Source organism: Peromyscus leucopus, chromosome 5 (genome assembly GCF_004664715.2).
Source record: "Peromyscus leucopus breed LL Stock chromosome 5, UCI_PerLeu_2.1, whole genome shotgun sequence".
NCBI lineage: Eukaryota > Metazoa > Chordata > Mammalia > Rodentia > Cricetidae > Peromyscus > Peromyscus leucopus.
In genome coordinates this window covers 22,581,353-22,856,002 of record NC_051067.1, presented here as the reverse complement: position 1 = coordinate 22,856,002, position 274,650 = coordinate 22,581,353, and the positions used below count along the sequence as shown (strand labels likewise).

At 44.5% G+C, this 274,650-nt stretch overlaps 2 protein-coding genes across 3 annotated transcripts; one reads left to right on the top strand and one right to left on the bottom strand.

Annotated features, from left to right (window-relative positions):
- The first annotated feature begins 32,107 nt into the window (after positions 1 to 32,107).
- Positions 32,108 to 53,588, top strand: Smim13 (small integral membrane protein 13). The gene is made up of 2 exons (XM_028867763.2): positions 32,108 to 32,563; positions 49,722 to 53,588. Exons 1-2 carry the CDS (start codon positions 32,488 to 32,490, stop codon positions 49,907 to 49,909), a joined length of 264 nt encoding a protein of 87 aa, XP_028723596.1. The 5' UTR covers positions 32,108 to 32,487; the 3' UTR covers positions 49,910 to 53,588.
- A 38,286-nt stretch (positions 53,589 to 91,874) lies between these two features.
- Nedd9 (neural precursor cell expressed, developmentally down-regulated 9) lies at positions 91,875 to 272,337 on the bottom strand. 2 transcript variants are annotated; one of them, XM_028867762.2, is made up of 8 exons: positions 272,117 to 272,337; positions 208,791 to 208,954; positions 122,321 to 122,764; positions 100,647 to 100,748; positions 100,101 to 100,202; positions 97,758 to 98,999; positions 96,371 to 96,460; positions 91,875 to 94,205 (listed from the first exon to the last, which is right to left on the bottom strand). In XM_028867762.2, the coding sequence occupies exons 2-8, from the start codon at positions 208,800 to 208,802 to the stop codon at positions 93,696 to 93,698; spliced, it is 2,502 nt and encodes an 833-aa protein (XP_028723595.1). In that variant the 5' UTR covers positions 208,803 to 208,954; positions 272,117 to 272,337; the 3' UTR covers positions 91,875 to 93,695. The 2 variants fall into 2 exon arrangements, with proteins under 2 accessions (XP_028723595.1, XP_028723594.1); XM_028867761.2 differs by lacking the exons at positions 208,791 to 208,954; positions 272,117 to 272,337 and adding an exon at positions 142,745 to 142,905.
- Positions 272,338 to 274,650: the final 2,313 nt, after the last annotated feature.

The following is a 274,650-nucleotide window of genomic DNA, read 5'->3' as shown; positions in this document are numbered from 1 at the left end:
GGAAAGGGCGATGTTGGAATGAGGTCAGGACACTGGGAGGGGATAACAGAGGTGAAAGCATAAGGTCTTGTTAGGGTTTCTATTGCTGTGAAGAGACACCACGACAATGGCAACTCTTACAAAGGAAAACATTTAATTGGGGTTGGCTTATAGTTTCAGAGGTTTAGTGCGTTATCATCATGGGGAGAAGCCTGGCAACATGCAGGCAGAGATGGGGCTGGAGAAGGAGCTGAGAATTCTACATCTTGATCTGCAGGCAGCAGAAGGAGAGACTGGGTTCCACACTGGGCAGAGCTTGAGCCTATGAGACCTGGAAGCCCAACTCCACAGTAACACACTTCCTCCAACAAGGCCACACCTCCTAATAGTGCTACTCTCCATGGGCCAAGCATTCAAACACATGAGTCTATGAGGGCCATACCTCCTATTCAACCCACCACAGGGACTATGATAAAAACACATTATATTGTTTTATTTGTTTGTTTGTTTTTTGAGACAGGGTTTCTCTGTGCAGCCCTGGCTATCCTGCAACTCTGGTGGGTGTAAATAACACTTTTTTTCCTTATCTATTCCTCTACTGTTGGGTACCTAAAATGATTCTGTAATTTGACTACTGTGAATTGACCTACAATAAACATGGATGTGCAAGGAAAAATACATTTATACACACACACACACACACACACACACACACACACACACATATGTGTGTGTGTGAAATTGTTAAAACATTTTAAAAAAGAGTGTGAAGGGCCTTTTACTCAACACATAGTTCAACACACACACTGCTACAATCTGAGAGACCTCCTCAGTGTCTGGGAAACAGGGGACACAGGGATCCTAAAGTTAATGCAAAGTCATTCTTTCAGGTCAAATGTGTTGTTTTCTGGTAACTATGAGTACATAAGTGCAAAGTATGCTAAGTGACTCACAGTAGTTCAGTAATGCTAGCCCAGTTGTACAGATAAGGGAACTGGGGCTTGGGAAGGTCAAATAATATATAGAGGGTCACACAGGCAGAATATTGGGGAAGCTAGGATTCAACCAAAAGCATGTTGGGTCCTTCTCACAATGCCACGCTGTCCTGAGCAATCTTATCTTTAAGAATCCTAGAGGCCGGGGGCTAGAGAGATGGCTCAGAGGTTAAGAGCACTGACTGCTCTTCCAGAGGTCCTGAGTTCAATACCCAGCAACCACATGGTGGCTCACAACCATCTGTAATGAGATCTGGGTGTCCTTTTCTGGCCTGCAGGTATACATGCAGACAGAACACTGTATACACAATAAATAAATCTTTAAAAATAAAAAAAATTAAAAAAAAAAAAGAATCCTTGAGGCCACACTGATTTCCAAAGTGGCTGTACAAGTTTGCACTCCCACTAGCAATGGAGGAGTGTTCCCCTTGCTTCACATCTTCTCCAGCATGAGCTGTCACTGTGTTTTTGATCTCAGCCATTCTGACAAGTGTAAGGTGGAATCTCAAGAGTCATTTTGATTTGCATTTCCCTGATGAATAACAATGTTGAACATCTCCTTAAAATTTCTTAGACATTTGAGATTCTTCTGTTGAGAATTCTCTGTTTAGATCTGTGCCCCATTTTTAAATTGGATTATTTGGTTTATTGATATCTAGGTTCTTGAGGAAAATATATATATATATATATATATTGGAAATCAGCCCTCTATTGGATGTGGGGTTGGTGAAGATCTTTTCCCATTCTGTAGGCTGCTGTTTTGTACAATAATGGTGTCCTTCGCCTTACAGAAACTTTTCAGTTTCATGAGGTCCCATTTATTAAGGAGCACATATATGTTTAAGTACAGAAAATTAATGAGTGGTGTGCATACACATGTGTGCTCATGTACACATACACACAATTAAAAATAAAATCTTTCAAAAAAGATCAATTAATGAGGTTAACTGCTCTTACTTCATTTAGGCACATCCAGTTCAAGGCTCATCACTTCTGATGATACAGTATTTTGTGGGTTTCACTGCTATTAGTGATAGACACCTAGAGAGTACATGTGACTTCCTTTAAGTGGGGGACACACATTTGAGCACTATTCTCTAGAAAACCCTTGAATTTAGCTTATATGGAAGAAGTTAGGATGCATAGTGATATATGACTGTAGATGCTAAGAACTTTTCTGGGGGCTGGGGTCAAAGGGCATCCAGGTGACTCCTTGTATGTGCCACTCACTGTCAGATAACTGACACTGGCAAAGTCACAAGGCAAGGTCATTTTTATTGAGTATATGACCTCAGTGAGACAACTCAACTTTATTCCAGAGTACAGGAAATGAGTAGGATTGGGAAGCCTGGTGACAAACCCTAATTTGCATTAAGTGGCACACTCCTATCATAGTGCTGGGTTAGTGATGGTACAGTTAATGGTAGCTAGAGATATTACTTAACTACCATGTGGTCCACTAGGGAAGAGTATTTGCAGGGAACTATGTCAAGTGTCATTCTTGAGTCAAGTCAGGCATCCAGGCCTAGAGACATCCTCCAAATAAGGGCAGGTAGAGAGCAGGAAGCTTCGCTGGGAAGGGAGTCCTTCACGTTGCTGAGCTTGGAGAAAGCTGCCAGGCCATGATAGACTGTAACCTCTGACCAGTGGGGCCTCCTAACAACCCAGCTATATCACCCTGGGGAATATACTGAAAGGACACTCAATTATTTCACAAGGACACTTGCTCAACTATGTTCATAGCAGCTTTATTTGTAATCGCCAGAACCTGGAAACAACCTAGATGCCCCTCAACTGAGGAATGGATAAAGGAAAATGTGATACATTTACACAATGGAGTAATACTCAGCTATTAAAAACCAGGCCACCAGGAAATTTGAAGGCAAATGATGGAACTAGAAAAAAAAAATCATCCTGCGTGAGGTAACCCAGACTGAGAAAGACAAACATGGTATATACTCACTTATAAGTGGATATTAACTGTAAAATAAAGGATAACTATGCTGCAATCCACAGACTCAGAGAGGCTAGATAACAAGAAGGGTTCATGGGGGAACAGCCCATCTCCCTGGGAAGGGGAAATAGAAGAGATTTTGTGAGTGGACTGAGGGCAGGTGGGGATGGGAACATGAGCCATCATGTTGGGGTAGGGGGGGAAGGGGAGAGTACTGAAAGAGACTACTGGAAAGGGGGGATCATTTGGGGGCGAGGTAAAATCCTGGCACAAAGGAATCTCCCAGGAGTCTACAAGGATGACTCCAGCTAAGACTCCAAACAATAGTGGATACTTGGCCTGAACTGTCCATCTCCTGTGACCAAGTAAGACTTCAAGTGGAGTAAGTGGGAAACCAACCCTGCCACATAACATCTGACCTACAGTCTGTCCTCCCTATGGGATGTGCTGAGATTGGTGCCTAACTCAACCGTCATCAGAGAGCCTCATCCAGAAACTGACGGAAACAGATGCAGACCCACAACCAAACATTAGGCAGAGCTCTGGGAATCCTGCAGAAGAAAGGGAGAAAGGATTGATTGTAGGAGCCAGAGGGGTCCAGGACACCACAAGAAAACTCACAAAATCAACTAACCTGGGCTCATAGTGGCTTACAGAGACTAACCGACAACCAGAGAGCCTGCATGGGACTGACCTAGGCACTCTGTATATATATTACAGTTGTGTAGTTTGGTCCTCTTGTGGGACTCCTAACAGTGGGAACAGGGGCTGCCTATGACTCTTTTACTGGCTTTTGGAACCCTACTCCACATACTGGGTCACCTTGCCCAACCTTAATACATGGGAGGTGCTTAGTCTTACTGCAACTTGATATGCCATGTTTTGTTGATACTCATGGAGACCTGCCCTTTCCCAAACAGAAACGTAGGAGGAGTGGATGGGGTGGTGGTGGAAACAGAGGTAGGGGATGGACCAGGAGTAGAGGAGGGAGGGAAAACTGCAGCTGGGATGTAAAATAAATGAATTAATTTAAAAGAAAAAAGAAGACAGAAAGAGTCCCAGGGGATGGGAAGACAGCTTAGTGATTAATGTGCTTACTATCCCAGGACCCAGTAAAAGCCGTGGGCTCCTGTAATTTCAGCACTTAGGGGTGGGAGTAGAGATAGGATGCCACTGGGGGCTGATTGGTCAGCCAGGCTAGCTAAAAGAGCAACCATGTTTTTAAAACTAAGGTAGAGAAGTGATTGAGAATGTCGCTCAGCATCCATCACTGGCTCCACACATACCTGCTTGAGTACTTAACTTATACACACACACACACACACACACACACACACACACACACACACAGAGAGAGAGAGAGAGAGAGAGAGAGAGAGAGAGAGAGAGAGAGAGAGAGAGAGAGAGAGAGAGAGAGAGAGAAATCTTGTAGTTATAGCAAAGTGGGAATTCTACAGCGATTGCCCATGGTCCAGAAGGTGAGCTCACGCGTCCTTTAGTAGCTTGGTTGGTAGGGGGAACTGTAAACCTCGACTCCTGTCATCTTCCTGCTCCAGCCATGAGCACTGCAACCTAGAAGAACAAGCAGTGTGCGACTTCAAGTGATTTCACCCCCTCTAATTATGAAACTCTTCCAAAATACCCAAGCCTGGTGGCACATACTTGTGACCTCAGCACTCAAGCGGGGAGTCGGGGGGATAGCAAGTCCCAGGCAAGCCTGAGCTGTACAGGGAGACTCTGTTTCAAAACACAGTGAAAGTAAATCAAAATCCCAAGGGGGGAAATATTCAGATAGAATCATAACGAATCCTGGGGCTTCATCTATCACCAACTGTGGCAGTTTGAGTGTATTTGGCCCCCATAAGCTCATAAGAAGCACTATTGGGAGGTATGACCTTGTAGGAGGAAGTGTCATCTTGTTGGAGAAGACTGGATGACACACCTTTAATCTGGGCCACACCTGTTGCAAGTGTGTCACTGTGGGGGCGGGCTTTGAGCTCTTTATCTCAAGCTTTCCTTGGTGTGATAGTCAGTCAACTTCCTGTTACTTGCAAGATGTAGGATACTTAGCTATTTCTCCAGCACCACGCCTGCCTACATGCCATCATGCTCCCTGCCTTGGTAGACTGACCCTCTGGACTGTAAGTGAGTCCCCCTCAATTAAATGTTTTCTTTATAAGAGATGCTGTGGTCATGGTCTCTTCAGAGCAATAAAAAACCTAACTAAGACACCATCTTCAAGAATTGGCAACTTGGGACTAATCTTGTATTATCTAGATCTCCCTTCCATTATTTTGAAGCAAAAACCAGATATAATATCTTATCTGTAAGTATTTTAGTATGTCCCAAAAGATAAAATTATTTTTTACTAAACCACAGTCATAATACTATGTAACATCTTGAAAGCTAGTCATGACTTAATATCATTAAACACAGACAAGGCACCCACAACTTTCCAGTCACTCTATGTCCCTTTTCCTAACACTGCATTCAGTTCTTCTATCTACAACTCTCTTTTAACCTCATTTCTCCTCATCTATATTTGCATTGTCTTCTATATGGATGGATTATAAATTTATTCACCTGGACTAAAGAATTCCTGGCAGTCTGGATTTTATTGCCAGAATCCCACTCCTGTGAACTTCTAAGCTCTGTGCTTTTTCTGCCCTGCAGTCTATAACTAAATTTGGGTCAGACTCAGGTTAGATTTTTAACAGGAATACTTGAGGAGGTTTTTTTTTTTCTCCTCCCAATAAGGAAAATTAAAACAAAACAAAACAAAACAAAAAAAACAGAAACTTGATTGTCCCATGATGTCTAGGTGACAGTAACTGGCTCCACCCACTGATTCATTAGTGCTCCAGTTGCAGCATTCTATTAGCCCTGTACTCCTTTCTCACGTGCTTGCTGGAGTGCTTGGGAAAGAAACACCCTTTCAGGGACTCTTAAATTAACTGAGGAAGACAAGGTAAGTGTCAGGTATAACATGAAAAGTGGATTTGCTAGCAGCGCCCAAAATGGAAGAGGCCAAGTCCAAAACTGAGCTATGAAGACAGGTCAAGGATAAAGCATATTTATCCTAGCTGGGAGTGATGACGCGCCTGTAATCCCAGCATTTGAGAGGCTAAGGCGAGACGATCACCTGTTTGGGACCAGTTGGTGATTGCATAGCAAGACTCTGTCTCAAAAGAAAAAAAATGGGAAAGAATAAATAGAATTTGGAAATACTTGCCCATATCAACACTGCCACGTCAGCTGCCGTTGCTCAACTTGTTTTTACTTCGTTTCTGTTCGTTCTGGAAACAGAGTGACTCTTTCAGAGACAGTGTAAGGAAAACCCCAGAAGATTTAATGTGAGTGATGCTTCTAAAGAGGATGGATCAGAATGCAGGAGAAGATGCCAGGAAGAAGGTTTTTATTTATTTTAGTTTTTAACAAAATCTTTTGGGTTGCCTCTCCAAAGCAGGTCGATGGTAGAACTCCTGGGACAAAATATAGTCTAACATCAGCATACAACTAGTTCTGCTAAAGGAAAACTTGTAATGGATTCTACAAATGCTTCAGGTTAATTTAGTATTTAGCTGAAAATGTGACCTGCCAACTGTCTTAAACATTCAGTTCATATTGGAGACAGACATGGTTTTTTTCATTTCTTTTCACTCCATGCCACCCAAGGTTTCTATGACAGTCTGAAAATTGGGCTCAGAGATCTTCTGAAAGTATACTAATTTTATTTGTTAATAGAAATATAGTTCCTAAGTAAACACTAACTTAATGATGCTATTTACACAGATGATATGAAATAAATGTGGCTCTTGCTCCTTCAAGTTCTGCACGATGCAGAGCAGACATGAGCAGACACACTCACAGAAAACAACTGGACGCATGGTTCCAGCTGTCAAAGCTGAGATGTAAGACATGCAAAAAAAAAACCAGTTAAGTCACACAAAAGCAAAAATGACTGTCCTAGCTGTTAAGCACATTTGAAGTCTGTGTTTTCTAGGCTTTAACACTCTTTCAAATGTAGTGCCAGCAGTGAGGAAACCAGTACCACCTGGTGCCCAGAGGGCCTGTCCAGTTCTAACAAGAGCTGTGTTCACTCTGCAGGAGACTCACTTCTAGGAAGCTCATGTAGATTAAGGTTAGCTAGCAAGTGAGGGGTCACATCATATATTCTGTTCTGGCCCTTCAATGGACACATACCTCCTAGGTACCTGTCCCAATTGTTTGCCCTGATGTGCAACTGGGTGAAGCCTGGTGCTGTTTCCAGTTGAATTTGCACTCAACTACGCTTAAGATGATGCCTGCTGCTTCAAAGGCGACAGGACATTCCTAAGGACTTCAGTCAGGAAATCCCAACCTTTGATACGCAGAAGTCTTTAGGGGCTAGCCCAGCATTTGGACAGTTGGCGCTTTTATTACACAACTTTGCGTACACTTAGCTCTCCTACTGCTCATCCCACCTCCTCTCCCCCTGGCAAACATTGCAAAGCTTTGGACTTTGCTAGGTGATCACCTGACGAGGTACACAGTTTTATCTCTTGCCTCGAGCTGTACTCGGTGACCAGGAAATCTCTTGGACATGCTTTCCTATAACATTTCTCAGAATATACAACATACTTATAAATGCAAATGTCTAGCTATATTTTGAATTCTTATATTTTTGGTTGTGAGCCTAGCCTTTAACGCCTGAGCCATCCCTCCAGCCCTATATTTTGAATTCTTTATACAATTAATTAGACACTAACTTAGATCCTTTAAGGAACAGGTAAACAGCCCTTACTCAAGTAAAAAGATGAAGATTAAAAAAAAAAAGCAAACCACCCATTTTTAATTTTTGTGTTTGTGTTTTGCTTTGTGTTTGAGACAGTCTTGCTATGCAGTATTGGGTGACTCGGGACTTGTTGTATAGCCAGTTTGTCCACAAGCTTGTAGCCGTCTCCCTACCTCAGCCACCCAAGTACTGACTGAGATTATAAATACGAGCCACCAGCCTGGCATCCACCTGGGTTTAATTGAGATTAGTTTAAATCTGCATTTTTCCAGAAAGTATGTTGCAAGTTAAAATTTAAACATGAAACAATAGCCAGGTGTGGTGGGGCATGCACTTGGGAGGCAGAGGGGGCACGACAAGTATCCAAGGCTAACCTCAGCTACATAACGAGTTCAAGATCAACCTGGGATATACATGACCCCATGTGTCTAAAGAAATGGAAGAGAAGGCTGGCAAGATAGTCCAGTGGGTAAAGCTTGCTGTGCCAGTGTGGGGATCCCGATTCGGATGTTCAGAACCCATGTAGAGCCAGACACAGTAGTGGGCACCTCTAATCCCAGCACTCTCGTGCTGTGGTGGGTGGAGAAGACAGGAGGGCCCCTGTAAGCTCTCGGTCCAATTAGCCTGGGGTGTGAGCAGTGAAACACAAGAAACACTGTCCCAGACGACGGAGAAAGCAAGGACCAGCCCCCAAGTTTGCCCTATCACCTCTACACTCATACCTTGGCATGTGCACACCCTTACAGTCTATCATGGTGAATAGTCCATGTCTATGTAAGAAGAATGGGTATTTTTCCCATTGAGTTAGGTGGTCATTTTATCTACTTTAATCTGAGTTACTTTGTTTACAACACTAGGTCTTCTCTCTACTTGAGTTGCCCTAACCTGTAATTAATCCTAATCTACCTTCAAATAATATCCAACTACTTCTCAATTAGTAAAAGAACTCCAAAGGCCAGGTGTTGGGGAGTGAACCTAATATCCTGGCACTTGGGAGAGTGAGGCAGGACGATTGGGACTAAGAGAACAATTTGGACTCTATGGAGACCATGTCTCCCAAAACCAACCAACTAGCTGGTCAAAGTGATATACACCTAACATCCCAGCGCTTTGGTGGTAGAAGCCAGAGGAAAAAGAGTTTGAAGCCATCCTGGGTCACATGAGACTGTGTTTCAAAACCAACTCAAGAACAAAATAAAAAACTCTTTGTATTCCCACTTCTGCATTTATTTTTTCTTCAGTGTCATTGTTCATGTACATTTTACTTTTACATATTCCATCATCCTATAAGCCATTGCTTTTATTTTTGCATTAGGGTAATCAATGCATTTTTAGAACATTTAGGACTGCTAAAATGAAAGTGTCTCTGATTGTGTACTTCTGGGTTAACTAGTTAGCTTTATTTATTTGTGAAGATCCAACTTTTGGGCTATTACCATATTTTCCTGCACGGAAAATTTCCTTGGCTGTTTCTTTTAGCACAAGTCTTTCAGCAGTGAATTCTATAACTTGTGTTGATGTAACCAACCGTCTTATTAAATAAGAAACACAGAAACAATGTAAAAGAGAAAGTCAAGAGGTCAGAGCTCAGAACTAAAATCTCACCCTTCCTCCTGCTGTGTCCCAGCTTCCTGAAAGAGAGCTATTTCCTTGTGTGTCCGTCGTTTCAAAGTCATTCTGCCTTCTCATTGGTTGTAAACCCAAACATGTGACTGCCTCATCACTGTCTGTATGTACAGCCCTCTAGGTCTTAAAGGCGTATGTCTCCAATGCTGGCTGTATCCCTGAACACACAGAGATCTATGGGATTAAAGGCGTGTGCCACCACCGCCACACTCTGTCTATGGCTCTAATAGCTCTGACCCCCGGGCAACTTTATTTATTAACATACAATCAAAGTCACATTTCAGTACAATTAGAATACTACCACAAACTTGTTTGTCCCAGATGCATGTACAATTTTGAATATATCACTTGAGGCAGATAAGTCTCTAAAGATACATGGTATTAATTTCTTTAATTCCTTAGGCACATCAAGAGGTAGAATCAACTTCCCCTTTTCTTAAGAGTGGTCTGACATTGTGGTTGGATAGATCAACAAATATGGCAGAAATCCCAATGCATTCATCAAGGCTGTGTCTAGGCTTCAGAGTGTGCCAGCCACTCTTGCCTTTGCTTGAAGAAGTCAGACACCTTGAGCTCAAGTAAACTTGAATTATGAGACAGAGTATGGAAAGAGAAGAGTGTTGTGTAATATTTTGTTTTTGTGCTCTGACAAATAAAGCTTGCCTGAGATCAGAGGGTGGAGCTAGCCACTAGTTAACCATAGAGATTAGGCAGTGGAGGCACACACCTTGAATCTCAAAACTTGGGAGGCTCACACCTTTGATTCCAGCACTTGGGAGGCTCATGCCTTTGATCTCAGCACAATCTGGAGGTGGAGACAGGAATATAAGGCAGGTGGAGACAGGATCTTGCCCCCCCTTTCCATCTGAGGATTTGTAGAGGTAAGAAGTCACTGGTAGCTACTCAGCTTCTCTGATCTTTCAGGGTATTACCCCAATATTTGACTCCTGATTTTTATTGATAAGACTAATTAGGATCAGGCTTCAGAAGAGCCGGTGTGAAGGAAGACCAGATGTAAGTAAGACATGTGAGAAAGACCTTCTTGGACCTTTCATTCCAGCCCATGTACTTACTAAATTCAGTTGGGGTAGTGACCTTAGCTGATTCCATGATGGGCAGAAGTATAGTCCAGCAGCTCCCTTCCCAAATTCATAATCTAATCACATGGGACAAGAAAAATCAGTTAAAATATTTAATCTATTATAAAATACCTTCCAGAAAATTACTCCTGGGTCTAGAGCCAACTGATCTGTATTCCCCTCCAGGCATATCCCAGTAGATAAGAGGGTATGATGATTAATTCTCATTGTTAACTTGACTGGATTTAGGGTCACTTAGGAGACCAGTGGGGCACATCTGTGTGTGTGTCTGGCAGGGCATTTCCCAAGAGGGTTAATGAAAAGAGGAGCACTCACCCTGAGTGGTACCATCCCATAGGCTGGAGTTCTAGACAGTAAAAGGAAAAGGGGACGAATGGCAGACGCTGGGGTTATCACGCTCCCTGCTTCCTGGTCTCCATGGTAACTTCTGATAACTGGATGGAACACTCTAAAACCAAGAAGCTCAAATAAAGTCCTTCTATCAGGCATTGTCACCGTAACTATGAGAAAAAGTGACTAGTGCAGATGGAAAGGCTTAAAACCACATGGGATCAACCTCACTGTTTAACAATAATTCAGGGTTACTCAGTATCTAGAAGTTGAATGTGTAGACTAACAACAATAATTTTTCAATGTGCATTTGAATAACAGAATTTCATGAAATAATTTTGCTTCAGATACTGAGAATCTACACGCATTTTATTGAATAAAAATGTACTTTTTTTCTGCATTCAAATTTTTAAAAATTGCATGCCATGGTAAAAGGAATGAATATTGTAGTGTCTGCTGAAATTGATTCACCGCCTTTTGGCTGTAAGCCTTCCTCTGGAGATGCACACAGATGGCTCTGGGCTCAACAAGCCAAGGCTTTCTTGGGAGATGGAATTGGAAGCCTGCCATTCAGACACAGGAGGAAACAAAACTGGATGGGATAATGTGTTAATTAGTGTGGCTATCGAGGAATTTTCAGTGTTTTTATTTACTTCCTCTAGCTTCCTCTTACAGGTGGCTTAAAGAGCAAATTACTCATTAACAAGCTTTGCTAATAAGCTTTCTGTTGCTGCAGAAAAACATCTGGGATTCAGTCCAAGGTGGGTTGGTTGTGTTGGTTTTGGATTTGTGGCAAAGGGCATCATATCTGTGAGAGAACGGTGCAGCACAGCTGTTCACCTCTGGCCAGGAAGTGAGAGAAGAGATCAAGGTCCCACAATCTGTCCTTCAAGGGCATGCCTCCAATGACCCAAAACCTCCCATTAGACCCCAGCTTTTAAAGATTCCACCACCTCCCCAGAGTGCCAGGCTGAAGATAAAGTCCCTAATACATGGATCTTTGGGGGACACTCAAGATCCACACCATAGTGCAGCATAAGGATGCACATGAGCACACATTCACCCTCATTGGCAACTTTTTGGAGAATCACAGAAATGCTTTCTTGTGATACCAGTACCAACTGGCAGATTGAGTAGTGAAGAAAAAGTTGACTTCCTTAAGTATGTGAAAAACTAAAATGCTTGCCGGGGCTCAGGGCTAACTCAGTCAGTAAAGTGCTTGGTGGCGTGTGCCTGTAATACCAGCAGTGCATTGTGGCCTGTGCCTGTAATACCAACAGTGCATGGTGGTCTGTGCATGTAATACCAGCAGTGCTTGGTGGCGTGTGCCTGGAATATCAGCAGTGCATGGTGGCATGTGCATGTAATACTAGCAGTGCTTGGTGGCGTGTGCATTTAATACCAGCACTGTATGGTAGTGTGTGCCTGGAATACCAGCAGTGCATGGTGGCATATTCCTGGAATACCAGCAGTGCCTGGTGGCGTGTGCATGTAATACCAACAGTGCATGGTAGTGTGTGCATGTAATACCAGCAGTGCTTGGTGGTGTGTGCCTGGAATACCAGCAGTGCCTGGTGGCGTGTGCATGTAATACCAGCAGTGCCTGGTGGCGTGTGCATGTAATACCAGCACTGGTAAGATGGAGACAGCAGGATCCCTAGAGCTCCCTGGCCAGTCATTTGAGCTAATCGGTGAGCTTCAGGCTAACAAAGAGACTTTGTTTAAAAAAACAAAGTGGACAGCACTGAGGTTGAGGTCTATCCCCCATGAGCGCATGCACACCAGCACAAACACACGCCCAAAGAGAGAAATTCCTGCTTCAGACCATCTTTATTAAAGAGATCTAAAAATCTGGTTTCTTGCTCCTGAACAATGTCATCACTATGCATTATCACTTTATTTCCCCCATTTCTGGGAGCTGTGGCTTCAGAAAGCCAGGTGTGTTTGTCCTAGGGAGTTGCCCCAGGCTGAAGCAAAGCCTGGATCTAGGCCTCACTGCTTCTTTGCCAACATTGTATCCACAGGCACATGCCAGAGTAGAAAGTGCTAGCCAGATCCCTTGTCCTAGGCTCTTCTGGGGATGGAATGGTTCCATCGACCAGTGTGCTTGTTCTGTCTCTGCCTCTGCCTCTGTCTCTGTCTCTGCCTCTCTGTCTCTGTCTGTCTGTCTGTCTGTCTGTCTGTCTGTCTCTCTCTCTCTCTCTCTCTCTCTCTCTCTCTGTGTGTGTGTGTCTCCATCTCTCTCTTCATCTCTGGCTGTGTGTGTGTGTGTGTCTCCATCTCTCTCTTCATCTTTGGCTCTCTCTCCCTCTGTCTCTATCGTACACACAGAGGGAGGGAGGAAGAGAAGTATGCTACCCCTTATAGCACTTGTTTTTCATTTACTCCCCAAAGGAAACCAGACCACAATAAATATATCTGAATGGGTGTATCTCTCCTAAATCCATTATGTTGAAACTAATCCTCAAGGTGATGAGATTAAGTGGGCTCTTTGGGAGCAAGATGGGTACTAAGTAGGACTGTGTTTGTTACTTTCCACGTTGTTGGGACAAAGTGCACAGTGAAAGCTATTTAAGGAAGGGTGGCTTTGCTTTGGTCAGCAATCTGAGCAGGTGTGGAGAGAGCGGCTATATCTGTGGCAGGAACATGACCCAGCTGGTCACACTACATCTGCAGCCAGGAACAGGGAAAGATGGATGTCACTGTCAGCTTCCTCTTGTCCCTCTCTTTATCAGACCCATACCTATGGGATGGAGCCATTTACATTCGTGTGGGTCTTCCCTCTTGGAAACTTCTAGGAAACGCCTGCACAGACAGGCCCACAATGTGTCTCCTAGGTGATTCCAAAGCCAGCCCAGCGAACAATGAAGAGGAATTATCACAAGAACTCTGCATCATATTTGAGATCAATGTTCATATAAAACAGATCCCAGAGACTCTCCTGACCATCTGCCCGAGAAGATACAGCAAAGCGAGGCAGACTATTGGGCCAGGGATGTGATTCTTTAGATAAAATGGCTTGTCCTGCGAACCAGACAGCCTGAGTCCAATCCCCAGAATCCACATGGGAAGGAGAGAACTGACTCCCAAAAGTTGTTCTCTTACCTTCCCAAATACACATGTACCTACACACATGAACACACACACACACACACACACACACACACACACACACACACTACACATGCACACTATATACATACACTATTCAAACACAATACACACGCTATATATACACACTATATATCCACACACTATTCGCACACAAAACACACACATACCATACATACACAACATATACAACACTAATAAATACATTTTTAAAAGAAAAAAAAGAGATGTGGTCCGTGGATTGGAAAGAGGGCCCCCACTACATACCAGATTCACTGGTACTTCAATTTTAAGACTTCCTCACTTCCAGAACTTAGGCAGATATTTCTGTTGTTTGTAAACCACTCTATTGTGATGTTATATTATAGTTGCACAAAGGGACTGATTATCAACTCAATAGCAAGTCTGATTCATTTAAACACCTCATCATTTCTCCTTCTTTGTCCTATATTAGTTTAGAGAAAATCCCATGTGTTATAAATTTTAATCTGTGAGCATATCAAATTGTTTCTTCCCCCTTGTCAACACTTAATGATTCTTTGAGGAAACCCATGGTCAGGGTTTAACTAGAATCTGGGTAGCAGGTAAGTACCCTTGCTGCACAAGCTTGACAACCTGAGTTTGATCTCTTGTTGCTTTTTAAAAAAAATTTATTTTGTGTGTGTATGTGTGTGTGTGTACATATGTGCAAGCCAGCTTGAATGTATGTATACCACATGCAGACAGGTACTCATGGAGAACAGAAGAGGGTCTTAGAAACTCTGGAAATGGAGCTACAGGTATTGTGAGCCACCTGATGTGGGTACTGGTAACTGAACTTAGGTCCTTTGCAAGAGCAGCAAGTATTCTTATCTACTGAGCCATCTCTCATTAATTAGCCAATCAATTAATCATTTAGTGGTGCTGGGGATAGAACATGGGGTCTTATGCTTGCTAGGCAAATGCTCATCCCCAGACCCCAAAATTTTCTTTTATAAAACTATGATCTCTGCTCAGCTATGTTCATAGCAACACTATTTGTAATAGCCAGAACCTGGAAACAACCTAGATGCCCGTCAATGGAAGAATGGATGGAAAAAATGTGGTACATATACACAATGGAGTACTACTCAGCAGAGAAAAACAATGAAAGCATGAAATCTGCAGGCAAATGGATGGAACTAGAAAAAATCATCCTGAGTGAGGTAACCCAAACCCAGAAAGACAGTCATGGTATGTACTCACTCATAAGTGGATTCTAGATATAAAATAAAGAACAATCAGACCACAACCCATAGAACCATAGAGGCTATATATATATATATATATATATATATATAGCATGGAGGTCCCTAGGACAACTGTGGCTTGTAATAAATTTCGGTTTTACTCAATTATTGAAAAAAAATAGCCAAATGAATGGAAACACGTGAACTATGAACCAAAGGCTGAGGGACCCCCAGCTGGATCAGGCCCTCTGAATAGGTGAGACAGTTGATTGGCTTGATCAGCTTGGGAGGCAACTAGGCAGTGGGACCAAGTCCTGTGCTCATTGCATGAGTTGACTGTTTGAAACCTGGAGCTTATGCAGGGACACTTGGCTCAGTCTGGGAGGAAGGGACTGGACCTGCCTGGACTGAGTCTACCAGGTTGATCGCAGTCCTCGGGGGAGGCTTTGCCCTGGAGGAGGTGGGAATGGGGGGTAGGCTGGGGATAAGGGGAGGGTGTGGGAGGGGGGAGAATAGGGGAACCCGTGGCTGATATGTAGAATGGTATTGTAAAATAAAATAAAATAAAATAAAAATAAATAAATAAAAAAGAACAGTTAGCAAGAAGCCTGCCACGGCCATACAGTTTGTAAGCAAATAATAATAATAATAATAATAATAAATAAAAATAAATAAAACTATGATCTCTATATGATTACATTTTAAATTAGCCATAATTCCTTATACCATCAGTCAGTACTTATTTAGTTTGAATCAGGATCTAATAAAGTCCAATACACTGCAAAGGACTGATATGTCTTTTCATTTCCTTTGATCTACACTTTCTGTCTCTTTCTCCTTAATTAGATAGTTTTTATACAATATGCTTTTCAACTTTAATTATTATTGCACTTTAGGTCTCAGCCTTATGAATGCAAATATGTTATATTAATGACTGTTTTGAGGTATTTGTATGAGCTAGGCATTTTTGGAAGTACTTTGCATGCATTATCTCATCTTGACTATTTTCCAGGGCTGAGGACTGAACCCAGGGCTTCCTGTTAACAAAGCATGCACCTGATCATTGAGTGGCACACTCACCCTCTCCTATCTCACTTAATCTTGACTACAACTCACTGAGCTGGTTGTCAATTACATCTTATAGACAGAAAGCCAAGGGTTAACAAGGTGAAGTTGCTTTCCTGGGAATGCATAGTTAATAAGAAACCGAGCAGAGATTGGTGACCACGTCATTTCTATTCCAAAGTCCATGTCCTTAACCTGTAGCCTCCACATCAGAGTAAACGCATCCCGAGAAGTTAATATGGTGCTACATTATTCTGGGTATTTTGTGGGTGTTTTTGAAATATTTCTTAACAAAGGAACCAGATGTTATCATAAAACAGCCACTCAGCCAAGCTAAACCAACAGAGACGTACTGATCAATCAGTCTGTGGAACTGAGTGGGAGTTTGTAAAATCAGCAGGTGAGCCAGGCACGGTCACTGTCTCCCACTCACCACCCAGAGATTGTAAACAGATAGACGTGCTCGTTCAGTAAAAAGTGGCTGGTCAGGAGGACTTCCGGGATCCTGTGGAAGCGACTGAAGTGGAAAGAAGGCAACTTTGAAGACAGGAGTTAGAGCAGGCAGCAGGCTTTTCCACTTAGTGTGAGGAGCGCAGAGCCTTCGAGTAGGGTGTTAACAAATGAAGTGTAGGGGCTGAGGAGCACCTGCTGGTGAAGCTCACCGCGGCTTCTGTTCCTTCCAGTGCTTGTATAGAAAGGCACCACACACCCACCGCAACCTGATGACATGCCGTGTAGGCAGATGAGAGCCCTTACCATGCCCTGGCTGACTTTCCTGGCAGGACCCCAGTGGGAAGGCCATCTGTGGAAACTGCCAGTGCCTTTGTTAAAAGCCCAGGATTTTCTTTGAATCTGTAGTAGCTCTGGTCCCGTTGGCACCTGTTGCTGTCTATGCCACTGACACACTGATATAATGCATCCTTCAGCTTCGTTCTGCTCAGGCACTTGCCAGTTCTGTCTTGGCAGGAGGGCCTAGGTTCCCAAGATGACCAGTCTGAGCTTCTCTGATAACAGGAATTTTAGTCTTGGGTTGCTCTGAGTGTGCAGGAGCACATCGTGGCAGGAGGCCCGCAGCCTGTGTTTACTGCAAACCCATCTTAGAGTCCTCTCAGGTCTGCTACGGTAAGAGATCATGGACTCTTTTCCAGACCGTGGGAGAATGAACTCCTGACTTTCACGCTTGCTGCTCTGGCTTTATGACACCGAGCAAGAAGTGTCTGTGAGCAGTGACATTTTTCTTCCTGCTCAGTCCCCCGTCTGCAGCAGCAGCTCAGCCCTAGGGTTGGTGGTCTTCTGCTCCACACCTCGTGTTCTCTTCGCTCCCTCGTGCACCCAGAAATGACAAACAGCTTTGTTATGAGAAAGTCAAATCACTTTGAACATGAATTAGAGCAGTGGTTCTCTGCCTTCCTAACGCTGCAACCCTTTACTACTGTTCCTCATGCTGTGGTGACCCCCAACCATAAGATCATTTTGTTGCTACTTCATAGCTGTAATTTTGCGAATTATAATGTAGATAGCTGTGTTTTTCAATGGTCTTAGGTGACCCTTGTGAAAGGGTCGTTTGGACCCCCAAAGGGGTTGTGACCCACAGGTTGAGAACCACTGAATTAGAGAACTGCCTAAGTTGAGGGATAATCTTATTCCAGCCCATCAGTTGTATACAGCAACAGATTAAAAAAAACCAAAACCAAGTTATGTTTATTAATCCAGGTCAGCAGGTCTCATCACCAGGCAGCAATGTGGAGTTAGTAAGCACAGCCCACAGGTGCTGATTCGGAAGCTGCGAGGATCATTTCAAAGCCAGTTTTGCTTCTCTGCCTCTAATGACATTTTAAAAATTTCAGCGCTATTTCTTATGATCATTGCACAGAACATGGTAGTTGTGACTGATCCTCTGGACGCCTCTGGGTCTCCTCCCAGAAGCACAATAGAGTTGCAATTCCGGAGCTCTGGAGGTGTGCTCTTTGCTTTAAGACACCAGGGAATTGGGATGCAGGGATGCAGCTCTATTGGTGGAGTGCTTGACTGACTAGCACAGCCAAAGCCGTGGGCTTGACCTCCGATACCACATAAACCAGATATGGTGGGGCATGGCTGTAATCCCAGCACGTGGGAGGTGCATTCAAAGTTCAAGGTCATCCTCTGCTACATAGCAAGTCCCAGGCTAGCCTTAGATAAATGCGACCCTGACTCAAAAAGGAGGGGGCGGAGATTACTGACCTGGGAGATGGCTCAGTGGATAAAGTGTGGACCTGAGTTGACCCCCAGCATCCATATATAAGAGACAGGCACATTAAAAAAAAAAACTTCAGTTCTATGACCTCCTGTGCCTTATATTCTACAAGACTGGACACATATTTGCTGTAGGAACTTGACGAGGTTGAACCGGTATCGCTAGTATTCAGCAAAGGTGTATGGCGTTTCACGGTGCCGAAGTTGTGTTTGAGCACCCTCTGCTGGAGGAATTAGGTATGTCTCCGGTAAATACAAGAGACTACTGTCAATATGATTGAGGGATAGGGGCGGGTGGTACAGGGGAGCAGCATGACTTGTACCTTTTAAACACAAGCTCTGGAGAAGATTTTATCTAAAATCTATACCAAAAGAAGTGTATTCTTTAAACAAATGCCCTCTAACTAGCTACCCATGCACCAACAGTATTTGTCATTTGCAGATCCCAAAGAAAATGAAATTTACGGGGCTGGAGAGATGGCTCAGAGGTTAAGAGCACTGACTGCTCTTCCAAAGGTCCTGAGTTCAATTCCCATCTGTAATGAGATCTGGCGCCCTCTTCTGGCTTACAGGAATGTGAGCAGGCAGAGATAGATAAATCTTTAAAAGAAAATGAAATTTAGGTCTATAGTCATTAACAGACACACATTTCACACATTAAAAAAAATCTAAAACACACCGGGTGGTGGTGGTGCACGCCTTTAATCCCAGCACTCAGGAGGCAGAGGCAAGTGGATCTTTGTGAGTTCGAGGCCAGCTCGCTCTATGGAGCGAGATCCAGGAAAGTTGCAAAGCTACACAGAGAAACCCTGTCTCAAAAAACCAAAACCAAACAAGCAAACAAAAAATCTAAAACACATTGGAAAATGGGGAGACCATAATACTATGCTTTTCTCCTTCACAACCACCCCTGCTACCCATGCTCATGGGCAAATTATATATATATAGTCTTCCAATTTATCTGCCAAATCTCAGTCTAGATTCTGGCAGCCCTGTTCATTCGCTCAGAAAGCCAGGCTGCAGACACCGTGTGAGTAAATGGGAAGTCTGTTTTATCAGCAGAGGTATCATCTCCATCTTCAGGGAACCTACAAACCTCTAGAGATGAAGACTGCCACCCAGGGAAGAAATCGGGAAGCATTTGATTATGAGCTGTGAGAAGAAACGACTCTCCATGAAGATGTGACCTAATTGGGAAGGTTGTCAAAAGCAGGACTGGCAGGTTCAGTGGTTTGTAACACCAGCACTTGGGACACTGAGGAAGGAAGACACCAAGTCTGAGGTCTGCTCAGGATGTACAGTGAGTTGCACAATAAGATTCTGACTCAACAAGCAAAGAAGGGAAGAGAAGTGGAGTGATGTGTAAGGAAAGGGAGAAAGGAAAGGAAATGGAAGAGGAAAGGGAAGGGGGAAGCCCAGGGGTGCCACAAGCTCACACTTGGGACCCAAGTGTTCTGACAAATGAGTATGTGGAAGGACTTTATACACCAACTGTCCATGGATCCCCGGCGATGGTGGAATATTGCAACTTAGGTTTCTTTTCTTTTTAAAATGTATTATTGTTATTTTGTGTGTTTGTCTGTGTGTACATCAGTAGCTCCAGTCGCAGGGAATGTAATGTCTTCTCTGGCCTCTGCAGGCCAGCAGGCACAGACATACGTGAGAGGTCTTAGCACCTTTAGGAGGAAGAGTCTAAACAGAGGAGACCTTGAGATTTCAATCCTTGCCCACTGTCTGGTCCCGCTGTCTGTTCCCACTGTCTTCTCTTCTACCAAGATGTGAACAAGCAGCCTCCCTCCTCCTCCAGCCGCAAGCTGCTCGTTCCACCATACCTTCCCTACACAGACAGCCAGAACTCCCACACTCTGAGCCAAAATAGATCCCTCCCCTCTCTGGTTGCTTGTTTTCAGGTAGTGGGTCCCAACATTCAGAAAAGTAACTAATAAAATAGGTAAAAATCTATTAGAGACTGAGCGCCCTTAATCAGAAAACCCCCAAATCCTGGTGTGTGAAAATCTGAACCTTTTGAGCTTACCTGTGATACTACAAGTAGAAAACTCCATACCTGACCACACATGAGAGGCCACAGATGAAACTCAAGTGCAGGTTTGCTAAAATGATGTATAAAATTATCTTCAGGCTATGTGTATAAGGTACGTATGAAACGTAAATTGAATTTTGTGTTTTGACCTGGATCCCATTCACCCCTACCATATCTTACTCTGTGAATACAAATTTTCCCAAGCCCCCAAACAAAACAAAACCCCAAACCACAGTGGTCCTGAGCATTCAGCTAAGGGATACCCAACCTATAAGCTGTTTATTGCCACAGGGAAGCTGATGTGTGTTAGAGCTTACTAACTTGGCCAAAGCACTCCAAATAACTGAACCATAGGAACTTGACGTGTGTTTCCATGTGGTCAGAATGGGAGTAGGGGACAGATTGCTTGAAGTAATGCTCTGTTTCTAGTTAAGGTCTGTGTCAGCTTCCCATCACTATGACAAAATACAAAAGATAATCAACTTTTAAAGGGACTTACTTTGTCTCATAGTTTCACAGGAAAAATACAGATATGATTTCCATGTTAATATTTTCAGTGGCTGCCATCTCTATCACTCTGGGCAGGTGAAGGGGATGATGGGCAGCTGGTGGTGTCAGCGGTGTGGTGAAGAGAGAAAACATTTTCCTTCTGCGGCTCAAACAGATGCAGAGACAAGTGACAGCTGCGTGGGGTCAAAGGTCGTGCCACTAGCCTAGTGCTACACCACTCACCCAAACCCCCAGCCTCCTAAATTGTGAGCTGGGCATGGCGGTTCATGCCAGGATTCCCAGCCCTGGGAGATTAAGGCAGGAGAGTCGCTGTGGTTTTGAGGTCAGTCTGGGCTACAGAATGAGACCCTGTTATTAAAAAAGAAAATATTTTTTTCAATACCGTATACTTAATTATATAAAGATTTTGTTGTTGTTAAAATTCAGCTAGGAAATTACCATCTGTCTGGTATTAATTAGTTGTTTTTAAACACTAGTTGGGAAATAGTGTATTTTTATTGTCTTATAAATAGAGTAAAAACCCACAGAAACTATTGGAGAAATTTAAACAAGTTTGTCCCAGAGATGACACAACTGTGTGGTTTTTGACAACACTGGAAATTTATATATATGAGACAGAATCCTACTGTGCATCCCTGGCTAATTGGAACTCACTATGTAAACCAAGCTGGGCTTGAACACACAGAGATCTGCCTCTGCCTCCTGAGTGTGGGATTAAAGGCACACACCCACCAACACTCAGCCTTCTCACAGTATCTCTTCAAGGGGAAAAACTATTTTTGAAGCAACTGTCTTCATTTCTTGACCATGTTGGTCCCTGAACCTGGTGTTGCCCAAATATTTAGATACCAGTTGGTACAGATCCCAACAAATGAAGGCTCCTCCCTTCAACTTCCCACTTCAGTGGCTAGTCACAGGTCTGGGACTCTTGTATTTGTAAACAACTGGCTATAAACTGGGGGTTCCCATGATCTCCTCTTCAGACCCATAATTTATTACAGTGGTTCTTATCCTGTGGATTGTGACCCTTTTGGGGGGTCAAACAACCATTTCACAGGGGTCACAGATCATATGTCATTGTACATCAGATATTTACATTATGGTTCATAAAGAGTAGCAAAATTATAGTGATGAAGTAGCAATGCAATAATTGTATGGTTGGGGTCACCACAACATAAGGAACTGTATTGAAGGGTCACAGCTTTAGGAAGGTTGGGAACCAGCTGAGTTATTAGACTAGTTCGTGGAACTCGAGGATATTTTCTACTTTCATCTATTGGTTTATTTCAAAAGATGTAGACAGATGACAGATAGATGATAGGTGGATAGACAGATAGACAGATACATACATACATACATAGGTGAGAGGGGGAGGGAGAGAGAGATTATAGACCACCTGGCAGAAACAACTCAAGGGAGGGGGCTTTATTTCAGCTCTGCATTTGAGAGGTTTCAGAGCTGTTCAACTCATAACATCCAGGAGACAGAGCAACGACATGAAGAGGCAGGGCGAGGCATGTCTTCCCAAGGTTCACTCCAAGTGTCCTACTTCCTCCAACCAGCACACCTGACACAGTTTCGCATGTCCCATAGTCTGAATGTGTGAAAGCATCAGAGCATTCATAAGGTCAGAGACCTCATGATCCCTCTCAGGACACACCCTTAGTCATGTGTGCCCCCACCCTCTCACCCTCCACTCCCACCCCAAAGGTGAGCTTTACCGATCAAGGTGTTTCTCAATCCAGTCAACAGACAACAAGATAGACCACCACAGCGGGAGGAAATGGACTGTCAAATGAAGGGCGACAGAGAGCACAGTCCAGAGGGTCCCAAGTACAGACGCTCCTGTCACCATAGGGTTGGGTGTGCCGCGCTCCCGCCACGCAGTAGATGTCTTCAACACCCAGAATCTTGGGGATATTGGTAGAGGTTTTATAACCTCGGTGTGACCGATACTTAACTCAGTGTCTGGCCTTTTCTCCCATGAGGACAGGAATAGGGCTGAATGTTCCAAGCTTGTAATCATGGTCTTTCTGTCGAGTGGCCCCATCCAAGGGTCTAGCAAAAGCCACCCATGAAAAGGAAAACTGCATCTGCCACTATGGAAATTCCAAGCTATTGCAAGCTGTTTCTGAAAGCAGAATTAAAATAAAAATATTTGGCTGGGCGGGAGTGCTGCATGCCTTTAATCCCAGTACTCGGGAGGCAGAGGCAGGCGGATCTCTGTGAGTTTGAGGCCAGCCTAGGCTACCAAGTGAGCTCCAGGAAAGGCGCAAAGCTACACAGAGAAACCCTGTCTCGAAAAGCCAAAAAAAAAAGAACAAAAGTTCTCCCCAGCACCCTATTCTAAAAAATTTAAAGATCCTAGGAGCTCCAAGTTAGGAACTAGAGGCAGAGAAAAATGTATATTTCTAATTGTGAGACAGTTTTTTGGGAGGGGAGTTTCCAAGACAGGGTTTCTCTGTGTAGCCCTGGCTGTCCTGGATCTAACTCTGATCCCACAGAGATCTGCCTGCCTCTGCCTCCTGAGTGCCGGGATTAAAAGTGTGTGCCACCACCGCCCAGCTATGACAGGTATTTTAAAGTAGTGTGATAAATATTGAGTGTTAAACACTGACTTTGGACTGCTGGCTACACTCTCCTTAGTGCCCAGCCTGCTGCCCCTTGCTGTGAACTTAAACTGTAGCATCAAAATTCTAGTCCTAAGAACTTCAGAGAAAGCATTCCTCAATGCTGAGACATCTCCCTCATCCCGTTGTTTTTTGTTTTGAAAAGGAAGATATACTTAATATAGATTACTGAACTACTGAATCTCAGATATTAATAACTTGATTTTGATTATTTTTTTAAGAAAGAAAAGCTATTTGGTGATTTGTAAGGATCAAACTAGGCCATATAAGAAGATGTATATTACTTTCTTTTTGAGTTTTGATTATTATGCGACATGGGGAGTTTCTTTTCTTGTCTTGGTGTTTGAAAGCCCAACCCTAGCTGAGGTACTATTGGCTATTGATAGCAGCTGGGAGAGGGGAGCCAGGGTTCCTTAAGGGTGTGACCCCTGGTAGGTCAACCAAGTCCGGGATACCATCCCATTCTCAAGGGTATTTATGAGTCCGTGGCTAAAGGCATCTGCATACAGGCCTTTAAAATGTGGACATGAAGTCGGGTGGGTAAGGTTTGTGTGAAGACGATCAAGATAACATTAAATGCAATTTTCAAGGAATAAAAATACTATTTAAAAACCAACTCTGCTACTTCCTATGCCTTCAAAAGTTTATTTAGCTTTTCTTAAACTTCAGTGGATCACTAAATGAGAAAATGCCTTACAGCTGGATCTCATTGAAGCATTTCCTCAGCTGAGGCACCTTCCTCTGATGACTCTAGCTTGTGTCAAGTTGACACACAAAATCAGCCAGTACACACAGGAAGTAGAAGGGAGGGACATCCTGTTGGAGGAGTTTTTGTTTCAGATGGCCTAGGAGAGGGCCCTCTTTCTGGGACAGCAGGAGAGGAGGAAGCAGCCGGGTGCTTTCTCTGCCTCTCTGAGCAAGCAAGTTTTCACCCTCACATCTGGCTCCAGAGTCTTTATTGGTAAAATAAAAAGACAGAGACTTGGCCGGGCGGTGGTGGCGCACGCCTTTAATCCCAGCACTCGGGAGGCAGAGCCAGGTGGATCTCTGTGAGTTCGAGGCCAGCCTGGGCTACCAAGTGAGTCCCAGGAATGGCTCAAAGCTACACAGAGAAACCCTGTCTCGAAAAACCAAAAAAAAAAAAAAAAAAAAAAAAAAAAAAAAAAAAAAAAGACAGAGACTTAGTCAAAAACATTTGCCGCCCTACGTGGAAGCGGCTGTGGTAGCAGCAGAGGCAGTTGTGGATGGAGGAGCAGTCAGCAGCTGAGGCAGCCTTAGGTCAGGTGCAGCCACTGTGCCTCAGATAAAACAACACCCAAGAGTTAAACATCGTTTTTGTCTTCATCTCATCTCTTTACCCATTTTTTTTTTTTTTTTGTATCTCACAATGTAAAGTAACAAGAGTGATAATTTTTTGTTGTTGTTGTTTTTTGTTTTTCGAGACAGAGTTTTTCTGTGTAACAGCCCTGGATGTCCTGAAACTCACTTTGTAGACCAGGCTGGCCTTGAACTACAGAGATGCACCTGCCTCTGCTTCCCGAGTGCTGAGATTAAAGGCGTGCACCATCACACCCGGCTTAAGTGTGATAATTTATAAACAGACATGTCTAAGTGCTTATACAATTTTTAAATCTAAAGTAGGAAAAGTATACTTGATTTTTATGTTTGTTTGCTGGTACAGGGTCTCATGTAGCCTAGGCTAGCCTCAAACTCTGTTTGCTGATGACAGCCTTGAAATATTGATCCTCCTGCCTCCACTTCCCATGTACTGGATTACAGGCATATACCACCATACCCAGATGGTATAGATACCATTTTGAAAATGTCTGAAGCTGTACCTGGTGACATATGGCTATAATCCCAGTATTCAGTGTAAGTGGGGGTACACAGAAACCACCAAACCAGACCACTCCTTGGGTAGAAAGGTTTATTGGGAATCCAACTGCCAAGGCTGTCTCTGGGGTAGTGGGGAGAGCAGAGGGAAGCAAAATGTCTGAGAAGCAAGCAGATGTTGTAGGAGAGTCACCAGAGTGGAGCCTTTGACTGATAGGGGCTGTCAGGCTCAACTTGGGAACTAGATGCCCCAACTGAGGTAGCCGATTATGAGAGGTCCTGGCAAACAAAATCCCACCTTATGAGATTCCTGAGGAATGCTGAATTTAGGCATCTGTTTACCCAGTAACAATCCTTCTGCTCACCCAGAGAGTCCTTCTGTTTAGGACACTGTCACCACCATTGCCATTTTGGGGGTCCATTTTGGATGGAATACTCAGGAGCAGAGTAGTAGGATCTTGAGTTCAAAGTCAGCATAAGTGTGCTACATAAGAGCCTGTCTTTGAACACACACACACACACACACACACACACACACACACACACACACACAGCCCAAGTTGGAGTATGTGCAGGAAATCACGTTGGGAGTTATTTGTAATTTGAGGCCTATGACAACTGCTTCCTGGTTGGTGTCTCCCAGGCCTCAGGGCTGTACTAATCCAGGATTTCCTTAATCCAATTTCAGAATTGGAATGTTTCTAGGTCACAGGATCAGACAAAGCCGACCCAGGCTGCAGGTTTATTTCTGGTGCCTTTATTCCTGTGCAGCTGCCCTTTGCTGTCTCAGCCTGTGTGCCTTCCCGTCTCCCGTGCCTTAGCCGGGATGTCCACCTTATCCTCCACACGGAGGGCAGCGTCCTTCAGTGTGCTTAGCTCCCCCCAAGCCCCCTCCCCTCCACCACCCAGAGCAAAAGCCCCATGCCTCACCTTCCATTCTATTCCTGTTGTTTTCTCAATCATGGCCCAGCTGCTCCTCCTTAGCTTGTTGGTTGTTTGATATTGGCAAGGAGGTCTTTTTTAAATTTTGATTTTTTTAATTGTATTCAACTAGAGAACCGACCTTATCTACAAAATCTACCTTCATTGGAAAGCACAGTCAAAATATATTTACGGGAGGACTTGTTGTTTCCAGGTTCTTGGTCTTTTGTCCAGAGAACTGAAAATAAGGGTTCACATAGATTGCAAAGTGGCAATATAATTTTTTGAGGCAAAGTGATAGTATACATTAAAGTGGGTACTCTGTAGATGTAACTGTCTTGTTAAATAAGAAACACAGAGCCCATGCAGAGATGAAAGCCCAAGAGATCAGAGCAATAGCTAAGAGCTAAAAAACCTTACCCTTCACTGCTGCTGCTGTCCTCCTCAGCAAGAGACCTGCTTCCTGTGTTTGTTTTGTTGTTGTTGTTGTTTTGTTTTTGTTTTTTTATTTTTTGAGACAGGGTTTCTCTGTGTAGCTCTGCGCCTTTCCTGGAACTCGCTTTGGAGACCAGGCTAGCCTAGAACTCACAGAGATTCGCCTGCCTCTGCCTCCCGAGTGCTGGGATTAAAGGCGTGCGCCACCACCGCCTGGCCAATGTTTGTCCTTTTTTTATTGACTTTCTATTCTGCCTTCTCATTGATTGTAAACATGACCTCCTCATCACTGCCCATCTATACATACCTCCAGGTCTGCTATGGTTGGCATTGAGATTAAAGGTGTGTGTCTGCATGCTGGCTGTATCCTTGAACACCCAGAGATCTGCTTAGCTCTGCCTCCCAAGTGCTGGGATTAAAGGCGTGGCACCACCACCGCCCAGCTTCTGCTATGGCTTGCTATTAGCTCTGACCCCCAGGCAACTTTATTTATTCATATACAAATAAAATCACATTTCAGTACAAATAAAATATCACCATAGTACTCTATCAAGTTTGAAGACGGTCACGTGACTGAGGGCACTTAAGGCTTTGATTATTGTTTGAGGCTTTCTTTCTATATGGTTCAAGAGATATTTATGTACTAAAGAGGGTGATTCTCTGTTCTGATGGACAGATTATGTAACTTTTTCCCCTTGATGTGCATGTTCTTGCTCATAATGCATCTTATTTTAATTATATGCATACCTAATTATACATAAGCACACAATGGTTGTTGTGGAATATTAGTTAAAGATGTGTTACATTCTTTCATGCTGTGGAATATTTGTTTAGTGGTGCAAAGATGTACTGCATTCTTTTATGTTGCATTTGTTTAACTCTGTGAAGCTGTGTTTCTTTGCCTGTCTAAAATACCTGGTAGTTATAACAAAGAGCTGAATGGCCAATAGCAAGGCAGGAAAGAGAAACAGGTGGGGCTGGCAGGCAGAGAGAATAAATAGGTGAAGGAAATGAGAGAAGAGGGAGAAAAAGGAGAAGAGAATGCCAGGGGTCATTTACCTCGTCACACAGCCAACCATAGAGTAAGAAGAAAAGACAGGTAAGTAGAATAGAGAAAGGTAAAAGCCCAGAGGCAAAAGGTAGCCGGGATAATTTAAGTTAAGTAAAGCTGGCTAGAAACAAGCCAAACTAAGGCTGGGCATTCATAAGTAAGAATAAATCCCTGTGTATCTATTTGGGAGCTGAGTGGTGGGCCCCCAAAGAGCAAAGAGTCAAAAAAACCAACTAGAGATGGTAAATAGGATGTTCTCCCTAAAAGTTCACTTATTTAAACTTTTCTGCCTCACTGGGTATGCACCCCAAACCAGTTCAAGCTGAATCATCAACCTTTTCATTATTCCTACCCTGACACACTGGGAATATCCACAAATAGAAACTATCCAAATCTGACTGTTTTTAGGGGTGGAAAAACTTAGATGGAGGGATGTGTACAGTCTGCTACAGGTGGGGGGTATGAGGAAGTCCTGAGGCTGTTAGGTGCGTTGTTTGAGAGGGGTACAGTAAAGGCAGGTGAAGACACTGGGCCGACACCTGGTACTGACCCATTTGCCTGCATTCCCCACCCCAGTAGGGGAATCAACCCCCAGTCTCTGGTAACCTCTATCTGCTCCTAATTTAGATGCGATTAACCATTTTAGATTGCAAGTTCAAGTGAGATCAGACCTACTGCTAAAAATTCTTCCATAAGAGAGACACAAACATCTCCTCCTCCCAAGATGCTAACAAACCGAGGAACTGGTCCATCTGAGTTTACTCGGGAGAATCAGTGAGTTGATTAGGCTTGCTTACAGAGCAATGGGTGAGAGGTGATGGGCAGGACACACTGGAAAGTCTGAATCCGGCAGGGATGGTGACTCCCCCATGGATGTATAGACAGAGCCCTCTCTCTCCTCCTTCCTAGCCCATCTACTTCTACCCCTCCCTGAGGCCCCAGGCTGCTTTCTGGCATCCTTTAAGTCCTAGGCTTGTTCTATGACCCTGCTTTTAAGATGGAAGATTTCCTTTAGCTTTTGAGTGTTCAAGCCTGTCCTTGAATTCCTGATCTCCCCCCCCCCACCCCGCCACTTTCCCTGTGTCTGGGAAATCAAACAGGAACCACCACAGCTGTGAAAATAGGGATTCTTAAAGTATTCAGAGAAAACGGTTACATTGTCTTCCCTGTGGCAGGAAATTGTGCCATCATTCACCCAGGAGCTTTGGTTAGAAACTTGAGAGTTTTAAATGACAGGTGATACTGTATTGTATAATGTGCATAACATGATGCTTTGAAGTATTTGGAATATATATATATATATATATATATATATATATATATATATATATGTAATAAAAACGTGCTTTGCTTCACACAAAAAAATTAATTATGTGTATACATATGTGTCTTTGTGTGGATTTGTGAACATGAGTACAAGGTCCATGGGGGCCAGAAGAGGGCATCAGGTCCCCTGGAGCTGGAGTTATAGGACATGGGTGCTGGGAACTGAATTTGTTTCGTCTGCAAACGCAGTGTGAACTCTTAAGTGCTTTCTGTCTCTTCAGGCTCGGAGTTATCAGTTAACATCCACTATCTTTCCATTCTCCAAAAGATATAATGTGTTATGGTGAGTGGCATCCACACACATGATCATGAACTTACCTAACTGTAATATACAAACTTTGACCAGCACCTCTCCTCTCCCAGTTCCCTTTATCCATCAGCTGCTTTCAGGGCAGGGTGGATTCAATTCCCACCTCCTCTGAGATCAACACTTTCAGATCATGCTGTGTTTGTCTGGATGGTTTATTTCACTTAATATAATATCCTCTAAGTTATCCATGTTTTTTGCAAATGATATGATTTTGTTCTTGACTGCTGAATAGAATGCTCTGTGTTCTACTCAGTCACATTTAGTTTACTCATTCTGTTGATGAAAATTAGCTTGATTCCCCATCTTGGCTACTGTCAAATATTGCTGTAACGAACATAGAGGCACAGATGTCCCTTCAGCATACTGATTTCATTTCCTTTGGATATATACTCAGCAATAAGATTCTTGGGTCATGTGGTACCGCTAATTTTAGTATTCTGAGGTGCCTATATGTGGTTTTCTATAATCACAGTTTAAATTTACATTTTCATTAGTGTGTAAGGGTTCCCTTTTCTCCACACAGGAGTCTTTTGTTTTTCTGAGATATGGTCTCATACACTCCATGCTAGTCTTGACCTCATTATATAGCTAGGGCTGGCCTCGAACTTCTGATCCTTCTGCCTCCTCCTTCCAAGAGCTAACAATACTGGTATACACCACTGATCCAGGCTTTTCAAGTTAATTTAGATTTCTGTTTTTTGGTCTTTACCTCTAATCCTAATGCGTTGCTTCCAAAATGTGTCTTATATCTGTCCACTTTTCATCAAGCCAGAGATGAGTACCCTCATCCAAGCCTTTGACTTAGATTTTCCATAGTGCTTCTGAGGCAGTTCTGACACCTGCCCAGAGCATCCTAATGATCTGAGATTATTCTTTGGGAGCCACGGTTTTGGAGGATACATTCCAAAAACCTGGGAGCACAAAAACAAAACAAAACACAAAAAACCCACACACACTTTGCCTGGGCCTTGCCCTGGAGACTAGAATTCTTTCAGTGTGGGGATAATATATGGCCATTTGTAGTTTTTTAAGTCTGTCTAGGTGATTCAAATGTGCATCCAGGCTTGAGAAACACTGTCAGGGTTCAGAAGGAAGGTCAAGTTTATTTGGTCCTTGGGGGTTTTTCACATGCTGTTCTTATTATCTAGGATCTCTTCTTGTAGGTGTCTCCATGGCTGGATTCTTATCAGGACTCAGACCATATGGTCACTTCCTCAGGTAGGTCTTCCTTGATTCCTCCAATGTTCGCCACTTTGCCTTGTTTTCATTGGGAATTTGTACATCCCTCGTTATGTTATTGTCTGTATCTTCACCTACAATAAGGTCACCTTGAGCTCAGGCACCATTTTCATCTCAAACTCTGTCCTCGGTGCCTCGAAGAAATCCATGGCACACAGAAGGGCTTGTTATATATGAAAGAGAAGGTAAAAACCTTGAATTCTTTCTGATTTCTTTTGAAGTAGATCTATTCAAATATGTTCCTTTCAACCAGATTGTAATCAAATGTGCTGTGTTATGCAAGTGAATTGGATCACCCACTAAAAATGAATAAGTTGATTTCTATATTTATTGAGTTGAGCTCACTTTCTTCACAGGAACTGTATATTGAATCTTGTGCAAAGGAGCTAGTGCCTTAATGTATTTTTATATGCATATATTGACAGTGTTGCTTCTTCGTTGGAATGCAGCTTACACAGTAGGTTATCTGGGAATGGCTGGGGTATATTTATTAAACCAAGAAATTTCTTAGATTTATGTGTGTGTGGAGACATAAAGACGGGGAACAGGAATTTGTGGAAAAGTCTTGCGGGGAGCAGCAGAGTTGCAGAGGAACTTGCAAGCCCTGAATTCTCAAGAAAGCGCTAATTTCCTTTTTTTTGTGGGGCACCGTTTGCATTTACAGATGTGCCAGAACCAATGAGTTTTACCTTCAAGTGAAGGAAAGTGCTTGAGATTGTACCTCGCTTCTCAGAAGTTAGTTCATGCAAATGTGGCAAAACTTTAGTTTTGGGTCATAAGTCGCTTGAATTCACGGAAACAGTTGAACAACACTTGCTAAGCAGGTAGGTGAATTAAGTGCACAGATGTCCCTAAGTCACTCACCAGTTACGTCTGAAGTATAGTATCTGTGACAACACATCTGTTGCTGGGGGGAGGGGAAAAGGCTTTTCAGATTCTGACATCTGTCGGTCGGGGGACCTATTTCCTCACAAGTATCCAGCATTCGCCGGCGGCAATAGGTTGGGTTCAAGTGCAACCAGTTTTTCAGGCAACCGCCTTCCCCTTTCCCTCTCGCTCATTAAAAACCATTTTGTATTTGGATTAATGGCTGAAATGTCGCTGGCGCCTCGCCATAGCCTAGTAAGGGAGACAGCCCCACGCACAGGCTTTTTAAGAACACTAGCCAGCAGTCTACAGAGGTGGTGGCTCCAGAACACCAAAGGCACAGGGGACAGAAAAAGGAGAGAGCAAGGCAAAACCCTGAGCAGTGCTGAGTCCTGGGAGTTGTAGTTCCTTATTGGGCGGAGACCAGCAGCTGGTACGGAGCTTCGCACTCCATTTCCCAGCAGGCCCTGCGCAGCGGCGGAGTCGCTGCGGAGAGGGTGCTTGGTGATGAGCTGCCGCGGGGGAGGGGGCGGGGAGCGGAGGAGCAGCTGCGGTGGCGGCCTCGGGGAGTGGTTGGCTTCGGGCGTCTCCGAGGGCCGTGGGGAGCTCGCGCGAGCCGCCGCCAGGGCCTTGCGGCCGCCGCGCCACCCCCGGCTCACGCTTTCCCCTTCGGTGTCCGCCATGGCGGCGCGTCCGTTCGCCGCCGGCCTCTGCACGCCGCGGCCCCGGCTCCCCAGAGCGATGAGGCGGTAGTGGCGCCTCGCGGCCCGCTCCTCCGGAGACTCGGTCGCCCCGGCTCGGGGGCAGGTCCCCGCCGCCGCGGCGGTCCGCCCCCGCACCGCCCAGTCCCGCCCCCTGGGGGCGCTGCCCTCGGGCGCCCGCCACCCATGCCGCCCAGCCGCTCCGCTGCCCGCCGCTGAGCCCGCGTCCACCCTCCAGCTCCCAAGATGTGGCACAACGTGGGGCTGACTCTGCTGGTGTTCGTGGCCACGCTGCTGATCGTCCTGCTGCTGATGGTGTGCGGTGAGTGGGGGCCGCGCCGTGGGGGGTGGGGGGTCGAGAAAGCGTGCGTGGACCAGTGTCTCGGAGCTCTAGGTGGTCACCTGGCCTCCCAAGATCGAGCTAAGAGGGGCCATGCCTCCTGCTCAGGGAACATCGCTGGGGCATCATCACCGAGGAAAGCTCAGCATTCAGAACTGGCATCCTGACTCTAGGTAGAAGCGCGTTCCTGCTTCCCGGACAGGTTTGTCCTTGGTTGCCATTAATGCCACACAGTCTACCCAGATTTTCTCCGTGGTCTGTAATCAAAGAAGAAGAAGTGATTATTTGGAGGTTCTGAGCCTGGTGAGAGATTTCACCACCTTTATAAAAAACCATGTGTTGGAGCATGCTTGGGTTTCCAGCGCACGTGAAGTTGTTTGTTTACTTCGAGTTCAGGCTTTAACCAAATTCCGAGCAGATGTGATACTGGGCAGAGCCGAAAAACGTTGTAATAAACGTACAGGGTCCGGTAACCTAATTCTTGGTTCTGCTGTAATGGTGCTGTTTGGTTTGCTGTGTGTATTTTCCTTCTCAGAATGAAAGGACGTTAAACTGTTCTCAAGGCATGTTTTCGATCCCTCTTGATTTCGTTATGCACAGTAGCTGATAACCACAGGTCTTAGCAAAGAGGCCAAACAATTGTGAGAATCTGGAAAGTATTTCAAATGGTTGCCAGTGAACACTGCTATTTACATGGGTTTGTATGGGTTTGATGTGATGAAGTGTATTTGGTTAAAATTTTATAAATACCATAGAGCTGATTATTACACAGTTAATGCTCAGTCCAGTGGCTGTACTTGGAAAAGATATGTATGCACTTGTATTTAGATACCTATATGTTTATTAATTTTTGTCAATGATGCTGATTAAAGCAAGGACCGCACATATGCTAAGCACATGCTGAGCTATTGAGCTGATCCCCAACCCTAAAATTTTGGGCTATTTCTAGTGACACTAGAGCTAAAACTCTGTTTTCTTTTTCTTTTTCTTTTCTTTTCTTTTTTTCTTTTTTTTTTTGGTTTTTTCGAGACAGGGTTTCTCTGTGTTGCTTTGCGCCTTTCCTGGAACTCACTCTGTAGCCCAGGCTGGCCTCGAACTCACAGAGATCCACCTGGCTCTGCTTCCCGTGTGCTGGGATTAAAGGTGTGCGCCACCACCGCCCAGTGCTCTTGAGACATTTTTATTCCTGATTGTTTTCTCAACTTTCAGTGGCCATCAGGCTGCTTTTTTTTTCTTTTCTTTTCCTTTTTTTTTTTTTTCTTTGAGTTAGGGTTCCTCTGTGTAGCCATCCTGGAACTCACTGTGTGGACCAGACTGGCAGGAGATGGCCTGCCTCTGCCTCCCAAGTGCTGGGATAAAGGTGTGTCCCACCATTGCACACTACTGCCAGCTTTCCTCATTTCCCTAACAGGCCTTGTCATTAGTTTCAGGAAACCCAATGGGTGAGAGGTAAGGTAAGACACTTTAAAACTAATGGTTTTATAAAGGAGTCCAAACTGTTCATTGTTCGGAAACTAATGATAGGGAAAGGCAGCCTTTTGTTTTGACTAGAATGTGGCTGAAGGCTGAAGAGAAGAGGGAGGGGGCAGACCAGACTTGGGGACTTGGGTGCTATGTTAGTTTGCTGGGGCTACATTTCAGAGTACCACAGACTGGCTCACCTACCCCACAGAAATTTCTCTCTCACGGTCCTGGTGGCTCCAAGGGCTTTATGAGCATCTCTTCTTGGCGTGGAGGTGGCCATCTTCTCCTGGTCCTTTCCCAGGGTCTTCTCACTGTATGTACCTGATACCAGTCATTGGATCTGGGCCCTGGCCCTTACGACCTTAGTGACTTTCCAGACAGAGTCACATTGGGAATTAGGACGTGTGAATTTGGCAGGGGAAGGGACACAGTTCAGTCTGTAACACGTACCATGTCTCCAGCACTTGCTGAATGGTAGGAATTTGCTAAGTAGTTTAGACATATGGCCTTAAAATAATTCTTACCTGTATAGCACAAATCCTAATTGGTTTTAATAAAAACCTGGAGCCAGATACAGGGATAAATGCTGAAAGATCAGAAAGACAAGGGAGCAGCCACAGTCACCTCTTACTTCGCCAACTCCTCAGCCGGAAAGGGGGTGAGCTCCTGTCTCCTCCCACCTTATATTCCTCTCTCTGTCCCCAGCCATGTTACTTCCTGTTTCCTCCTCCCTAGTGCTGGGACTAAAGGTGTGTGCTACCAGTGCCTGGCTTCTATAGTTAACTAGCAGTTAGCTCGGCACTCTGATCTCCAGACAAGCTTTATTTGTTAGAGCACAACAAAATATCACTGCATTACCTTTTGGATGGCCATTGGCTCTTTTGAGAACCTGGGTAATGTTTTCAAATTTTTCAAGAAAAAAAAATGTATAAACACTATTTTTCTTTCTTACCAGCACCTTTTTTTTTTTTCTTTTCTTTCTTGTTGTTGTCTTATTTAGGAGATTTTGTTAAAACAGAACAGAGAGTTCAAATTACCAGCCTCTGCCCTTTGGGCTGAGTTTCCTGTTTTCTGATTTCATCAATTCAGCCACCTTTCTGTTTAGTGCCCACTAGACACTGGATCAAAATCTGTCACCAGGTTAGCCCTAAGGAATCAAAATTGAGTTTGCTGGAGAACACTGACAGGCTATTTCACTCAGTGAATTCTGATTTTCAAATTTTGGGTTCCTAGGGAGGTTTTCCTTCTCTCTCTATATATATATGGGTTTGTGGTGATATATTGTGTACCCTAATAAAATTTGCCCGAAGATCAGAGAACAGAACAAGCCATTAGATTAAACATGGATGCCATACCGTGTTGGCACACACCTTTAATCCTAGCACTTGAGAGGCAGAGATGTGTCTGGATCTGTGAGAGTTCAAAGCCACCCTGGACTACATGAGAGTGACTCAGTGTAGGAGAGAAACAGAGCCAGGCAGTGGTGGCACACACCTTTAATCCCAGTGCTTGGGAGTCACACACCTTTAATCCCAGCACTTGGGAGTCACACACCTTTAATCCCAGCACTTGGGAGTCACACGCCTTTAATCCCAGTGCTGGGGAGTCACATGCCTTTAATCCCAGCACTTGAGATCTCATGCCTTTTCTTGGGAAGCGCACACGCCTTTAATCCCAGGAAGTGAGGCTGGTGGAAAAAGGTATAGAAGGTGTGAGGAAACAGGAGCTAGAGGCTTTTTTAGGCTGAGGAGTTCTAGAGGTGAGAGGTGTCTGTGGCTTATTCCTTTGCTTCTCTGATCTTCAGACAAATTTTATTAGGTACACAATGTACCCTATCACCACAATGGTTGTTTCTGCTTTATCGGTTTTCATTCGTTCTAAAATGTTTTCTGCCTGTACCATTCACTGAAGCTGTCTTGTGTCAAGGTGGGTAATAAATGGTTTCCATTTTACTGAATGGGTGTTCACTTAGTAGTTAGTCCTCTTCTGTATGATTGAGGTTTCTTCCTGAGAAGCACTTCGGGCTTTCATATACCTCGGTGTTTTCTTTCCAGAGTGGCTGATAATCATTTCCCATTTTTTTCCCCCTAGAGACAAGGTCTCCTGTTTTGGTAACCTTCATTGCTGCACCTGATTCTGTAATTGAGATGTTTAGTATCTGAGGTAGTTTTCTTTGCTTGCCATTTATAACAATTTTTGGCCAAATTAATTCTCAGGGTTTTATTTGGACTGTAAATATTCCCTGCTGGACCAGCAGTATTATCTGGCCACCTCATAGTTTCGTTGCTTGAACTTAGCCATTGCCTTTTAAGTTTACCCACTGTTTTCTGTTTTCCAGTGCTGTGGATGGAACCCAGGTTCCTGTCCATGCCAGGCGAGTGATCTAGCAGTGAGCTCCGTCCCTAGCCCCCAGTGTTTTCTTCTCTGTCTGCACCTATTGTTATTTGTTCTCCCCCCCAGCCTCCACAATCTACAGTCACGAGAAATAGCTCCCGTATGTTCAGTCCATCGCTTGTTCCCGCCGTCCCAGAGCCCCCTTCTTCTCAGCAGCTGCCCTTCTGATAATGAATGAGCTGTGCTTTCTCTGCTGCCCTGTCCCGGATCTCAGTCACTGTCTTTCTCGTATAGTCTTCGTTTGTAGGCGCGAGCTGTGCTGCTGAAGAAAAGGTGCACGAAAAAGAACGTTTTGTGCTCCATGCTTACAAAGTCTTTTGATTTTCAGCCCTGAGATTTGATCAATATGCTGAGTCGATCGGAGGTTGCAAATTGTTTTTAATCTAGACTTTTAGAAATGAGCCTGTTTTTTCAGCTCCCGGGGCTAATTTTGAGAAGTCCAGTGTGTGCCTTGCCTTGGCTCCTGTCTCCAGATGCCTTTTTGGATAGCCTTTTCATCACTGGTATACTGAATGTCAGCATGCACCTTGGTTCATTTTCACTTGGTTTGTTTTTCTCGACATATGAAATTGAGAACACTCCTTCGACATATGAAATTGAGAACACTCCTTCGTTTCTGGGAGTATTTTCTTCTAGCTTACTGATAATTTCCTATGCTGCTTTGAAATAAGTGGGTTTTGTTTTTTTATTTTTTCTGCATTGTCTTTATTTTCTCCCTATTTCCTTTGGACTTGTCTCCTCTTCTACTCCTTCCTCTCCCTTCTTCCCTGGGCATTGAACTCAGGCTTTCATCCTGGGCTCTTTTCTTGGACATCTAGAAAGGTGTTGATACGTTCATATTCAAGGATAAGGTAATTAAAACGAAACAATAGGTTCTTACGTGGTGGTGTGGAGGTGCACACTTTTAATACCAGCAGTTGCCCAGCAGAGGCAGGTGGATCTCTTGAGTTCAAGGTCAGCCTGGTCTACAAAGGGAGTTCCAGGACAGCCAGGGCTACACAAGAAACCCTGTCTCAAAAACAAAACAAGAAAGCAACAACAACAACAGAAAACACCCATGGGTTGGTTCTCTGTTAGCTGTGGGTTCACCCATGTGTGGTGATTTGGTAATGATGTACGTGGTCTCTAGTTTACACACACCCTCAGTTGTTAACATGGAGAGTGTCCACATTTGGTTTGGTTTTGTTTTCCCAGAGAGGAATTCTTTCTTCTACTTGTCAGTTGCTTGTTCTTTCCTCTGCCCTTTTCTCTGGTTCTGGATTGTATTTGCGTCTAACTGGTATACCTCTCTTTACCGTTAGGTTTTTAGTGCTGTTAAACCAGAAGTGAGAGTAGCGCTTCTCTGAAATGGAAAGGTTTAGTGAGCTGGTACAGAAGGTAGCCTGAAAGGCCCAAGTCCTGGGACAGGCTCTGCCGGGGATTGATGGCAGCTGGGTCTGAGAGCCTAGAGCAGCCGCCTGTCTTCTGCTCTTTTAGGTTGGTCCAGGCAGTACAGGTGGGCATCACAAAGAGTCTGTAAGGAGAAGGAGGGTGGGCTGCCCGAGGCTAGACGCTCATCAGTGTGGATATGGGTAGGGGATGGCTACTGGGCTTTAAGTCAGGGTCTGATCCACAGTCCAGTCCAGGGAACAGTTGTTGGTTTCAGTTCACGCCTGCTAGCTGGCTAAGCTTCCTTATCTCTCCACTCCTTAGAAGTTTTTTCTTATCAGATTTTTAGAGGAACTGATCATTAAGAGTGGCTTTAGGCACCTGCAGCGGAGAACTCAGCCTTGCTTGATAGGCTGGGAGTGATCTGCTTAACAACCTCAGAAGCCTGTGACTCTGGGTTCTTACTCAGAAACAACCTCAGTCCAGAAGCTCCACCTCAAGGTGTCCCCACGTGATTCTTGTCTCTCTTTGCATCTCTGCCCGAGTAGCTCGCTCACACCTCCAGAGAGACTCCACCTGGAGGCTGCTTAGGGGAATTCCAGTCCAGTGACTTGACACTTGGGTTCTGCTGGTATCTTTCAGTATCTAAGCATGGGCACGGTGGAGCTTCCTGCCTGACTTGTCCCACGGAAACACTGAGTCGGGCAGCTCCCTTAGACTCAGAAGAGGGCTGGAGGTGTGTAGTTCAACAGTATTCTTAGCACAACAAGGTGTGTGTGGGTAATGGACTTTCTTTTTATTCTAGAATCAGGTATTCTACAAAGTAGGTGTTAGCGATGGTTTTAGCAGAAGATGGTGGATTTTCTAGACAGGAAGTACAAACAGCAGGTTGTTCATTGCCTTGTGAGGTGGAGATGACAGAACACCTGGAAAACAACTGGGTGATAGACATTACTCATGGGGTAGGTAGGAGTGTGTGTGTGTGTGTGTGTGTGTGTCTAACCATTAAGGCAGGACTTGATTTTCATGCCAATTGAAACTAGTGGCCTGTTAGAGACTGGGCTGTTATCTAAAACTGATTTCTTGGCATCTCTTTAATCCTGATCTCTTGAGAAAGGTCAAGGAAATAGTTTGGGCTTTAGGACGTACAGCTTTAGCAAGAATGACTGTGATTTTCAGCCTGGTTTGTCAGCAGGTCAGTTGAAACAGTGCAGTCTGTTATTAAACACTGTGATGTCAGTGACTTCACTTGTTGCGTCAGTGTCTCTAGACCCTAGGGTAATGCCTGGCACGTACACAGTAGGCCCTCATCTCTAGGCCTGGCACGTACATAGTAGGCCCTCATCTCTAGGCCTGGCACGTGCATAGTAGGCCCTCATCTTTAGGCCTGGCACGTACATAGTAGGCCCTCATCTGAAGAATGAAGGACAGTCCAGTACTAATGGTTAAGTATGGTATAAACCAGGATTGCCTCAAATGGGTAACTTTTACTGAGTGAAATATACTTCTTAGATTCTTAGGTACATTTGCTGGGGAGGGTGGTCATGGTATCCAGAATTAACAAAGCACCACCTGTGTCCCCAGGCCTTGGTCTTCCAGACTGTAGGTAACTAGTAGTCGAGGCTACCCCTTCTGGTTGTTAGAGCATAGTCCCTGTAGAGAAAGGATGCCTTGTTATATCTTGTACCTTCACTAGGCTGCAAAACTCAGATCCCTCCCCCTTAAAAGTCTGTAAAAAAGGATTTCCCTTGTTCTGTGAGTTACTGTTGGAGCGCCTCTCTCTGAGTGGCTGGCCTTACTAAACCAGAAATGTTTTGGTGTATCTGTCAACCTGGAAAGTTGTTTGTTTGTTTGTTGTTGTTTTTTCTTTGTTTGTTTTTGACAGGGTCTCACTGTGTACCTGACTGACCTGGAATTCTCAGATACTCCCCTGCCTCTGCCTCCAGCGTGCTAGGATCTACTGCTTGGGCCAGCATTCTGGCAGTCTTTATTATGTAAACCACTGGTTATCTGAAGCCTCACCTGGCTCTGAATCTTCACCTACAACACACTCTTCGGGTTCCTATAAACCCTGCTGGATGAGTTTGTCTTCCTTAGTTCCTGGTCACTGGGCCAGGTGTCATACTTATTCACCTAAATATTTGACGTGTATTCTGAGGTATAGAGATAACCACACTCTGGTTTTGTCTTTAAGCTACAAACCGGAAGCTTAGTCATTCAGGAACATTTCAGAAGTCAGGAGGTGGTGGTGCACACCTTTAATCCCAGCACATGCTTTGAGTTTGAGGCCAGCCTGGTCTACAGAGCGAGATTCAGGACAGGCACCAAAACTGCATGGGGAAACCTAGTCTTGAAAAAAAAAGCAAACAAACAAAAGAAAGAAACACTTCCGATGTCTGAACAGTTCCGTTAATGTTGGTACAGTTTACTCTCGGATGAAGTTCATCAGGGTGACTTGGATGTTTATTCTTTTATCACCCTCCTTTCTAGCCCCTCCCCCACTCCCCCAAGACCTCGTGAGTTTATCTCTGCGCTATCATGACAAATAGATTTGGCCCAAATCCCTGAAACTGCACTTCCCTTAGATTAGCCTGTGTGATAGGAGTGCCGTGATATCAGAACCCTGTCACAACCACGGTTTGTACCCACGAAGTATCTCTAGGGCTCTAGATTATTTTAGGATGAAGACTGGTCACAGGAAACACCAAGCATCTGATTGGAGAGCGGGAGTTTGAGCCCCACACCCTGACCTCTAGAGGGGGGAGGGAGGCATGGAGCTTGGGTTGTCCTTCCTCCGTTCTTCCTAGATATCATTGTCGTTGAATGTACCCATTGCAGCATGGTAGTGTTTGGACCCTAGGAGGCACTGACAGTATCAAGTCAGAATGACTAAATGAGTCAGTTCTCAGCCTTGACTCGTTAGCTGGGATGGGGATAGTGAGTGCAAGGGGCGGCAAGATTTCGGGACAGATGTGGGCAGCTAAGAGGTTGTATGGAACCGTCAAGATTCTCCAGGCTCTTAGAGCTACAGCCTGGGAGGAAAGAAGCCAGTTAGGAGGTTTATGTTGTCTTGATGACAGTTTTAGCTAAGGAGACGGTAGTAGAGCTGGGAATGCCAGTGGCCTTGCGATTGTAGTGTGCCTGGGCCACAGCGGTGGCACTTCCCTCTTCTGTCAGTGAAGAACACGTGAGCTTTGAAGCTTTAGGACTGGTTTAGAACTTTCATCCCCACAGTTCCTAGGAGGTCAGAGTGTGGGCCTGTACGAGGAGAGGAGTTGTCTCCCTTCCTAAATTTCAAGGCTGTGCCCCCTGCTCCAGCCTGAGCTTACTGATTTGCAGAGCCGGGCTCCTGCCGTTTCTGGCAAAGCCAAGGTTAGAGTGCGTGGAACGGACTCCAGCAGACCCATGACTGCTTTGAACAACGTCCCCAGCCTCTAATAAAGACAAGTTCACGGATAGCCAGCTGTCTGGGAATGGCCCCATGTGCCTAGCACTGACGTACAGGCGAGTTGGTGTGAATTAATCAGTGCTTGGAAGTGGGTTTTCAAAGATAAGTATGGTTTTTGTTTACTCTGGCCTTAGGAAAAGAGATTTAAGTCAGGCAGCACCATACCTCACGATGTTGGGGCTCAGCAAAGTGCCCGAGATAAAAGGCCCTGGAAGCAAACCAGGTAGAAAATACTGAAACTCCGGGGCGTGTCTAGTGAGAGGCTGGTCATTCAGAGTGGGTGGGCTCTTTTGGCTTCCCTGTTGACAAGTGGGTTTCAGTCTGACTGGATAAGAATCCAAGGTTCTAGAGTCATCTGGAAACCCTTCTTTAAAGGGTTTGTTAAAAAAAAATTTGACAAGTAATTGATTTTAATTTATGATTTTAGCCAGCCTTAAGAATAATTAACAGAAATGTTAATGCCAACAACAACAACAACAAAGGTAATTAAAGTTTCAGTGTCAAGCCAATATTGAGAAGGCGTTACTAGGGATTATTCCTCTCCATGGGATGCATGTTTCTGAAGGAAGTGAAATATGGAGTTTCCTCAGGCTCCTGGTCTTCCCTAAAGCATAACACATCATCGGCAGACACTCAAAACCCAGCGTCCAGTTTCCGTCTTTCTGGCCCTACATTCCCTCACAAAACTGTACAAGAATTTAAGGATTTTGGTTGGTTGGTTTGGTTTTTTTGAAATAGGGTCTCACGATGTAACCCTGGCTGGCCTGGAACTCCCTGTGTAGACCAGGTGAACGTTGAACTCAGAGATCCACCTACTTCCTGAGTGCTGGGATTAGAGGCGTGCGCCATCACACCAGACAAATGTAACGATTTAAAATGATTTATCAACTGACTATTTTAGGCCAGCCTTAATTGGAGATTCCTACTGGATAATGTACTAACTACAGAATCCAGCCCCAACTGCTGGTGCCTTTTTACAAAGATATTGAACAGTCCTGTCAGTCGAATGGACCTGAGATGTATAGAATACAGGATGCATTAGTTGGAACAGGCAGTAGTGACCATGCCCGAGTCTTTCACGAGGACTGTACCTTCTAACCTAATCACCTCGCAGAGGGCCATCCTCCAGTGGAGTCCCAGTGGGGATTGCGTTGCAGTGTGTGAATTTGGGCAGTCACCAACATCTGACTGTAGTGGGTACTGATCATCCCTGAAAGAGTGCCTTGTCATACTTCTGCCGTGAAACCCCCATAACTTGATATACTTAAATTTATTGCTCTGTCCTAAGTAGCTGGCTCTCTTTGATAGTGTGGCAGTCCCAGTATTTGGGAGGCTGAGGCAAGAAGGATCTCAACATCCTAAGTTTGAGGCCAGTCTGGACTACCATAGCAAGACCCTATTAAGCGGGTGGGAGCAGTTCCTTATAGATCTTTATTTGTAAAGGCCGGTTTAGTTTTCTTTTCCTTTTAAAAAATTTTTTTCCCTCCCTCCTCCCCTCCCCACATCTCCTCTCCCCCAGATCTCCTCCTCCTCTTCTCTGTTCAGAAAGGGGCAGGCCTCCCAGGGATATCAACCACATGGCATATCAAGTTATAATAAAACTAGGCACGTCCCCTCATAGTAAGGCTGGAGAAGGCAACCCAGTGGGAGGAAAAGGGTCCTAAAAGTAGGTGAAAGAGTTCAAGACAGACCTGTTCCCACTGTGAGGAGTCCTGCAGGAACTGCAAGCTCCACACCTGTAACATACATGCAGAGAACATAGGTCAGACAGGCTCCCTGATGGTCGGTCCAATCGCTGTGAGCCCCTGTGGGCCCTGCTTAGTTGATTCTGTGGGCCATTTTCTTGTGGTGTCCTTGACCTCCCCGGCTCCTACAATCCTTCCTCCCTCTCCTCTGCAGGATCCCCTGACCTCACTTTTCTGAGTTCTGGCTCAAAGTAACTTTCCTTTCCCCTTCCTATCCATGTACTGGCCCCGATCTAAAGCACACTTGCTCACACTCTGGGTAGTGTGTGTCTCCAGCTCCCCCAGTGCGGCTGCCTGCTCTCTCCACTGCTGAACCTGCTTTCTTGGCCCCTGCCCCACGGCATGACTTTCTTCCTCTTTTTCTGTCTCCTTCCTCTCAGCGGTTGCTGAGCCTGACAGTTGCTGCCCTGTGTTGTTTTTCTCTCAGATTCTTAACGAATTGGTCCCTAAGCTTAAAACAAAATAAACAAAAATCCCCTGCTAATCATTGAGTCTTTTATATAGGAATGGGAATAATGGTTGGCAGCCGTAACTAATTCAGAGAGATTATGAGGATTAAGTGAAATGTTGAATGTAAATTCACTGTGTGATTGAAAACTACTACTGATGGTGAATTTTTCTGGCATGTGTATCTGTAGAAACCCCAGTGTGTTTTTATAACATTCACCTTTGTACTAATGCTTAATTACTGGCACACACAAGTGAGTCACCTTTTATTGTCCCAGAACCCAGGGCCTCTGTTGCCAGCCAGCTTTTCTGACTTACAGTGCTTCTCAGTCTAAGGATGGAACAAGACCCGGACCTACCTTTTAAAAAGCTGTGAAGACCGTCTTTTAACATGCAGCCTTAGTGTTTGATTATACGCAAATATAATTCCCCTTTCTCCCCTCCCCCCCTCTCCCTCCCTTTCTCTCCTTCCTGTTTTTCTTTCTAAATCCCAGGACATGGTGGTGCAAGACTCGCGTCCATAGAACAAGAGTAAGCAAGAAGTTTGTTCTGTGGGAGGGATCCGGTGAGCTAGCCCATATGCTGCAGGAGCTAAGGAGGTCAATACTTTCCAGGAAAAGGTCATCTAGGTTTTAATGAGTTTCTTCTTCCATCCTCCTGTTCCCCCAGTACACTCACACACCTGGGAGAAGGTATCCCAGAGCTCCGAGTCCAGATCAGGCCGGTCCCCTCTTAGGCGAAGGTGAGGTTGTGAGTCTGATCTGGTGATGCTGTCCTTTGTGTCTGTGTGGCTCTTGTGTGGGAACTCGCATTCTTCATGCACACCCTTGGCCCATTTGGTGTATTTGTCTCTCTAGTAAAATGTCAAGGTGAGGCTTCGTTGCACTTGTGTTTTCTCATGTGCCGAGTGCACAGGAGAGTGAGCTCGGGACGTAGTTGTTATCTAAAAACAGTTCTATGGAGCAGGCACAGTACAACTCTAACTGGGGCGTACTTAGGCAGACTGTCAGAGTTAGGTAAGAAGACGAATCTGTTTTCTGCTGTTAGAGCAGAGTTCCGCACACTAGGTAAATCACAAATGATAGTTGTCTGGTGGGTGCATAGTTGTGGAGGACTGTGATACTAATGCCCAGTGAGGGCCTTTGCTGTGGCATTATTGGGTGGAAGGGCAATCGCAGGGAGAGACAATCTGTCCTTGCGATACTTAACATATTCGTTTTGTGCTGACACTAACTCAGTTCTTCATATTTCTTAATCACTTCTTTATATTAAGATCTTAAGTACATATTCACATGAGTTTTGGAGGGGATATTTAAACAACTCTGACCATTATTATATCAGTTATTTCATCCATGAACTTCCTGTGACACCATCCAACTCATTGGTGATACTTGGGAAACACATTTTTAATTGAGGTGTTTGGTATTGAAACTAGGACCTTACACATGCTGTACAGTGAATTGTAACCTCCACTTCTGGACAGTTTCTTTGTTATAGTCTTCTGTCTTAGTTGGGGTTTCTATCACTGTAGTAAAACACCATGACCAAAAGCAGCTCGGGGAGGAAAGGGTTAATTTCTGCTTATAGCTTGTAGTCATCATCTGGGAAAGTCAAGGCAGAGACCTGGAGGCAGGAGCTGATGCAAAGGCCGTGGAAGGGTGCTGCTCACTGGCTTGCTCTCCGTGGCTTGCTCAGCCTGCCTTCTTCTAGAACCCAGGACTCCCAGCTCAAGGGTGGCATTCCCTACAGTGAGTGGGGCCCTCCCATATCAATTATCAATCAAGAAAATGTACCACAGGCTTGCCCACAAGCCACTCTGGTGGGGGCATTTTCTCACTTGAGGTTCCCTCTTCCTAAATACCTCTAGTTTGTGTCAAGTTGACGTAAAACTGGCCAGAACATCTTCCTTCTGTAATCATTGTGTCTCATTAATAAATACTAATGTGGCTTTTGGAAATGGAGTCTTTGGAGGCAGTTTCTGGTCAACTGGTCCTCATTTCTTCCCTGTGGGCATTCAACCATGAATCTCCCTTTCTCCTGTCCCTTGGCCATTCGGATTGGATTGATCCACTCTTTGACAGCCATTTCTGCGTTTTCCAAACTTGCATGTACATTCATCTACGGAGCTTCAAAACAACTAATCACAGCCAGGCATGGTGATACACACCTTTAATCCCAGCCCACTGCGGGTAGAAGCAGGTGGATCTCTGTGTTGGAGTGCAGCTTGGTCTACACAATGAGTTCCAAGACAGAGCTACATAATGAGACCCCGTCACACACACACACACACACACACACACACACACACACACACACCCAAACAAATACAAAATGAATAAGCACAAAAGCACAGCTCCTAGATTGATTTGGGGTTTGTGGGATGAGCCCTCGAGAATCTGGTTTCTGAGAACTCCCTAGCAGATTGGATGAGTGGTCACTTTGAGTGATACCATTTAGGAATTGTGCCAGTGTCTGTAAGTAGGGTCATTACATTGGGTTGTTTTGACTGTGCCCTATGTTTACAGTGAACTTGTACGTCAAAGGGGAACTATGCCTGCCACCCTCCTCTGCCTCCACATGAAATAGTTGTTCGGCTCTATCAGTTGGAGCCTCTTACAGTATAAACATTCTCTCAAGGTAATGTGTATTAACTTTTTAAAGGAATCAGGGAAGGTTTTGGTTACATTGGGTTGATGCAGGATCTTGCTATAGCCCAGGCTAGCCTGGATTCTTCTGCTTCTATCTCACCAAATCCAGCTTTTTAGTTAGACTTTAACTAGCAGATTTGTCTGTGAGTTGGATGTGATAGTGTGTCTATAATCTCACTTGGGAGGCTTGCACATCAGAATTGTCCCAAGTGTAAGGCCAACCTGGACTACATTTACAGTTCCAGACCAGCTTGGCCTACAAAGTGAGAACTTGTCTCAAAAAACAAGCAAACAAAAATTGTATGTGTGTTTTGAGCAGCTTCCCACCAGCCTTCAATTCCTCTCCAACCCCTGTAGGGCTGTATAGGCATGTTTTGAGTTTGTCTAGATTTGGGCCAGAAGTGTGAGTGGTTTAACAGGCCACTTTGGGAAAGTGGTAAATAGGGATGCAGCAACCATAGCCTTCTGAATTCTACCTTCGATTGAGTGGTCCCCTGCCCCATGAATGAATCTCAGTTGTGTTCAAATTGAGGGGAAGAGAGTCTGACCTAAGAGCCTGTTCTATCCTGGGTCTCTGACGATTGCTGCCATCCTTCTGTAGACATCTGTGCTGGATGCTGCCTTCCCAAAGGGAACCACGCTGTCTTGAGGGATAGTTACTGCTTTTCAGCCAGAGACATCTTGTTACCCATCTCTTCCCTCATTCTTTAGAGAATATTTGGTCTTAAGGATGTAAATACCATTCATCCTTTTTGAAGAGAATTATTATAATTTCCTGATAGTAAATTTACATTTATGTTCACAACTTCTGAGTTAAGATTCCCAGCACCACGTACAAAGCCAGGTATGGTGGTGTACATCTGTCCAGAGCAATAGAGAAAGACACTGGCATTGACCTTTGGCCTCCATACACATGCACATACATGTGTATGCACATATAACCATGTGTGCTCATGGGAAATTTTAGTTGACTAGAATGGCATTACAGAATCAATGCAGACCCCACTTTGACCTACAGACTCAGTGCACTGACGAGCTGACTCCAAGATTCACCTAGAAATGCAAGGGACCTACGTAGTCAAACCAATCTTGGGAAAGAACAAAGTTGGTGGACATACACTTCATGGCTTCAAAATGTAATGCAAAGCCTGTAATTCAGATAGTGTGTGTCAGCATAAGATTGGTATATGGTGAATTAAAAGTCCAGAAGAAAGTTGCCATTTCTGACTGGATCTTGACCAAGTTTTCAAGAGAGTAGTTCTTTCAGTAAATGATCTTGGATAACTTGATATTCACACGCTAATGAATGAATGTGGAGCCATCTCTCTTGTCAAAATTAACAATAGGCCAAAGACTTAACTACGTGTTAAAATGTGTAGAACTCTTAGAAGACTGACAAGTGTAAATCTTAACAATCTTGAATCACCCAGTCGTTTTCTTGATGTGACAGCAACAGCCCAGGCAGCCAAGTTAAAGTGATTTACTGGGTCTCTTCAGAGCTAAATGTTGTTCTTCAGAACTCATTCCAAAAATAGTAAAAAGACACTAGATGGAATGGGGAGAAAGTATCTACTGTCTAGAACACATAAGAGCTTACAGCTCAAAAACAAAACAAGAAAAACACAAACTTTAAACTAAGCAGGATTGAATACACTTTTTTTTTTTCAAAAGCAAAACAAAAAAATTGACTAATAGTTAAAAAATTAAAATGGAAACAAATTATTAGTTATATAGACCAATGAAAATCTAAGCCACCATCCACCGTTCTGTGCCATTTCATAGCTAGTGGGTTGACTGTCACTTCTTATTGCCAGTCTTTCATACACAGTGTGGAGAAATTGGACCTACATGTTGCTGGTGGGATGTATGTAGTGTAGCCACCACCAAGTCTGGGCCTTGAGAGAGGTTTTATAAATGAAGCCAGACACAAATGCCAGCTCCTGACTCCATTTGTGTAGCATGTTCATAGTGGTAAATCCATAGTGATGTGATGCACATCAGTGACTGCTGTTTGCTGTGCCGGATGCAACCTTCTGAATATTGACAGACACCGGACCATCTTTACTTTGCTGCTGTTGTTACTGGCAGTGCCATTCAGGAGGAAGAGAGGATGGAATGTAATGGAAAGTCCTTATATCCAAAGCCTTTGGCAACTGGTGTCACCTTCAACTTTTTGTTTTATAAAGTTTTGTTTTCACTGTGTAGCCTAGGCTGGCCTGTGTAGACCAGGCTGGCCTTGAGCACACAGAGATCCACCTGTCTCTGCTTCTGGAGTGCTGGGATTAAAGGTGTGAGTCATCACCTCCAGCGATGTCGGGAGATTCTTACAGAGTACCAGGATACCTTTTTATTTTAAAAGACAAAGTCTCGTGTAGCCCAGGCTACCTCAGGATCACTATATAGTCAAGGATAACCTTCAGTTTCTGATCCCACTGCTTCCTTCCACTTCCAAGTGTTGGGATCACAGGTGTGTAACAGCACACCACACCATGCCTGCCTTTATGCAGTGCTGGGGATTGAACCCAGGACTTTATATAGCTAGATAGTCTCTCTGTCAGCAGAGATCTTTCCCTAGCCAAGAATGGCTCTGGAGGATTCTCTTAGAGTTGGTGCACATGCCCCAGAAGAGTTCAGGAGTGTTGATTATACAACCTTATGAATATTCCAGAAGCCATTAAGTTGTATGCTGTAAAAATATAATTTGAAAAAACAAAGTTACCTCAGATTTCCCTGTCCTGTTAGCATTTCAGTTCATGTCAGCAGTTTAAGGAACACTTGCTAAGTGACAGGAACCTCAGCCCTCTAGCTGGCTCCTCCCCCAGCCCTCAAGATGCAGCAAGTGTAGCTTTGTGAGCCTTAGGTCAGGAATGTTTCCCCACCCTGTGGTCTTCCCTCTGATTGCTCCATCTGTTTAGCAGAGAATTTTGGGTGAAAGCAGAGCATGATAATTTGAAATTTCATCAAATGTTATTTGGCAGAGCTGGGCCATTTATGCACATAGTGGACATATTCAGGGTTTGGTTAACGTGCAGTATTCTGTTCAGTCCTAAGAGATGACAAAATCCACCAAATGGAGGAAGTCTCCCAGGTTAGTCTTTTTGCTCTAAGGAATGAGTGTTGGGCTCCTTTTTAGTGACTGTAGGGAACAAGACAAATTAAACACTGCCCCTAGGTGGCGGCCATTATGGCCTAGTTTAACACCAGATTAGAGAAGCCATTAGGCTTTGTTTTCCTGAAGTGCACCAGAAAATGCCAATAAACAGCATGAGGCTAACAATGGCGGCAGACATGGTGCCTGCTGCGCAGGCTTCACCTGGCGTCTTACCATATAACCCAGCCTTGAACTTGGCATCCACCTGCCTTAGTCCTCCAAGTGTGTATATGCCACCATACCCTGCATCTTTATAATGCTAATGCTGGGTTTGAAATTCCATGAAAGCAGAAACTTGTCCTCCTCTATGATTCTAGAATCTCTTCCTCATGCCTCACATATCGTAAGTGCATTGTGTTTGTGGTATGAATGCACACTGTAGTACCTATTGCTTGTAATAGACCTTTCCGTTTACTGTAGTGTTCTGAGTGAAAACGGTGTAATAATCTGTCTCAATGTTTTTGTCTTTCTTTAGGTTGGTATTTTGTATGGCATCTCTTTTTATCTAAATTCAAGTTTCTACGGGAACTGGTGGGAGACACAGGATCCCAGGAAGGAGATCATGAGCCTTCAGGGTCTGAAACGGAAGAGGATCCTTCAGCTTCACCACACAGGATCAGATCTGCTCGTCAGAGGAGGGCACCCGCTGATGAAGGCCACTGACCAGACACCTGCCATACTAGAATATGGTCTAAGGCAGTTATGAGCCTCTGTCTTTAGTGACCTAGCTTTGAAAGTTACTAAGTGACTGAGGAACATTTGTAATTGGATTTATATCCAGTTCAAAAAAGATTTACATGTAAGCCATATAGAAATAAAGGGAATTTAAATCAAATTGGACCATTACAGATTTCATCTTGGATATTTTGCTTCACTGGGTCTACTTAACACACTTACTCTTTGGCTTATTTTTTTTTGCACTGGTGTAAATCTGTAAACATTTTAGGCTTGAAAAAACATGTTATTAGTCATAAAATGTACCCTTTTCTTGACACTTTGACTTGTCATAAATCGGGGAGCATCTCATTACTGTCAACTAGGTGATGGTCTTGTCATTATTCCAGCTCATGCATGTGTGAATTTGCAGCTTGTTACAATGTCATTACCTCAGCTGATGTGGATATTGTTGGTATCAAATATATCGGGTTTAATTGGCATTTTTACAATGTCTTCAAAAAGTCCTATGACTTGGCATTGAAACGGAAGGTTGTTGTATATGCAGAAAACCGTGTAGAAAGCAGTGGAGCGTGTTTGATGTGAACGATGCCAACATTTGCTGCCGGAGAAATGATCCCAATTCTGTATTCCCTTGCAAAGAAACAACAAAATGCTTTCCAGGACTTAAGAAAGGAAGATACCCACAAGTTGATGAAGCTATGCTGCATTTTGTCAGTGGGGCACTTGCAGACGAAGGCAGGAGAAATTGCCAAAAATCCTCAAATGATCTATCACAATTCAAAGCAAGGAGAGACTGGTGTGGCTACTTCATGGAGAGGACTGCCATTAAGACATCAAACGTTTTATCCAAAGCTGCCTGCTGGTGTTAGACGGAAGGCAGTGGTAGGCACCCCTTCAGGAAATGCCAAATTGCCAGTACTCTTGACATGCTTGGGAAAATATGCAGGTCCCTATGACTAATTTGAAAAATGGTTTGGAAGAAGGGGACTCGGAATGTGAAGTTATAGTTATAACTTAACCAGTTTATTTCACACATTCTTTACATAGGCACAAGATTTATGTGATAAAAATATTTTAGAACAGGAATAAATACAAAATAAAACATTTTTCTGTGATACAAGGCATATGCCATAGCTTAATGGGCAGTGTTTTTTTTTTCTTAGAGATACATATGGTGCATCTTAACAGTTGATGGTCACCTAGATTAAGTAAAAGTGATAATTTGTAAATTTACTTTTCAAGATAGCAATTATTTATTGGAGAACTTAATTATAAGTCTTACAGTGTTAACAATTATTTTCTATGAAATACTTCTGGGGTAAATCTATTGGGGGTTTTAGAGTTGTAGTTAGGAATCTAAGAACTGTCTTCTCCTTTAGGGAGAGAGATTGGTCCCCCCTTTATATGGGGACCGTATGTTCTGGGCTTGTGTTGTGGAGAAAATACTTCAGACCTCAAAGAGTACTAGGGCTTGAAAGAGTAGTGGTGGAAAAAAGTGCTTACCTGTATAAAATTCCTCTTGCCAGGAGTCCATGTTTGTTTTAACTGAACTTTGGACTGTTTACTAGAGAAGAGAGATGGATTCATGAACCTTCTAGTGTCTGCTCTATACAGAAATGAACTGCAAAGCCATGTTACCTTCCTGGTTCTTGTCATTCATGGCTGTGTTTAATCTTGTTTGATACCTCATTCTTCATCCTGGCAGATTTTGTCTATTCATTGTCTACAGGCACTATCCCAAGTTGAGTCCCTAAAGAACTGTTTGTAGACACCATAGCCCTTTGGGCACATCGTAAGAAAAGTTATAGAGGACAGCCTTCATTTAGACATTTTCTCGGGAAGATGCCCAACAGCTGAGAGTTGGGTGCAATTGTTCTGTCTTCTTCTGGGGCATAATGTGACCAGAAGGCATAAAGAACAGTGACATTGTTTCTAGCATTGATTTTTAATATTTCTTATATTAACTAAATATCACTAAACGGGTCAAGATATGCCATAAGGCATCTTGGTACCGGGAGGTTGTTTACATTAGATTTTTTTTTTATAATCTAATGTGAGCTCCAGTTTTGTTTTTTTTTGCTTATGTTTTACAGTGGGTATCTAAGGTTTCTATAGCAATAGGAAAACCTTGAAGCTGCAGGTGAGCGCTCTGTTGTGTCAGTATTAAAGAACAGTGGCTGATGTAATCACCCCCCCCAACCTAGAACCAGGCCCAATCTAATCTCTGTAAAGATACATACAGGGCATAATTTATTGGTATTTATGTTTCCAGCATATCCTATAAAAACTTTAATAAAAACTGTGCTTGGCTGGAGAAATAATACTGTATGGTATAACAGCTTATACTTGTGTGTTTTAACTTAAGAATGCAAAGACATTTTGGATGCCAGTATGAAGAGTCTTAAGGCACAGTCCTTTGTGTAAAATAGGTTTCATGGATCTCCTTTACCCCACCAGGAGAGAGAGGAGAAACTGTTGCCCCTCCAGGATTCCTGTGTGCTGTGGGTTTCTGTCCCGTTTCCTGTCTTGAATGCTTTTGTAGCTTTTTTCAACTGTCATACCTGTATTCTCAGGTTCTCAGTGCAAGGGGTGTGCTCACCTTCAAAGTTTAAAGACACAACATACAAACACTAGAGTCTTGCCTGATGACATCATCTCTTTTAGGGTTGCTTAGAAACTTGAGGACTCAGGTAGATTGTTGCAGTTCCTTTGCAGCCAGCCCTGCCCAAATCTGTAGTTAGCCTCTGAAGGAATGTGTGTGTGTGCCCATATGGTGGCATGGCTCAGATTTAAATGCCAAAACACTAAAGATTTGTATAAGTTAGCTGGGGCGTTAAACCCACACCCGAAGATAGCTTTCGAACTGAATGGCTTCACACAGTGGAAGTAGATACTTGGTAGCTGTTTCATGGACATGTTGACTGCTTTGTTTAGACTAGACTTAAGAACCATTTCAAAATGGTATTTTGCTAAAAGTTTGGAGTGTGCATGTGCTGACATCTAAAACATGATGGATGGGAAGTAGAACATGTTTTGTGTTAAGAGGAACGATGTTTGAAGTTACTGAGTCCACAGTGCAATGTTTTAAAGTCAGTTTTCCTCAGAAGGTGTCTGACTGTGACTGGTAACCAGTGTAATTGCTGACCTTGACTGGTAAACTAAGTGCTTTTAGTTTTGAAGTTGACTTCTTAAAGCCAATGAGCAGTCCTCCTAGCCCCGAAGAGCTCAGGCGACTGTAGGATGGCGTTGGGTTATAGAGTTTAGAATTAAATCACCTTGTATTGTCTGCTGTTAAAGTGTCCCAGAGTTTGAAACTTGTAACAAGTTACATTTTTACCCTGTATTAGTAGAAACTGCATCTCCATTTTTCAGCACACACTCCTTGTTGAGGACTGTCTAGCATTAACCTCCACCCCAGTTCTATGCATAACCATTCACCAAATGCTGCTGCTGTGGTTTCTCACAGGAGCCCTTCTGTCCTGTGCTGTGATGCATTGTCATCCTGCTGCTTGACAAATATGTTGTAAGGAATTAGAACTGTGTGTGTTAATAGTACCTTTATATAACAAGATGTAAAATACAGATGAGGGATATGCAAATGAGTGATGTTCCTGTCTTAGGCTATCTAAAGCTTCTTGCACAAAATAAATGAAAATGAAAATAAGCAAGTGTATGTCTCATTGATTAAGGATAATGGGTGAGATGGGTACTTTGGACATGAGATTTTTAAAGGCGTTTATTTTCCTTATGGTTCACACTTCAGCACTTCACTTCACCAACTCAAAGTCTCAGAACTGGGAGGGATAGCATGTACCATGCTAGGAAATTAATCAGCTCAGAGCCTAAAAGACACATAGCATAGCTCTGTTGGTGTGCTTAATTATACTTAACCTTATACCATCCAACAGCCTCAAAAGCTTGCTGATTTGTTTGCTGTAGACACAGCACTGACAACCAGGAAGACCAATGAACTGAATACTATCAAGTCAGAGGATCCAGGGAGAACCTGTTGGCGGTAGGAAACCATGGATTCTAGTGACTGCTGATGTTTTTCTTTAGGGCTCATTTGCCAAGAATATAGGACTGGAAAAGGGACTTTGCCAGGGCTTGGCTTTGTAAGGTCTGTCGGAGATTGCTGGAGATTGGTCTGGGATCTGGGCTGGTTAGGAGAATCAGTTCTGGTGCCAAAGGCTTGGGACGGTGGGCAGCATTTACTAGGAGAAATGGAGCAGAATGTTCTGGAGGAGCTATGAGAATGTTCTTACCCCCATCCCCACCACTGTGGTCCAACAAGCTGGCATAAAGCTGGTGCTGTTTATGAAGGACTTGGCAAGGAGGCACTAGCTACTGTAGTTTTCCAGGTGGTAGGCAGAAAGAGGATTTCAGATGAAAGTGTACATGAGGACCGGTAAAGAGTCCTTGCCTGGGGAGCTGGTGTAGATAGTTGTTTCTGGAATCGAGGATGTAAATGGTTTGAGGGTAGAGATGTGTGAAAGATCTGGATCACAAAGGGCTTCGCAATGGCAAACAAGCCATATGTGATAGTGTTGACGTATCTCTGATAGCTGCTGCTTGCATATAGTCTAGGCTGACCCCAAGTTGTCATCCTCCTGCCTCAGCCTTGTGCAGGTAACCTTGGGCAACCACAGCAGGCTTGAAATATTTTTAAAATGAGAGTACAGATTGACATTCTTAAGATACTGAATGACTATTCTTCCAGGCACCTGGACTGCGTGCAGATGGTTTAGAAATATCATGCTACTTATGAGGACAGATTTGACATAAACAGGATGTCCCTTTCCCTGGCCTGTACAGAGATATCATGGCCAATTGGACAGGAGTAATAACCATGGGGCCTTTGAAGTTAAAGAATAACATGAGATTGGCTTGTGAAGGCAAGAGGGTGGTGGTGGATGATAATGTCAACATTTTAGGTTTGTACTTGGTAACAGCGCAATGCATGTAGGAATAGATTTGAGCTTGAGTATTGGAAGGTTCAAGTCTAGTTGAAGGCCCCTAATTGAATTTGGGCGTGCTTTTTGGCACTGCACTTTGGCAGAAATCATGAGCCAATTGTAAAACTAGTATGAAGAATGAGAGTTGTAACTCAGTGGTTAGGGGAATGGGGATACAGTTGAAGCAATAGGCAAAGGATATGACAGTCCCCCTCCCCAGGAAAGAGCTGGAAGTAACCTCTACACAGCACAGCTATGGTTTGACTATTTTTGCCCCTCTGACAGTTTGTTTCAAGAGTAGCCTCCAGTGCCACAGTGCTGGGTGATGAGGCCTTTCGGGGAAGGTGTTTGGATCTGGAGGATTCTGCCTTTATGAATGGTTGAGGACACTGTAAAAATGGTGTAAGGGGGCAGGCTTGCTCTCTTTTCTGCTCTTACATCATGTGAGGACAGAGCAAAGAGGCATCATCCTGGAATCAGACATCACTCCATCAATGCCTTGCTCTTGGGCTTTCAGCTTCAGAACTGAGAGAAATAGTTCTTTATAAATTACCTGGGCTAGGGTATTCTGTGATGGCAGCACAGAAACTTACTTTATAAATTTACTTTACTTTATAAATTTATAAATTACCTGGGCTAGGGTATTCTGTGATGGCAGCACAGAAACTTACTTTATAAATTTACTTTACTTTATAAATTACCTGGGCTAGGGTATTCTGTGATGGCAACACAGAAACAGGCCCCTAAAGAACATTTCACTGTTTCAGACATTGACAAAAAGTCCATTATGGATGCTGAGAAGGACTGACTGATAGAGAAACAGGAGCACACTTACAGCAGAGTGATGATGTGCTGGAAGCAAAACAGAATGGGAAGAACAAGGGCTGGAGCTGAGTGATGGTGCGGTCTGACTGTCAGGAATTGGTAACAGGAAGCTGGTGCAGTGGTTCAGGGGTCAGGAATTGGTAGCAGGAAGCTGGTGCAGTGGTCCAGGGGTCAGGAATTGGTAACAGGAAGCTAGTGCAGTGGTCCAGGGATCAGGAATTGGTAACAGGAAGCTGGTGCGGTGGTCCAGGGGTCAGGAATTGGTAACAGGAAGCTGGTGCAGTGTGGGGCATACATGGGCTGCAAAGAGGGTGTTAAAAGAAATTTAGATAAATAGAGCTTAAGCCTTAAGCTGTTTGTGCAGAGAGTGGATACAAATGGTACCAGAGGAAGTTAGTTTAAGCTGTTTGTACAGAGAATAGATACAAAGGATGGCTAAGAGGAAGTTAGCTTGGGTTGTTTGTATGGAGACTAAAGACAAATAATGAGAAAGGAAGTTAGCTCAAGTTATTTATGCTAAAAACAGGAGATGATGTCAGGGCATAAACAACTTGTAAATAGGGTGATCTTTAAAATGATTGGTTGGTTCTTTCATCCCCCTTTGAAGGGTTCTGAGGTTTTCTGGTATAAAAGAGGCTTACTGCCCATCAATAAACAAGTTCTTGCTTGACTTGACTCCCTGCTGCGTGGAGGAGGGTGAGCACTTACTTTTCCTAGGTTCCAGGCCACCTCTTCACAGTGACCTAAGTTCCCGGTGGGGCAGGTCCCCACAATGCAGTGGTCCATGGATCAGGAATTGGTAACAGGAAGCTGGTGCAGTGGTCCATGCCTAAGTATGAGTCTATAAGGCTGGAAAGGGATAATCAGAAGAGCTTTTTATGGGAGTTGATTTGATAGGGTCTGTGATAAGATACAACAGGTGAAGAACGTGGATGAGCTAGTGGTGGAGGATGCTGGGATGGAACATGTTGGAAGAGAGATTGAGAGTGAGACCAGGTCATGTGACAACAATAAAAATGGCCATCCTAGGTCCTAGCTGATGTTTTTCTGTCAGCTTAGCAGCCATATACAAACCTACTGATATTTTAATTATTGTCTGCAGTTAGTGACCCACCGGCCACTCAGGCCACAGCTTGGCAGGCCTTCCAGTCCTGTGGCCTGACTCTGCCATGGCCACATTATGTAGCTTTAAATTAAGTCTCTATCGTTTTATTTATCAGTAAGACTTGGGAATCAAAGGCTGGGGTAAAAACCTGCTAGCTCAGAGAGGTTGAGCAGCAACTAGCTGACCGTGCTTTTTGGCTGGAGACACTGCAACAGACACATCTCTTCCCTCGTCCCAGAACCAAAAGGAAGCCCAAACTCTCGTTCCACCCTTTCCTTCTTGTGTGTCTTCTCTCTCCAAATTGCTGCCTTCTCTATGGCTAATTCTGGTCAGCTAGTCACTGGCACCCCACCCCACCCCCCATTTAAGGTAAACTTTATTTAACTTATTTAACAGTCTCAGAGTGACACAGTGCAATCAAAATATCCCACAACACTAGGTTAAAAGTTAGGAGAAATAGACCCTATCCAAATGTTATAACTTGGTACTTTATGGTTTGTTTAGCCTGTTCCTTGATCTGTTAAATGGGAGAGTTTAGCCTGAGTTTTAGAATATTCCCTGTATTAATATATAAACAACCAGTAACTGTCCCTGCGATTCCTTCTCTGTTGTAACTGTAGAAGTCTTCCAAGGACAGCTTGGTCTAGGAGTTGCTCAGTTCATTAAAGAGGTCAGTTAAGAGGGATTCACAAAACATGCATTCATTCTATATTATTTCTGAATAAGACCAAGCCAGTTCTCCCTGCTCCCTTTTTAACCTGATTGCAGATCCATTGAGTTTCATCTTGTCTTTGCAAAGGTTGGACATAGTTCTCTGATTCAGTCTTGTTATCTCAAGAACAGACATTTGCAAAGAGTTGTTACTCTGTCATCCGTGATACCATAGAATGTGTTGTGTGCACACATGTATTTGAGACGGTCTCACTCTGTGTCCTGTGATGGTCTGGGGCTTACTGTGTAACTCAGGCTAGCCTCAGTCTCCTTAGAGCTGGGATTAGAAATGTGAGCCACTGCATCTGGCTCAGTATGTGTATTTTAAACTTAACTACTTAGATGGACAGGATTTTTAGCATCTTGCCTTTTTGAAAATTTCCCAGTATATTAAAACAATTTTCCATAGGAACTTCACCTCTCTCTTTACATTTACTGTAATATTTAGTTAAAAATGTGATTACAATACCAGAGGTAAGTAGAGTATGCATATTCATGTTTGGGAATGAGTTTCATTAAACGTAAGACTCATTAGTGAGAACAGATCTGTGCACATACACTGATCCTCCATCCTACTCAGGATGGACTTGGGCATCTTGTTTGGAAGCCAATGGGAACCTTAGCCTGGAATCCGACACATCCTATGTCTACTCCCACCTTGCCTTCCCTCCTGACATAGCACAGACCCTCTGTCTATCTAGATATGTCTCCTTTCCCCCTTTGCACCAAATTGACACTCCCAGTGACTTCTCACTCCCTGTCAACTGGATCGGTTCCTTTAACACAAAAATTCATCAAGTGTATTCTTGAAGGATGAAGAAAAGGCCCTTTCCTTTTTGTGCCAGATCCTACTCAGTAGCTGCCTCTGTGATGTCTCAGGCAGAATCTGAGGGACAGTTCTCGGTCCTTAAGTTGACATGGGCACTTCCTGTGGTTGGTTCTTCCTTTCTCAAAATATGCTTTTCCTTGGCTTTACGGCACAAATTCTGGAGTGTGTTCCTGCTCATCTGGCCCTGCCCCCGTCTCATGAACAGCCTGAAGCTGGACCCCACAGCTCATGAGCCTAACCCTGTGCTCCTTCTCTGGGCCATTGTACTGTGCCTTCAGATGTTTCCTCTCCATCCCTGGGACCCTTCTTCACTCTTGAGCCAGCTCCCTTCTTAGGATCTCCTTTGGCTGTCTTAAAGACTGATCAAGGGACTTCGGAAGTGGTTGGTTAGTAAGAACATTGTCAAAGCATTAGGCCCCAGGTTTAGATTCCTAGTACTCGTGGCTGAGGGTTTGGGGGTGCTGAGAAATAGGAGGTGTACAGATCAACAAGCCTTTGTAACCCTAATGTCCTGGAGAGAGAGATCAGTCGATTCCTGGAGTTCATTGGCTAACCCGCCTAGCTAAATCAGTGAGCCCCAGGTTCAGGGAGAGGCACTGTTTAAAAGATAAAAAGGGCCGGGCGATGGTGGCGCATGCCTTTAATCCCAGCACTCGGGAGGCAGAGCTAGGTGGATCTCTGTGAGTTCGAGGCCAGCCTGGTCTACAGAGCGAGATCCAGGAAGGCACCAAAAACTACACAGAGTAACCCTGTCTCAAAAAAACAAAAAACAAACAAAAGATAAAAAGGAAGGAAGGAAGGCATGGCTCTGTGCTAATTGAAAACAATGTGGAGAAGTGACAGAGGAAGACACTCAACATTGACTGCTGGCCTTCACACATATGCATGCATATATGTGTGTGTGTGTGTGTGTGTGTGTGTGTGTGTGTGTGTGTGTGTATGTGTGTGTGTGTGTGTGTGTATCCCCTGCACACATAATGCACTCAAACAGGTCAAAGTCAATATCAAATTTGTGTATGGTCCCTTCTAATGTGGTTTTCTTTTTTTTTTTTCAGCACCCCTCAACAATTGCTCAAGTCAATAGCCTCGCTGTGGCTTTCTACACTTTTCTGCCTAGTGTCCTGTATCCAACTTCATCAGGCCTTGTCAGTTCTCCTGCTGAGATAGTTCCATATACTTTTCTCCATGCCATTGTTAACTACTGCACTACAAGTGCTTGTAGACAGTGGTTACAGGTGTAGGCTCTGGACTTAGCTTTCTGTACACTTCACTTTTAATCTGGAAGATAGATTTTAGAATGGTCAGTATAGTTCATGTGGTCTTACAGGGATTAAAGGAATCAGTACAGATGGCATGTTTATCGTGCCCTGTGTACACTGAGCATTTCCTACTATTGCGATGCTCACCTGGACTATGTTACTCGTGTGTTGCACTTTTATGGCATGTCTCTAGGGGTTTCTCCTCACTCTCACCAGAAGGATCTTTCTGAAACTCAATTTTGTTACCTCCTTGCTTATAACATGTGGATGGTTTCCCATTGGTTTTTGGGAAGAAAAGAGAAAGGTTGCAATCTTTGATGTGCTTTGTGCCTTTCCATCTGACTGCGTGTATGAACCCCTCCAGCACTGGCTCCTATTTCCACAGCTATGGGAGCCATCGATGTGGTCCTTCTCTCATAGGCTATGAGTGCTCGTCTCCCCACTCCTCACCTTCTAGTCAGTCTCCCTGTTTAACTTGTAGATGCAATTCTAAACGGTCTTATTAAATAAGAAACACAGAGCCAAATAAAGAGTTAAAAGCCCAGAGATTGAGCAGCAGCCAAGAGCTAAGACCACATTATCTTACCACTCGCTGACGCCCTTCCCCTGAGAAAGAGAGAAACCTTCTTCCCGTGTCCTGTCTTTTTATTGCCTTTCTGTTCTGCCTTCTCAACCCAACTTTCTCATCACTGCCTGTCTATACAGACCTCCAGGTCTCTATGGTTCGTACTGAGATTAAAGGTTCGGTAACCGTTTGGCTGTGTCCTTGAACACAAAGATTCTGCCTGCCATGTGATCGGATTAAGGGCGTGTGCTACCACTACCAGACTTCCGCTTAATGGCTTGCTCTTAGCTCTGATCCCCAGGCAACTTTATTAACATACAACTAAAATCACATTTCAGCAAAAATAAAATATCACCATATCAACTCTAAGTTTTGTTCTAGGAGAGGATTTCTTGAGCATCCAACCCTTTCCAAGCCATCCTTTGCTACATATTCTCAGAGAACAGACTTCCTTCCTTCAGCAGCCTGATCTCAGGCAGGGAGTCAACATAGGTTGGTGGATTCACTTAGCTAAATGTCACCATCCTCATTATGCTGAACTAATAATATTTCGATACATGGTAGGGCTTATATCAAAATAACACTTTACCTGCAAGCAACTGGATCCAGTCTTCTTCTTTGAAGCTGAGCCTAAAATCCAAGCAGCCCAATTCAGCCTCAGCAGCTCCTGTAAACAGGCCACTTTGCGTAACCAACAGTCACCAGAGTGTGTTAATGGGTTGTTCATTTTGCCAGGCCCTGGTTCTACTCATTGTCCATTTTCACTCCCTTTGGAAAAGGTCAAAAGATCCTGTCCCAAACCAGCAGCTTTTGACCACAAGATGGCGACAGTTTTTAAGAGTTAGAATTAAGTATCGCTTCTATTCCAGCTGGGGTCAGGAGTGTGTGTGCTTTTTAAAAGGGTGTTGGGGATGAAGGTTGGTAATCTATGGCATCCTATTTGGGGCCATAGGTGTAAGGCTTAATCTGACTTACATAAGGCAGTGAGGATGAACATGCAGTAAGTCATTGCTCAAAGTAGAACAGAGGAGAGGGGGGCAGATCACAGGTCATTGGGCCAGGACAGCAGGTCAGCCACCCTCCCCATCCAGAGCAAAGATAAGTCAGGTAGCTGGAATTCTAGTTCTCGTGACTCCCATTCATAAGGGGCTGAAACCGGAGGACAAGAGCAGTCAAAGGTAGCTTTTGAATTTCATCTCCCAGTGAAGCTAGAGGATCTCAGAAAATGAACAGGGTAAGCGTGGTTGACCCAAAGGCCTGTTTATTTACTTACGGGAGTGTGGAAGTAATGCTTTGTATTGAGCCTTGAATTTGAAATAAGTTTTTTCCTATATTGTTTTCACGGATGAGAATCTCCTCCTCCTCTCCCTCCTCCCCATCCTCCCCCTTCCCCTCCCCCTCCCCTTCCCGTCCTTCCCACCCTCCTCCCCTCCTCCTTTGCTTTGCAGTAGGTATGGGAGGCAGGGAAGATGTTAACCTCATGAGAATCCTCATGAGGTCCCAGGAGCTCAGCAGTGGATGCCATGATTAAACACCAACCCCTGGGCTCCTGTCTTGTTGCTTAGAGAGGAAAATATTTTCTGTTTTAGAAGCTTCTGGGTCACTTTGTGTCATCCAGCACAAAGGGAAACATACTCAGATGCAAGCACATGAGGAACCTATGTCTGTGAGCCAGTGTGGTGGCGCCTTTCCTTTGATTTCATCCCTATGCCCGAGGCAGAGAAACCAACCTTTGTGTATTCCGTGGCTGGCTCTCCTCACTCCACAGGGACTCAGCAGGCTTGGGTTCAGGGCAGCTCTGATTATGGATTATCCAGTAGGGTGAGGGATTTGTATGGGTCTGAGGGACCTTTAGGGAGAGTAACACAGTGGTATGTGAGGAGAGTGGCAGGATTGCTAAGGGTTGGCAGCAGAAATGTGAGTCCTTTATTCATTTAGCTCTGAAGCTGGCAAGACTGATGAGGGTGGCTTATAATTTGGGGGTCTGAACACTGCAGCTGTGTTTCCAGTGGCCACACAGAGCCCAGGGAGGGATGGATGCCACCATGTCCATGGTGTCCTGTCTTCCTAGGGACCACCAGGGCCAGAATGAAGCATCACAGGATGCTTTCTGGACTGTGGCAGTATCCTTCTGGCCTCTAAGCAGGAAAGTATATACGTCAGTAATAATTAATACTGAATGCCTCACTCAGTGCTGAGTGCAACGAGAGTCACATTGATGTAGAAATAAAATGTATGTAAAGAAAACCAAAATTATGAAATCTTTCATGAATGCAAATTTTATTCAAATATATTGGTGATTACAAATTAGACAAAACCCAAGTTCTCCTTCCTACGCTAGAAAATGAAATGCAGAGAGATTTCCCATCCCACACCAGAGCCCTTCCTGTCTGTCCCCACACCATCAGCCAATCAGATTTGATCCTTTGCTGTTGCCCAGCACTGTGCCCATACTGTTGCGTATACCCCTTAGCCAGTCTGGCCACTTCTCATCTTGTATTAAAGGGCCACCTCTTTCTTGCAGGCTTCCCTGGACCCCTGTGACTCTGGTATCTAGGATGCCACTTCTCACACACAGAAGCATTGCCAAAGTAAGTGTTAAAAGTAGCCTCTCCCCTTCCTTAGTCTCTGGAGGACAGGAGTGTAGTGGGTGGCTGTTTGAGCCATGCCCTGAAGCACCGCCCTTAGTGAGGTAGCACCTGCCTATGACCTTAGGTACATGCCCCTGGGGCGTGGCCACTGGGGGACCCTTAAGACCTGGGATGCACATAAGCTGGCTGTCTTCACTACTTCTACTTCGTGGTTTTGGATGCTGGAACAGACCAGTGTAGCAGGAATCTAAAAAGTTCTTAGTAATAAAATCAAACCTGAGGCCAGTTATTGGGGTGAATGCTGGAAGATCAGAGAAGCAGAACAAGCCACAGCTTTCTCACCTCGGCAGTTCCTCAGCTGATCCTGTTTCCTCAGACTGGAAGCTTCTGAGTCCTTATCCAGAATGAATCTCAGCTGAACTGCTGCTCAAAACCTAAAAGCTTAACCAGCCAAATGCAGTTTCTGTACTTCACGCCTTATATACCTTTCTGCTTTCTATCATCACTCCCTGGGATTAAAGATGTGAGTCACCATGCCTGGCTGTTTCCAATGTGGCCTTGAACTCACAGAGATCCAGAGGGATTTCTGCCTCTGGAATGCTAGGATTAAAGGCGTGTGCTACCACTGCCTATCCTCTATGTTTAATATTGTGACTGTCCTGTTCTCTGACCGGCGTAAACTTCTTTTTGTAACAGAGACCATTATAGAAAACCATAACCAATAAAATGCAGAGTTGTAGATCCCAGTCCCAGTGGATACCTCTACAAATTAATTCTTGCACCTAAGGCTCAGGGAACATTGTGGAAGAGGGGGCGGAAAGGCTGTAAGAGCCAGAGAGTCTGGAAGTTTACTGTGAGATTGTGTCTCCTGGTAACGTCACAAGTTACACCTATAAAGTCTCCCCAACTTGACTGTTTAAACATGAGCTGAACAAGAATACCACCAATAGACAAACCACAGTGGACAGGGAATGAGGCTTCAACTCTACACAGAGAACTACAGGTAACCAAGGAATGCTGAGAGTGGGAGAAATAGTTTTCCCTGGGGAAGAGCACACCAATTGATCATCCAATACCAAACGCTCAGCCCTGAAAACACACATACGAGTAACATTGTACAGACTGAGCGTGTTGTATTTAGGAATATATATGCATATACAAATACGCTTGTAACAACAATTAATGAAAAAAAGAGGCCGCGACTTTGAAAGGGAGCTGGGAGGGGTCAGAGAATCACAGATAAGCTGGAGTTACTAGAACTTTGTCTTCCCTAGCTCGCAGCTGGCTCCTGCTTGTCTCACTTTACCCTGCAGTTGAAAAGTTACAGGCGGTCCACTATGTGCCTGATCCCACTATCAGAAAAGTGGGGACTCTCGAGCCCCAGGGTATAAATTAGATAAAGAGTTGAATCTACTAACAACAGGATGAGGAATCTGGGAGGGGGCAATTCTAGACACTGGGAAGATTGTACTTCCTTGAAGAGCTCAGCCAATGAGGAATTCTGGCTGGGAGGCAGGGAAATGTGATTAGGAAAATGAAAAACCACCCCTTTGTGCCAAATAAGGCACCAGTCATTTTGCAAAGGGGCTATGGGAGTGTGGGGAAGCCCCATAGGGTTGCCTGTTTGCCAGGGTATGTAGGGGGCAATTGGAGATGATTAGCACAAGAGGCCCAGAGTAAGATGGTCAGAATGACTGTGGCTGGGAACTGGTGTGCAAAACTGTGAATGTAATGAGGGTTTACAGGTTGAAATCTTGGAGATCGCAAGATCCAGAGAGCAAACCTACGATTTGATAAACATTTTCAGGTCTTGAATGCATGACTAGCTGTATTTCTGAAAAGTGCCTTGAGGTGTGGGAGTAAAAGCTGCGGTCCAACAGGTCCTACATGTATTTACAACTTGGGATTAGAATTCCAAGGAATAGAAAGAAGGATGGGTGGGAATTGAATGGACCATTTATGGATCACAGTCTATCTTCAAGTGACTCATCAGGTCTAGAACGCCAAATCCAAAAATAAGATGATGAGTCTGGATTGATGATTGTGTCCTTGGAATTATGGCATAAATAGCAAGAATCCTCTCTTGGAGTAGGACTCAAGATCCTAAGTCTCATGTTATTTCTATAATTTTTTTTAAAGGCAAATATGTAATATCATATGTAATTGGAAAAACGGCACACCAGTTTTCTTTAATCTAATAAAGTGTGTGTGTGTGTGTGTGTGTGTGTGTGTGTGTGAGAAAGAGAGAGAGAGAGAGAGAGAGAGAGAGAGAGAGAGAGAGAGAGAGAGAGAGATCTGCCAACCCAATATCCAGCCTCATTCTTTGCTTTTTTTGGGGGGAGGAGGGTTCCGAGACAGAATTTCTCTGTGTAGCTTTGGTGCCTGTCCTGGATTTCGCTCTGTCAACCAGGCTGGCCTCAAACTCACAGAGATCTGCCTGGCTCTGCCTCCCGATTGCTGGGATTAAAGGCGTGCGCCATCACGGCCTGTCTGCCTCCCTTATTCTTAACCTTCGCATGTCTAACATGCTGGGCAGGAGTCATCCTCCCAAATGAGGATTGAGACGAGGATCACCATTTTTCTACAGTCCTGTCAAGTAGCTTTGGCATGTAAGTGAATAGACAACTAGAGGCATACGTGTTGGAAAGGGAAGTGGCAGACTGCCTTCCTTTGTAGAAAATACAGGTATATGTCAGGACAACTCCAGTGAATCAGTGGGAAAGCAATACACAGAAAAGTGAGGGAATGGTACACTGAATTAGTATAATGAAATGACACATAAACTTTAGTTTGAAAAGAAGATCATGTGTACCATAACACAATGTGCATGTTTAGATATAAATCTAATAAATATGCAATATATAGGAAAACTATAAAACATTTTTGAAAGGCTTAACAATACTTTTAAACAGAAGTGTTCTCCATTCCACCTTCCTTGATCTTTCGAGAAAAGGTCTCATGTAGCCAAACCTGGTTTTGGACTTTCCATGTAGCTTAGGATGACCTTGAACTTTTGACCCTCCTGTCTTAGCCTCCTCCATGCTGGGATTACAGGGATGTGACACTGTATCTGGCTTTTATACTTTGCTTATTGAATAGGAAAACTTTGACATCATAGTAATGTTATTTTGTCCTAAATTGTACCTCTCAATTATAAACCTCCTTATATTTTTCTCCCCTGGAAAGAGATGTGTTGATTTCAAAGTTTATATGAAAGAATAAGCACATGAGAATAGCCAGGAAATACTTGGAAAGACTGTACTGTCATGCATAGCTAATACTGTTATGTTTCAGCAAAAACACCGTAAATCTTCCAGATTCAAGCAGCAAGATACTGCCTGAAGAAAAGTCTCTAGATCAGTGCATTAGTGGGATCCCCAGCAAAATCAGCTCTGATGTCAGAGGGTTAGTCCTGGCTCCTAAATCATGTTGGGGCAACTGGGTTGCTGTAAAGAGAAGGTTAAAATTGGATTTAAAAAAAAGTTTAAACACAAGAATAAATCACAAATGCATTACAGATATAAACAAAAAAAAAATTAAGCGTGCATGTAATCCCAGCACTGGGAAGTGGGAGATGGGCAGGTTCCTGAGTCTCACCAGCCTGCTAGCCTAGTTTAGTTTGTGAGTCCAAGATCAGTGAGATACTCTGTCTCGACAAACAGGGTGGACAGTACCTGAGGAATGACATCTGAGCTTTGAACCTCTGGTCTTCACATGGACATGCATGTATGTGCATGTACAACTGCATGCACACATAAATGTGCACACAAGTATACACACACAACACAAATACTAGAAGAACACACGGGTGAATCTTCATTTCTCACCCTAGTGCAGATTTCTAACTCTGATTTAAGAGATCAGGAATTAATAAAAGATATCCTAGACATTGAAAACTGGCAAGTAGTATCAGAAAAAACTAGAGAATTTTATATAGTAGGAGAATATCTCATGATAACCCATCAGAAGACTGGCTGTTATCTGACTATCAGTAATTCCAATTCATCTGCAGATTTCAACCCCAATCCTTCTCAACATTCATCTGAATATCCAAAGATAATATTGAAAAGGCAAGAGGGCATGCTCAGCTTCCTGACTGCTAAATCCACCACCAAGCTCTAGTGACGAAGACAGTGAGGTGCTGGCACAAGATAAATGTGAACTAGAACTGAGAATCAAGAGATCAATCTGTACAACTATGGCCAACTTATTTTTAACAAAGTAACCAATGAATTTCAGTGCAAAAATAATAGTTTTTTTTTTTAGACAAACAGAACCAGAAAAAAATGAATACTATATGTAGAAGTTTCAGTTTTTACTCCCACACCACACAATACACAATAATTATCCCCAAATGGATTATAGACTTATATGTAAAAGACAAAACCAGTAAACCCACAGAGGAATACACAGTACTTTTATAATCTCGGATTTTGTAATGATTTTTTAGTATGATAACAAGGTGCAGGTGCATATCAGTTCCTTTTCCTGTTGCTATGGTCAATATCCCTACAATGGCAGCCTAAGGAAGAAAGAGTTCATTCCGACACAGAACTCCAGGGTCCAATCCATCATAGAGGGTATCCTAGGTAGGGTTACTACTGCTGTGATGAAACACCATGACCAAAAGCAAGTTGGGGAGGGAAGGGTTTGTTTGGCTCACTCTTCCACATCTCAGCCCTTCACTGAAGGAAGTCAGGATAGGAACTCAAGCAGGGCAGGAACCTGGAGGCAGGAGATAATGCAGAGGCCATGGAGGGGTGCTGCTTACTGGCTGGTTTCTCATGACTTGCTCAGTCTGTTTTCTTATAAAACCCAGGACCACCAACTCAGGGATAGCACCACCCACAAAGGACTGGGCCCTCCCACATCAGCCTCTAGTTAAGAAAATGCCCTACAGGCCAGCCTACAGCCTGATCTCATGGAGGCTGTTTCTCAGTTGAGACTCCCTTCTCTCTGATGACTCTGGCTTGAGTCAAGTAGACAGAAAGCTAGCTAGCACAGAGGGGAAGTCAAGGTGGCGGGAGCCTGAAGCAGCTGGTCACTTTGCATCTGCAGATAGAAGCTAAGAGAGAGAGATGAATGCTTGTGTTCAGCTAGCTTCTTCCTTTTTGTGTGTAGTCCAGGATCCAAACTCAGGGAGTGTTGCCACCACTTCCAGGGCACGTCTTCCATGCCCAGAGGCTTAACTCCTAGGTGTTCTAGATCTAGTCAAGTGGTAATATAGCTATCTCCTTGGACTTCATCAAAACTGAAAACTCTGGGGACTTCAAATGATATCAAGAAAATAGAGACTGGGTTATAATTTAGGTAGAGGACTTTCTTAGCTTGAAAGAGGGCCCTTGGTCCCCTGGGCCTGCCCCCACCCCCAAGAGTAGGAGGAAAATATACAGGAAAAAAATTACCAAATTATGTATATGAAAATAGATTGGTATCAAAAATATATAAAGAATCCTTGCCATTCAACATGAAAGGACAGACAGCTGAATTTAAAGATGGAAAGAAAGTGTTGACTATTTTTCCAGAGGACACAATGTAAAGTTAATAGATGCATAAAAATGTGCTTGCTGTCATTAGAGAAATGTGAACAAAACCCCTAAGGTACACCACCTCACACCCGCTAAAATGACTCCAGCTGTCAAGAGTAAGTGTTAGTGCACACTTGGAGAAAAACAGAACCTTTGATCTCCCCAGTATGGCTATTAAAAGCTGTGGACATGTTGGAAAAAAGATTGGAAGTTCCTTAAACTGTTATAGTCAGTATGTGCTGTAACAAACAGTTGCATTCCCTCACATCTACCCAAGCAAAGTAAAAACACGTCTATACAAAATTTGCAGACGAATATGCTTAGTAACAATATCACAATAGCCAAAAGGGGCATGGAATCTTAAGTCTATCAACTGATGGGTAAGCCGAATGCATACAACAGAATACTGACCAGCAGTGGAGAAAACTATGGTGCTCATACAGACTGGACCACAGATGAATCTCAAAACCACAGTGCTACATGAAAGAAATCAGTCACAAAAGACCACATATGCTAGGACATCGTTTATATGAAATAGTCAAGCATAAATCAGTCCAAGGGAGAAAGTGTGTTGTAGGTCCCTGGAACTTGGATAGAACAGAAGAGGACAGACTTGGAGTGACTATTAGTAGATACAAAATCTCTTTGAGGTAATAAAAACATTTTCAGTTACATTATGGGGAGAATGACAGAATTCTTTTTGTGTGCTCTCGTTCTCTCTCTCTCTCTCTCTCTCTCTCTCTCTCTCTCTCTCTCTCTCTCTCTCTCTCTTATTGTCTTGATATAGGGGCTCATTTTGTAGTCCAGGCTGGCCTTGAACTTGTGATGTTCCTTTTTCTTTAGCCTCCCAAGTACTGGGATCATAGGCATGTACCATCACACCCAGAAATGGTTGCATAATTCTATAAACACATGAAAAATTCTACAGTGCTGCAGTTAAGTGGTCAACATTAAGGTACATCTATTTTATTTCAATAAAATTATCTTTAAATTTTAGAATATTACAAACAGAAAAACATTTTGGATTCCTCTTTTCTTTTTCTTTCCCATGACAATTCAAGACAACAAAATGACTGATGAGGGAAGGATATTAATTGTAGAGTAAATTATAGCTAGTAAAAGCAAAGTGAAGAAGTGAAATTATCAATCACACATTGAAATCCTGAAACAATTTCAGTTGGAACTAATAAAACTGGATTTTTCAATTCCACAAGGAACTAACTTAAACCTATAGAACTGGAAAATAGAATAACCGAAAGGAATAATTTACCGCAGCAGTTTAGACACAGCTGAGGAAAGACTTTGCAAACTGAACAGTGAGTTAGGAGAAGTGTAGCGAGACAAAAAGACACCAAGTATCTAGAGGAAGTGAGAGACACACATCTCATGAAAATCTTCTAAAGCTCATTTGACTGGGGGCACAGAGAGGGCGGAGAAGAGTTAGAACGGGGCGTCGTCGAGGCGTTCTAAGAGTGTGTCTGCCAACAGACCCAGCAGGCTATCCATAGCCTTGAGAGATGAGTTGAATTTTGGATCAGCATGGGGGATGACATGTATAAGCATGAGTTCACAGACTCCTTGAAGCTGCTGAATCAAATTCAGGATCTTGTTGCTCATGCAAAGACAGAGGCAAAGGCTTTGCATTCTGCTGCTCTGTTCCCCTGAAATTTCTAGTTCTAGTCCCTTATAAGGCTCATCTGTTTCCTAATCTTTTTTTTCTTTAATATTTATAAGAAATTCACTTTTACTTACTTTCTTATTGTTATAAATGTTTGGTTTTAAACCCAAACCAATCTTTTAATCCTTTTTTCATGGATATGTTGTGCTGATTAGAACAATTTTGTTTCAGCTTTGTGGAAATGACATCATTATTTATTTCCTTAGTATTCGTGATGCTTGCTTTAGGTTTCAGATTATGGAATCATCTCTATCTTAGTTTAGGGAAAACATCTGTATGTTATGGATGGACGTGGAATTCTTTGGAAAATCTTTTGAGTAAAACACGAGATGGTCATATGGATTTATTTTGCTTGAACTTATTTTTGTGATAATTTATGCTAATAGAGATAATTTATGTTAACTTCTGCTAGCCATTCTAACAGGGATAAATGTTACTTTGTTATGTTGTGTAATTCTCTTTGTTTGTTGATTTTTTTTTTTTTTAAAAAAAAAACAGGGTTTCTCTGTGTAGTTTTTATGCCTGTCTTGGAACCCACTCTGTAGACCAGGCTGGCCTCGAACTCACAGAGATCCGCATGCCTCTGCCTCCCAAGTGCTGGGATTAAAGGCGTGCACCACCACTGCCTGGAGGTATATAATTCTTTTAGTTTTATTTTTTATATTCTTATAATTTTTTAAATTTTAATGCACAGAAGATATATTATTCTTTTAGGACATAGACATTTTGTTCAGAGATTTTGTATCTGTCTCATTATATTAGATTTCTTTTTTTCTTTCTCTGTTGTGGTCTGAGAATGCTGTAATCCTTCAGGTTTGAAATAGAAGATGTTCACCATTTTTTTTTTTAATTCTCAGATAGTTTGACTCATGTAGGGCTTATTTATAGCTTCTGTGGGTCTTTGGTAGCATGAACTCTAAAATTCATTTGAATCTAGTCTAATTGGGGGTAATTATTTGAAAACATTCATTTTCCCTCGTAGGGACTGCTTCCTGTGTAAGTTCCTATTACTTTTTTATTTACCCTGACAGTTAATTTGGTTGAGAATTGTCCTCCTTTAGCTAGATTCTAAGACATGTTACTACAGAGCTGTGTGCAGCCAGCCATTCCTTCTCCGCCTAAAGGAGGACTCATCCCGACATTACAGACTCAGGTTTTATTCTTTCCTCCTGTGCATACTTGTCGGGCATTAGCTTGATGTAGGACTTTTAAAAACAAAATTCTTGGCTTTAACCACAATTTTACTTTAGAAAATCATTTGCTTATTTATTTACCTTGTGGGGAAGGGGGATACACATGCCAGTGTGCCTGTGGGGGTCAGCTTTCCAGAGTCAGTGTTCTTCATTCACCATGTGAGTGCTGGGTCCCAAACTCACTCCTCGGGCTCAGCAGCAGGAGCCATAACCTGCTGCGTCATTGTACCTGCCCCACACATTCTACTTAAAAATTTTTTTCATCATTTCTGCTTCCATTCCTATTAATTACTTCTTCGTTTCAGCTTTAAAAAAAAGTCTTTTGAGTAAAAATTATTTATTTAGTTTAGCTCCCTAATAAATCCATTTGCCTTTTTGGAGATGCTGCTCTACATTTAAATATGAATATGAAGATAGATGCCTTTTAAAGAGACCTGAAAACATCATTTTGTGTTCTAAATATGGCAGGGCATTAGTTATGTGATTGTGTACAAATAATGAATCTGAGAACATTCCCATTGAAATCTGACTGACCTGCAGGAGGGAAAACTGTAGCTGGTTGTAGAAATTAGGTAACTTTCTATAGAAACTTGGAAAGCCGGTGACCACATTTCTATTATTCCTACTTGAGTGTAGGATTGTTCAGATTTTATTTCCTAAAACTGCTCGTTCCAGAGATATACGTGTCCCCGCGGAGCATTTTTCACAAGCCTCATTGTATATTCCCTAATCTTTCTGACTAAAATGACCTGACAGCTCTCATTCCCTCTGACCAGCTACTTTCCCAAGTTCCACCAGCTCTGTTCAGGAACATTGAAGATTTTTTTTTTTCACAAGGCAGAAACATGATTCATTTTAATTGGAGAGAGCTGGCCCAGAGTTTCCAAAATGAAATTTAAGCTTAGACAAAGAACACTTTGGGCAGAAAGGTTAATTCTTCACAAGCTACTGAAACCAGAGGACATGAACTTCAGTCTGTGACCTTAGCATTCACAGCTCCTAGCAGGCAACTGAAGGGCCATTCTTCACTGTTCCGTGACTCAGGCCTGGTGTGTGGATACTTGTAGAAGAGAGCTAGCTACACAGCAGGGCTCTTCTGCACTGGGTTAGGCTATTTGTGCATCTTTTGTGCCTATCACCCATAATTTAGACATTCCTCTTTGTGGCGTTAGTTTATGTTCCTCAGGTTTCACACTTGGGTTTGGAGAAGCCACATGCCACTTAGCATCTCCTTTCCATGGAAAAGAAGGTGGTGGGGGATGGGTACGATGACCTTCCACCCTGGTGACATGAGCAGAGACCTCAGTGGCTGTGGGAACCTGGGGTGGGGTGGGGTGGAGAAGTGACTCCTTCCATAGCTGGTGGGCACGTGTAAAACAGTGCTTCCATGTGAGCGAGAAATGCACAATGTCAGTCCGAGACTGCAGGGTCAGAGAGCCAGATGGAGGTGTGAGGGCGTCCATGAATGCTGAAGAAGATTAGAGCAGGACGTAGAAACTTGTGCCAGGTGGGGACGTGAAATGTGACTATGAACACAGATTCAGTGGGCACTGAATGCTGTGGTCCACCACGCAAGCATTTACAGTCACAGGACGAGAGCAAGCCGTAAATCGATGCAGCCACCAGCCACACTGGTCGGGACATCAGGTAGGCAGGTTACAGCAAAGCCAGCGAATCTGTGTTGCAGGTTTCAGAGGCTCTCAGGTGGCAGTCATAGTCTGTGGCTGGTGAAGGTGAGTGGCCTGCTAAATTAGTACATCCCAAAGGATTTACCTGACAGTTAAAGGGATGTTTTGTTAGATGAGGATAGCTAGTGAGAGGCTGACACTGACCCTGTCTATGAGATAAACCTTTTTTAGCTTCTGCCAATCAGGAAGAACATACGTATTTGTTTCGATGTCCTGCCTCTTTAATTCACACAGTGCCCTTCAGTTTCATCCAAGTTGCTGTCAATGATAAGAATTCATTCTTTATATGACTGTATCATATTGTGCTTATTTTTCAGTTTATATTTATTTCAGTGGGAGGTTCTGATACAAGGTCTTACCATGTAGCCCAGGATGACCTGGGACTCACAATTATTCTTCCCCAGCCCCCCGAGTGCTGAAATTACAGTGTTAAGCCGCTCTCCCTGGCTTCCATTTTGTGTAAATACCACACTCTCTTTACCCATTTATCCACTGATGGACATTCCATATCCTGTAAACAATAGCTTTCCCAGGTCAGAGAGAAATGTCTCAGGTCCTTATAAAGGGACATCCACATACAGCAGAGCACTGCGTAGAACTGTCACTGCTGCTCCGTCCTCCCACAGGACCCTCTTTCTCGTCCCTCCTGCTCCTTCCTGTCACCATCTCTTTTGTGTGACCCAGATTCCCAGAATCTCCAGGTCTCATTGACTTTGATGCAATCCTTCAGGAAAACAGAGTGTAACGTGGAGGGGAGATGTTGCTCACAGCGCATGGAGGTTCCTTTTGTGGCCACCTATTATGTAGGGTAAGTGAGTTCTCCTAGCATATACCTTGAAGATTATCATTAATAAAACCACACAGTATGCTTGAATTTTGCTAAGAAAGCAGATCTTGAACGTCTCCCATGTGTATACACAAACACTAACTAAATGAGGTGATGGATACATTAATTTTTTTGACTATGGTATAATCATTTCACAATGCCTTTGTGTATCAAAACTTCATATGCCATTCCACACACACATAATTTTGATTTGTCAAATGATACTTCCATTAAGCTGGGGAGAAAAAAAAAGATTCAGGGAAGAGTCAGGACTAAGGAGGTAGGCTGAGATTTTTCTGTTTCAGATGCTGTGAGCACAGGAGCTGCATGAAGCCTTCCTGAAGGCCAGGGCTCAACATGGAGGCAGAGAAAATTCCAGTTTCATGGGCAGATAATCAGTGACAGGCACTGCTGAGGAGAGACGTGAAAAGCAGGTGATGTGCTGCTTTTTGCCAGAGCCAAGAAGGCACCCTCAGGGATGCTGTTTAAATCACCGTGGCCAACACCTCGGACCTGCACTCGTGGCTTCTCTACCCTCTTCCTCCTCTACTGCATACAGCGTATGTGGCCAGACCTACTGTGCTATTAGCTAGTCATTAAATTAATTAATTAGCTTATCTGGGGACATGAGTGTATGGGAATGCAGGTACACTGGTGCCGACGTGCCTGTGTGGAGGCCCGAGGACCATATTGGCGTTGGTCCTCGCCTTCCATCTTGTTAGAGACAGGGTTTCATTGCTGCCCTTTTATAGCAGCTTCTGTAGACTAGGTGGCCAGAAAATTCCCAGAAGTCTCCTATCTTCACTTCCCATCCCTCCATAGAGCGCAGTTTGTTCCAGGGGTGGAACTTGCTGGTGGCTGGATTGATCAGGATAGTTTGGAATTGCTGGAGGGATGGGTAGGTGCTATGCCCTGGGGAACTTTTAAAGCATCGGTTCATCACTGCTTCCCTTGTACAGTGACCTCCTTGTCATTCCCTCATGGAAAAAAGTGGTGGGGGTGGTGAGGGCCAACCCAGGGGTGGGCTGCAGGATCTGGGACCTGGACTGCTTGCCAAGGCCCTGCTAAGATAAGGGTTTACCTAGCAAGAACTTTCAGGAGCTTTACATACAACTGATTAGTGGTTCTTCCAACTCTGCCCTTTTCCAGGGGAAATTATAGTACAGGGGCCAAAGACAGGAAGTGTCTGAAATGTCACGAGACACCGTCCTCCTATAGGCTTTGGAGTATCAGTCATGACTGTAAGAAGATGGTGTCTGATTTCCCAGTGGTTTTGTGTCCAGAAACAAAGTGAGCTGTGGAGGATAGTGTCTATCCTCCTCTCCTTATTTCCTGGACGCTCCAAGTAATGGCAAAGCTGAGTTCAGAGGAGTGATGAGTAGTCATTGGATTTGTGCTCAGTTAGCTCAGGGTCTGATCTGTAATCTATCTCCTTGCTTTTGCAGAAGTTGATTCTCACAAGGAGCCCAAGCTCGCTCATATTTCTAACTCTGCTTGATTTTGATTGGTACCATACAATCAAAACAGTTCATGTTAAGTCTGTGAAATGTTGACAAATAATATTGTAGTCAGCTCAGGAAATTCCAACGAGTAAAATTTCATGTGCCTGTTTTGTGTGTCATTTTAGAATAGTACCAATATATTTATCAAATATTAATATAAGGGAGTTGGGGAGATAGATGATCAAAGGTCAAGAAGTCTCCATTACACAGGAAGGATATTTTTATTACATTATATAGTGTAATGATAATATAATGATATAATTAATGGTAGAAAATCGAACGTTTCAAAATTGCTAAATGTGAATTACAAATGTTCTTGATGCACTATTCAGGATGATGGATGCTATTGAACTTGATTTAATTATTACACATCACTTCCATAAATCACATCTCTGTACATCATAAATCTGTACAATTTTAGTCAATTTGTAATAAAAAAGAAACCCCAAATGCTAAAACAGTTGTGCGATACTGTTGGTCAGATCCTGTCTCCATGCTTTAACCAGTAAACACTTGTAGTTTGCAGCCTTTTAACAAGCTTCTGATTTAGCTACTGTTCCTAATTCCCTTTTATTATTTATGTGCATGCACACCACCTCTCCAGCCCTTGATTTAGTCATTGTCCTGACAGTCACATTACAGAGACATGTTACAGCTTGCAGGGAGATAAGGAACCCCAGGTCACGTAGCTAATAGAGATGAGACTGAAAACTGAATCCTTGTAGATAAGGCTAAGATAGTGTTGTTTTTGCTTTTCATTTATAAATAATTCCCAGGGGCCAGGGAGGCACCTCAGTAGGGAACTGCTTATTTCACATGCACAAGGCCCTGGGTTCAGTCCTGGACCCTGCAAAATAAAAATAAAATATCCTAAATTTCAGCAAAGCTGTAGGAATAACAGCAGCACACAGTCATTCTGAGGTTCCCTTTACTGTTAACACGTGTAAAGTCGTCTTGCTGAAACATAGATCTGTAACATATGTAACATGTCACTTTATCTTAGAACACCAGATCACACTGGACTACATCTTTGCTAAGAGTGGGATTTTTTTTCCTTAGAGAACATCAGAGTATTTATCAACTTGAATACATTGAACACTGATTCAATTTGCTTAATTTACCATCTGTATTTCCTTGTTGACAGTTGACCCAAAAATGCCCTTGATTATTTCCTCTGAGATCGGATCCAGCTCAGGGCCAGGCATTTGTGCCCAGCTGCCACATCTCTCTGCCTGCTGTAATTGGAAACATTTCAGTAACCCCTCTTCATCTTTCTTAACAATGCCCTCTTTGCAGAACGTATTTTCCCTGCCTTTGAAAACTAGAACACGCATTTCTTCATGTTGTGTTTGTCTATTCAAGATGACCCTGTGACCATCTCAGGGTCTCCTTTCTGGGGCCCATGTGTCTTTGCTCCATATTCATGGGGCTAACTTTGACAGCCTTAGTTGGCCAAGGGGTTGGCTGCTTTCTATACTGGGTGATCACCATTTATTTTTTTCCCCTTTGCAGCCAAGCAACAGTCTATAGGAGACTGAAGTGTGTTTCCCTGCCATGACAGGTGAGAGAATGGGATGAAAAAAAATGGGGGGGGGATTAACCTAATTGGAAAGGCTGGATGATGGAGGGGGAAAGAGATAAGAACAGTTGATCCGTTAATCAGCTGACAGATGACGGTTCACATTCGTGGATGTGTGGAGAAACTTAAATCACATGGCATCATGTAGGCCACGAGGGCCACTATTCCCTATCTCAGTGGTTCTCCACCTTCCTAATGCTGTAACCCTTCAATCCAGTTCCTCATGTTGTGGGGACCACCAACCATAGCAATATTTTGTTGCTACTTTACAACTGTAATTTTCTACTGTGATGAATTGTAATATAAATATCTGATATGCAGGATATCTGATATGGGACCCCTGTGAAAGGGTCATTCACCCCCAAAGGGGTTACGATCCACAGGTAGAGAACCACTGCCCTATTTACATAGGAACTTTTCAGGCTCTTAACCCCAGTGAGCACGGGAGTGTCATGTATGGATCTGGATGAACTGACCTCCCACCCCAAAGCTTTCTCGACTCATTTTACTCCTCTACTCCATCCATCATGAATTCTGGGTAAACAACCTGGGCTGCCCAGCCTCAAATGCTTCTTATAAAATGCTCTAGTCGTCAGTCATTTCCTCCACTGTCTCATACGCTTGCTGTAGGAAGTCATGGGAACTTGTGCCAAAGCCTGGACCTTTTCTGGTTAGCACTGTAAGGGCTCAGTGCACTTGGTCTTAAGAGGTTTGATTGACAAGGGGTCACACCCTCCCTCAACCTTCAGCCAAGGAGTCTCCTGCAGTGGCAGAGGCTTACCCATGCCACAACATTTGCTTAGATCTTAGATACACTCAGAGCATCTTGGGGCTTGGATGTCTGCAGGCTCTGATGACTCAAGCTTGCATTTGTGAAATTATAAAGTGGCCAAGGCATGCTCTGAAAGAAAAAAAAGGAATGGAACCCACCCTTGTGGCCATCTTTGAGGGCAAAATATATTAAAAAATGTCTGTGGTCAGACCGAGGAAAGGGCAGCACCGCACTGAAGGCTGACAGAGGGTACCCAAGAGCGACGTCTGGCTAGCTTTACACTATGGTCTGGAGGAGCTGCAGGGAGAGGTTGAGGAGGTGTGTGAAAATGACAAGATGTACTATTCTAGGGGATTGTACCTCAGTGGAAGAGTGCTTGAGCAGCATGCTCGAGGTCATAGGTTCATTCCCAGGTATCAGCCAAAGTGTGCAGTAGGGGAAGAAAGAAGAGAGAGTGTGAACTCGTCTACCCCATAGTACCCTTGCGATGGGTAGATATTGAAGGGAATTGACGATTATCTGCAAACCTAGCCCAGCCTAGGACTGAACATTCTGACTGTGTATAGGGAGAAGCCAAATCCGTATGCATAATGACACGTGACCCAAGGGAGGCATCTGAAAAGAAAAGACGAAGAATAATTCAGGTTGAAATAAATAGAACAGTTAGAACTGAGATGTGCGAGTTGTGCCGTATAGTTACCACACTGAGCATCCAATTTGCCTTTGACCTAGATAGTAAATTTTAAAAAATGGAAAACATGATCAGTTAGCCACAAAAATCTAATTTCCATAAGAAAAAGCTCGTCAATTTCTTAAGAGAAACAAAACATATCCCCTGATACTTAAATATGAATAAATTTCCTTTTAATTTGCTCATGGCTAATAAACCCGTTCCTCAAGTTGGCCTCCGGTCAGTTTTCTTTCCAATCATTTTACCTGTCGGTACCACGGTTCAAAGTCTGTAATGCTGTGATACACGGGAGTCCTGAGATCAAGATGGGTGACACATGTGCTGGCCATGTTGAGATGGTGCCTGGGGTGATCAGACTCACACAGAAACATGGATACTAAATCCAGAGCCAAGTTCTGTCTGCTTATGTTCTCTCTGCAAAGCAACACATAGCATCTGTCACAGCTGTGAGCTGTGGACACACGACGGAACGAGGAGTCTAGTTACCCAGTGCAGGAAAGGCGCTCTGCTGTGAGCTGTGGACACACGACGGAACGAGGAGTCTAGTTACCCAGTGCAGGAAAGGCGCTCTGCTGTGAGCTGTCAAACAGAAAACCCTCTGCAGACTTGTCTTTGGGAAGCTCGGTAGGAGCATGGGTGCTGTTTGGAAGGCTGTGGAACCTGGGTGGGGCCTGGCCGGCAGAGGGAGCCTTTGATGTTGTCCCTTGGTTCTCTTCTGCTTCGCCTCCCTCCTGGTGTTCTGCCGTGGACTTCTCTGTGCCTTCCTCCCCACGACGGCAGCCCTCTGAAAGCATGGTCTTCAACAAAGCGCTCTTCCCTTAAGTGGCTCCAGTCAGGTATTCCTCACAGCGACGCAGAAATAACTAACACGTGATGGAAATACGCTTCCACGGGGGAAATGATACAGCAATAGCTTATGGGCATCCTGCCCTTTGAAGGGATTTTTGTTTCTATTTATTATATTTAAGGATCCTCTTCTGAGCACTTATACCAGGTGACTCACGCAACCACCTGTAATTCTGATTCCAGGGGACCAGACTCCCTATTCTGACCACTGTGAGATATATATATATAACAAAAATAAATATATTTAAAGATTCTTCAAAGTCCCATTTGCTTTAAAAAGTCTCTCCCATTATTATTTGATTGGTCGGTCGACAGACATGAAATGAGCTCCTTGTCTAAAGCACATCAGAAGGCAGAGATGAATTCATGGTCTAAGATGTTTATGCCAGAAAATAATAGTGTCTTATGTGTTTGAGGAGCATTTTAAATTACCCTAAAACCTTGTTTTCACAGCATTGAGCGAAGCCTTCATTAACATCCCTATTTCACAGATTGGTTGGTGGAAGAATTAGTTATAACGCACACCTCAGCATGTCTGTTTTCCCACTGGACCACAAGGGGGCACTGTGAACAGCATCCCTGAGCGGGCACCCAGAGACCATGGCTTCAGATGAGCAAAATGCACCCAGTTACTGAAGTGAAGGGGTTCTCGTTCTCTGCACCTGGAGGATGATAATGAACTCTTGGGAGCCCCTTCCCAATAGGGACAGCCATCTGAGATGGGCCGACTCCCCACGTTTATCTCTGTTACAAGCAGCAGAGTGCACGCTAATTTGTTTCCAACATGTTTTTCTCCACACAGGTCCCTACAAGTCCTGCACTGGGTGTTCCTCACAGATCTTTTGTTCCCTCCTTGTTGATTTCCTTTTGCAAACAGGACTGTCACTGTTTTAAACCCCAACTCTCTTTTGTTCAATCTTAGGCCCCTGCCTGTGTGGACTGGGTCTCTAGATAGGTAGAAGTCGTTACTTGAGGGTAAGGCTATCTTTGGGTTGTTCACTTACATTTTTATACTCTCCTGAAAACTCTCTCACACCAGTCCTTTGCTTTGACACCTCAACCTTGTGCGAGACTCTGAACTAAGTTCCACCTCTGTCCAATTCTAAAATGTTCAGTTGGCAACCATTGTTCTCAGAAGTTTTGACCTCTTCCATGGGAACTGAAGTCCCAAAGAGCTCAGATGTTCCCAGACACCTCCTTCAGGCTGTGGGGTCATAAAGGAATCTCATAAACTACCTTTGGAGGGATGACTCCTGGGAGGTGGGCCATGCCTGGTGTCTGCCTGTACCCTGGCTGCCAGGCAGGCAAGGGAAAATTAAGGGTATGTTTTCATTTACATCATTCTTTGCTGACTCTCGTCTCCCGGGAAAACTGTCTGTGAGAACACAGTGTAAGATATTCTTTCTGTTAACTCAGTTTTTCTTAATTATAGTACTTGGGAGAGTTAGATCATGTTATGAGGCTCTGAAGTGATTTTTTTTTTTCTATCCATAAGGCTGCAAAGGAATTTCTTACAGACACAGGTAACAGTAAATTCTATTTGCCAAATTTTCAGTTGACCCCTTTATCCCCTGTGTTCTTGTCTCTATTTGTTAAATCATTTCAAGTTTGTGTGATTTATATATTTTCTAAAAACCAGCCTTCCTTCTTTCCTTCCTTCCTTCCTTCCTTCCTTCCTTCCTTCCTTCCTTCCTTCCTTCCTTCCCTCCTTCTCTTTCCTCTTCCTTTTTGAAGTACAGCCTTTTGTGTATCCCAGGAGAGTATCCTTGAACTCATGATGCCCCTGCTTCAGCTCCCTGAGAGCTGGGATGACAGGACTATACTTCCAGACCCAGCTTCAGCCTGGGGGTTCTTTCTTAGAGTGCCCCTTTCCTGTGCCTGGCCTCCTGCTCAGTGCTAGGCAGGGAGAGGGTATCAGTAGGGACTGCACCAGACAATGGACATGCAGAGAGTTTTGGTGCACCCCGAAGGGACACTAGCCCACTCAAGCATGTGGCTCTGGCAGGCCTTGCCCTTCTTCCTCATCCCCCTCTGCCTTGCTAAAAAACAATTATTCCTAAAGCTAGCCACCAAGGTCTATTCCCTTATTTAGCCACTTCTTCCTCCTGAGGCTGACTACCAAAGTCCAGCAACCAGAAGCCCCCTTTGGCTCACCTAATTAACATGCCCAATTAAACACCTCATCCTAACACAGGATTTCCTCCGTTATCTTTTTAAACCTCCATTTGCCTATGTGCGGTGACTGTCTCCTCTCTATCTAGAGGCAGTCCTTCCCAGTCCCCTATCTCCTATACCACCACATCTTAGCTAGCTCGTTAGTGCAGGCATGGGCGAGCCAGTCCCGAAGTTGGAAACATGGGAGAGCTGGCCCCATTTCTCATCTGGCGTCCAGCTCTACAACTGCGCAGACTCACACCCAGGGTTATGACTTGGCCCGCCCCAACATCCACCCCAGCTGTGATCTGCTGGAGCAAGTGAAGGAAGCTGACCCGAAGACCGGCAGCTGCAGGATCTCCACAACATAGGGCAACAACAGGATACCCAGGAAGAGTCCTAGTGAGGGCCCAGCATTGATACTGTAGTAGAAACCAGAGGCCTCAAACCAGACCAATGACTCTGCAATGAACACTTGCAAGTAAAGACATATGGGAAAAGGGGTTTACGGCATGACTCACAGGGTCACACTGCAGCTTTCATGACGAGATTTTTAATTTTTTACCTTTTTAATTTTTTCCCTTTTTTCTCTAAAATTTTGTTTTATTGGGGGGGGGGTACAGGAGCAGAGAGCCCATGTGAAGGAACCTGGAAATGAATGGGATCAAGATACATGATGTAAAAGACACAGAATAAAAACAAAACAACAACCCCCCCTCCCCCACCAAAACTGTACCTGCAAGGTCGTTTGCTGCTGTTCTCTGCCTGAGTCAGAAAGCAGCCACTTGAACGTTTCTTCCCTGCTTAATAAAGGATCTCTGTGAAAACAGGTGTTTGGGTGTGGTTTGTGTCTAATCCAGGGTCTGGAAGGGAGGCCCCACTATGGGGGAGTCTCCTTCACACCCTATCTCTTCGATTGGTCAGTATCTACACAGACATACATAACAATACCCTTCCTCATCTCCATCTTGAACCACATGTATCAGCTCTCCCGTGGGTTTCCTCTCCCACGTCCCCAGAGCCTATCCCTTTCCATCTATTTCTACCTTTTTAATTTTAAATTTTAATTTAATTTAGAACCTTCTCAATGGCCTCCTGACTGGTTTCTTAAGCTCCACCAGGCCCCTACTGATCATTCTCCAGAATGCTCCACAACAGAAGCCTGGGCTCATCCTGCTCCTATTAAAAACTTTTCAGTTGCTCTGGGATTAAAACTCAAATCCTTTCAGTAGTTTCTCAAGCCTGATAGGTTGTTGCATGACTTTTCCTGAGGAGACGGAACAAACTCTATTCACCACCAATGGCGTCATGGACAGATCAAAGAAACAATTCCTCTTAAGTCTAGCTTGAGTTTATCTGGGTCATGAGCAGGACCACGGGTGAGGAATGACTTTCAGGAGCATTTCAAACTCAGCTTCATCACTAACAAGTTCACCCTGCACAGGTGCCAACTCATCAAAGCAGCATCCCTCCAGTCCTCTGTAGGGCTGTCAGGCAGTTCCACTGAACAGTCTCCTGTGCCCCAGAGACTGTGTACTGCCTATATAATCTTGGTGTTGGACCTCAGGAGTCATGCAACTTTCTTGTGAGTTTCACGAGCCTCACTTCTCCGCCTCTGAGAGGGAATGTTTCAATCTGCAGGAATAGCTACACAACACTCCACCCCCTTCTCCAGCATTCCCCACCCCATCCTGCTTCTATAACGTTTCCCGAACCTTGGAGTAAGTCATACAGATGTCTACCGTTTCTTCCACACACATCTGATTGTTGGGCCATATGCTTAACCCCATTTGCCAGTTATGAATCTGCAATAGCTATGTCCCACTGAGAAAAGAAATTTCCTCTCTATGAGCTAGGTTGAGAGCAGCAGTAATATTTGGGTATAAACACAAATGTTTAGAAAGAAATGTAACAGGCAGAGTATACCATTTAACAAAATAATAGCAGTAGCCTCACCTTTGGAGCCTATGACCTTCCCACCACAGATTGACCCCTCTCCCCCAGCATATAGTATTAACAAGGGTTTCCTTTGGAGGCAGCTTAAATTCAATTGGAGAGTGGTTGGCTGCACTTGTAACAGTTATCAATGGGTTTGTCTTACTTTGCTTGATATACTTAGCACACAGGATCCATAGATGAGCAGAACTCAGTGACAATTGTCCTGTAGACTGTTTAATACCTTCCAGCACTACAACTGGTAGACAAGGAAGAAGCTCCCAGCTCAGTCATAGCTTAACTTCCTAATGTCCTAAAATCCAAGGGTGTTGTCTTCAAAATTAGGGTCTTATTGTCGGGTCCTGGCATATGAACAGTAGCAGCCTTTGTAGTTTGTGAAGCCTTGGGATGCCTTCCTGGCCAATAGCTCATTGAAGGGTAACATACCCCTGGCACTGGAGTTTTCATTCAGCAACCTTTTGTGAATGCCCCCTTTTCACCCATTTAGAATGCTTTCTGCATTTAAGAACTTTCATTGTTGTTTTTACTGCTTGTTATAGATGTGTTTCCAAATCTTTGTGACTCACAAGGATTAACATAATGAAATTTCTTTACAAAGAAAGGGCCAGAGGTTTGAAGACCCACTGCCATTTCTTCCAAACAAATGCCAATTGGTCTTATGAATCATCAGCTAAGGGAATATTTTAAAAAAGAAGTTAACACACTCTAATACAGCATGAAACAATCCCATCACTCATGCGGATTGTTCTATCCAAAGAATAATGTTGGGAACAAAGCCTACCCCATCTATCTTTCCATAATTCACAGATATTCTCCACGAACCATGAGGTCTCTTCATCGTGGCTTACTGCCCTGGGCATACCATGTGTCTTCCCACTCTCAGTGAGCTTTAAGGTTCCTGCTTGGATCTCTCAGTAATACCTGTACTTTCTCTATTGCAGTGGGTCTTCTAGTTCCTGACAGTCATAGGGACCTCAGCCAGCACTTACCAAGGGTCCTTCATGACTCAGATGAGCCAGTCCATTAGAGACTGGCTCCAGGGTCCTCAGCCTTTGCCTCAAGAATAGAGGCATAGTTATATCATCAAGTATTTCCATTTCCACCACATTCAAAGTCATACCATTTGCTCCAACATTCACAGCCTTTAATTGTTTTGTTAAAAGTCTTTCCCAGTCTGAGCATTTCAGAGGCAGAGCATATCTTCATTACCGTTGTGTCTCATGTTGGTCCATTTTTCTGGTTCCCTCTCTACATGCTGAATTACGGGTCTCCTCTGTATATTAAAGTTCTCACCCAAGGGATATCTCCTATGACTTCTACCTTGCCACCTCTTCTCACTGTCTGATTCTTCCCATGGGTTTCAAATGTTTGGATTTCCTGAAAAGACTCTGCATTGATCTGATTTGTGCTTTCTTTCTTACTTCCTGTTGACTGTAAGAAATGGAAAGCTAAAGCTAACATCTCCATCCTACCCTCCTCTTTTCCCACCTTTCCTGCTGGATGAGTGATTAAGGCAGAAGGAAGCATCATGGCTATTTTTCCATTGTGATGATTCTTCCCCAGCACAGATATATTCTTTCTGAATAGACAGCTCAGCCTGTCTTGCATGTCTTACTGTAGAGGTCAGAAAGTCGCTGTCATAGCCTGTGTGTGATTGAATTCCATATGTACTCTTAAGGACCAAAGCATACTCGCTTATCCATTATTAGTTCTTTTGTGGACATTTTTGTACTTGCACGGCAGGCTATTCCATATCACACACCAAGTAAGATGGCCACTTTGGGAGTCTACCCAGGGACACTGCGTCCTCAGTTGGCACAACATTATTGCATGTCTTATCACCCACAGCAGGGGGCCTCACAACTGCCACTTCAACAGGAAGAGACACCATCCCATACCATGTGAAGAAAGGTCATCGTATTGGGATTGCCCCTGTGGATGCACCATCCTCAGATGTGCCAGCATCAATTGTATGGCTTGTTGCCCATAGCAACAGAGGTCATGCAGTCACTCCTGCCAGACTCATCTTTGGTAGTGTCAGTCCCTATTTGGGCATCAATTGTGTTGCCTGAGTTTTCCCAGGGATGTGTGAACAGACACCTATTCACCCCAGAAAGGGCAGCAACAACAGACCAAAGGATTACTTCTACCCAAGTCTAGATTGGTGAGTGTATGAGTTTATTGGGAATCACTTTTGGAGCACGGCTGAGGGGTTACTTAGAGTAGCATGGGGGACTCAGGAAGATGGATCATCAACCCCACCCCAGTAGGGTGATGATGTGGGCAAGCTGTGTCCCTGGAGCTCTCTGAATAGCTTGCAGGGAGCTCTACCCAAGAATCTCCTCTCCCAGAAGTTGTATACCACCTTTATATCCTCTGAAGTCAGGGCCCTTCTGGATCTTGTGTTTGTTTTGTGAGCTTCAGCATGACACTCCAGAGGAAATAGACAGGCGGTGCGTATCCTGGCACCTGTAACATCTTCCTCCCGTTGTTCATCATGTCCCTTCCCTGCAGAGCTCCTAGCATGCTGGCCACTTCCAGGTTCTGGAACCTGGGATCCTAGCATCCTCGGGACCTTTTGTACCTGTAGGGTACAATCCCCAGATGCTTAATACTAAACAAAAAGGGGGGAATGTAGGGAAAGGGGGCTGGCTAGAGAAACCCAGGCTGTGTTTCTTTCCCTGGTTCTGGGCCCCAGGGCCAGGGTTCTACTGTCCTGCTCTGTGATTGGTTGGTTTCACAAGTCAGTTGGCCAGGGGCAGAGATGGCTCTGATTTGAGCCAAACTGTGTTTCTTTCACTGGCCTTATCTGAACCATCTTTCCCTAGTTCTGGGTTCCAGGGCCAGGGTGGGTTTCTTTAGCCAGCCCCTTTCCCTACATTACCCTTTCCCTGCTCTTCCTGCAGCATCCTTTTCTCTTTTGGCCTAAGTAACGTGTTCACTCATCAGGCCTTGGATTGAACATTATTTCATGAAGGAAGCCATATATGCCTCCCCCCACCTCCACTAGGTTAGGTTGATCTTGTATCTCCTTGGACATTGCCATACATCCTTACTGCATAGCATGTCATAGAATTTCAACTCTCTCTCTCTCTCTCTCTCTCTCTCTCTCTCTCTCTCTCTCTCTCTCTCTCACACACACACACACACACACACACACACACACACACACACACACACACGCACGGGGGGGGGGGGACCGGGGGAGTTTTAAAGCTACCTCCTTTTTGTCAGATGATAGGTTCCATAAAATCAAGGGCTATGTTGTACCCTCAGTGCCTGGCACCAGTCTATATTCAATAAATATTTGCAGAACAAATGAATGATTTGTTCATTCATTATATTAATATTAAGCACGCCTGGAGGGAAGACTAATGAAGTTTGTTCAAAAAGATGAGCAGGTGTGTAAAGTTTATTCTGTCTTTACTGCCCTGTGTTTTTGGCGTAAGAAGTTAAGGTGAGTAACAGCGTAAGGGAATGTCAAGTGGTCCAGACAGGCTGTTCCGCAGAATCCAGGGGAGGATATGCTACTGTAGGGAATGAAGGGGGAAGTGAGCCTTGAAGTGTACATTCCAGACTTTCTAGTGCTTGACTATAGAAAACTGGCACACGAGCAACAGCACGTGTATGAAGGGAGCATGCCCACAGCTACTCTGTATTCCCAGGAAAGCCGCTCAGCCTCATTCATTCTTACAGTAATGTGTTACACAGGCTCTGGGGAGTTCTTTAGATTCAGTGTAGAGAACGGTGGGCTCACTTCACTGAAGAGCAATTGAGCAGTCGTGAAGCCAATCTCCTTTATTTCAGATCTCCCAGGGAGCTTCAGGTCATGGCTTACAGGCAACTGTCATTTCTTCTTGAAATTTTTTTTGCTTGTTTTTGAGATTATAATTTAATTAAAATATTTCTCCATTCCCTTTTCTTCCTCCAACTTCTCCCAAACACACCCCCTCACTCTTCTTCAAATTTATGACCTCTTTTGTCATTAATTGTTATTGCATGGTTTTGGTTAGCATTTTTGCTCAGGTTGATCCGCTAACACTGTTATATGCATAATTAGTTCATTGCTTTTTGTTTCTGAATTGTACTTCACCACAGCTTGTTTGCCCAGTCACCTGGTCAAGACATCTGGACAGTTTCTACTTCATTATGATTATGAATGAAAAAGAAGTTAATTAAAACTTTTCACATGTACTCATTTTGTGTGTGTGGTGTGTGTGTGTGTGTGTGTGTGTGTGTGTGTGTGTGTGTGTGTATGTACATGCCACCCAGCTTATGGAAGTTGATTCTTTCTTTTCACCATGTGGGGCCCAGGATCAAACTCAGGTTGTCAGGTTCAGCAATAATCTTTCTTACCTGCTGAACTATCTCACTGGCCCAAAAGAAACTGCTTTAAAATCTTTTATAACTAAAAAATTGTAAGGGTTGGAGAGATGACTCAGCAGTTAAGAGTCTTAAGGCTGCTCTTCCAGAGGATCCAGATTTAATTCCCGGAAATCCCATGGAGGCTCCGAAGCATCTGTAACTCCAATTACAAGAAATCTGATGTCCTCTCCTGGCCTCCTTGGACAATAGGCAACAACAGGTACACACACATGCAGGCAAAACACCCCTACGCATAACATTAAAAAGAACAAAATAATTAGATATATTTTTTTTCTTGTATAAGCATTTATAATTGGAATGTCTAGGTTACATGTCAAATGTTGTCTGTAGTGGTTATGTCATTTTATATTCCCTCTATCAGTATGCCGGAGTTCAGAGATTACCAGTTGTTACTGCTTTTGTTTGTTTATTATTTTCTATTTGTTGCTGAGAGAGAAATATCCACATCTCGACCTCCCATTGTGGAGTTTCCTTTCCTCCCATTTAGTTCTGCTAGTTTTTGCTTCACATGTTATGGGGCTTTGTGATTGGGTACCTGCCTATTTAGGACCGCCTTGCCTCTTGTACATTGATTCTTGTGTCATAACACACCCTACTTGCTTGTGCTGATCTGCAATGTTCTAATATGGCTGTTCTAGCATTTCTCAACTAGAGCTAGAATGTGCATTGCATCTTTCTTCCCATTTCTTTGCTGTTGTCTGTCCATTTTCACTTAAATGGGCTGTCTTTTTAAAAAGCCTTGCTTCTAAAAATCTAGTCTAAGACTCTCTGATTTTTAATGGGAGTATCTGGATTACTTACTTTAAAAGAGGTTGTTATTGAAGGCTGAACATACAGTAGTGTGTTGTTTGATTAGTCTGAATGCACATATGTGAAATCATCCATAACATCTAGAAAATGGACATTTTCCATCATTTGCATTCCCCTGGGCTCCTTTGAAATTAATACCTCTTATCCCTTCTTTCCTCAAGTGGTTACTGATACTCTGTCATTATACATCAGTTTGTATTGTTTTCAAGTCTGACTGTGTAGCCAGGTTGGCGTCAAACTTCTGCATCCTGTGTGTACCTTCTTTGTGTTGGTATTATAGGGATGCAGTACAACATGGCCTGGTGTTTATAGTTTCTAAAGTCTTATATAAGTGAGACCATAGCATTTACTATGGGGTTTTGGGTATATTTCTCATCATAGTGATTTTGAAATTTGTTCATGTTATGTTTTTATTTTGACTTTTTTTTTTCATGTGTAGGGATTTGACTTAGGTAGGATAAAACACAATGACCAAAACCAACTTGGTGAGAAAAGGGATTATTTAAGCTTACAGATGTAGTCCATCATGAAGGGAAGTCAAGGTAGGACCCAAGGCAGAAAGCTGGAGACAGGAACTGAAGCAGAAGCCATGGAGGAGTGCTGCTTACTGACTTGCTCCTCATGGCTTGCTCAGTCTACTTTCTTAGACTCCAGAACCACCTGCCCAGGGGTGGCATCACCTACAATGGTCTAAGCCATCCTACATCAGCTACTAAGTAAGAAAATGCCCTATAGACTTGCCTGCAGTCAATCTTATGGAGGTATTTTCTCAATTGTGATTTTTCTCTACTCCGACAACTCTAGCTTGGGTCATGTTTGGAAAACACAGTGAAGACAGTACCATGTGGGTAGGTAGGAACAGCTCAGTGCCTTCACCAGGACGGATCTTCTGGTTGTTGCTAGCCTTTGTTGTTACCTACAAAATGCAACACATTACTACCTAAGTCTCTGTATGTTTGCATTCCATGTCTCTTGGGTAAATACTTAGGGGAGGAATTACTAGATCATCCAGCAGGCAAAGCTGTGTTTTTGATCGCCAGTGTGTTTTCCAATGCATTTGTGCCATTTCTCATCCTCACCAGTGGTTATGAGAGTGAGTTCTCTTCCTTTCCTTATCAATATTTGCAATTGTTTTTCTTTTCAATCAGTGCATTTGGTGTGGTTTTTATTTCATTTATTTATTACCCATTCATCTATCTTCTTTGGTGAAGTTTCTGCTTGGAATTTTTGCCTCACTAAAATGATTGGTCCTTTCACCCCATGCAAACTCCTGACTGATGTTTGTGGCACAAGCATGTCTGCTGCAATGAGGCTAGAATTTTATTTGCTTTTTAAAATTTCACTTATTATCCTTGTGGGTATGTATGACATGAATGTGTGAGGGTGTATGTGTGAGTGTGAGCGAGTGTAGATTAATGTGTGTGAGGTCAGGGGACAGCTTTCAGGAGTGAGTTCTTTCCTTTTACTGTGGATTCTGGGTATCAAATTCAGATCAGCAGGCTTTTGTGGCAAGCATTTTTACCTACTGAGCCATGTTGCTGGCCCCACCCACCCACCCACCCACCCACCCACCCACCCACCCACCCACCCAACCAACCAACCTTTCTTTGAAGTAGAATGTCTTTTATTTATTATTTGACAATCTTATACATGGAAACAATGTATTTTGATCATATCCCCCAACTCCCCTGTCCCAGATATCCTTAACATGTCTCACTGCCCACTTCACACTCTCTTCTGTTTTGTTTGTTTGCTTGTTTTTAACCCACGAGGTCCAATTCCTGCTGTCTCTTGTGATGTCAACTGATCTTGTTGGCTTGGTCTTGTGTAGATCACTGTAGCTTCAGTGAGCTCACGAGAGCAATGGCTACGTCATGTCCAGAATTAATTTCGACTTTTTAATAGTCTCTCTAGAAGCGTAAACATTAAATAAAGATGTGTTTACTTTTATTTTATGTGTTGGGTATTTTTCCTGCATATGTATCTGTGCACCATGACAATCCACAGTACACATGGAGGTCAAAAGTGGGTGTTGGATCCTCTAAAACTGGAGTTACTGGCAGTTGTGAGCAGCCAAGTGGATGCTGGGAACCAAACCTGGGTTCTCTGGAAAATCAGTTAGTGCTCTTAACTGCTGAGCCACTGCTCCGGCCTCAAAAGTAAATATTTTTAAGTTTGAATATGTGCAATTATATTTATGAGTTTTTTCTATTTATGAAATGGTTATCTGCTTAAGATCATAAAAGATTTTCTCCTATATTTTCCCTAGAAGTCTAAGAGTTTTACATTTAGGTCTCTGTTCCATGCAAGCTAATTTTTGTGCAGAATACAAGGTTATTATTTTTCTCCATAGAGAGAATTGGTTGATTTAGCACTATTTTCTCCCCAAAGGCATTCCATCTCCCCCACTGGAATATCTTATTTTTGTCAAAAATCATTTAGTGAGTTTATGTAGAGACAAAAAGATATAGGTGTTATGGTTGGACTTTGAAATTTCACTGGTTTGAACACTGGATTCTCAGCTGTCAGCACTATTTGGTAGGTTGTGGACACCTTGAGACACAGAGCCTAGAGTGGATATGGGCCACAGTGATACTAACCAGCCTAGAGTGGATGTGGGCCGCAGCAGTACTAAACAGCCTAGAGTGGATATGGGCCGCAGCGGTACTAACCAGCCTAGAGTGGATGTGGGCCGCAGTGATACTAACCAGCCTAGAGTGGATGCGGGCCACAGCGGTACTAACCAGCCTAGAGTGGATGTGGGCCGCAGCGGTACTAACCAGCCTAGAGTGAATGCGGGCCGCAGTGATACTAAACAGCCTAGAGTGGATGTGGGCCGCAGCGGTACTAACCAGCCTAGAGTGGATGTGGGCCGCAGCGGTACTAAACTAGCCCCACCTGCAGCTTGGGCGAGCCCTCTTTTTGTCTCTTGATCCGACTGGATGTGAGTAAGCCATGATGCACGCTTCCACTGCTGGGAACCAAGCCACCATCCAGATCTTCCAGGATGGACAGACTGACTTCACCCTTTAAACGGTGAATCAAAAGAAACCTCTCCTCATGGTTTCTCTAAGATATTTTGTGGCAACCACAAAAGAAGTCAATAATACCCAGGTGTACTGAAATACTTTCTAGGTCTCAGTGGTTAGGAATTCATGCGGTTAGGATCTCTATTTTTCTTCTAATATAATTTGTTTTGAATCCTTTCTTTGTGCCTATTCCAGAATGAATAAAACACTACCCACTGTTTCTAAAACTACTTAAGTGGTCCTCCCCACAGCATGGAAACAGAAACCATCCTGCCCTCATTAAATGTACCGGTGCTGTAGCCAGATGTGGTGGTTCACACCTTTAATCCCAGCACTCTAGAGGCAGAGACAGGCAGGTCTCTGTGACTTCAAAGCCAGTAGACCAGTTTGACTTTCTATACTCAAAGAGACCAGATGAGTCAATATTTAATTCTTACGATAAAGTCGATATGTGGAAAAGAAACCCAGTGACTATGAAGAGAATGACCTAAAAATTTAATAGCTTGTGTATATACAAGATGACAACAGGCAATACAAATTGGATAGTTTGGTTTTGACAATGTGGAATGTCATCACAAGGCAGCCCTCTCCCATAAGATGCACACCGTGCGGTAAGAACTACAAGCATCCCTTCCTGACTTCCTCCAGTGGTACTGATGCTCCACACCCTGCTTCCTCCACACACACAGTGAATCGTGGTCCAGCAGCTAAGCTGTTCATCCTCTGTCAGTGCAGAACTTTGAGAATTGCAGCTCTGCTTTGTTTTAAAAAGCACCATCTCTTTGATAACTTTCAATGATTTAAAAGACACACACACACACACACACACACACACACACACACTGAGATCACACGTTCTTCCCAAGTCCCGCCTTCCATTTGTAATTTGGTTGTTTAAAACAAATAACATTAATTCAGTCAAGACATATTAAACAAACAAAAACATATCTCCAAATAGGCTGGAATGAAATCATTTCCATGGACAGAGACTACAAGAATCATACTTCGTGACTTGGTCATAAAGAAACAGGGGAATAGTTCGTCTGCCCGCAGTTGACTCTGGTGGCTCTGGTGCCTGTGCTGCATCCACAGGGCACCTGGGAAGAGACAACCTGCAGGATCGATGCTGGGACTAGCTGTCACATGGTGATGTGACTGATCCACAAGGTCCATGGCCACAGGCGGACGTGAAGTTCAGATCTCTGCAGCTGCTTTGAGTGTTGGATCTGCGTGTGCAAGCTTTTAGAAGGGTGTAGGTACACCAGGCAACGAGAACAGGAAAGGGCCTGGTGGTGCCCCAGTTCAGTGACTGAGGAGCCGGCCATTTTCCTCTGGACAATGAGGGTAGAAAACCCTCAAAGAGACTTCTAGTTAATGACCAGCAGTTGGAAACATCCCTCCTTTTTGTCTACAATCACAGTCTGATGTATCTTCACGAATTCCTACTGCAATTTTTTTTTTTTAAATCATCTCTAAACGCACCCTTTAGAAAACCTAGTGGCTTAATCACTCACAAATGCAGCCCCATAGAAACAAGTCTTCTCTCCTTATTGTAGCTTCCTTTCTGAGTTGAGCACAATGCTGGCCGTAGACACAGTCTCTCAGTACAGCACACGTGCCTTGCCTCTCTCTAGCCCTGGAAACAATGGGCCCTGGGTAACTTAGGATAGCATATACTTTTGGAAACTCTCTCTCTCTCCTCCCCTGCCCTGGCCTTTTCAGCCAGACTGGAGTCTTTTACTACTGGGTTAAAGACAGCCAAGTTTGGAAAATGTTTCGGATAACAGTAAGCCATACCATGACTTGTTACGTGGGAGGTGAACACTTGGCAAATATCCCACGAGTTCCAGATTTGGGTGTGCTGGATTCAGATCACTACTGGTACATGCGAAGTAATATGAAACCAACTGGTATAATTTTCTACAAAACCCAAACAATGCAGCATTAGGATATGCTTACTAAGGTGCTTCTTAATTCATGTTTTTAATGGAATGTATCAGACACACATCTACAAACAAATATGGATACATAGGCATAGACAAACATGGACACGTTTCTGTACAGCCTATGTTTTAGAGACTTATTTGTATATATAAGAACCACACAGGGGAAAAAAAGGATTTCCCACTTCATCTCCCTGAATTGATGAAAATCAACTAGCTCACACAAAACGTTAAAATATTTCATTTTCATATAAAATATCTACAAAAATAGATAACATTTACAAAAACCAGATCATATTTCCAGTTTTCCTTAGTAATCACTCCCTCAGTCCTTCCACCTCCTTCTTTCCTCAGAAGGTGGCCATCTCCAGCAGAGAACGCTTGAACAGCTGAGCGTTTCTGGACAGGTCTGTCACCTGATGCACCATCTCCTGCAGGGCGGTCGTGCTGGGGTAGTGGAGGGCGGCCATCTTGGTAGCCAGCACTATTGTCTTGAGCTGTTCACAGAGCTGGTTGCTGGAGTTCCTGACTTTATTTCGAATGTCCTGGGCAGCCACCTGCCTTGTCAGAGTGTCTCCAATGAAGACCAGCTTGTGTGCACTGAGGATGACGAACTTGCTGTGGGCCACAAAGATCCGCGGGGGCTGGGCTGAGCTGACACAGCTGAAGAGGGCATCGATGGCGTTGAGAAGGGATATGAAATGGGTCTCGCACTGGTCGTAGTAGAAACAAAGCAACTGCCTGTCCTGAGCACCCACACTGCTGTTTGTGGTTGGGAGGGTCTGGGAGGGCTTCCACTTGGAGATGTCATTCTCCACGGGCTTGGTGATTTCTTGTTCCAACAGCTGGAACTGACTCAGCTGGAAGGAAGATGAGAGGTTTCGTTAAGGGCAAGACATGCAGCCTGAAGGGAAAGAAATGTGGGTGTGGAGTCGAGAGATACCAGCTTCATCCTTAATAGATGCCAGGTACTTAGGAGCTGTGAGACACTGGCCAGGCCTTCCTTCCTAAACCGTACACACAGACCCCGGGAACAGGTTCCCTTAGGGACCCTCCAGCTCTGACCTGTGATGACACCATTTGTCTCTTCTGTGTTCTGTCTGGCAGGCAATGTTGGGTTTGAACCCCAGCCTCACCTTCTATGCCATTGTGGGGGTTCAATGAATTACTGTTATTCACAAAGTGCCTGGAACAGTGTTTGGTGAATTGCAGACTTTGTGTAAATGTTTATTAAGTGTTGAGAGACAGTAAGGGAAAACCAGATGCAGGGACCTTTCTGTCAAACACATCACCAATAGTTTGCTATTTCCTGGGAAAGGCTCTGCCTTTCTCTTCAAGATGGAAAATTCATGCAGATTCTCTATTTCTCCTGTCCTCTCTGTCAAGATGTACACATCATGATCCTTTACTACAGGAAAGTATTACAAATGCACACCTGCTTAGGGAAAAGGACACAGGGAAATCTGAGCATTAATTGTTTATTGTATTTAATAGCATATGTGTGTAGGTCAGAGGACAATTCACGGGAGGCGGTTTTGAGGATCAAGCTCAGGTCATCAGGCTTGGCAGGAAGTCACTAACGCCGAGCCATCTCAATGGCTAGGGTATCAGCTTTTCTGATGCTCTCCTTTGCATCCCTGACTGGACTGTGATTTCAAATGAAATGATGATTTCTTGCTATTTTACTAAGAATCCCGAGTTCAGGATTCAGTTAATCTCTCATCCTGATTCAGAGCTGAGTCAGGACAGGGACACCTCCATCCTGCTTCCCCAGAGAAGTGTGTGGTCAGTTTTATATTGCACAGAATCTACTTGCTCCTTAGGGATGACTTTAGTGTGTCCTAGTCCCCACAAACTGCTGACTTACTGGGCCAGCTGCCAGTGTAAGCACGGTAGACAGAGGGTGGAATTCCAACATTGTTTGAAAATAATGAATTTGATTTCTAATCATGTGTTCATAGAGGGCAGTACTTTCCCATTTGATAGAGAAGGAACTGAATTTTTGGCCCATTACATGATGCTTGAGTTGACACACCTGTTGGCTAGAAAGCAAGGGAACCCTAAAGACATCTTGTCACTTCATGTTGTGATGTGCTATTTCATTTCATCTTAAAGAGTGTGGAAATCTTCAGTCCATTTCTCTATTTTCTTGTCCTTGACTTGGCAATGTCTATCCTTGCCTGCTGTACCTATTAAACCTTTGAACGTGCCCTGCTCCACCCTTAGTAAATGGACTTGAACATGTCTCACAAACATTGGATCCTTCCCTTTGACCCTTAGACTGGGCCATGCAAAAAGATGAGGGATGGGCTCGAGGAGAGAGTTAGAATCAAACTCTCTTAGGAATTTCATAACCACAGAAGGGTGTTGACTATTATCTGAGGAATCCCAAGTGAAATGCCATCTACAGAGAAAGCTTTAGAGCTGGGCACATGCCTGTAATCGCCACACTTGAGAGGTTGAGGAAGGAGAACATCAAGTTTGAGGCCAGCCTGGGCCACAGAGTGAGACCCTATCCCAAAGCATAACATAACAAACCAATGCTCTGTAAAAAGGGCTTGAGCATCCATCTGTGAGTTTGGTAACTAGAATAACTAGAGACAATGTTAGAGAGTACAGGAGAATGAAGCCCATGGCAGAAGAGAACCAAGGGAAAAACAAAGAGGAAAGACAGCCCTTGTTCCTGTCAGTCTTGGCTGTACCTTCATTCTCCTGAATCCCCTTCCTGTGCCCCCAATAGAAAACCAATTAGCTTGGGCCACTCTGACTTGTGTCTTGAGACCAAAGGCTTTAACCCAAATAATCCTAACACGTTATATATTAACAGGCATAGCCTGAACAAACCCTGTTGTTTGGATGCAATCCAGGTATCCTCAGCTGCAGTCACAGACCACAAATCTTCACTTTGTTCTTATGTCCTATTATATGACTGGGACTTCTTCATGCCAGCGTGCTGGCGGGACCCCAGCCTTTTGAAGTTGCCCTTTCCCTGCTAAGTGGAGCCCGGTGTTTGGTTTGAACTTACCTGATGATGCTCTAGCTGGGTCTTGCTCTGCTTGATGATGTTCTCTTTTTCCAAGAGCTCCTTCTGCTGCCTTTCAAACTCCTCCTTGCCCTATTGTTCCCAACACAAAGACCGCATTACCTCACCACTCTGAGTCACTTGTGTGACCAGCTTCATTGACAAACGTACTCAGACTGTCGTTGTCCCCTGGCCACATCCTTCATGTCCAGCTAGTCATTGTACACCACTGACAGGGACTTCCAGAGTTGCTGTGGAGACAGGCTTGAGAAATAAAGCCCGTTTCCGAGTGGGCTGCCATGGTTGCTGCTCGTTCTAGTTGGAGAACTTCCCATAATCCTCTTTACCCTCTTAAGAAGCACTACTTTTTCATGGCTCTTTTTTAATGGGTTATATGTGAACCCATGCACTTTCAAACCAAGGTAAAAATGGGTGCAGATTTCACTTCCAATTTCTTAGAATCTCCTCTACCTGTACTTGTACACCATCTCCAGTGTACACCATCAGAAGCCAGTGAGATGAATATTAAATTCCTTCATCTAACCTAAGCCATTCCTCAGCATGAGATGAGGCTCACTTGACCCTTTCTACTCTTTTACACCTCTGGCCTTTCAGTATTGAACAGTGTTCAGCATCATTCCTGGCTCTCAATCAAATGTAAAAGAATTGCAAAATAAGACATTAAGCTAAGTAGTAAGTACTAGGTTATGGTAGAATGAATTCTTCAAAGTCGACGGGGAAGTTTTCAGGATCCCAGGTCAATTGGGAACTAGTACCATTTATAATTCTAGGAAGCAGTTTTCAGAGCTTAACATATGCAGGCCAAGTTGTTGGCCAATTGGCAAATGATCACAGGTCCTCTAAATCTGATGGGGCTATGTGTCTTTGCAAGCAGTGAAACACACACCCACACACACATACACACACACACACACACACACACACAGTGTAGGCTTCAAGAGTTCCTTAGAAACTCTCTATGTACAGATATTTTCAATAGTTTTTTTCTTAACAGTGATATATTTTAAAACTTATTTCTATTACAATGGTCGGTTCCATGGAACTATGCCATAAAACACAAGTAGAGGAAGAACTGATACCATGACTAGTGAACCCACCGTTCCCCATTGATGAGTCTCCTCCAGCTTGCCTGAGGCGTATCAGTGAGATTTAATACAACCCTTTGAGTTAGTGCCTTCTCAAAATAAAATGAAGGCCCAGGGAGGTTAACTGAAATGGCTGTACAGTTTCTGTACAACCTCACCTTTAATTTTCACAGCACTTGGATTAGGACTCAGCATGTTCTGTCCGTTGGCTGTCCAGCCTATGGACATCAGTTCTGGGTTCCCTGAATATGAGTGTGGGCAGTTTATAGGTCTGGTTTCCTTACCTGTAGGTGGACATAATCATAGTCATCCATCCAACTCCTTTCAGAACCATCACTGCTACTACAGTCTGGTGGCTGGTCCTTGCCTAGAGCGGGAGGCAATGGCTTATTGTGGACCTGGGCCTTGTAGTCGCCAGGGCGCAATGGCTGCATCTGGGCCCCCGTATGTGTATACTCGCTAGAGTTCATGATGCTGTCGGGCCCATTCTTCAGGTGGGAACCGCCAGGACCTGCTCTAAAGAGGGTCTCTGCATAGGTGCTGATGGTGGTGGTCAGTTGCTTGGCATCATCTGGCACTGTCTTGGCTACCATCACAAACCGGTCCAGATCATCACATTTATTTTGGGGCTTCTTGATAGCTAGGACATTCAGGGACCAGTTGCATTCATTCAAATCATGGCTGGTTTGACTTAGAATCTGGTGGGAATCCTCTACTCTCTGAAGTTCCCGCTTCATTTTGTTGTGGAGGACCAGTTCTGGGAGGCAGGAGGCATTGGCTAAAGCTCCCTTGGCAAAATGGAGGTATTCTCGTAAAAACAGCTCCACCTTGTCCACTGCGGAGCGGATCTCATTGATGTGTCTTTCCATGTATCCATAACACCTCCAGTCTGTGGTGACGAGCGACATGAGGCTGCAGACACCCACCTCCAGGGCCTGCTGGAGCCGATAGAGCTTCTCAATGGCTGTGTCTGGGTCCAGGAGGAGCCTTTTGTCCTGAGGTGGGGAGGCTGACAACGAGGACTCCTTTGAGGAGGTGGAAGATGTGGACATGTTACTCCTGGTGCTGCCAGTGCTGGAGAAAGACAGTCGGTTGATCCCGTCTACCACATCCCGAGAGCCTTTGGCTTCTGCTGGGTTGTGCAGAGGGACATCGTAAACACCGTCTCTTTCCTCCAGATTTGCTTTTTCACTGGTTTCTGCTGGTGCCTCCAGAAACTGAACTCCTCGGGGGACATCATAGGCATCACTCTGGATGCCCCCGGACTGTCCCAGCTGAGAGGGGGGATGATGGAGAGGAAGGCCCTGGTGTCTTCCTGCTGTTGGTTCTGCAGCTCCTGGGGCATCACAGGGGAATTTGATAGGAAGGTCCTTCCCCACTGTCTTGGTGCTGGTTGGAGGGATGTCATAAACCCCCTCGGCTCTAGTGTCTGGCCTTCCATCTTGTTTCATTGGAGATGGGAAGTCATATTCTTTTTCCCTAAACCCTGCTTCATCCCGACAAGCTGATGGTGGAATGGAATAGACCTAAAAAGTAAGTAAAAAGCCAATTTATCTGTCCGTTGGATCCTGGATGGAGGCAGAAGATTAAGAGTCTGTGAAGGTGTGGTCCAGAGTTCACAGACCCATGTGCGAGATCTTCTTCCTCCCTCCTCCCACCATTTACTGCTTACAGATGTTTCCTGGGGCGCAGCATGATCCTTAGAGGATGTGTGCCCTCCTCCTTACACACGAGCATCCACTACCATTCTCAGTGCTGGCTGGCTCGGGTGGAGAGTCCTCATAGATAAGTTGCTCACCACCGGGTCGTAGTCTCATGTCTCCAACCCTTTACCGACTGACTATCCTACCCAGGTCAACCCATGCTGAGAGACAGAGGACAAGGTACACTGGACTGAGGGATCCGAGTTCTCTTCATGGTCATTAGATCATTTGTGAAGTTACCTGGGTCTCCTCAGTCTTCAGAGGCACAGCTCCCTGTCTGTTCAGCAAAGCCAATTGTGTTCAAAGTGTGAATACTCTCAGAGAATAACAGAAAACCAAATGGGCTACTTCTGATGAACAAACTGAGGAAGCTGTAGACCAGCGGTTCTCAACCTGTGGGTTGTGACCCCTTGGTGGGGGTCAAACAACCCTTTCATAGGGGTCACATATTAGATATCCTGCATATGTTATGATTCATAACAGTAGCAAAATTACAGTTATGAAGTAGCAATGGAAACAGTTTTATAGTTGAGGGTCACCACAACATGAGGAACTGTGTTAAAGGGTCACAGCGTTAGGCAGGTTGAGAATCACTGCTGTAGACCCTTCTAGAAATATGAGATGTATTAGATATTGAAAACCAAGCTTGCCACCTTCCCTTCCAATTGCCTCTTATCACTGCTGTCTCTATATCTTAGGGGACTCTCTACATGTGTAATTATGATTATAAATTTGTAATTAATTGCTGACTTCTCTCCTTTACTTCTTTCCCTCTTTCTCTTCTCTCTCTCCTTCCCTCATGAAGACAGTTTTTCCCTTTTGGAGAATGCCATTGTTTTATCCCAACAAGTTGACACACATCACCCCCCGCCCCATCCACACGGAGATACTCATCCACACCCAGGGCTTTACCAGCTCACTTACCCCTTGAGTAGGGGGAATGTCATACACCCCTTGGGGTTTTATCTCCCCCACTGGAACTGAAAACACGGGGCCTTTCACTGATGAAGGAGGGATGTCATATACCTGCAGAGAAACACTTGAGTTACCCAGGATGGAGATGCCATCTATTACTTCTCTTGCTACTATTTCCTTATGGATTTAACAACATCCCATGCCATTGGAGCTTTATGGAAGTTTCCTTTATAAATTTTGCATTCTTTGATTTCAATTGAATATGAAAATGATCTCACGTGACCTATCTGTTCTATAATTTAGATCATTTAAATTGCACATTTCCAGAAATAAAATGACAAACTGATAAAGCACCAAGCTAGTTCTCAGATGATAGACTAGACTTCCTGATAAGGCAAACTCAGAAACGGTTTAAATCACACTGGCTGAGTCCCTGGACAGGCAGCTCAGAGCTCCATTTGATGAGGTTGTCACTGGAGACTCTCTGCTCCTACGTCGTCCTGAAGACATGCCACCCCCGAAGCCAGTACCCCTGGTGATGTTCCCATTGCCTACCCCTTGAGTAGTGTGGGAAGGAGGCACATCGTAGACATCCTTTTGGTATCTGGATGGGTACTCGTACACATAGCCATGGCCTGTCCTCACGGGGGTGATCACCTGTGGGTGAAAATACACAGAGATGTCAAACGACAATCCCAAGTCCTCAGCCTACCTCTTAGCCTGTCACCAGGCACACATCCCTACTCAATCCCCCATAGCAGGGGAAGGAAGGAGAGAGAAGGCAGGAAGGATGAAATGAAAGGAAGAGAAGAGGGACAGGCAAAGAGAGAGAGAGAGAGAGAGAGAGAGAGAGAGAGAGAGAGAGAGAGAGAGAGAGAGAGGACATGTGAAGACATGACGTAAAATATGTAGGAAGTGTCTGAAATACCATTATTTCCTTTCCTAAGCGTTTTCCAAAAATCCTATAGAAGTTCATCGATAGTCTCAATTCCCTATATTCAAGGAGATAGGAAATTGTCTTATATCATATAAATTATAAAAGTCAGGCTGAAGAGAGGGCTCAACAGTTCAGGGCACTTGTTGCTCTCACAGAGGCCCTGGGATTGGTTTCCAGCACCCACCATGGCCGCTCACCACCATCCGGATCTCCAGTCCTAGGGCACTGATGCCCCCTTCTGTCCTCCAACAGCACCAGGAACATGTGTGGTACATACATATATACCTACACGCAGGCAAAATATTCATACACATACATAAAAATCAGTAAGTCCCAATAAAATAGCCAGGCGGTGGTGGCACACACCTTTAATCCCAGCACTCAGGAGGCAGAGCCAGGCAGATCTCTGTGAGTTCGAGGCCAGCCTGGGCTACCAAGTGAGTCCCAGGAAAAGCAAAGCTACACAGAGAAACCCTGTCTCGGAAAACCAAAAAAAAAAAAAAAAGTCCCAATAAAATAAAATAATGAAGTCTTAGCTGATCCTTTTGGCGTGGCCAAAGCCCAAGACTACAGTTTTTTAAAAGGCTCCAAAGCTTTTGTCAAGTACATAATACAAATAGTTTGGCCACTTAAAATTCCTCTCATACCTTCCCCAGTATGCCTCTTCATCTGACATTATTGCTGTGATTATAACTGAAATTCCACGGGTCACCCTAGTCCTTGCACGGAGCCCCTGCAGAACAGCCCTGTTCTTAAGATTGCCTGGGAGCATTCACCCTAATTTCTGAGACAAGGGAAACACAGTTCCCTCAGTGTCTATGAGAGACTGGGTCCAAGATCCTTGGATGCTCGAGCCCACGGGGTGTGGTGTTTTGCAGGTGACCTCCATATATCATCTGGCACACTTAAAAGCCTCTCCAAAATTACTTTATGGTCTACAGTGCTTTACAAATACTAAGTCAATAGATGGTACACGGTATTGTTTATGGAACAATGACATAAGTCTACACACGTTCACTGCGGATACAGTTATTTTCTAAGTAGTTTTGACTTGCCGCTGTGCGTGTGCGTGCATGTGTGTGTGTGTATGTGTATTGTGTGTGTGTGTGTGTGTGTGTGAATGCACTCTCTGTTATGTGCATATGTGGAGAGCAGTGGTTGACCAATTTTATGTATCTTTCTCTATTTCTCCCCACTTTGTTTGTTTGTTATTTATTTAGAGACCCCCCCATCTCTTCATTGACCAGGAGCTCACCACTTGGTTGGACTGGCTGGCTTGGGAAGCCCTGAGATTTGCCTTTCCCAGTGCCCACACCATCACTGGGGTTATAGGCACATGCCACCACACCTGGCTTTTCCACGTGTGTTGGGGATCTGAACTCAGGTGCCCACACTTGTCCAGCAAGCACTTTACCCGCTGTGGGCTCCTGTGTTCTGATGTGCGCTGCCATGGGTCATTCTAAACAGGCTAGAAACACTGTTTCGACTTAATTGATTGAATCTTCTCAGGGCTTGCCAATTGCCCTCGTCTTATTTTTGCCCAACTCTCTACTACCAAACCATTAACAGTGTCCATGTCAAAAACTGCCCTCCCCCCATGTCTTTGAGAAGTGACACTGAAACTTAGGAAGAGCTGTCTGTTCCCAGGAAGTCCTCATCCTTCACCCTTTAACATGAAAACTCTGGCGTCAGGCTGCCTACAAAACTATGTGAAAAATGTTCCACGTCCATCTTAAGCTGAAGCGAGTGGAACACAGCCAAGTGTGCCAGTGTCTGAACCCCAGGGGCTCCAAAACCCCCCCTGTTCAATTTTGTTTAAAATGCCTGATGCTTACAAGCTGATTATTTCTTGCACTGAAGGTAAAAGAGATTAGTATGCAGCAGACATTTCCATCCAGTCTCTCCATTGTCTTGGCTTTAGAAAAGGAACGCGGCACTTTAAGTTTGTTGGCATGGAGTGACGGAACCATTTTATGAAGCAGCCATTGTATTGTGCACAGCAAATATTCCTTCCTAAAGTGGGGGCTGTTTGCTGAAGTCTTTTAATGCCCTTGTATGGGTTTTTTTTTTTTTTCACTTACCATTGTGCAAGAGAGATATGAAGATCTTGTAAACGTTCTGTTTATAGCTCTCTATTTAGCTTTATAATAGAACCTGCTCACAACCCAGCTTTTGGTGAGTGTGGAAACTTCAAGAGTGCATTCCGTGTCAAGCTGCCAACTTAGGGATGCTGGTGAACTAATGCCAATTAAGTTGAAGTCCTGCATCCCTTTTCATCTTATATTTTGAAAACAGGGGGGTAGGGAGGTAGAGGGGGCAGTGCTGGTGTCTGAGTGTGGTTTTGGGGAAAGCAGGTAGGGGATGACCCTTAGAAAGGGTTAGGGACGGAGCCATCCCCTGCCTTTGTGGCCCTCCCCTGGCAGGGCACACTCAGGCTTCTTGGTATTTACCATTCCACTTCCTGACAAATGTCACGGAACCCCAACTTGCTCTCTCTTTCTCATTTAGAGGATGCCTGTGGTCATCTGGTGTTTAAAACTTTGCATTCCAAACTAGTCATTTTTCCTTGTTTATGCAGTTAAAGAAACAGATGGTGAAAACCACGGGAGGAAAAAGCCAATAAAATACAGCCTTCCCCATCCCAGCATTCCCGATGGTACACTCTAACTCACATGGGTCTGCCGATGACATTTAAGCGGACCAAAGCTTTGCTTCTGGTGGGACATGTCCAGAGCAGTTAGTGATCCACGTGGTGATTTAGGAAAGACTGCTGAGGCCTTCCTCAGTGCTAGCTCTGTCTCCACCCTTCCTAGGACCCTTTCCATGCCAGTGGGGTGTTCCTTCCTCAAGGGGAAGCGCTTGGCCAGCCTGACCTTCGAGTTCATTCTTCCTGCTTGACAGGAACACACAAAAAGCACTCTACATTAGCTCCTCATTCAGCCTCCTAGGACTATGGACTTGCAGCCTAAGAGGCATACCAGGAGCTGACTAAGACCATGAGTTTGGAAGAATTCTCCCGGGCATTAATGAAATCACTACACAAGGGCATTTTCAAATTAATTTCTTAATGAAATCAAGTCAGGGTTTTTCATTTCCCTGTTCTCTCTGTTTGTTTTTCTTTTGCACATTCCTTTTATTCTACGTATTTATTTATAGTTACAAAGGCTTAGCCCTAAGAATTACCAAGCTGACCTCTTAATTCATTACTGCTTCCCAGGGAGCTGAGCTGTGAGGTGGGCTGGGGCCCCAAAGGTCCAGAGCTACAACAGCTGCTTCCTTGATTGTGGTTACCCAGCAAAGGATCTGCACAGTCACATGTGGATCCGTCTCTGTCCTGATGAGGGATCCTGTTCTTGTTAACTAACCAGAAAGCCTCAAGAAGAGCCAGGGAACAGGGGACAGACTGCAATCATTTGGCTTTTTTCTTCCTTTCCTTTACATTTTTTTTTTAAAATCAACTCTCATTAGTTGTTTGTGTGTGTGTGTGTGTGCGCGCACTTGTGAGTGTGTAGATGTGTGTGCATGCTTGTGAGTGTGTGGATATGTGTGTACACTTATGAGTGTGTGGATGTGTGTGTACATGTGTGAATATGTAGCTGTGTGAATGTGCATACTTGTGAGTGTGGCGTGTATGTGTGTGTGTGTGTGTGTGTGTGTGTGTGTGTGTGTGTGCTATGTGTCTGTGCATACTTATGAGTGTGTGGATGTGTGTGGGGGCCAAAAGCTGATGTCAGGTAACTCCTCAACCTCTTTCAACTTCATTTTTTAAAAAGATTAGAGAATAGATGGCCACAATGTCTGTATTAGATGTCAAGATACTACTATTGCTGTGTGTGATGCAATAGTTACACACCTGTAACCCTAGTACTCAAAAAGCTGAGGCAGGAGGATTGTGAGTTTGAAGACAACCTAGGACACATAGCAAGACTCTCTCAAAAACAAAAACAGACAAACACACACACACACACACACACACAAAAAGAAACATCCCCAAAGGAAACCTTTTTTTCCCCTCTTGAGTATGCCTCAGTTGTGTGTAAGAGGCTTGAAGACTTAGGTTAAACTCTTAGCTATGAAGTCTATGGAGCTGTTAAATAATACTTCACATTAAAATTCTCTATCAAAAAAGGATTTAAAAATATTTAGTATTTTTTATGTATGCATACCATGGGCATTCGGTACCCTCAGAGGCAAGAAGAGGGTGTCAGATCCCCAGGATTGGCGTGGTGGACAGTGGCGAGCTAGCATGTACATGCTGAGAACTGAACCTGGTTCCTCTGCAAGAGCAGCAGTGATCTTAACTCCTGAGTCATCTTTCCAGTCCTCATCTTATTCTTTGAGGTAGGGTCTCTCACTGAACCTGATGTTCATCCATTTGGCTGGCCAAGGAGCTTGAGATCCACCTGTTTCCATCTTCCCAGTGCTGGGATTACAGACACGCACACTCATGTTTGGCTTACATGGGTGCCAGGGCCCCCAGTTCAAGTCCCCATGTTTGCATGGCAGGCACTTTACCGACTCAGCCATCTCAGTAGTTATTCCTTGTATGTATTAATGGGGCGCCTGTGGTAGATTCACACACACACACACATGGTATACACTGACTGAAAGCATTTACAAGCGAAGAGTCTGTCGAATCAGTCTCCAGGGCTGGGTCCTGACAGGTAGAGTGAAAAGACCAAAAGACCTAGGGTATGCTAGCCCTCTAATTAATGTGTTTACATAAGTACAAGGAGACAACCTCAGCCGTTCTGCCTTGCACTCCAGTGGTGTTTGATTTCCCCCACATTCACATTGAGCCTTAGATCCTGACTTTTGAAGATGTTCCTGACACAGCCTGTCGTTTGTAGGTGCAGATTCTGAAGCCACAGATTCAATCAAACTCGGGGGGGGGGGGGCATGCATGGGAACGATTCGCACCTGCACTGAGCCTGTGCGGACTTTACTTCTGTGTCATTCTTTCCTAAATGATACAGTCTGACAAGTACGTGCACAGCATTTCATTGCATGGGTTTTGTCCGTTACCTAGAGATGATTCAACGCCTGTGTGCGGATGTGTGTAAGTTAGACAAGCATTATGCCATCTTCGGTGAGGATCTGAAAGGGTCTTTGGAGGTCCTGGAATGAATTCCTGGAGATGACAGACAAGTCTTTCTACTTTCATGATTCATACTTTGGAGAGTCGTGCACACTGGAGTTAAAAGAAAGGTCCGTTTGGATAGCAGAGGGCTAGAGTCTGTGGATTAGAGGAGAGATCTTGGGGCTCTTGGTTGATGTTTTCACATTCAGTTCGCCTGGGCTTGTATCATAGCAGAGCAGGGATCCTGCATCCAGACGCTTGAAGGCCCGGCAAATAGGTGTGGAGGAGAAACAGGCAGGCAGGCAGGCGTCTGTGCCTGGGAGTCAGTGCACATCCTATTGAAAGGTAGACAGCCATGCCTGTGTTCCAGTACTGGGCTGTGCTGTCAGATCTTGCATGCATTCCAAAGCCAGAAGTATAAAAATCTTGTTTTCAAAATTGGTTCAAAATTCTAAAGCATCGTGTTGGCTGAATAAACCACATCTCTGGTCCCTAGGCTGCCTGGCTTTCTTTCACCTATATATATATATATATATATATATATATATATATTTTTGTCTATGTATTCTTTCCCCTTCCTCCCTTGGGACCTTGAAAACCCCTAGGTCTGACCAATACCTTTTCTATCAAGACTGCAGGTCTCTAGTTTCCTTAAATGCCCTGAACACCCACACATCTGCACCTGCTTTGTCTATGCGATTCTTTTCCCTTCCTTATCCTCAGAGTTCATTGTTTTCAGAGCCAAGCAGAATGCCTCTCTCCCAGAAAGCTTTCCCTAGACAGTCAAATTACCTCTGTCCTTGTAACACTCCAAGTACTTTCTCCACACTTCTGATGACGCATGTGACGTATGGTTTGACTCTCTCGGTGACCTCATGGCTTTTCTTAGTATGTTGGAGCTGTTTCTTATCCATTTCTATATAAGCAGCAGGGCTTACCCCTGTATCTTGGATACAGCATATTTTAAGAAAGATGGCGCTAGAAGGATGATAAACTATGTATGCCTACATAGAATAAGCTGATTTTCCGGGGCAGTCAGCTCTGGAGTGAGTGGCACCCCCAGGCTCACAGGCAGGATTCCTATCAGTCATGGTGAGCAAGTGAGAGAGCCAAGAAAAGAGGAACATTCAGTGTGGATGGGGGGGGGGGCGGTGTCAGCAACCACTAACGAATGTGCCAGCAGCTGTGAGAAAGAAGACATCATACTCCGCTATCTCCTTTGGCCCCAGAAAGGAAACATAATTTACAGGAATAAGCATTGTGCTTCAGTTCCCAGGGCATGTGACAGGCCTCCTCTCGTAAGAACTGTGTGACCGAAGGTTGAAAAGCTCATGGCTCTGCAGAGGGAAACGGTGGCTGGCATAAGCTGGGGGTGGGTAAAGCTGGACCTGTCTGTGGTTCTACCACTTAAAAGTCATGAGCACATGAGCAAGGCTGCAGCCAGGCTGTACGCTGTCATGTGTGGGATGTAAAAAAGCATGAGTTTACATTTATCTGTGCCTATGAGGCTGGCAGATGAAAACAAAATCTGCTCTGGAGGTAGACAGCATGTCATAGGCCCCAAATTATTTTTACAAAAATGATCTAAATGACAGTGTCAAAGACACCCAGAGAACCCCAGTACCACACAACAGGGGAGCCGGTTCTTGCTCACTGGTAGAGATATGGTGCTTATTTAGTACAAAGATTGCAAGGCTGTTTGCCTTCAGAGTGTTTCATGATGAAACATGAAGATAAAACAAAAATCACTAACTTCTATGTTTACGTTAGATGAAAAGAAAAGTCAACTTTACACATGTGTGAAGTGTTGAAAGTCAGGCCCAAGAGGCACTGGGAACTTCAAAGCAAAGCCACCAATGAGAGGGGACTTTGTTTCTTAGCAGCAGATCTACTCAGGTTCTTATGTTATCAGTGTTGCCAATATCATGATTATCATCAACACAGGTCAAGGTACTCCAGTGGAAAGCGCTGGGGCAAGGGGTGCTGTCTTGGGTTTTAGAAATGAAGGCCTGTTCTGAAGAGAAGGGTGATGAGGTCCTCTGCTCAGGACATGTGACTAAAATTCTCATCAGTGGGAGACCACAAGCTAATGCTTGTCAAGAGTATCTCGCCAAGAAATAGGGCACAGAGCCTGCTCTCTGCGATGTGGATAAGCAAAGCTTTGCCCTAGAGATAACTCCCCACATGATATCACTGTGGCCAAGGCCTCGGCAAGTCTGCTTGGGCTGTATCTTCCCTTGGGCATCTGCGGCACCTCCCTAATGCAGAGCTGGGGTTAGGACAACTTCAGTCTCTCAGCTGCCTGCTGCTAGCTGACTGGAGCATGAGGAGAAGCAGGAAGGAAGCAGCCATATGCCATTCATGAAGGCAAGCTCTCCTTATCCCCACCAACCCCTCGTGTTCTTCTGTGTCTCCACACTTCCTTCAATGCAACATCTTACCCCTTCCCTATTTCTCATGCGACCAGCAGCCACGAGGAACAAAACAGTGGAAGCTGATACGTTGATCATGCAGAAGCTGAGAGTAGAGTGAATAGAATGGTAGTTAAATAAAGACTGGGAAGTGGGTGAGGGTAGGGGCATGCAAAGCATGGCGGACATACAGAGGCATCCCGCTGGACAGAAGGAAAAAAAAAGTTCTAAAGTTCTGTACCACAGAAATGTAACTGTAATTGACAAGCATTAATTGTGTATTTCAAAATAGCTAGTAGAGAGGATTTCCAATGTCTCCGACATCAGAAAATGATAAATGTTTGAGCTGATAAACAAGGCAACCCACCTTAACTAATTAGGTGCTGAAATATCCTATCAATATGTATAGTAACTATGTGCTATTTAAAAATTACACACACACACATATATAAAACTATCTGAGTAAGAAAGAATTAAGTAGAGGAGAGGAGAGACATGGAGATGGGCTGGGAAGAGCATAGGAAACTTCAAAAGTGTTGCTTATATTCTAGTTGTTACTATTCATAATTCTGCTCTATCATTTATAGAGTTACCACTCTGCCTACTGACCTTTGTATATGACATGACTAGGGATGGGATGTAGCTCAGTGGCAGTGCTTGTCTATCATGTACAAGGGCCCTGTGTCCTGTGGGGATGTAGCTCAGTGGCGGGTGCTAGTTTAGAATGTCCAAGGGCCACTAGGGGTAGGACGTAGCTCAGTGGCAGGTGTGTGTCTGGCATGTAGAAGAGCCTTGCGTCCTGTTCTTAGCACTGTCAAAAATATCTTTATAAAAACACACAATATAATTTTAAGAAAAATTCAAACAATAAGAAAGAATTCCACCTGGAAGCATTTTCTTTTAAGAGTATCACGGTTGGCCGGGCGGTGGTGGCGCACGCCTTTAATCCCAGCACTCGGGAGGCAGAGCCAGGCGGATCTCTGTGAGTTCGAGGCCAGCCTGGGCTACCAAGTGAGTCCCAGGAAAGGCACAAAGCTACACAGAGAAACCCTGTCTCAAAAAAAAAAAAAAAAAAAAAAAAAGAGTATCACGGTGTATAGGAAATCACAATAGTTACAACTTGTAACATCTGATTTTGCAGCTAATTTTGTGTCCTGTCATTTTTTGCAAACCAGCTTTAGGAATGGCACACGCTGTGTAATCCTTTGCCCCTACTACTAAGATATGGGCAGGTGAGATGGCTCAGTAAGTAAAGGGGCTTGCTGCTAAACCCGACGACCTGAGTTCAATCCCTGTGACTCAAATGCTAGAAGGAGAGAATCAACTCCTGCAAGTTGTACTCTGATGTCCACACATATACAAGTGCACACATGTGCGTGCTCTCTCTCTCTCTCTCTCTCTCTCTCTCTCTCTCTCTCTCTCTCTCTCACACACACACACACACTCATACACACACACACCACACACACACACACACACACACACACACACACACACACACACACACATTAGATATTGCCTAAACTACTGACCAGGATGGAGCAGAGCAGGAAGGTGAATAACCAGGCTCTGGTGTTCTGCCCTAAGGCCTTCACCAGAATCAGGCAACTGAGGAAATTTGCCCCTCAGAAAGCACAGCGGGTGCTGATGAGGCTAGAGTATATATACACACCACTGCAACGACAGACCCACATACAGCCTGGCCATCAACAATCCCTGAGATGCTCTAATGAACAAGTGTGTCACATGACTAGCATCCATTGCTTTGTCTTGGCAAGAGAGGGAACTATAATTACGCTGCTGTCTGCCACCCCCCCCCCCCGATTTATTTATACTACCTCTGTTTGGGTTTCATGCATTAACAAGACTATGTTAATTTCTAAAACTGCTTATTAGATAGGAACTATTTCACTCAAATGAAATTAAAAAAAAAAAACGCAGTAACAGAGACACCACAGCCTTGATTAGGTTTTATAATAACCCTCTGTCTTAAATGAGCAATTTACCCTCTTCCTTTTTCAAGGAAACCCTAGGAAATGAAATGTCACCCCCACCATTGCCTGCCCACTAGGACTGGGGCTCAGTTTTCAGCAACCGAGTGCTACAGTGGGCTGCCTGTTTGAAGTCCAAGATTACGTCTTACGCTTCTATGAGGAGAGGAAAAGCCACACATGGTCCACCCTGGATTTATTAATTCTCTGTAAATTCTCTCTGCCCAGCTTGGGTGCAGCAATGAGTTCATTTGTTTACTTGCATAGCAACAACACAATGAAACCTCAGTCTGACCTTAAGAACACGCCCTCCCGAGCCCCATGCAGGCTTAGCCCACCCTACTGCTCACTTCCCTTGAGACCTTTTCCCTCTCTGTTTTGGGGACGTGACTTACTTTCCTTTAAGGACATTTGAGATTTGATTTTTTTATGCTGGAACTAAACGCCTTGCAAGTCATCTCAATCACAGGCAGCCTCTCTCTCCACTTGAGTGAAAGGCGAAGGGAAGGCTCCGAAGTGGAGCAGCGCTCTCGGGTCACTGGCATTTGACACAGCTTTGTGTGGCAGAGCACTCGCTGGGAACAGAGCCTGATTGTTAAAGCCACCAGCATGTCTCCCCGGCTGCTGCCAGGCAGCTCTTTGTATAGAGTGAGCACTAAAGCAATATTTAGTTATGACTGACCAAGTACCAAAGAGCAGCGAGAAGCCCTGGACATCAAACCATGGTGGGAAATGACGTCTGGGTTCCCCAAGTGACCAAGGTCTTTTATGGGACAAAGCTGAATACAGTTTGCGACAATTAGGTATTGAAAGTCAATTTTTATATCCTTTTCAATTGACTGAAATGTTCTTTTGCATGAAACCATAAAGGAATAGGCATTTGGGCTCTTTTTATATCTGAATAAATTCAACAGAACCATATGCATTACATCTAGATTTAGATGCTCTAGACTGCCCTGTTGGACCATGGGCGGGAGGTGATGGAGGAGAAGTTTGGGACCCAAATGCCTATGGGTATTGTTTCTCCTTGAGTAGGAGACCTCTCATGGCTCAGCGGGAGGAAGGATGTGATGGCTGGTGGGACAAATAGCACATATGGCAGAATTTGGTGCAAGTTCTGAAGATGGCTGCCATGCTGAGAGGCACCAGGTCTATTTCTTTGCCTAGACCATGAGGCTTATTTCGGGCAAGATGGTAGGAAATAGCAAGTATGAGGAGGAAGCACTTCCCTGCCTTATAATAAAGCATGGAGGGCAGTTCTCCAAGTGACGAACGTCCTGGACGTTTCCTTGTGTGTAAGACCTGTGTCTGGTAAAAGTTGATTTTCACTGGTGAGGACAGCACAGCCCTTGTACCCCGAGTCTCCACCTGCCCTTGGCAACTTCTAGAAGTTCATCTAGTGTGCTCAGAGGCTGTGGATGGGAATGTGGGATGGGTCCTAAAGAAGGGGAGGAACAAACTGTCAATATTTAGGGGTCAAGTTGAATTTTTTAAAATGATTTTTGAGGACAGGTCATTTAATAAACTCTTTCAAGTGATTCTGGGAAAAAAAGCCCAATAAGGATATCTAGATCAGAAAATTTTGTCAAAGACCACTAGAGAGAATCCCGTTTCAGTGGCCATTTCACAATCAAGGGAACTAGAGTTCAGGTGGTCACTCAGCTAGGGAAGCGAGGAGTAAGTGGGTACTTCAGTTGATGCCTCCAATCCTTTCCTCAGTGTCCCATCGCCTCTGTTAGTGGCACACAGCACACAGTTTCTAGAAACATGGAAGGAAATGCTCTCAAAGAAAGTGGCTTCCATATTCAAGAGACACAACTTGAAAATTGGGTATCTTATGCTTTGGGGGTTCCCCTTCTACAGCTAATCCAGTCTGGGAGACAGCTCCATTTGATTACATGACCTTATCCATTTGGAGCAATGCCGTCATTTGAGAAGATGTCCACATGGCCATGTTCCCGGTGGTACTGCAGATCTGGCATCTCCCAGCTGGGTGCCTTGGACAGGCAGCTGGGTGGCTGGGACATCTGCGGTTCTCCTCTCTCAGCTCTTTGGCTCCTATGTGGATGGGCGGGGCAAGCCTTCTGCAGCAACACTGGCTAACACAGGGTCTCAGCACCCAGAGTTCCGGTGGGCTGGAAATGCTAGTGAGGTAAGTGCGCCCTCTTGTTTTAGGCCTGGCAATGCCACCTATTCACCTGGATGTAGAAACCATTAACATCGGAGTCAGCCAGGCATGAGCTCAAATCAGGACTGCCTCTTGGGAAGAGCAGTGAGTGAACTCCAGCAGATTGACTTCTCAGACCTCAGCCCTTTTCTCTGTTGAGGTGAAGGAAAGCTGTAGTAAGCATGTCATAAGCCGCCAGGGGGGGTTAGATGATACAGAAAATAAAACGCCCTCAAAATGGAGCAGAGGTTCGGAGGTAACGACGGTCATCTCTATACTTCAGATTCGAAGCCACATTGCAGAATAAGATGGGGAAACTTAACAGCACCATGTTTCAGACCCTGATGTTCCCTGAGGTTCTTTTGAAGACCCCTTAGGTGTCTCCAGAAATTAACAGAGACTGCTGAGGAAGTTACTGCCCTGTGCGTGAACCACCTGCACCTCATTCAGCTGGGCATACCTCTAACATTAGCCAGGCGCAAACTGCAATCGGTTAGCTGCATGTATCCCAGGACAGCTATGAGTGTCGCCCAAGACATTTGTAGATGGTACTGACATTTTGCAGTGTCAGAAAGGTTGGGCAATTCTGCGGGCTGTTACCCTGACACAATGGTTCAGGTATGACTACTTAGAACAGAGTGCTTTGACCTCTGACATTTTCTAGCCTGGCATTTTGTGCAATGAACTCTGACGAGTTGGTTTTTGCTTTTCTTTTGTTTCGTAAAGATGTATTCAAATAAGGCCATCCAGGTTTTATCATTCAATAATAAAAGAAGCAGTTTTCCTGCCCACCCTCCCTCCCTCAGAGAGCATTATCCACTCAGTGAGGCCTCCTGTGGCAGGCAACATCTTACTCACTCAGATAAGCAGTCGCTTAGTTAGCATGCAATCTGAGGAAAGGGAGGGTTAGCCTCTGTTGACTTGGTGTGGGTGTGTAAGAAGTTACGAATACACCCTCAGAAATACATATTGTCTACGAGCTTTAGGACAGAGTGTTGATGCTGAATCTGAAGACTTCGGCATTGAGCAAACAAAAAGGACCTTTGTTCAGTGAAGGAGGTGTCAGGGTTTGCTCATTCCCTTGGCGTGGGTGACCGTCTGGGAACACAGCCTTTCAGTTCAGGGTGATCTCAACACGTCCCCCCCTTCCCTGCTTGGTGACCTTCAAGGCTGGGTGTAAAATGCACCTTGATTTTTCAGGGGAGAAACATTTCAGTGCTCTGGACAGTTTCACAAACTAAATAAACACTTAGGAATATTTATTAGATTTGTCTTTATGTAGACATGTACACTTCTGGAACAAAATTGTACCTTTCTGACTTTATATGTGAAACACCTGGGGGTATCCTCTGCCCTGGAATGAACTTTTTAGCTGTGTGTGAGAGTTTAGAAAGAGAGAGAGGGGAGGGAGCAGAAAGGCAGAGACAGACAGACAGACAGAACAACAGGGAACAAAGGAAAGGGAGGTGAAAAGTCAGGGTTTGTCAACACCGAAAACTTTAATTTCCTCTAAATCTATTTTTCACTTGTTAGTAGACAGATACTATTGCTTAATATATATAGCATTTAGTTGACTGGTATCTGAGGTTGTTATGGCAACTCATTTCGAAATGCCTAAATGACAACAAGGGAAGTCTTTGGTTCCTAAGCCAACAGTCATGAGTGTGTGTGTTTGTGTGTGTGTGTGTGTGTGTGTGTGTGTGTGTGTGTGTGGTGATGATTCAGTGTCTAAGAAGGCATAGACTCTATAACTAATGCGTTTCAGGATCTTATATTACTTTTCAGGAACCAGCCTGGAAGACGTGCCTAAAGCCTTTGAGTCATTTCCTGGCAGCATTTGTCTGTACCCTAGTTTGGAATTGCCCGTCTTAGAGATGATGCCATGGGGCTTGGTGAATCTCCACAATCCTTGAGTTTTTTAAGTGGTCACCACAAAATAGTACTTGTCCCAGCCTAGACGGTGAGGGCAGCTCATCCCATTTCCAACGGGCCCATGAGCTCCACGGTATCAGTGAGGTGTGCACGTCTTATGGGAAGAGAATGCTGGGTTTCCAGGAGAAAGCTTTAGGCTGGAGATGAGCTTTAAGGTGTGAGCAATTTGAAAACACAGGACAAGAGGGGAGGTATCCTAGACATCATGGCACCTAGAACAGAGGCTGCTCTGAGAGAATACAAAGTCTAAGTTTTCCCTCCAGGAGACTATGAAAGAGTTTATTGGTCTGCTGTTGGGTTTTTTTTTTGGGGGGGTTGTTGGCTCTTTTTTTTGGGGGGGGACCACCAGCTCCCAAATAAATCACACAGAGAGGTTTATTCTTAATTATGACTGTCCAGACTTAGCTTGGCTTAGTTTCTTGCCAGCTTTCCTTAACTTAACTTATTCCATCTACCTTTTGCCTCTGGGCTTTTCCTGTTCTCTTACTTCTGTAAATCTTACTCTTACTCCATGGCTGGCTGTGTAGCTGGGCTGGTCCCTGAAGTCCTCCTCCTTCTCTGACTCCTCAATCGTCTCTTCCCAGATTTCTCTTTCTATATATTCGCTCTGCTAGCCAGCTCCGCCTATCCTTTCTCCTGCCTTGCTATTGGCCGTTCAGTTATTGGACCATCAGGTGTTTTAGACAGGCACAGTAACACAGCTTCACAGACTTAAATAAATGCAACATAAACAAAAGTAACACACCTTAAAATAATATTCTACAACACTAGTCTTGCTGTCTATACTAGGCCTCAGATAAGAAGCCCAATGTAATGTTTTTCTATTTTATTTTATTTTTTGAGATAGGGTCTCATGGAGTTCAGACTGATCTTTAACTCAAAATGTGGCCAAGGACTGCCTTGAACTCCTGACATGATTGCCACTGCCTCCTGAGTACTGAGATTATAAGCGTGAGCCACCACACCTGGCTTAAATGAAGTCTAGGGCCTCAGGCATGCTAGACAATTGCTCGTTTACAGAGCTATATCCCCTTCCCTAAAGCTCAAATTTCTATCAATCATTATTTGCTTTAGTATCACATTTATTATTTAAGGACAGTTACAATTATGGAAAATGAGTGGTGTACCCTCTAAGGGTCTTCTGGAGGAAACTGCGCTTTCTGCCACACCACGTGGTCATGAGCTGTTGGGGAAGGTGTGAACAGTAGGAGACTGAGTGAGTAAGAAGCCCGGAGTCACCTTTTGGTGGTTAGTTTTGCGGTTAACTGAACTTTCAGAGTTTGTTCCTTGCTCCCACTTTGCTCAGTCATTCGTCATGCTGGTCTGGGTGCTGAGACTTGGTTGCATATCTTGGCTTCCTAGAGTCAAGCTAGTCTTCAGAAGGAGACAGAACATATTTAATCCTGCTGGTTACAGTTAAAGCGGTGAGTGGAAAGAGCAATCATCAAGGGCGGGTGGGATGGCTCTGTGGTAAAGGCACTTGCAGTTAAGCCCCGTGACCTGAGTTCAATCCCGGGGCCCCACGTGGTGGAAGGCAAGAACCGACTCCCGTGAGCTGTTCACTGACTTCCACATGTGCATCGCACCCACACACATACATGGAAAATAAATACATAAACGTTCACAAAAACCTTAGCTAAGTAAATAGTTGTTTTAAGAAAAGAATAACCACTGGGCAGTGGCGGTACACACCGTTAATTCCAGCACTCGGGAGGCAGAGACAGGCGGATTTCTGTGAGTTTGAGGCTAGCCTGGGCTACAGAGTGAGTTCCAAAGGCTCAAAGCTACACAGAGAAACCCTGTCTACAAAAAAAAAAAAAAAAAAGGAAGAAAGAAAGAAAAGAATAACCAGCATTGTTTCCCCGTGGAGCCTGAGTGTGAAATGGGTGTGGCCCATGGTAGTTTGCTGACCACTGAAGTGAAAGGTGAGATTGTTTTCAGACCTTTGAAGACCTTTGACTTCAGGGCATTTGAGCTTCCCAACCCGAATCCAACTCTCATATTTTAAGTAGAATTTCCCCTTTTTAAAGACTGAAAACTTTTTTTCTTAAATTGAGCTTTTCAAATTATTTGACTATGAGTAACTCATTTAATTTAGAACTGTCTGTGAGTTCTTGGCAATCTCAACACATAGTTAGAAGTCTTTGCAGAGTGAGAAAGCGCTAGCTTACCAATTGTTTTCCAAATGTAATGGAATTGTCAGGAGTCCCACATATAATTAATGAGGCTTGCGTGATGAGCTCTCCTAAGCGCTTGTCTATGTGTTGATTAATTTCTGTTTTGCACTTATAAAGCTTCATATTCTACAGCCCAAAGTTTTCTTTTTTTAATTCAGCTTTCAAACTTTTGCATGCCGCTCCCCCCCCCCATAACTCCTGATGAATAAAGCAGTCCTGCACACAAAACCCAGAGGGAAGACCAATGAAACCAACCAAGTGTCCCAGTGTGAGGCTTCCAGATGACTTTGATTCTTCACCACTCTTTCCAGAATCCTTACAGAGCCAGGGAGAGACCCGCATGCTCAAAGGGCTCAGCACATTTGCTGGGAATAGACTACATACAGATTCGGCACATACCGAGAAACACACAAGGTCCGTACATTTGACATGATCATTGAAAATTGGGCTCAGACACCTGTTATCCCTGCATCGGGGAGGATCAGAAGTTCAAAGTCGTTCTCAACTACTTAGTGAGTTTGAAGCCAGCCTGGGGTCACTTGAGACTTTGTCTAAAACAAACAAAAACCAAACCCAAACAAAACTCTTGAGAAAGGAGAAAGGAAGGCAAGAGACAGAACTCATCTGGAAGCTCCCACAATGGTAAGCATCACGCAGCTTTCCACCTACTGTTCAGTTAATTTTCCCAGCAGCCTTTGTGGTGAACAGGCTTGTTCCCACTTCACAAATGAAGGAGCAGTGTCTGAGAGAACACCTGTAATTTGCTGAGCACACAAAGCCACAGAGCCATGGTGGGAGCCAGACTAAGGTCCACAGAGCTCCTGGTCTTCCTGGTTCAACGGGGCCGGGAGTGGGGGAGGGAGTGGGGGAGGGGAGTGAGGAGTGGGGGGGGACGCGCGGGGTGGGGGGTGATTTGATTCTCATTCGCACTCCCTAGGTAGCAAATTCTGGCTGTCGGTTAACATGGGGGTGCAGGAGGGCAGGGGGAGGCTGGAGTTTCCAGAGGAGCAGAATGGCAAGGCAGAAGGCAGAATTCAGGGTGCCCTTTTTTGGAGTGATTCATTAGGGCACAGTGGCGGATGAACCTTCTGAAGCCCACACTGTAACGACTCGGGAGGGTTCTGAACTGTGGAAATCCCCACCATAGTCAGACTGGAACACATCCAAGCCCGCCATTGTCTCTCCTTAGTGTTTCTCTGAGCGCAGTCCTGGGCCGACTCCCACTGGAGTTGCAAAGAGTTTGAGAAAATGTAGGTTTCTGGGTCTCCCCTCCTAGATTCCCCGAAGGAAGGGCTAAGAGGTGGGCCTAGGAATCTGCATCTGACTCGATGTCCCTCCCTCTCTGGGTGTCAGTCTAGCTCACTAAAGCCTAAAAGCTCAGAACAAGTTCCCACTGCTTCCCCGTTTTCCTTGAACAGCTTTTAAATACCACAACCAGAACTCCTGGGAACACCTAGGCCTTGGTTTGTCACCATTTACAGACAGAAAATTAGAAGAGAAAATGAGTGTGTTATTTAGCCAGCCAGTCAAATTTCTAAAATGAGAAATAATAATTAACAACCAAGCCCATCTCTGCTCTCCTGTGTACTGAGATCAGGGTCTAACTGGGAGTTACCACAGCCAGGGAGCTGGAGCCCCAATTCTTAACGCAGTTACTATTGCCTGGAAGGGCGCAATGACCTCTTAGCAGCTAAGCCATCTCCATTAGGAAAGAAAATTTAAGATGAAAGAAAGGAGGGATAAGGGAGGTAGGAAGTGGGTAAGAAAAGGAGGGAGAGAGAAGGAAGGAGGGAAATCAGGAAGGAAAGTGGGGAAGGAAGGGAAGGAAGTGGACTAGAGGGAGAAGGGAGTGTGGGAAAGGGAGAAAGGAAGGGAGTCTGGGAGAGGGAACGAGAGGAAGGGAGGGAAGGAGAGGACAAAGGAGAAGGAAGAGACCAGCAAATGAGGCATGGAAAGAAAAGCAAGAGTCAAAATGAGTCCCTTGTGGGTGTGAGCCAGCCGTTCAGGGAGCAGGGAACCTGCGGTCTCCAAGGCACGAACACACTCACACAGGGAAGTTACAGAGGACCCTGGTGCACGACAGGAAGGGCTAGCCTTGCCTCTCCTGTCCTTCCCAACCCAGTCCACCAGTCGGATCCCCACTGTGGAAGCTCCCACTTCAGGTGCCCGGAGCACCTGGCTTGGTCTGCACGGCATAAGGGCTTGTGGGCTTCTTAGAAACTGGTTCCCTGCTGCAGGGCTTGCCGGCCCTTTGCTGAACACAGAAGGCTCTGGGGTGTGGAAGTCACAAGACAAAACAGCATGTGGAGTGACCCAGAGCCACCTGAGGGCCTCCGCCCCTGACATCAGTGGAGACCAGGAGAGGAGCCAAGGAGAAGGCTGCCGTCATCCACAGCACAGGCAATTGAGAGCAGTCTGAAGCTTCAGGCTGCCCAGACATGGAACTGAAAAGGTTGAGACTGAAGAGGAAAACATGTCACCTTCCTGCCAAAATAAACTGTGATGAAAGCTTGGTCCCCTCTGCCTTTCAGCCAAGCATTTCCTGTTCTGGCCTCCTCTGTCTGCCTCGAACCAGCTCAGATGAGGGGGAGCTATTTTTAAGGTGCAAGCACCCGAGACTAAGAATGAGAGAGTTACTTATTTATAGTTACACCTTTCAACTGTTCTTTCCCCCTCTGGGGACAGAGGCCAGGCTTAGTGTTCCCTTTGGAGCTGAAATCGCTGGAGTGAGAAGGGCTTGGGAAGGTCACATGGCTCTGTCTATGGCCTTTAGCCAGGATCTCTGTCCTGGGGACGCTAAGTAGGAAAGAATTCCTCCTATTAGGCAGAACTCAAATCATGTGCCCTTGAGATGTGCTTTGTTAGAACAGACATTTTGTATAATAGGTGATTGGGAAACGCATTCATTGTTAAGGAATCCAAAAGTAAGTCTTTCTTCCCCTGGCTCCTTTAAAAAAATAGGAGTTCCAGGGGCTAGAGAGATGGTTCATTGGTTAAGAGCATTCATGCTTGCAGAAGACTCGAGGTTTGGTTGTAAGTACCTACATGGCGGCTAACAACTGTTATTAACTCCGGTTCCAGGGGATCCAACTCCCTCTTCTGGTTTCGCTGGGCACCAGGCATGCGTGTAGTGCAGAAATATGCTATTCAACCACTTATATACATAAAATAAAAATACCCAATCTTTAAAAAACAGATGTACTTAGAGAAAAGATGCTAGTATCATGTAAGCAAGTATTACCTAGCTTACATAGATTGGTACATTCACTACACTTGGTGTTTGTGGAGTTACAAGCTCTTTCTGGTACCTAAGTTTACCCTTCTTCTTGTAATCTTGAGATACTTTCTTATTGTATGAAATCAGTCTATTCTATTTTTTTTTTTTTTTTTTTTTGGTTTTTCGAGACAGGGTTTCGCTGCGTAGTTTTGCGCCCTTCCTGGAGCTCACTTGGTAGCCCAGGCTGGCCTCGAACTCACAGAGATCCGCCTGGCTCTGCCTCCCGAGTGCTGGGATTAAAGGCGTGCGCCACCACCGCCCGGCTAGTCTATTCTTAATAGCAAACCCTGAAGGAACCACTAGAACTTTCTGACAAATGAAAGAGGAAATCCCTCCCTTTTAATGGGCACAAAAACATCATTGTGGGTTTGGCTGTTGGCCTGTAAGTCCAGTGTCATTATTTTCTTCCCAGCACACACCCATCTGACCTTGTATTTTATTGTTTCCCTCATTGTAAGCATTGTGAAGACTCTGTTTAGTCTTTAATTCACCACTTTATCACAAGTATCAAAAACATAAAACATGTTCAATATTCGTTATTTAATGAATGCATTTCTATTCATCTCACTTGTTCTGGGTTGAGACTAACAGGTGGTGCTCCCTAGCCATGTGACTTGGGTATGGTCTGAGTATCTCCCCCCTCCCTCCACCCCCCAGGAATCTGTTGCTATTAGAGCCTTGGTTTCCAGGGTGGGAGACAGTTGAACCTCTGAGAGATGGGTGCTGATGGGAGGTCTGAGGTCACTGGGGGAGTGGCCCCCAGAAGAGATGAGATGACAGCTGAAGGGTCTTTGCCTCAACGGAGCTAATGTCAAAGGCAGGCCCTAGAACTACCAAAACTCTGAGATTAATACATAAATGTCTCAAGTATTTAGTTATAGTGATGAAAATCTGAGGAATACATCACATTTTTCTTTTATTTGTTTAAATGACATTTTCCTAAATATCCAAGCACTCACCTTCTACCTTGGAAATTATTACAAGAATTATTTCAAGGAAACAAGGATGGATTAATTCTAAGTCCACTAATATCTATGTATTTTGAATAAACCAATTTTTTTTTTTTTGGTTTTTCGAGACAGGGTTTCTCTGTGTAGCTTTGCGTCTTTCCTGGGACTCACTTGGTAGTCCAGGCTGGCCTTGAACTCACAGAGATCCGCCTGCCTCTGCCTCCCCAGTGCTGGGATTAAAGGCGTGCACCACCAACGCCCGGCTCCAATTTTTTATTTTATTTTATTTTATTTTACAATACCATTCAGTTCTACATATTAGCCACGGGTTCCCCTATTCTCCTCCCTCCCACCCCCTCCCCTTATCCCCAGCCTACCCCCCATTCCCACCTCCTCCAGGGCAAATCCTCCCCCGAGGACTGCGATCAACCTGGTAGACTCAGTCCAGGCAGGTCCAGTCCCTTCCTCCCAGACTGAGCCAAGTGTCCCTGCATAAGCTCCAGGTTTCAAACAGCCAACTCATGCAATGAGCACAGGACTTGGTCCCACTGTCTAGTTGCCTCCCAAACTGATCAAGCCAATCAACTGTCTCACCTATTCAGAGGGCCTGATCCAGTTGGGGGCCCCTCAGCCTTTGGGAATAAACCAATTTTTAAACCCAAAACTCTGAAGAATGAGTTGGTAGACAGGATGTACTTTCAGCCTTTTACTTCCTCTACTTTTGATTAATTAATTACTTTATTTTTGTCCAGCCAGACTAATTCATGAATTAGCTCTTGCCCCAGGAAAAGGAATCCACACTGCGTCGGTATGCTTGAGTAACAACTGGGGCCACATTCCTCAGGGAAGAGGTAGAGAAGAGTGCAAACCATTTCCACACAGAATCCCAGTCAGACTCATCACACAACTGAGGAGATACAGTTGTATACTTAAGTCTGATCCAGGATGAAATACCATTTACACTGGCTGCCTGTCAATAGTACTTGGCACATGGTAGTTCAAGAAAGTTTTTTGCTGGATGTGTTATCACATGCCTGTAATCCCAGTACTCAGGCATCCAAGGCAAGAGGCTCTCAAGTTCAAGGACAGCCTGGGATGAACATAGTGAGACTCCGTCTTGGAAAAAAAAATTTTTTTTTGGTCGTTGACTCATTAATGGAAATTTGATGCAATAATGATATCTGGGGTAAATCATTTAGTATGTTTGCTTTTGGGCAATTTCTAAGTATTATTTGGGGATTGCCTCTCTTATTCTAAATGCAATGAATGGCATAAGAGAAGGAACAAAATTCTAGTTCATCACTTACCTTTTTGCTTAGATGGGGCCCATTAGTGCCCCCAATGTTTCTCTGAACTGATGGTGGCACTTGATACACGTCTTGTTCTGGGGTACCATGGCCAGTAGGTACTTGGTAAATTCCCTGATTCTGGTAGGAGGGTGGTACTTGGTAGACGGTATCACGAGATGCTGCCTGTGAATTTGGCACTTGATAGAGTTTCTGTTGGCCAAAGTTCTGATGCATAGGTCCAGGAGTAGGCTGCTCATGACTGGAGGTCTCTTGCACTGGACCAATCAGAAGTTTCACCCGGTTGCCTGGGACGATGCCTTGGCGACCATGTAGGGAACACAGCCACCATCCCTCTAGTCCTCCTGTGTTCTGCTCTATGACAGTTAAGATGTCTCCCTTTCGGAAGGCCAGCTCCTCAGCACACTCGGGGACATTGTCATATAAGGCCCTTGCCATAAGATTCTAGGAAGAGAAAACAAGAGAAGTGTGTTAGAATGTTCGGTCCATCTCTTTAGCAGTTATAGAGCCCACGTGTTTAGGGACAGGCACAGTTCCTGGAAAAAGAGAAGAAATATGAACAATAGCCTGCGAGAAGGAAAGCAGATGCTCCAGACAAAAGACAGACACAGCTACCCTGTGTCTGCCACCAGTGACATCAGACAGACTCCTCAGAAAAGCTCAAGACCCCAGAAGAGATCTTCCCTCCAATGGCGGGTGCTTTGCCAAGGAGCTGGGCTAGCACTGCCAAAGAGTTATGAAGGGGTCACCAGGCAAAGCATTTTTCTAACTTTCTGAAAGCGAGCTGAAGGGGAATAGTGTTCCAAGCTGTTCATGCACCACAGTGGACTGTTCTCAATGTTTTCATATATTCCAGGCAAAAAAATAAGTCAAAGAAAATCCTAAATGATACATACTACAAACAAATTTTATTCGGCATTGAAATGTAAATAGAAGTACACATAACTGTGCCTTGGCAGGGCTTCCCATATCTTTTATGATTAAGGAGGCCCTTGGATGCAGGAAGAACCCACAAGCAAAAGCATAGAGATGTGCTATGGTAATCAAGCAGAGACACAGGGTGAGAGTAGTCTGTCTTTCCAGATCTGACAGTGGAGAGGGACCCGGAATGCATTTAGACATTGGTCTGGTCTGTCTTATACCTCTTTGAGGGTTCTTCCTTACTCTGAGACATAGCCACCTCCTTCTTAAATCTTGCCATTCCCATCGGAAAGGCTGTGCCTTCCTTTCATGGGCCCAGAACACTCTCTGTCTTTGTATGAAGGCCTGTCTGGCACATCCAGTCCTCAGCCGACAGCTCAAGGAGGCATTGAGCAGAGTGGGCAGGCAGTCTGCGCTGACATTCCTGGAAGGTTTTCAAAGGCTCCGAAGATTCCCAGCACACTGGCAGCCAGTCCCCCATGCCTGCCCCTTCCCAGAGTGCTGAGAAGTAGGGGAACATAGGGAACCCATTGCAGGCATCGGAAAAAGTAAATGTGACCCCTCTCATGTGTCATTTAAGCGTTTGGATGCACTTAGTGTCACTGTGGTGGAGAGTCATTTGTGGAGCAAGAGGCTGCTGGTTGGCTGGGGCCTGCTTATGGCTTTATTTCACACCATAGCATAGTTGTGGACTTTGGGGCTGCTTTTCTTTGGACTCTTGCCCCTGTGTTCCTCTCCAGAAATGTGGACTTGATCTCTCAGCCCCATGCTTTTCATTTCTTGAAGACGGACATGCATTAATCATCTTCTCCTGGACTCTGCCTGAAACCACAGGACTCGGATTGGATGGAGTTCTCTTCTGTAGAGTGGCTGTGTATGGGAGGGGTCTGCCTCTGCTCAGGAGTGTGGAAGAGGCCCAGTTCTACTGTTTTCCATTTTTCAAGTGATATGAAGTTTGTTTTATTTTCATTACATGTTTAATTCTTTTTATTTTTTTTCATACAAGATATTTGGTCATGATTTTGCCTTCCCTCAAGGCCCCCCAGATCCTTCCCATCTCCCTACCTAATTAACTTCATATTCTTTTTCTCTTTCTCTCTCCTCCCAAAAACAAACTAAACAAAAACAAAAGGACAAAACCCACAAACCATACCACCAAACAAAAAGCACAGACCAAAAAAAAAAAAAGGACTATGTTTTCATTTTGTGTTGGTCATCTACTTTTGAATCTTCTTTTTCTCTAAACATGGCACCTTGCTATACTACGCAGGCAGGCTGGACTTAAGAAATCCTCCTGCTTCAGGCTCCTAAGTGCTGGTATTACAGGTACATATCAGTGCAGATGGCTAACCAATCTTCTTTTAGTGTGGATAGAGATGGAACTGCACATATCATCACTAGGAGAGATGAGTTCTCTGAGCTCCACAGGAAGCAGTGAGGACAGCTAGAGGGGAACTCAAAGCTTCTGTTTCAGATGAGGGTCTTTCTTATGAGCAGCTGTATTCCAGGAAGCACTGGGTTCCTTCTGACAATGAAATCTCATATAGAAGATGATACAGTCTGGCCACATCCTTGCCTCGTTTTTAGAGCCATTAAAGAATGTGTCAGGATGCTAAGATCTCTGTTTCTCTTTTCCCATATTTTGGGTGTTCTGTCACTGTAAAGAAGAGTCAAAGGTTTACAGAGGACAAGATTCTAATCCTTTGTTCCAGATCTCAGGGAAAGGATTACACCAGGATTATGATTTTAGAGCTTGGAGGGAGCTGGTGGCTCTGATTCTCCTGGGCCCATTCAGTAACTGGGAATGGTTAGGAAGGAAGCCCCTCGATGAAATCAGAAGTAATAGATTTGGGGCAGCCCCGTGGGAGCCGATGATTGATAGCTGTGCAGTCGTATTGGCTTCAAAGAAGGGAAAGAAGAGAAAGAGAAAACAGGAGACAGGCAGAGGGCTGCAGCTCGGTCAGTTGCAATCAGCCGGAGGTATTCACGGCTGGGCCTCTTCCAAGTCCTGGAACACCACGAGGTGCTGAGTGGCGCGCCGGGCCACACTTGATTAGAGGCAGAGAGAAATCCTGAGTGAGTCTGCTCCATATGCTTTGTATTCTGCCTGCCCCCCTCCACCCGTGACCTTCCCACTGCCTGGCAAGCAGCATGCTCATGCCTGCACATGAGCCTAAGGGATGTTCCTAGGATAACCCCAGAGCCTCCTCAGCCATGCAAAAGTGGGCACAATTGGTGAATTCTCCTGCCCCATTGTCCATAACATCTCTCCAGTGTTCTCACTGAATAACAGGATCCAGAAAGAACTTGACCCAGTTGTTGGTGGGTAAGGACCTCCCTGCCCCCAGTGTCAGGCTGATACCCATTTACACACCCTGGTAGATATCAGCCTCTTTAATCTCTATGCAGTCTAGAGATAGTTGATATATATATATAGCTAGTCACTCTCCTAAATAGCTCTCTTAAATAACACTTTAAATAGTTACATGCACCTGTAGAGAGCTTGTGAGCCTGTAGCTCTGTTTTGAGGATGAGGACACAAATTTGGTGTTTTCTCAAGACTCACATTTGGGGCCGGGCAGTGGTGGCGCACGCCTTTAATCCCAGCACTCGGGAGGCAGAGTCAGGTGGATCTCTGTGAGTTCGAGGCCAGCCTGGGCTACCAAGTGAGTCCCAGGAAAGGTGCAAAGCTACACAGAGAAACTCTGTCTCGAAAAACCAAAAAAAAAAAAAGACTCACACTTGGGGGTCAGAGCTGGACAGAGAACTGGGGTGGCTCACACTTGGGGGTCAGAGCTGGACAGAGACTGGGGTCTTCAAGGCTGAGCCTCTTTTTTGGGAAGCTACTTTAACTTTCCTTGTCAGTTCCCTGGCTGAGCTCTGTTCCATTGTCCAAGAAAGTTCTGAAGGTAGCCCTCTCTTCACCCCATTTTAATGGAACAAACCAATTCTTTGGGGTGTGCAGTCCCAAATGTGTTACTCGGGCTTTCTCCTTGCCTGCCATATTGTCCTCATAGAACAACGTGGAGGTTGGGTGCTCTTGTGAGTTGGCCATGAGAATGAAATAAGTGAATTCGAATAAAGGCTGTGGCACTGCTGGAGACACAGCAAGCCATTGTGGAATTTTACATCATTTGCGGGTAGCACTTGACTTCAGGCTTCCTATTCACCTCCCTCTTCTCAGTTTTCAATCAAGAACAATCCTACGGTTAGAGGAATTCCTCGGTGGTTAAGAGCACTGACTGCTCTCCCAGCAGACCTGGGTTCAAGTCCCAGCACCACATGCCAGCTCACAACCCTCTGTAACTCCAGCTCCAGAGTATCCAATGCCCTCTTTTGGTTTCCAGAGGCACTAGGCACACAAGCAGCGCACAGATGTACATGCAGACCAAATGCCCATTACATACAGAAAATAAAAGTAATTTCGAAAGTTTGGGGTAAGAGGCGTGACGTCTGTGTGTTTTCTTGGTGAGAGGGTAACAGTCCAGAAAAAAAGATAAAAGCCAGAACATAGGGTCCTCACTCCAAAGGATACCAACTCATGAGAGGGCCAATGAAGAGTTAATTCCTACTTTAGAAGTGGGGGGATGCTCTCCTTTATAGGAAAGGTGTGATTCCCTGAGGCCCCAAAGTCAGCAGCTCTTATCTGAACATCTTAAGAACACACCAGGGAGGGCAGAAGCTCTCTAGTCAAGATCTACTCTTTCTCAACCCCCAGCCCCTTGGATGTTTAACTGGGGGGGGTAGGGGGGTGGGTGGGGGTGGGGAGAAGGTCAACACAGAAACAAATCAAGGAAAGAGAAGAGTGCTGGGTAATTCCATACCCCGCTGGATGCCCAGTTTCCAGAGACTGGCAGTTACAAAGGCAGAGAGCGCTGTTAGGGCAGGGCGCAGAACTTGAAAGCCAGAGGGCTCTTCAAGGAGTTAAGAGTTCAGCTTTTCCACTCAACAACTAAGAAAAAAAGGAGGTCCAGGAAATTAATGATTTGCAAAGCCACCTGGCTGGAAGACCTTAGGACTTGGGTATGAAGCCAGGCCTCCCATTTCCAGGCTTCTGGAAGGAGGGGAGATATTCTAAGGTGGCACTTGTGCTCCTCCTTTTGGCTAGCAGACTATTGAGATGCTGGACCCTAACCAAGCAATTGGAATTTCCCCAGGAATCTCCTGCTGTGGGGAAAGGGAAGGTTGAAGCCTGGTACCAGTCAAGAGGAACTTGACTCTCAGGTAGAGATTTCACACAGTTCTGCCAAGTTGCCAGACCATCTTTCAGAAGAGACTGTAGGCACGCCATGATGGAGCTGTGACGGACAGGACCACACTCGGACCAAGACTATTTAGTTATGTATACCTCTTGCCCTCTGTTGAAATTTAAATCCCATACCAGTGTCCTAGAAGATGGGCTGGGGGCTTACTGGAGCCGTTTACTTGTTCTTTTCTCCAGTGGGGCCATGTTGAATAAATCTCCTCTCTCTACATCTCCCTATTCTGCCTGACTCCTTTTCCATTTCTAGAATGTGAGTCCAGTGTCTGAAATAAAATCCATACCCGTTCTCCATTAAATTGAAGTGGGTTCTGGCCTCTGCATTCCTGGTTCTCTGCAGGGAGAGTGGAATTGTTTTTCTTGAGACTTTAGCGATTACTTAGCTCTTTAATTGATGGAGGGAATACAGGTGGCCAAGCCTGGCTTGTCAAGGCTGCCAGGGCTTAGGCTTATACTCTATACTCCAGTAAGTGACTCTAATGGAGGTTGAATACCAATGTTTATAAATCCCAACTGAAGGGACCTCATTTGTCAATCCCACCTCATGCTCTCTAGAAATCCACTTAATTTGGCTTCTATTCTTCCAAGACCTTGCTTCCTGGTTCTTCCTCTTCTCTGGACCACATACTCTCTTTCTCCATCAATAGACCATTTCCCTTCATCTCTTAAGTAGTCATGCTCCCAGAGGACCTTCTGCAATCTCATTGCTAAGTGAAATGTCCCCCAGGTGATGACATAGGAATCAGGTACTACCCAGATCGACAGTACAGAATAGATACTTCGGCATTCTAGTTCATACCCACTTCTCTGACTAATGGGCCATCTTGATCTCCAGCCTGAAAAATGAGAACACCCTTTCCTGTTGTTTTAACTCTCTTGATCAACACAGTATGGAGTGACCTGCCCAAGTTGGGAGCCTGAAGTTGGCGCATTCTTCACTACCTGGACCCAGTTGCCAGACTCCATATACTGCTTCACTGCGGCCTCCCCTCCAGGTGTGGATGTTAGCAATAACCATTTTTGTTTGTTTGTTGTTGTGGTGGTGGTTTTTGTTTTGGGCTGTTTATTTCATTCTCCTGAAGTGGCATTTCTCAACTGGTTCTACTTCATCAAACCTCTTCCCAGCTTAGCACCCATCTTCCATATAACTATTGTTCCATAATCCATCTGACCACTTCCCATCTAGTTTTCTATCACCGTTTCCTTGTGACTGTGGTGTGCAGTACATGTGTATGCATGGGTGTGGAAGCCAGAGGATAGTTTTCCTTCCCTTCCCTTGGGTCTCAGGGAGCAAACAAAGGTCATTAGACTTGGGGACAAGTACCTTTACCTGCTAAGCCATTTCTCCAGTTCACTGTTTCTTTATAGCAGGGTTTGCATCGCCCCACTCCAGGCTGTGAACTTAAGTTCAGAGATGTCGCCTGACTCCCTTTCCCTTTCCAGAATGTGAGCCCAGGGTGTGAAACAAAATGCACACCCATTCCGGGTTCTGACCTCTGCATCCCTGGTTCTCTGCATGGAGAGTGGAATTGTTTTTCTTGAGAATTTAGCAAGATGCTTAGTTAGAAAAAAAAAATTCAGATGGAGGTAAAGAAGGAAGACCTAAGGAGAAGCATAAACAGTGTGTCCAGGTCACTCGAGCCTAGAGCCTGAGAATAAGGGAGATAGCCAGCAGGAAAGTGCCAGCCCCTCCCTATTTAAACAGGACAATGACGCAGATGGGGGAGCCTGCTCCCCCTTCCAGTCTGGTGTGTTCGCAACTACTGAGCAAACAGGAAGGCCAAGAGGAACTGACCATCCCAGCAACATAGAATACAATGGTCCCTTTAGAGAGCCTCCCCTCCCTTCTGCCTCTGGTAGGTGACAGAGTGCCATTCACATACTTCACAAGCAAGTTTGCTTCTGCTGTTCTGGGTTCGCTATGGCTGAAGAGTGGGCAATTAAGAAAACAAAACAGACCTGGCTGTGTGGAGAGCCACAGTCACAGGACAACTCCCGCTCTCTCCCTGTTTTCCCCACCGCTATCAAAATGTCAAGAAAGCTTATTACTTCTACTGCCAGGGAAATTATTTGCTTCTCCCAATATAGAGAGGTGTGATGTGGAATTTCCATGACCATTCATGCCGTCCTTTGAAGAGAAATGAGACACAATGGCTGGTGTGTCACTCACTGTGACCGATAGCATCATCAATGGCTTGGCTTCCTTTTATTATTTTTACTCCATTCTATATTTATGCAGGAGAAGCTGCCAAAGACCCGGGTCTTTGATGACAAGACTTTCCTGTGCCCACCTCCCCACCCCCAAATGTTAGCCCAGATCTCTAGTGGACTCCAGCACACGCACGCATGCACGCACAGGCACTCAGACCAGATCCTGAGAAACAGACCCACTAGAGGAAATGGCCATCATCAAGGAAATAGTTCTTAAAGGAAGCTGCTGAGAGATGAACATGGCCAAGGTCAGCCTTGGGGCACGCTGGTGAAGGGAAAGGCTCTTGGGCTTTTGTTTCTGCTGACAAAAATCAACTCTGGTCAGGGAACAGTCCTGCCATTTTGGTTACATTTCCCCTCCTGCCTCTCATCGGCACCTTTGATGTGGTGTGTGTGTGTGTGTGTGTGTGTGTGTGTGTGTGTGTGTGTTGGGAGGGTACTCAGCCTTTCCCTAACGAAAGCAGCCATAGTCCAAAAGCATGGCTACTTTCAAGTATCGAGAGTTTGATTCTTGGAAGCTTGGTGCACACTTCTGATCTTGTACATGAAGATCTGGAATACTAATATTTTTTAAATTTGAATCTTCTAGCTATTACCAAGTAGCAGACAGGATACCTTTGGGTACAGGAGCTAGAAGATACAGTATATTGTGAAATGGATGTTTTTTGAGTAATCGTTCATTGCATTCTGCTCAGCTCCACAGGTGACTGGAAATAGTCCACAGAAAGGCAGTAGCAGGCTCCTACTAGGTCCTTGGAATGCTGGTCAAGTTTCTGACCACCAGGGAAGCCTGTTTGACATTCCCCATGGAAGACTACTCTTAGCTAGTGGACCACATTTCCACCAGTGATTTTTACTTTCCAGCAACTGCTTTTTATTAAACTCTAAAGCTTCTGCAAATAACTTAGACCCTCTGTGAATATTCATACCATTCACTTTGCCCCCAGCGTTGCGATCTGTGATAATCAGATTCTGTTTTATGCATTTCTTACTGAAAGAAGCATTAATATAGAGGATATTAAATACTAGGTTCCAACAGGTGTTCTTTGGCAAGGCAGGGACAACATTAATATTCCCGTGTGTAGCACTATTATGTGTGTGTCTGCCCACAAGGCTCCCAGGCATATGAATCTATACACTGGCCCTACTCCTATTTGATGAGTGGTCTGTAACCAGTGTTCTTTTGATGATTTATAAGCCAAAGTGATGGTTCTCCTTGAAGGAGGTGAGGACATCTAACACTTCCAAGTTCAATAAATGGATCCCAGAAGGAAATTTCAGTCTCACTAGATTTGTGCTACATGATCTGGACAGCACACCTAGGATATTGGAGTGTTTCTTATAATGTTGGCTCCACTTCTCTGTATCTGAATGGCTATCATAAATTCTCTTATGATGTGAGATTGATGGGGGATGGCAAGGTAGCTTAGGGCGTAAACACACTTGCCAAGCAAGACTGGCAACTTGAGTTCCATCCCTAGAAGCCATAGTGGAAGCAGAGTGCCAGCTCCTGCAAGTTGTCCTCTGACCTCCACATACATGCTCTACACACATACACACACTAAAGAAAGCTAGAATTTTAAAGAACTGAAAAAACCAAACAAACAAAAAACGGAGGACATAGGCTGAGACCTGTTTCCATGCAAGCCTTGAGCTGAGCAGAAACCTTTGCTCTGTATAAGGGAACTTAGCAGATGGGCAGGTGGATAGATAAGCTAGTATGTGAGTGACTTCAGAATGTCTTAATTCATGATGGAAGATGAATTTGACTGCAAGAAGGAGGAGTTAGTTTTTTTCAAAAGGATGATAATTACCTCTGTGTCTGTCATATTATATCATAGCTATTTACCAATCAGTCATCCTTAAGAGTTCAATTTTTCCACTTGTCCGGAGTCTATGAGCTATACTGAAGTGGTACCAAGGAGTTTAAAGAAGATGAGCACACGTAGGTTCCTCTGCATTTTCAACCTGGTCATCCACAGCTTGACCAGAACTGACTACAGTGGGTGTCTTTGTTTTACAGCCCAGAAGGTCATAGATTAGATTAACGGCAGAGCCAGAGATCACAGCTGGTTATCTCCCCGTCTAAAGTTCTTCCCCACCCCCCACCCCCCACACCAGAATGTCCCCCCGGAGACTCTGCTCCACCTAGGAATTTAGTGATGTTGCTGTTAAGCCGTGGGATTTTTAAGCATTTGTCCCAAGTTGCCTGGTTTTGATGGTTTTCAATATAGTGTATTGGCAAAGGATCAAAAACATGGGGCAAGCATGAACTCTTTTTAGGGTTCTGTCCCTAGATAAATCTTACAGGCGCCATATAATGATGAAGTCTTGACACCCACTCACCCAAAAGATAGGTTTTATTAACAATAAAACAACCCTTTGGATTCCAGCCAGCATTACAATGTTGGCACTGGATCATATCTGACTGCCTGTCTAGACAAATCCCCTAACATTCAGGTTCTAGGAGAAGAGAAATAAGAATTACGTTAAACAGGAGTAGGAACGTCCAATCCATTCGATTATAATGTATTTCCAAAAATGATATCATTTCTCAAAAACCAAAATGCACAGCTGTAACATCTATAAGGTGCTTGAAAGTATGAAAGGATCCTCTTATTTTTATATTCACGTCTTTATTTTCCTATACTGAAGTCTGAGTACAAGGTTATACTTAAATACATTAATTCAAATATACCAACATCCTTGTCAGAACCCATTTCATGAAACTGGGATGTTGCCCTTTGCTGGGACTCTTGCAGAAGTTACTTGAAAGGGGGTAGGGGGAAAACTCAGTTTGTATATCGCTTGCCTTGCAAGCATGAAGACCTGAATTCAATCCCAAGAGCCCATGTGAAGGAATGCCAGACAGGGTGGTACCTACTTGTAATCCTCGTACTGAAGAAGTGAAGACAGGCCCCTGGAGCTTTCTGGCCAGGCAGTCCAGCCTAACTGGTGAGCTCTAGGTGATGAGAGACCCTGACTCAAAAAATCAAGGTTGTCGATACATCAAGGAACTGGATACCTGATGTCATCCTCTAGCCTCCGCACGCATGCCCATACCCACATGAATGTGAAACCCTTTCCCCAGAGTCACTTGATCTGGGTTTGCTGCTCTGCTATTATCTACTTATCCTGCAAGCTCTTCAAAGGGTTTTCAAGCTTGGGTCCACACCCTTGGCTAAGACGTGTGTACACTCACACACCGTCAGCGTTGCCGCTGGGTAGTGGTCGCGAAGCTGTTTTGGAAGCTATGGCACCTTAGTTCGCCATGTTACTGAGAACAAACAGCTTTCTGTAATGCTGAAGTCTAGACGCATACTCCAAGATTCTCTGCATACTCAGGGAGGGCTTCAGAAAGACTTGGGAGAAGTGGCTGTCTTAGAGATTGCTGGGAGGTTTCACATGTGGCCTGAGGGAGGGAGATCTTATGCTTCTAAGTATTTTTTAATATTCTCATGAACAAATGGGGGCTAATCCTAGAGGAGGAAGTTAGTTTAGGGTTAATATCTGTTACATTAAGCTCAACCCTCGTCATCAGTAAATTGTGGCCAACACTTCCAGGAGTGGAATTCTGTGCTTCCATCTCATAAAACCAATGAGGCCATTATTTTTTAAGCAGAAGGAAGTAGGAAAGACAGGATGGTAGCTTAGGGTAGAAGAGATCTTTTCTAGTGGACATTCATAACTGCAGATTTTTTTCAATGTTACAGTATGTGTGTGTGTGTGTGTGTGTGTGTGTGTGTGTGTGTATACATATACATGTCTGTGTTACTGGAATCTAGTCCTGGGGTGCCGCTGGGTGCACAGACCAGCCCTCCACTGGCTAGAGAAATGGCTGCTAAACTTCATCAAGATAAAGTCTAGTCTCCATCCTCGTACTTAAAACAATGACAACTGCCTCGGTTTCCCATCTGCAAAGTCGGGATAATAAACAAGTTCTTCTTGGAAGTGTTATGAGAGCTCATGAAATTACATACGCCAAACGCTCTGATTCCTCCAGGAGGAAGAGGCTGTAGGAGGTGGGAGCAGTTACCCGTATTCTGTGCTGAGCTCAGGGAATCATGTCTTAACCATATTCGTCCTTGCCCCAAAAGAAAAACTCCTCCAGGAAAAGAACACAGACCAGAAATGATCTCATCATGATTATACCTGCCACACCAAAGGCAGGCACAGCTCAGAGAAGGAAATTCCTTCCCTTCAGCCATGAACTAAGTTGCATCTGTAATTAAGATCTTAATAAGGAGGGTGGGAGGATGGTTACGGATGCTGCAGGCTACAAGGCAAGGAGCTACCTGACCAGGTTTAAAGCAAGAACAATTGAAATACTATCCCCCACTCAGGTGTGCCAAACGAGCCCACATTTCAAAATGAGCTTGCTTTCATTTCCAAAGATGCCTATTCCTGCACAAAGATATAAAAGAGTACCTTATTATTTATGACTAAATGTTACTTATGACTCTCTATGAAGAATCCAGCCAAATCCCCTTAAAAATGTTTTTACATATGTTCCTGCAAAATGCTGCCATAAGGGGACTGGGATAGTGTCTTGGACAGTTGATTGATCTCTGGGGCCACTCATATTGACCATCTGTAGAGTGGTCATGTGTTCCTGAACTTTCCATAGCAGTCCTCAGTTTCAAATATCCTTCCCATTGTTAGACCATATGTCCCATTCTGTGGTTTGTGAAATGTGGATACATCCATGGAAATTACACAACACACACACACACACACACACACACACACACACACACACACACACCAAGTATGTCATTAAAACAAAGGATAGCCTTGAAAATATATTTCTTGCTAAGGGATCTTTACCTTGGTTGAATTAAGAATTCAAGAGAAAAATGGGTATTGGTCAGAATCTGTGATTGGGGAAAAAATGAATGTCCTCTGATAGACATGATGACCTTTAATAAAGAAATGGGACCTCCGGGATATTGTCTAGGAAGCTATGTCACAGTGAAAGGGGCCAGGAAGAAAAGGCTCTTGGTCTTTCTGTGGTTCCTGTGCCCGGGTCCCATCTTCACATCACATGGAGCTTGGTGAAGAGTGGGACTGAGAATCATAGCCCAACACTGAAGTTCTAGCCCAGGAACCTGGAGCCGAAGGATTCTGCTGTCTGTGTTAGTCCCTGGGTCACTTTCCAGTCAAGCTTTAAGCTGTGTTACAAGTGACCAGGAACAGAAACAGAATCGGCAGATGACCAAAATTAAAGACAACGCTCTCTAAGAAGGCTGAGTGTGCACAAATCTGTGTGTCTGCCCTCTCCAGGGTGAAGGCTTTGCATATTACTGCTAATTCTAGGAGGTGGTGGTCCTTGGAGGGTAGAGAAGCCTAGATCCATCTTTATCAGTAAGGAGCAGAGCCATGAGGGACAAAGAAGTCTGAATGAGTTTCAGCTGCATTGCCTGTGGGGCGCTAAGTTCAATTAGGCACAATAAACCAACAACTACTACCGATGAGTTTACTGTTAAAATACCAGAGTCACCAGAGGACTTCTGCCTAGCAAAAAGCAATGAGGACAAGTATGCAGGACATGTCACACTGTTGGAACTCACAGCACCTCAACAAAAGGGGAGGAGACATGCTTCCAAACTGAGCGTTCCATGTGTTTTGATTACTACAACTTTCCACTGAGCCTCACAGATGAACCTCGTCCCTCATCTGCGTCCCCATAAGAATAAATAAAGAATTAAAATTGATTCGATTTCAAAAGGAGCCAACAAGCATTTTTGTGGTTGGCAGGGCTTGTACTTTTACACATCCATTGGTTGTTCCATCCTTAATTCTGGTAAGCACAAACATCAGAATTTCACACAGGAACTTTGTGTGTGTGTGTGTGTGTGTGTGTGTGTGTGTGTGTGTGTGTGTGTGTAGTAACATCTTTTATCTTTACTAGGACGTATTAGAAATATCAGAAGGAATTCAAATTTGAAACACCAAGATCTACCAAGAAACATGACACCTTCCAACTTACTGGCCCTAGACTTTATAGAATTTATAGAGCATTTATAGAATTTAGCAGATACATAAAGCCCAGGCAAAAGAGGAAAGCATTCCAGTAGCAATTTGGTGTGTATGTATGTAGTTGTTCATGTGTGTATGCACATGTGTGTGCCAGTGCATGTGTGAACAGAGAGCAACAGCAGGCATCTTCCTCAATCACTCCCTACATTGGTTTTTGAGACAGGGTCTCTCTCTGAACCCAGAGCTCACCTCTTCATCTAGCTTACCTGGCCAACAAAGCTGCACGGATCCCCTTGTGTCTGCCTCTCCAACACAAGGGTCATAGGCTTTTCACACAGGAGCTAGGGATCAAACTCATATCTTCCCACATGCACAGGAAGCACACCGAGCCATCTCCCCAGCCCTTCCACTGACAATTTTAGTATCTCCATAGTCGGCTGTCCCAGAACTCTACCTCGGTCACGACAAGCTGCTGTCACACACCATCAGTAACTGTACTCTCTGGAGTACTAATCCCATTGTCCCTAGATGATATGCCTCCCTCAAGTTACCGAGATCACACTACCTATTAAAAGCACCCTCTAAAAGATTCAGCCTTCCCAGTTAGGGGTGAAAAAGGTCTCCAACAAGACCACTTATCTTACAGTGAAGAGCCTTCAGGAAGGGCCCTGGCAGCAGACGGCAGCTCCCCTGGCATGCAGAGTCCTCATTAGCCAGTAAGAACTACCGCAGGGAGATGACTGGAATGTTCAAAGTAAATAAGACGGAGGGGGTGTTGTTGACGAAGTCTAAACAGGGCTTTGGGGAGTTTTGTCTTCTTTCCATGCCCATGTTCTTTGCAATCAGTCATTGCCTAGGAAACCAGCAGCTCTGGCATTTTACGTTGGAAATATTGTATTTGTTCCCAAGGGCCCTCCTGCATTTGTCTTGGCAGAGAAGCCTGGTAATTAAGTCTATACGTTTCTGAGGATAGTACCACAGCCTGGGGACTAGCATTCCAAATCAATTTGTCCATTGCTTTCTAACCCTAAAATGATCTAAAAACAGATACCTCTTATTGTACATTGACGTCACTGGGTCTGCAGCAGGATAAGAAAGAGTTGATCATGAATTTCCCACATAACCCCCAACTCACTTTCCATGGATTGCATCTATTTAAATAAATGACTTTCTCTTTCCCTCACAGCCTTTTGTTAAGGGTAAATAGTCTCTCCTACCCCTGGTGTGGTATAGATGTGGTAAATGTGTGTGCATGCGTGGTGTAAATGCATGTACTATGGCTGAAAGAAGACATTGGCTGTCCTGTTCTGTCATTCTCTGTCTCATTCCCTGAGGAAGGGTCTCTCATTGAACTTGGATCTCACCATTTTAAAAGCGAGGCTACTTGGCAGCAAGCTGAAGCAATCCTTCTGTAGCCATTACCCGCCTCCCCAGAGCACTGGGGTTATAGGTGTGAGCAGCCACAGGGCTTTTTACATAGTTCTGGGGACTTGAACTCGGTTCCTCATGATGTACAGTGAGTGTTTTTATCTACAGAGCCATCTCCTGTCCCAAGAGGAAACAACTATAGAGAAGGTTTCTTCTTAAACCTTGTACTACATAATGTTAGTATCTCCATGTATCTGCATCTGTTTAGGTATACGTGTCTCTCCATGGTCAGGGTGCTCTCTCTGATTGCACCTTAGCCATGACAAAGTCACTATCATCTTCCATCACTATTTATGGATTTGTGTGTCATCTATCTATCTCTTTATCTTTATAAAATCATATGTCAAAAGTGACATAAATACCTATTATTATCAAATGCCTACTATGTTCTAAGAACCAATGACTTTTGTATACTATATTCTTGCAGCTATTTAATAAGACAAAGGTCTAAAGTAGTTGCTGAAAAACATACTGTGAGAAAGAAGCAAAAGTGGAATCTGAAACACATGTACTCTTTCTATGTCATAGGACATTGGAGCCCTTGGAAAGGCTGTTGGCATAGGTGTTTTCTGTAACTCGGCATTGAGTACAGTATTTGCTGAGTACCCACTAGGAGGAAGGTCCTGTAATTCCAGGAATCCCAAGGTTTGTCAATAACAACGAAGAAACCAAGCCTAGGGGACATTGGCATGTGGGGGCTGTGTGCTATAGGCATGCTGCTGCGACCCTGTACCTGGGATCTGCATTCAGACCATGCACACTCTTGCTGGGGAATACTCAGTAATACTCAACCATTTTAACTGCATAATTGGGATTTGGACATAATCTTGCCACAAACCCCACCCCAACCTTTCAATATCTACCAAGTACATACTCTTCAAGGAGAGCTGGGGCCAGCTAGCATTCACTGTTACTTACTCTGTGCCAAAATCCAGGATAAGAATTTATACATTGGCTTAGATTTTAGAATAGTAGAATAATGCCGTTAATACTGTCTCAAATTTACAGCTAAACCTGAAGCTCTGGGAGTTTAATTTGCCCAAGATCATAGGGCCTTCAGTCACAAGAACTGGAAATGTCTTTCTCCACACGCCATCTTGTTCCTATTACAAGAGTATATAAAGCCAAGTCCCTGCCTGTTCAAGACTGACAGAGCCTACATTATACTTTCAACAAGGGTTTGTCTGTCAGTCTGCCCCTACATATCAGTACAGGATAGGCCTCTTGTATTCAATGTGGCTTCCTTAAAACTGTAGTCCATTGCAGGTATCATTTAGATAGTGGTTTGATTGACAGGGGTTAATAAGTAAGGCAGTGCTAACAGCACAGGGCAGAGGTGAAAATGTAAGGTCTGTTTCAGAGATTAGAGGAGACAAAGGTTTAGGCTTCGATTGCTTTATGGAGCAGATAGATGAGGAGACTTAACTAGTGGGAAGTGATTGGCTACTCAAGTCCCATAGGCTTGGTGTCACATGCCCATGAAAGGAGTAAGAACCCCCACAGGGAGTTCAAGGGGCAGTGAAGGTGAGGGGCAGAGAGTGTGTACTAGTGCGTCATATCCATGTGGGTGGCTGGGTGGGAGCGAGCCTCACAAGTGTCTGGTATTAGGGACACACAAGGAGTGCCCATTTGAAAAGGTAAGATGTGATGCTGTCACAAAGGCACAAAGGGGAGGCGGAATCTGCCAAGGCTTTGAAAGGTGTTGAGGCAGGATTTTGTCTAGCTTTGTTTTCTTTTGTCGGAGACTGGGGGCAGAGAACACGGAAAGGCACTTGCAAAGTTCTGAGCACAAGAATGACCTGTGGTCCAATAAGAAGAGGATGACAGAGGGATTCGGAGTGTGTTGTACAACGTCCTCAACTTGCTATTATCAGGACACCTGCATTTTGACAAAGCCTCATCTCTGTGTAGGCAAGTCCTTTAGCTCTGAAATGGGTTTGCTAAATAAATATAAGACCATAAATAATGAAGCTATGTTTTTCCAAACACCCTCTGATGCTTTTAAATCCACAGGCAACATACAGCATTTTAAAAGCAGGTGGGTATGGAAGGGGTCCTAAATTTGAATTGAATACAACAATTTATCAAGAAAGATTTTACAGCTGAAATATCAAAGCAAAGAGAGAATTGATATTTGTGTATGTTATAAATAGCCATAAATAGCAGCTAAATCAAAGGCCTGCTATAACGTCTTCCTTAAAACAGCTTTGGAAAAAAATTATTTCCAAAGTTCCTCCCCAGAAGCTTTTTGTTATATGTTTCTTTTTTTCTTGAACTACTTCGCCCCCATTCAACTGGACTACAACAATCTGAATTCCAGACTGTAGGTTTTTTTTAACTGTATTGTCATACTTTACTATATTTTGTGTTTTTAAAATGAAAACATTGAAGAGTGACTTTTTCTCTATAATGACTAGAAAATAGATGTGATTTTGACTACAGTAGACACACAAGAGTTCTGAGATTCGGCAAAGCCACAAAAGCTCCTTAGCCACAAGAACTCACTCACAGGCTATACTTGCTGAATATCTGCCAGGCCTGGGCATAAAGTGGCCCATACTCCATGGGCAGGGCCCTCAGGGCTTCTGTTAAAACAAGGAACTGGAACTCTTCCCTCCGCTTCAGGACAAAGGGTGTCTCCTACAAGCCACCTTCAGACCCTCAGTTGGACAAGCAAGCCAAGGCCACAGATGCATGAGGAACATACCGCATACATTACAGGGATTTTACAGAGAGCCTTTTGTTGACAATGTCTCACTGTGTAGCCCTGGCTAGCCTGGAACTCATAGGGATCTACCTGCCTCTGCCTCCTGAAGTCCAGGGATTAAAGACGTACTCTGCCATGCCTGGCTTCTTTATGTAGGAACTTAACAAAAAGCCCTCACAGTTAACTGTCACCCAGTCAGACTCTTCTAAGATAAATGGAATATTAAACACCTATGACAGGCTTCTCATGAAAAATAAAAATATAAGTAAAATAAAAACATACTAGATGTGTACTAAGCAGAAAGAGTTCCCTAGAGCAATAGCTTGCATTCCGTAGCCCTCATAATTGTAAATAATTGCTAAGGCCTGGAGCTGTGTATTTTAAGGACAAAATGGGTGGAAGTTGATTGCTCCATGAACTCTGAAGTAGCAAAACAAGATCTTCCAGTTAACAATGGGGGAGGGGGAAGGAAGGAAAAAGAAACCTTTGGAAAGAAAAAGAAACCTTTTGAACTTGACATAAATCTCACAATGATCCATTTTTAAGCCCATGCTAAATTTATAGTTTATGGCGCAACATAGTGTTTAAGAGATAATTCCAGACTCCTGGGTTTTACAATCTAATAATTATCTGGTTTTACTACTTAAGTAGCTGAAATTAAACAAATAAATGCCAACTTTGTATTTCACTTAGTAGAGTTACCATTGGAAAAAATGAAAAGAAGACTATCCCGAGGGAACACTTGGGATGAAATAGTTCTGAACTTTCTGGGACCAGAACATACTGGACAGAGGGATGTTTTAGGGAGTTACAGATGATTTCTGTTTTAGTGGGTTTTTTTCTTCCTCTTGGTAGTGGTTGAATCATGCGTATTAAATTGAGATCCTTTCTAATCCCATGCTCATCAGCTGGTGGTACTGGAAAAGTCACTTAGTCTCTCTCTGTGGGCCACAATTACTACATCTGAAAACACGTGTGCCTTAGAGCTATGGGGCGAGTCAATATGACAATCCTGTAACTCTCTACTCATCATGCCCCTACTTAGCATCTCCTACCTAAAATGACTAATTCTCTCCTGAAAGAAAGTTATCTTTCATTAACTGATGGACTCTATAACCGAAGGAAAGTGGCTTCACTTCTGCCATGGTCAACATAGGGCACCTATGTGTCATTTGTTTACTTGGGGATCTCAGCATTTTTGTTGGTGAAGTTTCCTATGATGATGATGATGATGATGATGATGATGATGATAGTAATAGTAATCAGTAATAACAACCACTACCATATATTTCTATTGCTTGGCAATGTGTTCAACTCTGGGTAGACCCCTCTAAGTGGGAGGCTTTCCCCAGCTGCAGCTTCTCACCTGCAGCATCCCCAGTCCCCAGGATATTTCTTTCCATAAAGAGCAAAGCTAAACATGATGAGGTCACCGAATCAAAGTGACTTTAAACTTCATCACTTTCTAAATAAACTGGGGCACTCAAAGCTCAGGTCAGCCATTTAATGTTAATAAATGTCTCCAGTAATAGACAGAGAAAATCCTTTCCCTTTTCTCTACAATACAGTCTTGATTCAACCACAGGGAGAAAGGGAGAAAGAAAAAAAAAAAAAAAAAAAACATTCCAGGCTAAATACCAGTAGCCCCATCAGTTCTGTGAACAAGGAGACTTAGCAATGGGGAGAAATACTTCCAGAGAGATTCTGTTCCTGCCAGGTAGAAAGCTGCATCTCCCATGAATACAGGATCCAACCTTTCTTCTGCTCCTCCCCACCGATGCACAAAAATGGGAAGCTGATAGCAGGGTGATAATGGATACCTGGGTCTTCAGACTGCTGGAGCATTCCCAAGAGCTATCACCCATGCTTTACAATAAAGACTCAGCTTCTTAGTTCACAGCTATTGAACAAGATTTACAGACACTGAACAAAAGATTGATGTTAGCCTGTGGTTGTTAGCTACAGCGAGTGTTTATAGCCTTCTATCAAAAAGGAAGGGTCAGAAGCTATGCACCTCAGAGGGAAGCAAAGCCCTACTAAGTCGGTTAACAGGATCTGCTAAGCCACTTTATCAAAATGATTTTTTTTTTGTAATAGCACTGTCCTTTGAAAGTCGAGGACTAGTATCTATTCACCATTAAAAAAAAATTAATAAGCATGGCTAAGTCATTGCGATCTGCCCCTGGGCCAAGTCCCTTGGAAACTGCCTCCTTCGACGGGATGTGCTGAGCAAGTCATAATCATTTTGCCAGGAGTAACCCCAGAAACCGTGGTGCAAAATGCAACGGAAAATAATGCTGCCAAAATATGAGCACGACATTCTGTAGGCGTCAGGGAAAATAAGCCAGCTGGAGCCTTCATACTTTCAGACCCATTCAAACCCCAATAAAGTGTTACCTAGAAATGACTAATACCCATTTACTCATAAGCCCAAACTATTTAAGGATGCGGGAATTCTCCATGTCGGCCCTATGACAGTATCTGGGTTCTTAATTTGTTTCTACCCTAAGTACCTAGAGTAGACAGCTTCCCAGATCAAGTCTTTAAGGCAAACTCTGATGAAGTGCTTTTAGAGCCCGTTAGAGACTCAGTAGTTCTGACTCCTCTTATTAAGGTTCCCCATGCCGGCTCTGGACAGGCAGAGACCTGCGACTTGCCTGCTGTGATAGGAGTTAAACCCCTCTGATCTCCCCTGGCTGCTGCCGCCCCTATGTTAACTTTTCTCCACTGCTTTCCGTCACTCCGGGGCAACTTTCAGAGCCACGTACTGCGAACCAGTAGATCTGAAAGCGCAAGCCTGCTTGTGGGTAAACCCCCAGGGCACCCTGGAAACGAGACCAGATACACAAGGGATCCCTGCACAGTTGTCACGGAGGGAAACCCTCTCGGGAGACTTGTGTAAAAGGCACTCTCTTACCTTATACTTCATCTCGGCGGTGGTCGGTGAGCCCTGGTCCTATGCTAGTCACACAGTGCAGCACTGCCGTGTCCGCCCCTCCATTGAGCACAGGGCTGGATGGAAATGAGAACCTTCGCCCGCCTCCCGCGCACTGCGGAGTCTGAGCTCACGCCGGAGACTGAGACCCGGAGATCGCGGCCCGCATTTGCATACTTCGCCGCCATTGGCTGGTGAGGGGGGAAGGTGCTGCCTCCACTCCGCCCACTTCTAACTTCAGAGACACTCACAAAGAGCGTGTAATACGATCATTGCTTTTCACATTATCAAAAGAAAGTGGGGAGGCGGCCCAAGCCACCCCGCGAAAGGAATAAAAATTTAAAGAGGAAAGAAATAGGAACCAGACAAAGGAGATACATTCCTTTTGAGATCAACCTAAAATTGTAAAGAATCCGAATTCACAAAGCAGTCTGACGATCTTGCTTCCTGTGACCTAGCAACTAGTTCATAAACCCATTTCGTTTCAAAGCCATTCACCTCACAATCTCTACATGAAACGAGCTGGGGAAACAAAAGGTTTTCTGTCTCCAGCCCCCTCCCCCCCCTTTTTTTTTTTACTAACCACCCCTGCTGATAACTCTCTCTGTGTCCCATTCTCTTTCCCTTTTCTGTAGCTGTTTGCTTTTTTTTTTCTTCTTCTTCGTTTTTCTTTGCAGTGTTCAAAGTACTGTGCAAAGTCAGCCTGATAGGAGCTGGAATCCATTTCTCCCTCAGTGAAAAGGAACTCACAAGCACCAGGTTTTCCCGGGACCATCTCACTAGGACCTCAGAGAGAGAGAGAAGTGTCAGACACATTAAGAGACCTTGGCAGTCTTTGATGAGGATAAAGGTTAGATGGGAACCCATGCAGGTCCTATAGAACACACCCTATACATCATCCCTGTCCGCCCAGCACTTTGCTCTTCACTAGCATTGCCAGATCAGGCTTTGAACACTGAGGCTTTTTCCTTCTGACCTCTCTCCCCAAAATGACCCATTAACCCACTCACACTTATTACCCAGGAAGAAGAGTTCCCACTGTTTGATAACCCTGGTTAAAAAAAGAACAGATTCTCTCTGGTAACGCAAGGAACATGATTTGCATAGCGGTTCCATTTTGAGATTTCTATAGAGAAAGAGAATCTCTCAGGAGAAGACAGAAGTTCCTTTTCCTTGAGCCTCAGGACTTGGAGCATTCAATGACTATCCCCTAGCTGGGATGCATTCCAGCCAGACTGCTGGACTCGGGTGGAAAAACCAGCTCTTACTTTTTTCCTGACTAAGCTGGACCAGACTCAGTTTTGCCTCCTGCCTCTCTCTCTAAATTCCCAATGGATTAAAACTTTTTTTTGGGGGGGAAAAAAACCCACATAAAAACGATTGAAGCAAAAAGCACAGGAGAGCAGATGCCCCACAAAAGTGGTTTCTGGGTGTAGGGTTTACATTTACAGTTGAGTTGACAATTGGCTGTGGCTCTGATTCCCTCATCAGAATGCCCCAGCAGCCTTGGTGAAGTTGATACCCCTGTTCAGGCCTCTTCCAGGTCATGGCTTTTGCTCCTTGGTCTCAGAGCAGAATTGAACCTGTGTGATTTGCAAGGGCTTTTGGACACAGATTAAGCACGAAACACAGTGTGGTAGAAGGATCATCCTGGCAGCCCTGCAGACACAGTAGTGAGATATGTCTGCAGGAAGCGTGTCTTGCGGCTACATATTCATGGGAGGACAAGCTGTCAAAGGTCTTTCTGTCTGGAAGAGGTGCCCTGGGCCCCAGGAGATGGAGATGGCATTTCTTTGGCTTCTTCAGCAGCCAGGCTGAACTGTCTGTTAATGAATGTGAGCAAGGCTAATCCACCCCATCAGAACATTGCGAAACAGTTTGCTGAAGCCTGGGCTAGGTGTCTGTGAAACTGCCTGCTCCAGCTAGAGGGCTTGATTCCTATCAGGTGATCCTCTTGTTTAGGAATCTCTACAAATTTCTTAACTTTGCAATTTTAGTCTCCTTAAGAATAAAACAGGGAACGTAATTAAACATACCTGCTGGGGTTACAGTGAGCATTAAGTGAAATAATGCCTATAGGAATTAATGATACTAGGTATGGTTGCTGGTTCCTAGTATTGTTATTTTAATATCAATGTAAGTTTTATTATATATTATTTAGCTCTTATTTATATTATATCATTACTGTTGTGAATTAAATATTTAGTTATATTAAAGGCAGCTACCACTAATGTTAAGTGAGTGTTGTAGGCACTCACATACAGGTGGAGAAATCCCTCCACTTGGGTCTTATTTTTATATTTTATTTTATGTCTATGAGTATTTTGTCTGTATGTATTTCTGTGCACCATGGGCATGCCTGGTGCCCATGGGAGCCAGACCGGGCATTGGATCCCCTAGGACTGGCATTAAAGATGTTTGTGAGCTGCCATGTAGTTGTTAGGAATTGAACTCAGGTCCTCTGGAGGAGTAGCCAGTGCTCTTAACCACTGAGCCATCTCTCCAGCCTCCCATCCCTTTGTGTCTTATCTTTTCATAGGCAGCAGTTTTCTATTTAACAAGTCTCACTTGAGTGTCCATCATGGGCTAAGTACCTTTCTATGAGGAAGAAGACAACAGTAGCATAGACAAAGTCCCTATTCCTCATGGAGGAAAATAATTGAGGGACTATATAATGTGAATTGCAGTCACAAGTGCTATGAAAAGAATATTAAAGAGTGGAAATTTCTAGAGTAAAACAGACCAGCGTTTGTGTGGAGGGTGAGTGGGTGTCTTACTTGCAATAGAGCCGCCAGGGAAGCTCCTGAAGGAGGTGATATTTAAACAAAATCTGAATAGCATGTGGGATGCAACCACTCCCAGAGCTGAGGAGAGAACATTCCAGACAGCAGTGACACATGGACAGGATGGCAGGAGGCCTGAGCTCCATGTGTCAGGGGCCGCAATCAGTGAGCTCCATGTGTCAGGGGCTGCAATCAGTGGCTAGGGCAGAGTACACAGGACAGAGGAAGGACACAGGAAGAGAGTTGTGTGGAAAGGAGCCCTAGCTCCTATTCTTCCGAGTGTGACAAGAAAACACTGGCGTGTTCAGAGCAGAAACTATCTATTTCCCCGTTTTTGCTGTTAAAATATCAAGCTGTGATCTCAGTGCAGCTGAAGTAATACAGGTCATTGGCTTTATTGGTTATGTTCCCTTTGAACCCTTTGGGGAAACCCAAGTTCTCTCAGTGAATAAAGACACATCCCTTTCCGAATCTATTGCCTGAGATACCGGATGTGAAAAAAATGTTGAGACTGGAAGATATAACTGAATTATGCAGGAAACCTGCGGGTTAGTACCTTTTCAGAATGGCCCAGGACCCTGGGGCTCAGCACTCACCAGCATTCTTTTTAGTGGCTGCCTCTTTAGCTAAAATGATGCCTCCTTAGACCCTGGTGCATTCAGGAGTCAGGGAAATGGCACCTGATGCCATCTGAGAGATTTTATTAGTAGCCATTGGACACTGGCAGGGGCACAGATGGGACTTCCCATAGCTCAGGCAGGACCCTGTGCCTGTTCTGTAAGAGTGAAGGGCGAAGTCTCAGAACCAGAGCCTGGGAAATCAGTCAGTCAAAGCCTCACGGAGAGAACAAAGTGGACACCCAGAGAGGTTGGGTCCCCTGCAGTCATCCGTACCTTCAGCCCCTGAGTCTCCACTCTACTGATTTTCTTGTTAGTTTTCTTCCTTGAAGATTCTCTGCATCTCTAGCTTCAGCATACTACCTATTTAATTCCCAGAGGACAGAGCAGATGACATGAAGCTTGTGTTTGACAGTCTCTTAGTGATATGTTCATGCCTTAGGAAATGGAATCGGGACACTTTGGTGTGGACTATAATGAGAGCTTCATCCCTTCCCCCTTCAGCTTTCTCCTCCACAGGCCAGGCTTGTGCCTCCCTGGCTTGGCGGGCCAGTCCCTCTGCAGAGAATGCTCTAGCTAGTTGTCTGCTGTGAGGCCTGGCTCAGCACACTAATGCCTTTGTGTGTGCTTGTCCACAGCCCCCACCCTGCCCACCTCGCTCTTTCAGAACAAGTCCCTCCTTCCCCTGACTGTACCCCCATTGTACTTGGAACACAGATCTCTTAAAGTGCTTCTCCATGTTTGCATGGTGATGGTGTGCTGACGTCTGTTTCTCCAGCTTTGGGGTGGGTTCTGGAAGAAGAGGGTGATAGCTGGTTGATCTTTCTGTCTCTTTATACCTTGTAGGTGTTCAAGTCCTTGCCATATGAATAAGGAAGGAATTCAGAGAACACATGTTTACTTCCAAGTTCAGCATAGTGCCTGGGAAGGGAATAGGAAAAAAACACTTCTATCTGAGAATATCCTCCAATTTACACTTATCAGAATAGACACAGGATGTACCTTTTCAGAACCAACGCCAGGGTGCTGTCAGTTCTGGGTGAGCTAAGAATAGCATTTACAACTTCTAAGTGGCTTGGGAGGAGGCTAAAGAATAACATTTTGAGAGATGTGAAAATTACGTGTAATTCAAATTTCTGTGTCTATATGTAAAGTTTTATTGGCACACAGCCATCCCTGCTCATTTACATACTGTCTGCTGAGCTACAAAGGTAGGGATCCGCGGTTGCTCCTGAGTTGGTGAATACCACTGAGCCAAAGAACATATTTATTGTAATAATAAAATAGTCAAGTAAAATAGCAATAAAATATTTTATAAAATAATAAATAAAATGCTAGCATGTGTCTGTAATCCCAGTACAGAGGAGCACTTGGTGACTTCAGTCTGCATGGATGGGTGACATGAATCCCACCCCCCATCAAAACCCACAAAGATAAAATAGACAAATAAAATAGTGCTATCTGACTCTCCACAGAAAATATGCTACTTATGTTCTAAAATAGTACAAGATCTTTCTGGCTTTGAGTTCAGATCCTTCTACACAGGAAACAACAGAAGCTGAATGGAGCACAGGCCAGAGGAAGCAGGCTAAGCCCTAAACTAAGGCAAACTAGGACTCTGCCTAGTTACCGTTTATAATTTGATATCAGGTATTTTTCTCTGTACATATTAAATCATCCCCCCCCCAAATATTGCCCATGCCACTTTCCCATTCTACGTCAAGTCTATAAAACCTGCCCAAGCCATTGAGCGTTTTTTTCTTTCAGCTCAATGACCTTTGACCTGAGATCCCTCAGGTGCTGGGCTCTGAGGTAGATGTTTACAGACATTATCTCACTTGTCTTGTGTACCAAATCTAGGAGGTGGATTGTTCTTAGTTCATACACTACAACATGGAAACTTTGCAAAGTTTTACAGTTCACACAAAGTTACAGGGCTGACGAGTGACACACTTGAAGTAGAAACCCAGGCGCTCTCCTTCCTGAGTCAGTGTGGCCTCAACCATAGGGCCCCACTGCCCACCACGCTTCCTCTCAGCACCATTATCTGAGCCCTGTCGACACTGTTTCCTTAAGGTCCATCTACAGCTTAGTGGAGGCCTGGGCATATCTGAGGAGCAGATGGTGGTACTCTTACACAGACACAGACACAGACACAGACACACACACACACACACACACACACACACACACACACACACGAGACTCCTTTCATAATTCATTCACACACTGACACACAGACACAGACACACACACACACACAGACACACAGACACACACACACACACACACACACACACACACACACACACACACACGAGATTCCTTTCATAATTCAATGTCCTTTTCATCCTCGGCTGACCACACAGACACACACAGACACACACACACACAGACACACACACACACACACACACACACACACACACACACACACACACGCACACACACACGAGATTCCTTTCACAATTCATTGTCCTTTTCATCCTCGGCTGACCTAAATCTCATCTTGCCCCAGCTTGCAGCCCATCCTGTCAGGAAACCTTCCCTAGAGAACTCACTGTTGCCTACACTCTCCCATCCATCGCTGTGCCTCCTATCATCTAAGGCCAAGGTCATGACTTCGCAAATCCTACTTCCCTTAAGAAACAATCATGACTGTTTGACCTTCTTCTCTCTACAAGTTGGATTCAACAGCCCCCTCCGACTCCTGCCAACCCCTTTAATGTATTGCAGCCGTGGGCTACTCAACCCCCTCCACACACACACACACACAAAACACACACTCTCTACTAGCAACAGTGAACTGGGTATAAATTACATTTCCTGAGGGAGTTGGTAAGGAGATATTTCTTTAAACGTGTCTCTGAAGCTGAAGGTAGCTTATATTAAAAAGGCTTCTTGTTGGTTCATGATCCCTGGGTTACTTTAGACTTGGTTTCTCCTTCACTCAATGACAAGCCACCAGAGGCCAGGTGGGGCTCTGAATTACATGAATTGGAAATGACCCCTCTTATTGTGTGACATGGCAGGTCCCACACTGGAATGACTTCATGGGGTCTTACATTCAGCCAACATTTTACCACATGACACTGTACAGTCTTCTAAAAAATCTACCACCTCTCCTGCTTCTAGCTTCAGTCTTGAGAATGCAGTGGTCGGCTTGAGTCTTAGTCCCAGCCAATCATCCCTAAACCTGGGCACACCATCCTAAGTGGAGGGGTCTTGGGCCATACCTGGACTTACATGGAAACCCTGTGCAACTGTGAAGCTTTGCTGTTTAATGCCGTTAACTCGGGAATACTAAATTACCACCCTTTCTCTTCCTAAAGAACTGAGGAAGGTTGACAGCTTAAATTATACACTAAGTAAATTCACTCAACTCTAGTGAAATATGACAAGCGTCGGGGGCTCCGCTCAGCACTTACTGTTTCCTGTCTTTGAAACAGTGAGAGAATTAACTAAGGGATGAAGTTGTAAGAAAAATATAAAAGCATACAATAAAGATTTACATTTATTGGATTCTATAAATATGCAAAGGTTCACATTTCTATAGCTTATATGAACCTAGTCGAACCAAGGCATAGTGTTCAGCAGAACAGAAGGGGCTTAAAGGCAAAAATGTGCAGGCTTCCTGGCCAGGGTGCATGCCTGTTTTCTCTTGCTTCAAGGTGTTCTGTTCTTGCATGCTTTACTTTGTCCAACTTGTGATATGAAACTTCCATGGGAACCCCTTCTGCCGGTAAGTAGAAACTTTAGATTGTAGATGTTTACAAAGGTCAAGGTGATCTGCCAATACCAAATAATCAGGAAGCTCATGACTGGATAGAGCACAGTTTTCTTTTACAGGCACGGCCCAGCGTAACAGCAGTGCTACAGAACATCTTTTAAATGATAAAGACAAAGGCAATTGTTTCTGTCTCTTGCTAATCATCATACAGTGTCACTCTTGCAAAGTACTGACTTTAAACCCTCTTACTATTTTTAATTGAATTTGTTTATTCGTGCATGTGTGTGGGTATATGTGCTTTGGTTGTGTATGTTCCTGCATGTGTGGATGTATGCAGAGGTCAGAGAACATGTATGTAATGTCTGTCTGTCTGTATGTATGTATATGCTACATGTGTGGGTGCTCACAGAGGACAGAGGAGGTCACTGGATCCTTCTCAACCCCCTACAACTGGAAGCTAGAGTTATAGGCAGTTGTGAGCCACCCAAAGTGGTGCTGGGAATTCTCTTAAAAAGCAACATGACTCTTAACTGCTGTGTTCTCTTTCAGGCCCCCTGCCACATTCATATTTGAGACAGATTCTCTTGACAGGACATGGGTCTTGCTGTTTTAAACTAGGCTGGCTGGCCAGAGAGCCCCCAGGAACCCTCCTGTGTTGGTGAAGTAAGGGCCTGTGTTGGTGGAGTAAGCTGAAGGAACTATGGACTCTGGTCCTGCCTCCTGGGTGGAGCTGGGTATTCTGTTTTCAGCAGACTCAAGACCTTTGCCATTTCTGGGGCACAGTGGCTGTTGACAGTCGCTTTCAGCATCCAGCATCTAGAGTAACTCCAGAGCCCGTAGTGGTGGGCCAGTCCAGGGAAGGGAGGGGGTTGGAAATCCCAAATAACCACTTTGTTGGCGTCAGCTATTTCTTTATGGGTTGGAGATGCATCCTCACCCGCCCCCCCACCCCCAGCAGTCCTAAAGAAGCCCAGCTGTTTCAATCCTCTGAGAAAGCCTGCCCCATGTCCCCATATCAGCAGCAAACATCCACAGACCCAAGGGCCTCAGGCCTGTTTGTCCAGCCCAATTTCTTGCCAGCTGGTGCTGATGAGCCAGGAGAAGGAATCCCAGCCATGCAGGGCCTTGTGGAGGGGGCAGAAGGAGAAGAATGTGGGGTGGAGACACAGCACACTGTGCCCAGTTCCAGCCTAGCTTTAGAAGATTTTGATTCATTTTTAAAAAACAAAGAGTGTTCTAGCTTTCAGCAACCTTTTATTTTAAATGCCTATCCAGCATGGGCCCAAGGCTTAGGTAGTGGCCAAGGCACCAGTGTCCACCCTCAACTTGCCTGGTGGAGTACGGATGGCACATTCCTTTCTGCCCACAGAAGCTGAGAAATAGGGGCAGCTCCCTTCTTTATAGGAAAAGCTGAAGGGAGGACCGTGCTCAGTCCGTGAAGGGAGGCACAAGCTGCTCAGTCTTACTCATGTGCACTCTGTGAAAGCTGAGGTTTACAGAGTATGAGATCCCCTCATTGCTGCAGTCTTGGCCCTCTGTGGTTTCATCCTTGAAGATGAAGACGAGTGGGCGTTACAAAGGGTTTCCTCGAACTTTGCTGCCTGGCGGTTCAGTGACTCATGTTCTAACCTTGAGCTTCTGGCCTTAGGAAAGGCAGAAAGTAGTGACGAGAAGCAAGACCTGGGCCTCCCTTGACCCTTGGTGGCAGAATCTACAACTCTCAATTTGCCATCCCCAAGTCACCCTACATAGTTGTCCCTCCTTTGATATCTGTGAGGGGATTGGTTAGACCTCATATGGGTACCAGAATCTGTGAATGCTCAAATCTCTTGTATAAAAATGCTCTAGCATTTCCAAAGAACCCATGCACATCTTCCTGTATGCTTTAAATCTTCTCTAGACAGCTCCCGAATTATACTCAATGTAATGTAAATGCTATGTAAATAGGTGATATAGGGAATAGTAACAAGTAAAAACATCTGTGCACATTTAACAGACATGCAATTTTTTTCCAAGCATTTTCAATCCACAGTTGACTGAATGGAGAATGTGGAATCCAACATATGGAGGGATGACTCAAAAGTCATCACCTATATACCTCCTGTTGTCAGAATAAAAGTCCCTCTTCCAGACAGCTCTTTAATTCTCTCCTCTCAAGTCCACTGAGGGACCCAGCTTCCCAACCATCCTATCTGACCTCAGATTTCCCATCCTTTCATGCTCTGAATAAATCCAGGTCTTCTCTCCATGTACATGGATTCACAGCTCCTTGTTTTCCCAGATTACAAAGGCTCCCTTGGGGTCAGAGGCTGATCCTATAAGCAGATTCAGTCACCTTTCAGAGGATTTGTGGAAGAAATGAAGAAGACACTACCTTGGGTCAATCCCATGGGGAGTATGTGTTCAAGTGAGCTATGTAAAAAGTCCTAGAATTCTGTATATTATATTTCTGAAATTCTGAATACATCCTCAAGTCTTCAGAATCTCCCTATTGTAACCAACCCTTCCCCAGTGCCGAAAATCTCTGTAGCCAGAGAGTGAAGGGTCTCACATGCTAGCCTTCTAACTCTATCCCTACACCTCTGCCCCCGCCCCCCATCAACACTTGTCCTAAGCAACAACATTCAGTGCAGTGCTAGTGTTTACATTACTAGAACAAGCAGATGAAAACAGTTCATGAAACATAAGCTTCTGACCATAACAGTGACGATGAATTATTTCAGCCAATATAAAACGGCCTTTGTCGCATTGCCGTCAGAGTTTCAGAGAATTAAGAATGAGCACATTCTTCATCTCTGCCCTGCCTACTGTGGGTCTGTCTAGCATGTGGCCCAATGTGAATCCTGCATAGCACGTTTGAGGGGCCATGCTCTATTGAGAACTACCAACTTCTCTACTGCTGAAGCTGGAGGCTTTCTCCATTGGCTAAAACATTTACCTCCCCCTGGATCAGATCCCCACCCACCTCCTCTGGCTTGAGCTAAATGCATCTTCTAGTTTCCAAATAGACATCAGGCTCTCCCATTCTCTCCCACCTCTGCCCAATCCTTTCGTGTTTTCTTTTCAGGCAGACATTCCCCAAAGCTCTGTTCTCAGCCCTTTCACATTCTCTGCTTCTCCCTGCTTCTCTAGCGCATCCTTTCCCGTGACTTAGACTCTTGCTTCTACACCAACAATGATCACCTGTCATGATGTAGGTTCTGAGTCACAAACTCATTTCCTACTATGCCCAGATATTCCAGTGACATCTCATAAGAGCTCCATATTCACGTGTTGGCATTAGTTCTGTGTGTCAACCTGGCTAGGCCATGGTCTCCAGATATTTAAAAACAAGTTAGCATACTAGATGCTAATATGAAGATAATTTTGTAGATGAGATTATCGTTAACATCAGTAGACAAGGACTAAAGCAGATGACCCTTCATCACTAGGTGGGCCTCATCCAAGCAGTTGAAGGTCTTAACAGAAAACAGATTGAGGTCTTTCAAAGAAGATAAAATTCTGTCTACATTGACTTCAGGCTCTACTGCCTCATCCACTTGACAGGTCTCTCTTGAGTCTTTAGACTACCATATTTTGAAATGTGGGCCAATCCTTTAAAACTCAATCATCATACTCCCCTGTCTGTGTCCGTCTGTCTGTCTCTGTCTCTCTCCATCTCCTCCTCCTCCACACAGTTTTCCTTTAGACAACTATTTCCCAACGGTCCCTTTGTGTTTATGCCTTATGTCCAAGAGTGTGGGTCTGTCGCAGTGATTCTCAACCTGTGGATTGTGACCCCTGGGTCACATGTCAGCTGTTTGCGTTATGATTCATAACAGTAGCAAAATTGCAGTTAAGAAGTAGTAAGGAAATGATGTTGTGGTCGTGGGGGTCAGCACAGCACAAGGAACTGTATTAAAGGGCCGCAGCGTTAGGAAGGTTGCCAACCACTGCTCTCTCTGTTGGGAGGCAGAGGGATCTTTAGGAAGCGGAGCACAGCAGGAAGGAGTTGAACCACTGGAAAGGGATTGTGGGACACCAGTCTCTTCTTTCTCTGTTTGGTACCCAGCCCTGAGGCGAGCAGTTTCCTAGGCCACATGCTCCCTCCGTAATATGCTGTCTCATCACAGGCTCTAAAGCGATGAGGCTGACTGCAGATGGGAAAAAATGTTAAAGCTCTGAGCCCTAGTAAACATTTGCTTTTTCAGTTAATTTATCTTAGGTGTTTTGTTACCGTGGGAAGCTGACCGACACACCACTGCCGACGCCATGGCCACCATCACCGCCACCACCGCTGCCACCGCCACCACCACCATCACTACCACCACCACCACCGCCATCACCGCCGCCGCCGCCGCCATCACCACCACCACCGCCATCACCACCGCCGCCACCTCTGCCAGCAGCAGCAGCAGCAGCAGCGGTTCTGCTTCTCACAGTCACACAAATATGAAGCTCTCTCAAAGGAATGTTGTCGACTTGAAGCTAGTCTTTAAGCGCCACCATAGAACGTCACACCACCATTGTCTCCATCACCTAGAGCCAAATCCTTCCCCGGATTGTGCTTTCCATGTGCAATCAGTGTCCAAGTCATGTCAGTTCTACACCCCCGACAGTAACAGCATGAATAACCCGCTCTCATCCATCCACTGATACACGTCCCTAACCACCACACAGGCCTGGCCAGCCAGAGGCTTTACCCTGATGTCCACAGTGACTTATCCAAGAACTTGGCCCATGACTCAGAGGAAACCAGTCTGAAGTCTTTGAGATTGTGTATATGCACTATGAAAGGAAGGCCTCTCTATCTTTGGATCATATACTATAAATTATGCTTAGCAATAAATAACCTTTCCTCTTTGTAATACGTGTCTATCAGGATAAAGGAGGAGTTTACAAGCAAAATGAATCAGAGACATTAAGAGCAGAAGAATGGAGGGAGTCCTGACCTTGTCTGCATCTCCTGAATCAGCCATGCCTGAAGTCTGTGCTAAGACAATTGAACTCATACGCTGACCTGCTGGTTGGTTTTTGTCAATGTGATACAAATCTAGATATATATCTGGGACAAGGGAATCTTAATTGAGGAAATGCCTCTGTAAGATTCACCTGTGGGCACATCTGTGAGGCATTTTCTTGATTAATGATTGATGTGGGAGGGGCCAGCTCATGGGAGGGGGTGCTACCTTTGGGCAGGATGTCCTGAGGGTTAGAAAGCAGGCCCAGCAAGCCAGGAGGAGCAAGCCAGGAGGAGCAAGCCAGGAGGAGCAAGTCGGAAAGCAACATTCTTCCATGACTTCTGCTTTGGTTCCTGCCCCCAGGTTCCTGACTTGAGTTCTTGCTGTGACTCCCTTCCATGGTAGACTGTGATGTGGAACTGTAAGCTGAAATAAATACTTTCCTCCCAAGTTTCTTTTGGTCATGATGTTTTATCACAGCAATAGAAACCCAAGACAGGTAATGAAAATATTTTCCTCTAACCTAATTTGAATCTGGCTTCTTTCTATGGCACTTAAGTGTCTTAGTTAACCCTCTACCAGAGAGCAAGGGCATCTCCCATACATTGTGCACTCCATGTGTCCTCTACAAAGAAGTCTTAAGTTCAAAAGCACTCAGTGTGTTGCACCAGACTCCTGGCTTGGCCTTGAGGTACCAGACACATCATAACATCTGTGCAATGGGAGATAAAGAAGTCGCTATTAAGTTGGCAGACACAGAAAGGGGAGTCAGGTATTAGGAAGTTGCTGGGTGACAGCACTTGAGACCATGGTGACACCGATTCATTGGTTGACTGGGACACAGCTTTAACAGTGAAAGGAAAAGTAAGACATCCTTCCTGTTAGGTCCTTAGGAGCAGGGGTTTGTGCACCTGCAAATCCATTTAGACGTCAGTATCACATTTCCTTGCTGATTATTTTGTCCTTGCTAATAGCTGCAGAGATTTCATCCTCCCCTCCACCAATACTAATTTCTCGACATAACACTAGGCACTGTGGGAGCCACAGAGATGAATAATAGCCAGACACGGCCCTTACTTAAATACCTATTACAGTTGCAGCCAACGTAACTTCATGAAGATAAACTTGTGCTGGGGGAAAAAAAAATCACCCCATCAAGTTATGTAAGTTTCTATTTTAAAATCATCTGGTTCTAATTTGCTAAAGTTAATGCTTTCTTGCTAATGCCAAAGCGCTCCATTTGATTTATGGAAATACTTTAACACATTTTTCCATCGCACTCTTGTACAATATATTTACCACCCTTTTGTTATGGTTAGAAAGATTATGGACTTTAAAACAGCCTTCTTTATGAGCTTGCTGATATTTTATCATAAAATTCCATAAGATGGAATAAAAAAAAAGTCTAGCAAGCAGCAGTATTCAGGGCCCATTCCACATGGTTTAACTTTATTTTACTTTTTTTCTATTTAACAAAGCGATCCATCTGGAAAATGGATGTTTAAAAAATTTCACTATGCCAAACCAATTCTTTTCAGGGCAGAACAGTATTTCTTGTGGTGGTGGTGGTGGTGGTGGTAGGGGGAGTGTAGAGCAGGGGTCGATGTTTAGATAAGAGTCATACCTAGCTGCACTGCTGGCCAAATAATAGTGCCATCATGGAAAGATAAAGACACGCACCAACCCAGACTTCCTCTGCACCACAGAGGAGCTCGGAGAACATTCCAGGCAAATAGGATGAATGGTAGCAGATCTCATGGGTCCTGTTGATGTCTGTGGCTCAGGACGACTCACCTGTGGGGGAGCGGTCACCGCAGAGCATGACTCAGGCTCATGGGGTCTCGAGGCTGTTTGCACGTCCCCATCCTCCATGCCATATACCACAGTGACCCATGGTTCCAGGGAGAGGCAAAGGCAGACCCTCTCAGGCTCCAGGAATAAATATCTTTATTTATTTTGCAATGCTAGGGAGTGAATCCTGGGCTTTCTGTTTGCTAGACAGTTCTACCACTGAGCCACATCCTTAGCCCTTCAATAAAGAAATTATATACACGCACAAATGCACACACACATAACATGCAACATATACACATGTAATATATATCCATTTGCATTTACAATGTACATATATATATATATATATATATAACAAATACATGTACATACACATACACACATATGTAACACATATTCTTTTTCAGGTACTTTGAACCCAGGGCCTTGTACAGGCTGGGCAATGAATGCTCTACCCCTGAGCTCTGTCCACAGCAGGAACAGGCCATTTTTATGAATTCTTCTAGTCTCAAGTTCAGCCACATCACTCAGCATGGCCATTTGTGCACCACCTTGAGATGCTTTCCAGAATAATCAAGAACTCTGAGGAACACTTTGGTGCAAGCCTCCCAGACCTGCAGTGGCCCAGCTGAGGAAGCCATTCTCAAAGGTCACTTGAGCCCAGGGGGTTCAGCGGGCTCCTTTTGTGTCTGTTCCCCGCAGGAAGTGTGGGGTTTTCACTTCACACCCACAGAAAACAAGATGGCTGCCCAGGAAGCTCCCCCCCCCATCCCCCCTCCACCTGGCTCCATCTAGTTCTGTAAAACAAAGAAGTTTCGTTTCTCTGAAGCAGACTTCAGGCAGCTCTTTGCAATGACAAGCTCCCAAAGGCACAGCAAGTCAAGATGCTGTCTTTCCAGGAGTCTCTGTTTGCCTCTTGTGCTGGGACTCAAGCTGTAGGTGCTTGGCTACCTCTGCAGGAAGGCCTTGTGATGGCCTGCCCTGAAGCCCCTTTCTACAGCTGGAATGTGTCTAGTCCCACCCAAACTCAATCCCTAGTGTGACAGTGGTGAAGGTGATGGGCCCAAAAGGGGCGTCACAAGGTTCTGCCCTCATTTTCTCTCACTGGAGTGGATTAGCCCTTGTGGGACTTCCTCCCCTTTTCTCCCTGTGCACACCCACTCACCTCCCCTTGGCTTTTCTGCCAGAAACTGAGCAGGTAGAGCCACCCGATCTTGACTTTCCGAGCCCAACTCAACCTTTTACTTTTAAAACATACGTTGTTCAGACTCAGCTATTCAACTATAGACTGAGTAGGTTATGTAGACCAGATTTAGACATCACTCTTTCCATCTTTCCCTGGAAACAATGTACTAAGACATGAACATTTAAAACAACGGAAAGAGAGCAGCCGTGACCTCCTTTTCCTTCTGGATTCTTCTTTGGAATGCTCGTCTTTTGTATCAGCCGTTCAGGTCCATCTGCCCTCCCTGACTCCTCAGTTAGAATTCCACCCCCTAGAAATTTCAAGCAGCCTCTATTGGCGAGTGCTATGCTCATCCTCAATCATTTACACATACACATACACGCATACACACATATGTAACACGTATTCTTTTTTCAGGTGCTTTGAACCCAGGGCCTTGCACAGGCTGGGCAGTGCTCTACCCCGAGCTCTGTGTTACTTGGGCACAGCCACAGTGTGCCATTGCTAACCCATCTGTGCCTTTCTGCCAATGTGTTCTTCTTTTACAATAGCTGACCCAAACGCAGTCACTTCCCTGTTTGATGTAGGCAATAGTAAACTGTTTTTATTGAGAGATGATCCACATGCATAAAATCCACCATTATAGAGTCTACAATTCAGTCATGCTTGCAGGATTCACAGAGGGGGATCAAAGAATTTCGGACCGTTTTCTTTACTTCAGACTGAGACTGCTTGCTAGGCTGGGCCACGCCCCACCCACACCCCCCAGCTCCTTGGAAACTAATCTCATTTCTGTTTAGAGGCAGCTACAATTGTGCATTTAACCCAGTTCCAAGGCCAAGCACAACCATGAGACGGGCTGTGAATTTTTTTTCTAAGTATTTAAAAATATACTTCAGATGCATGAACACATGTATCCATCTAACACTTGAGGAAGAAAATGAAGCGAAACAGCTCACCCATGCCAATGAAATACAGAGAAGGACAGCAAACTTTGTGGGCGGTGTGGGCGGGACTTGAAAGGGCTTTCAGAAAGAAAAGAGGAATGAGGTTCGGAAAGAAAAGAGACAAGGAGATGGTCCCTTCGTATTCACCAAGGAGATGCCCCTGTGCCAGAAGTAGCTAAGTGGTTACCCAACTTACCTTAGGACTAATCAGTTAGCCTGCATCACAAATGCGGGAGGAGGTGATGATGGCCTGGGCCAAGACCACACAGCAAGGGAAGCTAGCCTGGCATGAAGTCCCACAGTTAATAATTCAGCATTGTCTTTGAACTCTCGATGATCAAACAGGTGTGTGTGTGTGTGTGTGTGTGTGTGTGTGTGTGTGTGTGTGTGTGTGTAGTATAGTGTTGGGGATTGAAGCAAGGGCCTTATGCATACTACAGAAGTCTTCTACCATTAGCTACATTTACAGCTTTTCCATACATCTTCGACCTGCTTAAGAAAAATAGCCCAATGAGGAAATTGCTATTCTACAGACAGTCACTAGAAAAACAGCAGCAGGCATTGTACCTTCTCCTCTGAAAGAACGAAAGAACGGGCTGGACAGCACTGGGTGTCTACAAGAAAAAGACCCTGTGTACTCACTGCCCTCAATGGCTTGGTGCTGGGGGCTTTGTACTGATTTATGCCTTTGGGGCAGGAGGGTCTGTTCAGCTAGCCTGCTCATGGCCTTTCAGCCTTTTGTTCTTCACTGCGGAGCCCTTGGCCTGCCACAGCGCTCAGTTCAGGCTTATCTAGGAGCTGATGGCCAGGCTACAGAGCACACGGTGCCTCCCGGGAGGCCAGAACCCCTTTGATCTACCTTCTTCTGTTCCTCGATGGGATGCTGAGGCCCCACTACGGTCCTGGGAGGCCCAATTTTCCATTCCTGGATCTCCCTGGCATGCTGGTCCCTGGCACTGGCCTAGTCTCTTGGGCCAGCTCCCCATCTCTCTTCTGGTTGATCTTTAAGCTATGATGCTCTCCTGAGTTCCACTGACCTCACTCCTCCCCTCAAGCTGTCTCTTCTAATCCAAGATTCGTCCATGGTCCACTAGTCACACAGCAGTGACCATGTCCCTGAATTAATTTGTATGTCAGTGTTGCTGGGCTGTATTCCCCAGACATTTGATCAAACAGTATTCTGGATGTTTCTCTGAGATACTTCTAGAAATCTAGACAGGTCTGCAGACTTTAAACATACAGATTGCTCCCCATAGTCACAGTGGGCCCCATCCAACCAGTTGAAGGCTTCAATAAAACAAGCACTCACTGAGTCCTATAGATTTAGAATTGACTTGGATAACAGGAAACTATAGAAGACTGGGATTAAAAGCAAGATGCCTGTGAATTCTCTTCTCATGTTCTAGAAGTTTGAAATGCCAAATGGTTCATGAAAGACAAGCAAGGTGGCAGGTTGGATCATCAGGTTGGGAAAGGAGCTGGCCACCTTGCTAGAGGGGGCTAGTCAGGAGCCATAAGAAAACAGCGGGGTATGGGGTAAACAGCCGTTTAATTTGGGTGTTAAAGAAATATAACCTACAATGGAAAGAGTAAGTCCAATCCTGTAAAAATAAAGTCACACAAAAAGTTGTGGCTTACATTACATGCTCTTGATCCCCATTCTCCTCAACAAGACAAACCGATTTAAATCTAAATAATAGGGTCAGTAGCACACTGACATTTCAGGGAAGACAGTGGTTTTAGGGACCATGAAAATGAGTTTGCTGTGGTGGCCCTTATGCATTTAACTCCCCTTTCTCTTGGCCTTGGCTAATAGGATGCCTATGTAAGGGTCCAAGTGCTGAGCTTTAACAGACGGAAATTTAGAATCCAGGGAGAGTTGAGCAATGCCAACACAGCCGATCACACTGCAGAGAAAATCACAATCTCCCTGTGCAAGCATTCTATCCCGAAGCCCCTTTGGCTCCACATGTTTGTTCTCTCCTTTGAGGGAGGGCAAGGCCCATGACAGAACTCTGGGCAGTGAAAGGCAGAGGAGCCGGTTCGTATAGGACTCCCAGGTTCCTCTATCAAATTTCACTCCCTTCCATTCACTAGGCTCCTGTCCGCTGACTCCAGGCACTGATGCTCGATTACTCTGGGGGCACAGGAACGGTCTGACAGGCACACTGGAGCACAGGCGAAGCTGAGCTGATGGATGCTGACCTTTCCCCTGGGTGTCTAGAAGAAAAAGACCCTGTGTACTCTCACTGCCCTCGATGGCTTGGCACTGGGGCCTTTGTACTGATTTATGCCTTGGCCTGGGTCTGTGGTCCCCTCTGCCCCCCCCCCCCACCGCTTGCTCTTCACATTAAATACAAAAGTATAGCTGTGTGCTTTTGTGTCTGCCCCAGGGTCTGAGGCTGTGTGTTTCTTGCCTCCTGTCGAACCCAGTTTGTATTTTGTTCTTCCTGTGTGGTTTGAAGTTTGCATCTTCAAGCCTGGACACTGCAGATCGCTCCTCTTCAGATCTCTCCCACTGTTCATGTACAGAGGCCACAGACCAACTTGCTGGTGGCGGTTCTCTCTTTCCACGACGTGCGTCCTGGCATCAAACTTAGGTCCTCACGCTTGGTGACAAGCACCTTTACCCAATGAGCCCTCTCACTCGGCTTGTCCCAGGACTCTGCCCAGTGTCTGGGAGGCCAAGCCAGAGATGGCAGGTATTCTCACTTTCTCTCAGCCTGAGCATTTCAGACACTTTCCAGTTCAATGGCCACTGAGAAGGCCGACAAACAAAAATCCAAAAGGGCTTTTGGGCAGCTCCAAAGAGGATGCCAATCAAGCCAAGGAGAGCATGTACCCTTGGGACTATTCGGGTGAGCATGTGTGTCCCCATTTCACACCCACTCGTTTCTGATTTCTGCTTACGTTGAGTGCCTTTCCACACTCTGCATCCACCATTCTCAGCGGGCTGGGGTGGTCTCTTCCTTTAAAGAGGCATGTAAATTGCCAGCACACACCGCACATCCCCCTCTTCACTGATAGGAACTAAAACTTGAATCCCTGCAGATGGGCGTTAAAGACCCTGGACATTAGTTGACCTTTTCCCATGCCTTCTGGATTTGCCCTGTTCCATGGTCAAGGAAGCCCTGTGGAGATCAGAAAGAAGCTACAAGGAGGTAGCCATGCTTGTTTCTGTCACTCCTGGCTTGAGCAAAGAGCTGTTATCTTAATATGTGAGTTTGGAAATGACAAACTGAAGAAACTAATCTCTCAGAAAGTAAGAATAAAGAAGGCCCACATTTTAAACATCAAGTTTATTTTACGAGTGAATTGATTCTAGGGTCAAACCATCCTAAGAAACAGCATGCATTGTTCAACTTCTCTGGAACCTCTCAACCTGTCTCCCTTCCTGACTTCATGTTCTATTTATTATTATTACTAATAATAACCCATAGTCCAATTATTTGGACCATATGCTCATGGGTGTAATTTTTTTTTAAACGTGGGCATAGACAAAACTGATAGGAACACATCTCTCTCTCTCTCTTTTCTTTTCTCCTACATCTTCACAAAGAAAGTCTTCGGGAAAATTAAACAAGCCTGTGCCAGGTGATCTTAGTGCTTTGCTGATGGTCGCCTAGGAACCAAACATTATCTTCTAGGGAAGCCACAGAGACAAGAGAATGTTTGAGCTCATCTTAATGACCTGAGTCTTGTAAATGTCTCCGTCATGGGGAAGCAGGGTGTGTTCTTTACAGAGCCTCCAGACCATGCCAGGTTATGGTAAGAATGCAAAGATTTCGGTGCGATGTGTTCTCTTTCTATTTGCTCATTCACGGAAGTGTGTAACTCCTGAGCTTACACACATCTGTCAAATCAAGCCAAGCTTTCATGCTTCTCAATTAAAGGGGGGGGAGTGTCCCCTTGTAGGACAGTGAGAGAAAAGATGTTTAATGATGTCCAAGAAGCCTTCCCACTCAGGAATCCAGACAGAGGATGTGTCTTGTAGTGGCTGCTTTTTCTGAAAGCCAAACCCCATCAGGGTACGTGTCTTCACTCTTATTTCCTTCTACTTGAAACACCTGCTAACTCCAAGAAAGCTGCTTCTCTCTCTCTCTCTCTGTGTCTCTCTCTCTCCCTCCCCCCTCTCTCTGTAGGGGGTAATACCTATTGGTTTAGATGTGAACTCAAGCCTGAATTTCCACAATAAAGGATTTTAAAGGTTCAAAACCACTTCCTATTTTTCTTAATACTTTTGCTATTGCTTAAATATACAATTTTTTATGTGTGGAAAACCAGGGTATGGTTTTGAAATGCAATTCTTCCATGGGAGTATGCTAAAAGCCCCAACTAAAGTCTAGTTCTCCTCCCTGGAGAGCACACACAGGGACACACATATGCATTAAGTCCAGCCTTCAGGGGATTCTAGAAAAAGGCTAAATTGGTCCAGCACCACCCTCTAAGACAATAGTGACTCAGGCACTGATAGTAGGAACATAGAGACAAAAGAGTAAATGCTGCAGAGAGTTACACACAAGAGTAATCTCACACTGACACTCATGGGATTCTGGGTGGGTATTATTGCTTTAGTTTTGAAATGGGGTCTCCTTATGGAGCCAGGCTGGCTTTGAACTTGAAGCAATCATCTTCTTTCTTATTAATAATATATTTATTTACTAATTGGAAATTCATGCATACATACAATGTATTTTGATCATACACACTTGTACTACCTCCCCCTAGTCCACCCACGACCTCCTAACCTGTCTTCTTCATGGCTTCATATTATATCATCATCATCATTATCATCATCATCATGTCCTATCACCACCACCATCATCATCACCATGTCCTATCATCATCATCATCCGTGGGAAATCATGGAGTTGGCCTGGTCTAGCTGCCTTGAGAGGCACGCATCATAGGTTTTTCAGGTTAGAGTCCATGGCTCCTGGGACACTATGTGCCTTCAGTTCCTGAGAAACTGATGCATTCCCTTGGGCAGTGAAGCATTCAGGCAGCTTTGTGTTTCTCTGTGTGTTCCCTTGGCAATCAAGGAAGCATGGAGGCTTGATAGGACAACTGGTCTTAGACATTAATCTTGTGTACCCTGTAAGGTTTGCAAACATCATTGTATCCTGGCAACTACAACTGTATTGATCCTGGAAATCATCGCTGTATTCCATTTCTGATAAGGGTATAAAGAGTCTTACTGCTATCAATAAAAATTGTCACAGCCTCAGTCTTGCTGTGGCCCCTCTAACCAGCCTGGTTTAATTCATTGACCAGCCATCTCAGGTAACCTTAGCCTGGTAAGTAAGCACGGGCACTTACAATCATCATCCCCCAGTTCAGTTACTGTTAACCATATGTGCATGGGTTATCTGTTAACCAATAGAGCATGGGCAACCTACCAGCAGCCACATTCGCTAAGAAAAGTGACTCTCCCTCTGCAGCCATTAATTGTCACTTGTTCCGTCTTTGCTAGGGTCAAGGTTCCTATGCATGCTGGAATTTTGGCTGGCTTAGTCTTGTGCAGGCAACCACAACTGCTGTGAGCTGATGTGAACCAGCCATGCCATGTCCAAGAGACGGCATTTCACAGCTCCGCTCCACACACTTTGACTCTTATGTTCTCTTTGTCCCTTCTTCTGCTGAGCTGTCAATGGTGCCAGGTTGATATGGATGACTCAGCTATGGTTGGACACTCACAATGACTCAGATTCTTGAGTATTCAGATTATAGCTGCAGACCACCACATCCTGCTCAGTGATACTTACGTTTTAAGATTTGTCATTTACAACCAGTAGTTAACATTTTGGCACCATCAGACATATGGCAAAAAGCAGGTAGTTCAAGTTGTGGGTAAAAATACGGGAAAGCAGGTCACACTTGGATTTCAGATTAAACTATGAGACTCTCAGTATAATAATATTCAATAAAGATTTAGGACTTATTTATACAGAAAATTGTTCTTTCTTAGACTAATATTTGAATTTAACTGGAGTCTTATTTTTTTATTTGATAAATATGACCACCTTACATGTAAAGAATAGTAATCCCCATAACTAGCTGAACAAGAGGAGTACCATTTGTCCCCAGAGATGGTAAGAACCTATTGATCACAAAATTTTCACAGCATGCCTGACTTCTCCCCATCTGTATTCTACATCCTCTATGAAACCTAATTGGTGGAATATCAGCATGCTGGTATCGCCTTCAGGTTGCCAGTCAAGGTTATATCTCATTAGCTTTAATTGGTGGTGGTGTTTCAGTTTAACTGATACTAAGCACATGCTGCTTTATGAAAAAAAAATATGGTGGCTTGAGTCTCTGTTTGCAAAAAGTCAGGGAAGACCTGCATATCTTCAACTGGTGACAATTTATAAAAACACGAGTGGAAGGAACAAAATGTTACAGGATTCCATGAGGACTGGGAGATGAGCAGAGTTAACAGAAGAGGCGTCAAGTATGGAGTGATGAGAAAAGTTCTTACGCACAAAGATATTAGCCCACAGCTTCACATGTTGAACGATCAGAACCACTAAGAAGACAAAAATAGGAATACGTGGTCCAAGAAAGTTCTGTTCCAACATGGGAGGGAATGATTCACTCACTCATCGTGTATTCATTAGATACATATTGAACTTGGAAGCATAAATTACTGTAAACTTGTGTGAAGAGCCATGAAGAAGAGATTCACGGTATTATGATGGTAGAGGAGGGATGAAGTGGGAGTGGAGAAGACCAGCGATTGAGTCACACTGTGGATGGAGAACAAAATTAATCAGATGGCAAGGGAGTGGTGAGGGCCTAGTGGAGAATGCAGGGCAGGTGAACCTGCATGTGGGAAGACCCTGGTGCCGACAGGATCGATCGGGAGCCTCCAAGACCAGTCAGTGTGCTTGGAACATGGGCATCATGGTGGAAGAGTAGACAGGAAGCTGTTCGGGCTGTGAACATGTTGACATCTGCTGGGAACTTTATCTTGATTTTCAGGGCACTGTGGAGCTATCTTTCGTATTTAAATGGTGAGGTACAACATCCTCTGTGGATAGGGGAGATTATAATGTAAGAGGGTTAGAGGGACATAGATAGACAAGGAGAGAAAGAGGGCTCCCTGACATGATGGCTGCTTGTTGACAGAAGACACTGCAAGGAGAAACAGCAGGAAGGAGTGTGTGGTGTGTGTGTGTGTGTGTGTGTGTGTGTGTGTGTGTGTGTGTGTGTGTGTGTATGTACATGAGTGCACATGGGGGCATTTAAATAGGACTAATAAGGGGAAGGGGAGGACCCAGGGGACCTATAAAATACCCAAGCCAGCTTCCAGCCTGGGGCCCCTACTATCCCGAGGGGATAAAACTGTTACTTTCCCGCCTCTGCAGCTTGGTCTTTGTGTTTCCCAGACATTCAATCCTGTTGTCTTTCCTGGATGGTCAGTTCTTTGTCCATACCGAGGAATGAGTTTGTTGGTCTTACATGACCACCAGCATCCCCGTTATGAAAAAGAAGCCAGATATGCAAGAGAAGATTAGGTAGGGAGTGACAGCACCTGCAGTCACCTGGTAAGGCAGTCTGCTGTCGCTTCCTCTCTTCAAATCATAGAAGTGGCTCCACCAGGTAGGTCACTGAGCAGTATGTACAGGAGCTTGGCTCAGCAGAGGAAGCAGGATTTCACAAGCTGCTGTGTGGGTTTGGGCTGGAGGGTAGAAAGGCACAGAGCAGGGAACAGCACAAGCTCACAGCAGCCACAGGGCTGTGTCAGCCTCAGAGGACCAGGGGATGAAGGCAGGCTGACTCACAAACCAGTTACCCTGTGCTCTTCAGAACAATCCAAGCCCCTGACACAGAGCCTGAGGGAGACGCTCACCTGCAGGCTCCGGAACGTTTCTGTTGAGATTTTCTCCTCCGGCCCCTTTCTACCAGCCAGTGGGCAGCATAGTTCTGTAACTCTTAGCCTACTCGAAGCAATTCTCCTGCCCACGCTAACTCCGCAGAGGCACCTCTGCCCTTGCTGGCTGTATTCACCAAAGGATTGCTAAGAAGTAGGTTCTGGCGTGTGTTGGCAGTGGGTGTTTGTGAGGAGATGCCCATATACCTGTGTGCTCATGGGTGTTGGGGGTCAGAAGTCAACCTTGGGTGTTGAACCTTATTTTATGCATCCACCTTACTTTTGGAGACAGGGTCTCTTAGTGGCCTGGAACTTGCCAATTAAGCTAGACTGGGTGGCTAGTGAGCCCCAGGGATCCACCTGTCTCCACCTCCCTAGCATTGGGAATGCAAGCACATACTGCTGTGCCTGGCTTTTTTTTTTTTTTAAATAATTTTATTTAACTTTATTTTATGTGCATTGGTGTGAAAGTGTCAGATCTCCTAGAACTGAAGTCACCGACAGTTGTGAGCTGCCATGTGGGTGCTGGGACTTGAACCTGGTCCTCTGGAAGAGCAGCCAGTGCTCTTAACCGCTGAGCCATCTCTCCAGCCCCCTTTTTTTAAAAATGTGGATTTGGAGTACTGAACTAAGGTTGGCAGGCTTGCTCAGCAAACACTTTACCAGCTGAGCTATCTCTCCGCCTATCTTCCAGAGTACTTTGGATAGTGAGTCTTAGATCATGTATTAGTACTTAACTATGACACTGGATTCAGCAGAGTCTTTGCCATGGACTTCTGGTATCAAGAAGCAGGGATCTATTTGGGTGACATGCTATCTTTTATGCAAACTCAGAGAAGCCCCCAAGTGGACAGCATAAATCTATGGCAAGGCACAATGCTGGTGTTCTTTCTCTGTCTCTGTACTTGGGTAACATCAAAAGTCATCTTGGTGTACTCCTTACATCCTGAGTTATTTGTCCCCGGCCCATAGACTTGTGTCCTTGTGTCCATCTGATACCAGCATGGGATGCCTTGTGACAGGTATGAAGCTTCACTCACAGCAAGCCACTGAAAAAGCAGCTCACAGTTCCACGCAGTTACCATCTGGGGAGCTAGGCTATCAGGAAAGAGCAGAGCCGGCAGTGGGCCCCGTGACAGCTCCATAAGTTCAAATCCCTCAGGCCCCCTTCTGAACCGTGAACTCAAAGACAGCGGTGAAGGCACACAGACATCATGCAAGCATTGTTGCATGCAGAGCTGATTTCCTGGTGGTGCTAAAGTTTCACAGACTTCAGAGCACCAGGCTCGGGGATGCTCTGATGTGGCTCCTACCAGGAAGTGAGGTTTACTGTGACACAGGCCTCATGCCTTGAATGTCAGCATTTTTTTTTTCTTGAGAGCGCTGTGAGGGCTGAGCTCTGGTACCTCAGCTGGCTCTTCTGGAAAAGGTGTGATTGCGCTTCTCTGAACTTTGCTTAGAATAAGTCTCACTTCTGTATCTAGAATTGGGAGGGAAGTGGTTTTGTGGGTTCTTTCTTTCTTTCTTTTTTTTTTCTGTGTAATTTCACGTCACTTAAAGATTTTTATTTTATTTTTTCTTCTTTGACCTGCTCCAGAGGACATTTTACCAGCCAAGTTCTGTCATCAACGGGACTAAAGGCTGCAGGGTCTGAAGGACCAGAGGCCACGTAGGTTATGACACATTGGTGGCCATGTAGGGGTATTTTTGGCAGTGAGGGGTTTGGGGGAGATGAATAAGCTCAGTGAATGTCCCCAGAGCGTGATGGCCATTAGGCTGCAGGACATAGAGTGTAAATTCTTCAGTGTTGATTTTGTCTCAAAGTGAGGCCAAGCTCATCAAAGGCTGGGGAAGGTTAAGGTATTACTTTGCAGTCTCAGATATGGCCTATGCTGTTCACGTTAGAGGAGGAGCTGGAGAGGCTGCCATGACCTGCTCATCTCATCACTTTCTGTGGCTCCTGGAGCTGCCTGTGGTTTTCTCTGAGGTTGAGTAGAGTGGCTGTGGGCAGAACTGAAGGCTCCTAGCAGGATACACGAACAGCTCTGAGTAATTGCTATTAAGGAGCAGAGTTAACTTCAAGGTGAGTAGGGAAGTTAATTCAGGCATGGCCTGAGTCCTTACCAAGTGAGAAAGTGCCCTTCCTTCTCACTCTAGTGACCCCAGGCAGGCTGTGAAGCCTTGCAAAATCAGGAGCCTCAGGCGGCAGCAGGGCTCCTTGTGTTTTTTCTTATCTCACAGCCTGGAAGGAAGAGCTATTTTGCAAGAGCAAGCACCCTGGAAGGATAACTGCCTGGAGCTGGTTTAGTCAGACACCTTGTGGCTCACCTGCTCACCCTCTCTGGAAGACCCTGCGCTCTCAAGGCCCACTGGGCAGATGGGCAGAAATGGCTACTCCAAGGAGTCTTTAAACAAGTCATTTCAGAATCCTAAATGAAAGCAATGGGACCATACACAGCAGTGTGTGTGTGTGTGTGTGTGTGTGTGTGTGTGTGTGTGTGTGCTTGTGCAGGATTACTGTAATCCTGACTGGCCTAGAACTCACTTAAGATTCTAGACTGCCCTTGAACTCATGGCCACCCACCTGATGCAGCCTCCCAAATGCTGAGATTATAGATGTTTGTCATCACGTAGGGCTTGAGAGCTTGATCTGACAGAGGGGACTTTGAAGGTGAGCCTGGTCCCCTACCATCAGTCTTATAAAAGAATTGAGCATAATTTTATTGGTATGTTGTATAGATCTCCAGACACATGTGATTATCTAACAAAATTGACCAGGTATACAATGGAATTTTGTTTGCACACACACACAATTCAAAGAGCCAAAAGACCCTAAGACCCCTAAAACCCTAGCAGTTTCACCCTCCCCCCCCCCAGAGAGACACAGAGACAGAGAGAGAGACAGAGACAGACAGAAACAGAGAGATCCATGTGTGGTCTTAAGCATATCCCTTTACCCTCCTTAGAACCAGACAAACACGTCATCCTTTAGGAATAATCCTTGGTTCCCTCCATAACCGAGACAGCTGTTACTGAAAGTGGGTTCATCACAGCAGCCACCTAGCACTACTACGACGTCACGTCTAGGGTGAGGGTGAAGTGAGGAGCAGCAATGATGTCAGAGCTCTGGAGAGGGCTCAGATCAGATGGCCGCTGGAATGGTATGGGGTAGGCAGTGGAGGACTGGCACCCTAACATGTATGATGACACCTTAACCCTGTCCCTGCTGTAAACACAGCTTCTGTATCTGCCTGCCTCAGTGCTGGAGTTATACCATTAAGGTTTCATTTATTTGGCTCATGGCATAGACCATTTTTAAAATACAGACAACCCCAGAAAAGGGAATATAGTGGGTAGCCATTCCACTGGCTTTGGGAAAATGGCTTAATCATTCTTTGGTCTGGAAGTTCCAACCCCCATTGAGGTTTTGGTAACTATCACGCCCACAAGGCGGGGCCACGGGAGGGCCTGAAGACCCGAGATTGGGACGTGCTGTGCTCTCTTGCTGCTAATCACTCACATTCTAGAAATAGTTTTTTGTATTTCAGCATGCCTAACATAATGGGACCATGTATAGAAATTGGTTCAAAAATGTTAGTAGATTGGCAAGTAATTCACAGAGTACCAAACGTGGGTTGAGGAGTTCTTCCAAGCGCCCCTGCTCCCTGGCTGGTTTTGACCCCAGTGCACCCAAAATTCCCATAATAAAATCACCGAGGCTGGGGGGAGGGGGGCGCAGTACAGTGAAATGCTTAAGGCATAGATTTTAGATTCAGGTGGGTTTGGTTTTGTATCCACTCACTGCCATAGGAAACTCGGTGCCTTTGGGAAAATGGCTTAATCATTCTAAGCCTCAGTTGCTCCTATGTTAGATGGGGTTGATCCTTAGTAGGATGTTGTCAAGAATGAAAGAGAATGAACATAAAGACATAATAAATAAACGCTCACAGACGAGGATGAGAAAGATGATGCTAAAGAAAATACAGTTTTCTTGCTCTCTTTATTGTTAGCCCAGTTCCAGAATTTAGTGACTGGGGTTGACTTCCTGAACAGAAGTAATAGTCATTTTGGAGGTCGTGGATGACAGGCCCTTCATAATATGAGGATTCTGGAGGTTTGGCAACTCTAGCTGAGAACACTATTGAAGCAGGAGGAGGAGGAGGAGGAGGTAGAGAGGACACAGAAAGTTTGCTATTTGCAGAAGAAAAACTATTTCTGTTTTTTAAGGGTGTGTTTGCACACCTGCCAGAATTATTTACAGCACTAAAAGGGTGTTTGGTGTTGTGTGTGTGTGCATGAGTGTGCGTGAATCTGTGTACACATGCCCGTGTGTTTTGTAAGAGTTCCTCTGAGATTAGCGCTCTCTAATTTCCAAATTGTGATCATGCCTTTGTTGGCTCACTGTGGTGACAAAATACAAAATGTTATGAATTATTTTATAATTACTGTAAAATCTAAGCCACTTGGAAGAGTAAGTGCAGATGTGGCATGTGACTTGGGGTGACTTGTGGCAGTTTTCATTTTGGCAGGATTCGGTGACTAAGCTCCCAGAGTCCCAGGAGACTGTGATTAGCAATACTAATGATCATGACACAAATGTACATTTATGGTAGTTTCCTCAGTTTACCCCCTGCTATCAGACTCATTGTTACCCTTGGTTTATGTAAAAAGCTCATAGCATTAGCAAAGCCAGGCTAGGATTCATAGCCAGGAATTTGTTTTTGCTTTGTTTTGATATTTTGAGACAGGGTCTCACTGTGTAGCCCCGGCCTCTAATTCAGAGACCCACCTGCATCTGCCTCCCACGTGCTGGGATTAAAGATCATGGGCCACCATGCCTGGCTTGAACCCAGGTTTTTGCTGTTTTTGTTTGTGGTTAAATCCAATAATAGAAGTAAAATAATAACACTCCATAAAATAACAGTCACCTCCCCATCTATCCTTTGATTTACACTAGCTGACTCATTTTTCAGTTTATCCACTCCATGTATGTTGAGGTCTTCTTATTTGCCATGTGTCATGTAGGGCATTAGATACAAAGATAAACATTGTCCTCAAGGGACAGTAAACTTGAACCTTGTTTTTGAAAAAGTATACCTACTTAATACGTTTAATTTTCCTAATTAAAAGTTGAGACACATACCCTGGCCAGGATGACAGCCTTTATGGCAACAGGCAGGGAAGCTGAGAGCTTGAGTCCCAGAGAGTCCAGACTTTGTGGTTGTTGTTGGGAACACTCACATCATTTTTACCTCAACATTTCTGATATCTGCAGACCTGCAAATCCACTCAGGGAAAGATCACCCTGGCCCAATGCCAGAGTTCACGGAGGACCAAGCAGTCAGTATAGCTGTGTGTTAAGATTATTGTGTTGCCTTGACGTGGTCAAATTTGAAACTCATTTTTTGGAGAATTGTTCCTTCTGGAAATTTCTATCTTAGCACCTCTCAAATTCCCTAACATTATCTGACTTCCAAACGTTTGTTTTTTAAAAAAGAAATAGACAAGACAAAAGCTATAAGCATTGCAGAACATTCCCCAGTGTAGGATATTAGACTATGTGTCTAGATTGGATCTGGAAATGTTTGTAGTAGTGAAGCTCTTTGCATTGCTGGTCCACGTTCTATTTGCTATGAGCCTGGAATGTGTAAACTCCAGCTCTCAGAATGCCTGGGAGTCTCAGGGGAAAATTAAGAAATCAACAACAAAACAAAACAAAACAAAAATACCACGAGAGAGAGAGAGAGAGAGAGAGAGAGAGAGAGAGAGAGAGAGAGAGAGGTTTGCTCTAAAAGCTTACTTCTTGGCAGCTGCCAGGATGACAGATTTGGTGGTCACATTCGACCTGCCTGGCTAAATATTTGATCTCTCACATCAGTCCAGCCTTCTAGCTTGTGCAATCCAGAGTTTATGGGTCTCAAGTTCCTCCCTGCCCTGAGGTGTAAACACACAGCTTGCCCTTTCTGGGGAAAACTCAGGCTTTGTTCATGTCCCAGATTTTCTGTTGGAGGCAAAGCTAGGAATTTATGTGTGGCTGGAGTCGGGGATTGGGACTGTTCTGGAATCTAGAGACCAGCATGTGTCCACAGCTTTGATTTGGCGTCGGCTGTCACCCTGGGATAAAGTTCTCAGAGGAAAACATTTCTAGACACACATCCCAGCAAACAGAATGAGAAAACTCGGTTCGACACAGTATGGGTTCGTTAAAAGAATGAAATCAGAGAAAGCCTGGGAACACCATACATGGCGAAAAGGAATCATACGGGTGAACAGAAAGCCCTGGGAACCAGGGCTTCAGGTAGGAATGGCTTCATGAATCATGACACCTGCTTCACGTGAAGGTCAAAAATAACACTTAAAATGCAAAATGGTAACATTAAACTGTAAAGTCCAGGCCAAATTCTCACTCAATAAAATTGGATAGAAATTGTCTTATAGAAAAACAATTCTTTGGTTTTCATTAGTATTCTCGATGGCAAAAGCTTGGGGTGACTGATGTTTTAATAGGTAATTGAAAGGAAATGAACAATAATAAGTCCTTGGCTAATTCTTAATTCTGATTTCATGATATGATTGTGAGTGCAGAGGGTTTTGTGTGTGTGTGTGTGTGTGTGTGTGTGTGTGTGTGCACGTGTGTAAATCCATTTGAAAGCTATTAAAATAGGTATTCAATGTGGGTCACATATTCCCTGCAAACCATCATTTGGAGTCATTTAACTCAGATACCCAGGCTGGATTTTGTAGCTTTGTTTTGGTAAGGAGGATTTTGAATGTAAAATGATTCAGAGAGGTTCAAGAGTCTGGCTTGCGTGATTAATAGTCTGCAGGAGATATTAGGAATCCAGACAGACTGAAGGCAAAATGCCTTTGCCTTGTAGACAGTCTGTATTCTGCCCTCCAAGGACTCTGCATATTTAGTCACTCTCTCAATCCAACTGTCTTTGCCAGCCCAGGCTTCATTGGATTAGAGAGTAGTGGAAAAAACCCTCCCGGAGTGTGTGTATCAGATTCCCTTAGTGTTTAATCCGTCTGGCACACGCATGTCCCGTTGAGCTGCGGAGAGCTGGCCTTGGGCTGGCTGGCTTGTGCTCGGAAAGTGAAAGCAAGCTGTTATTTTCACCACACCAATTCACATTCCTGGCCTTTGACATCATGAGGTCATGGTTTGGTTGGACTGGAAGTCTGTTCCAATAGGTGCCATTTTTGTCTGGGACATTGACCCAGGGAACTCATAACCTCTCTGGAGAGATGCAACCCTATGCCTTACAAGCAAGTGAGTTCAATTCTTACTCCTAACCCACAGTTTAAATCATGCTTCCATAAGCTTGTGTCTCTTCAAACCTTACTCAAGGTGGAGAGTAGTCCATCTTATATAGTCTGTGTCTAGAGATGTCCCATGTTCTCTCAGAGAACCTTCTGGGCATGGATTCCAATTTAGACTGTACCTCTCATTAGGTGTATGACCGTGGGCAAATTCCTTAACTCTGATGTGCCTCAGTGTCCTAAAAACAGGCATAAGGTAGTGCCACCTACCTAGGGGTCATCATATGGTTGAACAAAGTCATTTATAAAAAACCAGTGCCATTCACAAGGCCAATGCAGAGGGATTATATGGCATGGTGATCCCACAGACACCTCCGTTTGTGTGTTTGCTCCCTACACTGTTTCTCTGATGGTGAAATTGCCCAAAGATGTATTTCTTAGAATGTGTCTCCCACACTATGACCTATGACTGTTATTAAAGTTTATGCCTTCACCTTTCACTTATTTTTGATGTTTCTTTATAGAATTTCCCCTTGAGACATGAAATACACTAATAAAGTTCCTGATACTGCCCTTTATTAAGGTATTATAGAATACCTCCTTGTATAGGTGATGCATGCCTTTTTTTTAATCAAAATATTATAGACTACCTCCTTGTATAGGGGTTACTTTAAGGTGCTTTTGTTTTTTGCCATAATCTAAAAGATGACAGCTACTATTCAGGATGGTCTCCTCATGCCCTGTTGTGTATAAAGCTGACTAAAAAAAGCCAACATTTAGGGTGACGAGAGTAAATAGGATGGTGTCCCTTGAAGAGCATGGAAGGAAATGGTCTAACCCCTACTACAGTGTTCAATACAATCTCGAGATAATGATAATAATCCTAATATTTTATAAGTACAATTTTAGGATGAGTAAATACTAAGAGCACAAAGAGAATGTTCTAGTATCCATTGGGGTCTTCAGGGTCTCTTAGGAATAGAGAGACACTACAGGACTCTAAGGCAGGAAGGACATAAACATGGACAGGTGGTGGCTCCCAGGGCAAAGGCAGGACCTGGGGGCACTTCATCTTTTCCACATGATGGGAAGAGAGTGTGTGGGGGGGGGAAATGGAGGGCTGTCAGAGTCCCCTGGGCTCAGAAGAAAAGAATCTTCTCTGCAGCTGTTTTGAGAGATGGAGAGGTGACTGTGCATGGCTCAGTGTCTGGGCAAGAGGTCCTGGCCCAGAGATACATCCTGTCAGCTCAGGGAAGTGTGAGGAACTGCAATGCCCAGCATCTACTGAGACTCCGAGGACACCTCTGGAGTGACACCAGACTACAGAGGATCAGGGTCTGCAAAGCCTGAGAACAGACATGGCCACCAGGAATTTGATCTCCTGCTGACTCATTAGGAAAGCATAGGCAGTTACTATCAAGTTCAACAGCTCATCACACAGTGTCTGTGGGTCTCATTTGCCAATGCTGTGTCTTAAATACCAATTAAAGTGGGTTGAAAAAAAAGAGTCAAAATAAAGAATTCACTTAAAATAGAATTGACACCAAACAACTGTGGGAGTTGCATCTAAAGAAAAAGTGTAGGGGTCACATGTAAATATAAACAGTTCCCAAAGAAGGATGGTTTGAGTTGAATGTTTTCTTTCAGTCATATGAAATCGATACACATTCACTAGAAAACTGTACTTCAAATCTTGACTTCGATCCCCCCCCCCCCCCCCCCCCGCCATGGTCTGTCCTCTCTTGGGATTCTCACCAGAGGTAGAGGCAGCTCTTTTGAAAGGACCCACCAAAGCTGGGTCCTTAATCCTTACACTCAGGAGTTTGAAGCCAGCCTGATCTACATAGTGAGTTCCAGGACAGCTTGCGTAGAGATATCTATCCTATCTTAAAAAGAAAGAAAAAAAAAAAAAAAAAAAAAAACAAGAGAGGAAAGGAAGTGACTGGCATCCTGTATAATGTGCAGCTAGCTCAGTTTTGATGACCTATAGGTGAGGAGCAGTCAGTACATTTTTAATTTATGGTATTTTCAGCTTCCAGAGGGTAGACTGGGAAGGAAGAGAGAGAACATTTCTACCACAAGGTATATAATCCCATCAGTAACCAAACTTCAATCTTCCTATCAAGATACCAATAGAGTTCTAACACTGTGGTAGTTTGAGTGAGAACTCTCTCTCCCCTCATATATTTGAAAGCTAGGTCCTAAATTGGAAAGGATTAGGAGACGTGGCCTTGTTGGAGGAGGTGTGTCACTGGGGGTAGACTTTGATATTTCCAGTTCTCATGCCATTCCCAGTTAGCTCTTTCTGCCTCTGCCTCATGCTTGTGGGTCAGATGTAAGCTCTCAGCTGCTACTCCAGGTCCATGCCTACCTGCCTGCTGCCAGGTGCCTCTCCATGGTGGTTATGGTCTTTAGAACCCTCTGGAACCATGAGCCCCAAATTAAATTCTTTCTTTTGTAAGTTGCCTTGGTCATGGTGTCTTATCATAGTTATAGAAAAATAACTAAGACAAACACTGAAAACTACAACTTAAAGTTACAACTGGCCAGGCCTGGTGGTTCATGCTGATCATCCTAACACTCAAGAGGTAGAGGCAGGAGGATTTCTACGAATGTAATCTCTGCCAGGACCCATAGTGAGTTCTGGGCAAGTCTGAGCTACAGTGTGAGACATTGTTTCATAAAACTGAATCCAAAACAACAGCAACAGCAAAATACACAGAAAACTCAAACAACTGGTGGAACCTGGCAGCACACACCTGCGAGCCCAGGACTGGGGTGGAATAAGGATTACGTGTTTGAGGCAAGCTTGGGCTTTACAGAAAGACCCTGTTTCAAAGATAAAATTGAAAAAAAAAATAATAACAACTTCAGTACTTTGTGTTTTGCATAAATATTTTCTCTTTTCGGGGAGGGATATGAACTGTTAATATTATCAACTGGTTGGATTAGAAAGGGTTTTTTAGTACATCTGTAGGGGTGTCTGTCAAGAAGTTTCTAAGGAATATTAATTATGAATATTCTTTTTTTTCTATCAAAAGTGGCTAGCCTAAGGACCAATAATGCATAAATCTCCCCAGCCTTATAAAACTTTTATGCAAAGTAATTTAATCTTTTAATCTCCCCCTCCACCCTGCCCCCCTGAACACTTTTGTTTATGCAGGGGCTTGGCTGCCTTCTCTGAACTTGATGGCCCAGAGCAACCAACTCTTCTCCCCTGTCATTATCTCCTGTATGCAGCTTCCCAAATTATCCAATCAGAAATATACTGTGAGGTTGACCCTCAGCCAATGAGGAGCAGCCAAGCTCTACCTTAAGTTAGAGATAAAAGACCGAGGCCATCTTGACCATGTCTGCTGCTTGCTAGCCTAGTTTGGGTAGTGGCCATCCCTTTTCTCAAAAAAGAAATTGTCTTGTCAGGTCACTTTCCCTTTTCGTGTTTCTTGTGTGCCAGTGAGACCATTCTTTTCCGACAATTAGAAGACCTGCTCTGAGTGAGGCCCCTGTACACAGGCATTCTCTCTGCTTCCTGACTGTAAGGGAGCTGCTCTGCTCTGACACATCCTCTCTCCTAGGACAGATGAAACCCTGAGACCATGAGCCACATACATCTTTCCTCCTTCCAGTTGTTCTAGCATGGTGATAAGAAAAGCATCTAGCATAGGGACCACTTGGGAGCTAAGTTCTTGAGCTGCACAGAGATATCAGTCCTTCTTCAGGTTCAGGTTGGCAGGAGACAAGGAACTGAATGTGAATCATGGTGATGTTAAGACATTCCACCCTAAAGTCTTAAAGAAGAAGCCGTTATATAGAGGATTAGTCTATTCATAAGTTTGAGCCTAGAGGAGAGGATCCCATTTTAGATATAAAAGCTCTTTCAGAGTTTGTGTTTTTGTCTTGTTTTGTTTTGTGTTTGGGTCATTGGGGAGATGTGTGGTTGCTTGTTTTTGTCTATAGACAGGGCTTTGCTCTGCATAACACGCTGTTCTTGAACTTACTCTGTGACCCAGGCTGGGCTCAAATTTGTAGCGATCCCCCTACCTTCAGCCTTTTGAGTGCTTACCCAAGTATATTTATTAAGAACATTTATAAAAAACATATTATATATATCTATATTTAAGTAGTCCCTAGCCTGTGCATCACCCCAGGGTTTCAGGTAAGGATGGAGAATGATAGTTGTATCCAGCTGTGTAAATCTACCTGAGGGCAGCTGTTGTTTCCAGTGGTAACTTGGGCAACCTTGACGGAGGGGGTCTCTGATCTCAATTCCAACTGGCCAAAGATGCCCAGCCATGCTACTAGAAGTTTCTGGAAAACTGACAGTTGCATTAGTCAGTAAGTTAATGCAGCAAGACTGGATCTGCTCGGTGTGTATATAGGGGATGATCTTATCTTCCTTCGCTTTAAGGACCACACAGCACTTTGAGTCCATAGGGAAACCCCATGTACAAAAGGAGAAAGGCTGTACTCAAGAAGAGATTTTGCTGTCAGCCCGACACATTTTATAGCATCTGTTCCAAGAGAACCTGCACACAGTGGAATTCCCTGTCCAGTTTATGACTTCAAACAGACTCCACATGAAAGCTCCAGCATTTCTGCGTGCCACCTTGAGCTGCTCTTTCTGAAAGCAGTCTCCCTTGATGTCGGTGATTGCATTTCAGCCAGAGTCATTCTGTCCCAGCTCCCTGCAAACACGCCTTTTAAATAGAACAAAACCTGGGAATGGCTTGTGACATGCCACCCAGTCTTAGCCTGTAAAGAACAAGAGTCTCTTGTGCATGTTAAATAGCAGATGAATTGAATTCTTGGCCCAACTCTCTGACAAGGTCAAATCTTTGCAAATCTAAGAGGTGATCACTTCCTTGAGCACATGAATGAAATTATCAAATACAATCCCATAATGCCTTAGGAATCATACTTTGGTTTATTGAATACATCTTAGATAATTTGTATTACTTAAAAATGGTAGAGTAATACAGAACACTTGAGTGCTGAAGGGGGAAGCTGAGCTTCTAGGGCTGTGAGCAACCTTGCTTTCCAACTAAGTATGCTGATTGTAGCATATAGTGACAACTTTCAGCAACAAGCCATGGGAGCAAGGAGGCGAATATGTGTAATTCAGCAGATATGGTACTAATAAAGGTACAAAGAAAAGGGAAACTGTGGAGCTATTATCTATGTCCACATCTGGGTCTTCTCTGGGAGGGCCAGACAATGGTCTCCTTCTGCTTCATTATAAATAAGTGTATTTAAATATATACATGAAAGACTTATAGCAAAATGGATTCAAAATATATTCCATAAGTGTACATTGAATTTAAGAAGGTAGTCAAAGGAGACACTACAGACCTCCCCTAGCTTCACCTACAGAAAGCTCAGACAATTCCAAGTTGGGCTTGGTTTTATACAGTATTAGTTCACCTTGAGCTCATGTGGATCAGAAAGACAAACCTGTATGGACCCATCTCCAAAGTTCTGACAACTGACATCTGGCATGAGAATAAACTTAGAGGGAAAGTGTTAGTGGCAAGGTGGTTAGGACCCTGGGCAGTGCAGAGTTAGCATACTTTTGGGCCCTGGAACCAAACCCTCATAAATATGGAGGGGTGACTATAAGTGTAAAAAGTTGAGAATATTTGCTTGATGGAACCCACATGTTCCCCAAGTCTTCTTAGCACACATTTATGACCCTCAAAGATGAATGTTCTGGAACATGAAAGAATCCATATATTTTGTGTTGCTTTCCACCAGTTACTCTATAGCAAGATAACTCTTCTCCATATTATCCCAGATTTGGATTCATTTACCAAATCCTCATGGATTGTTCAGCATTGGGAAGAAATACTAGTTTAATACAGAGGATGCAAAATATTTATAATATTTGAAACAGGTATTTGATGATAGTAACAACAATGACCTCAGCTATCATTCATTATATCACCCTTGAATAGCTTGGGAAGGAGTGTCATGCAAAATGTCTCCTAGTGATCTGATCTTTGTATCAGAGGACATCAAAAAGGAAAGGGATCATGATTCCCCATTGTCTCCTTCAGCCCTGGTGTTTGTCCTCAGGCAAAAGATCCTCCCTCAGATCAGGGTAACAGCATCCTAAGGCTTCCCCACTGTCTGGAGAAAAGACATCTCACTCATCAACAAAGTGCTTTTCTGGATGACTGTGCTATTTCAGTAATTTTATCACTTTGGAGGCTAACAGATGAGGATCAGGAATTTGAGGCTAGTCTTAGCTGTGCAGTGAGAAATGTTTTCAGAAGATGGTGAACCACCCCAGACACAGATAGGCCATGTTTCTAGAATTTCAAAGCAAAGCATCAGCTTCTAGAATATGACTACGTTCTAGAAGTAGCATTCTGGGCTCTACCCAAGTTCCTGGCCATTCTCTCTCATTTAGTTTCTATGGCTTATCCAGAAATCTTTTATGGATTTGATTGGGCTGAGTCAGTTCTAGGGAAGAGAATAACATTCATTCATTTCTTTCTTTCTTTTTATGGTGTGTGTGGGGGAAGTTCTAGGGACACATCCTGAAATGTCATGACTAAACCTGGGAATGAGAGGCCTCTCTGTTTCTTGATTGTAATTAAACATGTGGCAAATGAAAAAAAAAAAAGGGAAATACATTATTTGTAATGTGAACAGCAATAGAATTGTTGCTGTTTTCCTAATGAAATATGGTTTATATCACAGTGTCTTGGCCACTTTCCTATTGCCATGACAAAATACCATGGCCAAGGCAACTGATAGAGGAAAGCATTTAATGGGGGCTTACAGTTTCAGAGGGTGAGTCTGTGACCATCATGGTAGGGAGCATGGCAGCATGCAGGCAGATATATTGCTGGAGCATTAGCTGAGAGCTTACATCTGACTGACAAGCATGAGGCAGAGAGAGCTAATGGGAAATGGTGTGGGGTTTTGGAGACTCAAAGCCCACCCTCAATGACACACTTCCTCTAATGAAGCCATTACCTGCTAAGCTTTCTTAACTGGGGACCTAGCATTCAAATATATGAGCCTATGGGAGGCCATTCTCTTTCAGACCTCCAAAACACAGTTAATTTATAATGAAGAATTCCCTGATTTTTAAACTATTTGGCAGCCATTATGACATTATAAATCTGAAAAAATCAAAACAAACAATATAATCAGTATACTTTTTTCCCTTTTTCAATTTTAGTGTGTGTGTGTAGGGTGTGCATGTGTGTGGGCACACATGTGCAGTTAGACATGTATGTGGAGGCCCCAGGTTGAGGTACAGTATAGCACTCCATTGCTTTCCCATCTTATTTATTGACACAGGGTCTCTCAGTCAAACTCAGAGCTGGCTGATATGGCTATTCTCTCTAGCCAGCTTGTCTGTGGCCCCACTGCACTTTCTAAGGCTAAGACCACAGGCAGGCTTTCAGGCCACCCTGCATTTTATATTTAATATGGGTTCTAGGATCCAAACTCTGGTCCTGTAAACACTTGAGCCTCCAAGCCATCTTCCCAGCCAGAATCACTAGACTTATAAAAAGCCACTTATTAATAAAAGCTCAAATCATACTGAGTTCATGTTATTGGCTCTTGAAGACAATAAAGAATTTTCCAGTGTTTGAAGAAAAGGGCTAAAATTATATTTGCTTCAGCTGACCAAAAAGGGAGCATTATATCTTACCTTGGCTTTTAATCTGGTTCCAGAGGAAATCTAATCTTGAAATCAGAAGAAGAAATTTTACTTGTTTTAAAGAAATTTCTGCAAAGTTGAAGATTGGAAAATTGCTACATTTGAATTTGGAAAGGAGGTTCAAGTGCCTGAAAGCAGTTCTCATACCAAAGTGGTGATTTCGTCTTTGAAATGTGTAATGACAGGCCATGCACCTCAGTTCTAACTAATCAGGGACTGTAAGGACAAAGGTGGGACTGAGGGAGACAGCTTGCCAAACAGCCGTGAGGTCCTCAGTGTGACAGAAAGCACCCACATAAAGTCTGGGTGTGGCTGTGTGTACCTGGACCCCAATGCGGGGGAGGCAGAGACAGGAGCATCCCTGGGGGTTTGCTGAACAGCAAGTCTAGCTGAATCAGCGAGCTCCAGGTTCGGTGAGAGACCCTGCTTAAAAACTATGATGGAGAGTGATTAAGCAGGATACTCAATATTGAGCTCTGGTCTCTACGGGCACCCGTGTCTGCACACATGTGAATATGAATGCACTCATACACAGATACACACAAAAAGTTTGGGGCTGGAATATCGGTGGCAGTGTTACAGGATTGTCCTTTGATCTCTACAATGGCCCTTGTACTATCACAGCTCTGTTCTGGACTCTGCTCAGGCAGGCAATAAATGGGCCCTTCTTACTGGTGTCAGCAACGTAAACAACTCCATTCCAATCTCGGGTGCCATAGGCTCTCCAGAGAGATGCTGGGAATTTGGGGAAGAGGTCTGAGAGAATCAGAGCCATCCCACTTAGTTTTATTCATATTCTTCCTTAGAGAGAAACCCAGTTTGTGATGGTCACATGGCTTCCTTCCTAGTTGGTTCGTGCCAGTTTATGTTCTGAGAGAGTGCTCACTCACAATGGCTAGTCTTTGCCCCCAGGGACTTTCTAAGAATAATCTCTTGACTTCCTCTGAGTTTAATCTAAAATAGGGCCTAAGAAATAAACATCCCTTATTGATAAACAAAAGTGGAAACGGTGCCTGACTGAAAAGAAAGGCCTTGCCTAGAGCTCTCTCTAGCTACTTGCCAACTTCAACTGAGAAGCCAGGCTGACTGCTTTGGCATTATTCTTTCATTACAAAATAGTAAGTAGTGACTGACTGTGACTAAAAGGAGGTAGAGTCACAGTGTCTTCAAGTCCCCCCACCCTCTTCAATGTGTCGGGGAGTCCCAGGTATCACAACACTGTTCTGAATTTTTAAAGAGCCTCCAGGGATCACCAGCTCCCAGGATCTCTTCCCTTCCCAGGAATGATAGCAACATTTATCTGCCTAAAACAAACAAATAGAAACGTTCAGGATGGCTGAGACCTTGAGGGAACTTGTCTTTTCAGCCTCCAGTGAACTCGGAAGCAAGGACACTGTGGGGCATTTAACTTCATCAGGAGAAGAATATGAAGAACACTGTTCCCGAGTGTCACGTATGCATGCAGGAGTTGGCAGGACTCCAGGGAACAGGTCTTCAAGGTTGTCATCCATCTCAGTGAGGGGCAGTCATCTGATCAAAAGGCACTGGGATGGAGGCCATTCACCCTTCAGGCTGTTGCCCTCACTAGTCATTTACAGCCCTGAAGATGCTTCTGAACCCAAAGGAGGGAGGCGATGCCTTAGCTCGGAAGCAGAGGAATTAGAAGACCAGAGAACGGAATGAGTGAGTACCAGGGCGGGAGGCTGGGAGTTCCAAACTGGGGCGGCAACACAAAGACTAGCTGTGGATAAGAGCATTGCCTTTTATTGGCACAATCCTAAGAGCTCAGATTCCTTTGCTCGTGTGTTTTTCCTGCTTCAGGAGGACAGAGAAAGCCACTCAGGTGGAGTGGGCTGGACTCCGTCGCAGAGGGCTTTGGGACCAACCGTGGCTGGGGATGGTCTCGGCAGTAAACAGGTTTAAGCGGAAGGAGCCCCTTTCCTTCTTGGAGGGCAGTGACCCAAGAGAAGAGGAGAAAGTGCATTCTGAGCATTTCACAGTTGAATCCACAGAACTGAGGGCACTCTGAGAGGGAACAAAGCAACACAGGACCCGAAAATGTAAAGGTTAAGAAGTCTGTAGCCTCGCTCGGCATGGTGACTCCTGGCTGTAATCACAGTGCTTGGGAAACTAAGGCAGGAGGATCCGACGTTGCAGGGCAGCCTGGCCTTGCAGTGAGCTCTTGGGCTCCTCTGTTCCATTTTCTCTCCACCCCTCCTTTCTCTGTGTAAAGCAGCGTCACGGTCCCGCCACACCGGTTCCGGGTGGCTGCGCTGAAGCTCGGTTCATCAGGATACTGTAAGCCTTTCTGCTAGAGGCTGGACTCCCTGGTCCGCAGCTCTCTCCCCCATGGCGCCCAGCCCTTTTCCCAGCTGTTGTTGATAAGGGGGGGGATATAGACACATGCATAGGTGAAGAATGACTGTATCACACAGTGCGGCCATTGCTATGTAAATTGGGCTGGAGTATTGAGAAACCACCATGAGCCACCACATCTTTGCCCTGGATAGTCTACCTGATATATATAAATATATGCATATATATATATTCCAAGCACTTGTAGGTGGCCCCACCACAGAAGGCAGCTGTCCTTTCATAGGTTGGGCCATGACAGAGCTAGCCTGCCAAGCCAGGAACTCCTTCTTCTCTACTTTCTCCCTCGGATCCTGAGCCCAGGGGCTTGCTTTACCGGGTCCTTTCTAAGTTAAAAACTCGGGTTTCCATATCTTGAAGGAGAACTTGTTATGTGACGAAAACAAACATCTTTCTATTCTCCACTGACAACCCTTTTTACTTTTTAAAAGATGGGGTCTCATATATGCCAGGGTGACCTCAAACACACTATGTATGTGGACCCTCCAACCTCCACTTCCCAGTCTTCACTGGTTAAAGGTCGATGTCACCAAGCCCTGTTTTACCCACCCACAGGTGGCGGAGATGCTATGTGTTCGAAACCTTCAGCTGTAACACAACAACTGTCCCTCCTTCTCCGGCTTCTTGCTATGTGCATAGTTGCCTTGGCCCCGATTTGCAGTGAGAGTTTCTCTCTCTCTCTCTCTCATTAGACTAAGCAAAAATGTGCCTGATGAATTTACTTCAAGGTCATTAACTAGGAAAGGAGGAAGTCCCATTTTTTATGACCAGCAGCAGACATTTCTTTCTTTCCTCCCTAATGTCAGGTTGATTGGTTTCTTGCTACACTTTTCACCGTCCTTGGCTTACACAGTCCCTAGAAATGTACGATCAAGGTTCAGAGCCAAAAAAGTGAGACCACAGAGGAGTCTCTGTGTTCAAGAGAGAAGAGCTGGGAGCTGCCCTGGGAGGTCCCCTTCCTGTTACTGGCTTCATTTTAGTCATGCTTCCCTGCACACTCCCTCAAGTGTGTAAAGGAGAGCACTGTTCATCCCATACCCGTATTGGACTGTTTGAACTCCTTTTAGTCCTTCGTAATTGCCTGCTTGTCTTTCTCTTCTTTCCCAGTCTGATCAATTGCTTCACTCTGGCCCCTGAAACCATTGGCCTGTCCATGCCTGACCCTGCCTCCCACAGCAGCAGGGTCCGGGAGTGTCAGTCACCAGGCTCCGTTTGTTTTTGCAGACTGATTATTAGCACGTAGTCAAAGGGACATGGGCTTTGTGTTAGCCTATGGGAAGAAGAGTCTATTGTTTATCTGTTGCCTAATTGAACTTGGTTCCTTGAAGGTGGACAACGTAAGACAAGGTAGAGATATGTTGACAGGCTTATGATATTGAGAATTATATAGGCATATGATTAACTACCTTCATTTTGTTGTATACTTAAACCTAACAGATGGATTCTTGTCTGATTTGATTTTTTTTTTTATTTTGGATTTTTTGAGATAGTCTTATGTAGCCCTAGGCTAACCTCAAACTTTCTAGATAGATGAGGATGACCTTGAACTTCTGATGCTGGGATTATAAATGAGAGGTTACCATGCCCAGTCTTAACAGATATATTCTCGAAAATCTTTGATTAAGGTGAAATTATAACACACACACACACACACACACACACACACACACACACACACAGGATTGGCACATATCTATAATCCCAGGAAATCACCGCCTTGATCTACATAGTGAGCTCTAGACCAGCCCAGACTCCATAGTTAAACTTTGTTCCCAAAATCACCAAATAACAAACCCATTAAACATTGTAGTACTAGCAGAGAAAGATTGGTTACTTAAAAATGAAAAACAAAGTTGGAATGAATAATGCCTCTCTACTTAGTTTTCACAAAAACAAGTCCATACAAAGGAGTTGAATTTGCTTACAGTGGGGAGGGCAGCCTGGATCGTGACAAATGCCACACACAGTGCCACGGAGGCTGAGGCTTGTGACCGTATCTGGTATCCGTGTTGACTGGCTCACGCTGCTCTTTGCACTGTCCCACCCTGGGCTGAACCCCATGTTCCCTTTCCAGCTGGCTGGCAGAGTCTGTCCAGTTAGTGACTCAGGATGACTTCATTTATTTCAAGGTTTTGAGTCAATGTTATCAAGATTCACATTACCCAAGGCATTGTTTCCACGACTGAAGACAGAAATGGACACCCAGTGACTCGCAGGGCACCTGTATTCTTAGAACATTACCTGGTCTGGGCTTGCTCTTTGGGAAACACCTCTATCCACCCAAACACCTCCCTTGCACAGGTGCCAGGGTGAGCAAACACTCACATGGGGGTGGCTAGGAATCTGAAGTGCTCTGTTCTTTTCTGTATGATTGGCTTTTTCCTCACTAGAACTTTCCAAGTTGCTCACACAAACAACTCTTCCCTATCCAAATTTGCTTTACCCCCTTCTAATGATGCCACTCAGTCAACGACTCCAGTGAGAAAACAATAGTGTGCTTTTTTTTGGGTCCTGATTATTTTCCTAAAATTGTTCCAGAGCAAAATCAAACTGTTCTATTGAGAATAAGTTGCAAGATTCCACTCTGAATCAAGCACAAGAACCAGGTTAGACCTGAAGTTAATGTTTTCGATGAGCTTCACTTGAACAGGTCAAGTTTGCATGCACTTAAACAGGTCAAGTTTGTATGCATCCTTGTCTCAAAGTTTTTTTTTTTTTTTTTTTTTTTTTTTTGGTTTTTCGAGACAGGGTTTCTCTGTGTAGCTTTGCGCCTTTCCTGGAACTCACTTGGTAGACCAGGCTGCCTCGAACTCACAGAGATCCGCCTGGCTCTGCCTCCCGAGTGCTGGGATTAAAGGCGTGCGCCACCACCGCCCGGCTATCTTGTCTCAAAGTTTTACAGGACTAATGAAAGGAGTTTATTACCACAGATATGATTTAAGACTAGTGATCTAGTTCCAGTCCACCTAACCCCAAGGACAGGGAGTGTCCCTGGCATCTGTTCTGAAGGGTCACCCAGGCCATGCCCTTAGATCCTTGCTCAGACCTGGGAATGCTGCCCCAGTCATGTGTCAGTCATTAGCCCTTGATGCAGGCAGGGTTATGGCAGCAGGAGCCACACACTCTGGCTGCTTCCACCAGGCGAGGGTGTGACGTTGTAGGTAGAGCTCCCTTCCTTGCCATCACCTCCACATATGCTTCTTGCTCTCCAGAATGAATGTCTGTGAGTCTCCACTTCCCACTCATCAATTCCTTGATCCATACCTCAGTCTACCTGCCCCTTGGGCCCACTGGGTATAAAAAAACCATGCTCTAAGTAGGTAGTGCTGAGCTAAGCAAAACCCATTGGAGTATGGGAGAACCATAACACATTTGTCCAGATGGCTAAACCCTAAACTCCACCAACATCAAATGCCAGTGAGAATGTGGAGACAAAGGGATTTTTGTACACAGTTGGAGTCAATCAATGGAACTGGTGTAGCCATTATGAAAAATTGTATGCAGATGCCTCAAAAATTACAAACAGAGCTAGCATATGATATAGTAATCCCACTACGAGATATTTCTCCAAGGGAAGTGAACTTAGAATATCAAAGAGTTACTTGCATGCTCATCATCATTGCAGCACTATTTGCAATAGATAAGATATGGAAACAATCTAGACATCTGTTGATCAAGGAACTGAGAAAGAAGATGTAAATACACACACATATGCACAAAATACATCCTTGAATAGACTGTTACCCAACCTTTAATATTTCCTCAGTCATCTAGTACAATATAGACAAACTTTACACTAAGTCATATAAGCCAATGACAATAAGACAAATAGCCCCACCATGTCATTTATATGTAGCACTTAAAAAAGCTGAGTAGATGGGGCTTAAAAGTGAGGAGGGGCTGTGTCTCAAAGGACGCCAAACTGTAGACAAGGTGAACAAGTTCAAGGGATCTCTTTTGTACATCATGGTGACTATGGTTAACAGCAAAGGACTATATTCCTAAAAATTTCTGAGAGAGTGAATGCTACGACTCCCAAGGACAAAAAGTGATCAGTATGCTAACTCAAGGCAATAGATATATTAATTAATTTGATTGAAGTATTCTTCAGTGTATGTCAAAGCATCATATGTTATACCATGAATACACACAACACAATTTCTTTCTTCCTGAGGAGATGGATGTGACCATTGGTGGCTAGCTCAGCAGTCATCAAAGGTGCTGGGACAGATGTGAGGACAGAGTTCCAGGTAAATATAACAGCTATTATTATGACAAGCTAATAGTTTATTATATTTGAGTTCATCGGTATGAATTGGGAGCTAAGACATTGCTCAGGATTGAGCCTTGTTTTTCCTTGTCTAGAGGTGACCCAGTGAGGAAGGTACTGATTTTGCTGGAATAGCACCACACTACAGGAAGTGAGAAGTGACTCAGGAAGTGAAAATCCCACTTTTACCTATGTTACTAGGAGGAGAAGGTCACACACTTTCCACTTTATAATGCTTTAGCCATAAGAAGCCATCTCGAATCCATCTTCAGCTATTGATAGGCCATTGTTCTGTACACATACAATACTGTCACAAATTCAAAATGTCAATCAGCACATGAGATCTGAAAGTGGGAGATATCTCTCAGTCACCTGAATTATGCATATGAAATAGAGATGAAGAAATCCAGCAAAAACTCTACCATACTTGAGTAAGAAGTGGGTCTTCATTCACAAAAATGCTAATGCCACAGATTAAAAAAAACACACGATGCAATTACTGTACTATTGATGTTCTACTTAAGCAGCATTCATTCTGTGCTAGCCCAAATTATTACACACTGTGTCTTCTTGTAACCAGGATACAGATGCTTGAACTGTTACCACAAATGTCAGTGAAGAATCAAATCGTTAAGGTTTTTTATTCAGAGAGCTTTGATCTGAGAATGCAGTGGATTAACACCCTATACAAGTGGCATCCCATCTCATCCCTAGTTCTCCACCTAGCTGATTAGACAGGGATGGGTAAATGAAGATAGCCAGTCATTCTGGAGCTCAGTCTTGCCCCATTGGCTAGATGACCAACCACTCCTGAGATGTGTGATGTCTGTTCCTCTCTCATCATCCCTAGCATTCTTCCATTACCTCTGGGTGTTTGGACTTGGATACTTCTTGGAACCATTCCCTACCTTGTGGTTGGAGAGTTAGCTCAGAACGGTCAGACCATTAACTGTGGTGTGCTAAGGTATTGGAAATCTGTACGTGCAAGTTCCTCTTACAACACGGAGTATTAGTGTGCCTTTATAATACAGAATATATTCTATGTTAACATACAGAATAGAATATAGAATACAGAAGCTCCCCTCACTCTCCTGCCCTGTCATCTTATCCTAACCTAAAACAAGTCTTTGAGAACAAGGATGTACTAAGTGCTTAGGCTTGGATAAAGAATCGCAGGGAGTGATTGCCTGGTAATCACTGGTAACTAGTAACTGGTACTGCTGGTAACAGCCCAACCAGAACCCAGTCTCTAGTTAAAATCCTACCAAACACAAGCTCACCAGGCCTCACTGAACATCAAGACCCTTCTTTGTCTGAAGGTCTCTCATTATGCTGCACAGGCACTAAGCACGAGGTCCTGGGAGGCACCAAGAATAGGTTCCTATTCTTTTCCTAGGAAAGTGTAGCTATAACGGTCACTAGAATTTCAAGAAAGAACAGGTCAGGGCAATGGCCATTGGCAAAGCACAATGAGTGTATGCCAGAAGGCAAGGTCCAAAGGGACTAGAGAGGAGCTCAGGAAGAAACAAAGATGAATAGTTTAATTAAATCTGGTATGGGAATTTGTGGTTGTAGGATCTGGAAAAACTCTAATGTCGGAAATGACAGGATCACTGCAGCACACACGTCATACAGACAGGAAGTCCTGAGACCCTGGCAGGAACCTGATGTTAGTTATTTTGGTTTGCAGACTAGGACCGTGGCAAAGCCTAGAAGGAGCTAGCCGATGGCAGGGGTGCCTACTGCAAGAGCCACCTCTGGCCCTGGCACCTACTGTAAGTTTCCATTACAGCCAGAAGAAGCTCTGCTTCTACACTCAGCCCTAGGCAGGTGCTGAAACACCATGAAAGGTTTTTTTTTTTTTTTTTTTTTTTTGGTTTTTCGAGACAGGGTTTTCTCTGTGTAGCTTTGCGCCTTTCCTGGACCTCACTCTATAGACCAGGCTGGCCTTGAACTCACAAAGATCCGCCCGCCTGGCTCTGCCTCCCAAGTGCTGGGATTAAAGGCATGTGCCACCACAACCCGGCGCTCCATGAAAGATTTTGTGGAGCTAATGTGAGAAGAGCCAAGAGTGGCTAGTTGTGTAGAAAGTGGATGACTAGAGTCTCCAATGTACTAAAGGTCAACATTCATGAGTGAGAAGAAAGAGGAGGAGGCATTGGGGACAGGGAAGTGATGAAGGAAGACATTACAGGGTACACAGCCAGCCAGGCTCCAGGATGCATGATTAGTGAGGCAGTGAGCAGGAGGGAAGAGGAGGGAGTGAAGAAGGCACAGAATGGGCACGGATTAGTCCATGGGGGTGACAGGACATGCTCAGGGTTCTCCATACCCAAAGGACTCGTGACTTATGAAAACAATTCAACTTTCGCCATCATGGTGTTGGTCCATCTTAGTTTTGGAAATGAGTATGGATGAAGGGCTGGTCTGTCTTGGATGCGGCAGCTGGTGTGATGTAACCTTGCTGGCTCCTGATGACTTCCCAGATCCAGGGATGATGATCCTTGTGCTGCTGATTGCACTGGCCTCCCCATCCACCTGATTCATCCTCTGTCCTCTGCTTGTGGGTTCCTTGCTCTCTTTGGCTTCTGTGGGTAGCCAGCCAGTGCAAGTCTCCAGCAGGAGAGAGATAGACACTGAGAGTGTCCTCTCTCTGTCTTTCCAGTTATATATACTCTCTTTGGAGATTGAACTCAGCACCTTTCACATCCTGAGCCACACACACCCCTTTTTTTGAGGCAATGCCTCATTATGCAGTCCAGGCTGGACTCAACATTGCCATCCTCTTACTTCTACCTCTTGAGAGCTGGGATGACAGGTTTGTGCCTGGCTGTGCTTCACCCATGTCAACTGTACAGCCTCCACCTGCCCTGGGTGCTGACCACCCTCTTTCCTCCCATTCCCACCTGGATTAGACACAGCTATCCCACGGGTGCTAACTTCTGGGTGCCATTACACCCCAGAACTCTTATCTGCTCCTACACCATCTCTCCACCTTAAGCACCCAGAGCAAATCCAGTTCCCTACAGGCCCCTGAGTCCTGAAAGTCTGTCACATGCTACTCTGCACAGGCTCATTTAATCCTTCTCACACTTTATACTTTCTTGATGAAGCTGAGGTTAAGACGCTCATCCACACAGAAAGTGCCACACTGGAGGTTTGAAGCTGGGCAGAGCTCTGCACTCAGAAGCCTCTAACTACTGACTCATTCTGCCTCTCCCTAACCTGAGGTCATATTGCTGGAGCAGTAGGAAAAAGAGGGCAAGAGCCAAGAGCTCTAAACACACGCTCATGAGGTTCATATACTAAGCTTATTTGTAGGAAAGTCTCAGATCATATTAACCTACTCTGTGCACATTTCTAACAGATAGGTTATTATTTTTCATATTTCCAGTGGTCCACGGACTGGACCGCTCAACAGAAACACCTCAGAGGGTTTATGATCTCTCAATGCTCAGGTCATACCCCTGGAATGATGGAGCCATAGCTCTGGGGATGTGATCCAAGCACATATAATCCTTAGGGGATTTCAACTTACTGCCACAATTGAGAACCACTGTCCTAGTGGACAGTGGCAATTGCTAGAAGGCAGAGGTGACAGGTGGAGAGGTCCGGGGGCTCTAAGTAGAGTCCTGGCTACACACGGGGAGGATACAGAGGAGCTTGCAGAGTTTATGTACGATCTGAAAATAACATAAAACAAAGCAGCCATGATCAGTGATCATTTATGCCTGAGCAAAATGCTTCTAGGTCTGTGGACATCTTACCATTAATTATTACATCATAGCCATTTACTGAGTCACTTAAATAAATAGAATGTTTGTCCATATGCTTTATTGAGCAAAGGAAATGAATGTGCTTCAGAAAGTTTGTTTTTCCTGGAAGGTGACCTCATTTGGGTTATCCCCCACACCACCTTTGAAAGACAGCGTCTTGCTGTGGAACCCAGGCTGGCCTTGAATTCCCATTCCTCCTACCCCTGTTTTCTGGGTACCAACTAAAATGATGGATTTCCAGAAGACAGCAAATATTTGTAAAATGCTTGCACCCGTTGACCTTCAGCAGAACTGAAGTTTCTTTGCCTTTGATTCATGGACACAGATGACATTTCCATATTTTCTGGACAGATGTGAGCTTACCAAGTCAAGGTGCTGGGGGAGGACGGGCCCGTGTCTTGCTGTCTTGGAAGCACTCCACAGCACCAGTGAAGGAAGGCGTCACGGATGTGAGTGTGGGATGTGACTCCCAACTGTTATTTCTGGGTTTTCCTTTTGGACTGGGCTGGACTGTTCCAGCAGTGTACTCCAGACAGCAGACCAAACAACTTTTCTTTCTCTCTTGTTTTTCTCCAGGCCAGTCTTCTTGTTTATATACTTGCTGAACAGGCTGATGGTGTGATGTGAAAATGGCTGACAAGCTGCCACTGACGGCTGGCTTACCACTCCATCTACCGTGAGCTCAGAAGCCAGGGCACCATGCAAGGGGACATTCAACAGTCAGTGAAGGGACTCTGGCTAGCTTGAGTGTGGCAAGCATGGCTCTGGTAGGCCTTGCCCTTCTCTCTGATTCCCTCTGCCTTGCTAAAACCCATAAAGCTAGCCCTCAAGGTCTGTTCCTTTATTTGGTCACTTGCTCCTTCTGAGCCTGGCTACCAAGGTCTAGCTATCGAGGTATTGAAGTCCAGTAATCAAAAGCCCCCTAATTGGCTCCCCTAATTAATATGCCCAATTAAAATTAAATACCCCATCCTAACACAGAGTTTCCCTTGTACCTTTATAAATTGCCATTTGCCTCTGTGCCAAGTCTGTCTCCTCTCTATCCAGAGGCAGTCCTTTGTCGTCCCCCCCCCAGGACAAATACCCCTGGCCCTTTTCATTTGTCCCATTCCCCTTCTCCCTCATCCTCTATCTCCAGTCTTTGTCTCTTATTCCCTGCCCTCTGTCCCTCCAGGGCAAATAAGTCTCCTTTGTGCTGAGAACTTGGTCTTGGGGGCCTTGAGTTGATACTTTTCCTTTCAGTCATCATAGCTGAACCATGCATGACCAACAAATATGCCCTCTCCTCCCCTCCACCTTGGAGCACCAATCCTGCAAACTCCTTTACTGTAACCTGCAGACTCCTTCCCTGGTTGAACACCAAAGGAGCAGATGCTGATACAAAAATGCATCCACTCTCTGGGAGAACACAGACATCAGCTGGGCATGCAGGGGACCTTTGGGGAGGTCTTCTTGGAGGTTCTGAGTGGCAATCCAGCTGAAGCTGGTTTCTAACACTGTCTGTGAATATTTGGGGCCAGGTCATTCAAGCAAAGGTCTCAGCCACCAGAGGTAGGCGGTCATGGAGTCCTCTGCCTCCTCCTGCTTGGTGTGGTAAGTGAGGGCTCTGGAAACAGTCTTTGGGGGTCGAGTCATCCTTTAGGGGAGTCAGGCTTTTAGATTCTGGAGTAATACAGGGATATAATTGGTGCAGCCTCCTTCAAGCCTTCTGACCTCAAGATGGGCAGTGAGTAAACAAAGAAACCAATAGCAAAGCTAACCATTGGGATTTGTCTGTGGTGGCAGGATCCCAAGGTAGCTAAGCCACATAATTCAAAGGACAGCATTTTTTTCTGGAAAATTCTGGTCCACTGGTAATGGTTAAGGCAGGCGAGAGACATACCAGAAGCTTTTAACTGGGTGACCCAGTCTGGACTGTAAGTCAACATATCTACTTTCTTGCTCTAAAGTACTATTGATAAGAAAATCAGCTGCTATTGCTAATATTTATTAGTTAATTATGAGGTGACAGGGATAGGTCTGAGTGTCACTTGAGTTTAACTTCACAGAGGCCTTCCAGGGGGTGCTGGGATTCTCTGCAGTTTGCTGACCAGAAAATGTGAGTTTCAGAGAGACCAAATCTTCCAGGTATGAACTCTAACTCTAAGAGTTGAGATTTGAACCCAGGTGGCTGACCTCACAGCCTTGATCTTTTTCATGGGTATAACTGTCCCCACCCCTTTCTGTCCCCATAGTATGTTTATTGCTGAAGGAAACCCAAGGTTCTGGGCCTTCAGCTCATCTGGAAGAGGAAGTGGATCATTCTCGCTCTATTCCCAGGAAGAGGGCTCTCTGAGTTCTCTATACACTGAAAAACCATAAAACGTCACTGAGAAAAATGCAAGAGGAGAGAAAGAAATGAGGCCACACATGTATTCAAGAACCAGAAGACTCGATGCTGGTAAAGATGCCAACCCTCCTCCCGAGAAAAATCCTAATGCAATCTTTTGGTAGAAATTGAAAGACTATTTTTTTCTTCATGTGCAAACCTGTATGACCCAGACTAACAAAACCAAACCACAACAAGCTAAAAGCAAGACACTTTACAGAATAGCTTGGAGGAATACAGTGACTCAGTGCCAGGACTCACAAAACCATGCTCATCACAACTGTAGGACACAGGTATTTTATATTACAATTCATAACAGTAGTGAAATTACAGTTATGAAATAGCAATAAAAATAATTTTATAATTGGGGGTCACCATAACATGAGAATCTGTATTAAAGGGTCACAATATTAGGAAGGTTTGAGACTTGCTGCTTTAAAGACATTGTTAACAAAATGAAAAAAAACAAGGCAGGTATTGGAAGAAAAGGACCACAATCTATCGGTTTGACCAAGTACAAATAGATAAGAAACTCAGTATCAGTAATAAGAAAGCAATCTGTTTAAGATGGGTAAAATACTTGAATAGATGCTTTATAAGAGAACACAAGGGGTGCTGGTCTAGGGGGATGGTTCAGTTGGTGAAGTGCTTGGGCACAGTGACATGGTCCTGTAATCCTAGACCTGGGGAGTTAGAGACTTGAAGCTTGCTGGAGCGTGCTGTCCAGTCAGCCTGGCCTGCTGGGTCAGTGAGCCCCAGGCCAGTGACAGATACCATCTCAAAAACAAAGATAGAGTCATTGAGGAAGACACACAGTGTTGATCTTTGGCCTCTACAGTCATGTGCGCGCGCGCGCGCGCACACACACACACACACATGAGAACATGAGGGTGAACAAGAATTACATGAAAAGATGTTTTAAACATCACTAGTCACAAGTAAAATCCAGAAAACGTCACTCCACCTCTCTATTGAGTGGATAAAATTAAAAGGAAAATCTGACTACACCAAGTGTTGACAAGGGCGTGGAGGAACCAGAACATTGACATACAGTTGATGGGGATGCAGTCTGGCAGTTTCTCAGAAAGTCAGGAGTGGACCAGATGCATGGCCTATTACCCAAGAGAAATGAAGGTGTATTTCCATACAAATATTTTAACATAAAGGTTTGGAGAACTCTATTTCTAACTGCCCCAAGCTGGGAACAACGCAAGTGTCTTTCAAATATGAGCAGGTAATTTGTGGTTTACTTATACAAGGAATACTACCCAGCAACAGTAAGAAGGATTGAATTGCTGATATATGCTAACACACGGACAGAAGAAATCAAATTAAGTATGTTGAGTAAAAGAAGACACCAGGGCTGAGAAAATGGCTCAGTCAGTATAATGTCTGCCGTGTGCTGTGGGAGGTCTTTCTGTGTGCTGTGAATATGTGTTGCTCTGAATGGTTGATAAATAAAGCTGTTTGGCCAATGGCGAGGCAGAATAAGGTTAGGCAGTACATTCAAGCTGGAGAGGAAGAAAAGGGGTGAGGGGAGACACTGCGAGCAGCTGCCAGGAGAAGCAAGATGTGAAGGTACTGGTAAGCCATGAAGCCATGTGGCAAGATATAGAATAATAGGAATGGGTTGAATTAAGTTATAAGAGTTAGTTAATAATGTGCCGGAGCCATAGGCAATATAGTTTGTAATTAATATTAAGCCTGTGAGTGATTATTTTATAAGCAGCCGTGGGGCCGTGGGGCCGGGTGGGATTGGAGAAAGTTCTGTCTACATTCATGCAAACCTGGACACCTGAGTATGGATCCCTAAGAATGCACATAAAAATTCAGCCACTGACTCACATGTCTGTAACCCTACTGCTGGAGGGGTGGGGGATGAGAGGTGAATCCCAGGTGCCCACTGGCCAGGCAGCCTAGCTGCAGATGAGCTCTACACTCAGCGAGAAATCATGCCTCAAAACATATGGTGGAGAGTGATTAAAAAAGCCACCCCTGTATAAACCTTTGGCTTCCACATACATACAAATACACATGCTTGAGTCACTGCATTCATATAGGTACACACCTTCATGAACATTTATACATCCCATGTGCACATGTGCATGTGCGTGCATACACACACTCACACCTATGCCAGCATATCTATGCTTCTTTCATACATATTTCTAGCAAATGCAAATAATTAAAGAAACAGGTTGTCTAGGGAAGGTAGGCGGTGTCAGGAGTTGTGGCTATGAATGTGTGTAAGGAAACTTTAGGAGCTGAAGGAGGTGTTCATTGTCCAGACAGAGGTGATGGTTCACGGGTATCTACATGTTACCATTACAAAAGTATAACCTTTTGTATATTTAATTTCTTACACACTCATTATGCTTCAATAAATCTCTTTAAAGAAATCAAGCAGTTAATGTTGGGATATAGGTTTGTATTGTGCCAGCCTGACTAGGCCCCAGAGTCCTTCTAGACACATAAAGCTATTTTTTAAAATTCATGAACCCTATTTCTTGAGAATTTCATATGTGAGTATAATGCATTTACATCATTTCTAGCCCCCACTCCAATTCATCCTATTACCTGCCATATCCTGTCTCAAATTCATGTGACTTATGGGACATCTTTTAAGTGATATATACTTGTTCATATTTAGGGGGGGGTAGTGTGCATTTAGGTACATGTATGTGAATGGGTCACAATCAGACCAGCATAATTGGCTTGCCTACCTCAAACATTTAGCACTGTGCTAGGGACATTCAAATCATCTCTACCAGTTTTCTTTTCTTTTTCTTTTTTCTAAAGTTAGCTGTAAGATGTGGTCCCTTACTGTGCTTTTGACCGTTATGCTATTCTTCCTTTCAATGCCTCCCCCTCCCCATTAACCATCCTCGTTCTATCTCTTCCCTTACTCTTGTCCTTCCAAGCCTCTCCTGGCCAGTGTTCTACATCTATGATCAGCTCTTTGACTCCCTCATGAGTGTGAAAGGTGTAGCTGGTGTCTCCAGGGCTGTCTTGTTCCACCCCAAGCCTGACTTGTTTCACTCATATGTCATCTTGTTCTGTGGATTGCAAATGACAGTATTTTATTCATTTCTGTGGCAGAGCATAACATTCTCCACCCTCCTCATCCACTAATCTTATGGACTGTCTTGTGTATTCCTATCTGAGACTCTATAGTGTTCCTTATAACTTAATTTTTTTCCACTTTAACAGGTTTCATGTAAAATTCAATATCTCATCCCCAAGATTCCAGATGGAGTTGGGGTTGGTGGCAGAGCGGAGAAGGCACGCCAGTAAGACTTACCACACCTATAACCTAACAGGTGGACAGGGCCACGTAACCCACCTTGGAAGCTGGATTTTGCAATGAGCTATCACTATATTTCTCACCTAATGGCCATTGCAAGGGCAGAAGGTATGGAAAAATCTGGAAAGCATTACCCTGTCAACAGTTTTGCTGACACAGGAGAAAGCTGTCTATGATGGAGTCACAGATGCAATGGCTATTAAAATGATCTTGGCTATGTCCATTCCTTTAGCCCACAGCCTGTTTCTGGCTTGCAATACAGCAATTGTCTTGTCGGGCTGCTGAAGTCAGTTGTAGCATTAGAACAACCTTTGAATGTGATGTTGTCATAATGACCCATGTCTCATTCAGAGGAAGGGCTGCAGTGTTGCTAAGCAACACCCTGTCTGCTCAGGTAGATCCATCCGTCACTGAGCTGTTGATGTTGAAGAGTACACAATGGCCTGAAATATGTTAGGCTCATAAAAGTACATTTGTCAGTGTGCTTACAAAGGAGGCAGCACCTAGCGTTAGCAGGATGATATTAATTTAAGATAATAAATACAGTGCGTCAGTAGACAAGCATGCTTTGCAGCTTTGGTGACAAGTCTCTTGGGATGTCTGCAGAATCAGAAGAGTGTTCTTGAAATCTGACTACTGTTGATGTAAGGCAGTCTAGATATGATAGTGTATCAAGGAACCGTAGTGCCAAGACAGTGTCTCCCCTAGGTATTTCCATGTACATGGGCTCTGCATCAGAGGTCCTCTGTGGTCCTCTGATTCTCACAGTGCTTTCTTGGCTGATCAACTTCTGTTCAACCAGCCAACTGACTCTCTGATCATGAGCTGGCAACCACATGTGTGTCCTCCTCACTATACTCCATAACTGAAGTTTGAGGTACCTCCCACCCCATCTCTCTCTCTCTCTCTTGACTGGGCCTCACTACGTAGCTTAAGCTAGCCTCAAAGTCAGGATCCTCCTGCCTCAGCCTCCTGAGCACTAGAGTTACAGATGTCTGCTGCCATCAAGCCTGGCTGCACACACTTCTCTTTTGTATAGAGATGGGTAGCTTCTTGGCTTACTTCCATAACTGGCTCATTGTATCAGTGTTGCTCCTTTACACGTTATACACACATTTTATGAGATTACCTCTGCAAGTTCCTTGTTTCCAAAGCATACTTTGACCCTGTCATTTGGGAAAATATGGGGACCATTTTGTAGCCGCCATTTGAAACCAACAAGATGAAGGGATTTTCTGAGCACAGATTGGTTTCTGGTAAAGCCTGAACTTCAACCTTAATTGTCAGGGTGGGAGGCAAAAGGGGAAGATGGCTTAGATATCCTGAAAGAACTTGGAGGCAAGGAACCTGCAGAGTTAATCTCATGAAACATTCGTGCAAAATGTGAAGGAGTCGGAAAAGCAAGACGGATACAATTAGCTAGTATGGAAGTAAGCCAAGAAGTCTCCCATTGTGCGCTCTCTCTCTCTCTCTGTGTGTGTGTGTGTGAGTGTGTGTGTGTGTGTGTGTGTATGTGTGTGTGTAGGTATGTGGTGTGTGTGGGTGTGTGTGTGGGTGTAAATGCACACATGTGCAGTTAGCATGGGAAGAAGAGAATGAGATGAAAACCTGAAGGATGAAGGTGGTTGACCTTGACCTTGAGCTTTATAGGTTTGCTGATTCTTATACTTGCTCTGAGAACATATGAAATTATAAAGATATTGGGAAAGATACATAAAGTAATTCTGGTTACTACTATAGGCTTATTTTCTATTATTATTATTTGATTTTTGTATATTTGTTTTAAGGTAGGGTTTCACTTGATAGCCCAGGTTAACCTCAAATGCATAACAATCCTCTTGTTTTAGATTCTCAAATAATGAAATCACAAGTGTTTGATGCCACACCTGGAATGTTATTTAACTTTATGTTAAGAAACGTGCAGACTGTATTAACACTTTTTAGCCAAGTGGTAGATACTATTTATTTATATATTTATTTCTCTCTAGCTGTTATGGGAGAGGAAAGGTCAGAATGGTAAGTAATTTCTTTAAGGGCCTTAAAAATATGGACGATATAACTGGGTGCTATCACACACACATGTTCACAATCCCAGAACACACACACACACACACACACACACACACACACACACACACACACACGGGTGCGTGTGCATGCGTGAGCAAATGGGTTAGTAACATACAGATTTTTACTAGTCAGGCTAAAGATCCTACAGATGTGTCCAGTGGGGTGGCTCAGTAGGCGCTCTTGCCACAAACCTCATGACTTGGGTTCAGTCCTGGGGACCCACATCATCCCAACTCTTGCAAGTTGTCCTCTGACCTCATATGTGTGCTGTGACACACGACCACAATGCCAAATATAAAAATAAGTATAAAAAACAAAAGCAAAAAAAAAAAAAAAGATCCTATAGATGTTCAGACTCTCTGATGGTCAAGTGGGGATTTGTAAATATTCTTAAACACACACATGTAACTAACTGCTGAGTCTCGAGGGTGTGGAGGGCTAGAGGCGGATATGTAGATTTTCACCACAAATGAGGCCTCTCTCCTGACAAAATGTCACTCTCCCCAGTTCATTCTCAGACTCGGCCAGCGAGACCCTGGTGGCCCACACCCATTTCCTCATTTTTATCCAGTGCTTTTCAGAAGCCTCTGTTTCTTGTCACAGTTTATCGACCAGAGAACAACCCTCCCAAACTCAATTTCCCCAAACACGTGATGGCTGCAAACCAAGCTCCCTGAAGAACTTCTTTCCCATAAGCCCCATCTCCACCCTTTTAACTTACCCCAAAAGAATTGGGTTCAAAACCTAAGTCTTCGGGGACAACACGGCCTCTGAGTAAAGCATCACATGCATTCTGTTTCTCCTTTTCTCAGCTTTCCCCACAGCAATTGTACCTCCCTTAGGAACCAGGATGTGTTTCCCATAATTACAGTTTGCTACTGGCACTTGCTTGGTTGACCGGCTCTCAGGCCCACAGGCGCTTCCTGGGAACTGTGGCTTCAGGGTAGAGTAGTCACAGACTTCCTCAACCTGCAGCCCTGGAGATTAAGATCTGGAATGAAGGGTCCACCATGTTTGGCACTTTATGAGCACTTACATATTTTGATAAGAATGGTACCGGCAGGTAAGAAGGCTTCTGGAAAAAACTGAGGTGAGTTATTCTTGTCACCTGTGTGCCTGCCTGTTTCCTACCTTCTTTGAGTTGAGTTTAGATCTCCCCTGTAACCTCACACCAGTCAACCGGAAGCTAGCTGGAGCAGTTTTCTCCATTTCCGTCTTACTCCCTGATATGTCTTCATCTTCTCTCTGCTTTATCAACAGTGCAGGAAGTGAGGGACCCAGAGAAGCCAGAGCCACATGGTGGGAGAAGGCCAGTTTTCTAGAGTTAGCTAGCCGAGAGATTCATGAGCTGTCCCTCAAGAAAGAACTCACTTGTCTCGAGCAGAGCCACTAGGATTTGTAGGACTTGCTTGTTACCACAGCGTACCATGGCACTATCCTGACTAACGTGCCTTCCAGTTGTGCTTAATTAAAGATTGGCACAGTATAGGGCAGAGATAGAAAGAGATTAGAATAGGGGTAGCTAGCACTATATAAAACTATATAAGAAAAACCCTTCTCCGAGTCAACCAGTGAAAACCCAAGAGGCCTGGGGGGAAGACAGGGAGAGAATATACACTTTCCTTTTTAATGTGATGATGACTCTGTGTGTGTCACAGCACAGGAGTTCAATTGGAAGACAGTTTTAAAGGGGAGAAGAGACAAAGTTTGAGGAAATGATACTGGAAACTTTAGTTACCCATCAGGGGAGATGCGGAGTCAATCTTGTTATCAGGAGTATAAACCTAAGGACAAGAGGACTCACTCTCCCCCTAGTTTCTGAAGCTCCTGTAGAGGTGGTGCACACAGGGCCACCAAAGAGTTCTCAGTGAGCATATGATTTTTTTTTAAAGATTTATTTATTTATTATGTATACAATGTTCTGCCTGCATTTATGTCTGCAGGCCAGAAGAAGGCATCAGATCTCATTATAGATGGTTGTGAGCCACCATGTGGGTGCTGGGAATTGAACTCAGGTCCTCTGGAAGAACAGCCAGTGCTCTTAACCGCTGAGCCATCTCTCCAGCCCCCGAGCATACGATTTTTATTGTACTGCTTCTAAGATTTTTAAAAATGGATTTATTTATTCTTGTTTTTAAGTGTACGTGTGTTTTACCTGTCTGTCTGTCTGTACATCGTATGGTGTGTAGTGCCCTCAGAGGCCAGAAGAGGGCATCAGATTCACTGGACCAGGAGTTTCAAGATCACATGGGTGCTAGAAACTGAACCCTGGACCTCTGGAAGAGCAGCTGGTGCTCTCAACTGCTGAGCCCCTTGAGGATTTTTCTCACCATGTGGAAAGTGACTTAGGCCTGAGTGACTACTGATGGGTAGAGGAGAGTAGTCTTCTTAAGTCTATTCTTCCTTGAGTGCATTCCCATACCATTTCCATCCCCTCTTATTTTGACAGAGTGAAAAAGCACCATTTTCGAGAAATCCCTAAAGCATCATAATTTACAATAAACGAGGTTTATTTGTGGGGTAAGGACGCCACAGATGGCACTGTAAAGCCCCTGTGAGATGGTGTTAAATCAGGGGCAGTGTTCAGGAGAGAGGAAAAGCTCATTGGCACTTCGGGGTCACCTGCTGCACCACAGACCTGCTGCCATTACAAGACCTTAGTCCGTCTTCCTGGTGGGCAAGTCCCACAGCTGGGCTTCATGAGCCATATGAGACATGGGAACCCTTCAGCAAGGCCATCTGAGGGGAAGGTGAAGCCTCCCTCCGTCCAGATAAGCCTCTTTGCAGCTACTTTCACGCCTGCAAACTCACTCCATCCTTGAATATGTTTCTCATTCCCCAGACAAGCCCAGGGGATCTATACCCTTGAATAAAATGCCTGTCTGTACTAAATTGCTTTGGGGGCCTGACTTACACCTCAGTAAGACTAGAGGGCCAGAAGGAGAATTCATTTCTTTCTTTCTTTTCTTTTCTTTTCTTTCTTTTTTTTCTTTCTTTCTTTCTTTTTTTTTTTTTTTTTTTTGGTTTTTCGAGACAGGGTTTCTCTGTGTAGCTTTGCGCCTTTCCTGGAACTTGCTTTGTAGACCAGGTTGGCCTCGAACTCACAGAGATGCGCCTGCCTCTGCCTCCCGAGTGCTGGTATTAAAGGCGTGCGCCACTACCACCCAGCACTCATTTCATTCTTTAACAAACAATTTTTGCGCATGTTTTAGTTTTGGAAGACATATTTGTGCAAGAGGAAGAGGTCTTCAAGATATGCCGTGATGCACATCTACCCGCACTCATAGAATCCATGACAAGGGCAGCAGGATTGTCTGCAGGTATCATATCAGCATGGAACTGACAGAGCTTAGCTATATAGTATTGTGGTCAAGATTAGTGCCTATGACCTCAATCAGAAAGCCTTCAGATTTTCTGCATATTAGAAAACCACACTGAACTTGATAAAATGGATCATTCCAGGGCCCTACCCTGGATGTCATGAATGAAAGTCCTTGAGAATGGATAGGGTCTGGGTATCTGTGTTTCAACAATCTTTACCAGTGATTCTGAGTACCTAAGATTTATGTAACATTCTCCCTCAAGTTAGATGAAGCCTCCATTTCTTCCTCAACTGCAGCCAAGTGCTGCCAGCGAGCTATTTGAGACAGAGGGAAGAGCATGCATGAATGCTTCTTGCTTGCCTTTTTGTGTCAAGTCTACTTTTTTTTTGTTTAAACTTATAAAGGTCCAGTAAAATTAGGATGCTCTTCAGCCTGCACAGGAGGACCTGGAAGGCTGGAGGGAATATGATGGCAGTTCTCACCAGACAGCATTTCCACATCCCTCAAAGGGTGTCAGAATAATTACATTTAAAAGGATGATTAAAGAGCATGTGATCAGTCACGTCTACATTGAGTACTAGGGAGGTGTTCACAGAGTTAAACATGTGGTTATACGTCGTCAGTTTTGAGGATGGTGAGCAAAACCGAGAAGAGGGTATGAGATAAGCAGCAGCAATCCCTGTGAGCAATAGTTTAGTACTTAACTGTTTTAAATCACAAAGCTGTTCTGTTCGTTCTCTCTGTCACAGAGTCAGGTGGCCAGCCTGACCTAGGACAGAGACTTTGGAGCCAACTTTTAAACAAGTATGCTTGCGTATGGAGAGGGAAGGCCATGGCCCAGTTCCTGAGCCAGTTTTATACAGAGCAGGACAGCATGTGACAATATTTCAACATTATTCATACCCCAAAGACACCCGAATCTCTGTAGAACTGATTCAGTAATTACAGAGACTGACTAACGCAGTGGCCTTCAACCTGTGGGTTTGACCCTTTGGAGGGTTGAACGACCCTTCACAGGTGTCACCTTGGTGTCACCTAAGATCATGGGAAAAAAATAAAGATATTTACAACATGATTCGTAACAGCAGCCAAAGTAGCAGCAAAAATAATTTTATGGTTGGGGGCCACCACAGCATGAGGAACTGTGATGAAGTCTCACAGAGTTAGGAAGGTTTCGAACCAGTGGACTGAAGCAAGGGAAGAACAAAGAAGGCTTGGAGACAGGAGATCTTCAAGAGTGGAGAGCAGAGAAAGTTTAGAGAGAAGAGATTTCTTGAGATCATCTGCAAGAATCTGGCAATCAAATGGGCTGTTCTTGGCCACTGGGCGGTACTGAGGCCAAGCCATTGGCAGCAAGACAGTGAGACTGTAATGTGATCTCTGAGTCCGAGGAGAGAACGAGACTAGAGAAGAAGGTGGGTGAGCCAAGCCCCAGGATCAGTCGGAGAGACAGGTGGGGAGGCAGCCAGGAGCAGAGCAAGGATGAGATGGGGAGACTTAGAGAACAGGGCCAAAAACATGAATCTTGCCAGAGGGAGGATTCCTATGGAGGGAAAGAGGTGGGTGTCTTAGCCAGGAGATGCCCTGAATCACAGTAGAGAAGCATACAGCAGACTCCAGCCAGCCAATGAGAGATGTAGCCTTTGCACATGATGGGTGCCCTGGAGGTCGTAGCAAAGCTCCAGGAGCCAGAGAGACCAAGAGGACACTTACCAAGTTGGCAAAGAGAGATAGGTGGTTAGAGCGGGTAGAAGAGAAACAACTGGAGAGGTGGACTCTAACATTTGGAGTTGAATATGGTGGGTGGCAGAAGGCAGCAGAAACAGATGATCTATACCTTAGGACGGTCAAGTCAGTGGCCTGGTTCAGTTAGGAGAGGCTGGGCCTTGGAAAGGGGCCCATTTGTATCTCTCCTGGGTTTTGGTAACAGATGTATGTGAGGGGGTGCGGGAGAGAAACTGCCAACATGACTGCTCCATAATATGGTTAAGGTTTTTATTGTAGATATGAGAGAGTGAGAACCCCCAGAGGCATCTGGAAGAGTCTAGAACAGACAGAGAAAGAAGTAGACTGAACATGACCAGGGCTAGGGAAGCAAGGAGAGAAGGATCAACAGTGGAAATAATAAGATAGCAAGAGAGAGAACATAGAGCATAGAGAGAGAGAAAGAGAATAAGAGAGAATACCTGGGAGTAAGAGATAGATAGATGATAGGTAGGTAGGTAGATAGATAGATAGATAGATAGATAGATAGATAGATAGATAGATAATAAACAGGCAGACAGACAGATGGATATAGATAGTATAGTGAGAATAGCTGGGTTATAAGGATGAATATCTGTGTGTGTGTTTGGGGGTGGGTGTGCCATAAGCTGGAGGAAGTTTAGGGTGAAGGAAGAGGCCAGAAGGGCGGGGAGGCTAGCGTGGACTTTGAAATGTGTAACAGGTACTTGTGATTCTGAGGGGGCTTGGAGTCCAGCACAGGCTTATAGGTGCCACATGTAGCCATATGTCCCTTCTGCCAGAGGTAAGTGAAATGACTCCTTTTGGCAGGTGGGAACTGATTTCACAAGTGCCTGAGAAATGCTGGCTTTTCTCTAACTGCCAGAAGTCCTATAGTCCATCTTGAGCTCATTTCTGGGTCTATGAACTGCCCTTTGGAATCTGAGGAACTTGAGTTTCCTTTGGGTTTGACATCCATCATCACATCTCCCTCTTAAGCAGACATAAGCACACAGTAAATAAATGTCGACCTTGGCCCTGCACTGAACTTGTGTCTACTGGGAAAAAGGGACAATGTCCATGGACTATTTCAGACTCTGAAGTATGATCTGGCTTTTTGCCCTCAGATTAACCACAATTCTTCACTCCAATGGCCAGCTTCCTGCTTTCCTGTGAGGGGGCAGAGTGTGAATGCTGATGAGAGAAGTTGGCAGTTTATGGTGCTTTTGAGCCAGCCTCCTGGTTCTCGCCAGGTGTGCCCTGGTAAATGTTTAACTCCCAGCTCTCTGAAAAACAAATCAAAATCAAACAGCTCTGCAAAGGGTGCCTAGCCCTTCCTCAGCCCTCAGATGGCCCCGCAGGTGTGATGTGACCACTACCCTGCCTGCTGACGTCATATTTGAACAGTGATCTGGGGCCTGCTTTCCTTTGCTGAGTTTTTTGAATGAGGCATAGTTTTGACAGTGTTTATGATATCCGAGCAGGTTTTCCCAAAGGATGGTCCTGGCCAAACTTGCACCAGAGTGATTTTCAACTCATGTTGATTCTCAATTTCCGCATGAAGACTTAAAGCTAAAACAATCCCGTGCCTGGGAATCTTCACTATTGCTGCTGGCTTGCTGGAAGCAGAAACCAGGAAACCCAGGAGGGCCACCAAGACATGCCTTAAAGCAGGGTTCCAAGGCCCAGCTCTCAGCAGGCTTTTCCTCACAGTCCACCTCTCCTCTCGCTGTTTGGGTGTGTGTATCTTATGTGACTCGGGGGTCACAGGAAGATCTTGAGGGCCTAGAATGTAGCCATCATAGTAGAAGTACTTTACCTACTTAATCATGGCAACCACTTCTCCAGGTGGCCGCTGTTCTCATCCTCATTTTGTGGGTGAGGTAAGATAAGCCCTGCTACTTGTTAGTGGTAGGGCCGGGGTTCAAGAACAGCCTGGCATATTTGAAAGATGTATGCTCTGTCTTCCCCACAAGCATTAGGAATATTTGCTTAAGAAGTAGACATAGCAATGAATAAATGCTCTTCTTCTTCTTCACACAATGATAATAATTTCCAAATATTTAAATTCCACTACCTAAAAGGTGAAATTTTATAGGATTTGAAGTGAAGCCTGAGTACTACATTCTGCTTTCTCTAGTATGGAGTGGTGTGTGTGTGTGTGTGTGTGTGTGTGTGTGTGTGTGTGTGTGTGTGTGTTTATACACACGTTTGGGATGTTGAAATAAATTCAACGGTAAGGGGAAAAAATATCCACCAGAAGCCTTGGAATTAGACTCTCAAAAGACAAATTGACTAAATCGCGTTGAAGATTCCCAGCAGCGAACTCGTCTGGATTTTGGGTCTCACATGCCGAAGCTGAAAGTCAGCATGCATTTGAAACAGCACAGCGCTGATGTTTATGGCAGGGCTTGAATGGAGCCAAGCCCTGGCTGATTGAGAGATCTGCTCCTGTTATTTCTCCTTTTGCTCTCTGTTTCTGTCTTGGTAGATTTGGCCGAGGAGGTATTAAAAAGCCAGAAGAGCTAATGTTTAATGCCCTATCTATAAAGAAATTGAACATTGTGCTGAAGGGCCTGGAAGGTTTAGTAAATATAATTCATTTCAGTTAGGTTAGTGATTGAGCTGAACGAAAACCTCTGTGATGGTCTGTGACGGACTTTTGTCCTAGCATCCCATCACTAAGGGAGTTTTTTGTTTGTTTTTAAAACAGGGTCTCACTGGATAGTCCTGGCTGGCTTATGTAGAACTATGGGAGATTTTTAAGAAGTCATTACTTTATCTTAAAACACCACAGTAGTGTGAAAATTCAAGTGGTTTTTAATGACTTCCGGGTGGACTTTGAATTTACTGTAACTAACTTGCAGACTTTTCTCTTCTGAGTAAAGGATTTTTCTGAGTGCCGTGGCTGCCCAGTGGCTTTCTACTTGTCTGTAGTTGGTGCTTTTGTGTGACACAGAGGGCAGCTGTCTGGTGTCCAGTCAGGAGAACTATCTGTTCCTTTAGAGCGCATCACTTTAAGAATTTTCTTTTCAGCCTCTAAACCCCTGGTTGCCCTTTTATAAGTTCTGGGACAGGAATCTAAAGACACTGAGCGTCTGGCCAACGAACCCTACTAAATAGAAGAGTGAGGGCCAAAATTCAGTTCTCCATGACCTCCAGTGACACCACCCCATGCCATGAGCCCTGCCTCCTTCAGGAGTCAGTCAATAAGTATAATTACACAGAAGTTTTTCCATTAATTTTTAAGAGTCTTTAGGAGCCTGTATTTAGACAGATGAATTGATTTTCGCGTGTGTGTGTGTGTGTGTGTGTGTGTGTGTGTGTGTGTGTGTGTGTTGCTTGGGATTGAACCCAGGGACTCCCGCATGCTCGACAAGCACTCTGCCATTGAGCTGTGCCCACAGCTCTCTTTACTTTGAAGCAACCTTGCGAAGTTTCCTTAGCTGGTCTTGAGCTCCTTCTGTGGCCCAGGTAAGTCTTGAACTTCGGCTTGTCCTGCCTCAGCTTCCCAAGCAGCTGCTGTCATAGGCCTGAACCATTAGGAACAGCCAGACCTTTTAATTTGAACTTCTACCCTAGGGCAAGTCAATTTTCTTGTGCTTTGCTATGATGGAGTAATTCAACATGATCAGCACAGAAAAGGTAACACACACACACACACACACACACACACTTACACACACAATACTTCCTTGCTAGGCCATTCACTTTGAATAGTCCCAGCGACTTCTGGGTTTGCCCAGGCATCTGCTCTCCTAAGTCTTATTTTATCCAGATGACAGCAAGAGAGAGTTCAGGTTGGAAGACACTTTCTTGTGCATATCAGCATATCTATGTGAAAACCCACCAAACAGAGCAAAATCTGAAGGCCTATAATGAGTGTTTTCTCTTCAGACATCAATTCCAGTCTTGTAACATCACCTATCACATTGTTTGAGAGGATTGGATCCTTCTGAAACTGGAGAAAAGGAAATCCCCACAACTGTGTTTTCTGTCAGTACTCACCCTTGCCCACATTTTCTCTTAAGGAGTGTTGGTGCTCTGGATCTCCAGGATAGTGCCAGGGCTGCAGTCTGCTGGCCTGATTCCTCCTTGTCATAGCTCTTCTGGAAGAATGTTGGCGTGCTCCTCTGCCAGTGTCTGCCGTTCGAGACTCACAGTTCACTAACCTTGAAGACACAAGTTGGAAATGGAAAGGTGTTTAGAACTCTGGAAAGGGTCAACTCATTTCTGTCAGCTAAGGGTCACATCGCAGTCGTTGAGAAGGTCAAATCTACAGTGTCACGAATGGAATCCACCATTCACTTATTCACATATGCACAAAATCAGAGGCAGTTCTCGCTACATCTGCTTAAACGTCAAAGATACATAAAACATGGTCCTGCCCTGAAGCAGCTCACACTCTGGGCAAAGTGAAGCGTGTAGTGACCGGCCCCTGGGTCCCATATGCCGCGTGTCAAGGGAGAACGTGAAGATGGAGGAGACGAGCACTAGGAGCATCCTGAGTGGTGGGTGATGTTACAGGTTTTCTCATCAGGAGTGGGGGTCGAAGGGCTCTCACTGTCTGCAACCCATAGCTCTAGTCATGGACTTGGTCTCCTTCCCACACCTCTCGCCTCATCTCAAAGCCCTCTCTCAACCCATTCACCATGTTTCTGTTAATCTGTTTGAAGGTGCCTCCTGTGCCTGCTTTACCTGTTACCGGCTGCTTGTGAGGGTCACTCAAGCCACATGTTTTTCAAATTTCCTCCCAAAGAGAGAAAAGTTATGTTTGGAAATGTGACTTTTAAGTAGTTTAGAAACAAAGCTTGGATTTTGATTTTTTTATTTGGAAGAAAAATCTTCTGGACTTTCAGAGGGCTAGTGCTGCCCAGTATCTTACCTTCTTTTTATCTCCTCACAGCTGTAAGATTCAGTTCTGAAGTGGTGTGTGTGTGTGTGTGTGTGTGTGTGTGTGTGTGTGTGTGTGTGTATTTATGGGCTAGTATTAAAATATATGTTCTTAGAAAAACCCTGATCGTTAAACCACACATGCTATGTAGAAATCTTTTTGAGAATTGGCAATCTGAATCTTTGCAAGAGGAAAGAGTTTCCCCTGTCAAGAACACAATCAAAATTGAGTAAGTGTTGGAGCAGAAAAGTGAGGAATGGATCTGGCACACAGTCGCTGCTAAGCTAGCTGTCCCTGAATCCACTCAGCTGCCCTCATGAGGAAGACAAGCATTTCTAGAGCTGCATTTCGAGAGCTGCAGTCCAAGCAGAGGACAAGGGGAGTTGGTCTCCATTGCTTCTGTAAGGATGGTAACAGCCTCCTGCAATTTTGGTTTCACAAACACAGTATTTTCTCATCTTTGTAAGGAGGAGGGGAAGGAATTTTCCCCTAAGACACTTGCAGTGGCATGGCAAGGGGACAAGAGCCTATGACTCATTTGCTCTGCTGAACCCATGCATGGCTACCCAAGCTTCTCTACCCTCAATGGAGTAGGGAACTAGCAGAGAGCTACAGGGCCATTCCCAGCATCCTGTTCATGTCCCTGTAGGTCCTCACACCTGCATGTATTTTAACTGCCAAACTGTCTGTGTTTACAAGGCAATCACTTAGGGCCGAGTTCTGTTTGTAGAAGTCATAGAGTACAGCACCAGAAATTACATAATTATATTTGTATGTGTAGGTGTGTGTGTGTGTGTGTGTGTGTGTGTGTGTGTGTGTGTGACATACATATGGAAGATGATACACAACAAAGGTAGAGCTTAATAAATTGTGAGGCATGTACCTGACACCTAGATGCAGGCATGCGACAATGCTGGAACCCTAGACATTTTCAGTGAAATCTCCCTATACATAATTTTCAAATTTTCTTTCTGGTTCTGAGGATTAAACCTTGAGCCTCATGCATGCTAGGGAAGTGCCTTACTAATAAGCTGTATTCTCAGACATCTTTACTTCTTACTGAACCAAGCCTGGGTTCCCCAGGCCGGCCTTGAGCTGGTGGTCTGCCTCCCCCAGCCTCCTGCAGAGCTGGGACTGAAGACATGTGCCGCGAGGGTCTGGACCACCCTTTCTTCACGCACAAAAGGCAGCGCTGCCCTTAGCGCCAGGCAAGGATGAGTCTGTGTAGATCCATGGGCTTTGGAGTCTGAATTTCTCCCAGCCAAGCATCTTCTGAATGAATCTGTGGCCAAGAGGTAGTGTGAATGTGGAGACTGTGCTTGCCTCGCAAGACCATGTGCCAAGTTATAGGACATTAGCAATCCCAGCCCAGTGATTCTAGCCACTTTCAAGTCTTTTCCTCTGGCTCACCTTGCTGTGGGGTGGGGCCAGGGGAGAGGGGGAGGGGATGAAAGTCGACTTGAAGGCTGGGAGGTGCATGCCCAGGGCAGCAAGGCCCTTGTAACATGGAGTGGAAAACTTGGATGGGAGGCTGGGTCTGGGGACCAGTTCTATGGTGTCACATGTTCTAATGTGAAGTTGTGAATGTCCCAATGGTCCTACAGCCAGATAGAAGTTTTCTTTCTAGCATTTTGGTGTAAGCTATAGTTCTTAAGTATAGATGACTATAGTGTACACTCTTACTTAAACACCCCATTTGGGGATGGGAGATGTTCCAAATTTATTTTCAGAAAAATATATGATATGGCATAATGTAACTCTTTTATTTTGCAGCTCCCAATGATGTCAGAAACACACACACACACACACACAAAGTAAAAAGGAAAATTAATTACATAATACCTGTCACAATTTTTTTTATCCGCACATAAGCAAAACAGTATTAGAAATACATTGCTGGGTCCCCAGTTAGTGATTGCAGCAATTTTCTGCTTAAATGTTTTTCTCAGCAGTGAGCTTGCTGAAAGGTCACATCACGGCTTATAGAAAATGGAACTCTGGGAGGTGGGGGGGGGGTGTTGTGAAAGGGTCCTTAAGTTATTGGAGGTGCTGTCAAAGGGGACTTGGTACCCTTCCTTGCTGCTTTCTGGCCACAGACATGAGCGCTTCCTTGAACCCAATTCTGCCGTGACATGCCACCCTCATCAAGTCAGTGGGGCCTCTGATCTTATAGACTCACCCCTCTAAAACTGTGACCTCTCTTGACTTCACAAGCACCTGTCTCGTGTAGTTCATCACAGGAGCAGGCACCTGATGGATGTGCTCTGTAGTGGTACGTGTATCCCAGAGCATCCTCTGATGTTTGTGGGTGTACCCCACTGGGAAGGAGAAAGACAAAAGGAATCATCACTGCTGGTGGAATAGAAACTAGCCTAGCCACCTTGGGAATCAGAATGGAGGGGTCTATTGTTGTGATAAAAACACCACAACCTAAAGCTTGAGGAAGGAAATGGTTTATTGGTTATTCATCCAGGTCACACTCCATCACTGAGGGAAGTCAGGGCAGGAACTCAAGGCAGGTACGTGGAGGCAAGAACTGAAGCAGAAATGGTGGAAGAATGCATGGCTCTCCAGGGCTAATTCAGGCTGCTTTCTAATACAACCCAGGACCAACTGCCCTGGGGTGACACCACCCACAGTGGGCTGGGCCCTCTCACGTCTCTCATTTTTGGTTCTTAGATTTCATATAGTTACATAAAAACATGTATGTACACATGTCATGAAAGAAGAAGCAAACTGTTTAGGGGATCAAGATAATTAATTGGGGGGGGGATGAGAAAGAGAAGGGTGAGGAATATGGGGGAAGATATGGTCAAAATACATTTATATGCTTGCACAAAAATAGTCTCGTGTAACCTAGTATAATATGTAGTTTAAAAAAATAAGGAAAGAGAAAGAAAACAGTAGGTATATGGGAAGCAAAGTTCCTCAACTCCTTCCTCCACATGGATTCATTTTACATATGAACTCATTCCTCCCTGACCCCTTTGCAGGGAAGGAACTGTCCCCGCCCCCCACCTCCATGCCAAGCTACCACTCCACCTGTTACTTGGTTCTCTACTTTCTCATCTTCTCAGGGCCATCTCTATAAATTGTCTCCCCTCTCTCCTGACTTGATCTCACGGTGCTCAGGTCACAAGTCGGGGATGACTTGCTTGTCTGAATCCTTCTCATATGGCCTCTGTGTCAGAAGGGAAGGAGGCAGTGTGAAGTTCTGCCTTCATCTGATCCATTCATATGTTGATGCCCTAAGCCCTGGGGATAGCATTGATTTCTGGAAACAGTATCCTTGCAGATTACCTTAGTTATGAAGAGATCATACTGTTCCGAAGGGGGATTTCAATGCATACACACAGAGGAAAGTAGAGATGAGCAGACACAGGAGGCAAGAAGACTGTCTATCTGCATGCCCAGTATGGAAGCCTGGAAAAGTTCCTTCCCTTCCAGTCCTCAAAGGAAACCAACCCTGGCAGACTTTGACCTCCAACTTCAGCCTCCAGAAGAGCAAGATAATGAATTTTTGTGGTTTATGCCCCACTTCCAGTTTCTTTTGATACTAGGAAACTATCCCTAGGAAGCTGTGTTAATGTTTTATTCATTGACCATTTGTAGTAGAATATTGTTTTAAAGTGTGTTACTTTTGTTTATGTTGCATTTGTTTAACTCTGTGAAGCTGTGTTACTGTGCCTATGTAAAATACCTGTTGGTCTAATAAAGACCTGGTCAATAGCAAGGCAGGAGAAAGGATAGGTGGGGCTGGCAGGCAGAGAAATAGCTAGAAGGAGAAAAGTGGGAGGAGAGAGCTAAGATGCAGGAGCCAGAGGAGGAGAGGAGGACTCCAGGGCCAGCCACCCAGCTACACAACAAGTCACGGAGTAAGAGTAAGATTACAGAAATAAGAGAACGGGAAAAGCTCAGAAGCAAAAGATAGATGGAGCAAGTTAAGGAAAGCTGGCAAGAAACTAAGCCAAGCTAAGGCTGGGCACTGATAATTAAGAATAAACCTCTGTGTGTGATTTATTTGGGAGCTGGGTGGCAGGTCCTCCAAAAGAGTAAAAAAACAAACAACAACCTTTGCCATTTATTAGCTGCCATCTCCTACAAGTGGCTTCATTGACCCCTCAAAGCCTTAATCTCTTCATATATAGAAGGGAATAGAGAAACATTTGCCTTGTGGAGTGTTGCGGAATAATCCTTTACACTGTGTGAAGATATGTCACGGTGATTGGTCTAATAAAGAGCTGAATGGCCAGTGGCTAGGCAGGAAGAGGTTAGGCAGGACTTCTGGAAAGAGAGAGGACTCTGGGAAGAAGAAAGGTGGGGTTGACAGCCAGAGAAGGAGAAAGCAGAATGAGCAGCACAGAAAGATGAGAGAATGAGCCTTACGACAGAACGCAGATTAAAATAAATGGGTTAATTGAAGTTATAAGAGCTAGTGGGACAAGCCTAAGCTAAGGCCAAGCTTTCCTAATTAATAATGTCTCCATGTCACTATTTGGGGCTGGCGGTGGAAAGGAAAGGCCGACTACAGTGGAGCTTTGTGACAATTAAATAAAAAACCAGGTAACACATTGGCCATAATGCCTGGCTGAATAAGTTTGCTGGGGCTATCAGAGCAAGATTGCAAGGCTGATATTAGCTTGTAAATGGTTCTTTCCATGGGTTGGAATAGCAAGATGGCTGCCCTCAGCACAAACTGTGCAAGCTCCTGGGTTCTTGGAGCCCATATTTCCTACTTCGTTGCTTTCAAATACCAAGTATATACCAAGTATACATTTTCTCTCTCTCCCTGCATGTCTAATCCACCTGGTGTCTGATCCTTACATTGAAGGTCCTTCATAGAGTGGACCAAAGGTAGCCGCTAGGTAGACCATGTCCTCCAGCCTTCTATGATCTCTTTTCTCCCATATGCTGCTGGCAGAATGTGAGGATGTTCACAGCAGGGGGAAACTGAGCTCCACATCAGGAGGCCCTGTGTGTGGAGTCCGAGTGTGGGACTTGAGCAACTCAACCATTTCTGGGTCTTGGTTTTGTCATATGTAAAATGGAAGAGTCTGATAAAAAATCATTCTCCATCCTGTATCTGGAAATATAATGGGTGAAACACTAGCAAAAGCAGCATTAGCCAAGGGTCTCTCTCTTTTCTCTCTCTCTCCAGAATGTCTCTGTATCATGAGACATTCCCATTTGAACATCATAAATCAAGTGCAGCCCTCTCCTTGACCTGCCTTCAAAGAACTGGTACTGTGAGGAGATGAAGACTGGCCTGTGCCAGATTTATATCAAAGATGTCAGAAAAGACCATCATCCAGGACTCGGCAATGTTCCCCTAGAAGAGTAGGACAAGCACACGTCCTGAGCCCCTGACTACATGACATGCGGCCTTTTGAACTATAGACTGACTGACTTATCTTCCTTAGCAATTTCATCCCCTGGGGCTGTGGAGCCCTGCTAAGGTCTGGCCTGCCAGCTGATGATGGAGTCTTTCTAATATGTTGGGATTTGCACAGTTTATTTTGGTAGGTAACTAAGAGAGAAAGACAGGGACAATTATTCCCATCATAAAACAGTCCCTCAGCCACCTGTGAGCAGTGCAGAAAGTCAAAGCTTTTGCTGCTCTTTGGCAGGGAAGAGCGTGTTCAGTGTTCTCTTGGGTCCCATTCAGCACTCTAACCAAGTCACCTGTGGAAGTTTCCTGGTTCTAGTGTAATTTTTTCCATTTATATAAAAATAATAAATAAATACCAGTGATCTTGTCAGGTCACGCCAAAGGAGAATTTGTTGAGGATTTGGAATTCTAATGCATCAGACACACTTGAATTTGGCTAAACAATCAAAATGGGTGGTTTGGCTCAATTTAACTGAGCTCTTGGTATCCAGCTCTTCAAATGACCTCAGCTCTTCCAGATGGGTCCTTGGAGATGCTTGGCTTTTCAGTGAGTTGGAAATCCTCAGATACGTTTAAATGTCTACAAAACAACGGTTTCCTTTGTTTTAACTGGGTAAGTCTCACTGAAGAAAGCAGAGAGCAAAGGGCTGCGCTTGGGCGTCTGAGTGTGCACCCTGGAGGCATAGCAACAAAACACTTCACATTCTAACAGTCTCCACAAATAGAAAAGAGTCCAACCTGGGGCCAAAGCCTGGGGAAGAGAAAACTCACCACGATCATGAAATACGGGAGGGTGAAGGTTGCAGTTTATTGTAAAGGTCTGAGGTGGTGTCTTGCTGGGTCTGGGCCTGCTTTCTTCTGGTCTTTTTAGGAATCTTGCAGAAGAGAAGGTATTAGGACACCTTCTATCTTAGTATAGTTCTTGGATGGTGACAATTCCTTCCCTTGTCCATCTGCTATTCATTTTTATTTCTTCTTTACTAGGCCTCTGACTCATCTTTGCCTAGACCTTCAGGTTTCCTGAAGTCCTAGCTGCTCCAGATGTGTGCCTCATCCAGTACTCAACTTGCTGGAGTGGAGGTGAGAGATATCCATTACAAAGCCATACAAGTACAACTCTCTTCCCTTACCCATGGTGTCGGTGAAGTACTAAAATGTTAAATGGAAAATTCCAGAAATAGACAATTCATGTGTCTGAGACAACTTCTATTGCAGTATAATCATTCTACTTTATTTTTAATTATTGTTGTTCATCTACTGTGTTCAGCCTGTGAATTGAATATTATCATAGGCAAGTGCGTGTATATAAGAATAAACAAAGTATGTATAAGGCTTGATACCATCCATGGCATCAGGCATCTACTAGGAGTCTTGAAATATATTTCCCCATGGGGACAGCTTTGATCCAGATGGGAAATGGGAAGGGTTTTAATTAAGCTGTTGACAGAGACATTGAAGAAAAAGGGAGGATGGTATTAGCAAGTAGAAGAGAAAAGAACAGAGGCTGCATATGATTAGAAGGGAAGGCAATGGCTCCCGAGAGGAAGTTCAAGAGACTGGGTGAAGTCTGGTGTCACCGTGAGAAAGGAAATTAAGAAACAAGTCTACGAAACCGTGGTAGACTCAATGGGACATGGGACATTCTGGTTTCATGTGGGGGATGTCATATGGGGAGAGTCTAAGTAACTATGCACACACATCTGGGATCTAGAGAGATGTGACTGATAGAGATGGAGACTTTGGAATTGTGGAGCTTAGGGATCATGGTTTTGAAGCTGGATTGTTTATGATGCCAGCCAGCAGAGCTTGTAAAGTAATAAAGGGAGCTAGCAGTTGGAGGGCTTTTTCGGAGGGTGCTTTCATCTCCCAGGTCCTGGCTGATCTTAAAGAACAAGAGTCAAAATATTGGGTGTCCCTTTGGCTATTTTATCCACATTGGCCTTGGCCCCTAAGCCTTAAGGGATGAATACCCAGCAGAACATTGTCACTATCTTTTTTTTTTTTTTTTTTTTTTTTTTGGTTTTTCGAGACAGGATTTCTCTGTGTAGCTTTGCGCCTTTCCTGGAACTCGCTTTGGAGACCAGGCTGGCCTCGAACTCACAGAGATCCGCCTGGCTCTGCCTCCCGAGTGCTGGGATTAAAGGCGTGCGCCACCACCGCCCGGCGTCATTGTCACTATCTTAAAGAGAGAGTGAGGGATTTTTGTCTCAATTTTTGTATGACATGAAGATAAAACTTAGAAAACTAAGTTTTGGATTTTTTGTTGTGGTTTTTGTCTGGTTGGTTTTGTTCATGACGATTCAATTTCCCAAGGAGTTAAAAGCCTGATAAACTTAGCAGAAGTTTGAATCAGTCCCAAGAAGGCACAGTATAGAAAGGGCTAGAGGAGCAAGAAGTTCAGAGTAGTATGGTGTCTCTAAACCACAAATGGGAGAATGCTACAGTTGGATTATGAGTTCTCTAAGGGGAGGTCCTTTCAAGAGGACAGTGGGAACAGATACCAGATGCCACTGAGTTGAACAATGAGAGAGAAAAGAGAAATGTGGACTCTTCTGTCAAGTGCAGCATAGGACAGAAAATAAAAAGATGCAGCTCAGCAAGGAAGAAAGGGATAGTGAAGGAGTGTGGGGACGAGGTCGGCACTCACTGTCTCTGGGAAGTGGGTGGGAGGCAGGCTGCTGCTCAACTGTGTGACCTGATGACACGTTGTATAATTAGGATTGTCTTTCAGGGTTATAGAAGCTGAGCTTCCTGGTGTGGCCTGCTTCCTCATTACCCGTTACCCAGGACCAGACGCTTGGCAGCTGCCTTCCTGCCAATGAATGTTGTCTTTAAGATGTGAAAAGTAAGAGCCCGCTCTTCTAAAATGACATTACCTATCACTTCTAAATTCATCCTGTAGACCATCCCTGGAATTTGTCTTTCTGGATATTTGAAAGATATTTTTACTTTTTTAATGTAAAAAAAAAAAAAATCCTATTGCCCATCATGGGGGTTCACACCAAAAATTGTAATCCCAACAATCAGGATACTTCGGCAGGAGGATTCCTGTGAGTTTGAGGAAAGCCTGGGTTATATAGTGAGTTCCAGCTTGGACTACCAAGTAAGATTTGTCTCCAAAGCCATAAACAACAATATTGAATCATGGTTACCCACTAGAGAGCTCTCCTGATGATTCAGTTTACAGGGAAACTACCTTGACAACAGCAGCAGCAGAGACAAGTGTCTGTCCAGGTTAGACCTAACCTATTTCTGCCATGATAAAATGAAAATCACCAGAGTAGTTTAAACAACAGTGTGGTGGTTTGAATAAGGATGGCTCCCATAGGCTCCTCGATTTGAATACTTGGTCACCAGGGAGTGGCACTATTTGAAAGGATTAGGAAGGGTGGCCTTGCTGGTGGAAGTGTGTCATTAAGGGTGGGTTTTGAGGTTTCAAAAAACCCATCCTAAGCCCAGAGCCTCCCTCTTCCTGCTGCCTGTGGATCTAGATGTAGAACTCTCAGCCAGTTCTGCCTGCATGCCGATATGCTCTCCACCATGACGATATTGGACTAAACCTCTGAAACAGTAAGCCAGCCCCAGTTAAATGCTTTCCTTTATAAGAGTTGCTGTGGTCTCAGTCTCTCTTCACAGCAACAGAACACTAAGTAAAACAGACAGGCTCATTGGGCAGTTAGGCTGCATTTTGTCTCTGTGCTATCTTTAGAATTTTTTGGTCATCACACTAAAGTAGCAAAAATAAACAACTTCATTTACCCATGCAGCTGCCGTTTGGAACATCCACCCACATTACAAAGATTCGCCAATGTGCTTGGTTTATATAGAACTTCTGGGGCTCTCATCACAAGGAGACCACCCTGTTCCAGGGCATTGCTTTTTGTCCAGAAACAAATTGTGAGCTTCTTTATTGTTGTTATTGGGGTGTCTGCTGTTTGTTTTTAAGTTAGGGTCTCACTATAGCCCAAGCTAGTCTCAAGTTCTCAGTAACCCCTCTGCTTCAGCCTCTCAAATGTTAGGATTATAGACAACTCGCAAGATAAAACAAAATGCTGCTTGGCTTATGCTAACTACTGCTTCACCATCCTAGGACCTAGGTTTGTGTTTTTGGCAGGGAATACGTAGTTGTCTCACCAGATTTTATCACTGAGTCTTTCTGTTCCCATGGCTCACAAATACAGAATGATAGTGTCCTCCATTGAGTCAGGAAATCTAATAAGCAGAATGTGCCTCATGCCATCCGTCCCTCTCAGACATCGGGGTATCTGGAAGGCTGTCAAGATGGTCATGTGACAAGTGAGAAGCAGGGCCTGTAGAAGCCAGCTCTCTGATTATGAGTGGCGTGCACAGATGACCTGTGACCCAGTCAAAGAGAGAGAGCTGGCCACACAGACAAGCCAGCTCTTCCCCTGTCCTATGTTTCGGCTCCACCGTTTCTCAGGCTTCCTTCTTCGCTGAAGAAGAAAACTGCTCGTCTAGCACATGAGAGGCTCTGGGTTTGGTCTGCAGCAGGAGAACAGAGGGGTAAGAGAAGAAGAGGAGGAGGAAGTGGAGGGAGGGAAATCTCAAACCTGGGAAGACCTCTTGGAAAGTCTACCCTCGAGTTAGAGAGTCCACATTGCACACATATAGCAACCCCTGATTAGAAGTCAACAACCAGTGCCATAATGAAAAAGAACTTCGTTCTCAGCTCCCTCCCTCCCAGGGACAGAAGAGACATGCAGACACCACAGATGATGGGATTGTCTCTTCGGAACCTCAGGCTCCAGTGCTCTAGCTCTGAGTGAGTCAACAGTCTGCCTTTCGTCTGAACGGCCCAGCTAGGTCAGTAGCACAGTTGTGAACAGGATTTGGCTCTCTGGAAATGGTGAACTCGGGGAGGAACAATTAAGGACAGCAGCTGGGCTCAAATCTGGGTCACAGGAGTGGCAACAGACCTGTCCCGGAAGCTACACCTCCCCGGAATGAGAGACAGAGTCACCAGCAGCAATGGCTAGGCTGGGGAAAGTAGAGCCATGCAATCATAGGTCAGAGACACCGAACTCCCAGCAAGCTGGGGAGGTGAAAGGCTGGGTGTGTCACATTACAGATACCTATTTAAAAGTGCCTTGCCCCTGGGGAGCGTCGCAGGGCAGACGCACAATTGCTTGCAAACAAGTGGTGGATACAATGAGCCAAGGGTTTTCTCTGTAGGTTTTCTTTTATGTCCCTTTGGGGATTTGGGAGAGCTGGAGTTTGAAACATAAGCCTGCCTCGAACATTCTTTTCCCTTTGGCTAGATCTAAACCTTGAGAGAGAGAGTCCCTAGATGATCTATTGAATTGGAATGGGCTCTGAGCTCCAATCACTGCTACTGGGTCCTAACGTTCTATGTTCTTCACTGGAAGGCACATTGCTGCAGGGTGTCTTACACCTCTGGCTTTGCCTTACCACTTCAAAGCAAAAAAAAAAAAAAAAAAAAAAAAAAAAAAGCCAGACCAGGTGGTATCCAGGGTTTTAGGAGTCCGAACAGGAGTCAGTATTTTAGGGAAAGTCTCTATGGAAGGGTGTGGGGCATTTACCCACCAACCCCACAGCTCCCCAGAGTTTTCTTGAGTGTGAGCAGCAGGAAATATTAGATAGAAGGATTTATTGCGGAGAATCTTGCGGAGATAAACAGATAGAAAATACAGAATAGCCTCGAGAGGGCCTGGAACCTATTCCAATGGGCCCCGACTGTCTCTGGCCCAGGGTTTTTATAGAGACACCAAGGGGTGGAGCAAAAGACCTCCTCCCCCAGCACAGCCAAGTGCAGACCATCTCAGACACCTGCACTCAGGCCCGTGGTCCTGATCATCCTCTATGCGGATCTGCTCGGTAAAGCCATGAGGAACCCAAGAACGGGCTCCCACAGAAGGGCAAGGATTCCTTAAAGCATCTTTGGACAAATGCATTGTTATGGGGCTGTGTCCAGTTACGACAGTAAGCCAAAGAAAGAGCCTTGTGGGTAACTGTCAGAGAGCCGAGGTCCTGCTGGAGAATCAGCCAGCTGAGCATATGTGCTTGGCTGCACAAGAGCAGAAGAAAGCAAGGGGCGTCTCTCTGGGAGTAGAATTTGGGGTGTGGTATCGGCATCGTCAGACATTTGATTGAGACTGCAAGGAAGAAGGAGAAAGGGGGAGGCAATTCCTTAAATTCCATGGCCAGAGTGTCCCTCGCCTTTCTAGTCGCCTCTTCTCCCTCCCTTGTTTGCCAGTGACTCCCCAGGAAATCACATTCTGTAGTGGAATGGAGGTCGGGGCTCCTACTGTAACCTCTACAGACCACCTGCATCAGTCCAAGGATGGGTGTGCTGATGCCCTGGTCATAGGGATTGCTCGACTCTTGCTGATCCAGCATCTGGGAGTGAGACCTGAGAATGTGCACTGTGCACAAAATGAACCCTCAGATGCCTCTCACAGGCACTCAACTTCGGAGGTATCATGTCAGTAGAAGGGAAAGGGTCTCAGATTAGCAGCTAAAAAAACTCAAGTTCAAGAGTCTAGAGAGGTGGCTCAGCAGTTAAGTGTGCCAGCTGCTTTTCCAGAGGATCCAGGTTCAATCCTCAGGTCATAACTCCAGCTCAGGTGCCTTCTTCTTCCTCCATGAGTACCAGGCATGCATGTGGTACACAGACATACATGCAGGTAAAATACCCATACACATAAAATAAAACTGAGAAGAATAAGAAATCCAAGTTCAAATCCATTTGTACCTTGGTGATCTTGGACAAGTTATTCATTAATTCCCGATCTCATTTTCCATCTATAAAAATGGACAGACCACTTAATAGGAGTTTTTTTTCCTCCGTGAGAATTAAATGATACAGGACACATAACAAGGCTGATGAATATCAAGCTATTGCCAAATATTAACATACACTACTCTAGAGAGTTAGAAAAGGAATGGTATGTTGACAAAAACCTGTGTAGGCTCCAAGTGTGCATGTGCATGTGCGTATGCATGTGTGTGTGTGTGTGTGTGTGTGTGTGTGTGTGTGTGTGTGTGTGTGTTTGAATAAGAATGATAAGTGACTCCCATCAGCTCATCTATTTGAATGCTTACTCACCAGGAAGTAGCACTAGTTGAAGGGATCAGAAGAACCAGGAGGTGTGGCCTTGTTGGAAGAAGTGTGTCACTTTGAGGTTTCAAAAGCCTATGCCAAGGCAGTGTGTCTCTCTCTCTGAGTCTGTGAAGCAGGATGTAGTTCTCAGCCATTGCTCCAGCGCTGTGATGTTAATGGACTAAGTCTTGGAAACTGTGAGCAAGTCCCCAGTTCAGTGCTTTCTTTTTAAGAGTTGCCTTGGTCATGGTGTCTCTTCACAGCAATAGAACAGTGGCTAGAGCAGTGTGTGTGTGTGTGTGTGTGTGTGTGTGTGTGTGTGTGTGTGTGTGTGTGTTTGCGTGCGCGCGCGCGCAGTGATTTTAGATGTTGACATCACTCTCTTTGTGTGGGCCCAGAGCAAGGAGACTTGCCAGCAAGCAATAGCTTTACTTCCCACTGAAGGCTCGAGGGAAGTTGAAACCTAGGGGCAGGACCTGAAGCGACAGCGTGGAGAGTCACCACTTGCAGGCTCGCTTTTCACGGCTCACTCAGTTTGCTTTCTGATGCCACCCAGGCCTGCTACCCAGGGGCCCTGCCACATCAACCAAGAGAATGCCCCACAGGCTTGCCCACTGGCCAACGTGATCGAGGCATTTTCTAAGTTGAGGTTCTGTCTTCCCAGATGACTCTAGCTTGTGTTAAACTGGAAAACCCCAAAAACAAAAACAAGCAAACAAACACCTAAGCAGCACAGAGGCCAAGGATGGGTGTAAGCTGCTTGCAGTACATAGGACGGTGTCTCTCAACAGTTATCTCACCCAAAATGTTGGCAGGGCTGAGGCTGAGAAAGCCTGTTCTGAGTTACCACAAAAGACTTGTCTGCAGGCGATGATGGACAGAATCATCCAGTAGTGAAACACTCCCAGGGACAGCCTTCAGCTGCTGCATTGCAAAACCTCGCAGAAACACAGCTGGTCTCGGCGTCTGATAAGCTGGTGGCCCTCCATTAACTACTGTCTGGGTAGCCTGTTTCCTGCCTGTTTTCATAATGAAAACTTGGGGAAAGCAGAGATGGGATTCTCCACGGGGGAGGAAGGAAGCTGCTTTATTCTTGGAATTATTTGGGCTTCTTATCAAGGATAGAGGGGGGGGGCAGAGTGGTCCAGCAGGGTTGACACTTTGAAGGGTCACATCTATACCAGCATACCTCAGGAGTTTGGAAATGTCACAGAGAGTCCTCAGTGACTGCAAATATATCCAAATGGCCATGGATTGATGCTGATAATCACTGGCCAGTCCAGGAGGAACATCTCTCATATGAACCCTCAGTCTCAGATGCCCCAAATCTGAAAACTTCTGAGGGCTAACATATCCCACACTGCAAGTTTTTGTTTCATGTTTCATGAAATTATTAAAAACATTTTATAAAGCTACCTTCAGGCCACAAATTGAAGGAGTACAGAAAACATAAATGAATTTGTCGTCTGGTCTTGGGTCCACCTCCAGAGCAATACCCCTTTACCTAAGTATTTACAAATAAGTCATTTGTTCTTTTTTTTCTTTTTCTTTTTTTTTCCCTTTTTGGTTTTTTGAGACAGAGTTTCTCTGTGTAGTTTTGGTGCCTGTCCTGGATCTCGCTCTGTAGACCAGGCTGGCCTCGAACGCTCGGGGATCCGCCTGGCACTGCCTCCTGAGTGCTGGGATTAAAGGCAAGAGCCGCCACCACCCAGCAGTATATACAAATAAATCAAAAAGTACAGAAATCTGAAACACTTTTGGTCTCAAGCAGTTTTGATTAAGAGGATTTTCAATGCAACTTGTGTCTTTCTTCCTCGGGATCCTCGTCACCATCTCGTTGATTTCCCCAGGAATGTCCGGATAGGGCATTAATTAAGCCTCTTCTCTAGCTCTTCATTCCCTTTGATCTTTCACCTGGGTGTGTGCCCTTTTTATTGGCATGGCCTGTATTTGGGGGTGCTGTTCCTTCGGCAATCAATGCCACTGGCTGCCCAGACTCGTACTGTCTACGCCCTTCTGTGTGAAAAGTGGCTGACTGCTAGTGTTCCTCACAAGTGCGCCTTCTAAGTTCCATGATCTTTTTCCTATTTCCATGCATGCTCTTTCTTGAGGGCAAAGCCGCCCCAAGGGAGGTCACCTGGGCTGCTGCACAGGGTCCTTTAGTGGACTGGAGGGCTTTCTGCCCTTACATTCAAAGTCTGTTTGGGGAGGGGTATGTAAAGGGGTATTGCTCTGGAGGTGGACCCAAGACCAGATGACAAATTCATTTATGTTTTCTGTACTCCTTAAATTTGTGGCCTGAAGGTAGCTTTATACAATGTTTTTAATAATTTCATGAAACATGGAACAAACATGAAACATGAAACAAAAACTAGAAAAATGGCTCTGCAGTTAAGAACACTGGTTGCTCTTCCAGAGGACCCAGGTTTGGTATCCCAGCACCCACAAGGTAGTTCATAACCTTATAATTCCAGTTCTGGGGCCACCCTCCTCTGGCCTCTGTGAGCATTGCGCATGTGGTGCACAGACACACCTGTAGACAACACACACACACACACACACACACACACACACACACACACACACAGAACAGGAAGCATGTACACTATGCACACTGTACTTCCTTGCCACCCTATTTACGGAGAGCATCCACAGGGATGCCGTACTGTGTGTCCACCATGTATGAGAGTCCATGAACTTTCAGGGGAATTCAAGAAAAGTATGTTTTGTCTACAACACAATTAGCTGTGGAGGGGAAAGGAGGCTGATCGCTCCAGGAGGCCACACTTTCCATTCCATGACTAGATAAAAACCTACCCCCCCCATGGAAGCCAGTGGTTTTCTAAGAATCAGGGTAGGTGAGGAGCCTAATCTTGTTCCTATTCATTTTACTACCTGCCTTTGTCTAGAGATAGCTCTGGAAATGAAGACACAAAGGGGAACTCATCCCCTTTGCCGCTAATTTTTCCTCTCTCATTGAGAAGCCAGCAGGAGAGAATACTGGTAGCGCTTGTTTAGATCAAGAAGTAATTTTTTATTGACCTGTTTGAGAGAGAGGGAGGGGGGAGAGGGAGGGAGGGAGGAGGGAGAAGGCATGGAGCTGAAGGGCGGGAGGTGGAGAGGATCCAGGAGGAGATGGGGGAGGGGGAACCATGATCAGAATATATTGTATGACTTTTCAATTAAAAACAAAAGAAGTGAAGCAAAAGCAGTTGACTTGATTCTGAGCGGTTTCCATTGTTCCAGTCAGAATGGAATATGCAAATCATGTACTTTGGGCCTCTTAGCATATGGGTTCAATACTCCTTTGTTTGCATTTGAGCTGATCCTGTAGAAATGAAAGGGAAGGTTCATGCTAACAATTGAAATTTTTGAATTTTCTTTTACTTAGAGTGACATTAACTACAAATCATTTTAAAAAACCATGTGGTAAGTCAGAAGACTGTGGGCAAAAGGAAGAGACTTTTGTATTAATCGGAACATATTTCTGTGCCTTTGGCAAAAGGCACCCTAGCTTCCTTTTTGTGTTGGCCCCATCTATATGGCTAACGCCTGGTGACAAACACCGAGAGCACCTGTGCTGGCAGACTCTGAGAGCACCTTGCGTGAGAACTGATGTTCCCTGGGAAAAACACTCAACCAATGGGAAACAGATGTGGAGGCAGAAGTACTCCAGCTCCTGTGTCCCCCCCATCCCAGGACAGCCTGGGATGTGGTCTGCATTGGCTTCCATGTTTCCTTGGAACTGGCCCCAGACCACTCCTGTAACTGCTGGGTCTCCATGGGCTCCCCCCCTGCCTGATCTCAATTCCTCACTCCTCACTTGTGTTTCCTAAACAACCAGATTCACTCACCCCAGCATGCCCTGTCTCTGTCCAGAGTTCTGGCCCTAGCTGGTAGAGTGATCTGAGTGGCACTCTGAACGATGCTCTTCACCGAGTTGAGTTCTGTGACCCATGTCAACCAAGAGAGTTGTTTTGTATAAGAAGTCAATGTAAATAAAGGTCAAGTTGTGGGCCAGAAACCTCTGCATGAGGAGATACTTACACGAGATCTGGGCTTTGGCTAAACCAAGTGCTGCACACCTAGGAGTCCAGGTACTCAAGAGCCTGAGGCAGGACGAGCACAAGACAGAGGTCAGCTTGGCCTACAGAGAAAGTTCCAGGATGTCCTGGGTAACTTAGGGTGAGACCTTGTCTCGGAAATGTAAAGTACAGAAAGGGCCAAGTTATAGCTCAGTAGTAAGTAGACCTTTTGCTGAGCTTGCACAAGGGTTTAATTTCTGGTACCCCCCCACCACCACCACCAAAGAGAGAGAGACAGAGAGACAAACTGACAGATGTAGACACATACACACAGACCGACACACACACACACACACACACACACACACACACACACACACACACACAGGCGCTGGGTGGGGGGCATGTTTAAGGTGTATACCAAAACTTCTAATACAAAAATCTTCCCACTCAGATGAGCAGGAATTTGGAGAGCAGCCTGGAGAGCTGCTCCACTGTGGGCAATATTCTTGGCAGATATTGACCACCAGTGACCAAGTGAGCACAGATCAGGTGGCTTGGTCCTTAGGAAGTCATGTTTCTTAATTCCATCTGCTTGTTTTGATGGGAGAGTGGACGATAAAGCTAAGCAATAGTAAGCTTAGAGTTAGTCACAATCTGTTCCTCAAGAACTGAGCTGGAGCCAAGCCATTGATCAGCTTTTCCACCCACTTAGGTAAAGGTCACTCAGTAGGAGTTACCTGAGGACCGTTGTCCTCCGGATGCAGAGGATTTTATCCATGCTTCAAAAGTCGACAGAAATAGCACTAGCTAAGAAAAGTCCATGTCATCTCTCTAAGCACTTTCCCCTTCTGCCTGGAATTGCTGTGGGACTCCTTCTGGACTAGTCACTCCGACACCAGGGAGAGGGGATGAAAAGAGATATCCCCAGTGGACGAAGCCAGGACAGCTCCTGAAAGGCTTCAGTCTTCACTCCAGTCTGCATTCTCATTTAATGCTCTACCACACAAGGTGGGATGGGCAAGCGAGGCAGATTTTACAGAAGCGTACATGGTTAAGGGCAGCAAATTAAGGGCAACGGCCCATTGTTTCAGCTGTTTCTCCAGGTCATTCTGTTTTAGGAAGCAAGCGAAGTCATGCTTGGCAAGCAGGCAGTGCTTTACGTAAATCAGTAAATAGGTCAATAAATTATTATCTAACTATTGGTCTTTTCTACTTTATTCTGCTTTAGAATCCCCATATAGGTATCTGTATGCTTATCAGTTGCCTCCCCTGGGCTACAAAGGTCTCCCAGACAGACCTTTTGCCTCACTTGTTGGTGAGACTCCATTGTCTTGTGCAATACTTGGCATTTGGTCTCAAAAGAGTTTGGTTGTTTAAATAATAATAATGTAACGGTGATTCATGAGCTAGGCTCTGAGCACTTTATATGTATTATCTATTGCCTTCTCTTTCCTAATAACTTAGTAGTCTATACCAGGGGCCGATGTCTTCATTGTGCAATTGAGCAATGAAGCTAGAGGAGGATTAGAAGTTCACTCAAGAGCTCACCCCTCCCTGTTAGTAGAACCCAATCAAACTCAGCTTTGCTGGCAGCAGAGACAGTGTTCTTGAGCCTGAATTAAACAATGTTGGCTGAATAGTTATTTCCAAGGCTGTCAGGAAGAGCGCTCATTAGGAAGAGACTCCTCTGTCCAACACCCTTTTAATTAAACAGCATTACCAAGTCCCTCAGGCTACAAAAGATTCATTTGTATCTCCCATTACTACATAGAGTGGGTTTTCATTTTAACAAGTTGCTCCCACGTCCAATGGACCCAGTTATCAAAAGGTCTGCTTCACACACACTAGCACGGGCATGAGTCAAGTGCACAGCTGTGAGCCCTCCCAGCTCATAGCTGGTTCCTCCCAGCTCATGATTAAGGAACTCCACCAAATTACATTACATGTAGGAAATCCATGAGGGTGGTATTAATAGACAGATTCAGGGTACTGACGTCTTCCACTCCATTAGGCAGATGAGAAAAGGATTTTTTTCCTTCCTATCTTCCCTTTTTTTGTGTGTGTATGTATGTGTGAAACCCTGCCTTTCTAATGCTTAGCTTTTATTGTTCACAGAGGATTTCTAAGTATTACCAGCCTATGAGTTTCATATTGAGTCATCTGACATATGGGACTTTCAGAGCCGAATGGGTGGGATTTTATATTGCATTTCTCTTCAATTCTGTGTGCATTTAAAAACAAACAAACAAACAAACAAACAAACAAATAAACAAACAAACAAAAAACTATAAGAATATACTACCTTCCCTACCATCTACTTTTCCCAGCCTTTATCACTGAGAACTTGGGAGCACAGGGATGGTTGTCTAAGGTGTGGTCAAGGCTGTGGATTTGCCTGGTGCCTGGCTGATCCCACCCTGTGGTATCTTGTTTCCTCATCCTCCTAGGAACAAAAGGACCCATGGTTTGGGAAGTCTCAGTTTGGAGTGTCACTTACAGCCACCCAAACTTTGAGAATGACTAATCTGCAAACATGTAACAGATGGGCTCAGACAGGAGGAACCATTTTGAGAACCACAAAAAAGAGAGAAGAGGCTGAGTTGTGTAACGGGAAAAGTGACGAGTCCATAGTTAGGAAGACTTGTGTTTTAGATAGAGTGACATCACACATTTTCTCCAAACTAGAACTCCTTCTAGAATGACACCGATTAGTATTGATAGTTATGCCAAGACAGCAGGATCTAGTGGGAACTATTCTGGTCATGACATGGTCAAGGCAGTCATAGGACAGGGCTTGACCAGTCAGTGTTGCTGTGTCTCAAGTTTCCCTAGTTTTTCTGTCATCAAGGACCTTGTTCTAATGTCTCCATGTTTCAAAATAATCGCATCAAGTAAGGCTGGGTGACTGCTAACAAGAAGAAGTTCTGTTAATCAGAGACTTCGGTCGGCATTAAATAACTAGTGCTACCTGAAGCTGATGCAATTTTCGGTAAAATAAACCAGTCCAAGCCAAACCAAACAGAAAACCTGACATTTTGATATAACTTGTATCTTTTATTAAAGTAAATCTAATAGTTCTGCTATTATTTTGGAAGGTGTTGGCAGTTTGGGGATCCTTCCCGGTGTATTTATGACCAGTAGACCTGTAAGTGGTGAGGTTGAAAACCACATTAATGGATGCTGCTGTTTTTATCCAGTCCCAGTTCTAATGTCTCTGATCACTTGACAACTCTAGTGCCACCTTCCCCCTGTGACATAGGGACATAGAGAGGTGCTAGACAATGAAAGGGAGCCAGCAAGCAGGCAGAAACACCTGGACAAGGTGCCTGTGGAGGCAGAGGGAGCATTGCCTTGGGGGTAATTTCCCTCCTATGTAAGGCTTCTTGCCCCACCCCTGGGGAAATTTTTAGGGTGTATTCACATCAGGATATGAACAGGGAGCAGGAATGGAATTTCTGTGCAATTGCTCATTCTCGCCTCCTCTCTTCCTTGCCACCCAGATGATCTCACTCTGGAGCCAAGGAATGAGCAGCCTGGAGGGGGCACCTCCACAGACTTAGCATAGCAGAAGCAGAGATACGAAAAAGAAAAGGGCATGCCTATTGCTAAATGCCCCATGACTTCTATTAACATTCTAGTTTTTAGGGCAAAAGACTTTGTGATGTGCTATCCACCCAGTGTGTTGGGAAATGTGTGTGGGGGGGTAATATGACGAGGACACCACTTAGCAACTTATGCTCGGTGACACCCTAATAATGAAGACTTATCTTACTCAAAATGTCAAAGGCACTTTCTATGAGAAAACAAAATCCGAGAATTGCCTTTAATTGTTCCACAGAAAGAGCTATCTGGCCATTCTACCCTGGTTCGGGTTATACTGGAGAACTTTGTGTGAGGCTGGACCCATTAGACAGTGTAACGTGTTGGTTTCCACAACTCTGATGAAAGGACTATGTCAACGTCATGACAGAACTCATCTAGAAACTCATTCTACCGCAGGCTCAAGTACACACAGTGCGTTGTGGGGTGGCTTCTCTTTTATCTCAGTGCCATGACACTTGCTGAATCATTGTCTCTATTTTCTTGTGAGATCATTGCCATCATCCCTCAAAGCAGAACACGAGTTGAACCCATGACACAGGCATGCCACTGCCAGGATGAGCTTTCAGCCCCTGTTAGCCTTTGCCCTGTTCTGGCTTCAGTGCCATTCATTTCAGCTAGGAGTATAGGGCCAATAAGCTTTTCAGCAGTCTTCCCACACCATGGTTGGCCCAGCTCTGCTGTGAGTTAGTGGTCCCCTGGGGAGCAGGCCAAGGGCTCTCCTTTTCTACAAGACGACTCCTGAAAGAAGAGGTCAGCAAGGAACCACAAAGGGGGCTCTGACCGTAAATATTTCAGAACCCGATTTCCTTAAAATCTTAAATAATGAAAACCATTTGCTTGTTAAAGACATTCAAGTCTTCCCAGTGCCTTGCTTCCGAATCCCATGGTGAGATACACGTATGATATCATGATTGAAAGGAATGTGTAGCACATAAAATCCTGCCTGGGTCAAGGAGAAGCGCTAAGCTCTCAAGAGGGTCCAGGGACAAATATGCAAATGTGGCCCAGCACATGTCAAAGACTCGTGTAAGGGCAAACATTTTTATGACTCTGTTCCTGGGAAGAGAGACGCAGCTTGGGATTAGAGTTTATAGCCCTCTTGTTGCGATGAGGCAGTAATGGCCATTTAGTGTACAAATGGCCATTTGGGGGTATGGGAGCTTAACACACTGGGGTGGAACTCTCAGAGTGACGCAGAGGGCAAGACCCTTCACCTTCACTGGAGTAAGTTGACTCACCTTACAATCTCTCCCTTGGGCCTTTTTTCCCCCCTCTTACCTTTCTTTGTATTTACAATAGTCCCTGCATTTTCTAAGGGCTTTGACATCCATGACATTTTGGCATCAAGAAAAATCCCAAAGTCAAGAGAAAAATACCTTTCTGGCTATAAATGTCACTCTTAAATTCTTCTCATCTGCTACATTCTAAGAGCACATAATGTACCTGCCCTGCCCCCTGCAATGTCTCCCTCTTAGCGTCCACAAATCTGAACTCACCTTGCTCATAGGCATGTTTGTTAAGCCCTCGGTGGCCTCCATTGTTTCTGCTCTCCTAACATAGTTTCTCAGCTGGGGTCAGATTTGCCCCCCAGGGGATACAGAGACATTTTCGGATAGCTGGAACTGGGAGGATTGTGCATTACTAACCTGCAAGGGGATAGATACCAACTCGTCTGAATGCCCTACAGTGCACATGGTAGCCTCCTACAACCAAGAAAGAGCTTGTTCAAATTGTCAACAGAGCCAAAGTTGAGAAGCCCTATACGGAGCTAAGAGGTATGGCTGGTTTCTGCCTAGGCCAAGAAGCTCACTGTCTCCATATACACTGCTTAGAAGAACTCCCTCTGAGATAAGAAATGTTCTCCAGGCTTATCAGTATGGTAGGCACTAGATATATGGCTATCAACTTAGTCCAACAGGGCCAGTCTGACTGAAGAACTGGGTTTTATTATTTTGTAATTTTAATTCATGAAAGCTTAATCATGGCATACAGCTAGTAGTTATTGGACAGCGAAAGTCTGTATAAGAGACAGTCACATTGAGATAGCCTGCTTCTGATCAGCTATTCCTCTCATTTACAATTGGCACCCTAAAATTATACACCACGGCTATAGGTAAGATTTTTGTCCATGTTGATATGACATTAACTTCGGGAGAGAAAAGGCCTTTGACTCATAGAACAGCAGTTGGTACATCGATACAGATAATGGATCAGAAAGCTATTTTGACCAGAGCAGATAGCACTGGGGACTTGAAGTGAATAAAGGGGTCATAGGAGATTGAGCAGGAGGCAGGATGGAGGGCTGACTTCGGCTCACAGTTTGAGTGTATAGTCCTTGTTGGGGAAGGACGGTCCATAGTCAGGAAATAGATGAGTGCTGGTGTTCAAGTGTCCTCTTTTTAATCTCTTCCAGGACCCTCGCCCATGGGGGAGTGATAGTCACATTCAGGGTGCTTCCCTCCCAAGCTAAGCCTCTTTGGAGACGTCCTCATATACACACCAAGATGTGCGTCTCCTAGGTGATTCTAATCCAGTGAAACTGACAACGAAGATGAACTATCAGACAGTCAGGCGGCGAGCATCTGAATAGAGTAGAGGATCTGAAGATGTACTCTAGACACCAAAGACACCTTGTGCTTACTTTAACTTTACAAATTCTTCCGGGAACAGAAGTTAAAATCCCAACATTATTATTATCCAGGCGCATGTCTATGAGATCCAAAGAGAAGCGGAAACAAAATGGAGCTCTCAAGCTAGATTCTTAAACACTGAAATATTATGGTGTTTCCTGGTAGGTAAATCCCATTTCTTTTTTTCTTTATATAAGATAAGGTAGGTGTCCCAAAGCGTATTGTTATGTTCTTTATTGTCATGTTCTTGATGTTAAGTATGTAGCCTAGGGTCTGGTATGTGTACGAGGCAAAGTACTTTATCACTGAGTTACTCTTCAGGCTATTCTGGGGTTTGCTGGTATCTCCTTGGTAACCTAGTATTCCTTTGGGAACTGATTATGAGGACCCATCTTCTCCCTAATCCATCTGATAGACAGGTGCTTATATTAATCTTTGTAGATGGATTCTTGTGAAGATACAATGAACAAAGATTTTCAGGGAGAAATCCCTAATCACATTCGAGAGCCACATCTATCCATGTTTCCAGAAATGCAGAAAGAATACTAAGCCACAAACTAAACCAGACCCCAACATTTCCCCCTTAGGTGTTTTCTGTGTGGCTCACATTGGAGCTCCTGGGGGCACTGATTTGAGTGACTGGTGATTTGAGTGAGTGATGAACCATGGGGACTGAGCGGAAGGAGTAAGGTATGAGAAGTTCTCAAAAGATGTTTTGTCCTTCGCCTAGAAAGACAAAGTTGTGATTAGTGTGGGGCTGAGAAACTAGATGGTGGGGGAATTCCTTTGCAAACCCTCAAGTCACCACATAGCAAGGGTGAGTCCGGTGCAGAGGGTAGATAAGTCCATTCAGGACAGGGAAAGAAGCATGGAGGTGGCCTTACATCTAGTGATAACTACATTTAGTGATTTGGGGGAGAGGTTATGATAGTAAGAAGGCTGTGTGCAATGACTAGAAATCATGCCTGGAATTTTGAATTTGGATATTTTCCTGAAGTAGTGAAATGTAGTCCAGTCCTCTGCCACAAGGCTAGGTGGCAACAGTGACCAGGGGACCCTCCGTTTGCAACAAGGCTAAGAAGGGAGACAGCTGCCACTCCATAGTGTGGAGTGCTCTTGAGCTGTGAAAGCTGGTGAGTCTGATGTAGTCAATGCAATTTAGGATGGCTTTTGGGGGGGGATGGGGTATGGACATGTAAGTCATTACTTAATTATTAATACAGTGTGATGGTGTTTGGGATGTATAACTTGGAAACTTTTCTGTTTGTTTGTTTTTTGAGACAGGGTTTCTTTGTGTAACTTTGACTGTCCTGGAACTAGCTCTGTAGACCAGGCTGGCCACAAACTTCAAAAGATTTGCCTGCTTCTGCCTCCCAAGCAATATTAAAAGCTGTAAAACTAAACAGCCCAACAAATGTTTCCGGATAGTGATAGTTCACAATACTGAGTGCTGAAAATAAGCAGCTCAAAACCAGACTCTTGAAAACAGTCTAGCAAGCCCCATCTTCTTCCTGTTCTTCATAACACACCCCCATTCCAGTCTCCACACGGGACACCAGGCTGGTCTGACCAGAGTCAGCAGGTTCATTTCACAAGGTCGCTCTTCTGTATAAGAAGGGGGCAACTGGACCTTGTGGGTGAGTCTGTAATGCAGTGGTGTTTGACTTAAGATCTTCTACCTGCTGCTGTTGAAACAGGCAGAGAAACATGAAACCTCCCTGGGGAACAGAGACTTTCTTCCTGTGGCAATGGCAAGCCCAGGCACATGGGCTGGGGAGAAGGCAGTGCTGGGCTGCAGCTTAGTTCAAACACAGTAATAGTTGTTTTGCAGCTGGTCGGCTCTAAATCTTAGGGTGTAATGGCTGATTGTTAGGTTGACATACATGAAACGCTTTGTCACTGGCCCAAGTGAGACCCAGAAGTGGAGTGTCTTTCATGAGCCCTTAGGATGAAAGATGTAAATGTCAGAAGCAAAAAACCATTTGGTATCAGTGGCCACCATTGCACAGTCTGTTTAATGTGTGTTTTTTCCTAGGAGAGGAGGGCAGTGAGATCTGCGAACTGCCTTTGATCTTATTTCCACCTGGAGCTGTTAGTCCTGTATCCTTCCTGTCAGAAGACAGAAAGGCTGGTTTCTGGTCAGACTTCCAACTCATAGATTAAGAAGGCTGTAACTATGCTGGGGTGCAGTCAGTGATGACACAGGAACCCTCTTCCTGCTCTCTCTGTCTCTCTGTCACTGTCTGTCTCTCTGTCTGTCTCTGTCTCTTTCTGTCTCTGTGTATGTCTCTTTGTCTGCCTTTCTCTCTGTGTGTGTGTCTGTCTGTCTTTCTCTGTCTCTCTCTCTTTCTCTCTGTCTCTGTCACTCTCCTCCCTCTCTCCCTCTTTTGAGTCATGGTTTCATATTCTAGCCTAGGCTGGTCTCAGACGTGCAGCCCACACTTCAAGGAATACCTCCACCATGTATTTTTGACTATGAACCATTCCCATACCTACTAACCTTAAAACTTGTCGATGTCTCCCCACTAGCTCTAGGACAGGGAGCTTCCTTGTTAGGACAGACAGTGCTCACCTCTTCTTCATCATCCTGAGCTACACCCAGATGTTCTTATAACACCATACCCACAGTGCTGTTTCCTCCTTTTAAAACCATACATCCCCTCTTGAGAAACCATCCTCAACATTCCTCAACCTCTGTGACTAACTTGACTGCTGCACATCTTACACCCTGCTTAACTGACTTCCCAACTAAGCTGGGAGGTCTCAGAGGCCAGGGCCTATTGTGCTTTAAGCATCCCTGAGCAAGGCACACGTACTGTAACAGGGGGATGCTTGCTTCAGGAGGGGATGGAGTTTCAGTATACTGTGAAGGTCTCAAGAGGGGGCTTTGCAGCAAAGGCACACCCCTTAATTTCTGTTCAGCAGAACAAACAGTCCCCTCGTAACAGCTCTGTCTGCCCTTCTTGGCTGGGTTCCACGTTCTTTGATTTAACCCACCATGGGTGGAAATTTTTCTGAAAAAAAAAAAAAATGTCCTCCATGGGTGCTGAAAGTATCCTGACTGTTCTCTTGTTATCATTTCCTAAACAGCACAGTTGTAGCAACGGTTTTACACATGCTTACACTGTATTAGGTGTTAAGAGTAATTTAGAAAGGATTTAGACTCCCTGGGAGGATGTGTGTAAATTCTATGAAAATGCCATCTTATTTTTAATATAAGGGCACTGAATGCCAATTCTAATTGAATAATGAAAACAGACTGTAGTCTACCTTGAGGAAGAAAACAGCCGTACCAGCAATGGCTCCTTCAGTTTGGAAAGAGGAAAGGAGGGAGGTAGGGAAGAGTGGGGGAGAAGGGAGGAGGCACTCAGTTTGTTCTGAGGCTTGCTCTGTGGGTCACAAAGAGGGAAGTAGGTGGAACACGTTGAATTCCATCTAAAAACAGCGTGTGAGCCTGATGTGGTGGTGCACACCTGTAATGCCAGCTCTGGAGAGGTGGAGGCTGGGGGTTGGCCAGTTCAAGCCCACCCACAACCAAAGAGCAAGTTTGAAGCCAGCATAGGTTACTTGAGACCCCATCTTAAAGCACCAATAACCCATACAACTTGTGTTTCAACTCCAAGCTGTTTCTAAAGAGGCTTGGGGACATAGGCAAGTGGTATTGGGCAACAGAAGCCAAACCAAACCTAATGTGAAGGGCCTGATTAATTAGTCAGCTTATTTCCCAACACCTCCCCCCACAATGCCTTTAGATATTTTGGAAATGAGCAAGCCTCATTATTCGCCTCCGATGAACTTATGTGCCACACAGGTATCGATTCCTGCATTGGAGAACGTCACTTCTCTGTGGCTTCTTTCACTATGGAGAGATGGAGGGAGTGGGAGGGAGGACCAACATGCCCTCCCAGGATGTGGGGAAGACAGCAGGTGCAGAGGTCGGCAGGTGGCCAGGCTTCCACAGCCTGGAGACCTTTTCCTTTTCTTCCTATTGCGCACGTCGTCGTCTCTACTTGCTTCTCCCCAGATTGCTCATCAGCGAGCCTGGGGATTTTGGCAGCCTGCAGCTGTGTTTAGTAGTGCCTTTGCCTCACCTACCACATCCTTTGAGGATTTCATTATGGGCCTCTTTATCCACGTTAATGAGTGCTCTGGCAGCTCCAGAGCTCGGGGCTATGCCTGCGTGCTCCCAACAGTGCTTATTGTCATCACTGTTGAGACTCTCCATGACCTGTCTTCGCCCATCCTGTCCTGTGTCTTTTCCATTGGGTGGGTGAGTCAGTTGTGCGCCGCACAAGCAAAAGCCCTGCAGGAGCAAGTGTTCAGCCTCTGAGTGTGGCAGTTTCTCCTTCCTCTAGCAACGTGTCGTCCAGCCATTGGCTGCCTTCAGCTGTGCACTGTTCCTTGGCTCTTTTCACATCTGTCCCCTGGGTCAGCTAAACAGATACAGCACATCACTTGGAAGGCAAGTTTTACAAATTTCCTTGGTAAGATAGGGAAATGGGATACATAAAGTATAAAAAAAAAAAGCTGCTTAGACATGGCAAGGGACAATAAGTTTCTGTCCATCTGATTTTGAAAAGACACACAGGATAATAATGTTTTTTCTTAGTGTGGCATCAAGGGACATTTTTGCTCTGTTCTTTGTGTTTTTAGAGTTATTTCTTTTGTTTACTGGAGTCCCTGCCTTTTCCTTGCTGCTCAGGGACCAAGCCTGCTCCCACCTCCGGCCCTTCCCACCGATGCTCCCTCTGCTTGAGACCATTTTCCTTCAAGGATCTCTCTCTCATATCCTGCACACTGCTATGAGAAAGGAGTCTCCTCAGATTGCTGTCTGTGATGGAGTTACTAGGGTTGCACCAGCCTATCCCCACAAACCGTCAAGACACACAACACAAAATAGCTTTGGGAAAATGGAAACCAGGACCAGCGAGATGGCGCTGGAGGTAAGGGTGCTTGCTGCCAAGTTCTCTTCCCAGGACCTATAAGTAGAAGGAAGGAATCAACTTCTAAAAATTGTTCTGGCCTCCATACCCGTATTGGGTACACACATGCACACGTTCAGAAATAAATGGCTAATAGATCATGAAAAGTGAACAGTTAGCGCAGGATTGTAAAATTTGTGAAGAGGAGACATGAGGTGAGAGGAAGTTCTACTGAGAAGTGCCAATCTACAGATCCCGCTAGTGTACACAATGTTCAGAATTCAGTCATAGATCTCGAGATGTGCCAACAAGCAAACCAGGTGAGTGTAGTCCCAAGTGAAAAAATGTATTTGGTCTATCAAATGTTACACTTAAAAGAAAATATTTTAAAATCAAACAATCTGTATAATCCAGTAATTACAAGATGTAAATTAATTAGAGAGAAAAGCACCAACATGTGAATAGATAAACTAATCATTATTAATTAGGGAAGAGAGAAGAAAGAGATGGGGGGTTGGGCTAGCCAAAGCCAGGGATATATGAAAAATCCTTTTGGAAACCCACTACTTTGTAAACTAACTAAAAATTACAATTATTTTTGTAAGGAGTTTGAACAATGCTTTCCCCAGAAGACATGAGTTAGTAAATACAATCTCGGTTCTAGATATGAGATACTTCCTTGTGAGTTGTTGGTTTGGGGGACCTCAGAGGTACCCCCAAACAACACAGGCTGTTGCATTGCTCTTGGTTAGCTACCATAACTAGTGGTTATACCCATTGCTGAAGACACAATATGCTTTGGTAGCAGAGTATAGAGAAATCAAACTGACTTGAAAGATTCTTCCCTCTGGCTAGTTTCTGCAGTGCTGGAAAGTGATACACAGGCTACCGAGGGAGACCGGTTGTCGTACTCAGTGCTGGACTCTGGATGCTACGATACCAACCTACTGGGTAAGATGACTCTGGTGCCACAGTGGCATGGGGGCCATGGGGTAACCAAGCCTTTTCTGATTGGATCTGAGGCTTGGTCCACATGCCTGTACCGTAAACCTGGTCAAAAGCTCCTGGCTTGGGATATATATGTATATATAGTCACTAACCTGTGTACTTCACATGTGTAAATTTTACAGTGCATAAGTTATACCATAATAAAGTCAGTTGTAAACAGTAAAGTTTAGAGAAGTAAACTTTTAAGGGGGTCCCTAGAGATCCTCATTTTCTGAATACTTTCTATCTTTAATTTTCTCACTAGAACAAAAATATATATAACAGACTAAGCATTTAATTATTTTTTTGTTTTTTGAGCTAGGGTCTCATTATGTAGCCTAAGCTGTGGCCTGGGTTTGCTTTGAACTTCTGTAATCCTCCTGTCTCAACCCCCAGAGAACTGGAATTAAAAGTGTGTGTGCCACATAATCCAGCAAATTGCTTTTTCTTACCTCTATTGACCTTGTTGTTATTGTTGGTGATGGTTTTGGTTATTATAAATAGCATCTTGCCTCTCGAGTGCTGGAATAACAGGCATCTGCTCCAAAGCCAATCAGGATATGACTTTCATGTGGACAAGGCTTTGGTTTGTTATATTCATTGTTATAATCTTTAGTGCCTGTCATACACAAGTTGCCCAGTAAATCTCACATGAGCAAAATGAATAAAGTCATAAATGATGAATGAATTTCTTTACCATCATTACCTGCCAAATTGAGTGTATATGCTAACATTACAGAATATTCATTCATACATTGTAAACTTAGGACACCAATTTTTGCCTAATTCAAAGTCAAGAGGCAAGGAGCAAGTAAAAATGATGCCACGAGAGACATGGGACAGTACTGGCTGGCTTTGGTAGGTGCTTCAGTAAACAGGTTTGCAGATACTTCTCTGTACTTTATTCCTTAGAAGATAGGAGGGTGCTGGGGAGCTAGAGTAACAACAGCAAGAAAAGTGGGGTGAAGTGGCAGGAGGTGGGGGGGGAAGTACATTGCCATCTGTCACCCAGCCACCACTGTTGCCCTGAGACCCCCTCCTGGCTCTTGAAGGCAATTAATATGTTTAAACGCTCAAGTGCGTTATCTCCCGACACTTAAGTCTGGCATGCTTCTGGCTATAAAATGTGTGATAAGCCCTTGTAATGCACACACTAGATTATGAAGGTGGCCTCGGAGTTAAGCATCTCATTTAGCATTAAATTCCAGACAGATGAAAAACAATCCTCCTGGTCCACTCTCCTTGCAGCACAGCCCACTGAAGATGTTTATCAGGGAGAGAGGGCGCGTTCAAGGTGAGGAGAAGTTCAGAGGCGGGCGGAGACAAGAGCAACAGCCACCCATGGAGACACACTTCTGTCCTGAGTGGCACACTCCTCTAAAGAAAAGAGCAATTGTGTCCCAGGTTCGAGGTGAGGGCAGGTCTGTCCTAGGCAAACTGCTGGCAAAGTGAGCCCAACCTTCAAGGTCAAGTGGGAGACCCTGGTGTGGGTGGCCTCAGTGGGTCTCCTGCAAGACCCCCACTGTTTCTGATCTCTACCTTACTTAGTGAACCCCCACTTTTGACATGTGCTCCCACTCTGCTTGAGACCAAGGTCTTCTTGTCAGGCAGTCCTCAGCTTCCATCTCCTCTGCCCAAGCATACACATCAGCACCTCTGTCTCTTATCTCATGTTTATCATTCAAAACACAAATACCCCCTCCTTGTGCTGGAAAAAAAAAAAAAAGCTCACTCAGTGAAGTGTTCTCTACACAAGCCTGAGGACCCAGGTTTGATTCCTAGCACTCACACAGAAAGCTGGACTTGGTGGCACATGCTTCTAATCCCAGGGCTGCGGAGGTGGATCTCAGGGAGCAGTTAGCTTAGCCTAATTGAGCCTCAGATCCTAGTGAGGGATCCCATCTCAGAAAATAAAATAGACGGAGCCTGGGCAACAGCACCTGAGGTTGACTTCTGGACTCCACACACATGTGTCCACGTGTTACACATCCACTTACACTCGCGTGCATGCATGCATACACATACACATACACACACACACACACTCACACACACACACACACACACACACACTTTCTTTTCTTCATTTTTACTCACTATTCTTTTCTAAATTTCTGCTCCTTCCCAGTAAAGATTCAGTGTTAAAAAAAAAAAAAAAAAAAAAAAAAAAAAAAAAACACCAGGGACTGAGACACACAGCGTGGGAGGAGGGGGAGTCTACATAGTTCTCATTCCAAGCCCTTTTGACTCTAGAGTTACAAATGCCAGGGGCCAGCTCTTTCTGTAGACAAGGAATCTGGGGAATTCTCACTGAAGTAGGGATGATATTAATAAGGACAGATATGGTTTTTAAAAGGTCTTCATGTCTGAAATAGGGTGCCTGAGAAAAGGGCCTGAGAAGATGATCAGGTCAGGGAGCAGGGTTAGGGGCTGGGAGTGAGATTAATATTAAACTTGAATGTTCTGAGGGAACAGGGAGAAGAAATCCAGTGTGGGAACATCTAAGGCTTCACAGGGAGGAGTCAAGAGGGGGATGACTGCCAGAGAAGGCAGGATGATTATTGCTTTCAACCTGAGCCAAGAAAACGGCAGAGAGAGAGAGACCACGGCGTTTGTGATTGGTGCTGACAGTGTGTAGTTTCAGATGATATGAAGGGGCTCTGGAGTTTCCAGTTATTTATGTAAGAGGTTATCTTGGTGCTCAGGACATCAGAGAATGATAGAACATTGGACACCAAGAGAGCAGGTGTGAGCATGAGCGTGGTCTGTGTATGAGCATACATGAATACGTACATACATGTGTCTGCTGCTCCTGAGCATCTTGCAAAGACCCCCTCCCCTTAACCACCTTAGCTCCTCATGTAGAGCCAGGATATGCCCTGCTGCCTTGTTGTCTCGGCCACAGAGGACAGTGGCTTCATTTCCAAGTGGAACTCAGATAGCCAAGACTGAAATCATTTTAGTCATCCTGTCCTCTGCTCTCAAGTTTCCAAGGAGACTTTCAGGAGAAGGGATGATCCTGACCTCCTCTGCAATCCCATAGAGATGGGGTGGAATTTTCCCCAAGTAGATCACACACTGCACATGCATTGGTTTGTAAATATCAATAGAGCACGAAGTTAGCATGTTGTTGGAAAGTGCCTTTAGTGAAACTCAAAAAGCCACACTAGTGAGATGGAGGGAATGGAGATAATATCCAGGTTGATCTCATACCACGGTCCCTGGCTTGTACCCTGACATGGCCTTGTTATGGCTCAGATGCGGCTTCAGCACCTGCTCTCTTTAGCTGGAGGCTCTCCCCCTACACCTGCAGGAGTACCGGGATCTCCTTATCTAAAGTCTCTCTTACACAACATCCACGTCCAGCTTTCTCCAGGCCCTAATGGCTACTTGACACAATCTACTGTATCGAATGATTGCTTTGGCCCATTTATCTCTCCATTCTTGGAATGTGGAAACTTCCCGGCTAATGTTCATCCAATGAGCAGACATAGCTGTTGGCGCAGGATGGATATCTTTTATGTTACACAGAAGCAGACTTTCTGCACTAGGTACTGGTTCAGCAGACTCTCCCAGCCCTACTGTTTTATATGATGATGGGGAGAGCCTTAGAAACACAGAATGATGGTGACCAGTGTTAGCCGTTAGGGACACACCCAACAGAGCAATGCTCTTTACTAAGGAAGTAAATATCTGAGGTGCACTTTTGTTGTGTGGTTATAAAAAGCCTCAGTGGCCCCCAGGTGAGTTCAAAGTCCCCTGTGTTTACTGAGTGGAATAAATCTTGTTGTAATGGACACACTAGAATTCACAGGCAGAGAGTGCTTGGTGTTCTTGTTTGACCTATCCCCATAGAGATGGTCATCTGGTTCCCACTAGCCGGTTCTTGCTTCCCACTCCAGTTTCAATTCCCACCACTCCTCACCTCAGACTTTACACTTCAACCTGGAGATTCCCGGTACTTCCCTAAGTACATGAGGTGTGGTTGGAGGCACCCAACCCCGGCCATCTCCCTCCCTTTACTGGCCTTCTCCACTGCACCCTGCTCCCTCCTTTTCACTGTTCCTCTCATCCCTGCCTTGTATGCACACGTAGTGAACACTTTCTGGAACATTCTCTACCTTTGAGTCTTTTTCTAGCTCATTCTTTCTTTCCTTTCAAGCTTCCACTCCCTAGAAGCAAATGGTGCTCTGTGAGGTGATGGACATGCTAATGAACTTTGATACTGGCAATTGTTTTACAATATAGACTTATATCAACTTGTACAGCTTAAATATATATCAATTTTATCTGTCAATTTTACTTTAGGAAAGATGGGGGCAGGGAATAGATTTAATTTCTCCTATGAAAGCTTTATGATGCCCCAACCACTTATTTAACTATCTCCTTCCTGAGTTGAGTGACAGGATCTTGCTTGATATCTCTGTCATTCCCCTTCCATCACCCACTATGGCATCTGGCACACAGTAGGAACTCACTAAGTCAATAATTTAATAATCTTGTAAACTGACTGGAAATATTGATGGAAATGTCAGGCTGCAGACTTCTAAGGTCCCTTCCTCTCCAAAAGCCTGCGAGCCCATATAATCCCCACTGGTTAGTCACAGAGGAAGTTGCCAAAGCCAGATGATGACACTTCTGTTTGGGTTGCCCAGGTCTACAACTTGGAATCGGGGTATTTGAAAGAGAAACTAAACCAAGAGAAAAACAGCTTTGATGAGCCAAGAATTGCAAAATGTCTAGTTGTGTAACAATGATGGTGGCCGCAGGGACTCCTTTTGGCTCTGCCCAGATTATCAGATGTTATATATACGGGTCAGCCTTGTACATGGGCTCAGGACAAAATTGGTGCTTGAGTGTTCATCTGGCCCCTGTCCCTCAAATCTGGCCTCTAGAGGTCAGGCTGACACCTGACATCTCATCTTTAATGATTTTGAGATACTAAAAGGCTGGATGGTGGTGGCCCACACCCTTTAATCCCAGCACTTGGGAGGCAGAGGCAGGTAGATCTATGTGTGTTCGAGGCCAGGCTGGTCTACAAAGCGAGTTCCAGGACAGCCAGGCTACACAGAGAAACCCTGTCTTGAAAAACAAACAAAAAGGCTGGATGGGAATTAACTCATGTTTCCCAAGAATACAGTTCAGTTTCTTTTCACAACTTCATGCTCTGAAGCTAGAAGATCTTACACTGGATATGTTTCACCCACCCATGACATAGCAATTGTGCTGGCAACAGCTTGTGTATTCAGAAAAGAGTTGAGTTTCAGATTTAGCTAGGTAATGAATATATTAAAATTATCTCAGGCAATTAACTTCTCTGAGATTCTTTTTCATATGTCTAATACTCACACTATCAGGCTTTCTGAGATACGCAGCTCTTTAGAGTGTTTTCTAACTGTGGGGGAAGTTCAGCTTTGCCTCTGAGGGTCCGATGTCCGAATCTATTGAACTAACAGGAGAAGACGCTGAACACATTTATCTGATCTCAGTTGTGTGTGATGAGTGAGGCCTTCACTTTCGGGGGTCGTTTTCCGAGCCCTGGTAGCATTGTGGTAGGCATGCAAAGGGCAATGGCTATAAAAACAAACAGGGGACCAGGGAGGTGGTTCATCAGGTTGAAGCACTTGCTGCTCAAGCCTGGGGGGCAGAGATGGAACCCCAGAACCCATCAGCAGGAGAGAACCGCTCCCAAAAGCTGTCCTCCAACACACATATGTCCCTAACACATGTATGCTCACGCTCAAACATCACATACCATAACAAGTAAAACACAATTGAAGACTGGCAGCAGCAGTGGCATCTTGCTCTTCTGCTTATATTTGGAACTTCAGTTTTGCCTTGAACCTCAGTTTCCCTGTCTATTAAGTGAGAACCGTAGCAGTCATTTGGTACTTCCATCCGAGGATGCAGTATGATAAAGGCATTCACAGCACACAGTGAGATCCCCAGGCCTGTGCGAGTCTGGCCTCCTAGCCTTCCGGTGGACTCCTGTTCTCCTTAGCCATCTTTACCACAGGCCCTTTCTGTGCGTTTGCCGACATTCCGTCAGGGTGCCCAACTTGAGAACACTGGGGTTCCCTTTTTGGCTTCCCAGGACTGAAGAGTTAGAGTTCGGTCTCTTCTTTTTCTTACTTTTTCCTGATGGCTATGGGTTAATTTGTGCCCTACCCCCAAAAGGGGGGATATTGAAGCTTTACCTCAAGTTCCTAAGGATCTGACCTTATTTGGACACAGTTCTTAGGTAAGAGGGGGTCATCAAGGCAGCTCTCATGCACTAGCTGTAGTTTTTGTAAAAGGGGGCAGGGTACACAGTGCGAAGACAGAAACTGAGCAAGAAGGTGGCTCCGTGAAGATGGAGGCAGACATCTGAATGATGCTGCCAAAGCCAAAGAATGCGAGGACCTCTAGAAGACAGAAGGGGGAGGAGAATCTTTCCTTGAAGCTCTGTGGGCAGCATGGCCCTGTCTATGGGAAATGAACACAATGGCCCCATTATTCACTAGAGTCCAAATGGCTGAAAGGCTTATTAACTTAAGAAATAACGTTTCTGATGTCTGCCTTTAAAATAGATAAACTTGTAGGGATGAGGGCTGGGTGGCAGCTGAGTAGTAAAGCATTTGACCAGTATCTGTGAGGCATTGGTTTCATTTTCAGCACCGGGAAGGCAGAGGCAGGCTGGAGATCAGCCAGGGTGAATTAGAAGGAAAGAAAAATGCTTATGTGAGCCGCTGTCCTAAGGGAGAAGCGAAAAGAACCTGACAAAGTTGAAAAGGCCCGAAATGTTGAGGCGGGAAGAGTACCACGGGACCATAATTGGAAGGTCTCAGGGAACCAGTATTTTCACACTGGTTTGATCTAAGATTTCAGCATTAACAAGGGGTAAGTCTACAGACTGAAAATTAACCTCAGGGATAACTTTACCTCTGGCTTAACTGCAGGCTAGAAGAGTAAGGCGCGCAAACAGCTCAGTCTGAACTTGCCCAGCAACCTGAAAGCCGTGATTTGAACAAAGCAGACTTGGCCTGCATATGAATTACAGGAAGGACAATGGGAGGAAAAGGTGCTCTGAGGCTACTTACTCTTTTTCTATGGGGCACACTGAAGAAAAGGCCAAATCACAGGTCACATACCCGGCTGGGAGATGTAGGACCAACTAAAGACTACGGGTATGAGTCTCCCACCCCCAACTTTCAAGGACCCATCGTTATCTTGATGGAGTCGTGTTGGGTTTGGAATGTCTCTGGTTTCACCTAAATGCTGGGCACATCTTTAAAATTAGGCCTGATGACGACAGCCCCGGAGTCACAGACCCTGCTATTTCGCCTATCACTTAGATCTCAGCTGGGGTGAAGGAGAAAGAAATGCGGCTTCACACTGTGACAAAGTGATCAGCTTTCCTGAATTGGGCTGTGGCTCGATTAAGTCCGTTAAGAACTCCCTGGCACCACCTTTTTTTACCTAACCAACTTCATTCTGTCTTTTGTCATTTCCAGGAACCATATTCTGACTGCCTTTGGGAGACACAACTTTCTGTTCTCGGTCCATGTTTGATGGGTCACAGCCTGGCACATCAGGATATTTTGTCCCAGGAGTAGTAACTGGTTTAGAGATGTGTATGTGGCACAAATCAGCCCCTAGAAGGTTTGTCAAGAACAAAATAAAGTCAAATGGAGTGGCATCCATTTGGGGCACTTAAAATGGAGTTAAGAGGTCACTGTTTATGGGGGTGTGGTGGCACGAAGGTCTTCATTTGTATCCCAGGCTTGCCTGCAATTGAAGATCCTCTTTCCTCAGCCCCCTCAGTGTTCATCTGTCTCTGGGAAGCCATTGTCCACAGATTCCTGTGAGCTAAAGCTTTGGATTGGCCTGCAGATGTACCAGCTTCACTCATGGGATGCCTGTTGAAATGTTCTTAGTCTTGGCTGACCTATGGGACAGACCCCCTCTTTTAACTACCAGAGACTGTGTCAGCGACACTTCTGACAGCACCACTTACCATTTCTGAATAGCCGATGATGGCATTACTAACACTACTGTGGATTAAAGCTGTGACTACAGCCGCCATTTTGTAAAGCCTCAAAGCACACTTTCGATTCTGTGGGAGTCTCTGTTTTCTCTGATTGCCACTGTAATGAGGCCTGAGACAAATTGTATTTGTTCTTGGCTAGGTTGGTTTTGTCCTAGCTCAAGAAGATGATCTTTGTAAAATTTACAAAAGCTATTAGGAGGTAGATGAAGTTAGTTGGGCTTCTGGAGGATTGGAATGCACACAACTGCAGCCGTAATCTTTCTACAAAGTGAAAAAAATCATCTCAGTGAGCAGAGGAGGGAGAGATGAAAGTCTCAACAAGATAGAACCTGTTCCCAGGGTGCCAGAAACTCTTACAATTATTGTTGTTACATGTATACATACATAGAAATATTTAAATATAGCCTGCCGACTCTCATTAGTGTTGCTTGTTTTATGTGCATTTAGAGATGACCACTTGGTATGGAAAACAAACAGATGGCTCATCTCTGGGGAAGACTGAGTCTCCCTCTCTTAGCAGTCATTAATTGCCTGTAGCTTGTCATCTTGGAGTAGGGCCTTTGGATGTTTCCCCCTTCCCTGTTGGTGTCAACTAGTATTGCCATTGTTTTTGTCTTGTTTAGTCTACCATATTGTTGAGATCTCCTGGGTACATCTTCCCTGTACAATATAGAAGACCCAATCTCAAAGCAAATGCCCTGATCCTCAGGCTCTTAGAGTCTTCCTGCCTCCCCTTCTGTGCTGTTCCTTGAGCCTTAGTGGGGCGGGGGAGTTATGCTACAGAAGTATCATGTGGACCCACAGTCAGTTGTTTTCTGCATTTGACCAGTTGCAATTTTTTTGTAACCATCTCTTTCTTGTTAATGAACTACTGTACTTCCTTTGTTTATTCAGGGCATTGGAAATTAGGTATCCTTTACTATCAACCCAGAGTGTAATACACAGATTTTTCTAAAGTATAATGACAAATGTCACCAAAAATGCATCGAAGCCAAAGATACATTTTGTGTGCATGTGACATCATTGGCTAGGAAGACTTGAGAGACAGGGAAGGCATGAATGTGGGCAGAATGGGGGACTAGAATTGTTTTGAAGGCAATTGGCCACACTGCTCTTTCAAAGTAGAGAATCAAGTTTTACAAAGGAAAGCAACAGTAAGCTGAGCTCTCCTTGCAGTAACATGGCACTATAAAGAGCTTTCCTAAAGGTAAGAACTATGGAATTAGTAGAGGTTCTGACCTGGGGTGGCCAGTTCATCCTGATCTGTCCTAGTGTATCTCTGGTTTTAAAACTAAATATCCTGACTCCAGTAAGATGGCTCAGTGGATAAAGGCACTTGTTGCCAAGCCTGATGGTCTGAGTTTAATTCCCTGGGACCTACATGGTGTAAGGAAAGAACTCCTGAAAGTTATCTTCTGACTTCTACTCCTGCACCATGTGCATGCACACACACAACAGATGATAGATAGATAGATAGATAGATAGATAGATACATACATACATACATACATACATACATACATAGATACATAGATAGATACATAGATAGATAGATTAGATAGATGATAGACAGACAGACAGAGAGACAGACAGACAGAGAGAGAGAGAGACAGACAGAAAGATAAGATAGATGGATGGATGGATAGATAGATGGGTGGACGGACGGACAGATGGACAGACAGACTAGATAGATAGATAGATAGATAGATAGATAGATAGATAGATAGATAGATAGATAGATAGATAGAAGCTCAATGTATTGTGTCCTGGAAATGCTAGTCCCTGACAAATCTGAAGGCTGGTCACATGGTTTTTTTTTTTACCATAATCAGGTCATTTTGCTTTTCTGACACTAATGAATGAGGGGTGTGTGGAGGGGCTAGTGGTAGAAACCCCGTGTCTTTCCAAGCAGGCTTTTGGAGATACAGACTTTCATGAAGGCCTACATGGGCCGCTACAGAAAAGAGGTACAGGGAGCAACCTCTCCTTCTGTCGAAACTAGAGAAGTTTCTTTTGTGTATTTCTTAAAAATGGGTTTTACCCATTTAAATTGTGGAACACCTGCTCTTTAGGGGACCTCCCTCTATAATTCCATGATTTCATTTGTTTGTTGAGTCAAAAGGTTCCTATAGACCAGTGTTCTTGCACCTGGTGGCTCCTAATGCCACCCGAGAGCTTTAAAACTCAGTACTGGCTTCCACACCTGTGAATTTGGGCTCCACCAGAATTGGTTGGAACCAGAGATCTGTGTTTTGTTTTTAAATCTTGGCAGGTGACATACATATACATTATTCACAAATGCCAGTTCATTGACTCTCATCAATGATAGATTGCTTTCCACACATTTCAAAAATGACCAACATAAACCATTGTTCCAGACACCATGTTCAGTACATCTTGAACTTTCCATGCAACCTGAGGGCTTGAGAAAAGTGGGATTGCTGCCCCACCCATCCCCATTTCTGCTACATAGAGCCAGGTAAGACAAGATATTTGCAGACATTAAATTCAGAAGGTTGTTAGCTGCTGTTAGTAGCATCATTTTAGATCTTAACTCAGCTGAGTGTCTTGCGTGATCTCTTTAATCTTTGTGGCATTTATAACATTGCCTTTGGACCTCTCCCTGATATAGTACTTAGTAAATTTCTGATGAAGACTAGAGAAAGTTGAAGTGGTAGTTCAGTGGTAAAACATTTGCTTAACACACAGAAGCCCTGGCTTAATCCAGCCTACGCCCCCCCCATATTGTGCATATAATAAATAGAAGAGCAGATAAATGTTTTATTGGAGTCAATAAGTAACAACTTCCTTTTTTCTTATGTTTCTCAATTGCAATTGCTAAATAATGACTGTGTATATTTGTAGAATACAATCTGATATTTTAATACATGTAATATACTGATCAAGCCAGCTAACTGGTATACCCATCACTTCAAGCATTTATCTTTTTTTGGAGTAAGCTGCCTGAAGGCTATGGTGCCTGTATCCTTCATCACAGGCAAACTGATTCTGCCGGCTCTGAGGCTTACAGTCACATGGGACCTTGGATGAGGACATGGGTGGGAAGAACAGGATTTCCGGCTTTCAATTTTAGGGACTTTGTCCTGAGCACAATGCACCAGCTGCTGTGTTCTATTCTGGGGGCCCTGACCAATCCTACCTGACCTTCTCCAAGTTTCATTTTGCTTTGTTTATTAATTTCTAAGGCTTACTGTTTACATCTCACCCACCAATTCCTTTATGGCATTCTTGATCTTCTTGTTGTGTTTCAGTTTTTAAATCAATTTAAATCAATCATTACATAAACATATTCTGGTTGCTCTACCTCTTTATTCTTGTCCTAAGCTTATGATGCTGCTGCCAAATGGTCAGTGCATCCCCTGCAGTGCGTACCAGGCACTCTGACCATCATCACACGCCCTTTCACTTGTTTTTGCTTTCAGTGTGGGGACGGCTGCAAGCAGTGCAGTACTGTCTCTCTGTCTCCATTAGGACAAGAACTGCTTCTTAAACTACAGAGACCTACTCGTGGCCACATCCCAGACCTCAAGGCCAGACACACCCCCAAATAAAGTTAGAAAGGAAGAGAAACCACTGACCATCATTAACCACTAAATAGGGAGAGTGCAGTCCAAGCGCTGGAGGAACATTCAGAGGACGGTGCTTAAGTGGCTTTGTAGCTTTTACGTAACGGGTTGAAATAAGAGATGGCAGCCCCCAAAATAAACACAAATAACAAGAATAAACATTTCAAAGAGATTCTTTCTCTTTAATTCTGTTTCCATGACAGTAAATTTGTTGGTACATAGTATTATGATTCCCTAAGAAACAAGGATCTTCTGGTTCCTCGCTGGAAGAGGGGGTTTGGTTCTAACCAGAGCCTATGCTTGTGGAGACAAGATCCTTTCTAAATTAGTTCTACAAAATCTGCCTAAGGGAAGGGCAGAGTCTATGGCCACAGTCAAAAACCAGCCTTCTCTGCCCTTGTACCCAGACAGTCACTGTGGGTTCCTCCTCCAGACACGACATTTCAACAGCTAAGGAACAGTCACTTAGCTGTTGCATGACCAATGCACTTCCCCCTAATGCTGTGAGCCTGGTGGCTTGGCTTTGGGAACTCTAGAAAGTTGTAGAATCTAGAATCTGGTGGATTTTTGTTATTGTTTTGAAAGAGGTTCTCTGTGTACCTCAGGTTGGCCTTGAATTCATGATCCTCTTGCTTCAAACCCCTGAGTTCTGAGATTATAGGCATGTGCTTATTATATGCCCAGTTATACTAGAACCTTCACAGTTCTGTGTTAACAATCTTTATGTATCAGGAAGCATCTACAAATCTGCTGATAGGAAAATGTTACATTAGATAATAAATTCAATTTGGGAAGTTTCTCCTTGAAAGCCAGTTAGAGAGACAAGTCATTCTCCAGGGAGAATGAACAGTCTTCTGGTGGGGAATCCTATGGGAGTTCTTGGGCATGGCAGGAGGTAGAAAGGGTGTTTAGGGAAGAGAAGGGAAGTGGTCTTCATGTCACTCTTAATAATTACCTCTTGAGCAGGAGAGATGTCTCAGGAGGTAAAATCACTTGCCAATAGCCTAATGAGCTGAGTTTGCACCCCTAGAACACATGTAAAATGACATGGTGGCATGTCTACAATTGTAACATACCTATTTGAAAGAACAACTCCTTTTTGCCCCCATAGTTATAGGGAGGGCTAGTTCTCCCATGACAAATTGACACAATAGAAATAACTACATATAAGTAAGTACAAAGTGATCTTTAAGTTCTTCTCATTGGTTGCAAATTCACCTTTGTCTCAATTTGACATGAGGGCAGCCATCTTGTGTCATAACCACCATCCAGAGATGTCAGAGTTGGTTTTTCTGTTTTCTGCACTTTCTTTAAGAAAAATATAAGTAGGCTAAATGATTAGAGTGGCCTGCAAAGTATTTCAATTAGTTCCTGGTTCTGGAATGTGTCTAACAGTGATGTTTTCTCAAGATAGAGTAGGTACATTCTGGCTTAGCTGAAGTCACCTTTACCCTAACCAACATACATATACCTGCTTGTGACTCAAACTGTAGAGTTCTACCTGGGATTGCTGCCACCTAGGATCATGCTTCAGTCAGTAAGTTGGTAAATAAATTGCACTTTGTGTAATACTAGATCTGTAATCCTCTTTTCTTTGGTCTTATAACACCTTTCTGCCAGTTCTCATTCTTAGGGACTAGATTGTTCTAGATTGTTCTTCAGGGAGAAGAGTTGTAACACATGGAAGGACAGAGCATTGGTGGTTGTAATATGTGTGTAGAAAATTAGCTTGAGCAAGGCAGAGTCACAGATATCCAGGGAATATTTTGGAGGCACATTAAGAAAAATAAATCTTAATGAAAGACACTGCACTAACTTTAATGGAATGACTTTTTTAATCAACATGCTGGTGTTAGGAGGCAGGGCCTTCATGAAGTGTTATATTATGAGGGTGGAATCCTCATGAATGGATTAGTGCCTTGATCACAAGACCAAACAGAGATCTCTTACCTGTTTTGTCTTGGTTTTAGGATGTGAGAATACAACAAGAAGGCAACACTTGCTACCTAGGAGCAGCACCTCAACCATGATGGCACCTGGTTCTTCTACTTCTGGCCTCAAGAAATAAATCTGTGGCTCTCTGCTATAGTAATCTGAGTTGATGCCAGCATTAATGCAATTTTATCTTTCATTTCTCTCTTTTTTCCTTTTTCTGATGTGTTCTCCTTACTTCTACTTGACACATCTTAAATCATTCAGTATCATCCATGGGCCCAGATAGAAGTACCCAGTATTTTGACCAATATATTCCATTAGTTAAAACACACATATTCTAATAATGATATTAGACTATTCTATTCACATTATTTTGTGATAATTCCATTCTCTTGCTTAGTTCTATTGCTCTGAAAAGACACCATAACCAAGGCAACTCTTACAAAAGAGAGCATTCATCATTTGGGGGCTTGCTTACAATTTCAGAGGATTAGTCCATGATCATCATAGCGGGAAGCAGTCAGGCATGGCATAGGAGCAGTAGCTGAGAGCTTTACATTCTATTCACAGGTAGTAAAGAGAGAAGCACACACACCCACACACACCCACAGAGAGAGAGAGAGAGAGCACAGAGAGAGATTGAGAGAGAGAGGGAGAGAGAGAGAGAGAGAGAGAGAGAGAGAGAGACTGTGTCTGGAGTGGGCTTAGCCCACTTCCAGTGATACACCTTCTCCAACCAGGCCGCATCTCCTAATCCTTCCCTAACAATTCTGCTCCTTGGTGACTAAGCATTCAAATATATGCGCTATTCTTATTCAAACTACCACACTTTTCTTGCCAAAGGAAGTGATTTATATAGGTGTCAGGATCTGGTACTAGACTGACTATTGCTATCAAGAAATAGACACCTGCTCACCTGGGATGGCATCAACCCCAAAACCCAAAGAGAAATCACCTATTTAAGGTTGAATGCTTTGGGGTTTGCATGCTGATGGATCTGGTCTTTACTGAACACTCATCATGTCTAAATCTAGACTCTATGGGAATACAAGTGATTAAAATATTTACAAAAATCTTTGTTTATTGGAAAAAAACTAGAAGCATATCGATTAACAATGCCAACATTGAAGGAAGTGATTCATGTAAAGTTGCTTTATCATACTCTGTGACCAAATAGCAATGATCCATTAATGAAGTAACTTCTAGAAAAGTTTTAACTTTCCTTTGGAAGGATTCTTTCCCTCTTTCTATACCCCTAGTTTTTTAACCAAAAGCTCCCTCTCAATTGGCTGCAAGCATTTCAATGCAGACATTTCTGTGAAGTAGTCGGGTTGACCCACACCCCAGTTGCCTAGAGTCCATTTGAGCTAGCTGTTGGGTACTTGATGGTCATTTTTGGTTGTCAACTTGACTATATCTGGAATTAACTGAAACCCACAGGCTGGGTACAACTGTGAGGGGTTTTTCTTGATTAAATTATCTGAGGTGGGAAGACCCACTTTTAATCCTGACCTTCGGAGGTGGGAAGATGCACCTTTAATCCAGGCCACACCTTCTCATGGCAGTCTACATAAAGGAAGCTCTCTGCCTTTGCCTGCTTGCCCTCCCTCTCACTGGCAAGTCCATTCCTTCACTGGTATTAGAGCCTGCTTCTTTGGGACTCTGGCACATACTGAAGACAAGCTGAGGCAGCCAACTTCATGGACTGAAAAACTTACTGGATTCTTGGACTTCCATTGGTAGACAGCTATTGTTGGACTAGTTGGACCACAGCCTCTAAGCCATTCTAAAGAAATTCCATATACATATGTATATATGGGATTTATATGTTTATATATGCATTTTTTATATATTACATATATGTGTGGTATGTGTATGTATGTCTCTCTGTGTGTTATATATATATATGTGTGTGTGTGTGTGTGTGTGTGTGTGTGTGTGTGTGTGTGTGTCCCACATATATAGTGGAGGAGGGAGGGAAATTCATTCTATCATTTCTGTTCCTCTAGAGAACTCTGACTAACACAGATGCTTCCGCTACCCTGAAACCTGGAAAATCATGAGACAGAAACCATCCTATGATAAGTGAAATTGACTATGGCTTCTAGGGGAGCGGGGAAGTTCTTTGCAATGAATTTTTAAGCCCAAAATGCTTTATAGCTGAATGATTTTTAATTTTCATAGATCTACTACCAAGATTTTCCTAAAAGAAATTCTTGGGGCATCAGGGATACATATTTTGAAAAACAGGGAGCATCAGGAAAGCATGACTAATTGAGTAGGAAAGATGGTATGGAGTCCAAGCTTTGCTTTCTCAGTTCATTAAAGCTGTAGCCTATAAACTTACTTTTTTCTAGTTAGCTTCAGCTGTTGACTTGACATAGCCTAGAGTTATTATCTAAGGGAGTCTTAATTGGGAGATTCCCTGATTCAGATAGGCTGTGGACATGTCTGTGGGGCATTTTCTTTCTGTTAATTCATGTGGGTGATACCACTCCTGGGAAGGTGGTCCTGGGATGTATAAGAAAGCTGGCTGGCTGAGTATGAGCTAGAGAGACAAGCCAATAGGCAATATTCCACCATGCTTTCTGTGTTTATTCTTTCCCTGACTTCCCTCAATGATGGATTGTACCTGGAAGTGTAAGCCAGGTTAAGCCCTCCCCCAGCCCCCACCCCCTGCACATACACACCCCAAGTTGGTTTTGGTCATGATGTTTACCAGAGCAATGAGAAATCAAATTGGAACATACTCTGAATAGGTTTAACCAATGAGGACTCTGCACTATAATGTGCTGTTGCTTGCAGCTTGAGGAAGCTATGCACTCAGTACCATCACCCATACTTAAAGGCTCCTTCCACTGAAACCCCAAGAGAAAAGAGAGCTACCAACTCCATTCTGTAGTGGTTTGAAGAAGGAGGCCATTTTGTTCATGTTAGAGTGGAGTGATCTAATGCATGGATGGGTGGATTTTAGTCAGAGAGATGGGAATTTAAATTCTAGTTAGCTAGCTTTGGCGCTGTAGTAATTTTAAGTCTCAGTATTTCTGTCTTGTTTATTAGTAATTACATAAAAAGTTTTAGAGTTTCTCAAGTATAAGGTAGTATTGTAAGGATACACATTCATCATCTAATTTCCCAACAATCCAATGAGGCAGAGAAGCCTGAACATGGAGGCCTGAGACCACTTGTCCTCAGGAAGCCCTGCTTATAAGGCTGGCCCTTGGCTTACATCTGAGGACTCATGCGTAGAAGACTCTCATTGTTCCATACACACTTAACTATGTGTGCAAACAATGTGCTTTATGCCAAAAACCTGCTTTTCTTCTAGGAGTCTGGAATTTTGTTTAATACAGAGAGTGTCTAAATGACCAGCCCCAGTCAATACTCTGACACCAAGTCTCTAATGAGCTTCCCAGATAGACAACATTCCATATCTGACATAAGTCATTGTTAGCAAAGCCACGTGTATCCTGTGTGACTCCATGAGGACAGGATTCACGGTAGTCGATGCCAGGTCTCCTCCCTTTATGGATCCTGGCTTGTGTCCTCTTGGTGTAGCATCATTTAACTGTGGGTGTAGCTGCATGCTGAACCCTTTCTGTTATCCACCCAGTCACTGTACCTGAGGGTGGCCTTGGGAATCCCCTTCCCGTAGATGTATGTCATTACTACTTAAAGTAATTTAAAGTAACTATGGCATTATTACTTAAAGGTGAGAGAGGTGAAGAGGTTTAGAAACTACACAAAGGTATAAGCAGTATATGGGCCCACACAGAATGGCTGATTTTTAAGCCCTATGTATACTCTAAAACTGTAGGATTGCTACCCCCCTCATAGCATGGCTCAAATCAGAGCAGGTGTGTTTGCTTAGAACATGCAGAACACCGCCTAGCCTATTATTATATTATTAGGCACCCCCTATCGTTTCCACATTCTTACTGAATACCACAGTCCCACTGGCCAGCAAAATGTCCCTGAGAAATGAAAATATGCTGGAGAAAAAGAATGAGCTATAGTGTGGACTCATTCTGCTCTCCCTTTGTTTATTTTAGAATGATATCTATTGTGACAGATTTTTTCTAAGACAAAAGGAACTTTTTCATTTCCTCTCTCTTGACTTCTATGGCCTCCAGCTTCCCAGCTCAGAGGGTCTACAGGCACAGTAGGTGACAGGGAGGGAGTCAGTATGGCAAGCTGGATGTTTAAAAGGATCAGTGTATGAGAGCCCCTTCCTTTATGGTGGCCATATTTTCTATTATCCACCCGCAACTGGGCACACTTTCTTAGCACAAAAGTGGTAGATTTGGTTTACTGAAGTCATTATTTCTCAATTCCCCCTCCTACCTCCCAAGCCTTCTGATTAATAAAGTGATTAATAAAGAGACACCCTGTTTCCATGGAGAAAAGTCAAATGACCTCAACCTCCCACAGATCTATTCTTGCATTTCTTTGAAAGGGAAACTGTTCCTGTTGAAGGTCTGTCTGTGATGAGCCATACTGAGGAGACGGTAATGATGATATTGCAGTGAGAGATGAGCGTGGGAGAGCCCAGGCTGCCTGACTGGTAGACAGCAGGGGTGGGGAAAGACAGATGCCTGCACCTCTGTCCACTCCTTGAAATTCTCTTTCCTAGAAAAGCAGAGCTTGTTACACGATAAAACACTCCCTTGAATGGAAAGGCCAGGAACACTGTGGCTTGGAGTTATAATGATTGACAGCCATGGGTTCAAGTCCACCCCTGTTAGTCCAATTTTGATAAAGTAAAATTGAGGAAATCTATGGATGTTGGGTACTTGAAAAGACACCTTCACCATCATGAGTGCCAAAAAAGGGAGGGGGTAAAGGAGTAAGACTTAGGAAGAAAAGCTGGTGGTCTCCAAGGGGCACGTCATACACGTGGAGGCTTCTCAGACAGGATAATTCTAGCAGCCAGTATTTGGTGGGGGGATAAAGCATGAGACATGGAAATAGAAAAGAAAGACTCCCTGCCTTGAAATAAAAGGCATGTTAGTCTGATGAAAACTGGTATTTTCACAACAAAGATATAAATGGTGTCCAGATCCTGGCAAGGGGTCTTTAAGCAAATCCTTAGCTGGAAGACCTGGGTTCCAGTCACATCTGCATCATTTGGTCAGTTGCCCAAATTTTTACCTAAACGGCCTCTCACTACAATCCCCTGAGCTTCGTTATCAGTAAAGAGAAGGATACCACCAACAATTACTAGGCCTACTGTGAAAATCTAATAAAATGATAAGGGTTAATGTGCTGAGCATACAATAAATTAGTATGCCAACGTTGGCTGTTATTATTTTTGTTTTGTTGTTTTGAGACAGGGTCTCACTCTAGTTTTGGGTAGCCTAGAATTCACTATGCAGCTCAGGCTAGACCTGAACTTGCAGAAGTCCTTCTGAATCAGTCTTCCAAGTACTGGGATTACAGACAGGAGCCATCATGGCATGCCAAATCAATGTTTTGGCTAAATTAATGATGTTTATTAGAGCAAGGATTAAAGAGAACATTTAAACATAAAATAGAAACCTAATTTTCACTCTACTAAACATTAAGAAGAAAGGATTTCCCCAAGAGCCAAACCTAATAAAGCTAAATTATAGGCAGAAAAGGCATTGCAATAAATTCCGTGAATTGTCAGTCAAAATATCAGCCTTTTCCTTATTGTGGCCGCCTTAATCCTTCCTCCTGGGACTGTCTGGTTAAGTTGCACACAGTGGTCTAAACAGGCTATGGGCATCAATTAAGATTTAGGTCAAGGCCTCTGTCAGAGCCAGTGATTTAGTTTCTGGGACAAAGGAAGACAAATCCTTCCCCGTGGCTGGAGAAGAATAGCATTCCTTTCGATTGTAATCACGCTTCATCAAGGAAATGTTGGAAGCCTAGGCAGGGCAGTGTGGTGTGCCTGTGAAAGCGATTATACGGTTGAACTTTTGAAATACACAGCCGGCACAAGTATGTTTCGACAATGTATACTGCTGGAAAGAATCTCAGAGAAAGGAAGTTTGACTGATCTCCCAATGCAGTCTTCTCCTCACTAAAGGAGCCCACGATGTTTGCCATATTCAGACCCCCACCCCCCATGACTGTCTTTGAAACCTGATCTTTCTTCATAAATGCTAGACTGTAGTCAGATTTAGAGTACACTACAATTAGCAAGTCTCTCTGCTTCTAGAAGGCTTGCCATGAAAATTCTTATGATGGTTCCTGTCTGATTTTTAACTCTTCCCAGGAGATCAAACTCTTAGGTCCATCTATGGCAATGTGATTTTAAGACTGAATGACACACTCTGAACCAGCGAGTCACTAGAATTCCCTAAATGGAGTTCCTAGCTCTTTTGTCCTCATCTGCCTAGCCCCCCTGAATACAAGCCCTGCCCAGCAGTGTGAATTTGGGGTCTCCATCAGAATTCTCAGTAGTTCAGGAAGCTCAGCTTTGGCTCTCCCAAGGGCTTTCCCCAAGTGTGGTCAGAGGCAGTAACTGCTGACTCTCAGGGGCATATTCCTAAGTACTTCAGTGAGTGAGACAGACAAGGTGTTAGCTAAGGGGAAGCCATGAGCGTAACGTTTCATAGACAGCCTGGCACTCAGCTCTTCTCTGGGCATTGGTCCTTAGTGGATGTTTGCACTTTGAGAGGAAGAGATACGGATGGAGGTAAATCAGAGACCTAAACATATGTTCAAGAAGGGCAAAGCAATGAAGATCTCTTTGATTTATAAAGAATGAGCATAATGAATCTAGCAGCAGTTTCTATTCCCATGGTTCATTAGCACTAAGTGTTGAGGGCTGGGCAGATGGGTAGATGAGCAAAAGCACTTAGATCAAGCCTGATGACTGGAGTTTAGTCCCCCAAATTGAAACAGTGGAAGGAGAAAACTGACCCCCAAAAGTTGTTCTCTGACTTCCACACACATGTTGTGCCATGCATACATGTGCTCATGGGAGATCACACACACATAACAGACAAATGTTTTTAAAAAGTGCTGTCAGTATTGAAAGTCTACTACACCGAACCTTTCTCTTTATTGATGAACCACACCTGGGTACAAGTCAACACACACTGGAAAAAAGGGAGCCTGGTAGTTTTCCAACTTAAATCCATTTGAAAAAGTTCACACTGGTGGTGGTCATGTCTGAGTTGGGCTCACCAGACAGTGCTCAGCACACTGCAGAGACCTAGACCATGTTTGGTGACCAATGGCTGCTGACCACAGGTCCGTCTGTATGAGAATAAAACCACTTCAAGACTGCCTCCTCTATTTCACTTGTTCTCGTCTGCTCTAGACATCACGTGACTTTGTTTACTGAGGCTGAACTGAGTTGAACTGAATGTTGTAGATGCATTTGAGCTTTGTCTTGTTTTTCCATGGTCTCTGATGTAATTCTCTCTCCTTGTCAAATCCTTCTATTCCTCTCATATCCCAGGTTGGCCGGGAACTTACTATGTAGCTGAGAATGACCTTGAACTTCTGATCCTCCTGCATCCACCTCCTGAGTGTTAAGACTGCAGGCATGTATCCCCACACTTGGTCCATATGCTTCTGGGGAATTGAATCTAGGGAGGGCCTTCAGCATGGCAGACACACCCTCTACTGACTAAGCCACACCCCAGCCTAGTGCCTTCTCTTTTATGAAACTTCATTGCCTGTCCTCTGCTCACCCCTACAAAGTAATACAAATCAAGCACCTTAATGTCTCAGACGCAGCTGGAGGCGCTTTGTGTGTGCTCGCGAATTAACTCATATTCAAAACTACCCGGTGTGGTAGGACTTGTCACACCCTCTGCAAATGAGAGACTGATGGCTCCAGGGAACATGACAGGTGTGTGGCAGAGGTGGAATCTGAACCTGGGCTGCTGCTGGCTTCCCTACTACGCCAGCAGCTACTCTAGCTCCCTTCTGTCTGTCCATTTCCTGAATCCCGGTCCTTATGTCTCAGTGTATGCTGTTGCCAATTGTTTCCTGACTGTTCCGATGCTGCAAAGAAAGGGGTCTCTAAGGGCAGAGTGCACATTCTCGCTTCTACGTCACTTGGAAAATGTTTGCACTTTCTCTTTTGGCAATTATTGGTTACTAAATGAACAAGAGAAGTAAACAATAAAGATCTGAGACTTACTATAAATTTTTAACAATTCTTAATTCGTGTGGTGGTTTAAATAAGAATGGCCGCTAGAGGCTCATATATTCAAATGCTTGGTTCCCAGTTAGCGGACTGTTGGAGGAGGTGTGGCCTTGTTGGAGGAAGTGTGTCACTGGGGTTGGGCTTTGAGGTTTCAAAAGCCTGTGCCAGGCCCAGTCTCTCCCCGCCCCCTGCCCCCGCCTCTGTTTCCCTACCTGCAGGTCAGGATGTAGTTCTCAGCTACTTCACCAGCACCATCTTCCTGCCCACCACCATGCTCCCTGCCGTGATGAAAATGGACTAACCCTCTGAAACTGTAAGTAAGGCCCCAATTCAACGCTTTCTTTAGTAAGAGTTGCCCTGGTCATGATGTCTCTTGACAGCAATAGAGCAGGGACTAAAACAACACAGGAATGTCATAACTCTCCACTCCCCGCAGTCACAGATTCTCAGATTCACAAGTGTGTATTTGCCAATATACACATACATCGATGTAACATTACAGGATGTCTGAATCTGTTGCTAATAACAAAAATAACAAATTCACTTGAAAATTCTAGAAGCTTGGCACTGTTTGGTGTATAAAATAAGCCTGTGTAGTGATCCCATCCCACATTAAAAGATTTCAGGGTCTATATTTTGTTAGATTTTTATTGCATAAAATGAGTGATAGATGAAAAAAAAATCATTTTAAATAATTAGCCTTATGGGGCTGAAAAGATGGCTCAGTGGATAATGGCACTTATTCTTAAAGAGGACCCGGGTTTGGTTTCCAGTACCCACAGAGCTCATATCCATCCATAAGTCCAGTTCTGGGGGTTCAACCCCCTCTTCTGACCTCTACAGGCACAAGGCACATAAAAGGTATACATATATACATGCAGGCAAATCTCTCATACCCATAAAATAAATAAATCTTAAAAGAACTGGTATTACACTGAATATTTTACTGTGTTGGTTGATTTAAACTTGGTACTCATACCTTCATGTTTTTAACAGTAGCCTATTACTCCAGAGTACTCCAAATGTAATTTATTAGGACCCCACTGATGGGCATTCAGATCATGTTGGCTCCTGCATTTCACACACACACACACACACACACACACACACACACACACACACACACACAGTTTCTAAAGGAAGAAACTCACACCAGGCTGAACTTGAGTGAGGAGTACTAGGGCCGAGTTGCCCTTCTATGCTTCTCAGAAAACAAAATCAGAAGAGAGAAAATATGGCACAGAGAGGCCCATCACCACCTCTCTCAGGAAATATTGTCAAGGATGCTAAGTGGTGTATAGGAAGACTCTTTGAAACACAGCTCAGGAGGTAGAGTCCTCTGCTAAATCATCCTCGTAGAAAATGAGGAAGGCCAGGGCCCGAGTGCCGGGCAGATTTGGAGTGAGAGGCTGTGTGGAACATTGCTAAAGGTTTCTGAAGGTCAATGCAAGCAGGCAGCAATACGTTCTCTGTGAAATGTTCAGTCCAGAAATACTCTTTGCTTTGCTGTTATCCAAACATGGGAGGGAGCAGGGCCAAATTTGCTTCTCCTGAAGAAAAGGTTCACTTTGCCTACCGTGTGCACAGTTGGATGGAGCGATCTTCTCATCACTCAGCCGTCACCTGGCCTCTTGGGTAAGTTGGAGAAGGGGGTGACCCCAGATCCTACCTTTGTTGTCCCACCTCCTGCACTATGGGTCCCTTCATCAGCCCCCACTAAAGTTCACAGACCTCGGCTCAAGACACTGTTTCTACCTCCTCATTTGGTCCTGCTTTCCTCTCTGCACCCTGCTCTGGCAAGGCCACCCCGGCCTGTTTCTTATGAGCAGAGCGTTCTTGCCCTGTCTTGGAGCTCTAGTTTCCAACACTCACTCACTTGATTCTTTCCTTCCTTTTTCCTTCCTTCCTTTTATCTTCCTTCCTTCCTTCTTTCCTTCCTTCCTTCCTTCCTTCCTTTCTTCTTTCTTTCCTTAATTTCTTCTTTCCTTTCTTTATCCCTTCCTTCCTTCCTTCCTTCCTTCCTTCAAGCACTTCCTATGTGCTGATATATAGAGGAAAAAATAGAACTCTATGACCATGGAGCTGAAAGTCCAGAGGCAACAGACTGTAGGTTCATACTGTGTCCTCTGCTGGGAAAAATGGGTGATAAGAAGAGTATGTGAGGGGGTGTCATGAGCATGGTATGAGAGGGCTGCCATGGACATGGTGAGATGTGGCTACAGAGCTGAATGAGGAAGGGACACAGCCTTACAGCTGTTTCCCAACAAGGCTCTTTCTGGATTGGGATGTCTTAGAATCTTTTTCAGCTTTTTCACTTTTTATTGACTCTTTGTGGAATTCATATCATGTACCCCAATCCCACTCATCTCCCTCTCCCCTCACTTCTACCCTTTGCCCTTGCAACTTCCTCCACAAAACAAAATTTAAAAGTAAAACAAAAAAACAAAACAAGGAAAAAAAATCTTGGCATAGAAGCTGTAGTGTGGCCCAGGGAGTCACATAGTATATACCCTTCAGTTCATACACCTTTACTTGCCAGTGTTCATTGCAAAGAGTCATTGGTCTGGTTTGAGGCCTCTGGTTTCTGCTACACTATCAATACTGGCCCTCATTGGGACCCTTCTTGGATATCTTATTTTGCCTTGTGTCATGGAGATCAGTTTTGGACCTGCAAGTTCAGTCCATTCACATGCTCCAGCAGTTCATAGATGAGGTAGACATTGGGGTGGGCTACCTTGTAGTCCTGGTTCTGGACCTGGGTGGTGGTAGCTGGGTTGGTCAGCCTGCCAGTTTTCCCTCATCATCACCACCTGGGCCAGTTCTCCAGCACTGCCTGAGCTAGCTGACCCAGTGTAGCAGCCAGCCAGGAGCAGGGCCAGTTCTCCTCCTCTCACACCCTCAGGTCCAGCTCGCCTGCACTCTCAGCACCGGGACCAGCTCTACTGTTTTGTCCAGGCAAGCTACTGGGCCCACTCTCTGGATTGCTGGACTTGGTGAGGGGCAGAGCCAGCTCTTCCAACCTCATGCCCACGAGGCTGGCTCTCCTGCCTGTTGCAGGTGGCAAGTGGTGGTGGGGAGGGCATGTGTCCCTTACCCTTGCCACCCTGTGGCATACAAGGAAGGGGCAAGAAGCAGCTCTCCTGCTCTCACTCCCACAGGCCAGGCTCACATGAGCCCCCACCAGCGAGGTCAGCTCTAGTTTGCTGCCCAGGCGAGGTGCCATAGCTGCTAAACACCAGTACCAAAAGCGATGTAGAGATGTAGAGACCATGGAGGGGCGCTGCTTCCTGGTTTGTCCCCCATGCCTTGCTCAACCTGCTTTCTTCTAGCACTCAGGACCACCAGCCCCGGGGTGGCACCACCCACCATGACCCTTCCACATCAGTCATCAATCAAGGAAAGGCACCACAGGCTTCCCACACATTCTTCTTCTCAGATAACTCTAGCTGGCATCACGTTGATGCAAACCAACAAGCAGCAACAACAAAACACCCCATCAAACAAAACCAAACCAGCTAGGAAAAGAGGGGAGCAACCATGGGTGCTGAAGTCCCAATTAGGTACCTTCTTGGCTGCTGGGGAACAATCCTCTTGTGTACTAGAAAGATTTGTCACTTGAACTGGTTTAATAAAACACTGACTGGCCAATAGCCAGGCAGGAGGTATAGGTGGGGCAACCAAACTAAGAATGCTGGGAAGAGGAAGGGCGGAGTCAGAAATCGTGAGCAGAGGAAGCAAGATAAGAGTATCATTCTGAGAAAAGGTACCAAGTTATTTATAGTAGAAATTTAGGGCTCACAGCAAAATTGTAAGGAAAGTAGAGTAATTTCCACATTTCTCCCTTGCTTGCACATAGCTTCCCCACCGTCAGCATCCTATTTCACAGTGGTTTGTTACAACTGATAGAACCCTGGGCATTGATAAAGCATCAGTCCAGGGTTCGCACGCAATGCTGGGGACTCTGTGGTTTGCACAGGTGTATAACATCAAACATGCACATCTGTGACATCATATGAAGCAGTTGCCAGGTTCTAAAAATCCTCTGTGTCCCCTCATCCTTCCTCTCCTCACTAACCATCATCAGCCAATGAGCTTTCATCTCTCTGTAGTTTTACCTTTCCCAGAATGCCCCATATTTGGAATCACACCATGTGGGGCTTCTTCAGTTTGGCTTCTTTCACTTATCAGTGTTTTAAGGTATGTTTTAAGTATGGTTTTTGTTTCACAATGTATGTTCTCTGCTCCACCCAAATAGGAGAGATTCTTTAGAGAATGGGCTACATATTGGAGATGAAAAGCAGTTAGTCATAACCATGGTTTCTATACTAAAATTCCACTCTGAAGTGTGCCTGTGTGCAGTGTGATCCCTATTGTCTTTCCAGTCCTGACTGAAACCTTGGGATGCAGCACCACTCAGTTTCCCAGCTCCATGACAAAAGGCTTCAGACAGTCGCCTCAACAAAAGGAAAAGGAGGTGATTTTGGCTCACAGTCTCAGAGTTTTTGGTTCTTGTGATGGTTAATCTTCACTAGATTGATTGGACTTTGAATCACCTATGAGGAATATCTTTGCATGTGCCTGTGTTTCATGTGCCTGAGATATATCTTGGTGTGTGCCTGTGATATATCTTTGAGTGTGCCTGTGATACATCTTTGAGTGTGCCTGTGATATATCTTTTCATGTGCCTGAGATATATCTTTGTGTGTGCCTGTGATATATCTTTGTGTGTGCCTATGCTATATCTTTGTGTGTGCCTGTGATATATCTTTGTGTGTGCCTGTGATGTATCTTCATGTGTGTCTGTGCTATGTCTTTGTGTGTGCCTGTGGAGGTCTTTTCTGAGTTTAGCTAAGGATAAAAGACACAACCTGAGTGTAGGCGGCACCATCCCTTAGACTGAGGTAGAAGACTGAACAGAAAGGGAGAACAGGAGGAAGCCAGCTGAGCATCAGCATTGCCTCTGATTCCTGACTGAGGATGCAAGGTGACCAGCCACCTCATGCTCCTGTGTCCCCAGCTAGAGCCACTCTTGATGCCAAGCTCTCTTCCTCACAGTGAACCACATCCTCTCTTGAACCATAAGCTTCTGTCAAGTTTTCTGTCATAGTACTCAGAAAAGTAACCAGTACTGCCCGTGCTTAGTTGCTCTGTTGCTGTGGACCTGTAACAAGGCTGCACCTCATAGCAGGAACATGCGGCAAAGATGACCGTGAACCTTCAGATCAGGAAATGAAAGAAATGCCTGGGGTGCCAATCTCCCCTTCAAGGGCATGCCTCCAGTGACCTAATTCCCTTGGGATAGCCCTCACCCGCTGCAGGGTCTACCTTCTCGATAGCACAAGTACACACGGGCCTTTGGGGTCAGTATGTAAACTGCAGCAGATGGTGGCGGGCTTCCTCTGACAGTCACATTTCCTAAGGATGGGCTGATGGTCTTTTGTTCTGTTTCCACGCCCATGGCATTTCACAGCAGGCCAACACAGACACATGCATTGTGAGCAAATAGATTCCCAGGTCTGAAGAACATGAACGGACGCCTTGATTTCTGATGCTGGTTCTCTACTCTCTCTCTCTCTCTCTCTCTCTCTCTCTCTCTCTCTCTCTCTCTCTCTCTCTCTCTCTCTCTCTCTCACACACACACACACACACACACACACACACCAATAAAAGAGGACAATGAAATAAATAGCCATGCAGAGAAAACCAGTACATACTGTTGAGTCATTCTAATATTTTCCCAAAGCAGTAGTCACTTCTAAGGAGGTTCTTTGAACCGGCAGGATATGAGATAGAGAGAGAGATAGAAATATACACACACACACATATATATATACATGAGAGAGAGAGAGAGAGAGAGAGGAGAGAGAGAGAGAGAGAGAGAGAGAGAGAGAGAGAGAGAGAGAGAGAGAGAGAGGAGAGAGAGAGAGAGAGAGGAGAGAGAGAGATTGTGAAAAACATGAGATAAGTGTGCACAAATGACTCTGGTCATTTAATTTTTAGTGCAATTGCATGTAATTGTTCACTCTCCTGGTCCCTTACAGCTGATTTATATATTCGAGCACCACTAAAAGCTGTGTAATGGATACCATGGTATGTGTGTGTGTTAGACCGCTTCACATTATCATGCCCCTCAGATCTGTTATCCCTGAGACAACAAAATCCATAAAGTGAAAAGAAAAAAAAAACCTTCACTCCTTTCCTTAGTATATTTCAATATGTTTTGAAATTGAAATTTTAAATTTGATTGACATGAACTTAGAGTGCTTTCAGAGGTCTGAAATCTACCACAAATACTTCATTATTTTTACTTGGATCTCCTCTCCCACCTCCACAAATGAGCTGCTTGAGGATGGGGCTTGTCTGCTTGCTTCATGATGCAGTCCCAGGACCTAGACCATCAATTGAATCATACTAGGCCCCCAACAATTGTGAATAGTTAATTACCAAGTTTCTGAAAAGCAGGACAGAATCTGAGACAGTTCATTTTATGCATCAATTCAGTTAGGTTGATATATATATATACATATATATATATGTATATATGTAAAATATATTGATAATTATAAAAATGCATTGAAATTAAGAGTTATATTTAAATCAGTAGATTATAAATATGTTAAACTGGCTATCCACAGTGTTGTAGGGGGCACATCCCATCATTTGCCAGCCTAACTAGACTAAGTCCCTAGGCTTCAAATACTGCATCCTACTGGCTTGAGGCTTGGCAGCTCCTACACTAAAGCAAACCCCCTCTCCCTACCTCCACCCCGACACTTTGAATATATAAGAGGGTCCTCAATTTAGAAAGGTCCAAATTAGGACTTTTCAACTTTCTGATGTTGTAAAAAGGTGATACACACCCAATAGAAACCAAACCAAACCACACTTGGGGTTTTCAGTCTCTTTCCCCTGGCTATCTCTTTGTGTTTGGATCCTCTCTCATGATGCTGGGCAGCAGCCGCGAGCCACAACTTCCGGTCAACCCGTGACTGTGACTTGCAGAAGCTGCGTCCCTTGGTGTGACCCAAGGCTCCTACTTGCCACTTTGATTCCCAGGGCCACACAGAGCCACCCACAGTCTCACTTCCTCTACGTGTTTCCTCTCACAGCCCGTGAGGCTGTGGGTGGGGAATTCAGAGTCACGGAAAGTTGTCAGAAGGTTACTAGAGGGCCACAGACAATGTCATTGGATGATGATGTGATTATTAGCACAGCCCCCGGACCCTGGACTGCAAGGGAAGGCAACTGCAGAGACCCATCCAGGGAAACTCCCAAGTGAGCAAGGAGATCTGGTTCTCTCTAGCATCAAGAAAAGCACTGGCAACCTGATCGGCTGGTCTGGGGCCTCAGCTTCTGGAAGGGAGGTACTTGCATGGACCCTTTCACTGAGGATTTATGAGTTTTGCGTGATGGGGAAGTGGATGATAAAAGTGAAAGCTGGAATTTCCCCAAACCTGCACACGTTGGGCTGGGCACAATCTTTGTCTTTTTCACGTTCTGAGGTAGCTTTATCTTTCCCTTCTTCTTCCTTCCATTTTAGGGCCCCTCCCCCCTGATAACGCTTTCTCCTGACGTTCAAGCTGCTACTTCATCCACTCCATCCACGTCTACTTAACGTCTTCCATTTCCTCTCCTTCCCACCCCCTCCTTCTTTTCCTTGATGGGATCTCATATATAGCTCAGGCACCAAGTCCTCAGCTTCCTGCCTCAGCCTCCCCAGTGCAGGATGACAGGGGTATGCTGCTACTTTGGGCCCCAAAAACTTGTCTCTAATTTCAGGTTAAGCCCCTTTCATCTTTGCTGGCAGTATTTTGTGCCAGAGAGAGGGAGAATTTGAGGGCACAACTACTGTGCCCTCTTTTTTTTTTGTTTTTTTTTTTTGTTTTTTTGAGACAGGGTTTCTCTGTGTAGCTTTGGAGCCTGTCCTGGATCTCGTTCTGTAGCCCAGGCTGGCCTCGAACTCACAGAGATCTGCCTGGCTTTGCCTCCCGAGTGCTGGATTAAAAGCACGCACCACCACCACCTGGCTTACTGTACCCTCTTGACATCCTAACTCAGAGTTGCCAAGTTGCCAATTGCTTAACACTGTAAATTCATAGAGACATAGACTGTCATGAGTTCACGTGATACACTGCTATGCTGCTGTAAAATTAACCACTAATCAATCATCAACCAATCAATAAAAATCTCTATCTCTCACATGCTGGGAGCTAAAGGTAAAATTCTGGTCTCACATGAGCTATCTAACAGTTCTACCATTGAGCTATCCCAGTCCATTATCAGCACCTCTGTATCAACATGTCTAACCCCGAGAAACAATGTTGAGCCAAAGATCAAGCCACAGAAGAAGACATAGAGTAAGATTGCATTTATTTTCAGTCTCTCTCTCTCTGTCACACACACACACACACACACACACACACACACACACACACACGTATATCTATCATCTATCTATCTACCTATCTATCTATCATCTATCTATCATCTATCTAATGTCACACATGTGAGTGTATGAACTTTGTCTCTATTTCTATCTAGATAGATAGATATAGGTATATCAATAGAGATACTTATAGATAGATATAAAGAGATAAGGCCATGTATATTTTGAGAGTGATAAGGCCATGTGTATTTTTAGATGAGGCCAAACAGACCTTACTAGTACATACTGAAAATTATCTCTGGGGCTAAAATCAGTGGACCAAAAGAATGAAATGCTAAAAAAAATTTTTATATGACTCAAATGGATTAAGCGCCTCGCTGCCATTTTGTACCATGTAACTGATGGCATGTTCCACACTCTGGAAGTTTTGCTCTAACGATTTGTGAAAGGAGACAGATCAGCCAAGGAGGGTGAAGTTCTTTGCAGCAGGATATGAATCTTCGGAGAGATGCGTCACGGCACAAGGAGCTTTTCCTGAGACAATACTTGTGTCCTCTCCCTGGGATGCCATCAGAGGAATGAAGCATATCATCCATCCCTCCCCCACTGCGGCCCTTGAATAGATAGGAAAGATCTCAAAACCAAAATGTCTCAGGTCAAGGGCAGAGAGCCACTGGATAATAAGACTAAACCATAGTGACGTGCCAAATAACAACCTTTGTCCGTGACGGCTGTGTCTACAATGATGGCCTGTCACATTCTGGTGGAGCTGAGAAGTCCTGCCTCCCAGTTAGATCACAGTCACGATGCCATCCTACACCACATCACCCATCTGTGCATGGTGACACTGAGGGAACCAACTGCCAATCAGATCCAAGCACGGCATACCCAACTTACATGGTACTTGATAATAAGTCACCTGTTGCTTGTTTAGGCATGTACTGTACTGTAGTTTTTTTTTGTTTTTGTTTTTGTTTTTTAATCATTAGAGGGCTCATTCTTACGATATGATTTGACTGTAAAACATTCTGCCTCGTGACCCCAGGACAACCTCCTTGTTCCCTCAGCCTCTTGCTGCAGTCTCCAGGGCTTGTTGTGATCTTGTGCTACCTTGTTCCTCGTGGTCGCAGGAACAAGAGGCTGTACCACCTACATACAACACACAGCCTGCAGCAGTGGTTACCAACCTTCCTAATACTGTGACCTTTACTACAGGTCCTCATGCTGGGGTGACCCCAAGCCATAACATTATTCTCGTTGTTACTTCATAACTGTAATTTTCCTACTGTTATGAATCATAATGTAAATATCTGATGGCAGGATATCTGATATGCTATGTGACTGACCCCTGTGAAAGGTTTGTTCAAACCCCCAAAGGGGTCACCACCCACAGGTTGAGAACCACTGGCCTATAGCATGCTAAATGCCACCTGCCCCTTTCCATACTCCAGGTTCATCTGGAATCTGTCTTTTCCCTCCTCTCCTCTCTTCACTTGACAGCTGACTTCTCATCTCAGATCTTTTGTGTGGCTGACCCCTCTGCCCTCTGATTGCCTCCAGATCCCCTCTGCCTCATCCAGTTTTCATCTCCATGCTCTTTATGGAAACTTACCAACTCCAAGACGGATTAGTGTTCCCCAGAATATGTTCTGGCCTTCATCACATTTGTGTGACTTTCAGTGGGGGTCAGGATACAACACCTCAAAACATGACTGTAGGAAGCCCCCAAAATATACCATCTAAATTATGTCCCTATGGTGTGTTGTCTGCTTTGAGGGGTGATTTTTGAGAAATCGCAGATAGAGAAGCTTTGGCACTTGCTTGTTTATAAAAGAAACTATATCTGTAAAAAAAGAAAAAGAAAAGAAAAGAAAAAGAAAGACCTCACTTATTAGTGTGTCTTATTCTCTGTACCAGGAAAATGACTAAATCAACAGACTCTGATCTAATGCCTGTTAAATCTGAGTAAGGTCACTTTCCTCTCATTTTCACTAGGATTCTCCTGGACATCAAGCCATAAGCAGGCTTTTCTCTCCACTGTCACATTGTTGTCCCACCACCCACTAGAAATCCCGACCCCTGGATTCCCCCTGCAGTTCAGGATGACACATGAGCCTCAATCACCTGCCTGCCTTGAGCCTTCTAGTTTAATGTAACATATAATTAAATTTGTTTTTTCTTTGGTTAATATGCCCAGTTAATTCTCAGACTACTCAGGTAAGGAACTTTGAAGTACAGAAGAAAGCAATTCTTCCTTCCCTGTATCAGTTAATGTCTGCTTCTCTCCTGGAGTACAAGTTTGTTCCCATTTCTACAGGTTTTGACTTAAAATAAGACTGGCAATAGTGAGCCCTCTCTAGATAGTTGTTAAATACGTTGACTCACTGATGAGATATGGTGGGACTCTAATTCAAAACTAATTGTATATTATCCTTCCTCTGTTCTTATTCCCATTCTTAGAATGAGAATGTTCTTGAAAACAACCAAGTTTGCAACAAAACTAAGATGAGGAGAAAAGGCATTTGGCTTGGATGCAGGATTTTGCCCAGAACAACTGTTCTTCACACCCTGTTCTAAGTGGGAAACTGAATTCTGGGGAAAAGAGAAGCACCCCAAAAGGAAGTAAAGACTGGAACCTCCATTCTCCCTTAACATAGAAAAAACCTAGTGGCCAATGTCTCCATAGTTTTCACTATATATGACATTTCTTGCTGTGGGATGATCCTTCTGTGTGCTGTGAAAGTGTATTGCTCTCATTGGTTGATAATAAAGCTGTTTTGGCCTATGGCATGGCAGGATAAGTTTAGATACAATCAAACCGAGGACTGGGATGAAAAGGGACAGAGTTGGGGCAGAAATTCCAGCCTACTGCCTAAGATGCCAAGGGACCAGTAAGCCATAGACCATGTGACAATAAATAGAAATGAGTTAATTTAAATGTAAGAGCTAGTTAATAATAAGCCTGAGCCATTGGCCAAACATTTATAACTAATATAAGCCTCTGTGTGGTAACTTGAGAAGTGGCTGCCAGGTATTTGAGATTGGGTGGACCAGACAGAAAGACCCCCGCCTCCGTTTACAGTTTCTCCCTTGTATGTGTTCTTCATTATGAAGGCATTCCAGGAAAAAAAGGGAGTTACTTCAAACCCTTTACATCATAATAACGATAAAAGACAGAAAGATAGACAGACAGGAAGAAAGAAGATGAAATAAAAGGAAAGAGGTAAATAAATGAATACAGAGAAAAGTAAAAGTGGGGTCATCAGAGTGACCCAGTGAAGCTGGGAGAACCCCTCCTTAGAGAGAGTGTAATGAGAACTTCTCTACAGAGTTGGGACACACAGGAACAGGTAGCAGTCACAATTTTTTTCTCCCCAGAGAGACTGAAAAGGACATTGATGCAAATGACTATAACCCATGCTTACAGGACTAAAATAATTTAAGAGCTTTATCTCCTCCGGGGTAAGTTCTGTGAAGACAGTAGTGGGGGAAGAGTCCTGTATTATATACCAGGAAGCACTGAAATAGGATTTAAACAGTAGGAGTTACCAGACTTGCACATGACCTAGAACCAACTGCCTCCTGGGCGGGCTGAACCCCCCCCCCCACCACTGTGAAGGGTGTTGTCTGTGGAGACATACCCGGATGTCTGACACCAACACAGGAAGTAAGAATCTGAATGCATTCCAGCCCTACCCTCACCCCAAGCCACAGCAAGTGGCTGGCACTCACCCAAAGGCAGAACCACAGTGAACAGACCATCTTGTGACCCTGGCCACCTTGCTCTCTCCTGGGTGGGCAGGCAGGGATGGGAGCTAGTCCCTCTGTGTCCTTAATGCTTATCTCTCTGCAGCTGCCCTGCTTGTATCTAAGGGCAGCTGACAGCTCTTCTCTACAGAGCCACCACACCCGTAGGATGTGAATGGCTTGTGCATGTGTGGGGTTTTTCTTCCGGTTGCTGAGAGGCGATGTTGTCTTAATTCATTTCCGCTTTGTACTGCTGCCTCCACCTCCGTGTCCCCCTCCCCCTCCTCTTCCTCCTCCTCCTTCTGCTTTTTGTCTGCCAGACTTTCTTATAAGCTGGACATACTTTGTAATTTTGAGTAAGTTAACAAAACTAATTTTTATAGGATGCCTTTTCTGAGCTTTGAAACACAGGTGATCTTAGTGTTGAGATTAGATTCTCTTGAAATGACTTTTCTGGGCTTCAGTGCATCAAAATATAGGCTATTTTTAAAAAGCCAGCTGGGTTTGGTATGTTTTGTTTGTATGGACTAAATTTGTTCTGGAGATTTTTACTATAAATTGACTTGGAACATTCTTACACCTAGTAAGGATCTATTGAACTTGGGGAGTATAATAGGCAATGAGCTCGGGGCTATGTCCCCAGTCAATCTCCAACTTACAATGTCGTAAGAAGCAAAGATTTGAACCAGTAGAAGGGAAAGTGAACACCATCTAGTCCCAACACTGTTTTCCTCTTCAGCACTTCTGAGTAGTAGATGAGTGAACCAGCTGATCAGAGTTATGTTCTATGTTGCACACTTTTGGGGCCCTTGGACCTCAATGTCCTCACCTGAGCAATGGAAAAATCATGGGAGTGATATAATAATTGAATGGGTTAGAATCAGGCATAAGATAAGAACTACGTGGGCATTTGATAGAATTATTAGGACCAATTTTGTATCTCTCCACCTAGGTCTTTGTGTTCTTCTTTCGTTCTCTATTTCCTACTCCTAAGAGTTGCCTAGGGGATTACTTGAGGAAATAGCAGATTGAGAGATAAGAGAGGGATTATTTAAACAAGTGCTCCTAAAAATCCCCTGGTGCCTTGTGTTCCCCCTCAGCTCTATCCTGCTAATGTGAAACACACACACCCAACTCCATGGTGGGTGCGAGTGGGGTGGGGAGCATCCTCCCTCCTCATGAGGTTCCAAGGCAAACTAAAGTTCACCCTAGGAAACCAATGAGATTATCGGTGTTACTTACAGAGCATGGATGATGCCCATGGGTAGTGGGCAGGAATGTGGCTGACCTTAAAACAGCCACACTGGAAGTCCTGTACCCAACAATGGATGGTGGCTTTTTTAGGGCTGTGTAGACAGAGTCCCTTCTCCACCTGTATGTATGTTCCAGTCCATCCTGGAGAGCTTTAGGCCATGTGTAATTAGGACAGAATTGCATGAAACTGGTTGGGAGAAGTGGCTAGATACTCAAGAGGGTCCCATGACCTCCTGCTCCCCTTCTATGAGGGAACCTGAGTAGTCAACAAGCCCAGCTGCGATGATCTTTTGTAAGCAGGCACAACTGAACTCCTGAAGATGGTCCCAGCTTGGCTTAGAGGATAGTCATGTACAACACCTGTTTCTTATCAAGACAAAGGAAAATCTATATTTGGTCTCCACACTATCAGTCCCAAATCATATTTTCTTTTATACTCTTGGGAGCCCCAGTGTGTGTGTGTGTGTGTGTGTGTGTGTGTGTGTGTGTGTGTGTGTGTGTATGTGAGTGTGTGATGCTGTGGCTTAAATCCAACCCATAAACATATCAATCATACAATTGACCTTCCACTGTACTGCATCCTCTCTCCGATTTTGTTGTTTTAATTTCCTGTACCATTCCACTGAAATTCAGATCCATGTCATTTATGTTAAAATGCCTGAGATGGCAAGAGCTCATTAAAGAATATTCTACCCACAAACAGACACCACTTCAGGCAAATACAGAAATACAGCTCAGCTCAAGAGCTGCAGGTTGATCTCTGAACACACGAGTACCAAATGTCTCCATCTGTTCTCCCCCAAGTGTCTGTAAGTGAGTCAGAATAACTCCTGAGCTACTCTTCCTCTCCCTTTTACAACACTCATTCTTGATTCATGCTATGTATCCAGACCTCACCTAGGTTCTGAGTAGATTATTATGTTTGCAAGTTGTTATTTAATAGCATAGACTCTTCATTATGAACTGGCAGGGGCAGAGGAAAACAGCTGTACATATTTTGTCTAAGTATACCTGTATGCATTCCTCGTTATTAAAGGATTATTTCTTCATTGGGCCTTTCATCTTGTTGTATAATTTCAATATATGAACTTTAGGATGTGATTTACAGTTTTACAGTGTAACGAATGCCGTCAGATTCTCCTTGTAAATTACTGGTACACTAGATAGACTGGGAAAGTGTGGGTAGCTTGTCCATAAAACATTGGGTTTCATAGCTTACCCACTGATCTTCTTCATATCTAGATACTTGATTCTCCCTCTGATGA

Excerpts from the sequence above, each read along its gene's own strand:
- Smim13 (XM_028867763.2), top strand. The coding sequence starts at position 32,488 with ATGTGGCACAACGTGGGGCTGACTCTGCTGGTGTTCGTGGCCACGCTG. Across the intron at positions 32,564-49,721 it reads CCTGCTGCTGATGGTGTGCG|GTTGGTATTTTGTATGGCAT; the intron begins GTGAGTGGGGGC and ends GTCTTTCTTTAG.
- Nedd9 (XM_028867762.2), bottom strand. Across the intron at positions 96,461-97,757 it reads ATGATTATGTCCACCTACAG|GGCAAGGAGGAGTTTGAAAG; the intron begins GTAAGGAAACCA and ends TGGGAACAATAG. Across the intron at positions 94,206-96,370 it reads CCCAGCTAGAGCATCATCAG|CTGAGTCAGTTCCAGCTGTT; the intron begins GTAAGTTCAAAC and ends TCTTCCTTCCAG.